The 237,125-nt window shown below is 40.7% G+C and overlaps 38 protein-coding genes and 1 long non-coding RNA gene across 90 annotated transcripts; 19 read left to right on the top strand and 20 right to left on the bottom strand.

The window, feature by feature from the left end:
- The first annotated feature begins 7,581 nt into the window (after positions 1–7,581).
- Positions 7,582–44,504, top strand: LOC119550068 (neogenin). 4 transcript variants are annotated; one of them, XM_037858535.1, is made up of 10 exons: positions 7,582–8,326; positions 37,061–38,263; positions 39,428–39,635; positions 40,060–40,342; positions 40,401–40,610; positions 40,674–42,004; positions 42,069–42,316; positions 42,379–42,559; positions 43,217–43,350; positions 43,478–44,504. In XM_037858535.1, the coding sequence occupies exons 1-10, from the start codon at positions 8,227–8,229 to the stop codon at positions 43,705–43,707; spliced, it is 4,128 nt and encodes a 1,375-aa protein (XP_037714463.1). In that variant the 5' UTR covers positions 7,582–8,226; the 3' UTR covers positions 43,708–44,504. The 4 variants fall into 4 exon arrangements, with proteins under 4 accessions (XP_037714463.1, XP_037714461.1, XP_037714460.1 ...); XM_037858533.1 differs by having other exon boundaries at positions 38,999–39,635; XM_037858532.1 differs by having other exon boundaries at positions 38,972–39,635.
- LOC119551980 lies at positions 25,819–26,433 on the top strand. Its single transcript, XM_037861695.1, is given in 1 exon segment — positions 25,819–26,433. A coding segment is annotated over 1 exon segment (615 nt).
- On the top strand, positions 42,596–43,181 carry LOC119550069. The gene has a single exon (XM_037858536.1). It carries the CDS (start codon positions 42,703–42,705, stop codon positions 43,114–43,116), a length of 414 nt encoding a protein of 137 aa, XP_037714464.1. The 5' UTR covers positions 42,596–42,702; the 3' UTR covers positions 43,117–43,181.
- Positions 44,505–44,810: 306 nt separating the features above from the next.
- On the bottom strand, positions 44,811–45,487 carry LOC119551998. Its single transcript, XM_037861722.1, has 3 exons — positions 45,248–45,487; positions 45,021–45,188; positions 44,811–44,960 (listed from the first exon to the last, which is right to left on the bottom strand). Exons 1-3 carry the CDS (start codon positions 45,485–45,487, stop codon positions 44,811–44,813), a joined length of 558 nt encoding a protein of 185 aa, XP_037717650.1.
- A 7,403-nt stretch (positions 45,488–52,890) lies between these two features.
- LOC119551497 (probable cytochrome P450 301a1, mitochondrial) lies at positions 52,891–55,830 on the top strand. The gene is made up of 7 exons (XM_037860863.1): positions 52,891–53,378; positions 53,943–54,093; positions 54,242–54,354; positions 54,409–54,602; positions 54,665–54,866; positions 54,923–55,088; positions 55,147–55,830. Exons 1-7 carry the CDS (start codon positions 53,116–53,118, stop codon positions 55,714–55,716), a joined length of 1,659 nt encoding a protein of 552 aa, XP_037716791.1. The 5' UTR covers positions 52,891–53,115; the 3' UTR covers positions 55,717–55,830.
- Positions 55,712–56,602, bottom strand: LOC119551499 (adenylate kinase isoenzyme 6 homolog). The gene is made up of 3 exons (XM_037860864.1): positions 56,429–56,602; positions 56,217–56,368; positions 55,712–56,163 (listed from the first exon to the last, which is right to left on the bottom strand). The coding sequence occupies exons 1-3, from the start codon at positions 56,472–56,474 to the stop codon at positions 55,834–55,836; spliced, it is 528 nt and encodes a 175-aa protein (XP_037716792.1). The 5' UTR covers positions 56,475–56,602; the 3' UTR covers positions 55,712–55,833.
- A 729-nt stretch (positions 56,603–57,331) lies between these two features.
- LOC119550417 (protein stand still) lies at positions 57,332–59,307 on the top strand. 2 transcript variants are annotated; one of them, XM_037859078.1, is made up of 4 exons: positions 57,335–57,608; positions 57,683–57,958; positions 58,127–58,207; positions 58,635–59,305. In XM_037859078.1, the coding sequence occupies exons 1-4, from the start codon at positions 57,384–57,386 to the stop codon at positions 59,064–59,066; spliced, it is 1,014 nt and encodes a 337-aa protein (XP_037715006.1). In that variant the 5' UTR covers positions 57,335–57,383; the 3' UTR covers positions 59,067–59,305. The 2 variants fall into 2 exon arrangements, with proteins under 2 accessions (XP_037715007.1, XP_037715006.1); XM_037859079.1 differs by lacking the exon at positions 58,127–58,207 and having other exon boundaries at positions 57,332–57,608; positions 58,635–59,307.
- A 123-nt stretch (positions 59,308–59,430) lies between these two features.
- Positions 59,431–62,752, top strand: LOC119550431 (H(+)/Cl(-) exchange transporter 7). The gene is made up of 9 exons (XM_037859103.1): positions 59,431–59,749; positions 59,859–59,954; positions 60,019–60,220; positions 60,463–61,434; positions 61,496–61,665; positions 61,726–62,112; positions 62,177–62,335; positions 62,395–62,478; positions 62,536–62,752. Exons 1-9 carry the CDS (start codon positions 59,501–59,503, stop codon positions 62,656–62,658), a joined length of 2,442 nt encoding a protein of 813 aa, XP_037715031.1. The 5' UTR covers positions 59,431–59,500; the 3' UTR covers positions 62,659–62,752.
- A 29-nt stretch (positions 62,753–62,781) lies between these two features.
- On the bottom strand, positions 62,782–73,235 carry LOC119550430 (paired amphipathic helix protein Sin3a). Of its 5 annotated transcripts, none has more exons than XM_037859097.1 (11): positions 72,754–73,235; positions 71,410–72,686; positions 69,803–71,343; positions 69,170–69,482; positions 68,731–69,106; positions 67,618–68,129; positions 67,226–67,555; positions 66,904–67,110; positions 66,620–66,844; positions 64,163–64,570; positions 62,782–64,037 (listed from the first exon to the last, which is right to left on the bottom strand). In XM_037859097.1, the coding sequence occupies exons 1-11, from the start codon at positions 73,199–73,201 to the stop codon at positions 63,516–63,518; spliced, it is 6,159 nt and encodes a 2,052-aa protein (XP_037715025.1). In that variant the 5' UTR covers positions 73,202–73,235; the 3' UTR covers positions 62,782–63,515. The 5 variants fall into 5 exon arrangements, with proteins under 5 accessions (XP_037715025.1, XP_037715028.1, XP_037715027.1 ...); XM_037859100.1 differs by having other exon boundaries at positions 67,618–68,111; XM_037859099.1 differs by having other exon boundaries at positions 69,170–69,470.
- A 3,637-nt stretch (positions 73,236–76,872) lies between these two features.
- On the top strand, positions 76,873–78,166 carry LOC119550433. Its single transcript, XM_037859105.1, has 3 exons — positions 76,873–77,501; positions 77,537–77,741; positions 77,832–78,166. The coding sequence occupies exons 1-3, from the start codon at positions 77,451–77,453 to the stop codon at positions 77,951–77,953; spliced, it is 378 nt and encodes a 125-aa protein (XP_037715033.1). The 5' UTR covers positions 76,873–77,450; the 3' UTR covers positions 77,954–78,166.
- A 3,379-nt stretch (positions 78,167–81,545) lies between these two features.
- Positions 81,546–81,761, bottom strand: LOC119550432 (drosomycin-like). Its single transcript, XM_037859104.1, has one exon. The coding sequence runs from the start codon at positions 81,759–81,761 to the stop codon at positions 81,546–81,548; it is 216 nt and encodes a 71-aa protein (XP_037715032.1).
- A 1,076-nt stretch (positions 81,762–82,837) lies between these two features.
- On the bottom strand, positions 82,838–83,068 carry LOC119550555 (drosomycin-like). The gene has a single exon (XM_037859340.1). The coding sequence runs from the start codon at positions 83,051–83,053 to the stop codon at positions 82,838–82,840; it is 216 nt and encodes a 71-aa protein (XP_037715268.1). The 5' UTR covers positions 83,054–83,068.
- A 1,907-nt stretch (positions 83,069–84,975) lies between these two features.
- Positions 84,976–104,695, top strand: LOC119549431 (amphiphysin). 7 transcript variants are annotated; one of them, XM_037857518.1, is made up of 11 exons: positions 84,977–85,424; positions 99,872–100,007; positions 100,080–100,270; positions 100,334–100,438; positions 100,501–100,671; positions 100,800–100,881; positions 100,937–101,059; positions 102,090–102,503; positions 102,564–102,731; positions 103,413–103,555; positions 104,134–104,695. In XM_037857518.1, exons 1-11 carry the CDS (start codon positions 85,356–85,358, stop codon positions 104,212–104,214), a joined length of 1,683 nt encoding a protein of 560 aa, XP_037713446.1. In that variant the 5' UTR covers positions 84,977–85,355; the 3' UTR covers positions 104,215–104,695. The 7 variants fall into 7 exon arrangements, with proteins under 7 accessions (XP_037713444.1, XP_037713446.1, XP_037713445.1 ...); XM_037857517.1 differs by having other exon boundaries at positions 102,030–102,503; XM_037857516.1 differs by having other exon boundaries at positions 84,976–85,424; positions 102,030–102,731.
- LOC119549432 lies at positions 88,237–91,052 on the bottom strand. Its single transcript, XR_005219415.1, has 3 exons — positions 90,232–91,052; positions 89,721–89,773; positions 88,237–89,651 (listed from the first exon to the last, which is right to left on the bottom strand). It is a non-coding gene; the product is annotated as an uncharacterized LOC119549432 (long non-coding RNA).
- Positions 104,696–106,180: 1,485 nt separating the features above from the next.
- On the top strand, positions 106,181–114,508 carry LOC119551914 (G protein alpha q subunit). Of its 7 annotated transcripts, XM_037861535.1 has the most exons (11): positions 106,181–106,287; positions 106,972–107,692; positions 109,521–110,075; positions 110,199–110,383; positions 110,450–110,604; positions 110,733–110,861; positions 111,114–111,242; positions 111,457–111,586; positions 111,653–111,806; positions 112,108–112,215; positions 112,431–112,625. In XM_037861535.1, the coding sequence occupies exons 3-11, from the start codon at positions 109,958–109,960 to the stop codon at positions 112,511–112,513; spliced, it is 1,191 nt and encodes a 396-aa protein (XP_037717463.1). In that variant the 5' UTR covers positions 106,181–106,287; positions 106,972–107,692; positions 109,521–109,957; the 3' UTR covers positions 112,514–112,625. The 7 variants fall into 7 exon arrangements, with proteins under 7 accessions (XP_037717463.1, XP_037717462.1, XP_037717457.1 ...); XM_037861534.1 differs by lacking the exons at positions 106,181–106,287; positions 106,972–107,692; positions 111,114–111,242; positions 112,431–112,625 and adding exons at positions 109,295–109,440; positions 112,711–114,508; XM_037861533.1 differs by lacking the exons at positions 106,181–106,287; positions 106,972–107,692; positions 110,733–110,861; positions 112,431–112,625 and adding exons at positions 109,296–109,440; positions 112,711–114,508.
- Positions 114,509–121,324: 6,816 nt separating this feature from the next.
- Positions 121,325–123,808, top strand: LOC119551915 (G protein alpha q subunit-like). The gene is made up of 9 exons (XM_037861536.1): positions 121,325–121,457; positions 121,534–121,718; positions 122,372–122,526; positions 122,614–122,742; positions 122,909–123,038; positions 123,100–123,253; positions 123,312–123,419; positions 123,491–123,620; positions 123,696–123,808. Exons 1-8 carry the CDS (start codon positions 121,340–121,342, stop codon positions 123,571–123,573), a joined length of 1,062 nt encoding a protein of 353 aa, XP_037717464.1. The 5' UTR covers positions 121,325–121,339; the 3' UTR covers positions 123,574–123,620; positions 123,696–123,808.
- Positions 123,809–124,964: 1,156 nt separating this feature from the next.
- Positions 124,965–141,665, top strand: LOC119549086 (G protein alpha q subunit-like). 7 transcript variants are annotated; one of them, XM_037856807.1, is made up of 9 exons: positions 124,965–125,044; positions 129,031–129,303; positions 129,379–129,563; positions 129,650–129,804; positions 129,861–129,989; positions 130,616–130,745; positions 130,808–130,961; positions 131,026–131,151; positions 137,467–137,612. In XM_037856807.1, the coding sequence occupies exons 2-9, from the start codon at positions 129,159–129,161 to the stop codon at positions 137,478–137,480; spliced, it is 1,038 nt and encodes a 345-aa protein (XP_037712735.1). In that variant the 5' UTR covers positions 124,965–125,044; positions 129,031–129,158; the 3' UTR covers positions 137,481–137,612. The 7 variants fall into 7 exon arrangements, with proteins under 7 accessions (XP_037712735.1, XP_037712729.1, XP_037712730.1 ...); XM_037856801.1 differs by lacking the exon at positions 137,467–137,612 and adding an exon at positions 131,321–131,606; XM_037856802.1 differs by lacking the exon at positions 137,467–137,612 and adding an exon at positions 131,321–131,606 and having other exon boundaries at positions 124,984–125,160.
- LOC119549084 (muskelin) lies at positions 141,650–145,292 on the bottom strand. The gene is made up of 10 exons (XM_037856800.1): positions 144,962–145,292; positions 144,653–144,865; positions 144,261–144,603; positions 143,982–144,120; positions 143,326–143,927; positions 143,055–143,273; positions 142,684–143,003; positions 142,475–142,631; positions 142,284–142,413; positions 141,650–142,223 (listed from the first exon to the last, which is right to left on the bottom strand). Exons 1-10 carry the CDS (start codon positions 145,153–145,155, stop codon positions 141,979–141,981), a joined length of 2,562 nt encoding a protein of 853 aa, XP_037712728.1. The 5' UTR covers positions 145,156–145,292; the 3' UTR covers positions 141,650–141,978.
- A 16-nt stretch (positions 145,293–145,308) lies between these two features.
- On the top strand, positions 145,309–146,578 carry LOC119549483. Its single transcript, XM_037857585.1, is given in 4 exon segments — positions 145,309–145,320; positions 145,963–146,121; positions 146,172–146,379; positions 146,382–146,578. Coding segments are annotated over 4 exon segments (576 nt in total).
- A 269-nt stretch (positions 146,579–146,847) lies between these two features.
- LOC119550222 (transcription elongation factor SPT4) lies at positions 146,848–147,492 on the top strand. Its single transcript, XM_037858786.1, has 3 exons — positions 146,848–147,005; positions 147,058–147,220; positions 147,286–147,492. Exons 1-3 carry the CDS (start codon positions 146,937–146,939, stop codon positions 147,402–147,404), a joined length of 351 nt encoding a protein of 116 aa, XP_037714714.1. The 5' UTR covers positions 146,848–146,936; the 3' UTR covers positions 147,405–147,492.
- On the bottom strand, positions 147,420–148,712 carry LOC119550217 (mevalonate kinase). Its single transcript, XM_037858779.1, has one exon. The coding sequence runs from the start codon at positions 148,673–148,675 to the stop codon at positions 147,503–147,505; it is 1,173 nt and encodes a 390-aa protein (XP_037714707.1). The 5' UTR covers positions 148,676–148,712; the 3' UTR covers positions 147,420–147,502.
- A 72-nt stretch (positions 148,713–148,784) lies between these two features.
- Positions 148,785–149,404, bottom strand: LOC119550223 (bolA-like protein 2). Its single transcript, XM_037858787.1, has one exon. The coding sequence runs from the start codon at positions 149,321–149,323 to the stop codon at positions 149,063–149,065; it is 261 nt and encodes an 86-aa protein (XP_037714715.1). The 5' UTR covers positions 149,324–149,404; the 3' UTR covers positions 148,785–149,062.
- Positions 149,405–149,836: 432 nt separating this feature from the next.
- On the top strand, positions 149,837–153,836 carry LOC119550212 (chromatin-remodeling complex ATPase chain Iswi). 2 transcript variants are annotated; one of them, XM_037858767.1, is made up of 7 exons: positions 149,837–149,943; positions 150,050–150,198; positions 150,261–150,478; positions 150,540–150,794; positions 150,857–152,972; positions 153,036–153,196; positions 153,259–153,836. In XM_037858767.1, exons 2-7 carry the CDS (start codon positions 150,151–150,153, stop codon positions 153,542–153,544), a joined length of 3,084 nt encoding a protein of 1,027 aa, XP_037714695.1. In that variant the 5' UTR covers positions 149,837–149,943; positions 150,050–150,150; the 3' UTR covers positions 153,545–153,836. The 2 variants fall into 2 exon arrangements, with proteins under 2 accessions (XP_037714695.1, XP_037714696.1); XM_037858768.1 differs by lacking the exon at positions 149,837–149,943 and having other exon boundaries at positions 149,982–150,198.
- A 49-nt stretch (positions 153,837–153,885) lies between these two features.
- LOC119550216 (proton-coupled amino acid transporter-like protein pathetic) lies at positions 153,886–161,440 on the bottom strand. Of its 2 annotated transcripts, none has more exons than XM_037858777.1 (5): positions 161,089–161,440; positions 156,974–157,089; positions 156,359–156,593; positions 155,229–155,350; positions 153,886–155,165 (listed from the first exon to the last, which is right to left on the bottom strand). In XM_037858777.1, the coding sequence occupies exons 2-5, from the start codon at positions 157,087–157,089 to the stop codon at positions 154,205–154,207; spliced, it is 1,434 nt and encodes a 477-aa protein (XP_037714705.1). In that variant the 5' UTR covers positions 161,089–161,440; the 3' UTR covers positions 153,886–154,204. The 2 variants fall into 2 exon arrangements, with proteins under 2 accessions (XP_037714705.1, XP_037714706.1); XM_037858778.1 differs by lacking the exon at positions 161,089–161,440 and adding an exon at positions 158,332–158,396.
- A 3,218-nt stretch (positions 161,441–164,658) lies between these two features.
- On the bottom strand, positions 164,659–165,792 carry LOC119550218 (methylglutaconyl-CoA hydratase, mitochondrial). The gene is made up of 2 exons (XM_037858780.1): positions 165,387–165,792; positions 164,659–165,328 (listed from the first exon to the last, which is right to left on the bottom strand). Exons 1-2 carry the CDS (start codon positions 165,706–165,708, stop codon positions 164,751–164,753), a joined length of 900 nt encoding a protein of 299 aa, XP_037714708.1. The 5' UTR covers positions 165,709–165,792; the 3' UTR covers positions 164,659–164,750.
- Positions 165,793–166,268: 476 nt separating this feature from the next.
- LOC119550221 lies at positions 166,269–166,915 on the bottom strand. Its single transcript, XM_037858785.1, has 2 exons — positions 166,785–166,915; positions 166,269–166,732 (listed from the first exon to the last, which is right to left on the bottom strand). Exons 1-2 carry the CDS (start codon positions 166,803–166,805, stop codon positions 166,382–166,384), a joined length of 372 nt encoding a protein of 123 aa, XP_037714713.1. The 5' UTR covers positions 166,806–166,915; the 3' UTR covers positions 166,269–166,381.
- A 393-nt stretch (positions 166,916–167,308) lies between these two features.
- LOC119550219 lies at positions 167,309–168,846 on the top strand. 2 transcript variants are annotated; one of them, XM_037858783.1, is made up of 2 exons: positions 167,309–167,650; positions 167,712–168,846. In XM_037858783.1, exon 2 carries the CDS (start codon positions 167,713–167,715, stop codon positions 168,511–168,513), a length of 801 nt encoding a protein of 266 aa, XP_037714711.1. In that variant the 5' UTR covers positions 167,309–167,650; position 167,712; the 3' UTR covers positions 168,514–168,846. The 2 variants fall into 2 exon arrangements, with proteins under 2 accessions (XP_037714711.1, XP_037714710.1); XM_037858782.1 differs by having other exon boundaries at positions 167,315–167,650; positions 167,707–168,846.
- A 146-nt stretch (positions 168,847–168,992) lies between these two features.
- On the bottom strand, positions 168,993–169,626 carry LOC119550220. The gene is made up of 2 exons (XM_037858784.1): positions 169,509–169,626; positions 168,993–169,456 (listed from the first exon to the last, which is right to left on the bottom strand). The coding sequence occupies exons 1-2, from the start codon at positions 169,527–169,529 to the stop codon at positions 169,106–169,108; spliced, it is 372 nt and encodes a 123-aa protein (XP_037714712.1). The 5' UTR covers positions 169,530–169,626; the 3' UTR covers positions 168,993–169,105.
- A 408-nt stretch (positions 169,627–170,034) lies between these two features.
- Positions 170,035–173,080, top strand: LOC119550214 (zinc transporter 9). Of its 4 annotated transcripts, XM_037858770.1 has the most exons (9): positions 170,039–170,374; positions 170,431–171,322; positions 171,375–171,516; positions 171,575–171,981; positions 172,041–172,369; positions 172,426–172,500; positions 172,561–172,674; positions 172,740–172,831; positions 172,904–173,080. In XM_037858770.1, the coding sequence occupies exons 2-8, from the start codon at positions 170,437–170,439 to the stop codon at positions 172,782–172,784; spliced, it is 1,998 nt and encodes a 665-aa protein (XP_037714698.1). In that variant the 5' UTR covers positions 170,039–170,374; positions 170,431–170,436; the 3' UTR covers positions 172,785–172,831; positions 172,904–173,080. The 4 variants fall into 4 exon arrangements, with proteins under 4 accessions (XP_037714699.1, XP_037714698.1, XP_037714700.1 ...); XM_037858771.1 differs by having other exon boundaries at positions 170,035–170,374; positions 170,436–171,322; positions 172,740–172,992; XM_037858772.1 differs by having other exon boundaries at positions 171,390–171,516; positions 172,740–172,992.
- A 132-nt stretch (positions 173,081–173,212) lies between these two features.
- LOC119550215 (arylsulfatase I) lies at positions 173,213–177,464 on the top strand. Of its 3 annotated transcripts, none has more exons than XM_037858775.1 (7): positions 173,213–173,489; positions 174,541–174,663; positions 174,729–174,888; positions 174,943–175,030; positions 175,092–175,483; positions 176,452–177,190; positions 177,247–177,464. In XM_037858775.1, the coding sequence occupies exons 2-7, from the start codon at positions 174,556–174,558 to the stop codon at positions 177,434–177,436; spliced, it is 1,677 nt and encodes a 558-aa protein (XP_037714703.1). In that variant the 5' UTR covers positions 173,213–173,489; positions 174,541–174,555; the 3' UTR covers positions 177,437–177,464. The 3 variants fall into 3 exon arrangements, with proteins under 3 accessions (XP_037714703.1, XP_037714702.1, XP_037714704.1); XM_037858774.1 differs by having other exon boundaries at positions 173,213–173,563; XM_037858776.1 differs by having other exon boundaries at positions 173,297–173,312.
- Positions 177,465–179,390: 1,926 nt separating this feature from the next.
- Positions 179,391–191,335, bottom strand: LOC119550988 (cytochrome b reductase 1). Of its 3 annotated transcripts, none has more exons than XM_037860024.1 (6): positions 191,014–191,335; positions 188,862–189,016; positions 181,755–181,978; positions 181,475–181,697; positions 181,252–181,416; positions 179,391–180,180 (listed from the first exon to the last, which is right to left on the bottom strand). In XM_037860024.1, exons 2-6 carry the CDS (start codon positions 188,978–188,980, stop codon positions 180,039–180,041), a joined length of 873 nt encoding a protein of 290 aa, XP_037715952.1. In that variant the 5' UTR covers positions 188,981–189,016; positions 191,014–191,335; the 3' UTR covers positions 179,391–180,038. The 3 variants fall into 3 exon arrangements, with proteins under 3 accessions (XP_037715952.1, XP_037715954.1, XP_037715953.1); XM_037860026.1 differs by lacking the exons at positions 188,862–189,016; positions 191,014–191,335 and adding exons at positions 185,978–186,220; positions 186,669–186,778; XM_037860025.1 differs by lacking the exons at positions 188,862–189,016; positions 191,014–191,335 and adding an exon at positions 182,043–182,570.
- A 1,217-nt stretch (positions 191,336–192,552) lies between these two features.
- On the bottom strand, positions 192,553–193,713 carry LOC119551060. 3 transcript variants are annotated; one of them, XM_037860181.1, is made up of 3 exons: positions 193,602–193,713; positions 193,388–193,520; positions 192,554–193,329 (listed from the first exon to the last, which is right to left on the bottom strand). In XM_037860181.1, the coding sequence occupies exons 2-3, from the start codon at positions 193,500–193,502 to the stop codon at positions 192,881–192,883; spliced, it is 564 nt and encodes a 187-aa protein (XP_037716109.1). In that variant the 5' UTR covers positions 193,503–193,520; positions 193,602–193,713; the 3' UTR covers positions 192,554–192,880. The 3 variants fall into 3 exon arrangements, with proteins under 3 accessions (XP_037716110.1, XP_037716109.1, XP_037716111.1); XM_037860183.1 differs by having other exon boundaries at positions 192,555–193,323; XM_037860182.1 differs by having other exon boundaries at positions 192,553–193,329; positions 193,388–193,673.
- A 1,354-nt stretch (positions 193,714–195,067) lies between these two features.
- Positions 195,068–204,459, bottom strand: LOC119549931 (glutaminase liver isoform, mitochondrial). Of its 13 annotated transcripts, none has more exons than XM_037858299.1 (7): positions 204,047–204,456; positions 200,934–201,040; positions 198,752–198,781; positions 197,962–198,201; positions 197,533–197,906; positions 195,804–196,834; positions 195,068–195,710 (listed from the first exon to the last, which is right to left on the bottom strand). In XM_037858299.1, the coding sequence occupies exons 1-7, from the start codon at positions 204,245–204,247 to the stop codon at positions 195,531–195,533; spliced, it is 2,163 nt and encodes a 720-aa protein (XP_037714227.1). In that variant the 5' UTR covers positions 204,248–204,456; the 3' UTR covers positions 195,068–195,530. The 13 variants fall into 13 exon arrangements, with proteins under 13 accessions (XP_037714227.1, XP_037714228.1, XP_037714235.1 ...); XM_037858300.1 differs by having other exon boundaries at positions 198,752–198,778; XM_037858307.1 differs by lacking the exon at positions 204,047–204,456 and adding an exon at positions 201,310–201,345.
- A 797-nt stretch (positions 204,460–205,256) lies between these two features.
- Positions 205,257–211,474, bottom strand: LOC119549909 (nucleoporin NUP188 homolog). Its single transcript, XM_037858229.1, has 8 exons — positions 211,337–211,474; positions 210,034–211,271; positions 209,861–209,970; positions 208,838–209,802; positions 206,712–208,782; positions 206,494–206,648; positions 206,217–206,430; positions 205,257–206,157 (listed from the first exon to the last, which is right to left on the bottom strand). Exons 1-8 carry the CDS (start codon positions 211,360–211,362, stop codon positions 205,324–205,326), a joined length of 5,613 nt encoding a protein of 1,870 aa, XP_037714157.1. The 5' UTR covers positions 211,363–211,474; the 3' UTR covers positions 205,257–205,323.
- A 648-nt stretch (positions 211,475–212,122) lies between these two features.
- On the top strand, positions 212,123–214,397 carry LOC119550051. Its single transcript, XM_037858506.1, has 3 exons — positions 212,123–212,671; positions 213,199–213,382; positions 213,442–214,397. The coding sequence occupies exons 1-3, from the start codon at positions 212,599–212,601 to the stop codon at positions 214,289–214,291; spliced, it is 1,107 nt and encodes a 368-aa protein (XP_037714434.1). The 5' UTR covers positions 212,123–212,598; the 3' UTR covers positions 214,292–214,397.
- LOC119550052 lies at positions 214,349–215,469 on the bottom strand. Its single transcript, XM_037858507.1, has 2 exons — positions 215,106–215,469; positions 214,349–215,051 (listed from the first exon to the last, which is right to left on the bottom strand). Exons 1-2 carry the CDS (start codon positions 215,467–215,469, stop codon positions 214,408–214,410), a joined length of 1,008 nt encoding a protein of 335 aa, XP_037714435.1. The 3' UTR covers positions 214,349–214,407.
- A 202-nt stretch (positions 215,470–215,671) lies between these two features.
- Positions 215,672–216,625, bottom strand: LOC119551592 (general odorant-binding protein 67). Its single transcript, XM_037860993.1, has 3 exons — positions 216,481–216,625; positions 216,218–216,424; positions 215,672–216,160 (listed from the first exon to the last, which is right to left on the bottom strand). Exons 1-3 carry the CDS (start codon positions 216,526–216,528, stop codon positions 215,777–215,779), a joined length of 639 nt encoding a protein of 212 aa, XP_037716921.1. The 5' UTR covers positions 216,529–216,625; the 3' UTR covers positions 215,672–215,776.
- Positions 216,626–216,904: 279 nt separating this feature from the next.
- LOC119551591 (epimerase family protein SDR39U1) lies at positions 216,905–218,342 on the bottom strand. The gene is made up of 4 exons (XM_037860992.1): positions 218,213–218,342; positions 217,708–218,150; positions 217,415–217,645; positions 216,905–217,355 (listed from the first exon to the last, which is right to left on the bottom strand). Exons 1-4 carry the CDS (start codon positions 218,244–218,246, stop codon positions 217,158–217,160), a joined length of 906 nt encoding a protein of 301 aa, XP_037716920.1. The 5' UTR covers positions 218,247–218,342; the 3' UTR covers positions 216,905–217,157.
- A 10,238-nt stretch (positions 218,343–228,580) lies between these two features.
- LOC119551407 (retrotransposon-like protein 1) lies at positions 228,581–229,170 on the top strand. Of its 2 annotated transcripts, none has more exons than XM_037860745.1 (2): positions 228,581–228,914; positions 229,001–229,170. In XM_037860745.1, exons 1-2 carry the CDS (start codon positions 228,656–228,658, stop codon positions 229,117–229,119), a joined length of 378 nt encoding a protein of 125 aa, XP_037716673.1. In that variant the 5' UTR covers positions 228,581–228,655; the 3' UTR covers positions 229,120–229,170. The 2 variants fall into 2 exon arrangements, with proteins under 2 accessions (XP_037716673.1, XP_037716672.1); XM_037860744.1 differs by having other exon boundaries at positions 228,584–228,914; positions 228,968–229,170.
- The last annotated feature ends 7,955 nt before the right edge of the window (positions 229,171–237,125 follow it).

Here is a 237,125-nt window from a genome sequence, read left to right as displayed (position 1 = left end):
TGAATACTTTTCTAATTTTAAATTATTCCACTTGTATACATGATTGGATTGTGTATTTTTTACCCTTGAAAAGGGCAATATAATTTCATTCAGAAGTTTGCAACACAGTGAAGGAGTCTCTTCCAACCCTACAAAGTATATGTCTTGATCAGCGTCAGTAGACGAATCGATATATCCATATCCGTCTGTCAGTCCGTTTTTACGCAAACGTATGTATCTCTCAGTTTCAAAGCTATCCAGATAAAACTTTCCCAAAAATATTCTTGCAATTATAGGTAGTACAGTATTTCAGCCGGAATGAGCCGGATTGGACCAATATATCCTATAGCTCCCATAGGACGGATCGAAAAAACTATGAAAAAGTCCAACTTGGTTGTTTTTGATCCTATTCTCTTCCACTATGGGGATATTATAATTTTCAAAACTTAGATTCAACTTGTTTTTAGTCAGACGACTACATAATATTGCTGTCATAGGAACGATCGAAAAATCAATGAGAAAATTATGTGAGACAGATTATAGCTCGGCAGCAGCATTTTTTAAGATTTCAGAATTTCGATTTCGGTTTTTTAATGATTGATCGGAAATTTAATGAGAAAATAATGTAAAATCTGTAATTTAAGTGTCATGCAATCTATCGGTATATTGATGTTGTTTTGTATATTATGATATGGTCTTATTTTTCTTAAATGTATCAGTTAAGTCTTAGATTGTCCTGGTGGTATACACTTCTGTGTACTTCTTAAGTTTCTCCTGGCGCTTATTTCCCAGCTGCTGCCACTTTTAAGCTCCAGTAAAGCTGTTCCTTTTTGTCCTTAGCCTTGACTTGAACTTGACTGACCATTGCCAAGGAAACCGTTTTCCGGAAGCCACCCACTCATCCTCCCTTTTGAGTAACAGCTGCAAAGACTACAATCTTGTGTGGGGATCCAATAACCCAGACAGGCCATGAAATGCAATTTCTGCAGCCAACATGTTGAAAATGCTGTCGCTTGTAAATTTTTTTTGGCATGCGACAAATATTTTCCACCAGAAAGGGGAGCCCGAACTTTAATTTATGGCCAACGACAAGTGCAACTGCACGCCCCAGCGACGACAATGAGCCCTGAGCAACATGCAACAGCCCACCAGCAACATGCAACATGCAATACAAAACTGAACAAAACAACCGCAGACAGCCAGATTGCATTTAAGCAGCTCCCCCAGCGAAATGCAAGTAAATGAGTCAATTATGGGCCCCAGAGACGGAGTAACAACCATTGAGAATTTAGATGAAAACGAATCAATTTGCAAGGGCGTGTAATTAAAATATGGGTCTAAACCAATCTGGAATTTCGCTATAATACTGGCAGAGTGTCGGGAATTATGCTGATTTTATATCCACTTTTATCGGGTGTGCGTCATTTAGAGTTGGGGGTCTTACATAACCGTAACGAACATTGAAAATGACTCGCAATCTGGGTGAGTGCCCAAGATTGCCCCACCCAAAAGCCCAAACTTCTGATCCGCCATCAGTGAGTCAGCTTTGCGACCCTGTCAAGTCATTTATTGTTTAAGCCAATTTCAAGGAACCCAACACTCAAGTGTCAATGGCCAAAAGTTTTGTGGCTCAAGAAAGGTCATAAACCAACGTTATATGGGCCAAAACTATTGGTGATATTTGCAATTAGCTAATATGTTCATTTCAAGTGCTTTGGATATTGTGCCATAAATGGGTGAGTTAAGTTCAGAGTATAAAATTTAATGAACTGCTTAAAAATAAATTATATCATATAGCTCATAGGTTCCCTACAAAAGTTAATTTTTTTTGGTTATACAAATAAAGTAGAATATTTCTGGAAACATGAAAAGGTTACATGTTATTTTCATATTTATTTTATTGCCTCTATTCCTATTTGTATGAATATGTATTGTAGAAGGTTTAAAATATATCCATATTTATCAGAAGTAGCTAATTATACCCGTTACTCGTAGAGTAAAAGGGTATACTAGATTCGTCGGAAAGTATGTAACAGGCAGAAGGAAGCGTTTCCGACCCCATAAAGTATATATATTCTTGATCAGGATCACTAGCCGAGTCGATCTAGCCATGTCCGTCTGTCCGTCTGTCCGTCTGTCCGTCTGTCCGTCTGTCCGTCTGTCCGTCTGTCCGTCTGTCCGTCTGTCTGTCCGGATGAACGCTGAGATCTTGGAAACTATGAGAGCTAGGCTATTGAGATTTGGCGTGCAGATTCCTGAGCTTCTTACGCAGCGCAAGTTTGTTTCAGTAGAGTGCCACGCCCACTTTTACGCCCACAAACCGCCCAAAACTGTGGCTCCTACAGTTTTGATGCTAGAATAAAAATTTTAACTGAAATGTATTGTTCTCATCAATACCTATCGATTGATTCAAAAAAAAGTTTGCCACGCCCACTTTATCGCCCACAAACCGCCCCCAAACTTCAAAAAATCGTAAATATGAACGTGGATATCTCGGAAACTATCAAAGATATAGAATCAGGATTTCAGATTTAGATTCCGTAGCTTTGTACGCAGCGCAATTTTGATACGCGAATATGCCACGCCCACTCTAACGCCCACAAACCGCCCAAGCCTGTGGCGCCCACAATTTTCATGCTAGATACAAAATTTTAACTGAACTGTATCGGTCTCGTCAATACCTATCGATTGACCAAAAAAAAATTTGCCACGCCCACCCTAACGCCCATAACGCTTAAATCTGTCTACCGCCGGTAGGTGGCGCATTTCAGTCTTGCTTTGCTGCTTGCTTATTTCCATTTCCCTTTGGTCCCTTTAGCTGAGTAACGGGTATCTGATAGTCGAGGCACTCGACTATAGCGTTCTTTCTTGTTTACTTATAAAATGTTCAAAATATCTTTTGAAGTAATTAATTTAAAATAGCTTAAATTGCGCTAACTCAGGAAAACAGAAGTCACTTTTGAAGTCATATTTCGAATTTAATGGATTTATTTTTATACCCGTTACTCGTAGAGTAAAAGGGTATACTAGATTCGTCGGAAAGTATGTAACAGGCAGAAGGAAGCGTTTCCGACCCCATAAAGTATATATATTCTTGATCAGGATCACTAGCCGAGTCGATCTAGCCATGTCCGTCTGTCCGTCTGTCCGTCTGTCCGTCTGTCCTTCTGTCCGTCTGTCCGTCTGTCTGTCCGTCCGGATGAACGCTGAGATCTCGGAAACTATAAGAGCTAGGCTATTGAGATTAGGCCTGCAGATTCCTGAGCTTCTTACGCAGCGCAAGTTTGTTTCAGCAGAGTGCCACGCCCACTATAACGCCCACAAACCGCCCAAAACTGTGGCTCCTACAGTTTTCATGCTAGAATAAAAATTTTAACTGAAATGTCTTGTTCTCATCAATACCTATCGATTGACCCAAAAAAAAGTTTGCCACGCCCACTTGAACGCCCACAAACCGCCCACAAACTTCAAAAAATCGTAAATATGAACGCGGATATCTTGGAAAATATCAAAGATTGAGAAATGGGATTTCAGATTTAGATTCCTTAGGCTTAAGCGCAGCGCAATTTTGTCACGCGAATATGCCACGCCCACTAGAACGCCTACAAACCGCCCAAACCTGTGGCGCCCACAATTTTCACGCTAGATCAAAAATTTTAACTGAAATGTATTGGTCTTGTCAATACCCATCGATTAATCCAAAAAAAACTTTGCCACGCCCACTCTAACGCCCACAACGCTTAAATCTGTCTACCGCCGGTAGGTGGCGCATTTCAATCTCGCTTTGCTGCTTGCATATCTCCATTTTCCTTTGGTCCCTTTAGCTGAGTAACGGGTATCTGATAGTCGAGGTACTCGACTATAGCGTTCTTCCTTGTTTTCTTTTATTAACATGCTAATAAGAGCTGACTTATACGCTGTCAAAAAAAGACTCAAACGCCAAAGCCACTTCCATTTCCTGTTTTTTCCCCACAACTTTAACTGCAACTTCAGCTTTCGAATTTCTTTTAAAACCAATTATCAAATCATGTCGCTGCCGGCTGACAAACTCATTTATTTTGCTCGCTGCACTCAAAACCGAGACAGACCCACATGCATCATACTTGCACTTGGTTTTGGATATGGATCCGTATCTGTACATGGGAAAACCCCCTATCCCACTTAAAACTCCCCACTCTTTAAATGCAACCTAATTTTGCTTTCGTTGCCACACATGCAACTACATCCGTGGCAGAAAATGTTTGTTTTCCTTGAGAAAAGTTCGACTGCCCTTTCCACAGATCCCCAACTCATAGACCCCAGACCACAATACCACGACCACGACCACGACCAAGACCCAGATCCACATCAAAACATCCAAGAAAGTGTCAAACTGTCGCCAGGGTCTGAAATTCTCATTACTCAGTGTCCATTGCCTCGTTTACAGGTTCGAGAATTACATTTGGAAAATGGGAGAAATGGAGTGGGATATTTCCAACTAATTTTAGTGTGTGACAATTAAAATTGTATGATTTTTGGGTCAGGGATCTTCTTGATTTGCCTAGCAATTAGCTTTTGCTACGAGAAAATTAATTAAACTCAATCTTATTTTAGGTTATTTAAAACAAAGCGAAAAAACACTATCGTCTAGTGGCTCGACTATCAGATACCCGTTACGCTTTTTTAAATATTAATTTAAATTGCATTTAGTCATTTTAATTCACACTACAATTTAAAAAAAAATATATAGGCACCAGACAGAGCTTGTGGGCGTGGCACTCCGCTGAATCAAACAAAACTTTAGTAATTACTGACAGCACCCTAAAAACGAAATTTCCTTAGATTTGCATCTTATTAGTTTTGACACCGCTAATAAATACACCGAATAAATAAGTGTTCTTAAAAACTTGATTTTTAAATTTTTCTGTCAGCCGCGACTTGTTTTTCTGTTTTTCTGCATATTCAATTGATTATTTTTCTGTAATCCCCACGATTTTCCTCACATTCTCGCCAATTCGTTGGCGCTCGAAATACATCAGCATAAATCATCGGCGAATCTCTGGCAAGCGCCACAAAAAACGAAAAAAAGGAGTGGAAACAAGAAAAACACAGCGACATATTAAATTTACAAGTTGATTTTGATTTATGCGCAATGAGCATATGGACAGACACACAAACCGAGATTTCTTGCCTGCAGACGCTAACTTAATTTAACTCACTTTGTTGTTGCTGTCCCCGAGCTGCTGTATCTTTTCGTTGCTGTTGAATTTGCTATTCCGCCTCAATTTGCTGCCTGCGCCGCCTGTCGCCGACAATTAAGCCGCAATCGCAAACATTATGAGTTTGAACCGCCTGCAAATCAAAGCGGGAAATAAATTTAAGTATGGCAAGACCTCATTTGCCCTGTTTTTCTGTTAAATAAGACGTGTTGTCAACGGTTTCAGGTAACCAAGTTGGGTTTTAAAATTCCTTTGTCGGGGTTTTAAAATATTTTTTTTTAATGTAACATGGATTTAAATTGTTCTGTCAAAATTGCATGTTAATCTAACTAAAACTAATGAAGATATATCATTTAATGCGACCTGCATCATTCTCCCGAACAACCATTTCTAAAACCTAGTGCCAAAATTACCAAACCGATTGTTCTTTTGTATACATAAATAAACATGTAAAATCAAATATGCGCTGTTTTTAAGTTTAAAAAAAGGCTCAACATTGCTTACACTTTCACACAGAACTCACAATTATAATTGGCTTTCAAGCCCGTACCCCCTCCTAAGGATGGTATGACACGTTTCCATGACATGTAGGTTTTACCAAAAATCGTAATTTCTTCTCCCTTTTGACAAGTGCTATAAAAATGGTCTTAGCCAGCGAAACCAACTAACCTTTTATGTATTTAAACATTTTCCGAGTCCGAAATCCGTGCCTTAATTTATAGATTACCACACACAGACTTAATTCACTTAAACGCCTTTTCATGTCGGCACCTAAAAGCTTTCAATGGGATGCACATCCGAATCGGAATCCCGCCGCGTTTTGTGGGCGTACAGAAGTTTCTCAGTCTGTCGCCATCAACTTCAAACTAGCAGAGCAAACACAGAGATACGGATACAGATACCGCCAGACTCGGTAACTCGGATTAATTAAAACTGAAAATTGCAGTTTTGCTTGGCAGGGAAATGGGCCCCTTTTTAAAAACCTGCAATTAGCAGCGTAGAATCTCTGGGCTGAGTAATTTGATAGTCCTCGAAACTTGACCCACTTTTTGGGGAATACGGATACGCTAATGAAGTCCATCCGAGAGGGAATTTTATTTCACTTCTTTTTTCGGCCTCAAGTCCCAAAAACTCCCCCTACCTTTTTCAGCCTGTCGTTTATTTTTACGACGCTTTCATTTAAGCGCTGGCATTTAATGTGAAATTTATCATTACGGCGCCACGCCCCCCGCCCAACCGACAAATTGTCGGCCTTGGACAGATTTTTTATTGCACTCACATTTCTCCGAGGCGTAAACTGATATTTTCATTTTTTCAGCATTTAAAGTTGCTCGCTGGTCGACGATTTTTAAATAAGAGTTCCTTTTGCACTTTGCTTTTTTAGAGCCACAACTTTTAACCGCAACCTGTCTGCACATAGGTTGCTTGGGGGTGGCAATCAAAAAAAGTTGAAAAAATGCATTTCAAACAGGGGTTTTCCCATTGGCTGGAGAATGAAGTTTTTTGTCAAAGGATTTTCGAAAATAAAATTAAACGAGTTTAGTTTGAGCAAAAGTTGTAGCATATTAATTTTGTTGGGAATCACATTAAAATGGGTTTATTTTCTAATTAAAGTTTTCTCAGATGATTATGATTCCATATTTTAATGTACCTTTTCATTTTGATTATGAAAAGCTTTTGCCGCTTTTAATCAATTTAAATATGGAACACTAATAAAAATTGTTCTCCAAATATAAAAAAATGATCCCTTCATTTACAAAAAATGTATTCCTTATTTACGTTACAAATCTCCTCTAAGAACAGAAAATCAGCTTAAAAAATTCTAAATATTTTTAAAATAAACTTTTCTAAATAAATATTTTTAAATCGCCCTTGATCCCTTTTTATTGGATTAATATTCTTATGATTTCTTTACAACGGATCTGTTTTCTGATTACCGTAGAAAACTTATGATTGATATTGTAATTTTATCTTAACGGTTACAGTGCCCTGGCTAAATAATTATACCTTTTTGTCCACTTAACTTCTAAATCACCGTATTGGTACTTATTTCATTTGAAATTTGGCGCCAAGGCGCAACTGTTACTAACGCGTTTTAAAGTGAAACCGCTGCCACAAAATATCGATAGTGCCAGGCAACAATCCGTTGTCCATTGAAATCAACGAAACTTCGCGTAGTAGGCTTCTGCTAGTTAAAGAAAAGCGCTACATCTTAATATTTTTATTCCGTAAAAGTTGTTCTTAAACCTTTTTATTGAAAAAACGGTGCATCCTGGCATTTTCATCGAAGCATAATCCAACATCGATATTTAATTTAATTTAGAACATCGATACATATCGTGTTGAATCGACGCCTTTTCCCACCACTGAAAAACCGCCACCGCGCGCAATTGTTGTAATTTTTTCGGTTGCGACGACGTCGCTGCGCGGATGTATACACCGAAACTGCATGCGAAACGCGTTTAACGATAGTAAAATCCACTAAAAGTAAATAATTAGGTGAAGCTAAGGCAGTTCAAGTCGGAAATAAGAACAACAGCCCTACCCTTTATACAGGAAAACGCGGAAAATGTGATTTTAAAAACACTGCAGCTGCAAATCCGGATGCCTGGCGAAGGTTAGAGCGAGACAACGCTACTTCCTCGAGAGTGTGTGCAATTTGTTGATAGTATTTTCTGTTGTTGTTGGTAAAATGCAGGCGTGCAACAACAAAAAGACCTGAAACAACAACAAAAAGCGGCGAATGCCGGCAAAACAAAAAGCGCAAATGGTGAATTCGATTGATGCGAAAAACGTAAAATAAGAAAACCGAAAGCAATAATCGTTGAAGAATACACAACAAAAGTGGAGTGAGCCAAAGTCGCGTTTGTGTGTGCGTGTCGCGTACGTGTGTGAGTGGCTGCAAAGGATAGGAATAGGAGACGTAATCGGCGCTTTGCGGAAATCGAAAGCCAAAATGTTGTAAACAAATAAAAAGCCTGAGCCATTCAAATTACCTCCGATTGCAAACGACGGTTTCCAGTTCAATCAGCGAAAAATTCGACAGAAAATGGCCAGCAAAACAAACGAAACCAGCAGGACGATTTGGAAATGGCTAGTCGGCAGTTATCTGATACTGCAGCTGATTGGGAGCAGTTTGGCAAGTCAAGGTAAGAGATACAATCTAAAAGTGTAACACTACTTTTTCTGATTAATAAAACCAAAGCGGTCAAAACGCACAAACTAAATGACTTATTGAAATGCTGGGTCCTCTTACAATATCCTATGGTGAAAACAGGTAATATAGGTTTCTTTTTAAACAATATATATAAACTAGTTAATCTTTGCAATATTGCCTATAGGTCCGAAATTGTAGCTGTTTGCTTTTACATTTGAATAAGGTCAAATAACTCCTAAAAAACATAATAAATTTGTTGAAAATGAAATGTATGGATGCTATAATCAGATTATACCATTTTCTTATACATATCGTACGTGTTTAGAATGCTCAAGTAATTATAGCTTTTTGTTGTTCCTTTATTGCCAGAAAAGAAATAATCTAATAATGTTATAAATAAGATCGATTAGGTTTTATAACATTTACAGCAGTCAAGCTAAGTTTATTGACAATATACACGTTAGTTCAATTTGGCTTTTATCAATTAACAAACATCCCGTCTAAAACTACTAATTGAAAGTAAACTACATTTTATTGCAATTGCGGAAAACTTAATAACAGTCAGGTCCGTTTTAGACTTGTCCACTAAAAAGTTAGGGACGGGATGTTTGTAACGACCACATATCATAAAATTACAAATATATTGCATCAGTTTTTCTGTACCTCACTCTTTGGTGTGGCAGTACATTTTTGGTATCTTTGGTACGAACCATCTTTTTCGACATTTTAACAAATAAAACAGCAAGTGCAGATTTGGCGACTAGATGTCTGGTCGACGTGCCAGAAAGCAGGCAACGGGTCCAAAAATCAACTCTTGTGCGAAGGGTGATGTCAACGTTGTGCTGATAAGCAGTCATATTTCGCACCTCGCGCTTTTTTCACTCGTAAATTTGACGTACTTTCGCAAAACCCTTTCCTGTTCGAACCACATGTGCCAATCACTTGGGGTAATTCACGGTAATTGGGCCCCACCATATCACCTGCAGATAAGAACTCAAAATGAGAGGGTTGCAAAACGGCTATCTCCTCCGATAGTGCCTCAAATTTCGAACATTACTAATGAGCTTCGCTTGAAACGAGATAAACACAACACTGCACAACAAGAATTGGAAACCTGCCATGTTTACTAGTATATGAACCAAAACACACACCAACTGAAGCCTGGTTTTCCTTTGAAAAACAAAGAAACCTAAGAAATAGGGCCAGACAAAATGGTAGCCGTTAGAGTCATTATCATTAGCTCAAGCCTAGGAAACAAGTGATCTTAAAGGATCAGGTACAGGCAGGTAGAAACAGTGCGGGCAAAATGCAATTAGGATTAAGGATCAGCCACATTTTCGGGTCAAATGTAGGGTCTCAAAAAGAGATTAGATCGGTAGGCAGCTGCACAATGCATCAACTGATTGATTTTGTTTCCAACTAAGCCTGGGGTGGCTTTAAGGCTTATCATATTTCAATTCTCGGTTCGAGAAAATAAACAATCGCAGGAAATGAGGGAGGGATAATGGAAATCCCCACAAAATGCGCAAAAAATGCAAACAAATCGAAGGCCCTGCGCTCAATTCTGCTTTTTCTCCCCTTAAATCCAAGAAGAGCAACCCCTAAAAGTGGAAATTGCTCTGAAAAAAGGGGAGCCGCTTTATCAGCTGCGAAATTTATCAATGCCAGCTCCAAAGAAAAGACCCCCAAAAGTCTGGTCGTAAAAAATTGTCAGGCATGTCATATGCAAATGGAATGAAAAATCTTTGAACAAATTTTTAGGTCATGGCATGTCATAAGTCCCAGGACTTTATGCCAGATTTAATTAAAAGCATTCCCTCACATAACACCAAACTTTATGTGGCGGGCGGTAATTAAAAAAACTTTACTTACATGGGTGTAACCCGCTGACAAAAATATACGGTGACAATAAAAAGTTACGTTGGGTTCTCGACCACTTAATACCTGATACTCATGCTTAAATGAAAGGTGGATAAATATAATAAGGATATAATAAATAAATAATGCAATTGGAGCGCAAGTATAAAAATAAATAATAAATAGAGAAGACAACAGCAAATAAATAAAAGTAAGATCTTTAATCCTGCCATTTTATCTTCTTAGTTAATTATTACCTCTTCCTCTTTAAAGCTATGTTTAAAAGATTAACCTTTCCTGAATCCGAAGGATGATAGCCTAAAGAAAATGTAGAATAACAGGGCAATGCTTACTGAAAGGCGTCAAACCTTTTCGTTACATTTTATAATAATTATTTTAATATACCCAACAATCCTGCAAGTACCGTGTACAAAAACTCACGTGCGAGGTCCTGTTCTCGTTTTCGTGTTTATTTGCTAGCGTTCTTTGTTTTCACTTTTCTGGTCATATTTCTTTGCTTTTAGCCTGGGAACTGTGGCAATTGTTTGGTGTCCTGGGCGAGTCGCTTTTCCTTGGTTTTCCCCGTGGCCAGGAGCATATTTAGCCGCATTACGTGATACAATATATGAGGGACACGTTATTCTAATTTCGCACCCCTTTTCATATTCCTGGACACATTTTTTCCGTTTTCCTCCGGGGGTGCGCTTGTCAAAATAAACATTTCCATATGGTGGCCATAGCCCCGGGCGATGTGTCGCAATGTGACAAGGAGAAAGAGGGAAAAGAAAGGGACAACCGGGGAGAGTGTTTAGAGGTCTCGAATGAGGTCACTTCTTCTCCGTTGAATGCAGACTAATTACGGACCGATGCAAAGTCTCTCAATTATGTTTAAAACTCTGGCGTCACTCCGAAGTGTTGACAAAGCAGCGGAAATTGTTCGTCTCTCGAGGTTCTGGATTCCGAGGGCATGTACTATATACATATGTATACCATGACTAAGAGGCGCTCAAAGGACTTGAAAATATCTCACTTTTGTGCCACTTATCGATGGTCGATGTGAGATGTCTTCTTCGGATTCTTTTTTTAAAGATTTTCTTTGTCCAACGCCTTTTTTCTGCAAGCGAAGACAACTTCTTTCCCTACAAATAAAGTTTTGCAAATGAAGTGCGGTTAAACAAAAGTTTGTCAAGTCATTTAATTAAAAAAAATTGTGTTTATTTTTTATTCTTACAAGTTAAGAGATTGCAACAACGGGTGGATGTTGCATATATTTGGGAAAACTCATGTTGCGGGAATTTTTATGGAAAACAGCAGGAGGAACCGTATTCGACACCAAAAAACAAAGCAGCCAAGCTCGCGAAAGCTCACAAATTTTGTGTACACAGAAAAAATTAGGAAAACAAAACATTATAAACTTATAATGTATTCTGGATTTTAATCACTCTTTAAAACCATTTTAAACATTGTATTTACGGATAGGGAATTGTTTGAATAGTTATAGTTATATTTTCATGAATTCAATTGGTTATTGAATATTTAAAAATGCATTTATTTTAATATATACTTCTTTGCTTGTTATTATTGCTAGCATGCAATATAACATACATTTTGTAAACTTTCAATATAAAAATCGAATGTTTAAAATTATTTTTCTTTGTGTGCGGCTGCTGCTGCGTTGGCAGAATGCAATTTCGTTTGCAGCTTCGAACTCGAACCTTCCCGCCTTCCGCCGATTCGACATGACAACATGAATAATTCACTTGAACCCGCCACAAAAACAAGAACAACAACAAGCCGAAACTGTTTCTGCAACCCGAAATGCTCGAAAAGTTCAATGCACGCAACCACAAAATCCAGATTTTGACCAACTAAAAAAAGAAGGTAGATTCGGGGGAGAATCAGGATGAAAGACGAGACGATCTCGAGGCAGTTGCAGGAAATGTTTCTGACCAAAAGAGCAACAGCTTTGCAACAATGTATCTCGTTTTGCATTTAGCATACTGTACTTTTTGCGGAGGCGTTTCCTCAAGGATTAGGGCCAATTTGCATAGAAGGTGCGTGGGTGATCGATCCGTAGGTGGCGGTTGGCATTGCAGCCAAGGACATGGCTAGAGATTCCGGGAAGAAATAGTGCCAGCCCACTTAAAAAGACGATCTATCCGTACTTAACTTGTTCGGCTGAGTGGCTTAAAGTGCCGTTAAAACAAGCCCGGCCCGCAAATCTCACACCTCTTTCGACGGGCGGCTCCTCCATTTCCCCATTTACCATTCCCAACTCTACACCGGGGCTATAAAATATCAGAAATTATCTGCCTCCACGCCTCGAATCGCACTTAATCACCCCGAGCAGATGCCAAAGGAGTGAAACGGCTGAAGCGCTCGAAACGGAAGTCGGCAACAGTTTTTTAAATGCAGTCATTTAGCCAAAGTGCCAAAGTGCTGGCCATACTCGCTCGAGGACCGACTCTCTAGGCCCCCGAGATCTGTGATACGGCCACGCCCTGCCTAAAAGAACTCAATTCTACCGGATGATTTTCTCCACTTGGGGAGAACTGGCTTCGGTAATTATTTTGTGGCCAGTGGAGCGAGCGATAAGACAAGCTGGCAAAGTAAACAAAGTTTTTGCATTGTTTTTCCATAGCCGCTCTGCATCTTCGCTGCACTTCGGGTTCTTTTTGCATTTACTGGTTTCAGGTTTCGCGTGCCCATGGGCTACATTAATTGAAAAAGTCGCTCGCTTTGGCTGTGCTGGCAAGCAAATGAAGTTGGTCTTGGCTTTGGAACTTACTTGACTGCTCCCCCTGCTCTCACTTCGGAGTTTAAGCCCCAACTGCCCACTCTCCGTGCTTAACCCCCTTCGGACTTATCGGTCAACAAAATGCAGTCGCTGGCCGGCGATAAACTGTGGCCATGGCTGCCTTAAAGTAGATCGATCGCTTGATTGGCGACGGAAAAGCGCCTGCCCCATCTGCGACTCACCCCTCCCTTTGTCTGGCCGCTTTTCACTCGGAAAAATAACTTTAATGACTTTGTCTCCCTCAGGTTTGACATTGGTATTTATAAACGTAAGAAAGTTGAAAACCTTAATAAATTAGTTGGTTATCTGTTAAGATTACCTAATTAAAAATAAGTAAATTGTATCTTGATAGGAGACATAAACATTGTGATTTTATAACGGGTGCTGAAGTGCATTTTTGTATTATCGTATTATTGAAAGTACCTCTATTTTATAACGCTTGGTTACTTTTTTATTATTTTTTGATGATTTTCAAAGGCAGCCATGTGATGATCGGATTTTCTCGGTGCAATTATCTGTAGAGCTAATCTATTTGCAGCAATTGCCGCAGAAAAATAGAACATGAAATACGAGCAGTTACAATGGCGACGACAATGTCTGGGCAAGATCACCAAAGAGCAGAGCGGGGCAAAGGAAGTCGACGGGCCCAGCCAAAAGCAATTTGTTACAAAAGCCACAAGACCAAGTCGCCAGCTTCGTTTTGTTCCGATCCAATGCTATCCAATCGGATTCGATTCGAATCGATCCGATCCGATCCAAGCGCCAAGACTCTCGACTCCAGCCGAATGAGCAGCCGTTGCTATTATTTTATTATTATCTACAAAATGCACGTACTTTATAGCACTTACGAGTCTGCAGCCACGGTAGTCGACGTCGTTGTGGAAGTCGTGTGGTTGCAGTTTAAGTTTTGGTGGGGGAGAGTGGCACAGTGGGCAGGGGCTCGCGATCTGTGGAGATTCAATGATTGGGGATCCACCGGGTGTGTGATTTCGCGACATTTAATAGCCGTTACCTGCTGTTTACCTAATGAGTTCACCATTTCACACTGTTTTCGCCAATGAAACCTTGGGTAATTTTAGCCATTTAATAAGAAATTATGGTGTTTAGTTTGTTTGTTGATTATCTTTCGCTTCATTACCAAATCAATAAAGTAAATTCCAAAGTACATGTTTGTATTTTAACGAAAGTCATGAATCATCTCAACATGTTTTTATTGTAATAACGCTATTATAACTTTAAAAAAAACTTTAAGGATCAATTTATTATTGTAATGGAAAAAACATTATTTCTCTCTTTAAATATACTCTCAAATAGCAAAAAGAGAAGAACGATACAGCGCCTTAAACAATTTTGGGTAAGAGCGAGCTATCAACTTTCGAAGCTCCGAAAAAAAAGCACAAGCAAGATGGCGAACATATCAAAGTATCTAAAGAAGAAGTGATACTAAAATTAATCAATATGATCGTAGTATTTTATCAATTTTTTTTTTTAAATCTCTCCCTTCTAAGTTATAGTTGGTACTTTCCTATGTCCTTGCCCCACTGTAACGTTTTAAGCCGCAATCCGCTTTTGCCTTTGCTCTTGCCAGCTGTGTGTGATCTTATCTAAAGCGTTGTCCGCGTTCGCGCAACTTAAGTAGGTACTAAGTGCTGCATATATCATAGATGCCCAGGCCCAAGCCCATGCCCAGGCCCATTCCCCACCTCTCGCATCCCGCCCTCCTGCATTCCCACCCAGATGTTGAACCCCAAGACCGGACTTTTTTGTTCTTTGGACCGATGGCGAACGCTGGATTAGATGTAGTGTGCTGTGCGGCTTATGACGTGCCATGTCCATGTGTGGACTTGGCTGATTAATGGCAATTATCCGCCGCACATTTTCTATTTCCACATCCAGCGGCAGTTGGATTGAGCTGTCAATGGAGCCGAGTGGAGCGGAAAGCGGGTAAACCTCGGGGTACATCTGCCATAAAATCCTGTGAAATGCAACCAGCCGGCGATGATTTCAGCTCGGTGGCCATTAGGTAAGCGACTTTATGTAGGAACACTTGACAGGCGAGTGGAGCCTAATACCCGAAAACACCAACTGCAGCAGATGCATAGTTGTTATCCGCGGCTTTTCAGATTTAGCTTCCAAAGTGGCAAACACTTGACTCGCGAAAGTTGTGGCAGGGAAGTCATGTTTTCAGACACTGTCTTCTCGGTGGTTTTCTAAATTTAGGTCTAGTTTTCTGAGTGCGAAAATATCCTTGAGTTGAGATGAAGCCATTGTCTGTGCTGGGCTTTTGTTCTCGAGTCTCACACAATGGCAGATGCAAATATGCAAATCTTGTAATGAGGTGGTAAAATACAAGTTTTCTCGGTCTCTCTCCCTCCGTCGTCGTTTTTCTACCCATAAAACAGATGAGGTCAAACTAAGAGCACTGGAAATGACCTTCAAAGAGTGCAAATATATTGAAAGTACCTATATTTATAGCTCAAATAGGTTATTAATAGTACATTTAATAATGTGAATATTGTAGCCACTGAAACCCAAACACTTATTTTTAAAGGCCGTAGGCTTATGATCAATGATCAATACGTGCTGAGAATTACTTAGCAAAGTATGATTTCATTACTTACATTAGAATTGCTAAAGGAATAATAAGTTTTATCGAAACTTGCCCATGATTAACCTTTTTCAATAATATATTTTAAAGTGTTAAAAGAAAGGCCAAAATCTCTAAACATTTGTTATACTTAAAATCATTCTAAAATATAACATTTGCAGAGATTATAATGTAAAGTTCCACCAGGAGACTCACACTAAATCACAAGAACAACCAAACAGTTAGTAAATTTCCCACTCCTACTATTTTGACCGCAACTGTGCACATATATATGGCTGCTGGCAATGACACAAATTGCTTTTGTCGTCTGCTCACAATTTGCATTTGCCAGAGTTCCGTAGTTCCAGTGAGGATGATGGCACCTACACCTACTCCTAATTGAATGTCGAGCATAAAATTATGTCAGCTGACGAGGAAGGGGGCTCTTCAGTGTTCTCTGCACAATGATGATGGAGATAATGACGATAATGTTGACGATAGTTAGGGCGCAGTATGTGGGCGTTCGGATCACTTTACAACTAGAAAATTAGAAAACTGACAGCGAAGAGCATTTATCTAATTAAGTTGTCTGAGGGTAGGCACTTTGGAGTGGTTCCATAAAGTTCTTGGAACATAACCCACTCAAGCCTGTATAGTTTGGCCTCTAAGCCCTAAGCCGATTTTACTTTCGTTCGACAAATGAGCTTTTGTGTTGCCCGCGACACCTTACTGATGTTTATAAATTTCACACTGCTGGGGTTGTGGGATGTGGGATGTTGGCGCCAGGTAAAGTTAAAAAAATAAAGAGGCAAAACTTTTTCGCCAACCTGACAAGCGTGAAATTGCCGGGAGAAATGGGAAAGGCGGACTGCAGGAGAGTAAGAGAGTTGGAGACCCGCACTTGAACTTTTGTGCCGAGTGTTTGACATGACAACAGCAAAGTAGATAAACGCAAGCCAGTATGAGGAAGAAGAAGCTGGAGAACTCCCCGAACCGCAGAGAAAAGAGGTTGAGAATAGGGAGGGGAATTCCGAAGCTCGCGGGACAAATGGGCAGGCCAAAAGACGGAAGTCACGTAGACAGGAATAGAGAGGGAAGTACGTACTGGCTGGGCTGGATGGAAAGCATGTGGAGCTGCCAAAACGTGATTGATGAGACGAGATCTGAAAGAGAATAACCAGAAACCAGACGAGAGAAGGGAAAAAGTGTTTTGGGGGCCCACAGAAACGATTTCCAAATACCTCTTGAAATCGATAATAATCATAAAAAGGTTACAACATACAAATACAAGTTCAAGGTGCCCATGTGCAGGGTTAACGCTTACAAACATTACATTTAATTTTTAAAGAGCAAAAATGGATCTTTCGGGTTTACAAGTACCAAAAAAAGAGTTTTTATAATTACTTTAAACTACAAATATAACGGTTACTTAATTAAACGGACGCTTTCATTGAAGAGGAAGTGGAAAAATATTCAAACCAATATTTGTTAGGCCCATATTTTCTCCCCCATGTAAGCCAAACAAATATTCTTCTCTTTTCCAACTATATGGTATTCTGTTGGCAGAACAACCACATCAAATGCATTTAATTATGCTTCGGGGGAACGTTCAACGTCAATCAGCAGAGCTCTGTTTATTTTTCATGCAAACACCGTCGTTGTCACTAGAGACATATGCAAATTGATACGGATTCAACATACTATTGCCCATTTATTTATTTTTTCGGTAGCCAACTAGCAACAACTTCTGCCAAATGCATGGAAATGTATGTACATGCAATTGTTGATGTCAATCAAATCATTTATATAGAGATCGGGATCGGTCACGCTCCGGCAAACGTGGAATGAATTTCAATTTACGCCGAAGAGAGCACCATCAACTCGGTTTGTTGACACGCACAAATATTTTTGTCCAAATCTTTCTTCACCACCTCACCCCGAGAATCTGTGGCATTAGTCGTGGGTAAATATTATCTTACAAATATTTTCCTTGACACCCAATCGCATGTGTGTGCCCATCCTCTTGCCCTTCAGGTAGGTTTGGGTTCTGACTCTTCTGGGGACTTCGATTCGCTTGCAAATATTTACAGCATTATCATATCTAAATATGTTTGTAACTGATTCCTAAACAAACTTATTTGAGATATTCGACTGGCAATTTACTAAACCCTCCCGAAGGCTCCCCGAAAAACCCGTCGAACCGCAACATAAATCACCATTAAGAAGGAAATAAACAAAACTGCAATCGAATGGCCCCAAAAAATAAACGAAAGCCCACTTAATTGCACTGCGGCCAGATGGTATGGTATAGTATGGAGGTGGGTTCCATTATTTTCCAAGGGGGTTCAATAAACCTCGAGCCGTATGTTTGCCTTATTGATTGCCTTATCACCAACTTGGAACTTGGAATCGGATCGGATTCGGAATCGACTGGGAATCGACGCGACGTTGCGCTAGATTTTCCATTTATCAGCTCATATATGGAAAGAGAGAGCGGGGAACACCGCAGACGTCGGCGATCTATAGATAACTTTTCGGGGGTCAATTCCGAATCGAACTTGGAGTCGTGGCTGCGACCTGCGTGCTGTCATAAATAAATATATGTACGTACATACGTACATGGTGCGTTTGTGTTGAGCATGAACAATTTATTGTTCAGTGTTTTCTTGCTTTTATTTTTCGGTTTTTTCTCCAACAGACAATCCAGACAATCGTATCAGCGTTTACCAATTGGATATGCAATGCATCCCAGAAACGCTTTCTATTTATGAAAGTTGCCTGTTGACCGGGCCAAATTGGATTTGTGGCCACCAGCTCCAGCAGCTTTGGGTTATAAGTTCAACTGTTCTCTGCCGCTTAATTTATAAACGAGATAACGATTTCCTCCAGAGTTGTGCTATTCGATATTAATTAAGTCTTGGGGTTTGTTTACAGCATACAAATCATGCAGTTTGTGGTTGGAAATCCCAGTGATGGGGAGTATCAATGTAATCGTACTCAAACAGTAATGGCCTTAGGAGTATTATTTTCGGTACTTTTGAAAATTAACAAATTTTTCTCCGATTGCATCAAAACTTCGTGCTTTTATTGTTTACATCATCTGTGGTTACTCAAAAATATCTATAAGTGCTTATAACAATCTGTCAGTTTTTGAGAACTCTAATGCTTTGCAGCCATATTTTTGACGCATGAATTTCTTGTTTAAAAAATATATATTTTGAAAAATTTTTTTTTTTTTGAAAAACCTCTATAAGTGCTACTACGTACCTTTCTCATCACTTTTTTCGGGGATAAAATGCCCCTGCAGTATGCTTGAACACCAGTATCTTACGGATTCATAACCTACGATGTAGGAGGTATGGTGGAGGGGATACAATAATCTGTCAGATCTTGAGAACACTAATGCTTTGCAGCCGTATTTTTTACCCATGAATTTCTTCTTAAAATATGATATATTTTACCTCTGAAATCGTGATGGTTTCATAGTATAGGCTAGGTAAAAGTAGTAGTAGTAGTAGTAGAGGCTAGGTAAAAGTGATGCTGTGTACCTTTCTCATCACTGTTTCCGGGGATAAAATGCCCCTGCAGTATGCATGAGCACTAGTATCTTATGGAATTATAGCCTAGGATACTGGAGATACGGTGGAGGGTATTCAGGGTGACACAATGGCTGCCACTTGTCCAAACACATTCATTGATTCAGCCAGCAGCACTCGACCTGTTCCCATTTTCCCTTGGCCATTCGCAACATATTTGCATATGAGTTGCCAAAAACATTCATTGGACAGGATAGGACTGGTGGCCTGAACCGGAGGGGTTTTCCTATCTAATGCGGTCAGTGCAGCCCCGACCATACCCAAGCCATCGTGGGCAGACAAAACTCTGTTGACCAGTTTTGCCAGAGCAATGGGCAACTGAAGCTGCGTGTGTGGGCGCCAATTGCTGCCAGGCCATAAAACCCAATCCGGGCGAATGGCTCTGGAGAATTAAATGCGAAATTGTAAAATGTATCTCTGGCCGGAGTGCAATGAGCTGCCACTTGAACTTAACCCGCTGAAGAACCGCAGCTGAATCTCGGAGTGGGAAATCGGAGAAGGAATGGGGGACGGGTCGTGCACAGACACATAATTCATATGTTCGAGGCATTTATCGATTTTTCCTACCACCCCCACCCCCATTCAGACTCAATTTCACCCACCCCCCTGCTCGGCCTGCTCTCAGCTGTTGGCAGTTGTTGGCCCAGTCCACCAGAGCATCCCTCTTAACGCACAATATTTTTTTGATTTTGCAACAGACGCTTGCCACACAGAGAATTCCCGCTTTCCATCCTCCCTCACCCTGGTATTCTGGCACTCGGCGCCCTACTCATCCCCCGTCCTTCATCCAGAGATCCCCAACCCCCGACGCAAGCTGTGAGCGTCGTCATCGTCATCTAACGCGACTCTCAACAGCTTCACTTTATTATATATATCCCATAGTGTATTTAATGCACGGGAAACATTTTTTGGAAAGTATAGAACATGTGAACGGTTCTATATTTGAAAACGTTTCATTAGGATGTGCTTGTTTTACTTCTGAATAATTGAAATGCTGCTTTCTAAACTGAGGGTAATTTTTAAAATAATATAATTTATATTCTTGATAAAAGGGATAGAATAAATCATTCCAAACACACCCCATTTTAATGTTCTGAGTGATAAAAAATCCTATCGAATTTGTGGCAGTTGAAATAGTTAAGTTGGTTACTTAATGAGGTTTAGGATTTCAGATCTTGAACCGAACCCTTTTTTTGAATTTATAATGCCGATTTTCTCCAAGTGCAGTCGATGTCGCTGGCTCTGTTGTTTGTTTGACTCTCTGCGGTTGCCCAACGCAGAAATGTTGTTTTGACGGGGCCAAACGCCGAGACATCGGGAGAAGTGGCAGAGGGCCTTGGGAGGGAGTGGGTTTTCCGGGTGGGGTTGGGCTGGAGTTGAGCTAAAATAAAATGCCATAAAATTCAGAAACGGGAACCCGGGACAGAAGTCAAATGGCAAGTGCTTTCAGTTTTCCTGCTACTTTTCCTGCTCATCTTTTTACAGAATGCTGATGATTCATAATGGGCGAACTATGCGTAGTGTGGGGATTACTGTACGCATTTAAATAAGCAGCGCCACATAACATTTAGTCAGTTAAATATGATTTAAGTGCTGTCATTTCAACAATAATCACACTTATCTGAACTGTTTTGTACACCTTTATGGCCGCTGATTTGTACTTAACCGTCAAGAGATATGCGTTTTCCCCCTTTTCTTTTGTTTTGAGGGCGACCCTGGTCATAAATAATAATGCATGTCAAAATCAGATGATTTACGCTGCTTTGATGGCATTTTTCATTTTCATAATTTGTTGCCAACAGGAGCGCATAAATATCTGGCTGTGTCTTATCAAAAATTGCCCTTTTACTCCCCCTCGACACTCCCCTTTTTGTGTGGGTGTTCCGGCCAACAAAAAGGGGGGATAGAAATTATTTGTAAAAACTTTTATGCCCTCAAAATTAAGTTAGTGGAAGTGTGTGTCTGTTTGGAGGTGTGAACGCAGTCAGGTTGAATTATGGGCTGCTTATAACTTTTCCTTTATTTGAAAAACTACAGAACTCATTATTCATTAATTGGATTTCTCTTTTCTCCTTTCTTCCTCGCAGGTGAGTGCGCAAAGTAACAAAAATAAATTTGATAATGGGGAAATTATGATGAAAAGTGAGCAAACAATATATTCTCACACTTCACCTAAGTTTTAAACTGTGAAATTTTACCAAAACTAAGTTTCTGTTATGCAAGCTCATAACAGAGCTTTCTTCTAATTTAAAGTTTTAATGGCTTTCTGTAAAATTCTTTAAATTCTTCTGCTTTAATGAAATGGATCGTAAAAAACACAAAATCCAATCAAAACCATGAAAATTTATATTCATTGAAACGATAAATAACAAACCGTTGGACAGATACTTATTTTCAATACCATTTTCATCAAATATAAATCAACAAAATGTAATCTCCTCTTTTTGGGAAATATTCCGCCCACATTTTGGCGCCTCTTTCATTTAAATGTGCCAATCTGAATTTGCATTCCGCTTAGGTGAACTTTTTAGAGTGTTTTCCCAGCTAATGCGCCACTAAGTATGCACTTGTTTTTGGGGGCTGGCTGTCATTATCCCCGATAAAATTATGCGGCACATAAATCGACGTCAAGAGCAATTAACACTTTCTGAAATTGACATAAATTTGATCAAATCGAAATAAAACCGGTTTCTTTTTTTGGACCATGCAATTCGATAAGTTTGTCGTTATTATTATTTTACACGTTTATTTATGAAGCTTATATCGTTAGACGAAAAATTCAATTAACAGCCTAAACGTGGGCAGGCGCCAGTCGTCCAAGTCGTGCGTGGGATGCAACTGCAAATGCCACTGCAAAATGCAACCCAAAAATGCAACTGCATTTTCCAGCTGCCCCAGACGAGTTGCATAACCCAGCCGAACCAAACCCACTTGCACTGATATGCAAAAAAATAACGTTGATTATGATGGAAACTCAACTCTCTCTTTTGCTGGACAAACTTTTCAATCCAAATTGTCAGTTGCGAACTACAGTCAAACTTCCCTAATCAGGATGATATTTATTGAACACAAAGTATCTTAGTGTTTTTATAAAGAGTTTAATTTATTAAAATTTTCGAACTTTAACTATATCTACCAAACTTCTAAAGCTTAAAGTCATCCTAACTCAAATTCGTGACAGGTTGTCGGCCAAGTTTTAGATGACTACCTGTTTATGAAAATTACAGAAGTGTTGCATCAAATTAGAGCTGTCAACTGTGGCACAAGATGAATTAAGTTGCTTGCAAACTTTTTCACTTAAATCATGGCAGATAAATTGAAGATACCCAAACAGCTGACTACTGACTACACTGACTCAGACAATGGCAAATAAATTCAATGCCAGACGCCTCCCCCACTTTACATACATACAATATAGCACATACCTCAACAAACCAATTTAAATCCCAGACCACGTACTTGGCGCGTTGTTCCTGCCGCTTCCTTTATTTCCATCCAACTTAAGTTGCCAATATTAAACGCTTCGATGGATTTTATGGAGCATAAACAGGAAATTTGAAGAAGAATGTCCAATTTGCCATGGCCAAAAGCGAGACAAAGACCGGCGACAAACTGAAAGAAGTAGGAAGAACTGAGAAGAGGCAAAGAAAGTCTGGCCCAAGGATTGGCATTTGCTTTTGTCACTTACAGGAAACTCTCCATGGCAAATTGGCATTAGGAAAACCGAGTTGGAATACCAGAAGGCACAAAACTGTTGAAGCTACTCCCCCTTTCGCCGATGTCCAGCTGTCGTATTTTCCCTTTTGCCGTCATTGTGCTGTGTGTGCGGTCGCTGCAGAAACCATAAAACATTAATTTCAATTGGAACTGCTGCCAAAGGACGGATAGAATGGGATACGTTACGATGGGTAGGATAGGATAGGCCAGGATCCATCCAAACGGCAATCCCGCACACATGTAACCCGAGTAATGAACTATTATTCCAGACTCTAGGTTTAGATACAGTTGAGTCCAACATAATAACAACAAATATTTATAAATCTCGAAATAATATGATCACTAGACGTTGGAGTTATGCCAAATTTTTAAATCAGATTTTTCCCAAAACCAAAATTAAATTAGGCCTAAATGTAGTTATGATTTTATGAAAACATTTTTTAGCCAATCATATGTTGCTGGAAATCGAACTTAAAGAAAACGATTTCACATAATTGTCTTTTTAAGAAGACAGATGATCTTATATGTAAATAAAATTACTTCCAAATTTTATTATATAGATAAGTATATAAATTTATTTTAGAATATAGACAGTTTATTCTGTGCTATTATTCTCACCGCTGCTGTGCATACATGAGCGGGCGGACGTAATATGAAATTAATTTGTTAGGCAACCACCGACAGCATAAACGGTAACCGAAACAACAAATACCGCTTGGGAAAAGTTGCAGACCGCAGCAGCTGTTGTGAAAGACAAACAACAACAAGCAGCATATGTTAATTAAAGAAGTGTCCGTTTCCCCAGCTCAATCGACTTTCACATTGCATTTTGGCTCTAATCAATGCAGCAGCAGTGACTTAACAATATCTTGAATATGCATTTCGCTTCGTGACATTGCCGCAATGTGTCAAAATCTGTCGGCGGCACTTAACCTGCACATAAGTCAGTGTCAGACGAACAGAAATTATTTTTAAATATTCTGGATATTCTTGAAAAGTGCTTCCGACACCCACGGCGCAGCACAGCTGCTACTTATTTCCCCAACTTCCGCTTAGTTTTGATTCAATAGTACAAATATACACATTCTGGAATTCTGAAAACAAACTTTCTACTTTGGAAGTCCTTGTCATCGGGCTTGGACAGTTAAAGTTGATTCCTGGTGAGATCTCCAAGGAATGGGCATCTGGTCTCAGGGACATCTATCAATGCCTCCACTTAGTTTTGATTCAATTGTGTATTACAATATATTTCAGAGTTCTGAATGTAAACTTTCTACTTGAAATCCTAATCACTTGACTTGCACAAATCAGAGTTGATTCCTGGCTAGATCCCCCAGGAATAGGCATCTGGTCTCTGGGTCATCTGTCTGTGTTTTCTTCGATTTCCACGGGGGTGGGATCTTCGATGTGCGCTAAAGAACCATTCAAAACATGCCCAAGCGATTGTAAAATGCTAATAATAATTGGAAAAACTCGCCTCTACAGAGTCTCGCTGGGTACTTCCTGTAGGAGGTAACGCATATGCTGTCGATAAATCATAAATTTATATTCTCCAGCGCTCTTTGACACTACGATTTATACACGATTTTCGGGGAGCGGCCCTCTTTTTTTTACTGATTCAAGAAAACATCAAACGGAAAGCAGGAAAATATGTGCTGTGCACTATGGCCGCATCCGACTGTGAAATTCATGGATCAATTTGAAAGTTTAACAACTGGCCATTAGCACTGGGGAGAACTATTTCTCATTTCCATCGTTCTCATTTCGCTTTGAGGCCATAAAATATGGAACATGAAATGAAATCCATATTTTTACAGCCGGGGGATTATGGTTTGTCAAAGCGCAGCGATGCATAAGTTCATAGAGCAGACTAGAAAATGAAAAACAGAGGCAAAAAAAGGGATATTTACTCAAACTGTGCGGCACACGTGCCCCGAGAAAAACCTCCCTTCAAAAAGGAAATTGGCACAGAGCACGGATCATTATGAGTCTCGGAAAATGCGTTTTAATCTCTTGCCCATCAATGACTCACCCTGTCTCGACTGGGAGACCAATTTTCCCCGATGAAAATGACACAAAATATCCGAATGGGATGAATGACAAAATCTAGACATTTCGTAATAAAGCCAATTTGATACATACTGATAAAATATTGATAAATTGGAACTGATATTGATAGTATAATAAAATGTATTGGGTAAATTTACAATTATAAGGAAAATATTTTCCCAATTTCCTACCCACTAAACAAAGTGTACTAATTTGTAGGCAATATTTAAACTATCATTAAGTTTACTTTTATCGTTGGTTTTTATGGATATTATTAGTTATGAAATTCAATATAAATCCGTTGCCGGAGTCCAAGTGTGCCGATTGAAACGTGGAATTATTTGAGCTAATTTATAATACATATTAGCGGTTGGAAAAATCTGTCTGGTTGCCATTCCTTTCTATTTAATGTGGACTTTTGTCACTATATGAAACACCACCCCGACAGGGCTCTAAAGCACTACATAAATCTAAATCACAGATGTTCAATGTTCCTAATTGCTCCTGGGTGAAAGAGCAGCTACATTTGTACTATTAAAAACATTTGTAAAGTTATTGGCAAAATAACGTTATTATACACAAGAGAAAGTTTTGTGGGTTCAACAAATAAATGGCAAAATAACTTAAAATAAATTATGACTAATGACGAAATTAGTAAACCAATTTTAAAATATTCCATTTTCAAATTAGGCCTTACCGTTCATTAACAACTCGAACGAACACAAAGACCCACAATTATCAAAATTGACTTTTAAAATCGAACCAAATCACCAAATAATGAAATCTGATTCCATACAAATTATAATGATGTTGTAACGCCAATTTACTTGTATTTAGTAAAGTTTAGAAAAGCAGATTATTAGGTTAAAAATTGTTCTGCAATGAAGTTTAAAATAATCAGAGTGTTATTTATTGTATTACTGGCTTGCGAGGACCGCGGTGACATTATTACTCGTCATACGAACGTAAAATGTGAAGTATTAGACAAATCGTTTCTGGAGTTTCCCGTATGTCATCTTAAAGTCTTGGGACGTGGCATAATCGCAGAGAATCTTTACATTAAAATCCTTAAATTTCCTCTTAAAAGTATTACGATTAACTTAAGTGTCTATAAGAAGTTATCGGGATATCATCCGTTTTTATTCAACGTATCCGTTGACTTTTGTCACTACTTTAAGCATCCGAACCCGCTTAATGTCTTCCACCTTTTTTATACTGCAGTGAAGCCCTATAGTAATTTAAATCATACGTGTCCGTATAACGTGAGTACTACGAGTACAACGTTTTCCATACATTGATTTTACCATTTCCTATTTCCACAGCACGACATTATCGTAAAGGACTTTGTGTTGACCGATCAAATGTACGCAAAAATTCCTCTTCCAAAGGGCAGCTACATGTTTAGTATTAAAGTGGGCACCGAAGGTGTGTGGACAGGCGTCCTAAATACATACTTCGACGTTAATGTGGACGATAACCCAAAGATACGATTTTAGAACATTTTTCCAACTATCTTGTTCAAGGTTTACTTAATCATGAATCTTAATGAAATCAATAATTAAAAACGATTGAGTAAACGCATCTTTTATATGTTTGCCTTCTCTGCAGATAAATCGACTCAAGTCAAGATATGATAATGGCTTAAGTCGATAGAACAAATACTGTGCGAAAACTTTGAAGAAAAGATAAGAATTTAATTCCCCATACCACAAACCAGATGTATATAGATGAAAATTCGTTTTATGGGGGTGAAAAGTTTGTTTTTCCCCTCGGCGAATTGCAAACGATTTTTCTAAAACATTCGGACAGCTCGAAGCAGAAGAAGTGCGTAGTAGCACTGATGAACAAATACAAGTTTCGGCAATGAAAACTGACCTAAAAAGCTAATCAATCTGCCAAACTATAAATATGTTTGCTTGCTCCATTCAGTTGGCCACACTGGTTTTATACAAAAGTATGCTAAGTGTGACCTTGCTGAGTGCAGCTTAATCTCAAAATGATTTGGTTTTAATTCATATGAGGATTCTTTAATTCAAATAGGTTAATAATTTACGGAGCTTCCAAATCACTTTTAAAATTTTTGTAAATGAACATATGAAACCCACCTTGCTGGGGAGTGTAAATTTCTGATTGTCTTTTGGCTAACATTTACAATTTCATAATGCAAAAGTTTTGCTGCGCAACAAGCAACGTCCTCGTTGTCGCTGGATGCCAAAGGACAAAGAAAAGGCAACGCCGGCAGCGGAAAAGCGCTCAACTTAGCCCAGCTTAGCGACTTGCTTGGGGGGAAAAGCGGGTCCCAGCATGTGGCCAAAGTCATTTGCCAGAGCAAGTGAAAAATGCCGCTCAGAAACCAATGAACTCTGGGTTCTGTTCTGGGTGGGTGTGTGAGTATATGGTGTTTTTATGCTTGCAGGCTGGATGGCAGGCGGAAGAAGCCAGGCGGCCATTTTGTTAGACAACAACAGTTAGGACGGCCATTTTGCAAATGGCAGGAACAGGAAGAAGTCGAGGCCCCAGAAATGCCCCCACGTCATGTGTCAAATTAAAGGCAAATGAAATGATATATGCGCCAGAAGAAATTTCCCAGGTGGCACCGCCCGAAAACCATTTGATTGCTGCAATTAAATGTGCCGTCTAAATGGAATGGATGAGCAGCCCAAAGAAGCCGCTCCCAAGATTACCCATTTCTTTCCGGGCTTTTGCGCCGGTCATGCAAAAAACTCGTTTGTCCTCGAATAATTGAACATTCTCCGAGTTAGATGGCGGGTAAAATTCAATTGGGACTCCGTTTGCCCAGCAATCAAGCAACTCTTTTATGCGCTGACTCTTGGCTTAGCCCTAAACACACACCGCACACATAGCCGGGCCTCTGAAACCACAGTGGAACCTCGATATTTTAATATTTCAAATATATTTTAGTTGAAAAATGTACAGTTATGTTTTAATCAATAAAAATCGGATTTATTGCGTGTATCCTGACAGTTTTATTTTAGTTAAAATATAACAGATTAAACCAATAATCTTAATTTAGCCAGGTTAAATATCTGTGAAGTTCCCTGTTTTAAAAGGTTCTAGTTTATGAAGTTCCACTGTGTGGGGCACGTGCCTGGGGCAAGCTATTGACCGATAGCTGTGCCTGCTAACTGGCGACAGTCCGACCGGACAGTGGTCGTCCGTTGCTTTAATTAAAACATCACATACAGACACAAAAGGCACAAACGTATCGACATCCGCGAAGACAACCTGAGACATGGCCTAACCGTTGAGTAAGCCGCTTAAGTTGCCCTTTCCGCGCGGCTGCCATGTATCGTAATTATGCTAAAGCCCTCTGATCCGACCTTTTTTCTTACCAGCAATCTTATCGCGGCCGATCGTCGCTGAATGCCGGGAAATTGATTTATAATTTCCAATGGCAGCCGCGCTCTTTGACACACATCGATAAAGTTATCAATATGGCGGCAGTTACAGCTTTTGTACCGCCCCGAGTGATGTGTGGTCTCCATAGCTATGCTATATCATATCTTATCGGGCAAGTAATCGAACACCGTTTATCGATTTCCATGTAACTAGTGGTTTGGGGAGTCGTTAACATAAGGGAATCGAGGTTATGCTGTCCATATTACATATATTTCCAATTAATTCTATGTATATGTATCAATTACTAATTGGTTTTTATTTCTCTCTTTTATTTGCAGGTATGTAATGGAATAATTTATGAAAACATGAACTTTCAGCTTGCAAGAAATATGAGAAAAGGTCTTTAAAATCGGAAACCTAAAGCTTGTAACCAGGGAGTCGAGTGAACTTGATCCTGCTAGTTAAATACATATATTTTCCAAACGATTTCCATTTAATCTCCACTCGGCAGCAGCTGCAACGCGATTATCATCATCATCATCACCATCATCGAAGAAGGGATCCATTGGGGCACGAACTCATTGAAACTGACGCGTCATAAACTGCTGAAGGCTTAACTCTGCGCTCTCTATTCAATGAATTCCCTTTTGTTGTATTCTCTGCTTCGGAAAAACCCGCAGGTTAGGGAAAACAAAAGCCAGCGCTGAAAGGAAAATGAGAAAGGAGAGATGGAAAGATCTCAATAAGCTGCTGCACATTGATTGAAATCGAAGACGGTAACGAGTAAACGTGGAATGACACAACCTGAAGCTCATGATGGCCATAATGAATATGACGATGATGATGATGACGTGGGCCAACTCCCAGCAGCATTTAAGGCGAAATGCATTTGAAACTGCTTTGCGGATGGAATTCGTACTTCACAACTGGAATTTAACTAGTTACACAGTCGAGAACAACAAAAGCAACAGATAAAATTGAATAAAACATGAAGTTTTTGAGGAGAAGTGAAGACGACTGCATTCCAGGAAATGCCTCGAGAAGTCTGCGTGCTTACCTCTTGCCTTGATAAAACTTTAATTAACTTGAGGAATGGATCACGGCGCCTGCTTCTTGTTTGCCCTCTAAAGTAAACAAAAGTCAAGCCAAGATTGTGCTTGCCAAACGCTGGAAAAAATCTGCGTTTATTACTTGGCTTAAGCATTATTATAGCCAGCAGCAAATTAGCTGCGAACTCGGGAAAAGCCAACAGAAAAGGGGAATGCCTTCGCCCATTTCTGGGAAATCTGCAACAGAGTTGCTGTCATCGTCACTGATTTTTTGTTTTTTTTGTATGCAGAGCAAGTCTTTTGTAAGGAGGCTTTCACAGCCTGCAGCATTTTTTCTTCTAAGGAGCAGGGAACAATATGGAATAGTTTATTTTTAATGCGTTTATATCTAGACATCTACATATCCTACTTTGTGGCGGCGCTTCACGTGCAAACTAAAAAAACGAACCTGAAAAGAAAAAGAAATCTCTTCTGCATAATAAAATTTGTTGTTCCGAAATGAAGTGGCGCAAGCCCTTAGATGATTATCGGATTGCCGCAGACAGCTTTATGGAGCACACTCCTGTACATACGTACATGCCCTGTAATTTGAGTACTTCATTTCCAGGACAAAGGAAGGATATCTCCTGTCTGTTCCTTTCTTTTCTTTAGTTTTGCGCAGAATTTCATGGGCAAAAAACGGGGAATCTATTGTGTGTGTGCGGCATGTTTACAACCTCAGAGGGGAAAAACTACTTTACTCCCGGCCCAGAGTTCTATGTTTTATTTACAGATGGAGAGGTTATGGTATGGGTTCAGTACAGGCCCATAAATTAGCAGCAAACCGCAATAGCTCAATGACAAAGCAAAGAGACAGCCAGAAGTTGCAGTTCGGTCGGAAAGGGCAAAATTGGGGTTGGACTTACATAAATCCTCCTCGCCCCATGGCCATTAGGTGTTTGATGGCTGCTTGTAATTAGCATAATTGAAATGTAGCCACAGAAACCGGAGGGGGGAAAGTAAAGTCATCAATTTGATTGCCTTTTCGCTGGCCATTGAACTGAACTGGCAAATGTCAAACGCCATGCAGATAAAAAATAGAATCAAAATCAAAGCTGCTCCCTCCGCCGAAAATCTCCATAGATGCTTTCACTTGATGCGACAATTTCCATGAACCTGACAGACAGGCCAGACTAAATATAGACCCATCTATTGGGGGCCCCGAGGGGTGGTTGGATGGCTGGTAATGCCACGCCCCAAGCCAAATTGGAACTGAAAGTGGGGGTTTCCTCGGTTTCCCGGGGTTGCGCATGGAGGCTTCTAACGCAGCACCTAATGGCCGGGCAGACGTTTATAATTATATTTGTGTAGCTTTTCGGACCCACATACAACTTTTGTCTGGGAGTCGGGAAGTGGTGTTCAGGATGCGGCACTGCGGCTTTGACTTTATCCTGCCGCTTGTGAATTTAAATCTGTGTAGCTCTTCAAAGTCACGGCCCTCGTTTTCCGTCTGTCTGTCATTATATTTCTTTTTTCGCTGCCACTCAACATAAAAGGTTTTTCAGCCTCTGGGCAGCTTTTCACTTAATTTTTTCTCTTTCCCTCTTTGGTCTGGACACTTTGTGGCTTGGCTTAGTGGGGAAAATCAAAAGTGTCGCATAAGGTGTTAATCAAAGCGATGAAAGTGACAACCAATCGAGCGGAAAACCGTGGTCAGGTGGGAATTGGGTAATGCCCTAAAAAGAAAATGCTTATATGGAAGAGAAAAAATACTACATTTAATTTATTTCAAAAGTCAATTTAGTAATTTTTTTTTTATCAGTTTATAAAGATTGTAACCTTTAAGATATCTTTCTGTCGGGTTGTTTTAGAACCTTGTCGCAGAGCTAAAAGAGTTAAATAAAATATATATTTTATTTAATTTTACTGCTCTTGATAAATCAGATTAAAATTCGTAGATCGTTTGGGATCACAATGTTCAAGTCTCAGGTCAAAGTACATCCTTAAGCTATTTTACTTTACGAAACAAACTAAAATGGTGTAGATGGTTTTCTTCGGTTCCGTTTTCAAGCAAAACCGGATAAGGGGATAAACCCAATAATTGCCTTTGAAAACCTTAAATTGCATTATTAATTCGAGTTATTCCCTCTTTAAACTTCTTCTTGCCCGACCCTCACTAGCCAATTAAATATTCATCCAATTTGGTTTAATTTTTCTTCTTTTTCCCTGCGCATTTGCACTTTGGCCAACGTGAGCAATGCGATTTTCTTTCGTTTTTCCTTCGGGGAGACTCCTGCAATAAAATACCCACCACGTGGAGGAGGAGCTGGGTGAAAGGGAGGAAGTGCCTCCATGGCAAATTCACACGCACGTGGGTGGAAAAGGGGTCAATGCAGTCGTTGTCGATGCAGTTTCCGTTCGCAGCAATTTTATTTATTTTTCCTCGCCCCTTCTTATTTTCTTTCTCTTTTTGCATACATTTGCGTTTTTCCTTCTTATTTTGCGGGCGCATTTCCTTTTGTTTGGAGGGAGTTTGGAGGTGAGCTAACCAAACGGAAAATCAACATTGGCAAGCCAGTCGATGGCGGACGGATGCCCAGGTCTTCGCCAGAAGTTGTTGCTGCAGTGGATGTTGCTGTTGCTGTTGCTGCTGCTGCTGCTGCAGTTGCAACTTTAGGCGCTGCTGCAGTGGCGACTGCAGCCTGTGGGCCTTTTTCGAGTCGCGTGAGCGTGCGATGCACATTTCGATAGTGGGGCAAAATGCAAATGCGGCCAACTGCTGCGAAGCCTACAGATTTCAGTTGGCGATTTTCGGCTTAGTGTACCCTGGATTTAGAAATTTGAGGAGGGGTATTGTGTTGGTGAGGGATAGAGCCTTTTAGGGATCTGTTGAATACGTCAAGTTTCTCCCGTTAGCAGGAGAAATTTGAATTTGTGATGAGGTTATTTTATCTTGCAACCTTCTCTTAGAATATATAGAATAGTTTTGACCTCTTGTTTATAGTTTATAAGTTAAGCATAGGATAGACCGTTCCACTAAACTGATAAATATGTAAAAGCTTGCCAAATTTACGGTTGGATATAATCGTTCTGGAAAAGGATATGTTCCAATACGAAGATAATTCTGCTTATTCTGATTTTAATAAATATATTGACTCGTCATGTTGACACTTTGTCAAATGTTTAAGAGTATAGGCTATACATATTTGTAGTTGCAAGTCATTTTGAAACCACAAAGATTATTTTTTCCATAAAAGTTATAGGGTATCCAGTGGTCTGGGCACCCAACCCTTATCCTTTATCCCATCTCGTTTCGTTGGTCTCTGCTGTGCTGCGTCATTCGGGTACACCCGCATTTGGCTTATTGGCACATTTAACCCTTAGTTGGCGAGCTGTGCATAAATTTGGCCAGCGATAAGGTGGCCAGGAGTTGGCCAGCCGAGCATCAGTTTCGCGTCCCGGCCTGCCCAATTTAACCTTAAAAGGTGCTACCATTAGCCGCCTCTAATGGCCTCCCCCTTTCGTTCACTGTGATCGTGGACCGATATGCGAATTTTTGTCTTTGTTTTTTGTTTGCCTCCTAAAATATTTTCTGTTTGCCCGGAATCGCCTGACTGGCAAATGGAAATTTCTGCCTAATTGTGCGCCTCTCTTGCGTGCTGCTGCCTCCTTTTAGGGAGTTTTCTCTTTTTGGCCATATGCTAATTTGATTGGCTTCTCCGCAGACTCTGCGTTTGATTGGAAATCATGTGAGTGTACTGAAAAAATGAAAACAAGGGGATTTCCCAGGCCATCATCAGCAATGGCAGCCTGTTGATTCGGGTTTCCATCTCTTAAAGTGTTCTACACGAAAATCAAAGGTTTGGAAATAAGAAACAAAGTAAAGAAAGCTGAATGAAATTATAATCGTATATCAACGTATGTGTTTTTTCAATGAATTTTATATGTATTAAATAGCTTACAAAGAAACACTTTTTATAAAATTGAATAATACCACCTTAGGAATTCGTATTCAATTTGTAGGTAAACTTTTCCTTTCTGTGTACAGTGCACACAGTTTTTCATCACCTCGCACAAGAGTGCCATGTCTTTCTTGGCCAAGCATTTTTCACCATGCCAATGTTTACAAAGTCTTTTCCTCCGAACTGCTAATTTTTTATCGACCATCAAACTGCAATTTGCATATGGCAAAGCGAGCTGCTTTTATTTTTTAAAGGAGCCGGAGAAACTGTCGCCATCTAAGCCTGCTGCTCCTTTGGGCTTTATCGTCTGTAAATGAAAATCGTAAAATATGCAAATTCACGGGAATATCATAAATATTCATGGACCGATTTCGTCTCTCTCTCTCTATTTTTCAGTGTCCACGAATTTGGATCACTTTGGACTCGCAACAAAATGCATCAAATTCATTTTTGAATTTTCCATTTTTTTTTTCGTTGTCGTTAATCTTATGTAAATGCCTGCTGCGTGACTTGTCGAGTTGATTTTGTAGGTCCGCTACAACAATTAAACTCAATTAAGCCATTTTTCCCATTTCTCCTTCTTCGCTTGTAGAGCTCCAGTTTTTAAAGTGGAATTTCTAGGAAACCAAACGCACAAATCTGACTGAATTATAATTGTTTAATTTGATTCAATGAACGCGTCGAGCGTAATTACGGAAATGGCTAACTCAATTGAAAAACAAAATGTATACAAAATGTTTGCTCAATTAAAGCAAATCAACTCTTTTTCAGCTTTAAGCTGTTTTTTTTTTTTCATTTATTTTAATTTACCAGCCGACAAAAAGTATTTTCAGGATGAAAAAACACATAAAAAGTTGGAGATGGGGTGTTGAGTTGGGGGAGTAAAACAAATAATGCAAAAAGGTTTTTGTTTCTGTGGCCCTTTTTGTTCTTATTTTAGCAGACAAAGGGCAAAAACTGTTTAACAAAAATGCAGAAGCTAAGGTACACAAAAACCCTATATACAGGGAAGTTACCCCTGAAATATTCCTTGAAATAATGTGCATTTCCTAAGCTGTCAAGGGCTTACTGTACTTAATGGCGATATTTGCATGCACCAAGGACTGCATTTGCATAAAAGAAGAGGAAACATTGTAGATGTTTGGGGCAAGGAGTACAGACTTTTAAGTGCGGAACCTAGGCCTATAATAATAATGAACATAAATCCGCAATGCCAATATTAATTGAGCTTTTATGAAGCCAGAAACACAAATTAATTTCTCTTTGCAATTACAGTTTTAATGAAATGCCACTTCGAATCGAGTCTTTTGTATTTAATTGGTTTAATTTATTAATTATGGATTTTTTCGGGCATGTGTGTGAGTGCGCGGGCGTGGCATTTCCCCGCCCCCACTGTCATCATTAAAACCGTACTACAGATAACGAGAGATGGAAAGTCGGCACTAAAAAACTGAAAACGAAAGAGGGAAATAAAACCAATTGACACAATTTTTTTGGGAGCAGCGATAACCTCTTTCCCCTCCGACTTTCGAAATTGTTTCTCCCTTTCTCTATTTATCTGCTGCCAAAGAAGCGTACAATAAAAATCAATTCGAGCAATAAAGTTTTTAATTGGATACAGCTCCCTGCTGCTGCGGAGCCATAAAACCGAATAGTAGCGAGATGTCTCCATTTGATTTAGAGCCGAATGGCCAGAGATTCCGTACAGAATGATTATTTAATAAGGTTCAACAAAATTCCTAAAATAAAGCGCAACCCCGAGGCAGAAATGCGGGTCTGTTCGCCGAAATTGAGCTGCATAAAAAGTGAGAATAAAAGGGGTGAAAAGTGCAGGTAGCAACTGAACTGCAGCTGTCTGGAAAGTGAATTCAGTCGAATTAAGGACTTTCTGCAGCTCCGTTCACCTTGACAGTTGACGGGGGTTAAAAGGGGTATATAAAAGGGTATAGTAAATTATATAGATCAATTACACGCTCGTTCCTCGTCTTGATGCTTGCATGTTTGTCTTAACAGCTCCTAAAAGCGGGCCATAAACTGCGCAGGGATATTCAAGGGAACGGGAGTGTTTCAAAAAACACAATTTCATCAAGTGAAGTGTGGAAATAAGGAAAAGAGTTGAGTTCTGCTCCATCAGACCACGACCCCAAAAGCAATAAACATAAAAGCCACACGTCGGGGCTCAAATGCTCGAATAAAATGTGAAATACAAGGCACACTCACTGGTGGAGTTTGCAGAGATGGGAAGGGAATTCCAGGTCCGCTAAGTAGTTTACCCTAATAGAGTTGGGTCGAGTTAATATGGCCGAAGCCCACTGCACACGGTTCGCATAACTTTGCTTCAACTTTGGCTCCGAAGTGCAGGCCATTTGAAGCGGGACGGGGCGGAAACAAAGCGAATAAATGGCAGGCATACTTGTGCAAAATTCCTGGCAAAAAGCCTAAGTTCACGGGCGGTCAAATTTTGAGTCCGGCCTGGCAACGGCGAAATGGAAATGAGATCCACAGGGGCAGCAGTCCAAAGCCAGCTGCAGGTGCACTCTGAATCCTGGGTCCCGAGTCCTGAGTCCTGGCACGCTGAATTGCAACGAAATGAAATGTGATGTGTAATTCATGACGCCAAAGTCGTTTGTACAGCTGAATAAATCTCGTAAATTAAGTCATCATTCCAGCAGCATTTAACTCACGCTTCTCCGGTTGGAACTCGATGCCTAATTAAGGCCGTTCCCATTTATATATAATTCATTTTGTCCAGTGATGACTGACTGGCTGGGGCTTTTATGCTCTTTAAAAATGTATTTTTTAGCAAGATCAAAGGGGAATATGTAAATGGGTATTTGAAAAGGCGTAAGCACTCAAAAATAGTTATTAATTTTATATTGATTTTAAATTAATAATATTAAAAATAATCATAAAATCATTAAAGCTCAATATAAGTAAATGTTTTTAGAACTTACACTCACATGCTATTAATAAACTCATAAGTTTGGCTAATAATCTTAGCTTTAAATGGCTGAAAGTCTCAGATCTTCTAGGGTGACCCCCTCAGCCTGTCTGCAGCACCTTTATCCCTTGTATCCAAGCCTTTGAGGATATCAGGCAACGAGTTCCAAGCATTACTCGATTTTTCTTTCAGGCATGTTAGGTTATTCATTGGCAGGCCCTACCACCCTCCGGTGCGCAGACATTCAGTCCACCCACCACCCCCGACGAGCCGAGCCAAAGTGGAAATGCAAATATTTGCGTGCCTCCGGCGACCCCTTCGCATTTTCCTCAGACTCCGCCCCTGCCTCTGCTGCAGCATGCCTTCGAGAGAGAGTTGGCCTTTGTAGCCTCAATTATTCAGCCATGTTTACAAGTTGACAGATTGCAGAAGCTGCCGGTCCTCGAGTGGAGGCACACTCCGGTAAACTGGGGGCGGTTGACTTGAGTCGTGGCACAAACCCCATTCGGATGTGCCAGCCCCACACGGAAAATTGTTTCTAATTTCATAAAATGATTTTCCAAATCAGGATAATCTAAATCACTGAAATGAAGCATTTATACGTTCTGTGACCTACTAAAAAGAAATGGCCATAATGCGATTTATAAACTATTCATGGAAAGGTTTCTTATTGAACATAATACGATTTTTACACTTAGAAAGGTTTGCAGAAAAGCTCTATGATTTATTTTTCCCCTATGCTTATTCAAAAATATTTGAAAATATTTAACAGCCCTTCACAAATTTCTAGCAGTGCATTAATTTCACCAATCTTGTCCATTTTTTATTGCAGCGCTTTCGTTCACCTTGGAGCCGCAGGATGCAGTGGTGCCCGAGGGCCACTCGGTGCTGCTCCAATGCGCGGGCATTGCATCCATGGGGCGCGGAGGCAAGGGCAAAGCCAGCGCGCCCACCCCAGTGACCATCCGGTGGCGAGGACCTGACGGCCAGGACCTGGTCATCGTGGGCGATACGTTCCGGACGCAGCTGAAGAACGGATCACTGTACATCAGCTCCGTGGAGGAGAGCCGTGGACTGACGGGAGCCTACCAGTGCCTGTTGAGTGCCGAGGGCGTGGGAAGTGTGCTCAGTCGCCCGGCACTGGTGGCCATTGCCCGCCAGCCGGACCTGAATCAGGACTTCCTGGAGACCTACCTGCTGCCGGGTCAGACAGCCTATTTCCGCTGCATGGTGGGAGAGGCCAACTGGCAGGAGGGCGTCAAGCACTCGGTGCAGTGGTTCAAGGATGACTTGCCACTGACCGTGGACAAGTTGCGCATGGTGGTGCTGCCCAACGGAGCGCTAGAAATCGATGAGGTGGGCCCGTCGGATCGGGGGTCCTACCAGTGCAACGTGACGTCGGGCAGTATCTCCCGACTGAGCAGCAAAACCAACTTAAACATTAAGAAACCCAATGAACTGGGAGCCGAGAATGCGGTGGCTCCATCGTTCCTCGTGGGCCCTTCTCCCAAAACCGTGAGGGAGGGCGAGACCGTCACCCTGGACTGTGTGGCCAACGGAGTGCCCAAGCCGCAGATCAAGTGGCTGCGAAACGGCATGGATCTGGACCTGAACGACCTGGATTCCCGCTTCTCCATCATTGGAACCGGCTCGCTGCAAATCTCCAGTGCCGAGGACATTGACTCTGGGAACTATCAGTGCAGGGCCAGCAACACGGTGGATTCTCTGGATGCCCAGGCCACGGTGCAGGTGCAGGAGCCGCCGAAGTTTATCAAGGCGCCCAAGGATACGACTGCCCACGAGAAGGACGAGCCGGAGCTAAAGTGCGACATCTGGGGAAAGCCCAAACCCATTATTAGGTGGCTCAAGAACGGAGATGTCATAACGCCCAATGACTACATGCAACTGGTGGATGGTCACAATCTTAAGATCCTTGGGCTGCTCAACTCCGATGCCGGGATGTTCCAGTGCGTGGGAACCAATGCCGCCGGCAGTGTCCATGCAGCAGCTCGTCTGCGGGTTGTTCCCCAAGGAGGTGAGTGGATTATCTGATAATGTACCCCAAGTAGTCCTAGCTCGGTGTCCAGTATTTGTGCAGCTTAAACAATTGGCGCCTCTTTGAGGCCTGTAAATTGACCCAACGAAATTTAAGCCCCAATCTCCCAACCCCGCCTATCTCACTTTGTTGTACAAATATCCTTTCATCCATCCTGCTTTATGTAAAATAATTTCGTAAGCGTCTGTGTGTGTATTGTTTGTATAGTAATAAATTAAGTTACTCTAATTATTTTATCTCAAAATATGGAAATCTCTTTTGTGCATATTTAACTATTATAAATGCTATTATTAATGTCTTCATGCTATTAATTATGTCTTCATTGTTCTGTGAATAAGGTATTCAAAATACTTAGCTTTAAACGAAACAATTGTAGTAGTCCTCTGTTTGCATTTATAATTTAAATAACTTTATATAACCGAAACAGTTAATCGGCTTAAGTATGGCCACAATTAAATATAATGAATTATTCATTAAAGCAAGTTATTGAACATACAAAAGAGATTTCAATCCAGTTAATTAATATGGAATAACATGAAATGAATTTTATTAATTTCCAATATAATTTATTAACTTATTGTTTATTTCGTTTGTTCTTTTATTTCCTTTATCCTCGCCTCATTTCCATTTAATATCACCCCAACCACAACCACAACCATCCACCACCACCGAATCCCACTCCCAAAGTGAAAATCAAAAAACGAAAATCCCAAGGCCACTCCACCAAATCCCTCCAGACCTTTGACAATCTGACCAAGCGGCGCAAGCCCTTCAATTCGGGCGAGCAGCTGCGCACCAAGTCCGGTGGCAGTTTTCCCTTTCCGGACGAGGACGACGAACTAGACGACGACGACGCGAGTACGACACGACTTAGAATTCCTTCCGGAAAGCTTCCCCAGTTCGAGCAGCCGCTCAACGATCGCAGGTTCAATATTCTCAAGTCGGCGAGTGTTCTGCCGCTGGAGAGCCAGTCAAAGAGTTACGAGGACGACGACGATGACTATGACGACGAAGATATAGCCAACATTGAGGCTCATATAGAAGCCTACAAGCAGGGCGAAAACGCTCAGAAAATACTGGACTCCTGGCAGGCGGGCAAGAGCAAGAAATCCCAGCAGCAAAAACAATCCCCTGCTTCCCCAGATTCCCCTGAACAGGATCCGAGTGTCCCGCATCCAGGTGCCAAGCCCCTGGACAGTGGACTCCAGGCCCGATTGCCCAGTCAGCCGCGGGACCTGGTTGCCCAGATAGTGAAGTCCCGGTTCGTGACCCTCAGCTGGGTGGAACCCCTCCAGAATGCCGGCGATGTTGTGTACTACACGGTCTACTACAAGATGAACAACAGCGAGAGGTGAGTAGAAATCATCGGGAAATCATCGCATTACCCGCTTAATTGGCATCCGCTTCATTAACCAACAATTAGCAGGGGTTAAGCCTGTTTGCATAGTTAGCCAATCGCCTAATGACTTTCTCTCATCAGTCGAGCGGAAATGATTTCGCTTTCGATTCAATCCGACTGTCCGTCTGTCTGGCTTGCATCCTGAGGCGAACCCCAGACCCTCACTTATTCAAGGAGTTCGTTCGAGTGCCGCTAATAAGTTTAGAGATTTGGAAATTCTAGTGTTTCGTATTCCGCCAGGAAAATAGAATATTTTAAGATTGGGATTGCATCGCCTTTTAATACACACTTTGCAAATACACTTTAATACCTTAAAAAAATGAAACCTTAAATAAAAACCAATTTTCAATGACTAATTTTATAAACAAAATTTCAGAGAGCAAAAAATGGTCACCAAGTCGCATGACGATCAACAGGTCAATATTCAATCGTTGCTGCCCGGCAGAACCTATCAATTCCGAGTGGAGGCCAATACCAATTTTGGCAGCGGAGCATCCTCTGCTCCTCTGGAAGTTAGCACCCAACCGGAGGTTAATATTGCGGGTCCACCACGGAACTTTGAGGGGCATGCCCGTAGTCACAAGGAGATCTACGTGAAATGGGCAGAGCCCTCGGTGACCAATGGAGAGATACTTAAGTACCGTGTTTACTACTCAGAGGTGGGATATGAAATACATTTAAGCCTTCAACATATAGCTGATTCCTTTTTATCTACAGAACGACAGCGGTGCAGATTTATATCACGATAGTACTGCCTTGGATGCAGTTCTCACCGAGCTGCGTCCCAACACTGATTACGTGATCTCAGTGGTGCCTTTCAATCGAAATGGAATGGGGGATTCCTCAGCGGAAATCCGTGTGAAGACGTTTTCCTCCACGCCGTCTGAACCTCCCAACAATGTTACTTTGGAGGTGACTAGTTCCAGTGTAAGTAGATACAAATATTTAAAACGAAATTCTGTTAACTTATAAACTACATCACCTTACTAGTCCATCACCGTTCACTGGGAGCCACCTGCAGAGGAAGATCGCAATGGACAGATTACAGGCTACAAGATTCGGTATCGCAAGTTCAAGGATGCGCCCCAAGTGAAGAGTACCCCTGCCAACATTAGATACTTCGAGTTAAGCAGCTTGGATCGCAATGCCGAGTACCAAGTCAAGATTGCGGCCATGACGGTCAACGGTTCGGGACCATTTACAGAATGGTACCGCGTCAACACACTGGAAAATGACCTAGACGAAACGCAGGTGCCGGGAAAACCGATTTGGAAAAGCATTCAACCCGGAGCCAACAACATTGCCCTGCACTGGGGCCCACCACAGCACCCGGAAATCAAGATACGCAACTACGTGCTGGGCTGGGGTCGCGGAATTCCCGATGAGAACACAATCGAGCTGAAAGAGACGGAGCGCTACCATATACTTAAGAATCTGGAGTCGAATATGGATTACGTTGTATCGCTAAGGGCGAGAAATGTTAAAGGCGACGGCCCACCTATTTATGACAATATTAAGACTCGCGACGAGGAGCCAGTGGACGCACCTACGCCGCTTGAGGTTCCAGTGGGCCTGCGAGCCATCACCATGTCCAGTTCCTCGATTGTGGTCTACTGGATTGACACGATGCTGAACAAGAATCAGCATGTGACAGATAATCGACACTACACGGTCAGCTACGGCATCACGGGATCTAATCGCTATCGCTACCACAACACCTCGGATCTTAACTGCATGATCAATGACCTGCGCCCCAATACGCAATACGAGTTTGCAGTCAAAGTGGTCAAGGGACGCAGAGAGTCGTCCTGGTCGATGTCCGTGTTAAATAGTACGTATCAGAATGTGCCGGTCACGCCACCGCGGGAGGTTACTGTTCGCTTGGATGAGATGAATCCACCCACTGTGATCATCCAGTGGATTCCACCAAAGCACACTGTTGGCCAGATCACCGGATACAATATCTACTACACTACGGACACAACGAAGAGAGATCGCGACTGGTCCGTTGAAGCCTTCGCGGGCGAGGAGACCATGATGATGCTACCGAACCTGAAGCCCTACACCACTTACTACTTCAAAGTTCAGGCGAGAACTACGAAGGGCAATAATAACGCCCCTTTCTCGGCTCTGGTATCCTACACCACCAGTGCAGCGGTTATTATGCAGGAGGCCGACACCATAGCCAAGGGAATCGACAACGAGAAGCTGCTGTACATAATTATAGCAGTTACGGCTGTTGTTCTCCTGCTGGTGCTTTTGGGCGTACTGATGCTATGCAGGCGCAAGCCTCAATCCTCGCCAGAACACACTAAGAAGAGGTCCGTTTTCCTGACCATCATTATTATCTTTTGTATATATTTCTCAAACTTTATGTATTTGCAGCTACCAAAAGAACAATGTGGGCGTTCCCAAACCACCGGATCTATGGATACACCATGATCAAATGGAGCTTAAAAACATAGATAAGGGCTTGCACACAGTGACACCTGTCTGCAGCGATGGAGCCTCGAGCAGTGGTGCTCTCACCTTGCCACGGTCAGTGGTACACAGCGAATACGAGGTGGAGACCCCAGTGCCAGGTCATGTGACCAACTCGCTGGACAAGCGATCCTATGTGCCAGGATATATGAGTGAGTGACAGACACCTCTTTTTAAAGTGCCTGAAATATAACACATATCCATCATTTTACAGCCACCTCAATGAACGGAACGATGGAGCGCCCTCAGTACCCGCGCACCCAGTACAGCCACCAGAATCGATCCCACATGACCATGGAGGCCGGTCTCTCCCAGCAGAGCCTCACCCAGCCGCAGAGCAACTCTATGGCTCAGACTCCGGAGCATCCTTATGGCGGCTACGACGCCAACTTCTGGTGAGCAAAGTGGGCGGTGCTTTCGCTAGATTTTTTGTATGTTAGATCTCTCGTTGGCATGTGCACACATTTCGGTGCTACAAATTGAACAAAATTCCCACATAAATCCTTAGTTTTTAACCTTCGCTGCGAACAAGACGAGAATGTGCTCGAGGACGCGTTGGGGACGGATCGATCCCAGTGTACAGGTCAACGTGGCGTATGGACCGTCGAGCAGGGTGATCAAGCTCAATAACCAAACGCTACCGCGGCGTGTTGAGCAGCAGCTCCTTCTAATGGCTTCGCCCTCGCCGTTTCTCAACTTCATGAACAAGTTCCGCTTGGACGAGATCCTGATCAACCATCAGTACAAGGGCGTCTACAGCATGCGCACCGCGGCGACCATCACCGAGTTGGCCACCTACACGTGGAATGTGATGTCCGTTTCCGATCGCCAGCCGTATATCCGACTGGCCCGGAAGGCGCAGCAGGTTCAGCAAGCGCGAAAGCTGCACTTTCTAGGCACCAGCAATCGGCCGGTGATTAAGAGGGGTTCCCAATGTCCCATTGTTGTTTGATGCTGTCTTGGCCCTTGTTTAGTAGCATATGAAAAAAACCTTTTAAATAAATAGTTATTCTCTTAGTAGGTGGATTCATTTTTTGCTTATTTATTTTTAGCAACGGCGCAAGCGGGGCTGCTGGCAATGGCTGTGTGTCCACCATTGAGAGTTCCAAACGTGGGCATCCTCTGAAAAGTTTCAGTGTGCCGGGCCCGCCGCCCACAGGAGGCGCCACGCCAGTTAACAAGCATAGTGAGTATTTATTTAATAGGCTGAAATGAAAGACATGATATTGATAAGAAAATATCTAAAATCAAGGAAATTTTAGGCCCAGGAGACTTCTAGGATACAATTACTAACCTCAAATTTAATTTTACAGCCCCCGCCGTCACAATACGTCCACAAAACCAATCGCCATACAAGAAGCCATCGTTCTCGGCTGCCACGCCCAATCGCCTGCAGGGCGGCGGGTCGGTGGTCCACTCAACCGATGAGATTCAAAGACTTGCCCCCAGCACATCCACCGAGGAGCTCAACCAGGAAATGGCCAATCTGGAGGGCCTCATGAAGGATCTGAGCGCCATAACGGCCAACGAATTCGAGTGTTAACACTGAAGCCGCCTTAAAAATGTCCGGCTGGCTGAAAGTATTAATCGTCAAACAATGGATGTTACTTGTTTTTTAGTTTCTGTTTTATATTATTGATTTAACTCGAATTTGTGAACTGCATAGAACCGACTTGAATTGGGTTCCCCTCCGGAGAGGTCCTTTTAGTTTTAGTTAATCAAATGTGCGATATATTAATGACCGAAAAGAACTGTAAATACGAACGACGCCGCCATATAAATTTTTAAGCCTAGGTACACACATTCATACCTATAAATATAACTTAAGAATAGTTAAATATCGGATAAGGAAAGTGTAAAAACTGGGACAGAAAATGGAGTAAAGAATCGGACGAAAAGCGTTTGTTGTGCAGGATCTGTCTCTAAACTGTCACACGGCATTTCATATTTATCACTCTGCATCATCTTAATTTAATCCGCAACCGACAGCGGATAGTCTAAGTCTACATACATATGCCATTCTATATTCATATGCATACAGCATCTAAGCTAAGTTTCATACTAGTAAAGACCCTAAGAACGTAACTTTTATGCTATTATAACCCCAACAAACAATCAAAACAATTCGATATATACTTGCCTCTTAAAGTGTTCTTCTATAATTTTATTTTATCATGAGTTTGATACGTGCCATTTCAATGATTTGTCGCCAATCCCACAAAACTACTTAAGCTATAAAGTCAAGTTCTAGACTGTAAGCCAGCAAAGCATTTACGATTTAAACTACACTATTAATAAAGGGTGGTATGACATTGTTTGTTTTACCACAAAATAAATAAACTTATTGAGATGATTTTGGTGTGTCCAAAGTTTTTATTGTCAAGAAAGTTTACTATTTTTATGCGTTGTTTATCGAAATACACGGTATTTAACATTGCTTTGCACAACAATCTCATAAAACACAGCATTACATTTCAAACAACCCCAAATGCACAAGGTAAGCATTTGAAAATTGTGAAAATTTTATTGTATTGAACGTAAACTTTGTAATCAAAACAAATTGCTAAATATATAAAGAATATGTGAAAATTAATTCTCGCTTTGATTTATTTGGAGTGGTTAAGGTTAATATTCATTACAAACAATTTACTCTTCTCTTTCAAATAAAATGCTCACCTGTGCTCTCCAAACTTTGTTAGAGGCGAATCGTAATTGTATTTTATAGACGCCTTGAGGAAGGGGAAGAGTTTTTAGGAAATCATCAGAAAATTCCAGATTGTCCAATATTATGTCGTGCTATAGCGAATATGAAAGTTAAGCTTTTGTGTATGTTAGTATGTGGGGTTTTAAGCTTACGTTGTAGGGACAAGAGTGGTTTAAATTGGACCGTGTCATGATGGCATTAATAACTAGTCCTTCAAACGATAGAAAATTGTTTTTTTCCAAAAGGTGGCAGAGATCTACGCTGACGTTGTACAAAAATGGACGAAATCCATTATAGCGGCGGTAAATGGCCATATTTATCTAGAGCCATAATCAAATATATTGATAAAAGTGAAAAATATTTTTGTTTGGGAACTCACCCTTGAGTTATCTATTGGCAGTTGAAACAGCTTTACGTACAAACTGGCACCAACTCGTCCTCTTCCAAGTAAATTAAGTTTACAGTTTTTAAAAGATGCATACGATTCGTTAAAAGACTCGCAAAGCATGTTGGTAAATCTGGACTTTGGCTTTCCGCACTCGCTTCTCAAATTTGAGCTTAACAAAATAGCAGCGATTACTGTTGCTAGAAGCAATCTGATGGATACAAGTGCCATCATTATTGCAGAAAGACTATCTGTTCAGGAAATGTTATTAACACCATGTTAAATAATGTTTGAGCCGAAAATCATTAGCTAAAGCTCATTGATTTCATTCATAAAAAATATAATTATAATCAGTGTGTAATATTTGGTAATCGACATTACTCGAAGTTTAATGATGTTATTTTTTTTTTTTCAATATTATATTGATTTAAATCGCGGGTTTTTACCCTTTACCCTTTACTCGTACAGTAAAAGAGTTTATTAGATTCCTCGAAAGTATGTAACACTCATAAGAAAGCGTTTCCCATATATTTATAGTGACATATCCATAGCACCACGTACCCCTATGTATATGTCCACACACCCACAAATACATTCTCACATTATGCAGTCACCCTCGAGACACCCTCTACGAAATTAGAATCCCAATTTAATTGTCAAGAAGCCAATGGAAAATTACCAAACTATAAGCAAACCAGAGGAAAATTACCATGAAACAAAAAACTCAGCTTATAGACTAAACAATTAGAACGAGCCGCTGTTCTGACTATCGGCACGTTCCCACAATTCAGGATGCTCAGATTTCGGGAACCAAGTCTGGAGTCCAAAGTCCAAATTCAGAGAGTCACTCAATAACAATAAAAGCCACTCACAAATAGCTCTAAAGATCAAAACCGAGGTATGATCGTAAATGAAGTAGGAGTAAGAGAACGAGTTCAGTTTGAGATTTGTGAATAGCAAGTCCGTGTTCTTCCAAACAAAAAAATATTGTAACCAGATTAAGAATAAATTATATAAAGTATTTTTATCTTAAACTTATGGTGCAAACATTTAATTGGCGCAGCCGGTAGGCTCTCAAAGTCCTTTAAAAAAAATCATCGGTACTGATCAAATAAGAAGGATAATACTAAACGACTATTTTATCCTGATCACCGAAAAATCCGTGAGAAATAAAAAGGCAATTATCGAGTTCCGCTAAAGAATCTATGTGTAAATTTTGCACGCATAACTTAAATTAAAAAACCATTTCGGTCAATACGCGCTTAAAAATAAAAAAAAATTAAAGTGCCAATATTGAAAATAAAACAAAAAGTCTATGTGTTATCTTCACAAGCAGAAACTAAATTTAAAATCCAAATCGGTCAATACGCGCTAGCAATTTTAGGTGCAAGTATTGAAAATAAATAAATATGGCAAATCCTTCAGCATTACCACAGATGTCTGGGATTAACATGAATCAGTTAATCGGGCAAATCAAGGAGTTACCGTATTTCGAAGGAAACCCATCGGAATTAAGTCGGAACATTGCCAGGGTAGAGTACTTACTACAATTATAACCTACCCAAGACGCTCGACAAACACATCATCTATGGAGCCATCGAGAGGACCATCGTCGACTCAGCCCAAACAGTCATCGAAGAAGAGAAGTCTAATGCATGGGTAACTACAAATGCGGCCTTAATCAAAGCCTTCAAAGACCACAGGCCATACGAAGACATCATACAACATATTCGGGACACCCCATACCAAGGAAGCATTAGTAAGTTCGTTAATGAACTAAAATTAAGATCTTCGAAACTACATAATATGTTAGAACTAGAATCAGACCCAATAGACAGGTAAATTTATACAAGTTCTTTAAACAAGAAAATTAGGGATTGTATCGAAAGAAAACTTCCTAATAGATTGTATAACTCTTTAGTCAAAAAAGATATCACAACACTTGCCAATTTAAAAGAAGCAGCAATGGTTTTAGGTCATTGGGATGCAGACCCTTTCGATAATTATAAGCCCAGACGTCAAGATAATCAAAGGAATTCCGGAGGTACACATAAAAATTATTATTATCAACAATATAATTCTTATTCGCACGGTTGTCCAAGATATAACAACTCAAGAGATAATAACAATTCAAATATTTCAACAAATCCTCAACGCTCACCAAATAGAAATCAAATTCCCTCTAAAACCCAAGGTAATTATCAGGAGTTTAGGAGAAATCTAGACCAAGGTAGGGCCCAAAACCCTTTAAATATCAAGACATCAACTTCAAATAATTCCCCAAACGCACCTGTTAAAAGACAAAGGGAGAATGATAGTGCACAGATTAGGATGGACGTAAATTTTTAGCAAACTGCCTCAGATATAGAAAGTGTTGCCCATATGTCAGAGTAATGATTGAAGGAAAACTCCTTAGAGCCATGATAGATACAGGGTCATCCATTAATTTAATGACGAAAAAATGTTGGAGAAAATAAAGTACAGAAAGAGAAGTTAAAAGTGTATACAATAAAGGGATCAATGAAATTAAATGAAAGTACATTAGATCCTTGTAAAATCTGCCCAACTAAACAAAAATGATATTTACATAAATGTATTAATTGTGGCACTCTTTTTTAATTTCATTGTCATTGGTTTTACGATACTTGCAAAGTTCGGTATGCATTTCCGATAAAATCCACACAAGCCTCGAATTGATTTAATTTCTTTTGGGGTTTTTGGTATTGGGAAATTTATGTTGGCACTTATTTTCTTTGGGTTTGGTTTTATACCTGTAGTAGGTACTATGTGACCTAGGAACTCTGTTTTTTTTCATAAATTCACATTTATCTAAATGTAATTTTAAATTTGCATCTCGTAATTTTTGGAATATTTTTTTCAATGATAGAATATGTTCTTCCAATGAAGTGAAAAAAATTATAATATCATCTAGATATACTAAATGATCTTTATAGATTAAATCTTCTAATAAATTATTCATACATCTTTAAAAAGTAGCGGGGGCATTTTTAAGACCAAATGGCATTTGGGTATATTCGTAATGACCATGTTTTGTTCAGAATGCTGTTTTAGCTGTTAATTCTGGTTCCATTTGGATTTGATGGAATCCTTTGGCTAAATCAATAGTAGTGAAATATTGACATCTTCCCAATTTGTCTAATATTTCATTCATTCTGTTTATCGGGAATTTATCATTGACAGTGATCTCGTTTAAATTTCTGTAGTCTAAATTTCAGTTTTCCTGATGCATTGAAAGTTTGAGGGTATTTGTATGGTTTCCTATATACTGGGTCTTCATGCTTTGTTTGTATTGAATGTTTAATAGTACTTGTAAAATACCAATTTTTACCTTCTTTGTACTGAATGTCATTATATTCAAATAAAACCTTCTTTAAATTTTCTTTTTCTTCCTCATTCAAGTGTTCTAACCTGTATTTATTACATTCTTTTAATTCATTATTAATGGCAAAATGAAATGATTGATCCTTTGGTAAGGGCGGATTAAGGCATTCTAATGCGGTCTTATTCTCTTCAATCTTTTTCTCAAATGATGGTGGACTAAGGCATTTTACTGCGGTCTTACCTTTCCTATATCATTTTCACCATACTTTATGTAAAGTAATGTGTCTCCTAACATTACTGTTTCCTCTTCGTAATTTATTTTTGCTTTACTTTCTTTCAAAAAATCTCTGCCTATTAAAATATCATAATTGTCAGAAAATTTATGTAAATAAAATTATTCTTTAGTTGGGCAGATTTTACAAGGATCCAATGTTATACTTTCATTTAATTTCATTGATCCCTTTATTGTATACACTTTTAACTTCTCTTTCTGTACTTTATTTTCTCCAACATTTTTTCGTCATTAAATTAATGGATGACCCTGTATCTATCATGGCTCTAAGGAGTTTTCCTTCAATCATTACTCTGACATATGGGCAACACTTTCTATATCTGAGGCAGTTTGCTAAAAATTTACGTCCATCCTAATCTGTGCACTATCATTCTCCCTTTGTCTTTTAACAGGTGCGTTTGGGGAATTATTTAAAGTTGATGTCTTGATATTTAAAGGGGTTTGAGCCCTACCTTGGTCTAGATTTCTCCTAAACTCATGATAATTACCTTGGTTTTTAGAGGGAATTTGATTTCTATTTGGTGAGCGTTGAGGACTTGTTGAAATATTTGAATTGTTATTATCTCTTGAGTTGTTATATCTTGGACAACCGTGCGAATAAGAATTATATTGTTGATAATAATAATTTTTATGTGTACCTCCGGAATTCCTTTGATTATCTTGACGTCTGGGCTTATAATTATCGAAAGGGTCTGCATCCCAATGACCTAAAACCATTGCTGCTTCTTTTAAATTGGCAAGTGTTGTGATATCTTTTTTGACTAAAGAGTTATACAATCTATTAGGAAGTTTTCTTTCGATACAATCCCTAATTGTCTTGTTTAAAGAACTTGTATAAATTGACCTGTCTATTGGGTCTGATTCTAGTTCTAACTTATTATGTACTTTCGAAGATCTCAATTTTAGTTCATTAACGAACTTACTAATGCTTCCTTGGTATGGGGTGTCGCGAATATGTTGTATGATGTCTTCGTATGGCCTGTGGTCTTTGAAGGCTTTGATTAAGGCCGCATTTGTAGTTACCCATGCATTAAACTTCTCTTCTTCTATGACTGTTTGGGCTGAGTCGACGATGGTCCTCTCGATGGCTCCATAGATGATGTGTTTGTCGAGCGTCTTGGGTAGGTTATAATTGTAGTAAGTACTCTACCCTGGCAATGTTCCGACTTAATTCCGATGGGTTTCCATCGAAATATGGTAACTACTTGATTTGCCCGATTAACTGATTCAAGTCAATCTCAGACAACTGTGGTAATGCAGAAGGATTTGCCATTTTTATTTATTTTCAATACTTGCACTTTAAATTGCTAGCGCGTATTGACCGATTTGGATTTTAAATTTAGTTTCTGCTTGTGAAGATAACACATAGACTTTTTGTTTTATTTTCAATATTGGCACTTTATTTTTTTTTTATTTTTAAGCGCGTATTGACCGAAATGGTTTTTTAATTTAAGTTATGCGTGCAAAATTTACACATAGATTCTTTAGCGGAACTCGATAATTGCCTTTTTGTTGCTCACGGATTTTTTGCTGATCAGGATAAAAAAATCGTTTAGTATTATCCTTCTTATTTGATCATTACCTATGATTTTTTAAAGGACTTTGAGATCCTACCGACTGCGCCAATTAAATGCTTGCACCATAAGTTTAATATAAAAAACTTTATATAATTTATTCTTAAACTGGTTACAGCATTTTTTGGAAGAACACCGACTCGCTATTCACAAATCTCAAACTGAATTCGCTCTCTAACTTCTACTTCATTTACGATCATATCTCGGTTTGAGCTTCTTGTGAGTGGCTTTTATTGTTATTGAGTGACTCTGAATTTGGACTTTGGACTCCAGACATAGGTCCCGAAATCTGAGCATCCTGAATTGTGGGAACGTGCCGATAGTCAGAACAGCGGCTCGTTCTAATTGTTTAGTCTATAAGCTGTGGTTTTTTGTTTCATGGTAATTTTCCTCTGGTTTGCTTATAGTTTGGTAATTTTCCATTGGCTTCTTGACAATTAAATTGGGACTCTAATTTCTTAGAGGGTATCTCGAGGGTGACTGCTTAATGTGAGTATGTATGTGTGGGTGTGTGGACATGTACATAGGGGTACGTTGTGCTATGGATATGTCACTGTACATATATATCTAACAAAAACATCTCTTAACGAGGTAAAAAACTGATATCAACTTTTGCGACGAAAATATATTATACGATCTACTAAATAAAGTCTTGGTATGCAATCCTTTAGTTTTTGCGATACCTTTTGAATGGTGTATCACTGGTTATTATCGGACCCTCACTGCAGATTTTCAATTCTGCGGCTTTATATAGTAGTCGCCTTTGCACACTCTCCTGGTGCGCTTAGTCGCTACGTGAACTGCCGTCCACAATGATATTCTATATATTCTTCATCAGGATCACTAGCCAAGTCGATCTAGCCATGTCCGTTCATACGCTGAGATCTCGGAAACTAAAAGCATGTAAATTCTAGAGATTCCTGCGCAGCTCAAGTTTGTTTTACAAGTTTGTTACAGTGTAAATTAAAATTGATTTTATTGATCAAAGCCTATATAAGTGCTGATCATCATACCAATCGAATTATTATTTTAAAAATAAAGGCGCAAAAGTTTCAAGTCGTAAGCTTTTAAGCTGAGCTCAAAAACGGTGTGGAAACAACCGGGCATGACTATATCACCCGCCTAATGATGCTGATCAAGAATATTTATACTATAAAAAGTCTGAAACATTTCCTTGACTGCGTTACAAACATCTGACCAAAAGTATAATACCCACTGCAAAGGTATAAAAACACATACTGAACAAGGAAGGAAGTTAGCTTCGACAAGCTGAAGTTTGTATACCCTTGCAGTTATAATTATTAAATTTAATTCAAAATTCTTAAAAATACAAAAAATTATATTCCCAATAATATAAGATAATATGTCAAAAAACACCGATGGGAGCTATAAGATATAGTTGTCCGATCCGGGTGGTTCCGACTTATATACTATATACCCGATAAATTTAAAAGTGAGAGACTAGTTTGCGTAGAAACGGACGGACAGGCGGACATGGCTAAATCGACTCGTCAAGTGATGCTGATCAAGAATATACATATATACTTAATGGGGTCGGATTTTCTCCTTCACTGCGTTGCGTTATGGGGTATAAAAACATGTAATATTCAATGTAGAATTGTATTTTAAAAACAAAAAAATACAAAAAAAAATAAAAAAAATTTTTTACGATTTAAATTTGATTTGTTGAGTTTTTCCGGCCTAAAACGATACAAAAAATGTATGAAAAAATATTGAATCGATATTAATTGTATATCCTTGCTAAAAGAATAAAACAACGCAATTCATGAAAACTTCGTAAACAGATATTCTACCATTTTGTTATTAAAAAAACAGCAAAATACGTAAAAGTCTCCAAAAATAAAACATTACATCTTTTCTACGTCGATTTTACATTGTTTTTTTTAAGTGTGTAGAAAATAATATTTTGTTGCAGAACTTGTGGGGAAGCAATTTAAAACCGAATTTATGCAAACTAATGATGCTTCACTGAAAATGTTTTATCTTAAAAACTAATAGTACGGCAGCTGTCACTTGTCGTTGGAAGGCATATATTAGGTAATCACAAAGGGGTGAGGGGGTGTCAGCCAAATTATTACGCCTGCGAAACAAACCCATTTTTTACTAAATAAATGGGAGGAGGGGGTGTTAAAAATTGGTAAACTATAATAACTTAATATATAGAAAGACCCTAAAAATTGTATACTAAGGTGAGCCTTTCAACTGACATTATACTAATGTAACTGCACATAGAAAAAACGTTTGGAATAATAAGAAATATGAACCTTTTTTGAGTAGAGCTTAAAATTTCCTCTGCAGATAATATCAGAATACTATTAGTACCATTATTGAAAGCGAAAATCTTAGGCCTAAGAGCACTGAGCACTTTCTCTTTTAAGTCCGCGAAGAGAGCCGACTCAAGACCATCAAAACACACAGCTTGTTTGGATCGCTGAAGCCTGAGCTGCCAGTAGTTTGTGCCAGGCAGCCGTACAGTGTGGAACTTGATTGCGGTTCCCGCTAGAAGCCAGTTTCATTGCCCCGCGGATCTCAGTGTGTCAACGTCAACAGAAGACAATTGGAAATCGAGGCTTACGACCAGTGAAATCTGATTTGAATTTAAATCAGTTACGGCTTTTGTCGGCCCCAAAAAGATGAATAAGCTTCCCATGAAAGCGTGGCGGTCCACGGCCTCGAATCCCAATCTGCGACGAAGTGTGTCCAAGATTGGTGGGGCAGGTTCCAGGCGCCTGGAGAGCCGCGAAAACTCCACGGGCGTGGCCACATGTCCTCATCTGGCGGATCCCGAGGAAGCCAGTGCCCCGCGAGTACACTCCACATCCGAATGGCAGAATGCCCTGCCCTACAACCAGATACCCGGACCAAAACCCATTCCCATTCTGGGCAACACTTGGAGGTAACCAAAATCGAAACCGAAATCGAAAGACTCAAGACACAAACTCGTTCGCTTTCTCCCAGCGAACTGCAATTGCAATAAAACCAAACACTCTCCATTTCACTTGACCCAATTAACTTGGCCAGCTTGTTCGACAATTATTGAATTAGCCATGATGATGATGTTCGTATTTACCACCGCTTATTTGTTTGAATTTTGTGCAAAAAACACGCAATCCCAACTAGTGTTTCTCATACCCCCCTGTTTAACGTTGATGTATGCTAACTAAATATTTATGGGCGGCTCTAAATTTGGTTTTCCTAACGATTCTTGCTAAATATGCGTGTGGGATTCCAGCAATTTACACCTGTCTAATCGTAAGCCTAAAGTTAAAATGCGTTGGACAGCACGTCATCCAGTTAATTAGCGTTCAATTAGCGTCGAATTCAAGGTCGCCCTAATAACGTGTGAAATTTTGCTGCACGCTGACGAATTTTGCTCACAAATCATATTTTTGCGCCATTGGAAAAAGTCAATGCATCTTTCATTGCCATAGAGATTTGTTTAACCTTGACTATTCCATAGATTGATGCCAATAATTGGTCAATACACCATCTCGGATGTGGCGAAAATATCATCGCTGCTGCACGATCGTTATGGCAGAATTGTGCGTTTTGGAGGTCTTATAGGACGGCCCGACCTTTTGTTCATCTACGATGCCGACGAAATTGAAAAGGTAAGCTTCAACGGCACGCCTGTGGCTTGGGTCTTTCCGCTTGACCAGCGAACCACGAAGGCACTAAGCCATTACACAAATTTCTGGCACCGTACAAATTGCCCGCAGTTGTCGGATATTAAGCTGTAGTAATTTGATGAATTTCCAGTGCTATCGCAGCGAGGGACCCACTCCCTTCCGTCCCTCGATGCCCAGCTTGGTGAAGTACAAGAGCGTGGTGCGCAAGGATTTCTTCGGGGAGCTTGGCGGCGTGGTCGGAGTGTAGGTGGCGTTTTGCAATTTGTTAAATTTGTAATTTATTCGTCCTCTATTCAGGCACGGAGAGCCCTGGCGAGAGTTCCGCTCGCGTGTCCAGAAGCCAGTGCTGCAGTTGTCCACCATCCGGCGATATTTACAGCCCCTGGAGGTCATCACCGAAGATTTCCTGGAGCGCTGCGAAAGCCTGCTGGACGAAAACGAAGAGCTGCCCGAAGATTTCGATAATGAGATTCACAAGTGGTCCTTGGAATGTAATTATTAAGCGTAAATGCCTTTTAATGCCGTCATTTGACCCACAATTTGTAATCATCAGGCATTGGTCGCGTGGCCCTGGACACTCGTTTGGGTTGCCTGGAATCGAATCTTAAGCCGGATTCGGAGCCCCAGCAAATAATTGATGCAGCCAAGTATGCCCTGCGCAATGTGGCCACTTTGGAACTGAAAGCTCCCTATTGGCGATACTTTCCCACGCCTCTGTGGACGCGCTATGTGAAGAACATGAACTTCTTTGTGGGGTAAATACATTCCAAAAAAATGTTAGCCACAAACACTAATTTCCATGGTATTTAAGTGTCTGCATGAAGTATATACAGAGTGCCACCGAGAGACTAAAGACCCAAGATCCCAGCCTGCGGGCCGGAGAGCCTTCGCTGGTGGAAAAGGTGATCCTGTCGGAGAAGGACGAAAAGATAGCCACGATAATGGCCCTTGATTTGATTCTAGTCGGAATAGATACCGTAAGATTAGAAGAATCGGAGACGATAACTTTAAAATCTAATAAACATCATTTTTCAGATATCCATGGCCGTTTGTTCCATGTTGTACCAGCTGGCCACTCGCCCAGTGGAGCAGCAAAAGGTTCACGAGGAACTAAAGCGACTACTTCCGGATCCCAACACACCACTCACAATTCCGCTGCTGGACCAGATGCACCACCTGAAGGCTTTCATCAAGGAGGTGTTCCGGATGTACAGTACGGTGATTGGAAATGGACGAACTCTAATGGAGGACAGCGTGATCTGTGGCTACCAGGTGCCCAAGGGAGTCCAGGCCGTCTTTCCCACCATTGTCACTGGTAACATGGAGGAGTACGTGACGGACGCGGCGACTTTCCGACCAGAAAGATGGTTGAAGCCACAGCACGGAGGAACTCCGGGCAAACTGCACCCGTTCGCCTCGCTGCCATACGGATATGGAGCTCGGATGTGTCTGGGTCGCCGCTTCGCCGATCTAGAGATGCAAATACTGCTGGCCAAGCTTCTGCGAAACTACAAACTGGAGTACAACCACAAGCCACTGGATTACGCAGTCACTTTCATGTATGCCCCTGATGGCCCGCTTCGATTTAAGATGACTCGAGTTTAGGTTGTACATTTAAGATTCAGATTTTATACACTCTCTTTGTTGTAAATAATTGTTAATTTACATGCAAATGTTGAAGCTTTTATACATAAGATTATAAGGTACTAACTAATCACACTTCTATTTCCTTTTCCACATACGATACCAGTTTTTCACAGTTTTCAGACTCTGATGGGCGTCAGCCTTTGTTTCTCCCTTGAGTTGGAATACTATATCTGGTTTGTAGGAGTCGCGGGCCTCTTCCAGAATGGTCCCGAAGATTTCGCACTGAATATTCGATGTGAGCTTCTTTTCGTTGTAGTTGCGATCCTTCAGGCGGTCGTAGAGCGTTGTATTGGGGCAGGTGACCACGAAGACGGCTTGGAACCAGCGCTCCGGGAAGAAATCACAGCCATGGTATTCAACGATGTTGCCGCCCTTGGTCATGATGGGCTCCAAGTGGTCCATCAGCTGAAGAGTACAATCGAGTTGTTTAAATGTTAGATAATGGGGCTCCCGCTCACTTTTTCCTCGTCCAGAATGGGACAGTCGTACTCTTCGTCATATTCCTCCACAAAATCCTTTTCCTTGGCGATTTTGGAACAGTCCAGCCACTCGAACTTCAGCTGGGAGGCCAGACGTTCGCATAAGTACGATTTCCCTGCACCAGGAGTCCCTGAAATTGCATTAAATTAATATAAAACATAAACTTTAGATAAGCATCAGCGAAACACACCCGTTATTAATATGTTTGGCTTGGCATCTGGTGACAGTTCCGACATCTTGATTAACTACCGTTTGATTATGATTTTTTAAGATTCCTAATAGTTAAAATATTGTTTGCAAACTCTTATTTTGCTTTAAAAGGCCAACACGTGAGGGCAGTTCAATTGTTTATTTCTTAGCTATGGCAAAGTGCTGCCAACTTGTCTACTTTTGTGGACCAGCAGAGATGCCACTAGGTTTCTGAGCCCAAATAGAACTGCCAGACTGTTTTTGGCGCAAAAAAAGATAAATATTTAAAAAATTTAAATAATTGAAAACAAAGCATTATAGTTAAAGTGCATAATAATTTAAGTGTTTCGACTGCTGTCCTTTTTTAATTGTCCTTATAATATATGTTATGCACCCTTGGCACAACATATTTGATTTATTGGTTAATGGTTAAAAAATCATTTTTATAATAGTTAATAATGAGATACTTTTCTGCCAGAGTACTAATTTGGATATCTTGGATTAAGACAATTATCAAATAAAGAACAATATGATTATAAAATGAAGAACAAAGAGTTTTCATCAAATCCTTTAATTTAGTAATACTAAAACTAACTAAAAATATAGGTTGTATAATAATTAATAATGAGATATTTATCTGCCAGACTACTAATTTGGATATCTTGGATTAAGACAATTATCAAATAAAGAACAATTTGATTAAAAAATAAAGAACAAAGAGTTTTCATCAAATCCTTTAATTTAATAACACTAAAACCAACTAGCGTACTAATTCAGACGTGCGTAGGGGCCTTTTTGGCGTCGTTCTGCCTATCTTCGTTTGGCCAAGAACCGTTGCATTTTGATAGCTCTCTCTTTCCTTTATTCCCTGCGAGCACAGAATCTGTATCTCTTCCTCTGCTTTGACATTCCGCCTATTCCTTCGTTCTCGAAAGCTAGAAGGTTCATTTCCATTTATGAAACTGAAACTGTCCGACAACTTGAACGGTTCGCAAGAGAAGATGGAGCCGAAAAACGATCCGGAGAGGCGCCAGCATGTGCCGTACATCCTGAATGGGGAGCTGTACCGCATCGAGAACCAGGTGGGCGACAATGTTACGGTCAAGTGCTGCTACTGTCCGCCGGATCGGATTTATCGCGGCAGCGTGCGCTCGACTGGCAATTTTCACATGCACATAAAGGTGGGCATCTTGAATATTTTGCATGGGTCACCAGAAAGATGTTTCATGTTTTTTTTTTTAACCTCCGCGAACAGAGGCGCCACAGCTCGCTGCTGGGAAAACTTCACGAAATGAAGGTGGCTGCCCTGGAGGAGCGCCGTGATCGCATCATGAAGAACCGGCGCTTTGGAAAGCCGCGCAAGAAGACACCGACCCCAACCCCACTTCCAACTACGAGTGCCGCTGCGCAGAGTAATTCTGGCGTTTTTCTAAACATCCAGGCGACTCCGGCGGGCAACGAAAGCCACGAGCTGAAAATCAAAACGGTGTTCCAGCGCCACAAGCAAGAGCAAGAGGGAGCCACTCGCCGGGTAAGGATGCGTATGCAGGAGCGAGATGTCAACATCTCACCTTGCAAGTCACCGTTAGAATAGCCCCATAGTTACACACACACACATACTGTATCTGTTCGCACGGCGAAATAGCTCAATGAAATTTGGCGCTTGCATTGGTGTGCTGATCTATCTATCTCTTTCCAGTCCGGAGATTCAACTTCAGATAACAGCGTCCCAGCTAATCCACCAAATATTCCCAACAGCCTTGGTGTTCTCGTTCAGGATGTAAGTAGCTCAGATAAATATAGTCTACGTCATAGCCAATACATTTCGATTCAGAATTTCTTTCACCTGTATTTATAAATGTACTGACTATAAATCTAGTTCGAGCTATCCACATTGAGTGAGGGACAATCGAGATGTTTTAAAAGAATTATTCCATAACAAAATCTTTAAGGGATTTATCTAGCAACATAATAACAGATTTCGGAAATCAATTTAAGCAGATTTCTATTTTAAAGTCTATGAAGTCTAGATTTTTAATGAAAATGGTTTCATAGTTTAGGTATAGGTTGTCTACTTTAACTTAAAAAATGATTTCCTTCTTTGGGACTAAACCCAGGTTATATTCACCACAAATATCTTACTTTATCTAAAAAGAAAATCTTCCTAACAATAAATGCGCTTTTTAAAGAAATCCATTTGTTTTCAGCTCCCAAATATCTCGGTGGAGACACTGCCCCTAGGTTCCTCGGCTGCTGCGGCTAGTGTCTCCTTTTTGGGTCGTCCCGTCAAGCCGGAGCAAGCCATTGGCTCACCATTCCTGTCTGATCAGCCGACAGCCATAGATTTGAGCCGGGCTCCATCGGTGCAGGGCGAAAGCAAATCCAGCGGTTCTCTGGCCTCCTCGATGGAGGACGTGTCCATGGGGTACTCGCGCTCCCAATCAATCTCACAATCGATGTCCTTGACCCACTTCCTGGATCACCCCCAGCGGGATGTCCTGCAGCGCTTGGAGCGCACAATGGCTCAAATCAGCCAGGAATTGCACTGCCGCAACCGAATCGAGCATAACCGCATGCTGTTGGAGGCGGCCAAGTTCAAGTTTCTGAATCCAAATTTTCAATTTGAGCCCAATCTATAAGTGGGCCATCAAAAGCAAGTAAAGTGCCTTTAACACATTAGTTTGTATACATTAAGGTTTTGGCTTTAAATTACCAACTCGGCTCTGTTCTATAAACGGCCCATTTAAAAGCTATCATAATGGAATAAATAAATTTGTAAATTTCAAGAATCTCCGTAAATATGTTTCCAATAAGAGATGCTCTTACACGGAACCCTTAAGAAAGACAGATTTTTTTTTGTTTTCCACATCTATTGTAATAAAGTCTACAAAAACGCATTCGTTGTCTCTTTTTCAAAACTACGTTGCATGAAAAAGCCCTACAAAAATACTCGTGTGGCACACAATCGGACTTTTGGTATTTCTGAAAGGACCGCAGACGGTCACACTCAATCGGCACTGTTCTGTTTTATATTGTTTGTTGTCGAGCTCCTGTACCATTATTGTTTTAGATAATGGACGATAGGGAAACTTTAATTCGTTTAGATGATGAGACTAGTGATGATGATGCACCGACCGCGGCCCAAAAAGAGATGGGTCAGAGCTCGAAACCGATACAAGATTTCGGAGTCAACCAAAGCGAAGACCCCAGCTGTAGTTCTTCAGGTAGAGGAGCGCCCAGAATTTCGGGGAATAACCACTTAATAGATGATGATCAGTCTCTGCTATTAGGCAACAATACATCGCCAATTGCTCCTGAGATTGTAAGTAATTAGCGAAACAAAGTGGAATGAGTCATTCACTGGACTTTCAAGAGAGCTTATCTGTGGTCATTCATATTAATTTTATTACTTCATGCACTTTGTTTTTCAGCCAATAAATGGAGGTTCAAATGGGAATATTAACAATTCGGAACCCATTTTCCATCTGAGATCCCGCACAGCAGCGGCTTCAACTCCCAATTACGAGGTATGTTTTAGTATATGGGGCGGCGTTAGAACTGCAAACCTTATCAGTAAGTTTCCACATCCAGAGCTTGGACTACGAGGTCTGCGAAAACACGCTCTTCCAAGAGGAAGAACGAAAGAGGCTTACAGAACGCTTCTCCCTGCGCAAGGATGTCATAAGATGGATCATATTTATACAGATTGGCATTATCACGGCGCTTATAGCTTGCACCATAGATATCATAATCGAGGAGCTGTCGGAGCGGAAGTACACCTTCCTATTCAATGGTACGTCGAATATACTTCACTTTTGATGATCCCTTTTAAGAAATTCTATAGCTTGAGTTTAAATAGATTATAATATAATAGAATGACACCCTCTCTAAATATTTGTATCAATAAAAAGTAAGACTTTATTTAAGTATAGTTTATATAGGGAGCAAATAGATTTAATATCTAATAATGTTTAAGAAATTTAATTATTCCTTTAGTTACACTTTTCTAACTATAAATTTAAAATTTATTTTCAGCTGTTCAAAAAAACGTTCCCCTGAGCGACTCCAGCACAGGCGACCTTGTAATCCCATATCTTTACTGGCTCCTATTCAGCATTCTGCCCGTGGCCTTTGGAGCAGCCATGGTCACCTACATTGAGCCCATAACCGCTGGCAGTGGAATACCGCAGGTGAAAAGCTACCTGAACGGCGTAAAAATACCGCGAATTGTACGGATCAAGACGCTGGCTGTGAAGGCAATCGGCGTGATAACCTCGGTGGTGGGCGGATTGGCCGGAGGAAAGGAGGGTCCTATGATTCATGCCGGCGCCGTGGTGGCTGCCGGAATCTCTCAGGGAAAGAGCACCACGTTTGTGAAGGATTTCCGTGTGTTCAAAGCATTCCGGGATGACCACGAGAAACGTGATTTCGTGTTGGGTGGCGGAGCAGCCGGAGTTTCAGCCGCTTTCGGTGCACCGATTGGAGGCATGCTGTTCTCCTTGGAAGAAGCTGCTAGCTTCTGGAACCAGAATCTCATTTGGCGCACACTAGTGGCCTCCATTATCAGCGTATTCACCCTGAACATTGTATTATCAGCTTATCACGGCCTTAATGATTTCACTTTCACGGGTCTCTTCAACTTGGGCAAATTCGATACGCCGTTGAAGTTCGACTACTTCGAGCTGCCAATCTTCATGATCCTGGGTGTAACTGGAGGATTACTTGGAGCCGCCTGGAACTCGCTAAATACAAAGATCAATAAATTTCGGAAGCGCTTCATACCCTGGAAGATTGGGAAGGTTATTGAAGCTGTCGTAGTGGCCATGCTGGGCGTTACTCTGGCTTGCCTGATGATCTACTTTATCAACGATTGCCGACCCCTGGGCAACGATCCAACCAACAATCCTGTACAGCTGTTCTGCGAGGACAACGAATATAATGCGGTGGCGGCCCTGTGGTTTCAAACACCAGAAGCTACAGTCCGATCTTTGTTCCACGACCCTCCAGGTTGAAGTCCATTAATAGGGTATCAATTGTATTTCTAACTTTTTATTTTATTTACTTACAGGGTCTCACAAAATCCTAACGCTAGCTCTGTTCACGGTCGTCTACTATGTGTTATCCTGTGCCACCTTTGGTCTTAATGTCTCCTTGGGTGTATTCATCCCAACTGCTCTGGTGGGCGCTGCTTGGGGGCGTCTTTTGGCCATGCTTACGTATTACATGTTCCCGCAGGCGGTAAGTAGTTCAAGACCGATTACCAGAAAATTATCCCATGCTTATTATTTATTTATTTAGGAGTTCCTTCATCCGGGTAAATATGCTCTGATAGGAGCAGCCGCTAATTTGGGTGGAGTGCTCCGGATGACCATTAGCTTGTCGGTTATTTTAATGGAAACTACTGGCGTGGAGAGTTCCTTCTTCTTTCCCCTCATTATTGCATTAATCACCGCCAAGTGGGTGGGTGATTACTTCAATGAAGGCATCTACGATACACAAATCCAAGTGAATCATGTTCCCATGCTGACTTGGGAGCCATTGCCGCAATACAAGGGCCTGAAAGCACACGACATTCTGAGTAGTCCTGTGGTCTGCATCAAGCTGCGCGATAGCGCTCATTACATATATAAGATGCTGAAAAAGTGTGATCACAATGGATTTCCCGTTGTGGATAATGTGCACGGGGTAAGAATATTGAAAGTGTCTATATAATTCAATTTTTAATATATATATTATGAAAACTTTACAGGATCGTCGTTCAGAGGGTCGCGTATGTGGGATCATCTTGCGTTCGCAGCTAATTGTCATTTTGTTGAAGTCGTTGTACGTGGAGAACAAGCGGTTCTGGCTGCCGGAAACATCTATTCAGACTTTTAGAGACGTTTACCCGCGTTACCCATCAATCAAGGTAACGAACCAGTTTAAGATAAATACAACATTTTGGTTTCATAACAATAATTATTTTAGAGTGTGCGCAAGCTAGATGATAAAATCAATTACACTGTGGACTTGTCCATGTTTATGAACCCTTCACCTGTTCGAGTCAATCCAGTGAGTCGTTTTCAAACTTTAAACCTTAACCTTGCACTAATATACATTATTTCCTAGCACGATTCGGTTCCAAGAATTTTTCAGATTTTCCGCGCTTTGGGTTTGCGTCACTTGTTAGTTATCAACAATGAGAATCGCATTGCAGGCATTATAACGAGGAGAGATTTTATTTACAAGTAACCTGTTTGCATTCAATGCATCTGTTTATGTATGTCTATCGAATGCCAAAAGTGTCTGTAATAAGAGATAATAAATATTTTATATACCTTTGTAATCCGCGCATTTCCTCACATAAAAAACGGATTCACTTTTGATAAACTTTTGTTTTAATCTGCTCATTACGTTTTTACAACTTACTTTAATGACCTTAAACACGTAAAATATAATGAATAGTATTCACAAGGAATTGTACAAGGTTTGTGTGGGCGTTCTTTTTGATTTGTATAAAAAATACGTTACATTTATGTAAAAGTAGAAGGGCGTGGCTTTATAAAATCTTAAAACGCTAAACAGACGTGTTCTGGATCCTAATTGCTAGCACAACTGTCTCGATTGATTTGCAGTGCAAATAAACGTTTAAAATATACGTGACTTATAATGTGGGCTTGCGATTGTGTTTAAGGTGTGTGTGGTTCTATATCGACTTTAGACCCTAATGCTAAAAGCGCATCAATAAAACAAGACGCTGCCATGGTAAAACTAATTCTAAAAGTTATGTAACGTAAGCCTATAAAATTCTTATTTAGGAGCAAAACGCCTAAGATTAAATGACTTTTTGTACAAAATGAAGCAGAGCTTTCCTTCGATCAAATATCCAATATCCAATACCCGATGCCATGCCGGACTTGCACCAGTCGATGTGGGATCGTTCTAGCTGCAATCTCAATGACCGCGTCCAGGAACTGGTATCACATTTAAAAACAAACTTTCCGTCCAATGCTGGAAAATCCTCCAACGTCTTCTCCTCTTCATCGTCATGTGAATGAATCTGGCCAAGCAGCGACTGCTGCTGCTATTGTTGCTGCCGTCCTTTTCGGTTAGCTCTCCATGGGGCGCACCTGCTGCAGTGCCTCTGCATTTGGTGTGGCCACTGCTGCTGCCGCACTATTGCAATGCTGCTGTTGTGGGGGCGAATTGGCACTGGTGGTCGAGTCCGCGGACAAAATGCTACTGCTGCATACCGAGTGGGAGGACGAGGACACTGCTGATGAGGCCAGCACATTGTTTACTGCCGAAACAGTGCCTGGTGGCGCGGAGTTGACCGCCTGGACTGATCCATCTGGGTTGGGAGCAGCGCCACTCATTAAACCGCTGACTGCGGTCTGCACCACCTTGTACCTGTTGTAGATGCGATACGGCGTCTTCGAAGTGTCCTTCTGCTGCATCGTCTTAGTCTTGCTTGCGGATCCCCAGCCGCTGGCATTGATTTGGTCCGCCGTCTTGCCCAGCAGCCAGTCGATGCAATTCTGCTGCAGTTGCTCGCTGACATGCTGCTGTAGCCATTTGTTGACGTAGGTCTGGAAGTGGGCGTATTTCGCCTGAGTGACGCGGCAATGACTCTGTAAGAGGAAAGGTAAAATGGAAAATCAGCAAGGCTAGTATAAAATGATCTACAAAGTATGGCGTGATTTTGTGTTTTCCTTTTTAACTTGGGTAAGAAACCGCACCCGAACGAAACACTCACCTTCCTGGCACGACGCACTGCATCGTACTTGAGTAGCTTGAGATTCTTGCTGGTCACAAAGCATCGCCCGTTACTGGGATTCGTGGTGATCTCGTCACGATCATTGAAGGCGTACTGCTCGGCCAGGCCCACCTGTGGGGTACCCAATCTCTCCGGCAGTCGTTTGCCGCCCCAGCTGTTATTGTTGTTATTGTTATTGTTACTGCCGACGACCGAGGTGCTGCTGGTTGATATGATATTGTCGACCGAGATGGATTCCGCTGCTGACGCCGCTGCAGTCGCCTGCTGCTCGCTGCGGCTTCGTTTCTGTTCAAACAACTGACGCACTTGCTCCTCGTGCAGCTGCGACCGGCGCTTGTTGCGCAACAAAAAGCGCGCCTTGCGGGCTCCTCCTCCTCGGCGGACCAACTGGAATGAGAACAATGCAAAAATCAGTCTTTATTGTGCATAATTGCGACAATTGCCGGCGGCAATGCAGCCAAGAGCAATTGAAACACGGCGGCAATTCAACATGCTCACAGAATTTACGAGATTACTTTAAGCTGGGAATGCCGAGATGTGTGGGTTGTGTATTGTAGAATTACGGGACAGTTAAATAGTTATAGTACGGGAGTTACAGCGAGGTACAGAGAAGCCAAGATGACGGAGGGGTACCAGGCCAAAAACACAAAGCCTAAGACGACGGGACTCACACGCAAACCAAAATCCACAAGATACGGGGGTGGGGACGGAACGAAACGAAACAAAACAATCACATTTAACCAGTACCATTAACAACAACAAACGAAACTTAGACTTAGTGGTAAGTGAAACGAAGAGTTCTACGATGCGATGACGACTTACCTTGCTTAAACTTAATTCTGTGTGGCAATTACTGAGTTCGATTGCTGCACTAACCCCAGATAAAAAGATAATCCCCGACCCCATCATGCCCATCCCTCTGTCACAGTAACTTCAAATTTCTCTTTTTAATGGGCTGCTCCAGATATATTTCTCAATTTCACTCTCCAGTAACGTCCACAGTTGTGATTGTGTGTGCTATTTAATTTACAATATTGAGTGTGTGGAGTGTGTGTGTTCTTATGCCTAGATATAAAAATGTTTACCGAATTTAAAAGACATTTGGCTGCTTCCTTTACAAAATTAGCTACTAACGTTTTACACATAATAATACATACATTGACCGATTACCATTAGCATTACGTTATGTACAGTTAAAACACGATAATTAATATATACATTTGTGTACGGTGTAATTTAGGCCTACGGGTAAGCACGATAATCTGATCATCAGATCCTCATCATCATCAGCAGCACTCACACACACCACACCCCAACCACACCTTTACCATCCTTATCTTGATCCTCATCATCATCATCCTCACATCGTAACATCTTCGATGCCGGATCTTCGATCACCCGATTTATCAGACTGTCTATCGCTAAAGTTAACTCAAGGCATAACGAAATCAGAAGGGAATGCAACAAGCGCGTGCCTACGTTATTGTTATCATGATCTACTATTTTACATGTCGGTCTTTATGCATGTTGTTTGTTTGTGGGTGGAATTCTACATTTAATCGAGGTGTGTACTTTGGGTTCTGTTTCCTCGTTGGATATTGCAATTTTTGTTTGGTGTCTCTGGGCAAACATGGCATTACATTTAATGTGTGTGAGTGGGTGGCGGTGGATGTTGAGTGTGGTAGTGGTGGTGGTGTTGGTGGTGGGTGAAAAGGTTTGGTGTTTCAATTTCTCTTATTTTTGTTTTGGTAATCAAAAAACAAATTCATTTATTACTATTTCATTTTGCAATATGACTTTTTCTTCTTCTTATTCAATGAAATTATCAAAACTATGTTATTTCAAGCCTTGGAATTGACCTGGTACGAAAAAATAAATTGGAAAAAATGAGAGAAAAGAATGCAAAAAAGCATTAATTAGTGAATATTTTCTTGTTCTTTTTATGTATTTTCTTTGCTCGTATGCAGGCAGCATTTTCATTTGTATGCATACGAAATGGCGGCGATTAATAAGTTGGCGGCATGTTGATAAATGATACCAAAACGAAAAGATACAATAATAGAAATAACGTTCCAGCTGGCGAAACGAGGAGAGATAAATAATAGGAAGTGCAGCGGCGGAAATTGATATGTAAACAACAGATAGAAAACCGAAAAACGAGAGATACGTATATATACAGAATGCAGTATGCAGTACGGTAGGATGTGGGCTGTCTTGTCCATCGTCTAAATCAGGTGACAGGTTTGTATGTACAGTGGAAGTACCGAAAACACAACTCATGAGTAGAACTGGGATCAAAAACGTAAACGTAATCGTAATCGAAATAAACAACGAAATACACAAAACAACATGGTTAACCACTCTTCAAGCACACACCACACAAAGCTGCTCCGGCTCCGGAACATCTCATCGCTGCCATCGCTGCTTCACACTCACCTCGGCAGTATCTTCCTCCTCCTCCGTCTTGATATCGGACGCCTCTACAATGTTGTCGTTACCTAGCGCCGAGTTCGAGCCGGCATTCCCGCCACCGCCGAGCGCAGGATTCGCCAATCGTTCCACATATTTACTGAACTTCTGGGCCTTCAGCGCAGCCGGCTTGTCAACTTCCTCGGGCTCAGAGTCGAGCAGCTCGATGGTTACACGGCAATCAATTTTGTACTGCAAAGGGAGTACTTGTTAGCTCGTGTTTCAAGTATGTCGGTTTTATTATAACTTACAATGTACACCTTAAAGCAGTTCTCGTCGTTGAGAATACTTTCCGCCTTCCGCTGATACGACATCTCCCGGTCAAAGGTCTTGTGTGCATCTCGACAGAATCCGCCGGTGCAGCCCCGCCTTTGCTCCGTGGCAAACAGCTCAACACAATCCAGGGCGGCTCGCTCTGTAACGCAATATTGCAGCTGGCGAACGGCATTCGAGACAACCTATGGGAAAAAAAAAAAATACAATGATTAATATATGCAATCATATATAAATAAATCTTTTAAATGGTTTTGAAGCAGCTATAAAAAAGTCTTGGGTAGCCAAAAAGATACTTACTTTATCCAGCGTGAAGGAGATGTAGGCATAGATGCCAAACATTTCTCGCATCGTGTCCTCGAATGTATTCGAGTCCATGTTGCCGTCTAGGACGTTCTTGAGCATGTCGAGGAAGGTCGGATAGTAGTCCTCAACTTGGATCTCCGGCTTGGGCTTCAGTCTCAGCGCAGTGGCCGTACTCTCCCTTCTGTTCACCCGGCAGCGCTCCTCCTCGATGGCCAGCAGGCGCGCCCGTTCGTACATAACGTGTAGTCGGTCGCAGAGGATCGCATGTAGCCGCAGGAACAAGTACCAGTTGTTGTTGGCGAAGAAAAGCGAATAGGATTCGTCCTGGATAGAAGAAAGGTAATTATTAAATAATTATTCTAGTAAAAAATATCATTTTAACTTACTTCATGCTGCCCGTGTGCATGTGGTGGCAACAGCTTGGGATTCGCAAAGTCCGCTGGGTGCTCCAACTTGATCTCCACATCGCTGCCTGCTGCTGCGGAGTCTTGAGCTTGTCTGGGACTCGAGACAGCGCCAGAGGTGCTGCTACTGCCTACTTCATCTCTGTGGGACGAAAGTTGGTCATCTTTCGGCTTGCCCTCGGATCCCGCTGCAGAAGATGATGACGCAGCTGCTGCTGCCGCTGCTGCCGAAGATGTTGATGGTGTCGCATCGTCCGCATTCGTCGCTGAAGATGACGTTACTGTGGACGCTGCTGCAGAAGATCCACTCGGCGCCTTAGCGTCATCAGTCTCCTTCTTAATCCCCGCCGGTGTTCCGCTGCTACTACTTGCATTGCTACGCGCCGGAGATGCACCTTCGCTAGGCATACTCTTGGAATTTCGGGCAGACTCTGTGCGACCCAGTGGCGAGTCCACGTCCATTTTCGTATTGTCATCTACCAAAAATGGAAAGGCTATATAGAGAAACGGTGTGCACAACAGATATGTTCGGATATTCGATGTGGTTCAGGAGTCAGTGAGTGGTTGTTTGTGCATTGGAGTCCAGTTTTGGTTTCGTATTGTTTAATTACAGGTTGTTTGTTACGTTACAAAATTTTGTTTCATTGGTTTATTTTGGTTTTGTTATTCATTGCAAAAAAGAAGAAAAAAGAAAAAGAAACGAAAAACATTCACTATGTTATAAAATACAGTCAAACAAAAATTAAAGAAAAGAAGCTTTACAATTTTGATGGAAATTAGTCATGCAATTGTCATATAGCTTCCAAATTATTTTTGTTGTAAACAAAATCTTTGTCAGTGGATTTTTCACATGGCTGATTAACGTTTCACGACTATAAAGCTTTATTTCTTTAATTAAAAATGAATATAAATATTATTATCTTGAGTACGGATGATGAGGATGACCAATGGCCATCTTCTTTCGATGATTAGTTAGTAATAATAGCTACAGAAGTACATGGTGTTAGCGCAAAATTAAATATGAATATCGCATGTGTTATTTCAAAGTGAACTAGATGAGTGTACTAGGTGGAAAGTTCGCCTATGATAACTTACCGTCATCTCGTTCATCGTCGCTCAGCGGCTGCCGGGGCGCAAAGAAGAGGTCAGGCACAAATTGTCGGATGATCTGCTTAATCTTCTGCTTCTCCTGCTTCTGGATACCAGTTTGCCGCTTCACGTGGTGGATCAGCAGGTTGGCGGCATCGTCCAGAATGGTTTTGTCCTTGTAGGGCAGCACCAGATGCGGCCCGTACGGCTCCATCGCGTCGTCCTCCTGGTCGTGACGCTCATCGTATAGCGTCTCGATTTCGTTAAACAGACTCTTGGAGCGCAGGGCCTTCATGTCGTTGGGCTTGAAATTTATGGCTTGGTGATCGAGGGACTTGAGGTAATACTTCTCGTTCTGTTCCCGCCATTGCTTGTTGAAGGTCTACACAAAAGAAAGTGCTTGTTTAATTTACATATATGTAAAGCAATGCTTAAGTTCACTTACCTTTTGCGCTTCTCGCCACTCCTCCTCCTTGACTTTCAGCCGCTTCAGTACAATGGGCACTGCCACCGAGGGATTCTTCTTCATTCCCTGGATTATCTCCCCCGACTTGTCGCCATAGATGCGATGGATGGCCCGTTGGTGTATCGTTTGGGAGGTGCCACCCAGATGATCGTCCAGGTGGAACTTGGCTAACTCCTCGGTGGACATGCGCGACATCTTCTTCTGTACGTTCTCCAGCACCCGGATCGTGGCGCTGTTCACCTCAATAACTAGGTCCAGCTCGAAGCGCTCGTCCTCCGTTCTGTGAATATTCCTTTTGTTTAGAGCGTGCGTATTGGTTAATTGAAATAAACGAAAGCCAAAGAAACAGAAGATCCAAAACAAAACAGATGTGTAGTTAAGAATAAAATATAGATGCGGTTAAAACTCAATGAAAATTATAAAACGCTTATAAATTAAGAAAAATTATTATTTAAGGATCTTTTAAACGTTACTGCTATTTTAACCGCAGCTATAGAAAATCAAAAGTAAACAGAAAGTAAACAAAAGTACCAAAGTAGTAGTCTCGATTAGACAAGGGACGTTTTTAGTGTAGGGATGGGGATTAAAAAATTTAAAAAGAACTGGTCTCACCTGTAAATTGTCTCTTCAAACTGCGTTTTCCGCGATGTTACGAAGGTGGAGTCCTCGCTGGCCCACGTCGGGAAGGAGACCCACTTGTCGTTGAGTACCTCCCGGCAGAGAGCGGTCCGTCCGCTGCATTTCTTGGGCACTGTGGACTGGGGCAGCGCACAATAGGACGCACCCAGTCGCTTACACGAAGACAGATCCACATCCTGAACGTACTCGGCGGTACTCTGGAGACTACTGCCTCGATCATGGGAACTGTTACTGCTTCCGCCTCCCTGACGTTGCGTAGCAGCTAAGGGCATGCCATCAATTATTCCACCAGCCGATTGACCGGTTGGCGGTCCCAGAAAGTCGGTGAACCATCTCAGCAGGTCGGGAAACTTCATCAAGAACGGGGATACCAGTCCAAGGAGTTCCGTTTTGGAGACAATTTCCTGGTTGAACAACGTCAGGCATCGAAGGAAATTGTCGTACACCTCTGGATTTCTCAGCGCCTTGCGCACCTTGTCGAAGAAGGCGGCATCGGAGATGGTGCACTTGCTCGATGCTTCCGAGAAGCTTACATCCCGACAATAAGGCTTCGGTCGCTTAGCAGGCGGTGCTCCACTAGCGTAGTGTCCGGCTAAGCTATCATCACCCGGTCGCCTTGAAGCTGAACCGGAATTATGCTGTCCATGGTGACCAGAGGGCAGTGGCGGTGTTGCGTAACTAATTCCCGGGGAACTTCGATCCAGGGAGTTGTCAGACATGTGCGGCATGGAACCAATCACCGATGTGATGCCATAGCTGGGCGATTTCTTTGCATTGTGGCCATGCGAAAGATTCGGATTTGGCGCGTGTCCTACGTACTTCTGCACATGGTGATTATTCCGGTGCTCCTTTTCGTACGACACCATCACACTGGCTCCCACACCAGGCCGCCCGATATTGGTGCCCGCTGGAGTTCCGGCCAGGTGATGATGGCCTCCAACTCCAGCTCCTCGCTGATGCGCTTGCTGCTGCAGTCCCGCGTGATAGTCCTTCTCGAAGAGGACATCGTTTCGCGTCGCATTTAGGCCGGAACCGATCACATGATTCTGCTGTTGCTGATTATTGTTGTACGTCTTAATGCTGACACTGGTGTTCACCGCCGACAGATTTCCAATGGCCGCTGCATGGGCACTGTTGTCGATCTGCGGAAGAGTCGTAGCGCCCAAATGCAGAGGGGAACCACTTGGTGCTGGCGATGCAGTCGACATGGTGATGTGCGCTCCACCGCTTAAAGTGGCCGTAGGCCGCTTGCCATGATCGTTATGCACGGACGCCGACTTGGGCATGTACTGTCCGGACTGATGGTTGGTGGCATCGGGCAGAAATTGGCCGAACTCTCTCAGCAAATCCTCATCCTGTCCAAAGAGTTTGGCCACTTGCGTGTACACCTCCTGTTCGGTGAGCATTTTACCTTGGTTTAGGCTGCCCTCCTTCATCACCTTCTGCTCCTTTTGATAGGCATGCAGAATTTCCAGGAATTTCTTGTACTTGGCCGGCTGGTTTTGGAATCGGTTCTGTTTGGGAGAGATAAAAACAACATAAGTAAGCTTCATAGTTTTAAGATGTTGAGTAGACGTTACCTTGATCTTATTTACATAGGTTATGGCGTGATTGAACTCCACCGGCTGATTTTGCTGGCCCGTCTCGCCAAGCAGAATTGATTGATGCGCCTGCTGAATATGATGCAGGTTGTGCTGGGCCGCTCCCGCCCCACCTCCATGGGGACTTAGCTCACTCAGGGAATTCGGCGTTGGAGGTCCGCCAACCACAATACTAGCGGCAGCATTTGCGTTGCCCGCTGCTCCAGCCACTTGGCCCGTGGGCGTTATGGTGGCCCTTTCTCGATCCCTCGAGTAATTCTGCGGTACATTGTGCGCCGATACGGAAATGCCTGCTGGTTGTTGGCCGGGCACTACGGCCGTTGGCGCCGGTGAGTTAGTTACACTCACGTGGACATGACCACCGCCTGGAGATTGTGATTGGGGAGGCGTTGCTTGCTGCTGCAGAGCATGGATAGTGGTCTGGGTAAGCGATGCTCCACCATGGGTCATTAGATTTACAGCTCCAGCAGATTGGATCTGAGCCACTGCTGCCGCTGCAGCCACTGCTCCAGCTCCTGTTCCCGATGTTAAGGTTGCCGCGTTGGTCGTCTTTATGGTTATATGTCCGGCAGCTGACATCGGACTGTTTCCGGTGAGCATGTGCACCGTTCCCGTGCTCGTTGGCGCTCCCGTTGGTGACGGCATCGAAACCACTGGCACTGAGCAGCCGAGGGCATCCGAATGAATCTCGATCTTGTATCCCGGCGGCAGGAACATGTTGAAGCCGTAGATTAGCTCGGTGTGTCCCTTGAAGAGTGTGGAGACGCGCTCAATCACTCCGGGTGTGTCGATGCAGTGCGACTTGAACTCCTTCATGATGTCGAGAAAGTTGTTGTAGATCTGAGGCTGGTCCGCGTACTGGTATTTCACCTGGTCCAGGTAGCTCAAAGCATCCTCCACTTTCAATCGTGGCGTGGCATTGCCAGATTGTCCCTGCGGCGGAGTAGTTCCACCCACTGGGATACTGTTGGCAACAACGGACGACGGAGGCGTTTGGGCGGTGGCCAAAGACGGCTGCTGAACTGGTTGCTGTTGGGACATCGTCGCTAAATTGCCCACGGCAGTGGCCACTGTCTGGGTGCCGCTGATTGTACGCTGCCGGATTGTGCCCGTTTGTGAGCTGCTTGACACAGTCTGTGCGCTAACAGGATTGCTCGCTCCTGCTCCTCCGGTCACATGAATCTGGACTGTGTTGGGGCCATCCGCTGTGCTGGCTTTGAGAGTTCCACCCGCCTGAATTGAAGCCACGCTGTAAGCTACAGGGTAAAAGTAGACAAATCAGTTTGGGAAGCATTTTATAATGGGGTTAAGATGATCACTTACATGTGGTATACTGTAATGTTTGTGTTCCCGTGCTGCCTGTGGAGACCACCACGCCTCCACCGCCTGCTGCAGTGCCTACACCCCCCACGGCCACCTGGGCTCCTGCTCCAGCGGTAGTGCTGTCCACAATCGAGCTTGTGGTCTTCAAATTCGTGGCCGTCGGCGTGGTGGACGGCAAATAGGCAATGGTCTGGGCTCCTCCATGCTGTGGGGTAAGGATGCGATGGTGAATGGAACCAATTCCACTTATGGTGGGGTTGTGGGCACCGGGCACAACAGTTCCAATGGTCACGCCCGTAGTATTGACGCCCACGGTAGCGGTGCCACCGCTGCCAGATGCTGGACCTCCTCCAGCCACGCCCACGACTCCAACGCCTACGCCGCCGGATGTCGGTGGTCCGGGTCGTGTGCCAAACTGCACCTCGTCGACACGGGTGCGTTTCATCATCTTTTTCGTTGCTCGGTTCTCGGCGGAGCCTCTAATCTTGTACAGCTGCTCCTGCTTGCTGAGCACTCTGTGTATCCCTGGATCCCTGCCCAAGTGCAAGGACTCGCTGGCTACTCTGGGTGAGTGGCCGCCCTCTAGGAGCGTATGTAGTATGCAACAAACGGTCGGGGTCGCAACTCTTGGTCTTGGACTGCTCGTGGATGCGACATATGTTGTCTATGCATTTGGTCGCCCCGCAAGCGTCAAATGCGCTAGAGTGCTAGGGTAGAGAAATTGGTAAGACTGCTCGTTATCGGGTGGTGTCGCTGCGCCGGTGATTCGCCTCTGCCACGTAACTTTTGGAGTTATTTATGGTTATCACTGTAAATAAGGAAAAGGAAGGTCATTAATCTGAGTTGGTTTCAAGATCATGTTAAAATCTCCCGTGGAATTTACGTCCAACTGGTGACTAACATGTTCTAAACAACATTAACTAAATTGAATTGATTTGAATGAAACAGGTCATGGTTACTAAAAAATTTACTAGATAAACACTTCACCAGATAATAGAACACTATTCTCTCACATTTCCCCAAAACAGGTTTGCTAATATAGCACAGCTGATTGATCAATTTGGTCTATATCTAGATGACTTCTCAAAACGATTGCACATTCCAACGAAAAGGTGAAATAAAAAGCACACGGAGGAATTCTTCTTCTTTAGCCGTATCACAAAAACTTTAGAGTGGAAAACGATGTCTTTGTATTGGATATTGGATTCGGGGGAGGAGAGAAAGGTGAAGAGAATAGGAATGGAATGGAATGGTGGAGCTGGGAGCAATAACAAGAGAATGGTACATATAGACGGGAAGGAGATCGTCGAGTGGAAGTTCCAGGCAAAAGGAGGAGAGTTCAATTTAGTGTGTGTACGTGCAACCGGAATTGGGCGCGCGCTTTGTTATTGCTTCTAGCGGTACAGTAAATACTTCCTAAGCGAGCTTTCTGTATACACCTTCGAATGCGTGTGTATTTATTGTGCATGTGGAAGGTGCCAAATGCCCCATGCACGACATCGGCTTGCATAGAATTCGAACACATACAGAGAACATTTTTATATACCGATATCGCCAAGAGGGCGGGTTGGGGGAGGGAGTACTGCTGGTACATATTCTGTATCTACAACTTACAAGAATAAGAAGAAGAAAAGGCAGCAGCAGCAAACGCAACAATGCAAAGGTGGTGGTGCTACAACGGTGGTGGTGGTGCAGCCACAAAGAGAGAACCAGAGAGAGAGCCGCATTTGTTGTTGAGGCGCAGTATATGGCTGATTTTTTTTCAAAAAGGCATTTCACCCGTTTGGGGCCAAACACACACGCACACAAGCACAGCGAGCATTTGGCGGGCAATCGAGAGAGAGAGCAAGAGAGAGCGCAAAAGCTGCGCAGAGTAAATATATGGTGAATGGAAACCGTCTAGAGGATCATCCTGCTCCAACTAATTAAAACACCCCATCGAACCAACAGCTGCCCCCTTTTAGCATTTGTAAACAAATATTGGAGCACTGTACAGCCGCACAAAAGCTTTGGCCATCTCTCCTTCCGCCACCACCAACTATCCTTAAAAAAAAAAGGTAAAACAAGTTCGCTCTTTGCGCTCTCTTGGCAGCCTTTGTTGTTATTGTACTTTTTGGATCCGCCATTAGTGCATACCAAACACATTTGCTTGTGTGTGTTGAATGTTTGACGAGAGAGGCTCCAAATTGGGGCGTTGTGTGCGTGTGTGTGCGATTGCTTTGGGGAGACATGTGGGCAAATTTTCCCTCCATTTTTTTTGTTCAGCTCGCTCTATTACGTGCACACGTATAATGTTATCTTATCTGTTTTGTTATGTGTATACACAGCAGAGCACAGAATACGCAGCACAAAAGGCAGGCAGCGGAAAATATGCAAAAATTGTTGGACACAGCACTCGATTTTTAAGCAACTGCAATACGAAGAGGATTCATCGCGAATTAATATTTAGTTTTTTGAATTACTTTCTCACTTTGGCACACTCACACACTCGAAGTCTGGCGCTGCGCTATTAATAAATTTTGCAAATAAAACATATGGATGTGTAGAGAAATATGTACAATATATACTACATATATACTATTTCAGCAAGAAGAAGCACGGCAAACGTTTTGTGTAAATTCAAAACCGAATGAAAAACAGGCAATGCAAGAACAACAAACGACGGATGGGGAGCCAGGAGGCGGAGGCGAGGCGAGAGGAAGAAAGATGTGAACAAAAAGAGGGCCACAAAATGATGCTCTCATTGGGGAGCCATTTAAATGCACACTCAGACCAACGCACTACACTGGGCTGGCTGGCTCTCGCCAGTACATGCGAATGGCGCATCAAAGCAAAAGTCGAGATAAGCGCACGAACTGAGCAAAGAACGACGAATCAACGAACGAAAATAAAACGACACTACGTTGAAAAAATACAGTCAGTTCATAAGCAAGCCAAAAGCAATGGTTCAAAGCGTGTGTATGTGTGCGGCTCTCCTCTCCACCCTCGTTCGAGTGTGTGTGAGCTGAGAAGCAGCAGCAGCAGAGCAGCAGCAACACAAACAACAACCACGTCGCCGTCGACGACTTTTTGTCTGTGCGCCTTCTATATGTATTCGCTATGCCATTGTATATGGGTTTGTGTGCGTGTGTATATAAACCAATTGAAATTGACCTAACCTAAAAATGTTGTATTTTTCACAAGTTTTCAGTGGCACGAACACGAATGTTGTTTGAATCCGAGTCCGCACACCAAGTGCACTTGAAGGATAATGTCCCTCTGCACTTTCCACGCCCCCAACCGCCCACCGCCCCTATTACACTTACATCAGCAATAAGCAATAAGCAGTTAGCTTCGTCGGTTGATATTCGGCTGTGTATATTCGAAATGTATGTATGTATGTACTGGGCGCGTATGTATATTTACTACAAAACTGCCGTTGGTTTGTGGTGTTATTGGAAACTTTCACGTTTTACGCAGTATTTTGCACTTGCAACTACTATTTCCGCACTCACTGGCACACCGAAATCTAAATTTTCACCTTTTTTTAGTTGGCTGGGGCTCCGCTACCGAGTTAAGTTTTTCTTTTATGTTTATTTCGATCACTTTTACCTTTGAATCACACAGGGCGATTTAAGGCATATTTTTCTTCTCGGTAGATTTCTACTGCTATTCTATTCACACAATTTTGGCGAGAAAACGTTTTCGTACATCTTAACGCCGCCGCAAACATTTTCGATTAAAACGAAACGGCGAAACGACGACGGCCAGTCAGTCGGAGTCAGCAGAGAGAGAGCGAGAGCGAAGACGGAGAGAGACCTTGTGCGCTCTCTGAACAAGAAGAGAGGCCGAGCGGGAGAGTGCGCGCGCGCAGTGTTGCTTTGGAATTCATTTTCTGTTGCTGCCGCAGCTAAAACAGGGTGGCAACTCAGCGGCGCAACAACTAAAAAACCTTCGTCGCGCGCATTGAAAACACTGCAGTCGCAGGGCATAAAATATGCTCTACGCACCATTGCTTATTAGTGAATAATAACAATCAGCAGTTATTTTTACTTGCGACGAGCAGCGCCGCATGCAAATCGTCGCAAAATGGCGCTTAGAATTTGGATAAGAATCGAGCGACGGGAAGCTTACGTAAGTGCAGAGGGCAACAACAACGTTGGAGGAAGAGAGGAAACAAGTTGCTGGGAAGAAACAGGGTGTTTCGTTCCTGCCCAGCCATGTGGTTGAAGGGGTGATCAGACCATATGAGTGAGACACCCAGTTTCCTGCCAGAGAGAGCGGCAGAGCGAGAGAGCAGCGCACCCACACAAGAACAACGAGTATACAGCGGAAAGCGACGTCGGCAGAGCGCTTTAGCCGACTATTGCAGTACATAATGAAATCGACGAAACCGAAAATCAGAAACCAAACGGACCACTAGCGAGCTACAACTCTGCCACGGCTACACTTTACACACTCACGATGTACTCCTCCACCGCCTCGCTCGCCGACACACACACACACAGCCGCGTGCGTGCGGAGAGAGGAAGTAAAAAATAAATATGAAGACGAAAAAAAGCAAAGTGCATCTCACCATGACAATGGCGGAACCATAAAAACACATGTTCCCATCTTGAATCGAAGCGAATTCGGCGGCCCACCTCCATCGAAAAAATGAAAATAAAATAAAACGGGCGAAAAAATCTGTATACGCGAAAAAGTTGAGCTGCTAAAACATGGAAACCTTGCAGTTATCGATTCGCCTCGCTCATTGCGCAATGAAAAATGCAGCGGGGGCGGCGGTTGCGAGAGTAAGCGAAAGAGAGGTCGCGGAGAGAGCCTCTCTCTTTTCGAGGCACCTGCAACGGCGATAGGAAATGCAAATCCGCCTTCCACTTTCCAGCTCAAAAGTTCAAAGTTCATATGCAACTATCAACTGGGTGCAGCGCATGTCCGAGGTGCACCGAAATCCCCGGACCGAAAAAAGGGAGCAACAAAACTGTTCGCCTTCCAGGCGCCGCAGGAAGGTTTGTTTGCCCTTCCATTGGTTATTATTGATGTTTGATAATTACGCCAGGTGCTTTCACATGTTCTAATTATCCCTGTGCTAATTTCAGATTGGTGGCCTGGAATTCTGCAGATTGGAGTGAATACCGTATACAACGTTGATCGAATTAAATTCGCAATGGAATCGAAGGTGCCTCCGGTCATACCAAGTCGGCAGTATAATGCCAATTAGTTGGGTTTTCGTACGTGGTCAGCAAATTATCAGATATTTGGGTTCCCCCTGTGTCACCTGACTTTTAATGTGATAAATTAACCTTTGTAAAATCATGTGTACCCTTAAAACAAAATTGTATAAATTGAATTCTCATATTTGTCAAATTTGTTGAGGAAGATATATTTTTAAGCAATTTTAAAGTAAAAATTAATGAAAACCTCTACTTGTTAATGATCCCTCTTTCTTTATATTTATTCTTGTTGATAGACTGAACTTTTTTAAAGAAATTACAAATGCAAATACATATCAATTTTGCTTTATGTATATCCTTTCAAATGTTGGTCGAATACTAGCAACGTAAAAAAAATTGATATTCATACATTCATACATACACTATTTTGTATAAAATTATATGCACTGATCAAATTAAACCGAAGGACGAACGATTCGGTTAGTCAAATTAAATAGAAAGGAGAACGATTGATCAGATTAAAAAGTAAATCTTAAGGTTACGGATTGCAATCCAATCTAATCTCGGAACTCAGCTGACAATTTTACTTTTTAAAAAGGCCTACATTTCCACAATCATCTTGGCTATTAACCAAAGTATTTTTAACATTATGACCAAGTCGTGCGCCAGTTAAAACTGAAACTGTGTAAAAATGTTCAACGTCTAACACTCTTCAACTTCGTTCCGACCATCAAGTTCAAGACTTGTTCGTTGGCCTCTGGCAAAAAGACAATTGCGAATTGCAAACAATCGGATGGCGACGCGGCAAGTGTTTGTTTTTTGGGAGAGATCAAGAGAAGAGTGTAGAGACGGAGACTGCCAAAACCGGGGAGAGTTTGAGTTCAGAAGTAACTTGTTTTTCAAGTTTTCAAACGGCCAAAACGAAAACCAGACTCAAAAAGCCAGTCGAAACTTGAGGCGCTTCACAAAGAAAATTTGAGGAAAACGAGGAAAGCGCTGCCTATATGCATGTGTGTGTGTATCACAATCGGACCTCACAGAAAGCAGTGAGCCCGATTTCAACGAATTATTTAATTAGAATCAACGTAAACCCGCAAATTGAAGGCTGAAACTGCCGTCTCGCTCACCTTGTGCACAAACACACACACACTCGCAAGCACCAAAGGGTAGAGAGAGCTGCCAACTGCTTTTAATTTGTAAAAACTTTTTTAAATACCTTCTGCCTATTAATAAAAGTCTAAGTTAACTTGTACATTTTTAATGCTTTGAACCCTTATATTTGTCGCCGTTTTTTAAAACAATGCTTTTCAAGATGGGTCATGTTTTTTTTTATAAACATTCTTTTTGATGATTTCGTTTTAGTAAACGTTACCATAAAAGAGTAATTTTTTTTACAATATTTTAAAGGGTTTAACCCCTCAAATGATCAAATTCAAGAGTTGGCAGCTCTGAAGCGAATGAACGCAACAATAACAAAAGGTGAGCGCGGTAAACTCGCTCTGCCTCTTTCACACACACAGACACACCTTGGTGTTTTGATTGCCTTGGTTGTGTGCGTGCCTGCGTCATTGTTGTTGCTGTTCTCAATACCTTTCTTATTTTTATTTACTCTCCCAGGCTCTCCTCTTTTTTTTTTTATCAAATCAAAGACAATTAAAAATGTTCAACCACAAACACACACACACGTGCTAACAGATGGCGGAACTTTGTTTTTTATGTATACAGCGAGGCGATAAGAGCGATTTCCACAAATATTCATATTCGCATAGTATATTTAATTCGGTAGCTGTAGCTCATTGACAAAAACCCAATTCCTAAGCTCACACAAGTATATTTGACTAGGAAATTGCAAGGATGGATGCATTATTTTAATATGATGAATGCCACTGGAAGTTTCAGTTGCCGCCTAGCGTAATCAGTTGGGGCGAATTGAGGTTAAGTCGAGTCGTATTCTGGACACCCACTCACTCACACACACGCACACAAGGGCGCGCACTTTTTATTTTTTACATACCTGGTTTTAGTAACTGAAGCTCTATCGTTTTCGGCTCTTCGTTTGTTTCTCACTACTGCAAACTAGCAGATTTGTGGTAATTTTTGAATTTATTGCGGCTACAACTTTCAGCTGCTTATGGTGCTAAGAGGGGAGGGGGCGGAGGGGGAGAGAAAGGAAGAGTAGCGCGTGAGTTGCTTCTTCTTCTTACATTTGCAACAAACCCATGCGAACACTCGGCACACACACAAATGCACTCGAAATCGATTTAACGCTGCTTTTATTGCAACTCCTACAACTATTTTCTTCTATTTTAAATTTATTGCACGTAAATTCACTCGTGCTTTAGTTTATAATGGAACTCTAACCGCACACATGAGTATATGTATGCGTTATGGTCAACCCCACGCCAGGAATTTTTTGAAAATTACATTTTGCACCACGAGATCCACTGGATATTCAGGATTGGTGCGCGCTGCGTCTGGCTCTTTGCACTTATTTACTCCGACTTTGTTGATTAAATTCAATTAGTCGCACAGCCGTGGAAAATGACCAAGTTACAACAATTTCAGCTCGGTAGGGGTGGAACCGCGGAATTATCGATCAATTCTGCCGTCCGGTAGAGGTGGAAAAACATGGATAATCGATGTTTTCAAAGAATCGGTAGCATCGGTAACCATGGCTTCCATCTCTGTTCCCGGCGGCTGCTCTCTCGCTCACACTCTCTTTTTGAGAGCAAGAGCATAAATCTTTAATCTCGCTATTTTACTGACACTTACGGATGCTTACGTTTCCTTACGTTCAAACACAAAAATACTGAAATACTGACAAGTTACAACAATTACAGCTCGGTTAGGGTATACGCGGAATTATCGATCAATTATACCGTCCGGAAATATACCACTGTTATTTTTTCGAATATACCAAAAATATGTCAAGCTGTCACTCTGAATAAATCGGTTTCAAAAAACAGTTATCGATATTTGTCCTCCAGCTTATTCGTCCTAGAAATCGAGCGGGCAACCCCACACTGGTCAAGAAATTTAGCTGGTATCCCTTTTTACCAACTTTAAACTTGAAAAATCAAGGAAACTATTTACAAATAAATAATTCTGTACACTATCCTTTATATTGACGGTTTTCGTTGAATTCGTTTTATTAAAAAAAAATTGTATTTATATTTCTATGACCTCTAAAACACGCTCTAACTGATCGTTTAATTTGCTAAAAAATATATCAGTTCAAAAATAGGTCGTGATGTTTACAATAAAATGAAAGGTATCATTCCCACAGCAGCTGCAACTGCTGATTAATCTTAACTGCTGATCAAACCTTCTTCACATTGTCATTGACTTCCTTTCAAAAGTCAACATTTTAATCTTTTATTGTGTATAATCTGTAAACACGCATTCAGTAAAATACGAATAGACCTTTATTATCCAAAATTGAGATCATCCCATTGAAACCAAGGTAAAGCGTGTCGGGGATAAAAAGACACAAATATTACTAAAATAGAAGCATAGTTAAGCAAAATGACTTGATATAAATGACCTGAAACAACAAAACTTAATACGTTTTTAAATATTTATTTAAGTATATAACAACATTTTTGAAATTTTGTTTCAATTTTCATGTCGGTATCCAATTTAGCATCCTTCGCACCAACATTTTAGACTCGTGCTGCAATGTCCTCCGGTTCGTCCTTCATGCCTGCAAGTATCTCTACACTTTTTCATGTTCCACACGAGACAAGAGCCCCTATATCTTCCGGAGAGGCAGTCGGCAGCATCGCAGTTATTGGCCCCCAGAACAATCAGCATCAGGACGGCGAAGAGGGTAAAAAGGATCTTGACTTGCATCATTTTTAGTATGATTTTGGAAAACTACGTTTTAAGGGAACTGATATCTGTAACGATCCAGCAACTTGCGGAAGAATTTATATAGGGCCAGAAACGAAATGAAATGAAATTTCTCATAAGAAAATCAACAAAATTGGCCTATCCGGGGATAACAGACTTTAGGCCTTTGTTAATACAATACCGAAATAAACTGAATAAAGCAATACATTTTTCTCAACATTTTTAATTAATATTTGTTTCCAATTTTAGTGAATATACATATATAGAACTCGATTTGGATAATCTATTTTTTCGACTGAAAACCAGCCCTCCACCTTCGCACCAGCACTCCAATCTGACCCTATGATGTCCACTGGGTTGTCCTTCTTCTCTGCAAATTCAGTTGCAGGGTATCTGTCACAGATACCATTATATCTCCCGGAAAGGCAGTCTTCCGCTGCCTGTGTGGCTCCCAGTATGACTCGCATCAGGACAGCGAACACAGAAAGTAGGGCCCTTATTTACATAATTTTTAGAAAGCAAATTCGGGAATGTTGGGATGTAAACGAAATGAGATCCGCAACGAACTGATATTTGAAAACTGAACAGTAGATTTTATGTATCACGGAATCTGTACATTTTGCAGCCAATAACATCATCGTGGTAAATTTCAGCATAACAGATTAAAGAGCTAATTTAATAAAAATGTAATTTTTGTGTACGAGGGTAAATATAATTTTACTTTGACACATATTTTACAGGCGTTTTAAATGTTGTAATTTTCAATACTTGCTAATCATCCCTAGTCCCATGGTTGTTTGAAGAATGGGACCTTATTAAAAAGGGTTCAGATTAAACCTACACAAGACTAACTTTTTTAAAAGAAGAACAACCGAGTATCTATTGAAAGTATATAGAATTTTTAAGGAAAGACATAAAAAAACAGGTCCCATGGTTGTTTCAGGAATGGGACCATTATAAAAAGGTTTGATATTAGACCTACACATGACTTACTTTTTAAAAAGAAACAACCGAGGAACGATTTGCTTGCAAATATTTGTATTTATTTTGTTGTTAGTAATACAACTCTAAATTTCAGCTCAGCATCCTTCGCACCAGCACTGCAGTCTGGCACTGCAATGTCCACTGACTCGTCCTTCTTCCCTGCAAATTCGTCTGCAGGTCTCATTGTCCCAGACGGCGCAAGGACCTCTATATCTTCCAGAAAGGCAATCGACAGCATCGGCCTCTTTGCCTCCTAGGACCACCAGCATCAGGACAGCGATGAAAGTGAATAGAAACTTGATTTGCATCATTTTTGTAAGTTTTCGGGGTGTGGTAATGATGATATAAACCGAATCAGATCCGTATCGAATTTGTGTTGTGCTTGGATGATCTTATATAGTGTTGGACAGCCGGTATCGCTGCTGCGCCAATCGACGTCGTGGTGAAGTTCATAAAGTACTTTTAATAAAATTCACTATACAATACATTACAAACAGTACAATACATTACAAAAGTGAATGAATTGTATATGCGATTTTAAAGAATACATACATGAACAGTGTTCATCGAACACATATGTATGTATGATACTACTGCAAATTTAGTATACTATATATATATATACTATACCCTATAGGGTCCGCCCAATTCTCTGTTTATAAATAAGATTTTATATTGATTTGTTTTCGTTTCAGACAAGTCGATGTAAGTAAATAGTGACAGCAGGACCCTCTACAATTTTTAAAAAAAGTTATGGCTGGTATACATGTCGTATGAGTAAATTCTATAGAAACTTTGAGGACGTTTCGCAAGGTCTAAAACACAACCAACAAATTTTTAAATACATTTTTTGCACACTTCAATCAACCATGTGAAGGGGTGAGAACAAGATTTCATTTTTTGGACCGCCCAACTCTACATACATGAGTTTTGATATCCATCAGATTTTGAAGTCAAAACCAGAAATTTTAACGTTTTTGCTGCGATTTTGTGGCTCTTCAAATACAACTTAAAACAAATAGATAGGCGAGTGCTTCACCATCAGATACCCATTACTCTGTTTCAAATTTCAAATAAAATAAAACTCAAAAGCATTTCTTTAAGCAATTTTTTCTTCAACCAAGAAGTTGATTTCTTTTTGAAAAAACTATTTCCCAAAAATTTTGTAAAATTACCTTAAAGTTTAGAAAAAATCGTTATCTTTCAAACCCCTTACTCAAAAAAATTTTAGGATTTTTTTAGGGAGTTATAAACGAAAGAAGATGGTCATAGACATACAGCTGCCGTCGAAATAATAGTAATGCCCCCGCCCTTTATCTTTAAAACTTGCTTGCTATTTATCTTATCCAATTCATCCAATAGTGTGATAATATTCAACAAAATATAAACAGGAGAAGATAAGTAACAACAATAAAGAACTCGCGTCTTTTAATTTAGGGTCTAAGCGTGTGTTAAATCTTAGTTAAAGCATTCCTTTCGTTTCGCCTTAAAAGGTTAGTGTAATTTACATCATATTTGTTAATTATGGCTCATTTTAATTGTTAACTAAGCAATGGGTGTGAAACTCTGCTGCCTGCCCACCCAAGTTACCACCCTGGCTCTTTTAGGGTATGGCACACGCAGTATTTCCGATGCACAGCCACACTGCACTCCTTTGCCGCAGCTGAACTCGCGTTAGTGATGCAAGGTTGGGTCGAAACTTCGATGTCGATGTTCATCGATGTTTGAAAAATGATAAATCGATGTTGTGTGTGTTTTTGTTAATTAGAAGCCTTTTAAATTTGTTGAGATTTTTTGATAAATTAAATAAAAATAAATTAAGACTACATAAATAAATGCTTTATTAGTTTTTATTTTTTGCATTGAGTGGCTTAGCTAACAATATAATTAACAGAACTTAAAACTGTATCAATTCATGATTTTTCCGTTGTCTTGTGATCAAATGTTGCATTTGGCGCTATTTTCGTCAATTTTAGGATGTTGTTATTCCGGAATAAATACATTTGTAATTGCAAATAACTATATTTATATATATTTTTCACAATATACTTACTTCTGCACACTTACTTCCGTGCTGCACTGAAACCATATGTGCCATGTTGTGAAACTCGACGCCCGATGTTTTGTCAAGCATCGATAAGCGTCGGTATGACACAAACCATCGAAAAACATCGCCCGAAAATCCTCGATGTTCGATGCATCGATGTTTTTTTTACATCACTAACTCGCGTTCTCTCGTTTATCACTGTCGTCTTCCACATTCGTCGCCTTTTCTTCTCCGCTCGTCCGTCGACTTTGTGCCATTTGTTTTGAATATTCCGAGTGAGTTCGACGCGCCCGTAAAAGTCGCAGCGCATTGCCAAAAATCGGGGGCCGCCTATATAATATAATCTCGTTAACAAGTGTGTGGGCCCGATTTCGCATCGATATTGTTTAGTTTGTTCGAAACGTAAACACAGCACTCGGTTGTTTATCGTGCATTTAAAGTTTCCCGCAAACGGAGGACTGTGCTTTTTCCAGTTGTGCCAGTTAAAAGTAGGAGGCAGCCCAAGTGCAACTATAGAAGGAATATACAGATATTCAAGTTAATACCAAATCCCTCGTTCACACTGAATGTCCGAGAATAGAGGCATCATGCTGGCCAAATCTGTTCAAAAACACGCTGGACGTGCCAAGGAGAAGGTGAGTTGGAGTCGCGATGCAAATTGCAACGCCCACGCAAGGTGGGAAGGTCATGAAACCCACCCCCGTACTATGCACCACCCCCAATCGCTGTTAACAGCAGCCTTCCAGCCGGAACCGTGTCCCTGCCCTAGTTATCCAGCTGGGTCACCCCCACTTGCACCATTTCCAGGACAGATCTCAAGCGTTTCCAATAAATTTCTAGCAGATGCAGTCTAGTTTTTATAATCCAATAAGAAAATCGGTGCACACGCAAGTTAATAATACCCAGAGGCAAACCTGTTTGTATACGAAATATATGTTTAAACTTAGATAAAAGAGTTGAAAAATCAGTAACTAAAAAAAGCAACAAGTTTGTTTAGTACAAAACATTACAGAGCTTTAATATTGTTTCCAAAAATATAATAAAAGCAAGAAACAAATTTTTATTTTTATTTATTTGGTTTTTTTTTTTTTAAACCAATTATTTATGTTTTAAACTAAATAAGTATTTGTATCAAATAACTTTTTTAAATATTTAACATTAAAACTATAAATACAATTTTTTGAAATTTGAAAAGCCTTAAAAGTTGATGCACCTTAAAAGTGTATCATTAATTGTAGTAAACTTTTTAAAAGTTGCAATAAATTTTAGGGCCCTGAAAGTTATAAAGGCCCTCCCACAAAGATTTCCCTTTGGTAAATCACCCAGAAGATGTGGAGAATGTCTGACACCTGTCGCAGTTTTAAGCCAATCCCAGGTTCGATGATTTTCATTTTTCCCCATTCATGAGATGCGTTCGTTGGATTTTTGAATGTTTTTCATCTTTCCGCCGATGCGTACAAGTGAAAGTTGTGTTGTAGTTGTTGTATTATTATATTTATTGTTGTTTGTTGTTTTTGTTGCGTTCGATGCGGCGAAATGTCAATAAAGCGGCCCAAACAACGTGTAAAAGCTGACCCAAAACGGGTTTAGATGCCTTCACTTCACTTAACTTCGACTTCGACGGGCGCATTCCAAGAGCTCCAGAGTGGTTCGGCGGCTAAAAATGCTGTAATCTCAGCCAGAGCTGTAGAAACGCTGCTATTGATTTCTATGTATATCCGTGTGAGTTGGCATTTGGGTCTGATTTCTAAAGTTCGTTGGTATTTGAGGTCTTTTTTGGGATGCGACCATCTTGCTCGTGTGTTGGTCATTAAACTTGGAACCACAAATTCCTCGCCTAAATGTCACTGTGAATCGGTTTTAGAAGCAGTTTTCAGGAAGGTTTTCTCCCAGGAAATGTTTTTATTAGGTCGATTTAAACAAAAGGCTTTCTAGGTTTCAGTACTTTGGGAAATTTGTTAAAATCTAACTGGGAAACTAACTATAGAAGGGTTATTTACGGAATATATTTGATTTGTTCAGCTGTTTAATAAAATGTTATTTTAATTTAAAATTAATATTGAGTAGACTTAAAGAGCATTAAAAACGTATCAACTTTTAGAAAAATATTGCAGTATCAAGGAGGGAATGCGTTTAAATCTCAATCATTAAGTAACTTTGGAATTACTGCCAAATTATGCATAATTAATTTAGGATCGCGTTGTGGGCCCTGGGAAAAAATAGACATTTAATTTTAACGAAGGCCGTTCTGATCATTCACTTTTATCTGAGTATATTAGACCCAGTTAACTCCTGAATTCGCTTGATTTTTGCCCGGCTCTCTGGTCTAGTTTATTTCATAATTTTCCCTCTAGAATTTTGAAATTTATTTTTAACAAATTTCGTTCTCTGGGCGGAATTCACATTGCTTTATTATTATTTCGCATGGCGTGTGCTCAATTTTCGAGCAAGCAGCAGATTGTGATTTTTTCCCATCGAGCTTCTCGCCAGAGAAAACTTGTCAAGCGCACACAGGCACAGCATCTTGTGGATGCCTAGATACATTTTCATTTGAGGTGCGTTGAATTTTTCCCCGGCCAGTCAGCCGCGTGAAAATGTCGTTGTCGCCGTCGCTTTTCCTGCCAGTAGTCAATCTTTAAATAGAACTCTCTCATCTCCGAATCCACTGGGTGTGTGTTGTATATATACTGTACAATATTCGGCTTTTGTTTTATAACTCTACGCATACTTTGCCTTTCAGTTTTTCTAAGTTTTCTATTTGCCGAATGGGAGGAGCAATGGGGAAAGCACACAAAATTTCGCCCGCGCCGCTTTTCTCGCTCCCCGGCTATTTGTCTATTTTTAAGCGGCACCGCACAACAGCTGCCAAAATGTGCCTTCCCCTCGGCCATTTCCCCCTCATTTTGGCCCGATGCAGTGCATCAGCACCGATTGACATTTTATTGGCAGTATTCAACCCGATCCAAACTTGCCTGTTGCATATTGAACTTCTTGTTGCATGCCGACGAAATGTCAACTGTTTTTGGGATTTTATTTATACCGTTTTGTTCGCAGCAATTCAAAATCAATGCGAAATTCGCTGTTAATTGCAATTACTTGAATTCTCAGCTGATAAATATAGAAAATTGGGCCTGCATGTCTGAAACTCGGACTGAATTTACGGATCTAATAAAAAATATTAAAAAGGTTTTATTCTCATAGTAATGCAAATAATGTTAATAAGGTAGTTTAGTTAGTTAGGCGTCTACATTAATGAAATTTGTGATAGATCCAATTAAAGTTTTAAAAGGAAAGTAAGTGTAATGTAATAAATACTACAAATTTTTTTTTTTTTTTAAATTTATTTTATTTTTATATTACTACCAATCATATTTGTGCGACTGGAGAACTGAACATTATTGAACATTAGATGGGCTACACAAAATAATCAAAGTTATGCTGCTGTAGGCAATTCCCACAAGTTCTTTGGTTTCCATTCCAGTAAACATCCAGAAATCATTAAATGTTCCCTATCCTTTTTACTGCTGATCCCATCAATACATAATCAATTTAGTGTCGGCTTTCGGGAGTGGACAAGTTCTTAATAATTCCCAACCGCTCGAAATACGAAGCGAAGGTATCAAAACCTAACAGATACGTGGAAACATTGGGCGGCTGACTTCAAGAAGGGAAAAGAACAACAAAAAATGGCATGTTTACATATGGGTAGCTTAAATATCAGACACTGCAGTTTGCGACTTTTGAGCATTTTCATTATATGTTTGTCAGTATATATCACGTTATATGGTCCCCATAATTTATCAAGTGCTACAGTCTGGCGTTACGCCCCCTTTATCCGAAAGGGGCGTTTTCAAAAGTACTGACCACAGATAGCTCCTATTCAATAGCTTTATTTAATCGAGCGTGAAGCAATCTAAATGTCAGAGACGGATACAAATAAAGATATAGACACCATAATGCGACAGATGTGATTGTTAAAAGTTATATACACTGAAGCTTATTAAAAAGAAGAGTGTTCAATTATTAAAATTGCCAACAATCGTGCTTGAAAGTGAAGGAGACGGAGGAACTGAGTCTTTTGTGTCACTTTTGATTGCATAACAATTGGAATTACTTCACAGCCGGCTCACTTTGCCTCATTAATGCACAATTGTGCAGTTTGTTAGGAAAAAAGACGAAAGATAAAGTGATTGGGTGTGAAGTTCAAGTGTTAGTCATGAAACTCTCACTATAACACCACCCCCAATAAAAGTTCTATTTAAATCTGCAGTTTGTTGTTTAACCCAAAAAAGAAAAACGACCAGCGCAAGCACAAGAAAAACGAAAACAAACTTTTGGAAAATGTGTAGCGCGTGAAAAGACGCAAGGTCAATTACTGTCGATGTCGATTTGTACACTCGAGTCCAAATGAACGAAGGCATACCCACACACGCTCACTCGAAAATCACACGGCCACAGGTCGTATACGTAATTCTTTATTGGCCACTCACTCAACACACACTCTTCACCATCGATTTGATAATCGGAAATCGAACTGGGACTTCATATTCTGAATAGGTCTCACCTTGCCCACTCAAGCGTACAATTTCATAGTTTTCTAACACGGTATTCTCAGCCATTTGTTTGGTGCTCTTATATTTGGTTTAAGTTTCGGGATCGTTTTTCTTCAGATACGCATTTCTTATCGTACTTCTCCGCCCTTTTGAGTTTTTTCACATAATTTATTTTTACAGTCCATTTTTTGTATTTTGTAATATTAAATAGGTATTAATAGGTACCAAACACAATGGTCTTTAAACGTTAAGGCTCAACATTAAACTACGTTTTTTTTAATTGCAGTAAAGCTTAGATTGTATTTTCTTCTGTAATTATAAAATTAGTAGATATTAGATATTACTGATTTTCTGTGGTTTCCCAACTTTACTACTCACATGTGTTCGGTTGATTATAACTCAACAGATTATAATCTTATCCTCTTGCTTTGCTGAAAATTTGTATTATATTAGTGTGTAGTGTAATGTAACCTAAATAATATTTCCTCTTGATGTGTCTAGATAGTTTTAACATATTTCATACAGATTAAGCTGACTTGACAAATTTATATGGTTAAACACCTATTTTAAAAACTATAAATTAGACGTTGACTAATTGACAATTAAATATTGTTCAAATACTTTCCTTGGAAGTGTTTTTTGCAATGCATTTAAATTGCTTTCAATATTTTAATGGAAATTAAATGTCAGCGGATTATGAAAGTAGAATTTTGAAATTCAAATTCAGTAAGCAAGTAAATACAATTTTTCTCATGTTCATACTGAGTTTACCTATTTATTTATATGATAATTAAATGCCATCAGGTTGGATAAATTCACATAAAGTGTCTCCATTTAAAAGTGGAGAAAGATACAAAAGCTAATCTCGGGGAACAGTGTTTCTATTTACCTGTCTGACCCCAACTGCTGCTCCAAATCCGAGTCCCCAGTTGGGAACCTGCGCTATCTGGGTCCCAACTTGTTGGCCAAGTCGACTGTCGGATCTGCTTATGCACATAATACATGAGCATCGTATCTCCACACTGTGTCAGAGGGAAAAAAGTATCAGATTTAATTCTCTGCTCACTATTCGTATGCGGAAATGGGGAGGAAAAGGGTGGAAATCGGGGGCTAGAACAAAAGGTATTAGATCGGAAAACAGATCCCAACGCAGATACAGAGCGCTGAGCACGCGAGTTGCTAATGCTGTTGCTGTTGCTCTACTTTGAACTGCAATAAAAAATAGGGGAAAAACAAAAAAATAAGGCGACTTTCAAGGCATGGGAACCCACTTTTCATACTGCGAAAGTGTTGTCAGTTAGTTAACTTGTTATAATAATTGTTTTTATTTTCTACTGTTGTTTTGGGTGGATTGCAAAACCGGTTTGCGGACTTTAACTGCGTTTCAGCTTACGCAATCGCTGGAATATAACTTATGAATTTAAATATTAATGGAAATGCAAATGCAGCTAAAATATATATTTCGATGTGAAAACTTTCTTTTTATCGGCCGCAAGAGTGGGGAATATGTTACGTAAATATTGGGAGCTTTTCAGCTTAATTGTTTCGTTCTCATTTTTGGGTTTTTTTTCGCGCTTGTTACGCTCAAATGAATCCGGTGTTAGTGTGTGTTCGGGTATTAGCATCGGAATTAGCATAGTTCAAAATTTGCATCGGGCTTCGAACCCCATACCCTCCTCGTTCTACTTGAGTGGCACAGAAAAAAAAGTGCATTTTATTTAAACCAAATGAATACAATAAAATGTATAAATAACTAGATCTTCCTTGTTAAATATTAAAATACATTTTTTAAGCCAAACGCAAAATGCAATATTATACGAATATCTAAATTTTTAAAATATTTTATTTTGGTGCAACCTTTTTAACTTATATGATTTTTGTTTTATAAAAGACTCACAATCAATGAATATAAGTAATCAATATTATATATATATATATTTTGTCTTAACTTTCTTAAAGACCTGCACTTTAGTATAAACTTGTTGAACCATCTACGTATTTTGGTTCTCTGTACCACCTGCAGCATTCATCTTTCCGCCAGCTGGGGACGCATTCGTGCCGCTTCGCATTTGATTTCATTTTTGCTGCCACAGCTATTGCTGACTTTTTGCTATTGCCCAATCAGGGACAATTGTTAGACCTCCCCCGCAACCTCTCACCTCTTGGCATCAAAGCAAAATGCACTCGCAGATGATTTCCCGCCACTCTAGTCGAGGTTATGAGCAATTTTCCACCGCTCTGGAAGCGTTTTATGCAATTTTTAGATACAAGAAGAGGGGATTCCCCTGCAGTCCGGGGAAGTAGTTAATTTCAATGAGATTTACACGGCACTGACTTTTCAGAGGGTTGGGGCATTTATCCACGTTTGACTTTTTCAATGTCAGTTGCATAATTTAGCAACAAGTGGTTTCTGCGGTTTCCCTCGTGTTTATCATTTTAATTGTATAATTTTCAACCGGGTTCTATTCTTGAAAAATGCATTAAAGGCTGGCACGAAAATTGCCACAGAAACTAAACGTATTCTGAATGCGCAAATGGAAATTGAATTGGGGCACGGCAAGGAAATGTGCAGTTTTTCTGGTTTTGTTTGATCTCCGAATGTGAGAAAAGTTTTTGGAATAATAACGCCAAAGGAATAAAAATGTATTAGAAAATGATTATTTGGCGAGCAACATAGGAAATGTCCAGAGTGCATTTTCTCCAAAGCTGTTTCGGTCTTCGATCAAGTGGAAAATTCAGTTTTTCAGCGTTTTGTAAATATTTTTGTAATGTACTGCCTGCCAGCTGCGTGGATTTGTAATTAAAAGCAGTTCACTGACTTTTGCACAATTTGCAATTGCGAAACGTGTGTAAGTGTGAAGTGGATTGAGAGATTGGCTGGGAGCTGAAAAAAATTGTCAATCGTCAGTGGTGCGTGCTGAAACTCCACTTTTCCTCTCATTTCCCTTTTATCTTTATTTTGCCCTGCCTAGCATTGTTTTTCGATTTTTCAAGCCAACAATCCTATCAGTAGAAATGTGTTTCCTACGTATTTATGGTGTTTCCAAATATAAGTCTGCTCAACATGACGTATGCGTGATATTGCAATTGATTGTGGCGAAAATAATTGAAAAACTCATGGCTTTATCAATGAGATTTGACTATAATGGCAAGAAAAAAGCTAATTTGGTCTGATAAGCGCTCGTCACACGAGCTCTGTAACGAAATGGAATTCGCAACTTTCAGTCCCCCAGAAATTCCTACCTTATATACCTTCTTATCAGCGGAATCGTTTTTGTTTTGTTTCTCTGTTCGCTGGAGTTTATTCACACTACAAAAACAAATGGGAAAAGGTTAACCGTGACCATGTTATGCAACGATTATTTTCGATATCGGATGGAACTCAAGGTAAATGAACATAGGCCAGTACTGAAAATGTTACAAATTTCGAATCTAAAAGGTGATTTAATCATTTTTATTGACATTTTACTCCATTTCCATTGCTCTTGACCCACTTTTTATGGCCCAGTGATTCTGCTGACGATTTGGTAACGATCTGTTTAGCGATTTCCCGCATTATTCATCTAATGGGTCACGTGCCATAAGGTAGCCACATTTTATATTTTGGGTAATGTATGCAAATCACGTGGAGTTTTTCTTCAATGATCTCCGATGGCAGGCACTTGATATTTGCAATGAGTTCACTTTACGCTCCAATGCTAAACGAGCCAGATTCAAAGACACAATGACACAAAGATGACGGGATAAAAATACCAACTACATGTGGTTGAAACACTTTGACTAGTGCTAAGTATCCGCTCATGATTTGACCGCATTCACAAATATTTGCCAGTTACGAGAACATTTGCGGCCGTCTTATACATGTTCAGTGTGTGTTTTTGCTTTTCTCAATATCTTGTGATCGATTAGCATGGATGTATCACAAATGCGGCCATAATTGTGTAACCCAAAAAGCGTTCTTCCAAAAGTTGAAGGTGAAAATATGGGGTGGTAAAATTCAAAGGTTATTTTTCCGGCTCTATTGCTTCCCAAGGTCTATTTAAAATCTGTCTGTGGTGCTGATTCAGGTCGTTTTATTTGTAAGTAAGTCATCGTTACTAAGCTAGCTGAGTACATATACTTTAATTCATAAAAACCTAATATGACGAGTATATTATTTCTCTAAAATGTCACATTCTCTGGAGGGAGACGTCTCCGACTATGATTTATTTACTTAAAACCCGTCTAGATGTATACACGTGATAAATATTTCTCAAGACGTGTTCACCGAAAACGGTGAAAAATTCTCGACATTACATAACCAGATAGTAATGCACACACAGCCAAGCGAAAACACTTGAAAACAATTCGCGAAAACCTGTCGCCATGCAATAATCTCGCAAGCTGCTGAAACGACAATAATTGCGCGGCTTTTGTCTAGCTATAAAAGTATCTGAGTATCTGAGAGATACACAGCTGAGGCCGAGCTTAAATAACTGTCGCCGAATGCGTGCTCAGCGGAAGCTTATTAATATCGTATATAACCGATAATAAAATAAAAAAATTAGGAAAACCTGTTGCGGACAATCCCCCGGTTCCCAAACTTCCCAACCCCCCTCTTGAATATCCGGTTGAATCCGCCTCTTATTCATTTATTAGTTGCATTTCATTGAATCTAACCAATATTCGTTTGGTGCCGTAAAAACTTTTCACTTTGACGGGGAATCCGTTGACTTTATAAAACGTTTTTTGGCTTTTCATTTCAGGTGGTCGCTGTTGTTTACTTAGCCCATTTGAATTCCACTTGCAATTAGCCTGGCATGTTTTCTATTTTCTATTTATTTTGAAATAACAACAAGAGCAAATGTTTGGCTTGGTTCAGTGAAAACGTTTTCCATTCGAAATGCAGTGCCAAATGAAAGTGCTGGGATCAAAAAAAGGTCTTTATAGCCGGGCTCAATTAAGGAAATTAACATAGACGTTCATTATCAATTCAGTTTGCAATAAATATCTGGGCAACGATCTGAAAATAATCTCTGGAAATGAATGATGCAAATATGTAGCTACTGCTAACATCTTTTTATTTGCCAGATAAATAATGATGTTGGTCGCACACAGAAAAAAACATTTATTAAAATTGAATATAATACATTTTGAATTTGACATACTTAATTTTAAAACTAAATAAATTTTGAAAATACAATTGAAAGACTGATGGAGTTTAAGTGGACTGTACAAAATGTAAATTTATTTTATTCAAAGTATTAAGTCTTAAATGTGGGGTTATCAAAATGTTTGCATTTTTTGAGTGCTCACTGCTCCCAGTTCCCAAACTAGTTTGGCAAAAGATTTCTCTACTAATTAGCAAGCTGCTCCCCAAGTTGACTAGAATCCAGCGAAATTTCCGCGGGCCAGCGTTTTCTTCATCTTTGTGGCCAATGGTTAATGCTAATTGATAAATCACATGACAAGACGAGCTGGAAGCATCTCAAATTCTCCGATCCGTGCATGCATGTGGGATAAATATTAGTTTTCTACGGCAGCTCCTCTTCTTCTTGCGCCGATTCCTCCCTTCTTTTGCCGATTCGAACTTTCTACGAGTACAAACGAGTTTCACTTTCCACTTGCCTGAGCCGATTTGACCAAAGAAAGCGATGGAAAAGAAAAAATAAAGAAAAGAGAGCCCGAATGAAGATTATGCAAAATGGGAATGGAATTGATATCGTTCATCGAAGTTGCGCAACGGAATTCGATTTACATATGTAAGAAATCTGTCCATTTACGTTTCCATTTCAATCTCCATCCTAGCTCGAGCTTAATAACCATTTGAAGTCATTATTAATCGAAATTACCATAACCATATGTCAGTTCTCTGTCACATGACTCTCGGGGGTGGTGTTTTTTTCAGGGGAGGATAGTCTGGGCAAGGTGCCAAAACCGGTTACTGCCCACAAATAATTTGTTGCTGTCATCATCGACTCAATAAGCACCGCTAACCAAACGGAGCAACAAGTTGGAAAAAACGTAGAAAATAGTCGTAAAAAAGTGGGTAAAGAAAAATGTACTTTTGTGGTAATAGGTTAGGTCTTTGGCTTGTCCACACGAATACATATAGATTCCAATACTGAGATTCAAATGGAAAGGTACACTGGGACTCAGTACTAGAAAATGTTCATCTGTTTTTGGTGTAGCAATAGATAAAAATCCAATATACCATGTCCATCCTAACCAATAAATATTTTCTGTAATATAAATTGCATTCTGTCCAAACTGAACTGATTTTCAAACTCAATTAGAAACCAATTAACTGTTATGATGGTCACATATTTTTCTAGTAATAGATTTTTATAATATGATTTTCATTAAAAGGGTGCCTCCGTTTTATTATCAAAAATAGGGTAAGATAGAAACCTACTGCAAAAACGCGTTCCTACGATTGAATACCATTTTTTTAAATTTTCGTATAATTTTTCATAAGTGTACCTAGCTACAGATACATGTCATTAAACTGGGCGGCCTCAACACTGGCACAAGGCAAGAGGGTCCGAAGTTGGCCCGGCTAAAAAGTCTTCTTCGGGCACACTGATCTCTACACTTCCCCCTTTTCTCTAGTTTCCTTTCCCCATCACCCGTGTCATGGCACATTTCCACATTTCTCTCGCCATTTCTCCTCCTGCCATCCCCTTTCTCTTTTCTCGCTTTTCGCCGGCGGGCGCATTATTCATGCCAATTTCTACAAGTTTTTTCACAATTGTTCTGCGTCTGTTATTTGTTCTCAGTATAAGTAGACAATGTAGATAGATACTCGTAGATACTTGGATGCATACAGCTGTATATCTACTCTTTTACTCGTTTTAAACCTTCTCTAGCCTGTGATTTACGTAGGGTATAAATGGGGATTATTAGTGTTAGTACAGTGTTTAACCTATACTAAAAACGATACAATGAACTTGGGGAGTTAGGACTTGGGAATTGAAGTTGAATAATTTAAGTTACATTATTTCTGATTTTTTATTAATCTTGGATGAGTCATAGATTTTTAGAAATGTCAATGAAGCAAGTGTAAGTGTTTCTACTGTTAAAAATAATATCTTAAAACATTTTAACCAAATTGTTTATTAGTTCTTATCTTTCTAATTAAAATAGCATTCTAAAATAAAGTATTATTAATAGGTCTTATTTAGCTCAGAGAGTGAAAAAATGACTTATGCGTGTTGTGTCGGTTTAAAAATGAAACCTCAAACAATTTCCAGGCAGTTAATAAATGTTTTCTTCGTAAGCATTTTTCCCTTTACAATATAACTAGTAATCGAATGATTTGTACATGCATGTCAACATATTTTAAAGTAATGAGTGCAGGGTAACCCTCTTGTCGGACTTGATTACTAGACTTGTTGCACGGGCCTGTGGGTATCTTTTGCAACTGCCACTGTCTGCCACTGCGCATTCCTTGCAAACTGGGCCAACGTCTGCTTATGGCCAAATGCGAGTGAACATGTCCCACATTTCCCCCACCGATGTGCACTTAACTTTTGTTTGTTTGCACTTCGCTGAGCGTGCCGTTTCATTTCATTAGATTGCAGTTGATTCCCTCCCCGGACAGATCCGAAACAGCTGTGCGATGTTGTCATCCATTTCAGCCATCCTACGACCCACATCCTACGCCCAAATCTGCAACTTTAACACACCAAAACGAGACATTTTCCACTGTGGTCGAGGTCGTTGCTGTTTCTGTTTCAGTTTGTTTTATTTCTACTTCTTTTCCAGACAGCCAAACTGGTTAACCGAAAGTTACCCTAATATAAAGCCCACGTTAAACTGCAGGTTTTCAAAAGAGTGCACTTAACAAAAATAGTTAAAACAAATTTTAATATAAATAAGAAATATAAATAAGAAATTAATCTGAAATTATTCTCCACTTAAACTCGATAACCTGTGAATATCAATCTACGTCCTTGTCTTTTATTTTCCATCTTAATCCCACTTTATTTATTTTTTGTTTTCTGTGTAGCTGAAGCATATGGTATCAAATCTGTGGCTAAAATGGATTGCCCTTTTAACCTTTTCGTGGTTAAACATTTATTGGACCCAACTTTAAGTTTGTTTGACTTTTTTTCGGCCTGCGGCGGGATCCCCCGCGTAGAAAAGCTAAACGCACATGTTGCATGGGTGGTTGCTATCGAAATAGGAATACACAAATTATATATAGGCAAGTCTAGGCGTACAGATATGATTTTTGGCAAGAGATCGCGAGAGAGGAAGATCATAAAGAGAAGGCGGGCTAGAGCGACGTCAGTTTTTAAATAAATGACAAAATCTGCAGAGGCAGACGTTCCACATATACAGACTATATGTGCGCGCCTCTAAATATACATATGAAATGAAAATTACCAAGAAAAAATTTGGTGACGCAAACTGTGACAGGCATTACACATGGCCAACAAAAAACTATAAAGAAAACCTCCAAACGGAAGTGACCAGCCACAATTGTCCTTGTTTCGCTCACCTCAAAAGAATTGATAAGAGTTCCAGCCTTGGCAACAAAAGAATCACAATATCTATTGCGTCTATTTGATAGTATCTTTTAATAAGACAATCTTTAGCTGAACGCGATTGACTCAGACCGGCACCCACTTAAGTTCCCGATTTACAGATCGAACCAACTAGGGAGTCAAGTAAACAAAGACCTTAACCAGAAACATAACCGCTTGGTTTCAATTACGAAAATGGTCATTAAAGTGTCTTAAGGCGGCAACCAGTTTGTTGTTTAGGCCATATAGTCATAAAGGCATTGTGTGTGTGTGTCTTTTGGCCTTAAAAGGTTCATGCGGTGGAGCTGCACTTGCTGGAAGTTTGCGACATACTCTTGGCCAAGGAAAAGAACTTTGACTTGTTCATAAGGAACAACCGCTAGAGATTGATGTAAATATGAGCTGCAATTTAACCACTTGTAAACCTAATTCAACTGATTGCCGGCACTTTAGGTATTAGCATAACATCACACAACTGGACTATAAAATACTCGTAACTGTTTAAAACGACCCACAGATAAGATATGCTCGTTGAAGGGCATTTCATGTTCTTGTTCATCGAGCGACTCTCCTACAGTTCTGACTTGGCTAATTCCGTATGCGTGCCACATGTCGTGGCTCATTTGACAATCGCTCATAACGGGGCTTAAGCGAGTGGTCAAAAAATGCTATTAAATAAAGCAACAAACCCGCCCTCAGAGGAAATCCAATTCAAAACTTCCTCATAATGGTAGCTACACAAAAAAAAATTAAAAATGTAATCTTGATATTATCGACGTACCAATTCTCATGGTAATTAAATGAGTACGAGTTAAAATGTCAGTCCTTTAAATATATTTGTTTTCCAATCTTTCCTCAATTAAACAGGCATAAAATATTAAATTTTTTACTGTGCATTTATTTAAATGGGCATGAGCACCTGAGAAATAACTGCAGGTATATCAAATTATCTATCTGCCGAGTTGTGCGCAAAATTCAATTAGCCAACCTTGTTATCTGCTCATGCTTCTTCTTTTTTTGGCCAGTTCAGATAGGAGTGCTATGGCCTTAAATATTTGGCCGGCATTTGTTGAATCTCGGCAAATAGGGTATTTTCCTCTTATCGCCGGGTATCTTTAAGCACGTTGCGTATACGCACAGATGGCCGAGAGCCAGTCACTCTGACTTTCGGGACGTGGGCGATTTATTCTGTGATGACGATGACGAAAACTGTTACAAGGCTGAGTTGTCAATGTGCTCTACAGTTTACAGACACATTCCAAGGCACCCTGCCTCCAAGCATTTCCTGCCTGCCACCCCCTCATCTTTCCTCACTTTTTTCTTCTTTAATTGGTCGTCGAAAAGCCATTAACTGTGGCACGGATAAGTGCCACAAATTGACCGGAGGCAAAAAAAAAGAAGAACAAATAAGTATAACATCGTTCTTAACCCAAATGCCGTTGACAGCGGCATTTTTAACACACATTCGAGTGTATAAACTCTTGCCAGCGATAAGCTAGATTGCGGAGATCCGCATGTGCCAACAGATTTAGCGAGTTTTTCTATTTTCCGACACCAAAAGAACGAGAATAAGACAAACAACCCGCCGCCAACAATTGCCAAATAGTTTTTTTTTATTTATACTTTTTGGGCCATTTGCGGTTCCGCTGAGTGCAATGATTGAGTGATTCCAAGCCGAGTTTAGTGCTGCCCACATTCCAAACATTTTTGAATTCGAGATGCTGTTATTGACCGACCTTGCCTTGCCCACTCAGACAATGTGAACTCAAAAGTAATTTAGAGGTAAACGAACAAATGCAGCGTAAACCTAACATTTCAGTGCCCGTGAAGGCATTTAAAAACCACAATTTTTAAAAAATATATATATTAATTAAACTCCATTTCAAAAAAAATGTTTCTAGAATTCTTGAATAATTTATTAATATTTTCCTTTCTGGGGTGATAAAAAATATTTCCATTTATTCCTCTTGACTTTTGGGTGTAAAATTTTATCTAAGCACCTACTCTTATTTCTTACAGATTTTACAAAATCTGGGAAAAGTCGACTGCACCTCAGATGAAATTTTCGACGATCACCTGAACAACTTTAACCGCCAACAGGCCAGTGCCAACAGATTACAAAAGGAGTTCAATAACTACATAAGATGTGTTCGAGGTAAAACATACCCCCTAAATTCTGTAAATTTGCAAGTCCCATTGGTATTGACTATATCCTATGTTCCGACAGCTGCACAAACCGCCTCCAAGTCGCTGATGGACGCCGTTTGCGAGATCTACGAGCCACAATGGACCGGCCACGAAGCCCTGCAGGCGCAAACGGGAGCCTCGGAGAGTTTGTGGGCGGACTTTGCGCACAAGTTGGGGGATCAAGTCCTCATACCGCTCAACACATACACGGGACAGTTTCCCGAAATGAAGGTAAAATAGGCCTAAAACTATCATGGTGAGCTACGTTATTAGAACTCTGTAATATTTCTATAGAAAAAAGTCGAGAAGCGCAACCGGAAGCTGATTGACTACGATGGCCAGCGTCACTCGTTCCAGAATCTGCAGGCCAATGCCAACAAGCGCAAAGATGATGTCAAAGTGAGTAATATTGTTGAGTATAACAACTGAAGAGATTTTTAAAATATGTATTTCATTCCTAGCTAACCAAAGGACGCGAACAGTTGGAGGAAGCCAGACGCACCTACGAAATCTTAAACACGGAACTCCACGACGAGCTGCCTGCCTTATATGACTCTAGGATACTGTTTCTGGTCACCAACTTGCAGACGCTTTTTGCCACAGAAAACGTTTTCCACAACGAAACGGCCAAGGTGGGTATTGAATACCGATCGAATAGTATAAGATAGTCCCAATATAAATATTGTTTCAAAAATGACAGGGATAAAAAAGGATCCCTACAATACATTAATACCACCTCTTTCCATATTTTCGAGCACAGATTTATTCGGAACTAGAAGCTATCGTCGACAAATTGGCCACAGAATCGCAGCGCGGCTCCAATACGCTACGCAAACAAACAAGTAAGGCTTTGATTACATATCGCATTCTATATTTAACCCGTAAACTATTAAATAGGCAATCCCATCAAGACATCGAGTCCAGTGCAGCCGCCAGTAAATAAGTTAAACAACGCCAACATCAACAGCAACTATCAGAATCAAATAACCACAAACGGTGGCTCCAGTTTGGCAAACAGCCGTAAGTCCCCTCAACAGGTTTTTTATAAGATCTCCCTTTATATATCTTTGTATCTCTCCCGGAGAGCCTCTTTTTATTTTCTGTTATTTATTAAATCTTTTATTTCTTTGCTTTTCCTTGATTTTCAACGTTTTTTTAACGATCGATTAAACAAACAAAAAATAATCGTTATAAATTGCTCAAAACTGTACAAACAATCAACAAACAATCTCATTAAAAAATCCATTAAAGTTTAAATATATATTTCTGTTTTGATGTACTATATAAAAAGAGCTCAATATAATACACAACATATAGAAAATTTGTATAAACGTATATTATATTTGATATTCGCACCAATACCTGGCATATACTATATGAATAATATTCTGATGATGGTGATGATTTCGCTCAAGTTTTTTGCAATTTATAAGAAATTGTTTGATTTAATTTTGTTTGGCAACTAATTTTGTTAACTATTCGTATTGAATTTTAACCAAAAACCACCTTTGGCATTGCGAAAACATTCCATTTGTAGACAATTTAGCTTGTAAATAAAGACGAAATTGTTGGCGGCGGTCTGGCGATCTGGGCTAGCTTTAATCTTACTTTATAAGGGACATGTAAATTATTGACCCCATAATTCTATCTTTAAGCAATTCAAAATTGAGATTGGCAGCCACGCAAAATGAGGTATCCCAGGTTGCTATCGACTGACTGAACGGACAAATGGAATGTTGCATGTTCTTGTTGCTTTTTGAAAGTTCTGATTGAGTTTTTCCCCTTGCCCTAACTCGCATGTCCTGAGTTTTATTTGATTTGTTTTCTCTCTTTTTTATTTAATCTTTTGTTTGGAATGATGCTAACCACAAAACAAAACGAAACCAAATTGAATGATATAACCAAACAAATGCATTCGACAATCAACAAAATCACAACGTATAAAATGAAACAAAAATAAAATACACACGCGAAACGACACAACAATTAGCGACATCCACCAGCTCGTCGCTGCAAGAGCCTCGATTTGATTCAGTTTCTTCAACACCAGAACCGCCCCCGGAATCCCCAGCAGCAGCGGTAGCAGCAGCCACGCCCAGTAGTCCCACGGAGAACGGGGTAACCACCAAGTCAGTGGAGCGTCCCGAGTTGAGTGCTCTTAATGCGAGTGCCAAGGCAACCACAACCACGCAGACGTCGCCCACGGAGGAGAAGGTGGTGGTCAGTGAAGTGAAGCCATCGCAAACTGAAGGAGCCACAGCCGCAGCAGTAGTAACCACTGCAACACCTGCCCCACCAGCCACACCCGCCCAAGTCAATGGCAACAACAATGAACCCTCGATCCCCAAGGAAGGTGGCAAGCACCCGAAGGAACTGCCATCCACCACATCCAATGCGGAAGCTGCTGCCGAGGCGGCGGCCAATAATGGCAATTCCATCGAGGAGCACAAGCAGAAGAAATTAGGTAATGACACAACAGCAACAGAAACAGAAACAGTCACCCAGCACTTAGCTACATCAACAGATACAGATAAAGTAGTAACCAAATCAGATACAGATACAGATACTAAGAGCAGCACAGGCACAAGTCAGAAAGGTAGACCAGTACCAGTAGTTAATAGGCACAGCGTAAATAATCTTAATAAGAATCCGTTCGAGGATGACGACGATCGCATCTACGAGGTGCCCGCTGGTGAGTAAACCTCAAAAAACGAGTCCACTGGGTGTCCACACTCGCTTTCTATCTATCACACTGTAGTCTTCTCACTCTCTCTTCGCATCCCTCGATGGATCACGTCTAATCTTCTGTAATCTAAGCTTTAGTCTCCTGTGTGATTGTCGTCTAAACCAAATAGAGGATTACTGTATTGGTATTGTATTGTAAAACGATTGTGTGGCATGCTGCGTGGGGCATCCACAACGGCAGGATCTCAATCTCATTTCCTGGGCTGTGCATCTATCCCTGTATTTCATTTAGTACCTTTAGTACTTAGACTAAGCCACTTCATGTTGTCTTAATTCGGGATTCGAACACGTAGGTTATCGTACAACTATCTCAATAATAATCACCCATCCATTTACCATTGCTTGCACGTTCGCTGCTTCAGTCGTTTATCCGTTGGTTTTTTCCCAAATTTTTCACCCCACTGAAAAACTAACAGCCCAAAAAAGTATAAAAGCCTGAGAAAGCGCAACAACCACTAACCCTTTTTGGCCAGGATTGCGTTTCCGTTGTTCCTTGCGTGCCTTTGTCTACTAAACTCGGTTATGAAACTTTCGATGTACACTGTGTGACGTACGAGTCCTTGAGGGTTTTGGTACCCATTCCCTACAAATAGATCTTAAGATGGAAACCATTTATTTCTTTGAACAGATGCCAATACCGCCGACTTGCCGCCCGGCGTCCTTTATCGGGTTAAGGCCACCTACGGCTACGTTAAGGAGGATGTGGACGAGCTTAGCTTCGAGATCGGAGACCTTATTCGCGTTATTGAGTACGACGATCCCGAGGATCAGGTAAAGTCGATTGAGTAAAATTGTTGTGTCATCATATGTATAATACCGCAGCAGATGATTTTGTAAACAGGATGATTTAAAGTTATTGTCTGTCTTTATTATTTGTACTTGTGCATTATTTTATGGCTAGTATTTTCTGTTGAAAAGACCAAAATTTTATTCCAGTACTTAGTTATGAGCTCGAGTATTATTCACTACAGAATAGCATTAAAAATGGCAAGCCGTACATTTATTAAGGCATTAATGAATTTAACTTCATATATATTCGAACAACATTTAAACAAAAAAAACCTTTTCTAGTTAGAAATCAAAGTTCACAATGTAAACTCTCTTAAAACGAAAAGCATTTCACAGTTGATAGTACTTATCTTATCCCTGAAAATAACAAATTAAGCCAAAGGGATTCTGAAGATCGTCTTAATGTAATGTAACACATCTGCTTGGGTATCACCTACTTCGGAATCCGAAGATAAACTCTCCCCCGAGCTTTGCACGCGCTAGTTTCCCCCTCCGCGCCAAATGCAGACCTCCGCACTTCCTGTCTATATTGAGTTCAGTTCTTTATTGCCAACTTGCAGGAGGAGGGCTGGCTGATGGGTCAGAAGGAGGGCACCACCGAGAAGGGACTCTTCCCCGCCAACTTCACGCGCCCCATCTGAAGTGGCCAACTGCGGGTCAACTGGGCTAGCAACGAACCAACAACAACTTCAGTTACACCATAAAACACTTTTCGAACGGAGATCCCAATCCAAACTTTCGGCCAAATTTTCTTTGTGAGCGCTGCTTTCGTTTTTGTCCAGTTAATAAATTCTTGTTTTGTGAAATGTATTCGGGATTGGCAGCCCAATCGAGGGATTGTTCGAGCAGTGCTTCCAACAAAAATTGTTATTGTTAACGAGACCCAACACCACACAAAGAAGAACGCAGATAAGGAACGAGAGAGAATATTTTGGAAATGTTTCAAACATTATTTTTTAGTTCTAAGTTTCAACAAAATCTAAAGCATAAAACTACGTATACATATATTATTTGTTAATCCTATTATTGTGCTCATAATTAATGCGATCAAAACGTATCTAATTTGTAATTTGTTAAATGCAATCCACAAATGAAACGCATATCACTCGAAAGCCAGAGTAATTGTTAAACAAATCAAAAGTCGAAGGAGATGGCCTGAACCTTTTGTATTTTGTGTATTTTGCAAATATGTAGTACGAGTTTTTTATAGTCAATTGAGTGTATTTTTGGGGCGATGCAAAAAAGGCCAGATGTAATTCCCCTGTGGTCCCCGAAGTTTTGGAAATTGTTTTCAAGTGACAACTTGAACGTTTAGCGATTATGTGTATTTTAATTTGTACTTTGGTTTTTAATTTTCGTCTGAGAGACTCAAACTAGCTGCAGCTTTATAACACGAACACAATCCAATAGTCACTAACCGATCGATTCGATGTTTTTATTTTATTTAACTTGATTGTAAATCACACGAGACCCGAAATAATTGTTTAAATTGTGCACACACTGTAAAGTTATTATTTTAATTTTATTTAATTAATTTAAACACTTATTTATCGCATGAACATATTGAACAAATGATAATAATTTACAGAAATCAAATAAAACATAGATTAAATAAGATGAACTTTTTTATTTGGCGGGCAATGACCGGTGCTGAGAAACACAGAAATATGTATAATGGTTGGTAATTTATTTCGATGTCCTTTTAGGGGTGCCAGCTCTTCTTAACCACAAATAAAACATTTTCCAAATCCTTTTTTAATTTATAGTATTTGAGCTACTTGGTAAGACTCTAACAATAAAATAATTACGTTTTAGATTTTATTAGATTTGTTCTTGCTTATCACACATATTTCAAGGGACTAAGTCTACAAATTTGTATATCATAACTTCTATGTGTTAATATGAATATGGTTGTAAGTATGTCAGTATTGAGGCCTAACATTTTTATTACGAAAATATTTCAATTATTTTTAAAATACTAAAATCGCAAATGTAAACTGCTTGTAATTGGTGCTTGCTGTGCGCACAGGTACAGCATTTAACGGTATATTTCGAAGCGCGTCGGATGGTATGTCTGCGTCGTTTCTCGCGCGGTCACACTGTCCTCTAGAGGTGAGAGACATTGACGTTTGCATATCGATGTTTTTTGATGTTCGCAATTTATGTATTGTGCACTGTAGCCGAAAGTTTAAAACTTTGGGTACAGGGAGGAACAGGCCATAGTTGCTAAGACTTTCGGCCGCCATCGATGTTTGTAACACAGAAACCGTTTTTTTTTAACGAAACAGACGTTTTAAGCAATTTAGTAACACCAATTACTGGGAATCGGACCTCGGTAGTACATTTTTTCAGACCAATCTGTTTTTCTTCCTCGCAAAAAAAAATGCATGGTTTTGAATAAATATGGAAAAGATAAGTTTGTTGGCAACGCCACAATGTATATACCAAATTCGGTGTGTCTTAGGCGTTTGATTTGTGCTTACTTTATCTCTCATAATATTAATAAATAGTTCAGAATACATAAAGTTAGATTAGTAATTATTAGATGATCTGTCAAACATCGATGTTACCGATGTTTCGAAAACATCGATGACATGGATGCTACCGATGTTTCGAAAACATCGATGTTGGCATCGATGTTTCTCCACCTCTACTGTCCTCAAAAACTACGGTCGTGCGTCAACGTTAGCGAAAAATGCAAAATTAAATATGTTGTGAGTAGCGAGCGATGCCAATTCGAATATGTTGTGAGTCTCGAGCGAAATCCCCGTAAATCGGTCGCCTCGCCAGCCAGCGGTCGCCACCCAACGCCCCCTGGCAAAGCCCCAAAAAGTCCCCACGAAAAAATTGTACCAGCACCGAAAACGTCTCCGAAAAGCCAGTGTAAAGTGCGTTTTTTCGCCAAATTGTGCTGGCCATTAAACAAGGCCCTCCATAATTGTTAAACAATCGGCGAATCGAATCGCGAAATCTTCGAATCGCATTGCTATCAAAATTTTTTCGTTTCGTTAACGCCCTCGCTTATATTTGTGTGTATTCGTTCGTAAAGCAGTGCACACCATATCGCACTGCTTGCTCGAGGAAAACACTACAAATAGGAGAAAAAAGTTGAGGATTGTAAAAAAGTTAGTTTGTTGTTCAATTTGATGTGGGTTTTCGCCACTACACGGTGTTTTAAGCCAAAAATAGTTGTTTGGGGTCGAACAAATAACTTGTGAAAAGTAGATAGTTTTTGGGTTTCAGGCGGGTGGGCTAACAAAAAAAAAAGGGGGTAGGGGTTGTGTGTGTTTACCTTAGCCCAGTATGATGATGATTTTCCGGAATGCACATTCCTATTTTTCCACCCATGCCACCCCTCATTCGTCTGCTTATCTCTCTGTCTCTCTTTTTACTTGCAGTTCCACTGCATACAGAAAAATAAACAAATACAAGAAGCATAAAGTATGCAGAAAATTAAATACAAAAGGAGCCACTAAGTGTTTCGTGTGAAATCAATTCGAAGACCGTTCGTCGTCGTACATACTTTTCCGTTTCAATTACACTACAATGAATATTTGTTGAAACTTCGTTGCATTTACAGACTGGTGTTTAAGAACAACAACAACAAGAAACGACAAAAAACAACAACATCAGCCCTCAAACACACAGAAAACCAGAAGGAGAAACTATATATATCCACATATATATAAATAGTATCATATTTACATTAAAAGGAAGCCGAACAGACGTAAACGTAACTTTTATATTACAAAGCACCAGTAAAAAAATAACCAACTACACACGTTCCTTAAAAACAAATGTTTTCCAAACCGCAAACCAACTAAAAACGAAATGCTTTTGAAATTAGTTTAAGCTAACTAAAAGAACGCAAAACCAACCAACAAACCGCAAAAAAATCGCGTGATTAAGTTAAATAATTTTAAAACAGACCGAAAATCGGCAGGGAACCAAAAAACGTACGATAAACGCGGCAGAACTCAGATCGGCGTATGAAATCGAAATTTCATACTTTTTGTATAAAATAGTGCTAGAAAAACCCAATCGAGAGGATAACCGGAACATCTGTTTGGAGAATCTCGTCTGCATACCTTTAATATCGTGTCTCCGTACAATTTTTAAGTAAGTAACACCAAAATGAAAACTAGAATCGTAAAATCTGGGATTATTTTTAACTCGACCACTTGTTGCCTGGGGCTTTTCCTTGTGATTTCAACAAATCGATTTAAGAATCTTAAATCACATATATTTGAATACAAATATAACATTTGTATAATCTTAAATATAAAAAAGTATCATTTCTTAAATGTAAAATACCTATTTAAAGATAACAAATTTATTAAATCTCTTAATCTCTAAAGTTTTGAATAACATTTTCGAGCAAAAGAAGATGATTTAATGATGAATTATATCTCTAATCACAGTGGCTTTAATCATTTCAGAGAAAATACAAATGCATTTCGTTGTAAAATGTTTGGACACTAGTTCTTTCTCCATTTATTTTTATTTAGATTCTGTAAATAGCATGTTATATTTAAAGTATTAGCTCATAATTACTACAGGGCAAGCAAAGTATGGGTTCGATAAGGGTTCAAAATGACTAATAAGCTGGTATTTCCGATCTATAATCGTTTTTTAGAAAATAGACTGCAATAGAAACAGCACTTTCTAAGAGAACAGTAGTCGTCTAAAGATTAAGAAGACAACTCAAACGTTATCTCTGACTGGTTTATCATAAGCATATACATATGTAAGGCAGATAAGACCAGTTCTCGGTGGGTTACTCTCCCTCCGATTTGGTGGCATGATATATCTGGCAAACTATTGTTAAAAAACGCTTCATTGCGCCAATTGCGTGCCCCTGCCCCTGAATTTTGCGGCTACTGCTAATTAGATTTTGTGGCTTTGCTCAACGAGAAATGCTTTCCGAGTGTAGTCCACTAATCCTGGTTCTATACGGCTAGCCATGACTTTACAAAGATCTCCATATTCTCCCACCACCGCTCGCCAACGCTCCCCCGTCTGAACTTTTGTCCAAAATATTGCTATATGTTCTATCGATATTTGGTAGTGTCCATGTTGAAAGCCTTACCTCGACCCGTGTCAATGTATTCGCCAACTAAATTGGATTAGCAATCACTCGATATATGAACAGAGGGCACGAAAAGAGAGGAAATAGCACCAGTGGCCACGACTGCAGGTTATAGGCTATATTCTATAGGCTTGCCCTACGCTGAACCCATGAATGAACGACGTCGCTGGGTGGACCAAAACACAGTCTATGGAACCGATTGAATCAAAAAATTTTATTGATACCATTTTGACTGGTTTATAGGTAAAATGGATCAAAGGAAAACTGTCTTTAATATTCAATGGTGGAAACTTTAAAGGTAAAAGGGAAAACTAAAATCCATGGGAATAAACCACGAATGCCATTTGTATTTAGCTAGTAACATAGTAGGGAAATATGGCAATAGGATTTTCCTGGTATTCCTCTAGACACCTATTTGAAGTCGAGATTGGTTCACTCACTCAGAGAACACTCTCGCGAACCTGTGGTCAGCGAAGCCATATATTTTCCAAAATCAGCTTTCTTGCAATGAACTTGGATGGGGGCCATTGGGCGAACGCTTCCTCAATCTGTAGCCACCTGGTGGAGGGCGATCCCAGGTCTGCGCAGAGAGAGCAGACCCAGAACAGAGCCAAAGCCAATGCCATGGCCAGAGGAAGTCAGGGGTAGCCATGGGCCATCGATATCCGACGTCGTTGTCGACGTTGCCAGCTTGTGGGGCAGGCTAGCAAATATGAAATGTTAATTGCCAGCACGGGACACATCGCGGCGAACTCTCGTTGAGCTAACAACTCTGGTGGTCCGTTAAGCCATAGTTCTATAGATCCTACGGTTCTATTATGCAAGCCAGTGCTAAATCAAAGCTTCGCCTCTTTGCAGATGTTCTTGGATCGTTCGATGTGGTCGTCGTTCATTTGTAACCATCACTCTCAACCTCCGAGTCACCGAAATCTGGTCAAGGACTTAGCGTAGAGCCGTAACTAGCAATAGCAATAGCCAAAGAGAGCCTGAATCGTAAGCGCTGGACGAGATAGGATCTGCAGAGCCAGCAACGCCAAAGTACAAATGTATCAATCGAAACTGAAACAGAATCTGTAACTTGGAACGGGTACAAAGCAATTCCCTTGGATGAGCACGCAGCTAGGACACGTGGGAATCAGCGCGCATCACACAACCAATTAGATAGGTGACTGAGGGTCCAAGGAAGGGAGTCCAGGAGACCATCCCACCATCGAAACAGCATACATTTTCTATACGGAACGGCCTGTCGAGCGTAGTGGCAGCAGCACGCGAAAGCGTCCACAAATCTAGTTAGCATGGAGTGCTGTTTATCGGAGGAGGCCAAGGAACAAAAGCGCATCAATCAGGAAATCGAGAAGCAGTTGCGCCGAGACAAGAGAGATGCGCGCCGCGAGCTTAAATTGTTGCTGCTGGGTAGGTGGAACATGGCACATTTTGATTGCACTTAGCTTGGCTTAATGCAATTGAAGGCGGCTGGCTAATTGCATTGCATGTCCCGCATTTATGGCTATATATTTTTCAATCCTATATCCCCAGGCACGGGCGAGTCCGGCAAGTCAACATTTATCAAACAGATGCGCATTATCCACGGCAGCGGCTACTCGGACGAGGACAAGCGTGGGTACATCAAGCTGGTTTTCCAGAACATATTCATGGCCATGCAGTCAATGATCAAGGCAATGGACATGCTGAAGATTTCCTATGGTCAGGGAGAGCATAGCGTAAGTATTGCATTGACATCACCATCACACGTGCGAATAATCACCAAAAATTAATACCATTTACAGGAACTGGCCGATCTGGTGATGAGCATCGACTACGAGACCGTTACCACGTTCGAGGATCCATACTTGAATGCCATCAAAACGCTATGGGACGATGCTGGCATCCAGGAGTGCTACGATCGTCGTAGGGAATATCAGCTGACTGATTCAGCCAAATAGTGAGTTACTCGTTGACATGCAAACGGAAAGGATTATATTCTTCCCCAAAAATCACACCCAAAAACTAACTGTCGAGACTGAAAATACTGACTGTGCAAACTAAATAAATTATCTTGTTTATGTATAGTTATCTGAAGGATCTCGATCGTGTGGCTCAACCTGCATATTTACCCACTGAGCAAGACATTTTAAGAGTTCGTGTGCCGACAACAGGGATAATTGAGTATCCCTTTGATTTAGAAGAAATCAGATTTAGGTACATACCATCCTTTTCACTTAACTCCATTGCATGTGTCTGATTTCTGTTTTGGTTATGGTTCGATTACTTATATTTGTTAACAAAAATCTTCAGAATTTCTTTAGCGCATGTCTTTCGAAGTGTTCTTTTGAGGGACTTAGTCTAGGGCCTTCTGCAGAGTTAGTGGACTGAGACGGATTGTAAAACTATTCTAGACCCGGTTATGGTTTCCGTTCCTTGCTTAAAATTATATTTGTTAATCTAATATAGCTACTTGAGCGACTTAGCTCGAATTGAATTGGCTGATTACTTGCCAACTGAGCAGGATATTCTTCGTGCTCGAGTGCCGACAACTGGCATTCTTGAGTATCCTTTCGATTTGGATGGCATTGTGTTTAGGTATCTATTCAAAACATAATGCGATAAGTTACTGACAAGGCTAGAAATGTAAATGGTTATGATACAGCTAGCAAAAGACTATTTCGTTTATATATTTTTTACTAATATTATTTTTTGCTTGCGCTTTTGGAATTCAATGCTTTTATGTTTTGCTTTAAATGTAGTAAATCTTGGTTGAAACTCTTTAAGATAATATACTATCCCTCATAAACAGAATGGTGGACGTCGGAGGTCAGCGATCCGAGAGAAGAAAGTGGATTCATTGCTTTGAGAACGTGACATCAATTATATTTTTGGTAGCGCTATCGGAATACGATCAAATCTTGTTTGAATCTGATAATGAGGTATGGTTACTAATTGGTTATTGGTTAATTTTTTTTCAATCGATAACATATTTTTTTAATTTTCAGAATCGAATGGAGGAATCTAAAGCTTTATTTCGTACTATAATTACATACCCATGGTTCCAAAATTCGTCCGTTATTCTTTTCCTGAATAAGAAGGACTTGTTGGAGGAGAAAATAATGTATTCGCATTTGGTAGACTATTTTCCTGAGTACGATGGTAAGTGTTCCGAATGGTAATAGTGGCCATAGTTATGTACGATTTTATGCGCCGAAAACCAGGTCCAAAGCAGGATCACGCCGCGGCCAAACAGTTTGTTTTGAAAAAGTACTTGGCCTCCAATCCAGATCCCGAACGTCAATGCTATTCGCATTTTACAACGGCCACAGGTGGACTTTCACCCTCTGTACTTAAGCTCTATGTAATTGCCTCAAAATGCAAAACTCATCTGTAGATTATATGCTAATTCCTGTAGTACCATGCTAGATGTAACATTTTATTTGCCTTCTCATCAAAATAGGTCCACAGCGCGACGCAATAGCGGCCCGAGAATTCATACTGCGAATGTTTGTAGATTTAAATCCAGATTCCGAAAAAATTATCTATTCTCATTTCACCTGTGCTACAGGTAAGTGTTTTAGAATAGTTCGGTATGTGTGGTCAGAAAGTGCGAGTGGATGTGATTCTAATTTTCAGCTCAAAAAGTCTGGTTAAAAGGTAATCTTTGGTTTGTACAACTTTTGCATTTGCTTTTGCCGCCGGAGAAGAGTAGAGTATTGCTAGTCAAAATATTAATCCCAATCAAATTAATTTATAATAAAACGACGATCTCTTGGTAAACAGATACCGAAAACATCAAACTTGTGTTCTGCGCTGTCAAAGATACAATTATGCAAAATGCACTAAAGGAGTTCAATTTGGGCTAATCCGGCAAGGAGGAATTCAGGAATAACGGCAATGCTAATGAATAATTTATTAATATTGTATAAGATTTGTTTTTCAAAGTGCCTCAATAAAAATGCAATATAGTCTGTTAAATGTCTTGAATGGAATGCGTGTGCAGTTAGCTCCCCCAAAATGAACTTACACAACCAACTAATTACCTTTTCTTTTCGTTGTTTAGATACGGAAAACATAAGGTTTGTGTTTGCAGCTGTTAAGGACACAATTCTGCAATCGAACCTTAAGGAATATAATTTGGTCTAAACTGGATTTGGATCGAAAAACTATTTTTGTGATTTTTATACAAACACACATACACATTCATATAATTCCTTTTTCGCATATTTACTAAATATAAAAGAAGAATTGAGAAGCGAGCGAATGTGGCCGAAAATTAGGCATTAATTAGACCCGAGAAAGTTTCTTACGTTTGTAACATCAGGAACCGAAAATTGTAGCATAAATAGAATACTAAACTGAGATGGTAAACCAGCATCAACAAAATGATGAAAATGATGTATACATTTTAATTTGAGAGAAAAATAACACAAAATCTGATACGGGGTGGCAGCAAATAATCAGGACAAACTTTCTCGCTTTACACTACGATTATAAAGATTCGTAGAATAATAATAATATATATTGAAACATTGGTGGTGTTTCTATCGGACAAAGTTTTTTAGAAAACAATTTTGTGTGATTTTTTAATTGTTTTGGCAAAATAACTTCTAAAAGTCAAAAAGACAGTGACCGGAAATGTTTGGATACCAATGAAAAAAACTTCTGGGTATATTCGAGTAAACACCATGGTCTTTCAGACCAACAAGGAACTGTATTTTCTTCAAAAGTTTTTATACAAAATATACGTCCGAGTTATTTGTTGTCACTCTGTTATATTTAAATAAATTTATTACTATAGTAACTTTTGTAATAAAAACCAAAACAAAAAATATGAAACTTAAATTTAATCAAAAGCTTGATAAGGAACAACAAACGGAAAAACTTTGTCGTACTGAAGCATAATAAAGCAACATTTTACTAAAATAACTACAGAAAGAAAAAACAAAATTTTGCGTAAAAAATCCCCCGGAATATATATTCAAAGAATTATATATGCTAGAAGTTTCTTATTAGAATTTCTGGGCATAAAGGCGTGTAAAAATAAAAAACCGAAAATGATAAGCTGATAAAATGAATGAAAACGAAATCACAGATAATACTGTATGTTTTATTAAGCTAAACCGTAAATATTGATACTATTGTTTACCGGAATATTTAACTATACATGCAAACAGATAATATAATAATTCATAAACGCATATGTAACAATTAAACAATTGATTAATTTGTATTGAGGGAGCCCCATTCATTGTAAATTACGATTTGTATTAATACCATCAAAACAAGAAAGAAACAAGCAAACCAAGAAAAAGGAAAGGAGATGAATCTGTAAGAGAAACGCCGTTTACATGAAGCATCCACTTAAATAATAATACATGTTTGTAAAAATGTCGATAACCACCCATGCAACAACAGCAGAATCCTTGCAACTTATTGATATTTAATCAGACATCAGGTCAAATCCAATCAAATGCGATATACCACTGGTCGAGAAACATAACTATCAGAAGGGAAAGTTTTGCTCTCATGTACTTTTGTTGCCATCAAAATTTCAGTCGAAACATTGTTATCAGATATAGCTTGATTTTCGTACTTTTTACATTAACTTTGTTAGTTGTTTGCTTATTTTATAGATCTTAATGTATGCAACAATGGACACACTTTGCGGCTATCCAATCGATCTAGCCCGCCAAGTGCGTTCAGTGTTTTGTTTTTGTTTTTATAATTTTAGTTTAATTTAATATACAAGAATAACTAAAAGAGACGCACATAAATAGAAAAAACCCATCAACAAATTATTTATGTAAAAATCCAAATAAAAACAATTCTACTCTACGCATATGTGGAAAAAAAAGAAACGTACATATATGTAAAATAAATATGAAGCAAAATGATTTTCATAATTTATTACACTTATTTTGTTTAACCGAGATTCAACCTCAACTCATCAGTTCGAGTTAAGTTTAGTCGGGGCCACAGAAGAATCGGCACTTTGGCAAGACTCTTAGCAGGAGTCTACGCCTGGTAGTGGAAAATTGAGAATCCTTTAACCGCGCATAACCAAAAACCAAAAAAACCAATACGCATCTAAGTTAAGTACGATTCAACAGTGTGTTGTATAAAGCTTTAATCCTCGTAACCACATCTAGTAAAAATAAAGTAATTTAACCATTTTTATGAGTAACCAATGGATTAGCTTTTAAAAAGCTTCAATAAGTCAATGTGTATTTTAAAACATGTAGCAGAGCCTAGAGAGCCAATGAGTTTCGAGATCCGATCGGAGTGGATATGGAAACGGTTTAGGTTATTGATGCGAGTATCAATTCACAGCCTCTTTGGCTTGGCATCCAATTTGGTAGCTCCGATTTCGGCTTAGCCCGATTTGCGTAACCATGGCATTATAGACATTCGCACACTGACATATATATGGTTTTCCGTCCAATAAATTGCATCAGAAGCGAGCAGACAAAGTCTCCCATTTATTTTGATCCGTTTTCCGAGTTGGTTCCTCTGGAAATTCCATCTTAAAATACAAATCTTTTCGGCGGTTTCAATGATAGAATATTCTGTTTTTTCATCCACATACAGTGTCTCATACACACACGTTAAGTTAGTCGATTTTAGTTTTATTCCTTAGCATTTTGTGCCTTTCCACTATCATGAATCACATCAAAATTATATGGGCAGGATCCAGTAGGTACTCCAATTTCGAGTTTTTTCAAACTTGATTGCCGATGCTTCACAGGAATTTCAGGCGATTTCTGGATCCTGTCATAACCCACAAACATTTAAATTATCAGCATGTGTGTATTGCCAGATTGTTGTGTTTTGGGTTAAAAGATTGGTTCCTTGTTTTTTGATACGCACCGAAATTCAGACAGTTGTATGTAAATATTTGGCGAATTACTCGTGGCGGAAATCGAAAACCTCCCGAGATATACCACATAATCGAGCATATGTATGGAACTATACATTAAACTCAATAAGAACTATAATAAAATGAGAATTTGATAAAAATCATTAATGTATGTATTTTGTATTTTTATATACAATTTATAATTTTGATTACACTTACAATTGTTACGATTAATAACTAAAATTACATGATAAAACCAAAATAATACAGAAGAATCTACTAGATATGTATTTCCAATATAGAGAAACCAAGTACATAATACACAAATCCGATGATTGCTAAAGGAATTTCAAAATATTGTAAGAAATTAAGATTAAACAAATTAAACAAAGAAATTTTCTAAGCAACAAACTCAACCAGAACTGCAAGCAAAAGGGACAACAATTTAAATGGGAAATTTATGTATTTGTGTAAATCTAAAACGGAAGGAAGGATACAATATGATCCTTAGAGGGCCTGGTCTCGATAAGTAGGGTCACGATTTTCACAATATTGGAAATCACTTAGACGTGGCATTCAGTGGCTAGTTTTTACTTTAACTATGTATGTAAATGAAAGAATGACCACATTCCACATAAGAAAGCTTGAAAAGCGAAAAACTATTGAACAAGAATCCCAAATGAAAATCTCCCTTGACGTTGAACGAAACTACATTCTCGATAACAAGAATAGTTAACCGAATGTTTCGGTCAAACAAACCCTATAAACTCAGCGTCTGGATAAGCTGTAAGAAATATAAGTTGTGAGTTTGAGTTCGGCATGTGGCATTTGAAAGGGCGATATTAGGATGAAATATTCGAGTCGAGTTTCTCCATTGCACATCTAAGCATATAGATACATACGTGTAAATCAGAAGCTAATGTTTAGCCATGTAAGGCAAACGACACAGACCCCCAAATCGGAGACAGTCCAACATGTCCATGGGCCGACTATTGATAACTGTAGCATTTGAATTGATTGATATTGGACGGACGGGGTTTTCCTGGGTGTCTATACATTTGTCATACAAATCACATTGAAGACGGATTGTATGCGTGGCAATTGTAACTAAACAAATTTTTTAGATAATTAAAAGTATCTATGTACACCTTAATATTAATGAAAAAACCAACATAATATAAATAAAAGTATATTGAAAAAAAATACCACTCCATCTTTAAAACAAATTTATTTTTGAGGGTTGTATAAAGATGCTTAATAAATCGCTGGAGCTGATTCCTGCTCCTTACACCAGTTACTTGAAAACAATTTATTCGTTAAAAGGAAGAGGGAAGGAGTTTTAAGCCCATAAAGTAAAGATAGTCTTGATCAGATTCAGGAAACTGTGCAAAGGCGGCACTATATATACACGAAAAGATGAAATCTACTGTGATGGTTCGATCGTAACGAGTGACACACGAATCGAAAAAACTAAAAGGCTTGCCTACCAAAACTAAGAAAATCCATTGGTTTTGGAGAAAGTGTGAAAAAAGAAAATGAAAATTTGAATCTGTTGGGCCCGTTGGGGATAAATTGTCAAGTGTATTAGTCTAGTTGTATTTATACTCAAAAAACGCGTCGAATGACACCTCATTTGTTAAAATCCAATCTCCGTCGAAGTTACTCGCAAAACATAATTTTGAGTGACTTTTCAAATTTAAAATTTAATTTTGGTTCTACCACTTTTGGAAAAACTCGCTGGTTTGGCGGGACAACAGCTATAAAAATGTTAATTTATAAATTTGATATCAGAACTTCTGTAAGCTGAAGGTGCGATCATCAAAAACCCTGTCAAGAAGAGGTGTTTATATTTGATACTGTATAGCGTGTCCTTCTATGCGTACCAAACATCTGACCGAAATTATTGAACCCTTTGCAAAGGGGGTGGCGCTACTATTACATTGAACATGTGAATACACTTTTAAGCGCTTTTCCGCTTGCATGTATTTTAGTACATACCCTGCAGATCCAGTAATCAGTAATTATTCAGAAGTTCCCCAAAAATTGCACTGTTATTGATTAATAATGCAATCATTTTCATACAAATAATAATGTTATCGAACTTTTACAACTTTTTTCGAAGTCAAAGTCGGCACATTAATGACACGTAGAACTGCATGGAAGTTTTAAGAATGCTTAGACACATACAAGTTATAGTGATCTGATCGTTGGAACCTGAGATAGAACCTGAGATAGATATGGTTATGTGGGCGGTAGACAGATTTAAGCCTTATGGGCGTTAGAGTGGGCGTGGCAAAATTTTTTTTGGGTCAATCGATAGGTATTGACGAGTCTAATATATTTCAGTTAAAATTTTTTTCTAGAATGAAAATTGGGAGCGCTACAGGTTTGGGCGGTTTTTGGGCGTTACAGTGGGCGTGGCACTCTTCTAAAACCAACTTGCGCTGCGCAAGAAGCTCATTAATCTGCATGTCAAATTCCAATAGCCTAGCTCTTATAGTTTCCGATGGACAGACGGACATGGCTAGATCGACTCGGCTAGTGATCCTGATCAAGAATATATATACTTTATGGGGTCGGAAACGCGAGTACAATACTCTACGGGTAAGATATGTAAAAAGTTAAAATAATGTACTATAAGACAAAACTACTGAAATTAAACTTTTTTCAATATACAAAGCCAAATCCAAATATAAAAAATATTTTTTTTTCGTGGTATAAGTATATAAAACCACCAAACCTGCAAATTTGGCTAGTACATGTATTTACATCATTGGATCGGAAATGCCTACCTATTTCAAGATTTCGATAGAAGCTTGATTCTATGGATGTGGGAATTCGAGTTTCAAGAAGAATGAAAGCTATTTTAGGCTATCCAAACTTTGTATACACTTTCAGCGTTAGCCATATCATTCATATTATGGAAAATGTATATATTCGGTTGATTTGTACATATATACAGTGATTTGGCAGTCCAATTTTTTTCAAAAAATGCGTTTTAAAAAAATAAAGTTACGTATAGCTTTTAATGATTTATTTATTATCTATTTTTCTGTCGATCCGATGTCTTTATTATATATTTCGTATGTCTGAAATCTTATTTATTAATAAATTAAGTAATAAAAGAATATGATCCAAAAAATGGTTATATTATGTTAAGTATAAAAATGCTTAAATAAACTCTTAAGGAATATATATTATACAGGGTCGTATATGTCTTCTCTGCGTTTTAACTTAAAATATAATACCATCTGCAAGGGTGTAAAAATCCCGGATATTCCCACAGGATATGCTGTGAGATTGCTATACTTCAACTGGAGCTCGCAATGTGCTTTATCAAGAAGGTCGCTAAAGTCAAGTGCTTCGACGTTCAGATACCCCTGACTATTAATTGAGTGCCCCAGACTTGCGATATGTGGCGTTAAAATGGGCGTGGCACTCGGCTGAAATAATCTTGAGCTGCGCAGAAATTTCTAGCATCTGCATGCCTAGTCCCAACATTCTATCTATCATCTAAGGGTTTATACGGACAGAGAAACAGATCGATATGGCCAGATCGACACGGCAAGTGATTCTGATCAATACTTTATATATATACTGAGGAAATACTTTTCAACTAAAACAATATACCCATTTACCCATTTAACGGGTATAATTAAGAGCGCTTTAGACCGGAGGGCTCTCTTAAAAAGTCTATTAAGAAAATTTGGAAATTAAATAAACTGAGCTGAGCTCGACCAAAGCAACTGCAGGACAGTTTTCGTTTGTTCTCAGTGGCGTGAGGCTGCATTTTAAGTGCGGAGTTTGAAAATTTTTTGAAATTAAAGATAAATACAATATAAATACTTAACATATATTGTTTCATTTAAATAGGTCTAATAAAAGTCATATCGAACTTTTTTCAAATTTATCAGGGTACAATTTTGTACATAAATTGAAATCTCGTTAACTCGTTTCGTGTCAGATGTTGGTTTAAGATATGGAACTTTGACTGTGAATGAAAAATACAATGGATTTCGCTCTCGTAAGGAAATCAGTTGATTAGAGGAAATAAAGCAAGAATCCTTGCTCTTTTCATATGTTTTCGGGTATTTATGTATACAGAGAGGAAAAACCAAGAACATTGTGCTTGAACTGAGAACATTCGTTCTTAAAAACTGTGTAAGTACAAATGTTCTTATTTTGAGCTGAATGGTCTTAACTCTAGATCGAATTGTTATGATTTAAAAAGGTGAAGTTCAAGTCAAGTTGGTTTTGGACTTAATTTAAGAACATATTTGTATCAAATGGTATTGATTTTATTTAAATTTGGGATCAAAAGAAAATTTTAAACTTATATTAAAAGGAACAAGAAAGGAAGTTAGCTTCGGCAAGCCGAAGCTTATATACCCTTGCAGCTATAATTATTAAATTTAAAAACACAAAAAATGATATTCCCATTAGTATACGATAATATGTCAAAAAACACCGAAGCAGCAATAATTTGTTTCATATTATTTTCCCACCAATTTTCCGATCGTTCCTATGGCAGCTATATGATATAGTTGTTATATTTTGATAAAATTAAATTCGAAATTCAGAACTAATTAAAAAATGTTATTTCCAAGCGTTGGAGGTTATATGTTGAAAAACACCGAAGCTATAATTTGTTTCATATTATTTTTCCACCAATTTTCCGATCGTTCCTATGGCAGCTATATGATATAGTCGTCCGATTTCGATAAAATTAAATTCAAAATAAAAAACTAATTAAAAAATGTTATTTCCAAGCTTAGGAGGTTATATGCTAAAAAACACCAAAGATATAATTTTTTTTTCCGATTATTCCTATGGGAGCTATAAGATATAGTTGTCCGATCCGGCTGGTTCCGACTTTTATACTACCTGCAAAAGATATAAGACTTTTGGGAAAGTTTCAGCCCGATAGCTTTAAAACTGAGAGACTAGTTTGCGTAGAAACGGACGGACAGACGGACAGACGGACATGGCTAGATCGACTCGTCTAGTCATGCTGATCAAGAACAAATATACTTTATGGGGTCGGAAACGTCTCCTTCACTGCGTTGCAAACTTCTGACTGAAATCAATATACCCTCTGCAAGGGTATAAAAACGATTTAAAATTGAATACTCTTCCCAAAAAAAGCGCAAAAAAAGTTTATTTAGTTTTTAATAGTTTCATATTTTTACAAGATTGGTGACAGGTATTTAATATTTAAAGGTTAATAATATTACATTGTGGTGTATATACATGCTTATAAAAAAATAAATCTAAATTAATGCAATGTAAGGGTGCGCTGGAAATAAAAGAATAAATATGAGAGTAATTATAAGTTATTTTTTATGATTTTCTGACAATTAAAAGTGGTTTTGTTTACATGTGTTTATTTTTATAAAAAAATCCGCAACAAACCATTTTAAGTCGAAAGGCAACTCACTTTTTGTTCTTGTATTTTTAGTCCTTTACGTTCTAACTTTCAGAGAATTTTTTTTACTTGAGATTTTTGGGTTTTTGAGAACAAATTGAATTTCATTTAAGAACCACGTGCTAAATGTATAACATTTCATTTTTGTCTTGAGAACCATTTTCATTAAACCAAATTTTAAGAACAAACTCAACTTGATTCAATCACGATAGGAACATTTTGAACTAAAAAAATTTCGTTCTCATTTTAAGAACATTTTCAACTCAGATGAGAACGTCTGAATTCCCTATGTTGACTTCGTTTAGTTAAAATTTAATTTATACCCAAAGAAAGTCAAAGATAATACCTCCAGATCGAACAAGAAGTGAACACTTGTACATAGTGTAGATTAATATAAAGTTAGTTAACATGGACTGCTGTACATCCAAGGAGGCAAGGGAAAGAAAACGCATTAATGAGGAAATTGACAGGCAATTGCGCCTGGAGCAAAAAAGGGCATTCCGCGATCTTAAACTATTGCTGCTGGGTAAGTGGAACCTGACACATTTTGGACCTACTTCACTTGGTCCTTGGCGTTTGAATTCCAATCGTGTATCCTCCAGGCACGGGAGAGTCCGGAAAGTCTACATTCATCAAGCAGATGCGTATTATCCACGGAAATGGCTACTCGGACGAGGACAGGCGTGGATACATTACGTTGATTTTTCAAAATATTTTCATGGCCATGCAGTCAATGATTATGGCCATGAATAAGCTGAAGATTTCCTATGATCATGGGGAGCACAGCGTAAGTAAATCTTTTACTTAAGGGGTTAAGCCACTGTAAAACTTTCCAAATATTATAAAATAAAGTTTGTATTAAAATATATTTGCAATCTCCAAATGTATGTTAAAAAATGTGTTATGTGTATGTGTTATGATCATATAATAGTTGACTAATAATGATATTTTTTATTTCATTAACTTTTAAGCTTGTCGGTTCCCAGCTCCATTTTAAAAAACATGGTTTTTGAAACCGGCACGCACTAAAACACGAATTGTTTTAAATGTTTTAAGTTTAGTTTTTTGTTACTCTAACTTGCATCCTAACATTAATGTCATTCGGAATTTTAATAGGTTAATTTAACGAAATTAACAAAAAGTGTTAAATTTCCTTCTAATACAATTTTTTCCAATTGCTGCAAATTGTATATAAAACATTATTATTGGATTCAATAGATAAACTCGTGTAAATTAACGTCAAACATTTTTGTATAAGTTTGTTTATGTGAACTACAAAATTTGGTTTTGTACTTTTATATGAACTTTAAAATATATTCGAATCTGACCTTGTCATTTCTACTCTTACATAAAATCATTATTAAAAGGTCCAAAATCGACGTATACAATGGTTTTAACCCTTAATCATAATATGCTGAGTCTTAAACCTATGATCCACAGAAAATGGCCGACCTAGTGATGGGCATAGATTACGAGACCGTCACTAGTTTGAAGGATCCTTACTTGACTGCCATCAAATCGCTATGGGACGATGATGGTATCCAGGAATGTTACAGACGTCGTCGAGAGTATCAGCTGACTGATTCAGCCAAATAGTAAGACATCCGTCCAAAACTGGGAAACGAATTTATACTAAACTGACTGCCCATAAATGCGATATGTTAAACTTTTTTTCTTTTAAGCTACTTGAGCGACTTAGCTCGAATTGAGCAGGCTGACTACTTGCCAACCGAGCAGGATATACTTCGAGTTCGAGAACCGACAGTAAACATTTACGTCTATCCCTTCGAATTGGACGGCTTTGTATTAAGGTATCAAATCAAAATAAAAAGCAAATAACTTTTAACTAATTGGTTGTGATATAGCATTACAAAATTTTTTTGGGTACTAACATTGTTTAAAAATAAGTCTTTTTCTATTCGAATTTTAATACATTTCAAGGTTTTTAGTACTAACATATATTCCCTTATATACAAGTATGGTAGATGTCGCAGGCCAGCGAACCGAGAGAAGAAAATGGATACATTTTTTTTCGAATGTAACGTCAATTATATTTCTGGCAGCGATATCGGAATACGATCAAGTCTTGATGGAATCTGAAAGTGATGTATGCCTTAAAGTCTTAGATTTAAATTGTACATAATTATAATGAAATGTATTATTTTCAGAATCGAATGATGGAGTCTAAAGCTCTATTTGGTACTATTATAACATTCGAATGGTTTCAAAGAGCGTCCATTATTCTTTTCCTTAACAAGAAGGACATTTTGGAGGAGAAAATAATGACTTCGCATTTGGTAGATTATTTTCCTGAATACGATGGCAAGTGTTTGGAATCGCAATCCCTAAATATATAATAAAAGTAAAAATTTTGAGACAGGACCACAACAAGATGCAACAGCGGCCGAAGAATACATACTGCAAATGTATGAAGATGAAAATCCCGATCCCGATAGAAAAATATACCCTCATTTTACATGTGCCACAGGTAAATTATACTGAAAAAAATAAAAACTATGCTGCAGAATTTTTAATCTTAACATTTTGTTCTTTGGTTAGATACGGAAAATATTCGGTTCGTGTTTGCAGCTGTTAAGGACACAATTCTGCAATGCCACCTTAAGGAAAACAATTTGCTCTAAACTGAAACTGGACTGTGACTTTTAAACAAACACCTTAATGACCATAGGTACAATGTATATAAATATTTAAAACCGTATGAGGATTTTTAGAATCTCATGACTTTCAACTCCCAACATTCTAGGTTGCATCAACTTGTGTTATTTCGTTGAAAATGTAATAGATTTAAGTGGCTAACATTATGTTAGCATTAACATGAAGGATGGTTCCTTTTCCTGGCTATAGAAACTTATCAAATTTTGAAAATAAAATAATATAATATAAATATATGAATAAATGCAATTCGTTTCAACTTAAGCTCGAAATTGTGGAAGTAGGGGATCGAATTATTTTTAGCTGTTATGTCTATTTCCACCAAATTTTTGACTTGAGTCCGCTAAAGTGGGAGAGGAATATTTTGACTGGTTAAGTCAGAGACATATACCACGACTCTGTAGCATTAGTTGTTCAGACACTATAAGCCTTTGAAATCTGATTTTTGGGTTTCCCGCTAAACTAGCGGGATTTTCCAAAAGTCCTAGAACAAAAGTTTTAGATCTCGAGCTACTTAACACAGCTATAAAGTCCCCAAGACCCTAAAATAAAAAGATATTCATACAAATCCACACAGGAACAAACATTTTCATTTTGGAAAGTCCCCCAAAATCTTGTTTGTGAAATAACTTTAAAACGTTGCATCAGATCTTTACAACGAGGTGTCATTCGACGCGTATTCATAGTTAGAATAAAACTAGGCTAATAGCCGGGGGCATTTATCCCCACCTCAGATCAAATTTTCTAAATTTCCACTTTTACACGTCCACTGCTCTTTCTCCTGATCTACAGACTTTCTAAAGTCTTGGCATGCAATCTCTTAGGTTTTCAAATACCTTTCGATTGGTGTATAACTCGTTACGATCGGACCGACACATCATATTTTCAATTCTGCGGCTATATACTTGTAGTAGTCGCCTTGGCACACTGGTGCGCGTTCGCCACTACGTGGACCATAGTAATTCTCTAATTCTCGGAAAGCTCTGTATATATATTGCTCCCTTTGGCTTGCCGAAGCTAGCTTCCTTTTTTGTTTCAAGTGCTTTATTATCTGTATTTTTCAAATCTTTGTCCGTTGCTAAGAAGGTTTTATATTTTTCAAAATTTAAAAGAAGTACACTTAAATTTAGCTCTTTTATAGTTTGGATAATAAATTCTGCTCAGTATCAAATTTGAAATCTTTAAAAAACCCAACCATTCCCCCGGGATCTTTTAGGGATTGGGTATACAAGGGAACTCGTGGCATATCAAGAGAGCAATTATAATTATAAGTGCTCCAGCTTGTTGGGCTCTCTTAAACAAAAGGGATGTGATAACCCGCTTTTTGTTATTATAGAAAATCAAATCAGTTTTTGGTTGTTCTCGGTAGCGTGCGGACATATTTTTAAGCGCGTGGTTAGCATTAGAATGGATCGTTAAAACAATTAAACCCTTGAATCGGTAAAAAACCAATAAACCTCCCACTTAAATTAACTATATTACAATAAAATTTGCATTTAAAATAATTTGTAAATTTTAATTCGAAACAAAAGTAAAACAAAAGATTATATACAACTGTGAGTCAATTTCCATAATTCCGTTTGCTTGACTCACTCCTTACAATTCATACACGTCAATTTTGTATATCACTTTCGATCAATTTTTTCGATTTTGTTTTGAAATACATATATAAACAAGGAAGAACGCTATAGTCGAGTACCTCGACTATCAGATACCCGTTACTCAGCTAAAGGGACCAAAGGGAAATGGAGATATGCAAGCAGCAAAGCGAGATTTAAATGCGCCACCTACCGGCGGAAGACAAATTTAAGCATTGTGGGCGTTAGGGTAGGCGTGGCAAATTTTTTTTTGGATCAATCGATAGGCATTGACGAGACCAATACATTTCAGTTAAAATTTTTAATCTAGCATAAAAATTGTGGGCGCCACAGGCTTGGGCGGTTTGTGGGCGTTAGAGTGGGCGTGGCATATTCGCATAACAAACTTGCGCTGCGTACAAGGCTACGGAATCTAAATCTGAAATCCCAATACTCTATCTTTGATAGTTTCCGAGATATCCGCGTTCATATTTACGATTTTTTGAAGTTTGTAGGCGGTTTGTGGGCGTTAAAGTGGGCGTGGCAAACTTTTTTTTTGGTCAATCGATAGGTATTGATGAGAACAATTCATTTCAGTTTAAATTTTTACTCTAGCATCAAAACTGTAGAAGCCACAGTTTTGGGCGGTTTGTGGGCGTTAGAGTGGGCGTGGCACTCTACTGAAACAAACTTGCGCTGCGTAAGAAGCTCAGGAATCTGCTCGCCAAATCTCAATAGCCTAGCTCTCATAGTTTCCAAGATCTCAGCGTTCATCCGGACAGACGGACAGACGGACAGACGGACAGACGGACATGGCTAGATCGACTCGGCTAGTGATCCTGATCAAGAATATATATACTTTATGGGGTCGGAAACGCTTCCTTCTGCCTGTTACATACTTTCCGACGAATCTAGTATACCCTTTTACTCTACGAGTAACGGGTATAAATATGGTATGTAAAAATATATAAAGATAACCCTCTAGACGTTTTAATGGGAAAAACCATGAGTCTGTAAGCGGCCGACTACGTAGTGATTAAAGGCACCGGGAGATATGTCACTTTGGCGACTGTAAAGATTATAATTTTAACAAAATAGATAAAAAAGTATTCTTTTTTTGATGTTTATCAAAACAGTTTGTCTCATCGTTTAATTTTCATAAAAGAGTATTGTGAAATTTTTTTTTAAGTTTTTGAAAATAATGATAAACAATATGTATTTCAACAAATATACATACAATAATTAAATTAATAATAATAACTATATACCGAAAATGGCTCACAAATTGAGTATTTGCTATTCTTTTGAAATTTTTATTTGTTTAAACAGTTTTTATCGATATTGTCAAAAACGTAAAAAAAGTTTCACAATACTTCTTAAGTTGATCAATACTGAAATTCAAATTTCCGGCGCAAAGCCTGTACCGGCAAATTTAAAAAATCAAAATAAAATCTGTTTCACCATAGATTTGTCTATTACTGTGTTTATGCTATGCCTATTTCATGAAATCAATTCATGAAATGAGCGAACTCGTGTGTGCATAAACACTGTTTCATAAATTTGATAACACACGAAAGTTGACTATGAATTCAGTCCCAATTTACGAAATGCGGGGGCACAGCCTACTACTCTATAGAGCTCTATATCAAATTAAAACAAGGAAGAACGCTATAGTCGAGTACCTCGACTATCAGATACCCGTTACTCAGCTAAATGGACCAAAGGAAAATGGAGATATGCAAGCAGCAAATGCGCCACCTACCGGCGGTAGACAGATTTAAGCGTTTTGGGCGTTAGAGTGGGCGTGGCAAAGTTTTCTTAAAATCAATCGATAGTTATTGACGAGACCAATACATTTCAGTTTAAATTTTTTATCTAGCACGAAAATTGTGGGCGCCACAGGCTTGGGCGGTTTGTGGGCGTTAGAGTGGGCGTGGCAAACTTTTTTTAGATCAATCGATAGGTATTGACGAGACCAACACATTTCAGTTAACATTTTTTATCTAGCATAAAAATTGTGGGCGCCACAGATTTGGGCGGTTTGTGGGCGTTAGAGTGGGCGTGGCATATTCGCGTAACAAACTTGCGCTGCGCTTTAGCCTACGGAATCTAAATCTGAAATCCCGTTTCTCCATCTTTGATAGTTTCCGAGATATCCGCGTTCATACTTACGATTTTTTGAAGTTTGTGGGCGGTTCGTGGGCGTTATAGTGGGCGTGGCAAACTTTTTTTTGGGTCAATCGGTAGGTATTGATGAGAACAATACATTTCAGTTACAATTTTTATTCTAGCATCAAAACTGTAGGATCCACGGTTTTGGGCGGTTTGTGGGCGTTAGAGTGGGCGTGGCACTCTTTTGAAATAAACTTGCGCTGCGCAGGAATCTCAGGAATCTGCATGCCTAATCCCAGTATTGTACCTCTTATAGTTTCCAAGATCTCAGCGTTCATACGGACAGACGGACAGACGGACAGACGGACAGACGGACAGACGGACATGGCTAGATCGACTCGGCTAGTGATCCTGATCAAGAATATATATACTTTATGGGGTCGGAAACGCTTCCTTCTGCCTGTTACATACTTTCCGACGAATCTAGTATACCCTTTTACTCTACGAGTAACGGGTATAAAAATTTGACAGCTTTACTAATATCATTTCATGTGATGGAGAATGCATGAAATTCATAGCATAAACATAGTATATATAGCTTGTTCGGTTCATTGGGACTGTAAATTTTAAATGATACACCTTTTGACTTGCGATCGGATTATCGGATCAATGTAGTCTATTCATGTATTCGCCAAAATTAAAGGATGCCTTTACAGTGTAAACTAAAACATGTATCACCAATTTAAGAATATTTCATGATTTAAAAATCTTGACATAGCGATTCCGTAACTTCTACTCTTAGGAATATCATTATTTTAATATTTCAGAATTTTTTAATTTAAAAATATTTCCCAACATTTCTGTAAATATTTTTAGGTTTCTAAAAACTGGAAAGCTCTGTACTATATATACATTGCTCCCATAGGAACGACCTGCATGGTCGTAAAAGTCATCTTCCGTTCTTATTTTTTGGTTACATCTATTGGAATAAAACCCGTCCGTATGAACGGTGAGATCGCACTCTAACGCCCCCAAGCCGCCCAAGACTGTGGCGCCCCAGATTTAATGCCAGAATACAAAATATACCTGAAATCCTAAAATATATATGTTTAAGCATTACCCATCGATTAACCAAGAAACGTTTGCCGCTCTAACGCTTACACACGTCCATATTCATAAAATTTGATTGACTTTAAGAAATTTTAGAAAATGTAAAACGGATTTTGTTTTGTTCATCAATACCCATCTACTTGCGTACGAGTGGTTCAAATCGGATCACTCATTAAGAAGTTATAACCAAGCAATGTAAACGCCGCTTGGTGGTGCCATGCAATCTCGGAAAAAGTCGAGAGCCATCAAAATATTCAAGTCATATGAAAATTTACTTACTTTTGACCGCTTCAAGGACAGGCTAAAGGCTTGGTCGAAAAGCATCGGTAGAGCGTGCAAAGTCGACCACTGTACATTTTAAAATAATTTAAGCCTGCTGTGGTGGTCCGATCGGAAGTGGTGATATAACGTTCGAGGCGGGTTATCCAAGTCTGACAGGTGTGATACCAAGGCTTTAGGCAAATAAACTGTATTTTGAAATACTCAGAAGGTTTTATTTATGTTTATGTTGTGCGTGCGATCATCTCGTCTTCTTTACCTCATCTGTAGATATTGTCATTTGATAAATAGTTCCTCAGATCCTCAGTTATGTAACCACTCTCAAATACAATCGTCGTCTTTTTGCAGGTGTTTATGTATCTTTTGATGTAGATTTCGTTATATTGATTCAATATTCCTATTCTGCGAGTCACCGAAGTTTGTTATAAGCCAATATTAAGCAACAGCAGATCTCATAAATCGTTTACGCGGAAAACATGTCAAAAAGTCTAGTAAGCATGTTCTTAGAGTGCTGTGAATCGGATGAGGACAAGGAACACAAGCTTATGAACAAGTTAATAGACCTCGAAATACGCAAGGAAAGGAAGAAGTCGAAATTCGAGTTTAAGCTGTTGCTGTTGGGTAAGTGGGGAAAAGTAACTGTTTGATTGCACTAAAGCTTACTTAACTTTAATATTTTCCAATTGAACACCCCAGGAACCGGCGAGTCTGGAAAGTCAACATTCATCAAACAGATGAGAATTATCCATGACAATGGCTTCTCGGAGACAGAAAAGCAAAAGTACATCAAACTGGTTTTCCAAAACGTATTCATGGCCATGCAGTCAATCATCAAGGCCATGGAAAGGCTGAATATTTCCTATGGTCAGGAGGAGCATAGAGTGAGTATATCAATGGTTTAGCATGTACTATATACGTGCTGTGTATATACTTATGCTCACTTAGAAAAAATGAATGTGATCTACAGGAACTTGCCGATCTGGTGATGAGCATCGATTACGAAGATGTCACCGTTTTAGAGGATCCATACTTAAATGCCATTAAAACGCTTTGGAACGATGATGGTATCCAGGAATGTTACGTTCGTCGTAGAGAATATCAGCTAACTGACTCAGCAAAATAGTATGTATTACTTATATATATAGTATAGTATAGTATTACTTTATTATCTAATTTAGTTTCCTGAGCGACATAGCTCGAATTGAACAGGCTGAGTATTTGCCAACCGACCAGGATATTCTCCGTGTTCGAGTTGCCACAACCGACATTCATGAGTATCCGTTTAACTTGGATGGCCTTCAGATAAGGTATTTATTCAGTAATGAGAGAGTCGAGTGCGTCGACTATCATATACCCGTTACTCAGCTAACCAATTTTACTCATTAAAATTTAAATGGTGGCACTCGGCCGAAAAAAACGTGGGCTTCATAGCCATTTAAATTGTCTAGCTTTAAAAATGTGGGCGCCAGAGCGTCAGCATCCGATTTTGCAAGCGTATCACCAAAGCCTTAAATTGATTATAATTTTTTAATAATTGGTCCGATTGTATCCAGTATACGGGTATTGTAAAACAAAACAAAACCTCACTTGCACAATTTCAAAATGCTGAAAAATAACCAACTTTAGCGTTGTGGAAAGTGGCGGAGTCTGAAGCTAAGAACCCAACTCTCTAGCTCTTATAGTTTCCGAGATCACAATAGAGGTCGAAAACGGTTCCCTCTGCCTGTTACATACTTTTCCCAAATGGAATATCCCCTACTCAACAAGTAACGGGTATAAATAATACAATAAATACATTTTTTATGCAGCTTAATATTCATATAGTTATGATGGAGCCAGTAAACTCGAATTTTGTAATTTTCTTACTTACTGATATTATATCTGGCTTGCGTTGCTATTATTTGTAAATATTATATTTTTCCATTATGTTTAGTATGGTGGATGTCGCAGGTCAGCGGTCAGAGAGAAGAAAATGGATTCACTGTTTTTCGAATGTGACAGCAATTATATTTTTAGCAGCCCTATCGGAATACGATCAAGTCTTGTTTGAATCTGAAAATGTTGTACGTTTAAATGTCATACTTTTCAGTTTAACGTCGTAAATAAATAAATTTATTACTTGCAGAATCGAATGGAGGAATCTAAGTATTTATTTCAGACTATAATTCACTACGAATGGTTTCAAGATAAATCAGTTATTCTTTTCCTTAATAAAAATGACTTGTTAGAAGAGAAAATAAAGAATTCACATTTGGTAGACTATTTTCCTGAATACGATGGTAAGTGTTAACATTCATTACCTTTGCTCCATTTATACATTTTAATTGCTTTGTCATCGAAAAGGTCCAAAGGGAGATGCTATTGCAGCCCGAGAATTCATATTAAAAATGTATAGTGATTTAACGCGGAGACCCAAAAAATCGAATCAACCAGATATAAACATTTACTCACATTTTACCGTTGCTACAAGTAAGTATCATATAATTTGCCAGGCCTAATCACTTTTATTTGACCATACAAATGTACATTATTGGATAATAGTCCGTAAAATTACCGAACGGAATTTGTGCACAACTTACGAACATAATTCTATAGTTTTCATTACTCCAACTAATTAAATCTTAATTTCGTTGTTTAGATACCGAAAATATTAGGTTTGTGTTTGCAGCCGTTAAGGACACAATTCAGGAAGCATACTTAAAGATTTTTAACATGGAATAACCTGGAAACTATACTCAATGCCTAAACGACTAGTTCGTTGCATCGCCGTTGTATTTAAGTCCCAAATGATTATTTTGTAAGAAAAATCAAAAAAAAAAAGTAAAGTATTACTGTTGGTTGTCGGTTTCACCTGAAATCTTATTGTCCTCAGATACATTTTTACAATTAAACTTTTATTTGCAATTGTCGTACAAATCATATTATTATACCAAAGTTATTTTTAAAGTTAAATAAAAGTATCAATATAAGATCTTAAAAGTAAATAAAATAAAATGTATTATAAATATAAGCATTTCAGAACGGATATATATTTTACACTTCTGCGCTGTTCAACATTTTACTATATTGTACTCAAATTTTAAGGAGAATTTCTATTTGTACCATGGCAATTCATTACAATTATCCGTAGTAAAAATTGGAATAAGAATTTTAACTTAAGTGTATTGTTCTTATCAATACCTATCGATTTCCCCAAAAAAAAGGTGCCACGCCCACTCTAACGCCCATAACGCTTAAATCAGTCTACATCCACATTTCCCTTTGGTCCCTTAAGCTGAATAACGGGTATCTGATAGTCGAGGTACTCAACTATAGCGACCCAAAAAAGATTGCCACGCCCACTTTAACGCCTACAAGCCGCCCACAAACTTCAAAAAATCGTAACTATGAACGCGGATATCTCGGAAACTATCAAAGATAGACAATTGGGATTTCAGATTTAGATTCCGTAGCCTTGAGCGCAGCGCAAGTTTGCTACGCGAATATGCCACGCCCACTCTAACGCCCAAGCCTGTGGCGCCCACAATTTTTATGCTAGATAAAAAATTTCAATACCTATCGATTGTGCAAAAAAAAAGTTTGCCACGCCCACTCCAACGCCCTCAAGCCGCCCAAGCCTGTGGCACCCACAATTTTCATGCCAGAAAAAAAATTTTAATTCAAATGTATTAGTCTCGTCAATACCTATCGATTGACCCAAAAAAAAGTTTGCACGCCCACTCTAACGCCCATAACGCTTAAATCAGTCTACCGCCACATTTCCCTTTTGTCCCTTTAGCTGAATTACGGGTATCTGATAGTCGAGGTACTCGACTATAGCGTTCTTCCTTGTTATACCCGTTACCCGTAGAGGAAAAGGGTATACTAGATTCGTCGGAAAGTATGTAACAGGCAGAAGGAAGCGTTTCCGACCCCATAAAGTTTATATATTCTTGATCAGGATCACTAGCCGAGTCGATCTAGCCATGTTCGTCTGTCCGTCTGTTCGTCCGTCCGGATGAACGCTGAGATCTCGGAAACTATAAGGGCTACAATACTGGGATTAGGCATGCATATTCCTGAGATTCCTTCGCAGCGCAAGTTTGTTTCAGCAGAGTGCCCCGCCCACTCTAACGCCCACAAACCGCCCAAAACTATGGATCCTACAGTTTTAATGCTAGAATAAAAATTTTACTGGAAATGTATTGTTCTCATCAATACCTATCGATTGACCCAAAAAAAAGTTTGCCACGCCCACTCTAACGCCCATAACGCTTAAATCAGTCTACCGCCACATTTCCCTTTTGTCCCTTTAGCTGAATAACGGGTATCTGATAGTCGAGGTACTCGACTATAGCGTTCTTCCTTGTTAGCATTGAATTCTTAAACAATTTTGTGTGCATAGGCAAAAAAAAAATTTGGGAACACGTAAAAAAAATAAACAAAAATATTTTGTAGTACATTAAAATAATATTTTTTTAGAGTATTTAGTTAAATTGGGTCTTTTGTGCAGCGGTATTGCTCTCGGCTGCGAACCCAGCGGTCGTGAGTTCGATTCTCGCTGCGACCACGATGATTTCTCTCAAGAAGTAAGTTGTTTTATATTTATGTTATTTCCCTGATTCTGTTTAATGACTACTTTCAGTTCATATGACTCTAATTAGCAGTTAACCAACATGCGTGGAGCGGCCAAATAATAACCTTGCCTTCCTTCCTCTCAAAATATAGTAAAAAAAGGTCAAATAATCCCAAAAAATGCCTGGAAAAAGTACTGCAGATAGTGTTTGCCGAGAACCAGAAAACATGTCCAAGCACGATTTTTAAAAACAAAATTTTGTTTTCATTTTTAGGCACTTGCTCTTGTTTTTAAGGCGCTAAAAAAATACCGCCGTTGATGCTTAAAATTTGTTTCCATATGTTTAGGGTATTTACCTTTGAAAACAGAGAAAGTGCCCTTGATTTAAGAAAATTCACCCTAGATCTAAGAAAAATCGCCCTAAATGTAAGACCAATACATGCCTATTTTTATAAAATGTTGCTCTTATTTTGTTACCATTGACCCCCGTTTTAGGGCGATTTTCCTTGATTTTAGGGCAATTTTACAGTAAAATTTCTATGAGTGTAAGAACAAGGAAGAACGCTATAGTCGAGTTACTCAGCTAAAGGGATATGCAATCAGCAAAGCGGCGGTAGACAGACTTAAGCGGTATGGGCGTAAAAGTGGGCGTGTTGGGTCAACCGATAGGTATTGACGAGACAAATACATTTCAGTTGAATTTTTTTTAGCATGAAAACTATGGGCTCCACACTTTTATGGGTGAAAATTTTTTTCTAGCACAAAAATTGTGGGCACCAAAGGCTTAGACGGTTTGAGATCGTTAGAGCGGGCGTGGCATATTCGCGTAACAAGATTGCTCTGCGTACAAGGCTATGGAATCTAAATCTGAAATGCCAATTTTCTATACTTGATAGTTTCCGTTATATCCGCGTTCATATTTAAGTTTTTTGAAGTTTTTGCTTGTTTTTTGGGTGTGGCAAACTTTTTTTTGGGTCAATCGATAGGTATTGATGAGAACAATAGAATGCAGTTTAAATTTTTATTCCAGGATTAAAACTGTAGGAGCCACAGTTTTGGGCGGTTTGTGGGCTTTGTGGGCGTGACATACTGACGAAGCAAACTTGCGCTGCGCAGGAATTTCTAGAATCTGCGTGCCTAATCTTAGTATTGCAGCTTTTATAGTGTCCGAGATCACAGTGTTCATACGGACAGACGGACATGGCTAGATCAACTCAACTAAAGATCCTGATCAAGAATATTTATACTTTATGGGGTCGGAAACGCTTCCTTTTACCTGTTACATACTTTCCGACGACTCTAGTACCCTTTTACTCTACGAGTAACATTGCTCTGCAATCGCGTGGTTAATTTTGGTAATCTATTACTAGTATACTATTAGTATATTGGTTTTGTTTAGTCCAAAACATCGGCGACTCCGTCCACTGTGCACAGTGATAAATAATGCAGATTAACTCAGAGCAAGCTGTAGAAAAAAAACTGCCACTCAGTTTTCGGATATTCTTCACTTCGAGCAGGCTCTGCTTGTGGCGATAAACGTAAATGTATCACAATTTTCTATTCAACTGACAGGCTTCATTTTTGCGGGATGAAATATAAACAGAATCAAATCAAAGCCAAAGCATTTTACTACTAAATTGTGACCCAAGAATTCAAATAAAAAATGTATATGGCTTAACGCTAAAATAATACTTATAAAAATAATATTGTGAAGAAAAAAGTGAGTCATTTAAAGAATTCGGTTAATCATTTCCATTTGGCGGAACTCGTCATAGGCAGTAATATGTGAAAGGGATGAAAAAAAAATATTTATACCGATTTCGTATAGATACTTAAGAGATCTGCCCATATTAACAAAGATATTAAATTAATGTTACGTTTTTATACTTTTGTTATTTAGTAAAAAAAGAAATAACAAGAGAAAACGCTATTATTAATGTCCCCGACTATAAAATACTCGTTACTCAGCTATGGAGAGTGCGAGGGAGATGGATATATGCAAGCAGCAAAGCGACTGCTCCCAAGATTGCACAACACGTCAGTGCGCTGGCTACAACTCTGCAAACTTTGAAAATGTGGAATTTAAAAAAAAAATGAGTAGTTTGCCGAGTTGAAGCTCACAATATACTCAAAATTGAAGGGAGATACAAAAACATTTTCTTAAAAATATCTTTAAAAAAAAGAATCTTAAAAATTTTTGCTTACTTATTTTTTGTGATTTAGGAGTTCAATTCTACCAGGCTACCATCGTCATTCCTGAAGAATTTTTGCTGTAAACTAGTGTAATACAAATAAAATCCCTCTTACACTTTTAAAAAATATTCAAAATCCAACGACGTAAATATTTCCAGTACCGGGTGTAAGAATGTATGTAATGAACACTTTATCTTAAAGCAAATGTGTATATTGGATTTATGACACATTATATTTTTCTCGGAATACGTAAGAGCGCTCATTCAGCTTATGTTTCTTATGTGCATCAATATAAATTTTCACACGACTTAGCGCTGAAGTGATTTCTGTGGCACCCCTGATGAGTGATAGTTAGAAAAACACTTACTTCGACCTCTGTTTAAACCTACGACCGCTCGCATTGCAAAAAGACGTTATAACTAAATCGACCGCGAATTGTTCTGAAAGAGCGTTACTTGCAGAGGGTATTATAATTTTGGTCGGAAGTTTGTAACGCAGTGGAGGAGACGTATCCAACCCTATAAAATTTATATTTTCTTGATCAGGACCTCTAGAAGTGTCGATATACGGTATAGATCCGTCTGTTTTAATATCGTTTGCGAGCTCAGATTAAATTCTATCGATCTGAAACTTTCAGAGTTCTCGGCCTTTGCTTTAATGGTATTTATGGTTTATAGTTTTTATACCCGTTACCCCTAGAGTAAAAGGGTATACTAGATTCGTCGGAAAGTATATAACAGGCAGAAGGAAGCGTTTCCGACCCCATAAAGTATATATATTCTTGATCAGGATCACTAGCCGAGTCCGTCTGTCCGTCTGTCTTTCCGTTCGGATGAACGCTGAGATCTCGGAAACTATAAAAGCTAGATTGAGATTTGGCATGCAGATTCCTGAGCTTCTTACGCAGCACAAGTTTTTTTCAGCAAAGTGCCACGCCCACTCTAACGCCCATAACGCTTAAATCTGTCTACCGCCGGTAGGTGGCGCATTTCAATCTCGCTTCCTTTTTGCATATCTCCATTTCCCTTTGGTCCCTTTAGCTGAGTAACGGGTATCTGATAGTCGAGGTACTCGACTATAGCGTTCTTCCTTGTTTTTACTTATTCTCCTCGCAACTTTGGACGTCCGTTTCAATTTAGCAATTTCGGTAAAGTCTGCAAGGCCTTAAAACCTCTGATTGCCGAGGTTAGCTTCCGTTCTCGTTTTACCCGTTTCTCGTAGAGTAAAAGGGTATACTAGATTCGTCGGAAAGTGTGTAAGCGGTAGAAGGAAGCGTTTCCGACCCCATTAAGTATACATTTGTATTTTTGATCAGGATCACTAGCCGGGTTGATCTCGCCATGTTCGTCTGTCTGTCCGTCCGTTTGAACGCTGAGATCTCGGAAACTTAAAAAGCGCAAGTGCTATACCAAACTACATGCCAAAAATGATTGAAATAAAACCATTAATCAAAAAGTTATAACCAAACAATAATCCATATTTTTACAAATTCGCCGGCGCCTAATACGCCACCAAGGCGCTATGGGCTAGTTGGTGTTATGGGCTTGGTGGCGCTAGGTAGTGCTAGGTGGCGCTGTCTACAAGCAAGCATATCTCCATCCCTCCCGCACTGTCTTTAACTGAGTAACGGGTATTTGATAGTCGATGGCATCGACTACAGCGTCCTCTCTCGTTTTACTGTCCTGGCGGGAAGGATTCGAACTCGGGACCTTTCTAAACAAAATATCATTGTCCCGACGCCTCTAGCAGCTCAACCACCCTGAAAATTCGATTTTCTTATTGCATTTTAAATTTAAGTATAAATGCTTCTAATTTACGGAAATTTCGATTTAACATTTTCAGTAACGATTCTTCAAAATCTCGTTCAAAATTTTCCTGAGTGTAAGCCCTGAAATTGTTTTACAGTGGGGGGTGTTTTACGGGGGTAAAACATATTTTTGTACTCATTTGCAAGGCTTACGCGTGATATTACGCTTATGCCAGCCAATCTTTAATCACAGCTCAACCTTTCTTCATATGTTGGCTTGTTTTTCTAGCTAAAGCGAAATAGAGCCTGGATACATTTTGTAAGCATGGATTGCTGTTTATCGGATCAGGATTTGGAGGAAAAACGCATCAGTAGGGAAATCGATAAGAAGTTGCGCAAGGATAAAAAAAAGGGACGCCTAGAGTTTAAAGTATTGGTCCTGGGTAAGCGGACGACCTGCACTTACGGCTACATAATATCCAATCCTATATCCCAAGGCACGGGCGAGTCCGGCAAGTCAACATTTATCAAACAGATGCGCATTATCCACGGCAGCCGCTACACGAAGGAGGAAAGGCGTGGGTACATCAAGTTGGTTTTTCAGAACATATTCATGGCTATGCAGTCAATGATCATGGCAATGGAAGAGCTTAACATTCCATATGGTCAGGAGAAGCATATTGTAAGTATATCTTCAACTTAACGAATAAACGTTTAATTAATCACCGATAAATGGATGCTATCTTCAGGAATTGGCTTACTTGGTAAGAAGTATAAATTATTCGACCGTTAACACGTTAGAGGATCCATACTTGAATGCCATTAAAACGCTTTGGGAAGATGCTGGCGTCCAGGCGTGCTACGATCGCAGCAGAGAATATCAGCTGAATGATTCAGTTGCATAGTGAGTTCCCTTTTTCAAAAATACCTTTGCACATGAACCAAATCCCATCAAGGTTCTCGACCGCTCGTTTAACTAAAAGTGGAGTTTAAACTCAAACTTAAACCGTACTTTTAGTTTAATATGACGAGAAAACAGATTTAAGTAAGGTACTACTGCCAACTTAGTGGACTAAGACTGCTTGTTAGGTTGATTTACCTATTTGGGTACGGATTTTGTTCTTAATTTTATAATCTTTTAATCTATCTAATTAAGCTTCCTGAGCAACATAAAACGAATTGAACAGCCTTATTACCTGCCGACAGATCAGGATATTCTTCGTGTTCGTGTGCCAACAACTAAAGTTGATGAGTATCTATTTAACTTGGATGGTTATGTGATAAGGTATTTATTTTAATTCCTATAGTTGAGATGAATAGTATTTGTCTTCCAAAAAATTTTATTGTTAGAAGTACACGATGCAATAATTTATAAAATACACTGGTCGGCACAAGTATTTTCACAAAACAAAAGTTAAATACACTCATAATTTGAACTTACTTCTTGTTAACTTTGGCAGCAATGGAAAGGTAATTTAAATGCCGTTTGAATGATGCAATACTTTTCTTAACCCATTCAGTACTTATTGAAAAGGACGAATTTGTGTGAAAATCTACTTTTTAAACTTTTTTCCTCGTCTTGAAAACTTAAATTTTTTGATGCAAAAAGTTTCTTCAAACAAAAATAATAGTAACTGCAAAAAGAATTTTTCTGAAGTCATATTGCTTATGTTTTTTATGAAAAAAAGAAAAATTTGGCTTAAATTCATGTATGTAAACATTTTCAAAAAATCTTAAAAAAGTGATATTTGATAAATTCTATTTGCAGTTACTATTATTTTTGTTTGAAGAAACTTTTTGCATCAAGAAATTTAGGTTTTCAAAAAGAGGAAAAAAGTTTAAAAAGTAGATTTTCACACAAATTCGTCCTTTTCAATAAGTACTGAAGGGCTTATAAAAAGTATTGCATCATTCAAACGGCATTTAAATTACCTTTCCATTGATGCCAAAGTTAACAAGAAGTAAATTCAAATTATGAGTATATTTAACTTTTGTTTTGTGAAAATACTTATGTAGACCAGTGTATAATGATCACTTTCATAAAATTCAGAATAAATGTTCATATGTTAGCCATAAGCTAGAGAGAGAACTTTCAAAGAAAGGAAATATCGACTTGATCCTTATATGTTTTTTTCTGTGTATGTGCATTATTTATAAAATTCAATTAAGTTGAACCTTTATGAAAATTTTAAATAAAACAACATATTTTTTCTTATACACAGAATGGTGGACGTTGCAGGTCAGCGAAACGAAAGAAGAAAATGGATTCATTGTTTTTCGAATGCGACATCAATTATGTTTTTGGCAGCACTATCGGAATTCGACCAGTCATTGGCTGAATGTAAACATGATGTAAGGTGACAAGACTAATAGCCTCATTCCAACAGCACATTTTTGACATTTGAAATAAGTGGCTTGTGTGATGTTTTTGCAAAGGGCAGCTTATCGATGTGGGGATATGCATAGCTATTCTCTATGCCCGCTTAATGGGATGCTGCCGACCGCTGTTTTGAATGTAGGAGATTCTAGTAGAGGATGTACATTATGGGCGCCAAAACAAAGAGCGGCTTTAATTAAATGTTGATCATTGTACAAAAGTTTAGACGTAGCTAATTGGTCTTGCGGGATGAAATCAATGTATAATAATATATAACCCTAACCTTGATAAGTATCAAACGGTTAATACGTATAAAAACAAGAAAACTTACAAAACGCTTTTTAATAATTCATCTGAATTTAAATAACAACTTTTAAAACAAAAACTGTAAAAAAAACTTTTGAGTCGTATCTTTAGAATAATGCTCATTCAGACAAATGTGCCTATGGAATCCGGCTATTACATTTTATTTTGAACCTAAAAAATAAAAAGTTTATAATAATAAATATTATTTTCAGAATCGAATGGAGGAATCTATAGCTTTGTTTCGTACTATTATAACTTTCCCATGGTTCCAAGATACGTCAGTTATTCTATTCCTGAACAAGATGGATTTGTTTGAGCTCAAAATTATGACTAGCCATTTGGTAGACTATTTTCCTGAATACGATGGTACGTGGTCCGAGTTGTATGTTAACTCTATGTTTTAACATTTTTTTGCCTTCTTACCGAATAGGTCCAAGGAAAGATGCATTTACGGCTCAATGTTATATAAAAAATATGTTTTTAAATGTAAATCCTGATCCACACAAAACCATTTATTCGCATTATACCGTTGCTACAAGTAAGTGTACCTAATACGTTAGTGTGATTGCGTCAGAAATTTCTTAAGATTGTGATGGCGTTTCATATATGAAATTTCGCTTTGTTAGGTTCAATCGGGAACGGAAGCTAGCTTTGGAAACCCGAACTTTTAATACCCTTGCTGACTTTGAAATCGAAATTACTAAAATAGAGCGAATGTCCAAAGTAGCCAGAATGCCTTAACATTTCTTCACAAACAGCATAATTTTCGAAGTTTTATTCGACGATAGTCGAGTACCTTGACTATATATGATTACTCAGCTAAAGGGACCAAAGGGAGATGGAGATATGCATGCGGCAAAGCGAGATTGTAATGCGCCACCTACTCGCGATCTCAATATATGGTTATGTGGGTGTGGCAAACTTTTTTTGGGTCAATCGATAGGTGTTGACGAGACTAATACATTTCAGTTAAATTTTTTTCTAGCATGAAAACTGTGTGCGCCACAGGTTTGGGCGATTCACACTATCGAAACAAACTTGCGCTGCGCAGGAATTTTTAGAATCTGCATGCGTAGTCCCAGTATTGCCGCTTTTATAGTTTCCGAGATTACAGCGTTCACACTGACAGACGGACAGACGGACATGTCTAGATCGACTCGGCTAGTGATCCTGATCAAGAATATATATACTTTATGGGATCGGAAACGCTTCCTTCTACCTGTTACATACTTACGGACGAATCTAGTATACCCTTTTACTCTACGAGTAAAGGATATAATTATCTACAATTTCGTTGGTTAATTTGTATAAATAAAATTTTTTTTTAGGACCTTAGGAAAATTTTCTAAGCGTACTATTTGGTTGGAATTAAATACTCTACTTGATTCAGAAATAGTTTCTATGACACCGAGATTTGGTTGAAAGAAGAGATTTGGTTAAGAAAGATTTTTCTGGCACCTCTTTATATATCACCCCTCTACTGTAAAAGTAAAATGTACAAAATTTCTAACAAATATACTAATCAAGCATTCTTTTCGTTGTTTAGATACGCAAAATATTAGAAATGTGTTTAGTGATGTTAAAGACACAATTGTGGACTCTAACCTTAAGGCCAGTAATTTGGTGTGACGTTTATCTTTACAAGTAATATTGAGGACGAAGATCTTATGCGTGAAAACAGAAACTCAACAAATTCGATAGATGTATTAAAGATATTATGTATACCCCAATATTAATAAACCATTGTTTTGTAAATAGAAATGGGTAAATAAAATATACCTCCCCCATATGCGGATCTTAAAAAACTGATTTTTATTTCAAACTTAAGGTTACATACACAATCGTTTATTTTTAAAACGTTTCACAAACTATTTTTATTTTGTCTTAGGCTCAAAAAATTTAAATCGAGCTGCCCTCATCCGGAAATTCAGTACAAACGAAGTATCACAATGAAATCATATTTCTGTCATGCTTTGCATTGGCCGTAAAACCTAATATTGGCGAACAAGCAAACTAAACATCACTTTGATCAACAGTTGAAAACAAAACAACGACCATACTTAATTGCTAAATATTATCTTGGATGGGTTCTACAAAATCTTTTTGGCACTTGGGCGTTTATATGACCACGAAGTCGCTGAGGTTGCGCTCCGGTTGGACCATGCTCGGTGGCATCAGTTGAACCAGTTTGTTAAACAGGAAAGCTCGTTTGTTCTTTAGCTCGGGAGTGCACTCCGTGCGCGCTCTTTTAGTGCATGACGATGAGCTGGGACTGGAGGCGGTCTCAGAGATGCCGGACGAGATCAGACTTTCGTTCGATTCCAATGAAATATTCTCGGTGGCGGGGCCATCGGCCACTTCATCTGGAAAATAAAAAAATCATTCTCCATATCAGTCAAATAAAAAATGGTGACAGTTTAAACCTTTGATTTTGGTTGACACATCAGGATCCGTTTCAAGATCTTCAGCATCAGCACACAGCGCTGGTGTGGTACACTCTCTTTCGATGCTACTATCATGGTTTTTAAAGAGCAACGAAGCAAGTTTGTGGAACTAAAAAGAACGAGAGTGAACATTACAAACTGAATCACGCCCTTAAGAATATAAAACATACATTATTTAACTGTTCTGCATCGCTATGATCAATCACAGCGGCTATATGATGCCGCAAATACTGCATTGCCTTAAAGGGATCCTGGCGCGTCATCTCCTCGTAGCGCATCTTTCGAACCAAAAACCGACAATGCTTTAGGATCTCGTCTCGTTTTGGTCTATAAAAGCAGGAAATTAACATGTGATACCTTCACAAAGTGGAATATGTACTTTTCCAAGCGCAGCAGCCAGAAATCATCAAGTCTCAGTTGCTGCTGCTGGCAGATGCCAGGATTTCCTCCAAACAAATAATGGGTATTAGCCAAATCATCGTACACCAACTGGTGGGCATAACGGGGACAAGGTTCTATGGACCCATCCCCTTTGCTGGCGCCCAAAATGTTCATCTTGTTGATGGAGTTCGCATCCTGTCCACTGTGGCGACAGTAATATATCCTTGACCACTTGTGATTGCGCAGGGAATAGACCCAAAATGAGTTCGATGCATCAATATGCTGGATATCGCGACGATCCTTAACCTTACTCAGGCTCTAGAAGTATACGAATCAATTAAGGACTCTGGTATAGTCTAATGTGCTCACAGAAAATATGTAAATCTCATCGCGTTCACAATCGATAGTCGCACGCAATGTATAGCCTGAAGACGGCTCAAATTTGGCTTCGTTGCCAGCGGTGGTTCCGTGATGAGGGTGCTCCTTGTTGAGCACGGATATGGCCTGGGTGTCTACGTCGTAGCTGAGGAACTCGTCCAAATCCTCCTTGCCTCGTTGACCGCCATAAATGTAGAGTTTTCGATGTTTCTGTTGTGAAAAATATTATATAATCAGCGTTTTTAAAGTGAATTAAACCTACATTATGGAAAACCATGCAATGAGTGATCCTGGACTTGATGGACATCACATCTGCCAGGGATGCGCTGGCGTGGTGACAGTCCACCAGTATCTGTGCCCAGGTGTTTGTGGCTATGTGATAGGAAAACAGTCCTGAATACTCTGGTTCTATTGCTCCCGTAGCATTGACACTGCGAGGTGTGAGTATTTTGCCTCCGAAAACGTAAATTGTCCTCTTATCGGCATCCATGCACATCTGGTGATCGTAGACAAGCTGTGGACCTCCGACTTGACTGGTGTCATCGCAGATCTGCATCCAGTTCCCAGCTCTCGTGTCATACAGGTAAAAGTCGCTCTTAATATAATCCGAAGTTCGAATAGAGTTGTCCAGGTAACGACCAAGCATGAACACATTTTCGCTGATGGGGTCAAAAACCATTTTGTGGCAGGATCGCGGCGTGGGTCCATTGAAAATCTCTGACCTCTCGCACAGAAGGGACCACTGATCATTATCGATATTAAACACCCAAAGGTCACTCAAATCCTGGTAACCATCCCAGCCACCGTAGAGATATATTAGTCTCTTTTTGGCATCCACCACCAGCTGATGACCTCCGCGGTTGCCTGAAAAAGTAAATGTTAAGCTGATAATTGATATGTGGAAAAAGGAGTACTAACCAGGCTTCATGTCGCTTTCGGTAAGCTTCATATGCCAACTGTGCTTGTAGTCCTGTTTGTTCAAATATTCGTCCATTAGACCTTCTTCAATGCACTCGACTATAAAGCGCTCAGCCTTCTCAAAGTCTCCCTGCAAAACCTATGAAGTATAGTTACTTAAATTAAGAAAATTCACCATGGATTCATTTTAATAGGTTATATCAGAATTTGTGGAGTGTACACAGCAACATATACCAAATCAAGATTTTTAAGTTGAGTCAGTAAGGATTTTCTGCCTACCAGACACTTGTGGAGTTCGCTGATCAGCGGGTGCTCCAGTTGCACATTCGTCTGCTCCTGGAGTGCCCCGAAGGCACTCATGTAGCCCTGCTGACGGAAGTGCTTGAGACACAACTTAATGATCTCCAACTCGCGCAGCGCGTTGTAGTTCTTCATGCGAGCACTGGTGTACATGGGGTCGTCCTGGCCGTGCAGCTCGACGTACCAGATGCTGAAGTTGAACGACGGACCCCAGGAGAGCAGGGGCACGATCTTGAGGTACAGTATGGGCAGGTTCTCCGAACCGTCTTCGGTGAGGCAGCGCAGGTTGAATACTTCCGGTACGTTGTCGTTTTTCAGGCCTCTAAAGGGGATACTCTTTATAAGGATTTTAAAGATCCGGGATAACGTACCCTTCAAGCAGCAGGACCATGTGCTCATCTTCCAAGCCCCCGTAAACGCGGAACTTCTTAATGTTGCACACATGCGACTTCTCGAACTTGCCAAACTTGATTTTCTTCACAATGGCGGGACGGCGCAGCTTCAAGGTGAGAAATTGCGGAGGGCTGTTTGTGTAGGCTGACCACCTGGAAGTTTGATCGTTGGGACAGTCCACCAGGACGTTTCTGCAAACCGAAGGGAACGGATTTTAAATAAATGCGCATTTTACAATTACGAAATCCGGGGCATCCATTTTCTTTTCTCTTTTTGTTCTAACTTACTCGGGCAGATAGTTGGGCGAATAGCTGGAGTAACGGTAGATCTCAAAGTTCAGCCGCTCGGAGAGGGAAAATGGCTTTTGGCTACTGGTATTCGTTCCGGAGACCGGGTTCAATGAGGGATTTAGGGCCGAGGACAGCGCCACCGATCCGTGCGAGCTGTTGTCCGTGGGACTGGACGTCGAGGAGGAGGACATGGTGGTCGAATGCGCGGGGTTTATGTTCCAACGGATTCCTTGCTAGTTAAGTGTAACGGAGCTCGCTACTTGCTGTTGTTACTTTTCTTTCCTGTCCGCTTTTCGGTGCTCGCCTGTTCCACACCCACAACAACCGCGTAACAGCTGATTGCCATGGGTGTACGCGTGAGTTCATCGTGGGGTTGTACTTAAGATATGTGTTACTTTTGTAAATAAGGATGCAGACATTTTGAAAATTGCACATTTTGGAATTCATATTAGTTTTTAAATTTATTTAAGAATTGCTGAAGTGCGTTAAAAAATTATTTATAATGTATCATCTTTAAACAAGGATTTTGTAATTATCATGTCTCAAATAAATAATGGAATGTACATAATTGTTGTCCCTAGAAAGGGGTACACATCACCCATGTGTACCTTCGATATCCGCATATCGTGGCTTATCGGATTTTCGGTTATCTTTTATCGTTTTCAAACTTGGTCACGCGTGAAAATACGACATTTAATCAAATGAAGTTATTAAAATGTAGTTAGTGTTTATTTTGGGTCGTTTTGGTGGAACGGTGAAGTTACTTTTATTTACGCCGAAGATGGCAAGGTGTATTGATGTGACGCAGAAATATTTGCTAATTTTATTATTTCTGGCAAACACATTTGTACGTTATTCAATCGAAAAAAAACATATTCAAACATCTTAAACTAAAAGTCGGTTGGGAAATCTAAATTATCATACGTTTTCTAGGTTAAAAACCAATTTTAATTTAACATGGACGGGGTATAAATTCCTTTTTTAACGATACTTTTCAGTCCTTTTCCATTGGATACTCTTACAAAATAAGGAAGAGTGAGTGCATAGCTAATGAGGCCTATTTCAGCAATGTTTCTTGTGTTTTAAAGCCAATAAGCTGGACTCGATCGGTAATGAACATGGATTGTGACATTAAAGACATCTTAACTGATATCAAAGTGAGTAGGTGCATCCATTTTAAAATTTTTATAATTTTGGAGATTTCTAGATGACAGTAGAAGTCTTCTATAAAGATTCTTCAAATCTTTATAAACCCTTTGCCGTCAAATTTAGCTTTGATGTTTGCCAACTTTTAAAAAATAAAACAAAACGATTTTTGCTGGAAAAATACGCTATGAATCATTTAGAGAAATGGACTAATGTGAATCACAGTTGCCCCTTCACGGTAAGTTTTAACAACTTACTACTTAAATCATACAACTTCTTATTTTACAGGGCCATTTGTTTGCACGCGATTTCCATTTGGATGAGGTGTCTTTGCCGACTCTTCCTTTCCAGAATTACAAAATTGTTTTTAATTTTTCAGGTGACAAGCCATCGAAACACTTGGGATTGGTTTTTATTTACTTCGAAGTGCTGGAGGATTATTACAAGAACAGACCACGTCCAAAGTAAACTGATATTGTTGAAAATTTGTTGTATAACTTTCAACCTCCTTTTTACTTTCATAATATCTTGTTATTGAATTATGATACAAATAATCGGAGTCACCGAAATAAAATAGGTTGGAAGTCTTAAAATGTAGTGTATATTTTCTTGGAAAGTCCTTTTTACAGCACTCAAGCCGTTTGTTTACATTTTAAAATCATCGTCTGAGAGAAATGCAAGTCGTGAAAACGTTTCGGACAGTCTTTGTCGGCTGTGACCGGCAGTAGTTGATGTTGGCGAACGGTCACTCTGACAGTGTCGTGGCTTGGATTGGATTTGCACGGTGTTTGTATATTTTATCTTTAAAGCAATTATTTAACAAACCATGGCCTTTGATGCAATTCCCAAGGATCTGAGAGGACTGCGCGCCTGCCTCGTTTGCTCGCTGGTGAAAGTGGGTACTTGTTTTCATCTGATCCGGCTCTTTTAAAAGACCCTGTTTTCAGAGTTTTGATCAATTTGAGACTGATGGCTGCGAAAACTGCGAGGAGTTCCTGCGCATGAAGAACAACAAGGATAATGTGTACGATCATACGAGCAACAACTTTGACGGAATTATTGCCCTGACCACGCCCACCGACTCCTGGGTGGCCAAGTGGCAGCGACTGGGTAAAGTCTTTATATTTTCGGCTCCTTGGAGTACAAGTATCATGCTTTATTTACCCCTCCCTCAGCTCGGTTCACCCGTGGCATCTACGCCATTTCTGTTTCCGGAACTCTGCCCCAGTCCACATTGCGAGACATGAAGAACCGTGGAATCGTCTACAAAACCAGAGATAGAAGCCAGCGCTAACAAACCCGATTGACGTACAAAATACATGTATAAATCTTTATTTTTAAGTTATAACAGAACCACGAATACATACAATAGCAATACAAAACCACACCGCATCAGTCATCCAGTGGGGAAACGCGCAGTCCCTCGCCTCCGGCAGTCGTCACATGGACCCCAAAGCCCGCCGATTCAAGTTCCTCCTTGAGCTTCCAATAGACCTCATTGCACTCGTAGTTTTCAGGCAGCAGGACTATCACATAGCCACCAGCACCGGCGCCCGTCAGCTTTGAGAAGAAACCCCGCTTAAAGGCGATGGTAAAGATCTGCTCCAACTTCGGGTGCGATACTCCAATGGCCTTTAGCAGATCATTGTTAATCTGGAATAGGCGCTCCAATTGCTCGAACTTGGCGCTGTCATCCTGTGCGTTGCCAAAGCTCTCGTAGAGCGGAACGGCGGTAGTGACCAACTCCTCGCAGGCCTGCCAAATGGCCTCGATGAGCTGTGGGAAGGCCTCGCCCAAGTGACGGACCTTGGCCACTATATCCGCGGTACTGCGACTCACTCGACTGTCCACCAGCAGGATGTTTAGAGGTTTCTGGATCTTCAGCGACTGAAAGCCCTGGCCCTTGACATACCGCAACATTCCACCATACGTGCACACTGTGTTGTCCAGACCCGAAGGTGTCCCATGGTTAACTCGCTCCGATTCAAAGGCCCAGCTGGAGATCAAAGCCTGGTTTTCCTCTGTCAAGTAGCTGTCTCTGTCGAAGTGCCCGGCCAAAATGAGAAAAGTCGTGGCCAAAGCGGCGCCAAAAGAGGCGGAACTGCCCAAACCCGCGCCCACGTTCAACTGGCTGTCTACCTGCACCTGGAAACCGGTTTGCAGTGTCAGATTTGGATCGCCGGGTGCGGAGAGTACAGCGCCGGCCAGCAAATAGTAGATGGAGACAAAGGCCCTCTGGGTGTGCTGCTTGGTCGTACTGCCTCCGGATCGCTCCAGCTGTTTGGAAACCTCTGCACGGACGGCCTCCAGAAGTTTGGCTGTGCTGTCTGAGGGGTATTTACTCCTAAATTCAGACAGGAAGGTGTTAAACTCGGTCAACTGAATCTCCAAGGTGCAATTGAGTGCCTCCAGCTGGAAACTTGCCACATGGCTAGCCTCCAACTGGCGGAATCTCAGGGTAGTGCCCAAACCCACTACGGCGGCGAGGGCGGGACGATGATAGACAACTGCGTGTTCGCCATGGAGGATGACCTTGCCCGGAGAATGGACCTGGAACTTAAGCATTATTCGAGATGAACTCAGTGTATTGTTCTGTTTTCCGTTCGACTACAGCTTTATCGGGGTATCAGCTTTTTGAAATTGTAAAGCTAATGCCTTTGGAGCAGACAACCTCTCGAGAGCACTTAAACTTTTATTGGTGTTTTTTATGTAACGTATGCATTTAGCGGATCGTTTGCGTTGTTTATTTGGTAACTCCTGAAGCTGAGTGCGATTCCTGTGCTTTCCCTTTCACTTTCTTTGTTCGACTGGCGTTTTTTCGGGTTTCGTTTCTTCGATCGGATCTCGTCACACGCAAAAGCGCAACTACCAACAAACGAACAACAGGTTATTGGGGCTTGTGTTTGTTGTTGTATGTATGTGTATGATGTTGTTTTTGGTGTTTTGGTACTACTATTGGGCTTTCACTTTCTCCCACTCTTCGGGCGTGTACGATTTTTGGGAGAATGCATGGATTTCTTTCAGTTCTTCGGCCAGCGTCGAGTTCACTAATCTATGTTTTTGCAGCAGGGTCTTGCCGTTGAAGGCTGGAGTCACGATTACGGCGCTGAATTTGCCGCCACAGCCGTCCGATTCGTCCGTTACACTCACGTACTCCGCCTGCAGTTCCCTCTTGAGCTTCTCCTCGAGGTACTTTGAGTTGTATTTACTCATTTTGGATGGATTTTTTCAAACGAAACCAGGTGCTGAGGCAGGTGTGTGACCGTATTGGATTTCGGGTGAATTCAGGTTTTCCGTTTGCCGGTAGGGAGTTATTTTCCGATTCTGGCATTTGGTTACTCTTTCGAACATTTAAAAACTTATTTGAGGTTGTTAGGTTATTTATGCGTTGTCTTATAATAAAAACATGATCCATGTAAGGTAAGCAAACTGTACCTCAAAGATCGAGACAGTGGAAGAATTTAGATAAAACTGTTGTAAGCAGTAAATATGTCAATGAGTTTACTAAAAAAAATACTGTTTATTTTAAATAAACCTAAAACTTTTGTTTAAAATATACTGGCACGTTCCAAAAATAACGGGTTTGGATTTTTTTTAACAAAAAAAAGTAGTCTAATAATCAGGACCTCAATTTACATGGCGGTGTGCAGGGGCCTTAATTAAAATTTACAAAAACATCGATAAGGTTCTGCCTAGTATCGATTTATTAGGAACATCGATGATATCGATCATTCTCCACCTCAAAGTACGCGGTCACACTGCTTCGCGCATTCATCGTCATTCTTGCGATAGCACGCGCAGTTTTCCCACCATTCATTAAAAAAAAATCGCATGTAATTATTTACCATTTGTTTAAGCAAAACTTACTTGGTTTTGTGTAAATTGTCACATGTTCTTGTGCTGAAAGCGTAACTAATCATTTGGAAATACGATTTTCAGTACGCATTGAAGGAGGCACAAGTGAAACACGCTGCATCGCCGAGGGTTAGATTGTGAAAAAACAGAATTCCATTTTAGCGACAGACGCCGGCATTGCAAATATGTCTAAAGCAGAAACAGCCGCCGTGGAGGCAACCGAGGACAACTCGGTAAGTTAAAGCATTCGGCATTTTTAAACAGAGGGTTATATATACAGGCCGATCTCTTGCAGAACGAGACAACCTCGGATGCGGCCACCAGCTCATCCGGCGAAAAGGAGGCCGAGTTCGACAACAAAATCGAGGCGGATCGCAGTAGGCGCTTTGATTTCCTGCTGAAGCAGACGGAGATCTTCACCCACTTCATGACCAACAGTGCCAAGAGTCCCACAAAGCCCAAGGGCAGGCCTAAGAAGATCAAGGATAAGGAAAAAGAGAAGGACACGGCCGAGTGAGTTTTGCTACTTAAGGAAACCCATTCGACATTCTTATTATTCGTTTTTTTTTAACAGCCATCGCCATCGAAAAACGGAGCAGGAAGAGGATGAGGAGCTGCTGGCGGAGGACTCAGCCACCAAGGAGATTTTCCGCTTCGATACCTCACCCAACTACATCAAAGGCGGGGAAATGCGTGACTATCAGATCCGCGGACTCAACTGGATGATTTCTCTGTACGAGAATGGTATCAACGGAATATTGGCCGATGAAATGGGTCTCGGAAAAACTCTCCAAACCATATCCCTGCTGGGTTATCTCAAGCATTTCAAGTAAGCTTCAACATACACCAAACCCCTCAAGAAACAATACAAATTGAGAACTCTTCCTTCAGAAACCAAGCTGGACCCCACATCGTAATTGTGCCAAAGTCCACGTTGCAGAATTGGGTAAATGAGTTCAAGAAGTGGTGTCCTTCCCTCAGGGCTGTCTGCCTGATTGGAGACCAGGACACGAGAAACACCTTTATTCGGGATGTGCTCATGCCGGGCGAGTGGGATGTTTGCGTGACCTCCTACGAGATGTGTATCCGCGAGAAGTCCGTTTTTAAGAAGTTTAACTGGCGCTATTTGGTCATTGACGAAGCACATCGTATTAAAAACGAAAAATCCAAGCTTTCGGAAATCTTGAGAGAGTTTAAGACCGCAAATCGCCTCCTCATCACGGGTACTCCGCTGCAGAACAATCTTCACGAGCTGTGGGCCCTGCTTAATTTCCTGCTGCCCGATGTTTTCAACTCGTCGGAGGACTTCGACGAGTGGTTCAACACAAACACTTGTCTGGGTGACGATGCGTTGATTACGCGTTTGCACGCCGTTCTAAAGCCTTTCCTGCTTCGTCGTCTTAAGGCCGAAGTGGAGAAACGCCTGAAGCCTAAAAAGGAGATGAAAATATTTGTCGGTCTGTCCAAGATGCAACGCGACTGGTACACCAAGGTACTACTCAAAGACATCGACGTGGTAAACGGCGCCGGCAAGTTGGAAAAGATGCGACTGCAGAACATCCTTATGCAGTTGCGCAAGTGCACCAATCACCCATATCTGTTTGATGGCGCCGAGCCTGGTCCACCGTACACCACTGACACCCATTTGGTGTACAATTCCGGTAAGATGGCCATTCTCGACAAGCTACTGCCAAAACTGCAGGAGCAGGGATCGCGAGTGCTGATTTTCTCTCAAATGACGAGAATGTTGGATATACTGGAGGACTACTGCCATTGGCGCAACTACAACTACTGTCGCTTGGATGGTCAGACACCGCACGAAGATCGTAACCGGCAGATCCAGGAGTTTAACATGGACAACAGCCCAAAGTTCCTCTTCATGTTGTCGACTCGAGCCGGTGGCTTGGGTATTAATTTGGCAACGGCTGATGTGGTCATCATCTATGACTCTGACTGGAATCCTCAGATGGATTTGCAGGCTATGGATCGTGCTCATCGTATTGGTCAAAAGAAGCAAGTGCGAGTATTCCGCCTGATTACCGAAAGCACAGTAGAGGAGAAGATCGTGGAGAGGGCCGAAGTAAAGTTGCGCCTTGACAAGATGGTCATCCAGGGTGGTAGATTGGTTGACAACCGTTCTAATCAACTGAACAAGGATGAAATGCTTAACATTATCCGTTTCGGAGCCAATCAAGTGTTCAGCTCAAAGGAGACTGACATTACAGACGAAGACATTGACGTTATTTTGGAGCGCGGCGAGGCCAAGACAGCCGAACAAAAGGCAGCATTGGACAGTCTGGGTGAGAGTTCTCTGCGCACCTTCACCATGGACACAAATGGCGAGGCAGGCACATCATCAGTCTACCAATTTGAGGGCGAGGATTGGCGTGAGAAGCAAAAGCTCAATGCCTTAGGCAACTGGATTGAACCGCCGAAGCGAGAGCGCAAGGCGAACTATGCCGTGGATGCCTATTTTCGGGAGGCTCTCCGCGTTTCTGAACCCAAGGCGCCGAAGGCACCACGCCCACCCAAGCAGCCCATCGTGCAGGACTTTCAATTTTTCCCACCTCGTCTTTTCGAGCTCCTTGACCAGGAGATCTACTACTTCCGTAAGACCGTGGGTTACAAGGTGCCCAAAAACACTGAGTTGGGATCGGAGGCCACGAAGGTTCAGCGAGAGGAGCAGCGCAAGATCGACGAGGCTGAGCCGCTAACTGATGAAGAGATCCAGGAGAAGGAGAACCTGCTCTCACATGGCTTTACTGCCTGGACCAAGCGCGACTTTAATCAGTTCATTAAGGCCAACGAGAAGTATGGTCGGGATGACATCGACAACATTGCAAAGGACGTGGAAGGCAAGACGCCGGAGGAGGTTATCGAATATAATGCGGTGTTCTGGGAGCGTTGCACTGAGTTGCAGGATATTGAGCGAATTATGGGACAAATTGAGCGTGGAGAGGGAAAGATACAGCGACGTTTGTCTATTAAGAAGGCGCTGGATCAAAAGGTTTGTTTTTTATTCGGTTTGCATATTTTTTCCTATATTTATTGCTCCTTTCTTGCTTTACAGATGTCCCGCTATCGTGCTCCCTTCCATCAGTTGCGTCTTCAATATGGCAATAATAAGGGCAAGAATTACACTGAAATAGAGGATCGTTTTCTGGTTTGCATGTTGCATAAGTTGGGCTTCGACAAGGAGAACGTGTACGAGGAGCTGCGAGCGGCCATAAGGTAAGATTAATCCTTTATTTATAAGAGATGTGAACCCCTGTAATTCCCGAATTCTGCCACAGAGCTTCCCCTCAGTTCCGTTTCGACTGGTTTATTAAGTCTCGCACAGCTCTAGAGCTGCAGCGTCGTTGCAACACACTTATTACCCTCATCGAACGCGAGAACATCGAGCTAGAGGAGAAGGAACGCGCCGAGAAGAAGAAAAAGGCTCCCAAGGGCAGCGTGTCCGCTGGAAGTGGTAGTGCCAGCTCCAACACTCCAGCCCCGGCGCCGCAACCGAAGGCTAATCAGAAGCGTAAGAGTGAGGTGGTGGCTACCAGTTCCAACTCGAAAAAGAAGAAGAAGTAGAAGGACAATGGGCAGGGATATTCACATGAGATTCGGATCCACACTCAGCATTAGGCAGTTACAAATATAGTTAAGACAAGCGATTACTTAAACATATTTCACTCGACATAGATACTTAGTTTATAATTCACACCGGAAGCAATTGTCCCTCAGCCCCGAATATCTTCAAAACACACCCGCCACACATCCAATTATTTTACTATTGCGCGCCGCTGTATTCTATTCCAAGTAATTGTATTTTGTGTTAAGACCATAACCATTATATTTATATATTGCAACTCTGCTATGATGATTTAATGTTCTTTATTGAAGGGGGATCCCGGAAAGAAAACACCGGCAAGTTGTATTTTTCGAACTGTTCTCTTTATGGTTTGGAATGCTGGGCAACTTAACATAATAACATTTATAAATTCTATGAATTGCAGCTTAGTTTGTGTAACAGAGCACTTAAACTTAATATCATCTTGTTCATGCAGTCAACGGCATCGGCAATTTGGCATCCGAGCCGCCTTACCATGTTCAACATGGCCGTAAGTTGGGTCTGATGTGGATGTGGGCTTTGCCTGCTTTTTGAACTCATACTCATCATTTATCTCGCTTCCATTACTGGGAGCTACCTGCATCTAGTATAATACTACGTGAAGTGAACCTTTGGAAACCTTAATCGTCGCCGCTGTACATTTCGATGATCTCGTTGATACTGGCGACGGCACCGGCAACCAGAGCAAGGATGGAGAACACCCCCAGGAAGATGTTCTTGACCAGCTTCCACTTGCAAACACCTAGACGATCTGGCCACAGGTAAACGGTCTCCACGAAACTGGGCACGAAGATGCCCAGCAGAGAGAAGAACACTGCACCGACCAGACTGATGAAGGGTTCCAGATTGGGGATAGCAGCAGCCACACCACCGCTCAGCAGGATAATGCCACTGCGCAGCAGGATCTGCGTAATGTTGTGCTTTTCGGGACTGAACTTGTGACCGATCTTACGCCAGAGGATCTCATTGGGTACATAGAACTGCAGGCCAAAGGTGAAGAGGATGGCCACGGCCATCAGGAGCTTCGCTGTATCTCCCAACCAGGCTCCTTCCGGCAGATTAAGCGTGATGCTGCCTCGCACCTGATCGCCGAATCTCACGTATCCGAAGAATCCGATGATGGCATAGAGTGAGACGACAGTGATCATAGCCGTGTTAAGAACACCAGGACATCCCAGGAAGTGCTGAGGCTTCTTCATCGAGTTCTCCACGGGCATCACAACACCTATTCCCTCCATGGCGAATATCACGGTGGCAAAGAAGAGCGGAATGTTGGCAGCCTTGGCGATCAGGGGCTTGTCGGAGTAGACCAGCGGCTCATCGAACATGTAGTACAGCGTGATCGCGAATGTCACAACAATAAAGATGTTTGCCATCATCGAGAACGGCACCAGCCATTTGAGTTCCCTGAGCTGACCGATGAACAGGCAGGGAATCACGGTTAGGGCTATGTAAATGCGCACATCCCAGTTGATGCCGCAGTCGTAGTTAATAACATCGTGGAAAGATGTTGCAATAAATACGATATACACACATGCCGCCGCATAGTACGTGGCCATCAGACCGATATCCACGAATTGTCTGGAAAATGAGGAGGGTTATCATTAAGGATCATCATCTGGGTTATCCCTTCGCTCAACTCACTTGGCAACATTGGAGTAGGGACGCATCCCCTTTGGCCCGTACTCAAAGACCTTCTCTGCCGTTTCAGCAAATCCCAGAGCTGAAACTTTGGCATCCCGGCAAATGTTATGCGAAGTTTTAACCTGTAAAACAAGGTAAACATACCCATTATAAGATTAATCTAGATGGTAATAACTAAATTCAATGGTCATGTGACTATAGGCAGCAAAGAATTACACGTTTTTTTAAAATCTGTATTATAATATCCATAACATTTTTAATGTTCCTAAGAAGTGTTTCTAATCATGTTCACAAAATATATTAAATTAGATTTATTGGGAGCCTAAGATTCTTGTCAAATACGTACATTTGTACATATACTCCTTTGAACGTGCATAGGTCGTCATAAATTTGATAGCAAATCAAGCTAAATTTAATTTAAACCAGAAAGAGCTGCTTTTAAATAGAACATTTAAGTGTACGCGAGTGCTAAACACTTGAAGCTTTAGTAAATGTTGAGTAACTGCTTAACTAGGAATCGAAAATGTATTCGATCTAAAAATGTAACCACAAATAGTAAATCTAATTAATCGTAGTGCCAATCACTTGAAACGGCACTCGGAAAAAGTCCAAAATGACTGTCCAAATCTAAACGTTATAAATCTGCTGACTCGAGTGGTTTATTATGTATGTCCGATAGATGATCGGTGACTCGGCCATTCTAAGAAACGTTTGGATGATTTATATTTATGCAATATTTGGGCACGCGATTCCTAAGATGTCTGGATTTTGGAGTGCTGCTAATTCTGGGAAATTACGTCTTGGTGGATTTTCGAGGATCGGAAACACTTGGTCATAAAAGGAAGTCATAAAACTACAGCAATCGCACATTGTATCTCCCCCGATAAGGACTAGTGGCGACTAGTCTGCGTTTCCAGACGCGTGCAACGATTGGACTGTCCGTTGCAGTGCTTATCTGTGCCCTAGGTCTTCTATTGGCCATCGATTCGGCACCTTGAACTACTTAACACTCCGGGGAACTACGTCAGGCACGGCTTATGCGGCTCACCTGCTCTGACTGCTGTCTGTGGTCGTAATTGCTTGAACCAACAGCCAGTATCAGGTGCTAAAATCTTAACCATTTCGCTTACCAAAATATGTACGCAGTGGGTGCAGAGGAATCCGACGATCAGCGTCATGGCCATTCCAAAAGCCAACCCGGCATTGTGAAACGCCATGGGCATAGCCAAAATTCCCGTTCCCAGGGAACTCTTAAGTAAGTGCGCCAAGGCGCCTCCGGCACTGGCTCCATTGGGATCGCGGTTCTCGAAGGGATGGTAAGGATCCTCCGACAGCGACAGCTGGTTCTTGTCTGTCAAGTTGGATCTGTGGAGAAGGGATAGAACATTTTACCTCGTGAGTTACTTTATATCCAAGTTGTAAGACGAGAAAATTTGTCAAATATTATCCTTCGTAAGTTAACTACTTCGACCATAAAGCACTTTGATTTCAGTTTTTCATTAACAAAGATTAATTTTATTTTTTTCGCCTATACGATAATGTCTTTGTAATCCTGTTGCAACATTTTCCTAATTTGTAATACAAAATATATTTGATTGATCTTTATATGGTCGATGTGAAAAATAGAAAATTAAGAATTTTTCGGAAAAAGGATTCATGGATAAGAACCTATTGAGCGAATGAATTTAATTTCCTTAGGAATCTATGGAGTTAACTATAATCTATAATCTATAGAGGAAACTTACTTCGAGTTGAAGTCGCTCAGCGTGGCGTTGGTGTACGAGGGCGGGTTCTCGGCTGCTGGTGGCGCCGATGGCAGGTTTGTCTGCCCATCTGGGGTAAATCCTTTATTATCTGCCATCTGAAATCACAAAAAACCGGGATTGATTGTTATTAAATGAATTTACCACATTTGATCGATCGGCCGCACACGAACGGCTTTTATCGCAGAGAGGAAGCACGAGATTCGCTTTCGTTGGCCATTTAAGGCTTGTGTTAATCCGATCGAGGGTTGCTAGGCACAAGCCGTGTATATCTTATCGACTTTTGCGAACATTCAAGTATTAAAATGGCCTAGGCAAAGAGATTTCTCATACTGGCCGATCGTTATCGGAAATGGCTAAGAACGGAGCTGGGGGTGGGGTCGAGCAAGTAAACAACAATCGCACTTCGTTCATAAAATTCAGCTTTATGGTGCCCTAAAAACGCTTATAGTTCCTTTAACTGCGGCAGTTAAAGGGGACCCTAAATCAGCGTCCATATAGTAGTCACCACTTATTTTTCCTACTAAGTTGATTCATTTTTGTGGGTTATAGCTGACGGGTTTTTTTGCGGCAGCCGATCCACTTATCCCTGCAATTCAACGTGTTCTTTGAACTCAGATTAGCGCATTCTTCATAAAAAGTATATTTATGAGCCGCACCCTCATCTATTAAAATTTATGAATCTATTATGGTACTGTTAAATAATATGTGGTGTTATTGAAAGCCGGAAAATTTGTTGACTGGCTTTATAGCAACCATATTAATCACATGTTGAATTTCTTAGCTGATCAAAGTTTCTTATAAAGAAGCAAATAAAACACTGCCTTATTCAATTAGGGAAAAGATCAAATTGGTTGAGTAAGCTTATGGAAAGAAATTGTATTCGTTTAATTGATAAGTCTTTATAAGTGTAATTTTAAATAACACGGATAAATTCCATCTGTTTAACGCGAATAAATTTATATGGCTTGACCTAAGCGAAGTCAAATAGGGTTTTACAGTGATGTGTATCTTCATTTCCATGCCATACATAAAATCGATCGATCATAGGGTCTTAGAATCATGGAAACTTTTTGAAATTGTGCTAGTGTTTACCCAACAGTTTTCATCACCATTGCGTTCGTTTTCTCCGGAGTAAATACGTAACTTAACTTAAAATTGTCAAAAATAATTCATTTGAGGGCAATTAAATTGGCACTTAGTCATGCAGTTTTGACGAAAAGTGTGCAATAAATATTATTGAACAACAGGTTTTTTTGTTCGCTCAAAAAACTTGTAATCCTTTGATTTATTTCGGAGGCGCGATAAATATACGTAACATCACGTTTCCGGTAACTTACTCTTCAACTAGGATGTTACTATCGTAAAAGTTCTCGAGGAAGGGAGGACCGAACGCGTCCTCTGGCCAAAAGCAACTGAACGATCGGTTGGCAAACGAAATTGGCTTTAGTTCTTTGGCTACGAAACCAAAAAGTGTCGGAAAACGTCGAAATACTAATGTCCAGAAGTGATAACGACTTAAAGCAAGACAGGCTACAATAATCAATAAACAACAAATACACGCAGCATGCCACATTCATAGCTAATAAAAATAAAATACTCAAAGCTACCTTTAAAATCAATTATAAACTGATAACCATATCGCGCCAAACAGAACCGAGTAGAATCGAGCCGAAGACTAGACCACAATCCACTTAACTGATTTACTAACCAGGGAAAACTGAAACCAAGAGTACTCATCATTATATGTATCAATTCAATAAATTTCGAGTTCGTTATAAATTTCATTAAGAACGTTAGACTTCCTATGAGAAATTACAATCTTGGGAGTTAAATAATTACGTTTGATGACCGTTAATCGTGGCGGAGCGTGTTATTATTATCAATTTTATATGGTGGCCCGATAAGATTAGTGGTCAGCAATACTCACTGCACTATATAAGAAAAGTAAATCGTGACATTGAAGTCCCTATATATCTTATGATCGGACATTACTTGTTGTTTACCCAAAGCGATTGCCTTTTATTTGGAGCGAACCGAACGATAAATCGAATCGGTAAATCTTTATGATCTACTTCTAATTGGGTTCCAGTACCTGGGGGTCCCAGGCTTTATACGACATCACGCGCACACACTACCCCTTCGCTATAATATCATATCGGGACATTTGGACATTGATTAGCTTTTCCAGCATATTACATTTGATTGACCGAAACTTGGGTCATATTCGTTTTATGGTCAACTACATTAATTAGTTCCGCCATTTCATTTATATTTTAATTAAAGATCGAGGTAGGTGCGTCATCGAAAGATATAGTCGTCGATTTGGTCTCTATGATCGTGCTAATTGGCTTCGAAGCCTTCGTGCCCTGGCACAGCAACTGACTTCTTAACTTTTGGCGTTTTCTCTTAATGAGCGAGTCGGAACGCAAATGATTTCGACTCAAATGTTTACTAAACCAATTATATACTGATTTATAAAATCTTAATTGTGAGGCAAGCCAATAAAAGGCTACGTCAAATGAGAAAAGTGATGGGAATGTGGCTTTTCGGGTGTTGACCTCAATTCACGGGAGGATTATTGAGTGATATTGTTTTGACTGAAGAAGTTACCTTGTTTGTTCTTTCCTCATAAAATTATATGGCTTGCAATACACGACCTTTATCTCCGATTTTGTCTTATCGAAATAGTATACTCCAGTATAAACTGTGTTATACCCTGACCTGCTTCCATAAGTCCCCGATCCCAACGAACGGCCTTCCCAGCTGTTGCATAAGCTGTCTTCCAAGACTTATACATACATATGTAGGTATAGGTATTTTTTAACTTCAGGAATTTCACCCTGCCAATTTTCAAGCACTGCCTTAAGTACCTTCAATTGGTTTGCTGATTTTTTGAATGGAATTTCGAGTAGGATCTGTTTTGGGTCAATGCATTCCGTTAAAGCCAAAAACACCTTTTCATTTACCAGTTTTTGGTTTTGTTTTGCTTCAGCTTTGTTTAATTTTTTGCAGCTTTTGTTTTGCTTCTGTGTTCGCTTCACGTGCGGCAAGAAGAGGCGAAAAGAAAACCCGTTGACCGTCCTGACAGACTGTCAATACCATTCATTAAACCCCATTACAGAGAAAAATATCCGTAGTTCCTCAATAAAAATCCTAACTTAATAAAAACTCATAACCAAATGGTGTACCTATGTGTTTAAATTTCTTTTTTTAAGATTAATTTTAGTTAGTCTACAAGAATAATTTCTGGATTTCTGGATCTTTTGATATAAAATTTGCATCCTTATATTACTTTGTAGAGAGCATATCCATTTTGAAAAGTAAATGATCTTAATAGACTTTATATTATGAACCCAAAAGTTTCGGTATTATATTACGTGATAATTTTTTATCCACCGTGCAAGGGGAATAGCGGGCTGGAAAAGGAACTCAGTGTCAGCCGATCTCTCGGGAAGGTGGATCGAATCGGTTAAGTATAGCTGTAGCTTTTTCGCGACCTTATCGCACACACTTTCGTTATGCAAAACTGATGAGCCTGAGCGGCATAATTGATCGGACACTTTGACAGCTTTGCAGTATTGAACTTGCAGTTATCTCATTGTTCAGCCCATTCATTTTTGGGCTATAACAATATTAACGATGATGTGATAATGCCCTACCTTGCCAACTTTGAGTGACAGCTGTGTGTGGGTGATGGGGGGATATTTTTTATTTTGAGAATCTGAACTAAACGTCAGGTTTATTGCCCCGTGTGTAGTGGAACCGTAAGGTAGCTGTCAAGATAAAACTGAGCCAATAATCTTTTATGGCATCCAATTCGGCGCTTATCACCGCAACAAAAAAAGGGGAGCAATGATTTTTCCCACTTCTTATATCGCTCATGACTGGCTAATTGAAAGCAAAAAGGGGCTGGGATCGAAGATTTCCAAGTTTAGGGCGTTTTTTGTGTCACATGCATCTGATAAATATGCCTGATAACTCATTTGATGTGCGGGAATTAATTATAAATAATTAGGGCACTTAAAAAATAGGCGATGTTAAACACGAAAAGCACAATGTAAACAAACAAATAATTGCCCAAACAGAATAATTACCTTTGGCCCGATTTGCTTTGGTGTGAACTTTAGTGGAAATTATAAAGAAATTATATTAATCGCTTGATCCAATCGCTTGTCCTCGACATTGACGCCAAAAAGTGAGTTTTCACACAGCCGCGTTAATTACAGATATGCTCGATGGTGCGATTATAAGGCCAGAATTAGCAGAAGCTATCAACGCTGTTTAGCTTTTGTGACCATTTGCTTGTTTAATTATTTAATTTTCACACTTGCGGTGTTGCAAGGATTTACGAAATTCGCGCGCGCTTTGTTTGAAGGGTTTATGATTTATTTTTTTGGCCCCCGCTGGCGATTTGTTGTTAACTGTCGGACGATCGCTTAGTGACTGATATTAAGCCAATGTTTGTGCTTTAATTTGTCGCTGCGACGGCGTCGCCAGAGCGGCTATAAACCCGGCCAGACACACAGATATATGTATTCCCACTCCCCACTGAAACTCGGAGACGAAGTCGGTTCGGTTCGGGCAATTAGCGCAGTGGACAATAAACGTTACCGTGACGCAGGTGGGGCGAAGTCGGCCTCTCTCTCGACCAGGTGAGCATATACACCATGTATACCCATTGTGCGTATGGGTGCTTTCTACAGATCACTCAGCTTTGGGCATTCGGCGGCCAGACAAGTCTGCCTTCATCCCATTACTCATACGCCGTGTGTTCGGGGAGGAGGTACGGAGGAACCGGAGGAGTATGAGGATAACCGGGTGTCCACAGTTTTAGCCCAATAGTGTTGTCAGGGAAGACTCTTATCTGGGGAACGGGGACGGTACTTTGCCGAATTAAATTAGTGGGCTTAAGAATACATTTGCTTATCTGATTGCATTTCTCTCAAGAAAATTCCCAGGAACAGAGATCGTGCATACTTTTAGGGGCAGTCATCTGGGAGTTCTTTGATATGACTTATGTATATTTCGAAATAATATTTAAATCACCCTGTATCCTTCACAGACACTCTGTCTGCCATTGCAAACCACCTTGCTAACTACAGTATCAACCAACTATCAATCATATATTAAAGTCAAAAGACGTTGTAACTGCACAGAAAACATTTTTAAAAGTCTTTTACAGAGGAAAGGATTTTGCATTTGATAGGCAGAAGAAATTTTTGGGGATTCTTGAAAGATTGTGTTAGCCTACGACTTCCTCAAGCAATTTGAAACATTCCAAATTAATTGTCTGTGAAATAAAAATGTTGTAAGATATTAACACTTATTAGAAAGATGTATTACTGTTTTGGAATAATTAAATTCTTTGGTATGACTGAATAAAGAAATGGTTGATAAAAACAAAAAATAGGGAAAGATCTTAGAAATGTAATTAAAATATGAAAAACTGATCCTCATATATTTCTTATAGTGTATATAGTCTGGTGACAAGAGTGAATGCAACACTCGAGAATTTGTACGACACTTCGGAGCTCTTTGGACCTCTTAACCGTTCCCCCATTTGCTACATAGCCCCCTAACAATTACTTAGTATTGCCTTGGGCGCTTCTCTTTTAGACAGACCATGTGGAGTTTAGTGATTGACTTGTTTCAAGTAGCCAGCTCCCCTTGTTAGCTGGTTTTGTTGTCTAACCATAAAATATGAAAAAACGATCGGTTTTGTTTGCCTTAGCCCGTGTGGTTAGTTAGTTTGCGGCGTCAGTGGGACAGTGGAAAATTTTTAGTGGCATGGCAAATGCTGTATACGAAATGCATTTTTCACGTGATGCGCATTTCGAATTTGTCGAGTTCAAACTGAGCTGCTCCAAATGGATTGTGAATTGTCATTGATTTATGGGGTCATTAAGTGTGTTCGCAATTTAAGGGCCAATGGCGTAATTAGTATCGGATAGACAACGGGGTTCTGCCACAATATCTCAGGAGTTGATTGGATTGAGTTCGCCAGAGCTATGGTTAGTAAACAGTGTATCTTTAATTGCAGAGTTAATACTGATAAAATATGATGTACGAGTTGTGTTGGATTGTTTAACAAGGTTTTTTATTGACGCAAGACAAGAGCACGTTGCGTATACGACATGTGGAAGCCTTGGTAGGCCGATAGACTGATAAGCTACAAAGTTCTGCGATGAACAAGACCACAAACCCTTTTCAAGCGGGTCAAGTACTTAGGTTTTAGACGCAGCAATGTTGACACTTCGATTTCTTATCGTCGTAGACTTTAAAATACATATACTACTGCTGCGTTGAGCCTGATAAAGTTGTTCCGCCTTAATAGAGAATTATCGATTGCAAAAGCCTCCTGGATGGGTGCTCTTAAGTGCCTAAGATATTATCGGCTCGGGGGGATTTCCCACTCATCTGATATATATTCTGCAGCCTTCAGAATACCTCTCATCAATCTAATTGATGTTCAAGCGGCTGTTCAAATACAAATACCTGGAAAAAGTTAATTCAAAAAATCCCCGCCCTTAAAAAGATTTTTAAAACCTCTTGTCACCGTCTTCCACTTCCCTGCCTCATTACAATGCTCAACGCGTTCGCATTCGTGTTTCTGACCAACTGATCAAGCTTTAGCAAATGGAAATTTTAAATGCTCGGCGAGCGATTCGCGTCAAATCGCAAAGTGTGTATTATCGTTCATAATAACGAGTCAAAACAATAAATAATTGATTTGCTTCCGCAATTCGCTTCCGGATCTGCCTTCTCGCCATGTTTTGGGGTCAACTCGGTTCGAGAACTTGGACGCATTGAGCACTGAGTAATTAATTAATTGATTAATTAATATGCACACTGCGCAGCTTGTCGGCTAAGATTGCCGTTTTAGATTCCGATATTTCGGATATATACCTACAGCTTCTGCCAACGACACTGACCTTGCCCGATGTCAAACACCCGCCACGCATTTTTAATTTACTGCTGCTACCACTGACTTCGATCATGAATGGAGGTGAGGTAGTGACGCAATGTAGACACACAGCCGAAATGTGGGCTAGTGGGGGTGGTCCGAGTCATCCGGGTGACAACTTCCTTAAGTTGCCGCCAACAAACCGGTTAAATCTTAAATGGCGGCTATACTAAAGTGATTTTATTTAGCGCCTCTTTTGTTTCGTGTTGCCACAGGTGACAGAACCCCTTTGTTCGTGCGGGCCCCAAAAATACAATAAGTGTGGAGGAGCACGCCCTGCAATATTAATATTTGCAATATGCAAATTACCTGCTGTACAAATGACAAACGAAGGCACAGTCATTCGGTATTAAAGCTGGCACTTGTAGGCTGATTCGCCATGCAATTACACTCAACTCGCATGACAATAGGAACTTTCTAACTCACGGCTTCCCAAGAAATTCCGATTTCCGCATAGTTCGACGACAGAACGATCAAGGTGAATTTTGCATCTAATTCCAGTTCTATGCTGCGCGGGAACATGCAATGCAAATGGGAGTGTATGTCGCCCGGTGGTATTTAATGGCTGTAATTAGCATTTTCATGACTAAATAGAGATGCGTCATCGCAGCTATTAAAAAATAGCTTAGCTACAATTAGCGTAATTTACGTTATTTGGCAGCTCGATAGGATCGAATGATTTATATAAAAACAATTAAACTGGGCTTTGACGCTTGAGCGTTTATACAACAGTAACAGATTAAATTATAAATGCAATTTTCAGCTTAACGTTAGGAGTGGTGTGACTTTTCCTTACTCCCCCTTGTAGACGGGCTTCCTCTTCTCAGCGAAGGCTGCGAGTCCCTCCAGGCGATCCTTGGTGGGTATCACTTGTGAGTAGCAGATCTCCTCGATGGAGTAGCCGGTTGCCAGGTCCACCTGCATGCCTTTGTCGATGGCCAGTTTGGCCATTCGTACGCCCACTGGTCCGTTGGGCAGGATTTCCTCGGCCAACTTAAGGGCCTGCTGATAGGCGGCGTCCTTGGCTTCGTTCTGCTGCACCACATGATTGACCAGACCCAGATCCTTGGCTTCTGCCCCATCTAAAACTCGCGCCGTGAAAATCAACTCCTTGGCCAGGGCGGGGGAAAGGATGCGGGGCAGTCTTTGGGTGCCACCGGCTCCGGGGATGATGGCCAACCTCGTCTCTACTAGACCCATTTTGGTGTTCGAAGCGGCAGTGCGTATGTCACAGGCCAGAGCCATTTCCAGACCACCACCAAGGGCAGCCCCGTCCAAAGCCGCGATGACGGGCATGGGCAGTTGCTCAATCGCAATGAGTAAGCCCCTGAGCTCCTTTACAAATTCGGTGGCTTCCTCGGGACTCATTCCTTTGATTTATATGTCTATTATTATACAGATTAAAATAACTTCTGCAGCACTTCTCACCCTTGCGCTCTTTTAAGTCGGCGCCGGCACAGAAGATTCCAGGTGAAAGACTCCTTATTACAACAACCCTCGATCCATTATCCTTCTTAATATCATCCAGTACGTCGGTAAAGGTCTCCACCATGCCCCGGCTAAAGGAATTCTTCGCCGCCGGTCTATTTAGGCCAATAACTGAGATTCCCTGGCGAGCTCCGTCCAGTCGTTCCACCAGAACTTCATCTCCAGCACCATAAGGCGTCGCCGCCGCAAAATGGCGGGTTGCAACAAGTGGTCGGGTGAACTGGCGGGCTAATCTCGACACTCCTTGCATCAACATTGACATTTTGTCGTTCAAAACGGGGAAAACAAAATCAAAAAAGGCAATCAAGTGATTATAAAACGACCGGCAGAAAACAGCTGTTGAGCCAGTGCTGACAAAAGCTTAAAGCTTTTATCGATATATCATCGATAGCACTCAGCAGAAAGTTATGAAAACAATAGATTAGTTCTGAAAAATGTAACCAATTGAAATTTCATTTTTCATTTTTTTCATTCATTCATTTGCTGTGGGCTTTTAATTTTGAAAAGTCTTTATTTAGTCTAGTTGGTTACATCTTTTAGAATGGTCAACCACACCAATTCTAGCATTCCATTAAATTGCCATTTTGCTATATCTAGCTGATTAATATTGATATTACAAATATCAATCTGATATGAAAGTACATCAGTTGGATATTAAAAAATACTACAATTTGGTCACAACTTTGATAAGTGCGCATATCAATCTGGTATGAAAAATACCAAATTGACATGTTCGGAAATATCAATGTCATATGTTCGAAAATATTAATATGATATGGCAACATAGGGGATCAAAATTGATAAGCAAAAATACCCGATTGATGACTAGTTTTGGGTTTTTTATTTTCTCTGTGTACCTTTCAAAATTATTTTAACATAAAATTTTTTTTTGGCGAAGGTCGACCTTTGGTAAATTTTGTTCTTGTATCATTAATTTAACACTTAACTATTTTTTTTTTTGAGGGCGCCCGTTTCGTGTGTTTTTTCAGGATATAATTCAGTGCCACTTTGGCACTAATCTGTTTGACTTTAAAAAGTTGGCCATCGACCTCGGCGCAAGTATAGTATCTGGTGCGAACCGGGAAACAGATCAGAGGATTTCCGCAATTGCGACAGGTGATCACATGTTTACCAGATATAGCCCTTCTCTGTTCTGGTAATGAAGGCGGGTCTTCAACCATTTCCATAGCCTCCACAATTTCTTCTGGTGGTGGTGACATTGGTCGATCTACAGTCACATCACAAGAGATTTCATCATTTTCCTCGGACAACCAAGGCTGAAAATGCTATTTAGAAGCGTTAGAAGTCGTAGCACAATATTATTCTATCTTTATGTACCGGAAATTGTTCATCGCTCATTATGTTTTATGACTTGTTTTCTTATTTGCTTCAGTATATGTATATATGTTACTCGGCCAAAAAATATAAGTGAGTGTGATTTTTACGGTTTGAATCTGGTACCCAATTTTCAATGGCTCCTATGTTTAAAAAATTGAGAACTAGGTTGGTGAAACCTGTATTAACTTAATACTATTAAGGCTGGTGCTTGATTTAGCTAACTTTTAGTTTACATCGTTTTTATAATCTGTTGCACTATCAGAAAAAATAGCGAAATTCGAAAGTTCGGTAAGCCCGAATTTTGTTGATTTCAAGAAGGATAATTTTAATGCAGTACGATTATATATGATTATATAGAAGAGTTCTTTGCAATACTGTAAACGAGTGGACCCAAAAAAAAACAGTTAATGTAGTTGAGCAAGCGAGTTTTATAAAATTGTTCTTGGCCCTTTCTGGAGATGCATCTCCGTAAATGCTTCGCAGTGAGAACATTTCATAACTGTTTTTGGTGTGACCAAGTGGCACTGATGAAAAACGAAAAGCACAAAAACAACGGCTAAAGCACAGGCAAAAAGCGCCGGTGATGGTTAAATTATCAGTACAAAAAATTCGCCAATGTCTATTTAAAACCTAAATCCAAGCACGCCCTCGACGCCCCAAGGATTGTGCCCCCAGGACCGACTGGGGCGATCCACAGAGTCACCCGATCAGGAGTAGTTACGCCCGCAATTCGTTGTCCCCCCGTTCTATTTGCCCCGCATGACGTACATAGGTTTGCGCTAAAAGTGAAACCACGGAGCACCCCCAACAATAGAAAACAACCGATTGCAATCTACATATAGTCTGATAGTGACGCAGCGCGCCGTGTAAGCCATAGTATATGTACATTTAACAAAGATAACCACAATCCTTAATCCTATAGAGCAGGATGCTGATGCGCGGCGTGCAGATCCTGCATCGAAGACACCAGCAGTTTGGAAGGGCCTTCAGCCAGTGCTCCTTGCGTCATGATGCAGGCAATCCTTGGCGGCGGAATGACAGCGAGTCCTTCAAACCACATCCCTGGAAGCGGCCCAGCATGTTCCTCCAGTTTCGCTGCACTGCCGGTGGCAGTGATTCTAAAAAGAAGGAGCAACCGGTGCTGGAGGAGACCACCGCTGGTCCAGAGGCCCAACCGAAGGAAAAGCAAACGAAGAACTTTGAGGTAAAGACGTCCAAGGGAATCCTATCTATCAGCACCACTATCGAGGACTCCAAGATCAATGAGATTGTGTTTGAGAAATCCGATCTGCCTTCGGTGACCAAGCTCAATGAACCGGCCTTGGCCGCAGGGGCCATCAGTCTGCGTTCCAGCTCCACTGCAGCAGGGGGTGGTGCAGTGGGGATGGGAGGAGGTTCACCTATGAATCCTACTGAAACCATGCCACTAACAGCACCAGGTCCAACTGCAATAACTTTGGATGCAGCTGCGCTAGCCGAAAAGACCGGAGATATCCCTTCTAAATCCCCACCAGCAGAGGGACCGCCTCCGATGCCCGTGATTCCTCCCAAGCGACCTCGATTCGACTATCGCGCTTCATTGGAGCGCAACTTTGTGACCCCCAATCGGGCCATAAGCGATTTCTTGCTGACCGCTACGGACCTCGAAAGCCTGCCCAAAATCAAACGGAGATCACCGTACGAACAAGAGCCAGTGATTATAAAACGACCGGCAGAAAACAGCTGTTGAGCCAGTGCTGACAAAAGCTTAAAGCTTTTATCGATATATCATCGATAGCACTCAGCAGAAAGTTATGAAAACAATAGATTAGTTCTGAAAAATGTAACCAATTGAAATTTCATTTTTCATTTTTTTCATTCATTCATTTGCTGTGGGCTTTTAATTTTGAAAAGTCTTTATTTAGTCTAGTTGGTTACATCTTTTAGAATGGTCAACCACACCAATTCTAGCATTCCATTAAATTGCCATTTTGCTATATCTAGCTGATTAATATTGATATTACAAATATCAATCTGATATGAAAGTACATCAGTTGGATATTAAAAAATACTACAATTTGGTCACAACTTTGATAAGTGCGCATATCAATCTGGTATGAAAAATACCAAATTGACATGTTCGGAAATATCAATGTCATATGTTCGAAAATATTAATATGATATGGCAACATAGGGGATCAAAATTGATAAGCAAAAATACCCGATTGATGACTAGTTTTGGGTTTTTTATTTTCTCTGTGTACCTTTCAAAATTATTTTAACATAAAATTTTTTTTTGGCGAAGGTCGACCTTTGGTAAATTTTGTTCTTGTATCATTAATTTAACACTTAACTATTTTTTTTTTTGAGGGCGCCCGTTTCGTGTGTTTTTTCAGGATATAATTCAGTGCCACTTTGGCACTAATCTGTTTGACTTTAAAAAGTTGGCCATCGACCTCGGCGCAAGTATAGTATCTGGTGCGAACCGGGAAACAGATCAGAGGATTTCCGCAATTGCGACAGGTGATCACATGTTTACCAGATATAGCCCTTCTCTGTTCTGGTAATGAAGGCGGGTCTTCAACCATTTCCATAGCCTCCACAATTTCTTCTGGTGGTGGTGACATTGGTCGATCTACAGTCACATCACAAGAGATTTCATCATTTTCCTCGGACAACCAAGGCTGAAAATGCTATTTAGAAGCGTTAGAAGTCGTAGCACAATATTATTCTATCTTTATGTACCGGAAATTGTTCATCGCTCATTATGTTTTATGACTTGTTTTCTTATTTGCTTCAGTATATGTATATATGTTACTCGGCCAAAAAATATAAGTGAGTGTGATTTTTACGGTTTGAATCTGGTACCCAATTTTCAATGGCTCCTATGTTTAAAAAATTGAGAACTAGGTTGGTGAAACCTGTATTAACTTAATACTATTAAGGCTGGTGCTTGATTTAGCTAACTTTTAGTTTACATCGTTTTTATAATCTGTTGCACTATCAGAAAAAATAGCGAAATTCGAAAGTTCGGTAAGCCCGAATTTTGTTGATTTCAAGAAGGATAATTTTAATGCAGTACGATTATATATGATTATATAGAAGAGTTCTTTGCAATACTGTAAACGAGTGGACCCAAAAAAAAACAGTTAATGTAGTTGAGCAAGCGAGTTTTATAAAATTGTTCTTGGCCCTTTCTGGAGATGCATCTCCGTAAATGCTTCGCAGTGAGAACATTTCATAACTGTTTTTGGTGTGACCAAGTGGCACTGATGAAAAACGAAAAGCACAAAAACAACGGCTAAAGCACAGGCAAAAAGCGCCGGTGATGGTTAAATTATCAGTACAAAAAATTCGCCAATGTCTATTTAAAACCTAAATCCAAGCACGCCCTCGACGCCCCAAGGATTGTGCCCCCAGGACCGACTGGGGCGATCCACAGAGTCACCCGATCAGGAGTAGTTACGCCCGCAATTCGTTGTCCCCCCGTTCTATTTGCCCCGCATGACGTACATAGGTTTGCGCTAAAAGTGAAACCACGGAGCACCCCCAACAATAGAAAACAACCGATTGCAATCTACATATAGTCTGATAGTGACGCAGCGCGCCGTGTAAGCCATAGTATATGTACATTTAACAAAGATAACCACAATCCTTAATCCTATAGAGCAGGATGCTGATGCGCGGCGTGCAGATCCTGCATCGAAGACACCAGCAGTTTGGAAGGGCCTTCAGCCAGTGCTCCTTGCGTCATGATGCAGGCAATCCTTGGCGGCGGAATGACAGCGAGTCCTTCAAACCACATCCCTGGAAGCGGCCCAGCATGTTCCTCCAGTTTCGCTGCACTGCCGGTGGCAGTGATTCTAAAAAGAAGGAGCAACCGGTGCTGGAGGAGACCACCGCTGGTCCAGAGGCCCAACCGAAGGAAAAGCAAACGAAGAACTTTGAGGTAAAGACGTCCAAGGGAATCCTATCTATCAGCACCACTATCGAGGACTCCAAGATCAATGAGATTGTGTTTGAGAAATCCGATCTGCCTTCGGTGACCAAGCTCAATGAACCGGCCTTGGCCGCAGGGGCCATCAGTCTGCGTTCCAGCTCCACTGCAGCAGGGGGTGGTGCAGTGGGGATGGGAGGAGGTTCACCTATGAATCCTACTGAAACCATGCCACTAACAGCACCAGATCCAACTGCAATAACTTTGGCTGCAGCTGCGCTAGCCGAAAAGACCGGAGATATCCCTTCTAAATCCCCACCAGCAGAGGGACCGCCTCCGATGCCCGTGATTCCTCCCAAGCGACCTCGATTCGACTATCGCGCTTCATTGGAGCGCAACTTTGTGACCCCCAATCGGGCCATAAGCGATTTCTTGCTGACCGCTACGGACCTCGAAAGCCTGCCCAAAATCAAACGGAGATCACCGTACGAACAAGAGCCACCCATGACCGTCTACTGGCGACGCGATGTGGAGGCCAAGGCCGTCGAAGTGTGGGGCTCCAAGGAGAACCTATTGCGGGAGCGACTTAAGCGGGAGGTAGAGCGCAAGCAGTACCAGCAGAGTAAGTGCCTGTTACCCTTGTGTCTGTCCAACCTTTAATGTGAATGCTAAAGTTTATGACTCCGCAGATCTTTTCACTGTTAAACGGCGGTTGCGCGACTATCGCAGGGAAATGGGATCTCGCACCAAAGTGATGCTTGACAACCGAAAGGAGTCGGAGAAGTCCGGTCAAGTGGTGGCCACCGCCATTGCCATGTGAGTACCATAATTTATAAAGTGAATACGTCCGAATACAAGGTATGGCTCCTTTCAGCAATGCGGCTAACTTACTTTTCAAGGCTGGAGGTTGGCTGTACAGCGGGTCCCACAGCATGTTTGCAGAGGTTATCCACTCACTGGCGGACTTGATCAACCAGCTCATCCTGGCCTTTGGTATCTACAAGTCCTCCCAAAGTCCGGACATCGATCATCCCTACGGATACATGAACATGCGTTACGTTTCTTCGCTGATTTCTGGCGTAGGCATCTTCTGTGTTGGATGTGGCCTGTCTATTTACCACGGCATTGACGGCATTCTACACCCGCAACCCATAACAGATCTGTTTTGGGTATATTGCATCTTGATGGGATCGCTGGTTTCGGAGGGAGCCACTCTGGTGGTGGCCATCAACGAGCTCAAGCGAGCGGCTAAGGAAAACAATATGACCTTCAAGGATTATGGTGAGATTTATAAGTGTAATATGAAAATGTATGATGTGGTTTACCACCTGTTTTAACAGTTATTTCTGGAAAGGATCCCTGCGTTAATGTGGTGCTTTGCGAGGACGCTGCTGCAGTAACTGGAGTCATGGTGGCTGGAGCTTGCATGGGATTGAGCAGCTACACAGGATCGCCAATCTTTGATGCAGCCGGATCCTTGGTTATTGGAGCACTCCTGGGTGCCGTGGCGTCCTTTATCATTTACACAAATGCTAATGCCCTGGTGGGTATATCCATCGCTTCCGAGCGTCTGGAAAAGATTAACTCTGCTTTGGAGGCTGATGTTATGATCAGAGCGATATACGATGTCAAAGGCATCGATATTGGCAACGCTCGAGTCCGCTACAAGGTGAGACCTTGCTTTTCAAGGGCTTTTATGAGACTAAATTATATATATATTCGCAGGCTGAGCTCGACTTTGACGGTCGCGAGCTGACGCGCTCGTATCTGGACAAACAGGATCTCGCAAAACTGCTTACGGTGCGTGGTATTGACCCACTTCTGGGCATGCTAATAACAGGTTTTGGTTTAACTCCGCAGACGGTTCGAGGCTTCCAAAAGGTTGAGGATCTGGAGGGCTTTCTTCTCGATCAAGGCGAAAACATTGTGGACCTGATGGGCGGTGAAATTGATCGCATTGAAATGAATCTGCGGGTTAGTTTTTATGATTTATGTTCAAGCTATTTTTTTCCTAATCCATATTCTTATTTTTTTAACAGACGCAGTTCCCAGAGATACGTCATGTGGACCTGGAAATACTCTAAACGCCATCCATTCGCGTGGGGGGTCTGTTACAAACATAAAGCATTGGGTGATTTGGTTGCTTTCTATAAGAAATTATTGCCTGTCTAGCTTATATTTATTTCCCATTGTGTACTTCTAGATGTAACTTTAAAGCTAAGCATTAAAAGTGTATTGCCGCCGGCTTGGCAGGAGCTCGGTGGTTTAAAGGAAATTCGTCGGAACATAAAATGTTTTTAAAGTAGTTTATTGAATTATGCAGAGTTTTTCGTAGATGTTCCTTACCTGATTCTGTGTACTATAAAGAATGTAATTATTATGCAATGTTTTCCATTTCTGGTTCCGGGGGTCAACAAAAGCAAGAGTTTTCGCTTTTCCATGCAGTTAAAACCGACGAAACGCTCTGTAGTTCTCTTCCACAGTTTGAATAGATTTCGATCTTTAACAGCGTTTTGCTTTCACTGTTAAAGGTCTGCGGCTCTGCTGCTGCCTGGGAATTGGTTCAGTCTGACTTGGCGCGTGAATTAAAACGGTTGGCGGTTGGCATACCGGTGAGAGCCGTATAAACAACTTCTCAAAATCCAATGTTCAATGAACACAAATCATTGCTAAATATAAAGAAGCCTACGTATATGCAAGCAAATTGAAGTTAACCAAAAGTCAAACAAATTTGCAAATAAAGTCGAGGACAACCATGCATAACAAAGCTTAACAAGTTTACCCGTTAAGTAAATATTGACTGCGGTTTATTTATCTGTTTAATTAATTCCAAAATTGAGTAAAATAAACAAAATTTAAAGCGGTAAGGGCGTGAACTTTGGTAATCGTCACAAAAATAATACAACTGACTTATGAGTGAATTTGCATAAACAAATTTTCTTTGAAACTCAGAAGGGGTTAGTGACCTATGAAAAACAATAGAATGATTGTTTGTATAACAAAGAATTTTCTGCATAGAAAAAAGAGAAATCATTGCGGACCATTCCATTTTTTAAAATCTCTGCTTTATATATGAACGTATAAGAGCCAACTTAATGGTCGTGATGTGAGAAGTGCACCCATATTAGAAGTCAACAGAATTTTCAGTAAAATCAAATACATTTTTGTTTTAAATAACTTTTTTAATGAAAACTACTGATAAAGAACATTCCTTGAATTTCGTTACTTATAAAAATCCATTTAAATTTGATTTCCGCATGATGAGGAGTCGAGCAATCATAATTCTTATCACATTGTTTTGTTATTGTTATAAGTTATAACCTATAAGAGCATTAAAAGGTCGATCTGCCTGAAAAGAGTCTCCGAATCTAATTTGGTTTTTTAATTTGAGCTTTCTGATTACTGTGTGGCACTTGTTGACCCATTAACGGTACAAACAGCGACAAACGCAATTTACATGCTAATTAGATGGCACAATCACTTTGAACAATGCTCAAACAGTGTGTTCGAATCCCTCACATAAATTCTTGAGGGTATCCCTATGACCAATAAATTGCATCTTAAATGTAGAACCCACGCTGTGAATCAATTAATTCAGTGCAGGTGAAGCGTGGCCCATCCAAATTGAGGTCGCTTTGAGTGCAAATGCTGATTCAGTTCCATTCAGGCAAATGAATTCCAACCCAGATGACGATCAATGCCACGATGCAAATCGGGGGATGATCAATCAATTGAAATCAGCCCGGTCTCGTAATTGTTGTCACTGGGAATCTCGGCAATACATCAATTAGTTGTAACTAATTGTTGACTTATGGTTGCATATATGATTCGTTATTTTAGTTTTTCAAGGGGACAATGCTGTTTTTATGGCTGATTTGCTTGGTGCTACCAAGCCTATTTTCATGTGAGGAGGAAAAACCTCCTACGAAGCCAAACATTATATTTATTTTGGCTGACGATCTGGTAAGTCTGTTACAACCATGCAAAACCGTTGAAATTTCTTAATATATTTAAATTTGTTATTCCAGGGCTTCAACGATGTGGGATTTCATGGTTCGGCAGAGATTCCCACGCCCAATATTGATGCCCTAGCATATTCCGGTGTTATTCTGAATCGCTACTATGTGGCACCTATCTGTACACCCTCCAGATCTGCACTTATGACAGGGAAGTATCCCATACATACGGGTAAGTAATATTGTACTTCTCTGGAAATTATTCCTTACGAAATACTTTTTATAGGAATGCAGCACACAGTTCTGTATGCTGCTGAGCCGCGGGGCTTGCCGTTGGAAGAGAAGATCCTACCCCAGTATTTAAATGAGTTGGGGTAGGTCGCTAAGATTTCTTGGTTTATAACCATACATTTTGAACCATATCTCTGTTTGCAGTTACACCTCTCATATTGCTGGAAAATGGCATTTGGGCCATTGGAAGCTTAAATATACTCCACTTCATCGGGGCTTCAGAAGCCACGTGGGGTTCTGGTCGGGTCACCAAGATTACAACGATCACACCGCCGTTGAGAACAATCTCTGGGGTCTGGATATGCGCAATGGCACGGAAGTGGCTTATGACCTTCATGGTCAGTACACTACGGATGTGATAACCGACCACTCGGTCAAAGTGATTGCCAACCACAATTCCACCAATGGTCCTCTATTCCTCTACGTGGCCCACGCAGCCTGCCACTCGAGTAATCCGTATAATCCGCTGCCTGTTCCGGACAACGATGTGATCAAGATGGGACATATTTCACACTATAAGCGTCGGAAATTCGCGGGTTAGTGTCCTACTTTTTTTTAATTTAGACAAAAGGATGTGTCGAAACAGACTGTCAATTAATTTAAGACATAAATGTAAACAAGTAAGGTTCGCTTACAAATTTAACTTTCTACAGTGGTCGGCATATGTATTTTGACAAAATAAAAGTTAAGTATACTCATAACTTGAATTTACTTCTTGTAAACTATAGGCATCAATGGAAAGGTAATTTCAATGCCGTTTGAATGATACAATACATTTCTTTACCCATTCAGTACTTATTGAAAAGGACGAATTTGTGTAAATCAACTTTGAAATTAAAAAAAAAAACTTTTTTCCTCGTCTTGAAAACTTAAATTTTTTGATGCAAAAAGTTTCTTCAAACAAAAACAATAGTAACTGCAAAAAGAATTTTTCAAAAATCATTTTTCTTATATTTTTTATGAATTTTTGAAAATGCTTAAAAACAGGCATTTGAGCCATATTTTTGTCTTTTTCATACAAATTTTTTCCGACATTGTCACCTTCAAAAAATCATAAAAAATATAAGAAAAATGATTTTTGAAAAATTCTTTTTGCAGTTACTATTGTTTTTGTTTGAAGAAACTTTTTGCATCAAAAAATTTAAGTTTTCAAGACGAGGAAAAAAGTTTTTTTTTTTAATTTCAAAGTTGATTTACACAAATTCGTCCTTTTCAATAAGTACTGAATGGGTAAAGAAATGTATTGTATCATTCAAACGGCATTGAAATTACCTTTCCATTGATGCCTATAGTTTACAAGAAGTAAATTCAAGTTATGAGTATACTTAACTTTTATTTTGTCAAAATACATATGCCGACCAGTGTAAGTTTTAATGGGTCGTAAGGTTCTTAAGAGGTTTAAGCTTTGTATAGTTCAGTTTATAACATGCTCAGAGTTTTTAGAACAGTGGTCGGATTCGCCCAATTATTTTATTTATATTATTAACGCCATTATTCTTTCCAGCTATGGTGTCCAAAATGGACGACTCTGTGGGCCAAATCGTGGACCAGCTGCGCCAGTCCAACATGCTGGAGAACTCCATAATAATATTCTCCTCGGATAACGGAGGTCCAGCTCAAGGATTTAACCTCAACTTTGCCTCCAATTACCCACTGAAGGGTGTGAAGAACACCTTGTGGGAGGGCGGAGTAAGAGCAGCGGGGCTTATCTGGTCACCTCTCCTGAAGAAAAGCCAACGGGTGTCCAATCAGACTATGCACATCATTGACTGGCTGCCCACGCTCCTGGAGGCAGCTGGAGGTCAACCAGCTAATCTTAGCAAAGCAATCGATGGCCAGAGCATTTGGCGGGCTCTGGTCCAGGATAAGGCGTCTCCGCGATTGAATATCCTCCATAATATCGATGATATTTGGGGCAGTGCCGCCCTCAGCGTTGGAGATTGGAAGTTGGTCAAGGGGACCAACTACCGAGGAAGTTGGGATGGCTGGTATGGGCCGGCTGGGGAGCGAGATCCTCGGCTCTACGACTGGCTGATGGTGGCCAAAAGTAAGGCAGGCAAAGCCCTGGAAGCCGTTAAGATGCTTCCAAGTCGGGCGGACCAGCAGACATTACGAGCAGCTGCCACGGTATCTTGCCAGGGGCAATCTTCTCAAGGAACCAGTTGTAAGGCTACCGCCTTCTCAGCTCCATGCTTGTTCCATATTCGCGATGATCCCTGTGAGCAATTCAATCTGGCAATGCAGTAAGTTCTGAAATCTCTCAATTATGTACTTTATAAACTTTGTTAACACATTTAAGGTACCCCGAGGTTGTAAACGCATTACTGGTGGAACTGGAGCGTTTTAATTCCACCGCCGTGCCGCCTGCAAATAAGCCAGCTGATCCTCGAGCCGATCCCCGACTCTGGAACTATACGTGGACAAACTTTGGGGACTATCAAAATAATGATTCTGTTACTGGGGAAATAAGCTTGGCAAAGACTGCTTAGAATAAAGAGATAAAGTTTGATTTTTAAATATGATATGTGAAGTGGAGTGGTCTACCCATTGCTAGTTGAGTAAAAGGGTTTTCTAGATTCATCGGAAAGTATGTAAAAGGTAGAAGGAAGCGTTTCCTACCCTATTAAGTATCTTAATCAGGATCACTAGCCATGTCCGTCTGTCTGTCTGTCCGTATAATCGCTAGGATCTCGGAAAATATAAGATCTAGAATGTTGGGAGTAAGCATGCAGATTCTTGGGCTTCATGCGCAGCTCATGTTTATTTCATCGGAGTGCCACGCCCACTCTTACGCCCACAAACGCCCATAGCGCTAGCTGTCTAGCGCCCACATTTTTTGAATATTTTGTTAAAGTGTAAATGGTATTTTGTTCTGATAGTCAATCTACATACATAAGGTCGATTTGGGAGCCTAAAAAGGGTATACGAAACGCAACCTTTAAAGGATTTTAAGCAATATTGTCGACCAAACTTATGGTGTAAAATGGCGTTTGATTTGAATGAAAAATACGGTTTTTCGGGCAAAAATATCATAATAGTAGTATATTACGGCATTCAAAATTCCCTATTTTTGGTCTCAAAAGGCCACTTTGTCAAGTTTGCTTATCCATAAATCATTGGTGTTCCATTTTTTAATCCTGCTTACTTTACTTACGAATTTTCTTTCTTATCAAAAAGTCGCAAATTGCTTAAAAAATTAGGTGATATAGTGCATCTGTTTATCAGAGGTTCCATTCTCCTTCTCTCAAGGAATCCATCTGACTAATTTGTAAATCGAATCAAATATATGGGCCGTTCTTTTGCAAACCAAACGTATTTCGCAAAAAATAGTTTTTTACATTTTCGATTTTTCTGAAACTTTTTTTAAATAAGTAAACACGTGTACCGGGATTTATCCGAAAACAAAATAATTTATGTAGTTCAAATTGCTTAAAGTAAAAAAAAGGAAAATGTTAAAAAGGAGTGGTTTCAGAGGATTTTATACAAAAGACTTGAAGTCAATCGGATAACTACAGCTCGTTTTTTTATAACCTTTAAAAAAATTGTAACTAAAAAAATTATTTTATTTCGGCCAAATCAGGATACACCTGTTTACTCAAGACTATACGTCAAAAAAGTTTCAGTCAAATCAAAAATGTCAACCCAAAAATATGTTCGGTTTCTAAAGAACGGCCCATATAGAAAAGGCTAAAATTGCAGTTTTCCGAGTTCTCCAAATGTTTTGAAAAGTTTTTTAAGAAGTACGAATAATAATGATGGGAACATCACCCATTACGCTGTACTTCCTAGCACTGCCTCCTTTTCATTGTCTGATGGTTAAAGTTCCGTTGCTGAATCGATTCGCCATCAATTCAGATTCAGATAGGGTTTGAAGCAGATAAGATCATTCTTAAAGTGATCCATGCACTTGGCTTTTTCCGGGGGATTAAGTGTTTAATTTAAAAAAAAAGTTATTTTTCCTCTAAGAAAAAAAAAAACTCAGTCGATACTTGTATTCCCTTTTTATGCGTTTAGAACATCATGAAATTGTGTCAAATGTCGCAATCGCAAAATATGTATAATTCAAAAAATGAAATATATTTCTGCGCCCTCAAGAAGTAATGCAAATTATCATCATCTTGCCTGATCACGAAAATATGTTCATATACATTTTTTACATTTTGCGAAATTGTCATCAAATTAAAATGTAAAGTTTTATAATTTAAATTTTAACCAGTTTAAAGTATACGCAAATATATTTACTAATTATATTTACTCATGGTCCAATTTAAAAACCTCTTAACACTTCAATAGGTATTGATAATTAAATAAAATTTAATATAATTTACACTAAAAGAAATTTCACAACTTTTGCGATTTGTGGGTGTTGGAGTGGGCATTTCACTAGGCAAAACAAACAAGGTAAAGGTACAAAGAAAATTATCCTTTAAAAATTAAACGGGATAATATGAGACCCCTCAGACAGGGCAAAAGTATCGTTTATTATTTGTTTGTAAAATTGGTTTACAGCTTACGTTGCTTAGCGCATCATTAAATACAAATATTAGCACGATTACAAAAACATCAAATGCGACAGATTTGAGTCCGAGTGCTCACATTGAATGCGTTACATGGTACGGTACATACACTAGTTACATGGGCTTATATCAAAATTCTACTATAGTACCAAAAAACTGGCTAATCATGCTTGTGAGTGCCTTAGTGCATCAGTAAGTTCGGCTGAACACGTCAATTTTGATTAGATTTGCTTGCTTGGTCGGCTCTTTTCATCTGAGATTCCTAATCCTAAACATCTACTGAGAAGTTGAAAGTGGTAAAGATTTTGATTAGCGCCGTATAGTATGGAGTAGTCTAAGTGTATGAAGAGGATTTAATTTGGCATATTAAAGGTTACAAAGGGTTCGGATAGAGATGTAGAAGCGTGGTCTCTGTGCGCTATGCTTGGCGAAAGGACACCGTGGATCCATTTCCCCAAGTCCAGTCGAAGTCACCGAGGTCCTGGATCCTCGGATACACCTGCTGCAACTCGCTTCCAGTCCTGGCCGTGGACAAAATCCGGCGACGGAGACTCCGCCGAGCCGGGCGTCCCGTCTAAATGCGCTCCGTCACGTAAACCTTCGCGGAGGCGGGCGCGTTGGACCGCCGCACCGCAAACGTCACGATGATGCCGATGAAGATCAGGGTGATCCCGATAGCACTGGTGATGTAATGCTCGATGAGCTTGTTCTCCTGGCTGCGAAGAGGGAGGAATGAAATTAATACACGTCACCCAAACCAAAGTTTAGAACATGATACAGATAGTACACAGAGGGAAAAATTCAAGTACATTGTTCTTGAACTGAGAACATTGGTTCTTAAAAACCGTGTAAGTACATTTTGGTATCAATGTTCTGAATATTAGAACGAAACGGTAAAAAAATAAAAGTTAAATTAAGTTTTCTTAACAACTTTTTGATAAGTATACACTACTGACCGGACTAATAGTTTAGTTGTTAACATATACAATACCGCCATTTTAACTTGATTCAAGGACAATGAAAACATTTTCAACTTCCAAAATTGCGTTCCGTTTTTAAGAACATTTTCAACTCAGATGAGAACGTTAGAGTTCTCTCTGTGTACTGAATTAAAAAGAAATATATCCATTTGTAGTTTTTTATTTCCGAGGCTTACAGAAATCTTTATTAACACAATTTCAGGCGAAACAATTAAAATTCTTTTGTGTTTTGGTAAGACGAGATTTCTGAACTCTATTGAAATTCGGTTGGAAGATATTTTGCGGCACCCAAGATTATGGTTCCACAAAACTCGTGGAATAAACAAATTTAAGCTATTATTTAACGTTTATCAACATATTGATCCTAGAACCTTGGATTTAAATGTAGAGATCGAAACATGCGGATAAACTGTATCAGCTGGTGATGCTGATAAAGAATATATATAAATGTATTAAACTCTTTACGACTTCTTTTTGATAATAATGCAATTTTTGTTTAAAATTGTCCAGCTTGTACTTATGGAAAATAAATAAATATGGGTCACATAACCATGACTCTTTCTTGTGCAATCACTCTCTTTTAATATTATGCCGACGAAAAGACAGTGATTGTGCGCTAGAAATTGTGATGGTTTAGTGCTGTGATGATTCGTAGGACATGCCTATGTTACCAAGCTTCGTACAAAATCACTAGTGATTAAGCGCTTAGTGATGACTTTTTGGCAGTGATTCAGCTTAAAAGCTATTTTAATTGACTTAAAATCAGGTTATAAGGTAAATCTGTAGCGATAAAAGAACAATTCATACCTCACGTTCGTCTCATTGACGGTTTCGCGCTCCTTTTCGATCAGTCCCGTGACGGATGTGGCAATGGCCAGCCAGAAGTTGGCTAGGCCCAAACTGGCGTGGATGGGCACCATGGCGGATCGGCAGCTGTAGGTCTTGTTCTCACAGCACAACATCACCAGAAAACTATATAGAAGGGGCTGGTTAGTATGCTGGATTGGGACACCGTGGCATGGAGACCCACCTGAAGAAGCCGATCACGAACTGGAGCACGAACATGCCCATTGTCACAAGGCCCAGCCACGAGTGGAGGCTGTAGAAGTTAACCTTTTGCAACGCCTCGTGGGAATCGAAGACGGATAGGAAACCCAGGGCGATGCACGGAATGGCGACGGCGTGGAAGAACATGTGGATCAGCTTCACATAGATGTGCTTCACGCATCGGCACAAACGGTAGATCAAGATGGCTAATAGAGGTGTCTCGAGTCAGATTAGTACATCCCACACAATAAAGAGGGTCTTACAAAATCCGGACAGCGTCACGAAGCCAGCGATCATCAAGATGGGATGCAGGTTGAACTGCTGCTTGGGACTCTCCGACCAGGCGAATCCGTCCCGGTAGAACATCACCCAGAAGAGGGTCAGGACCAGGACGCCCACCAGGAGGATAGTGGACAGGATGACGATAAGCAAGTACTCGCACCAGGAGCAGCAGTTCCAGGCATTATCCGGATCCTCCTCATAGCGTCTGTAACAAAATTAGAGCCCGGAAAAAGCCATGACAACACTTAATACAGTACACAATCAATTACTTCTTTTTGCGGCTTTTTATAAAGCTGGGACGACGAAAGATCATGCGGTTCAGTTCATCGATAAAGGGTCCGTCAATTGGTTTCATATTGTTAGGTCTATCTATCACTTATATTACAAAGTTAACAAGGGATTTAGACTAGAATATATGTGTTCCCAAACACAAAGTGGGGAATGTGGGTTGCCTCATTAAACACAATTTATGATGGTTCCGGGGGCTGCCTTGGAATTATGGAGATTCTACCAGAGATTCTCAAGAGATTACGCTAATTGTGGGTTGAATGTGCTGCTAATCGGCTTAATTGATAGACAACAGATAGATAGATGGATCAAGTGGAATCACAGAGGATCTACAAAAACGCAATTATCTAATTTGACTAGCAAATTTTCAATTTTCCTTTATGAGTGAAGTAGCTCTGGCTTGAAAAGTTCACATTCCGACTCCTTTCTCAAGTTTTCGTAAAAACTTATCACCTTGTCCCTAAATTTTTGCTGCAATTGTTTGGCTTGGTGTATGTGTATTTTCGGGTGAAGTTTGTTCTAAGTTTTGACAGAAAGGGAAAGGGTAATGAAGTCAAAAGTGTATTGTTTCCACCCAATTGCGTCATATTAATTTCATCACTTGTCGTGCGATCGTATGACATACAATTTCGATGGCTGATGATGAGCGCAATGATCTCACCCACGCGAAAGATACGCAGATACGGATCCATCGTCAGCATAGTGTCTAGTGCAGTGGGAGAAGTCCCACAAAAACACAATGGCCAGCAAACCGAAGCCATCTGTTGGTCTGTCGAAAGTAAACAGCCTGCAGAGGAACTGGAGTTGGGGTAATTAGACGCATTGCTGGCCACGAACGAGCCACTAATCATCGCCAAGTGCAGCTCCTTGGTTTCGTTCGAAATTCCGAAATGCATTGGTGCAACAACGTATCGAGTGTAAACAAACCTATTATTTAAATTAATAGTGCGAGCCCCATGTTGTGATAATGAGAGCCAAAGCGAATCGAGTTACCAGCCATCACTATCATCGCTGCACTCTCGCTTTCACGACACTTGCATCACTGCGAAGATAATGCCATGGGGTGCTCCACTTTACATGCGACACAATCCGCGGAGAGCATCGGATACGGCGGAGCGTGATCGGCGTGGCTGCGAGAGCCCAAAGATCAGAGGCACTTGGAGAAATAGTCTTGGCTTATCCGAGATTTATGTGAAATAAAAATGGCGATGCTGTTCAGTATGCAAATGCCACTTCTTGAGAATTGATCTTTAAAAAGTTTTGTAAGCCTTGATTTTAAATTGGAATTAATACAGCAATACAATGACTCTTTAATGAGCATGAAGTTAGGAAGTTAGTGTTGTAGGCTGAAGAACTTGATAGATAAGATGATGATCTTTTATTTAAAAACCAATAATTGTTTTAATAAACTTTTATTTTTTTAAGTGGCCAGTTTTGAAGATGGGTGCACTTTGCTTTCGCCATATGCGCTAAATTGAACTTGAGCTACCATGCTATCAATATAAATTAATAAATACATAGATCATCGATCAACAATACATAAGTCTTCGTAAGACTCTCTGTATCTCTTTATCAACCTTTTTTATATTATCAATATAATCACTAATTTATAATTAAGTTTTTGAGTGACTTTAAGTGCAGTCAAAGACACAGAGAAAATGAGCAAAAGTTCTAGGTGCAAGAACAGTGCTGAAACGTTTTAAAAAATTAAATTTTTTATACACATTTTTTTACTAATGCTATCTAAAATGCTTTATTTTACTTTTTAAAATGTTTTGACCCTATATTGTAACCTAAAATGTAGAATAATTTTCTCTGCGTAACAGATCTCATTTTAAAGTTATGACTAGAATTCCAGATAAGATAAATGTTTTTTAGGTGTAGTCTAATACTTTTCGTTTTGAACAGGATAAATGGAGATCTATGATATTGTTTTTTGCAGTGCATCCGATGGCGGTGTCAATGAACGACTGTCTGCCACAACTTGCACTCCTCCGCCTCGGTGGACGTGGACGTGGATGTATAATGTGGCTGCATCTGTGGCTGCAGCTGCGTCTGGGTTTGGGTTTGTGATTGGGACTGCGGTTGGGGCAGGCATTTAGCTATCAACACATTTCGGGGGGCGAGGCAAGGGGTATCACTCTAGCTGCAGTGGCTGTTTGCTTTAACACACATTTCACTTGCCGCAGATTGTTGGAAAACAAGCCCACACCAATGGGTGTAAGTGTATCTGTATCTGTATCTTTGGCTGCACATTTGTATCTCTTTCACTTTTCATTTGCCGGCTGCGCTGAGAAATTTTCGCTAAAAGCTTTTCGTTTTATGGAAAACTTGTTTGTTGGCCGCCACCTGTTTGGTGCATTCGAACCTGAACCTGATCATGAGCCTCAGTTTGGGGCTCGGTCTGAGCCCGAGTCTTAAAGCCGCGTATTGGTATTTGGCCTAGGTGCAGCGACTCATGGCTAATGGGTCAACGTGGATAAGAGGCTATTGACTCTACAGAGGCACCCACTGAAAATGGGAGGTAAATAAACAGAGAAAGCGCATCGATGTTGCAGCATAATCTGCAAATTCCTAAAGTCATTTAAAAAATGGAAATTAAATGCATAATTTATGCAAATATAAGCTGGGAAAACTACATATCTTGATTGATGCAAGGAGTACTTATGACTTGACATATCATGCAAAGCTACTGAGCTAAGAAGATAAAAGATAGAAAAAAAGAAAACTTTAAATTTTTTTTCATTTGGTTTCGACTTATAACAATAATATTTATGAAGATCTGACAATGCCTTGAGGATATGAAGTTAAAAACGATCTGCTTGTCAATTATGCGACGGATAAAACATAAATTTTAAATGAAATTAAGTTCTGAAATTTCTATAGCATTTAATTTAGGAAATGCCCACGAATGTTAAATTATCAGCAGAAGTTTGTTCAGTTCGTACCTGAGATATGCACATGGTATTTACAATCTGCGAATAGCAAGTTCAAAATGATATTATATCTTGTGTTGAATTATGTCTAAGCCTCCATCATATTATATCTCTCCTCAAACCTTGAGTAAATTTAGGGACCTGCTTATCTCAGTCATGTGATGGAGATTATGGTGACCATGGCAGCCAGATGACCGACTGCGAGTGGATCAACAACAAAAAGTACTAATCAGATAGTAGGGAAACCAGAACTCAGGTGAAGGCTGCCACAAAGCAGGCTAATTATGACAGTAGTTGGCCAGCTTAGTTCTCAAATGTGGAGCAATGTTAACTGGTCGAAAGATGAAAATAGAGAAAACGAAGTGGGAAGAAATAGCGGCAGGAAGCCAGGGCACAATTCAATTAAAGAAACCATCAGATGTAACAAGTAACGAGCTGACGAGGAATGCACAATTAAAAGTCTACGGATCGAGGCGAATTAAAACATTTGCTGTCGCACGCATGGCTGAAAATCACTCGAATGCTCGAACACACTTCTGTGTATCCTGCGGGTTGATTATGACGAAGTACGAGTACGGCATACTATATGTACTGGTGCGGTCTGATCCGATCTGGTAGGGGGTTACTTTACAATGCCCAGCAATTGTTTAGAGACGCTGTCGATGTCGCGGCGGTTTCAATTAAAGCGATCTCTCGAGGGAGTGCGGGTATCCAGTCCAGTACAATAATCCGACCCAACCGTACACACATGCCTGAAACTGTATCTTGCAGATACAATCGAATTCGCGCTACAACAACCTGACACGATCATCCAGCGTACCCAAGTACACAGTACGACCGAAGTACTTTTTCTCCACAGGCCACAATTGTTTAAATTGAATTAATACGCCTAAGAACAGCACGCAAATTGTTTATTTTGGGTCTAAAGTCTGGCCTTGGGGGGTGGTTTTTATATAAAACGTTATAGAACGGGGACTTACGCTGTTGTCGTTCCTCCACGCGGCATTTTGGCCAAGTGGCGATCACGCATTTAGCCAAGTGTTGCTATTTGGGCCGAAATTCGTTGGGGTTTTCTGCTTATTTTGTCCCCGCCACCCACTAGACGTAGAATCGCTGGGCGGTGCGTCACAGATCGGCTCTATATAGCTTTATATATGTGTATCTGGGATGGACCAACTAAAGGTCGTTTATGTATAGCGCGTAATTGGACTTCTGTATCGATTCTGTAAAATGCCACATTCGAGAGACAATTGAAAACCGACGTCTGACCGTGGGATCGCTAATCGCTAATCGCTAATAGAACTTTTCCAGATTAGATACAGATGCTAATGAAGCTGAATGCGTTAATTTGTCAATCACACGGAGCCAAAGAGCGATCCCAGAACAGTGACGGATTCGGTTCGTTATCTATTCATGTGGGGCCGCAAGTTCACGATGAAATTAATCAAGGTGCCTTTCCCATGGATGCAAATTTCGATTCTTGTCCAACTACGTCGAACAAGACTCGGTTTCTGAGTCAAAGAAAGCGGCAGATCCGCAAGTAGCGTCTAATAAGCATCCAAAAAATGTAGAAAAGTGGCACACAAGTTCAATATAAACAAAGCACTTTAAATATTCTCTTTTTTCCTATGCTTTTGTTTATATTGCTCCTTTTGCTAACGTCGCACTAACACAAACAACTGCACGAAAATCCTCAATTACATTCACTGAATTTTATTATCAAATGAAGTGTAATAACGAACGACCAGATCGCGGCGATCAGCTAGATACAAATGAAAATATATTTCAATTTTCTGGCCGAAGCTTTCCGGAACTAAAAGATCGAGCTGGGTTTTAGACCCAATGAGTATTTGATTCGTAGCGATACTTGAGCGGAGACACCTTCTGATCTAAATTGTTAGCAGGGATCGCAACCACTTGGATATCACTTTATATAGGAACTGAACCGAAGAGAGAACTTTCATAGCGGAGAAGTGAACCATTATGATGGAGGGACATATGAAGTTTAAGATGTGTTAATTATTTGTATAAGGTTTGTTGATTATGAAGATTAATGACATGGTGTCTTTCCGCCTCGACCTTGGATTATGCAACTCGTGGTCTTAAAGGCTGTTGCTTAGGCTTTTTAGATTAAAAAGATAAAAAGATAGTCAAGATGATCAGCTGACTAGAAACTGACGGGCCGAAAATTCCGGCCCTGCGATAAGAAAGTGTTTTTCACACAAGTTAAAACAAAAAAGGAACATATAACAAGACAGAAATAGTTCCTAAGCCCCCACCTATAAGCTAATTAATGGGACACCTGTTTGTCAACAATACTTTGTGACTATAAATAAGTAAGTAAATAGGAGGACCAATCAAAACACCTGACAGCAGCAGCCAGAATCAATCAAATATTTATGGAAGCGGGACTTTCACTAATTCCAAGCGAAGTACTGGGTCAGCAATTACTCGTGCAGTGGGATAGGGCTATCCACTTCCACATTTATATATGTACCTTATGCTCCATTCCCACTCCCACCCGTCGGTACAGACAACAAACACACCCTGGGACTTTGGGTCATTATTCCGGCTCCTTGGAGCCCATAAGCCAGTGGGTTTTGTGCGGGCAACGCGCCCAAAAAATTACTGGAAATCAAATGAAAAGCAAATGAAAATGAAATGAAAACGAGGCGGCGAAAAGGCTGAGTCCCCGGGCAAAGAAGGAAAAATACCAGTAATTACTTGAAGCTTACCGAGCTTCGTGCCAGAAATTGGACAAGGACGGGGCCAAAGGACGCAGGAGAAGGAGGATTCCGGGCGGAATGTTTACGGCCAGTTACTATGTGAGTTTCGCGCACGCGATCAACTGTTGAATTTGTGGGTGTACGGGTTTCAGGAAGGATGTGCCGGGGTTTTGTGTGATTTGCGACGAGGTCGCATTAAAATAAAATTTACGACTTTCGAAGATACGTGAATTAGGAAATTGGCGCGTAAAAATAACCTCGAGTAGTGGCTAGTACCCCTTACCACCTTACCACCTTCAAAGGGTGTGTAGGCGTCGACATTTGTTGTCCTTCGTTATTCTTAATTAGTCTTTGGGGTAATTCCTAACGTGCCCGTGTCCTATCCTATGTAAATGTTACACATACGCCGCGTGGTGCCATTAAAATCGATTAAAGGCATAGAACGGATGCCTCAGTCGGGCTTTGTTTTCCATATCTTTAGTTACAGGTTCGGACTGCCGGCTGAGCATCGGAGATGAGCAAGGCCAATTGCCGGCTAGACAAGAGTTCCAAATTGGCCTCCGGGGAATTGGTCTCTTCGTTCTCCAAGTGCCAGAGTGCCTGCCTCGAATTTGCCATGCATAAGTGACACAATTTACTTAAATATTGATAAACAAATGTGCTGGGGAATCTGCTGACTAAATTGTGTTGATTAGCTGCAAATGGGGGATTGATTGGGCAGGCGAGAAGGATTCTGGTGAAAAGCGGTTTATATTTGAGTCTCAATAAATATAGGGGATTTAGATTTTAGGCATGAAAAGTATTGTAGAAGTATTAAAATGGGATTAAAAACAAAGCAATTCTCGGTTTGCTACGAACTAAAGAGTGTCAAAATCTAAATTGCAAATTGCCCCTGCTATAAAATAAAGATAAATAAATAAAAAAAAAAAATAAATAAATAGTTTTAAATTATTTTTGTTCATTACAACATTACAAATTATAAGCTTTACCACTGATTGCCCTTTTTAAGTAGTAAGGATATTATTAAAAACTTAACTGAAACATTTTGCACTTATATTTAAATATTTCCAGTACTTAAAACAACTGAATTTACACCCATTTAGGGGCTATTTTTGGCTTGTGGGAAATCTGAACTCACTTCTCATCTGGCGGCGGGGGCATCTCGATGCCGTTGGGAGTTCCCGGGGGCGACTTCTCGCTGACCCTGTCCATGGCCTCCTCCATCGGCGGCAGTGGGCTCACCGAGTTCGTGTCCATGTGAAAGCAATCAATTTTGATGCCGCTGCTCTTTCACTGCATTGCGAGGAGAGATACATTTATGAGGCTCGGCATTTAAATGTGGCATTTTAATAGAGAGAACAACAGAAAGCAGCAGGATTCCGATTCCGCATCCGCAACTCCACATAGTATGGGGGGTGTAGGTCTCATCTGGTGATGAATGGCGGCGCCGCTATATGTCTGAATACATATGGGCCTTTGAATTGGGGGGAACCAAACATAATAAGCGAGAAAGCCGCTTTTCATTTGGGGGAGAACGGGAAGTGGAAATGGCTTTTGGCATTTATTTTTGGCGACTCCACAAGGTGGCAAAAGTGCAGCGTCAACTGAAGTCCGGGGCATTGCACTTGGCTCGCTCTCTGTTTTGGTTTCAGACTCTTTTTTCCGACTTTATTCTTTTTTCGCCGCCTCTGCCATGTGTGAAATTGGCTCATCACACGTCCGAATGCGTTCCGCAGAGAGCGCCAATTTCCGATTCACGTCCCCGTCAAGTTGAAGATATTCCAGATACTTCACATACCCCCACTCAGGCTGTTTGTGTGGGTTCCCTTCCCTATCCCATTTCTCCCACCAATCAATTATTATCGGACGTTCTAGTTCTTGGGGGTTCATTGACCCGCTCGGAGACACTTGATGGACACATCAATGCCTGGCATTTGCTGATGCCGAAGCCAACTTCCTTTTCCCAGTCAACCAGTCAACCGACAACCCCAATACGCCCCTCCTTTCCGAAATTCCTGCGAATCGTTTGCATAGCTCTCTGTCCCTAACCCCACACATGTGTCCAGTTCCCACGGACTGGACGTTGGGGATTGACATTCCCTTCGCCTGGATTATGTTGATTATACAGGTCCCAGCTTAGGGGTATTATTAGCAAATGAGACAGAGACAAATTCGGATTGTGGGTGCATTTAGTTCTGTTCTGATTGAAATCGGCTTAGTCTCTTTCCCTAAGTCATTTGTTATACCAAGAGTATAACAACGAAGAAGTCACTTTAATGTTTGGATTCATTTGGAAACACGATAAATAAAAGTTAGTTCTATCTGTGCAATAGTAATAGCAAAAGCAGCCTAAGCCGTTTTTTTCTACGGGAGGCTATAGACGTCCGTTACAATAAGCTGTCTTTAAAACTGAGCTCGCAAACGGTATTGAAACAGACGTACGACTATAGTGATGCTGATCAAGAATTTCATTACCTTTGCTCAACTTATAATATCCCCACCAAAAGTATAATAAGTTATTAGATAAGCGTTTTTGGAAATTAGGAAGGTCACCTAAATATGTAGGTACAAGATTTTATCTTATTTTAATGCTAGCACTGGATTTATATTTATGCTCTTATAGCGCTAGTACAGTGTATATATCATTCTTTTGGACTTGGCATTTACTTTTATGAAAATATATAATATATATATAAGTCTAGCGAATTTGATTTGTATGATTTAAATAGTAATGTGTCTCTATTGTTGGTGCATTAATCTCAACTAAAATACTTGCTGCAGGGGATACACTCACTATGAATTTTCCTTTAGATTTAAGAACTTGTTTTTCCCAGAGGGCAGACCTACTTCCCGAGCCTGAATCGCATTGGGCTACTTTTTGGAGAGGAAGCTGGACATTATGCAATCCCACTATCCCGCAGCTGCTGACGCTGCCCATATCTGCGCCAAGTGGGGGGAAGAAACAAAGCGAGCGGCCAAAAACCACTCACAAAAGAAGGCCCCCGAATATTTGGAGGCCCGGATATGCAGCGACTTGTGCAGAGAGATTGTCAATAAAGGGAATTGCAGGAATCGGGGCTTCGGCGGCGGGAGGGGGAATGCAACCCTAGTCTCTCCGCAATAGACATCCTTTTTGTGGCATAGACTTAATAATCCGATTTGGGTCCACTGAGCTCTGTGTTTTTTATGCCCTCTTATAAGAATCCGGCTAGCAAAGCGGAACCGGAAACGATGCTGCGGCCGTTGTTTTTGCCACTCTCGATTTACTGTCTTTGTAAGAGTGAACCTACCCCAAGTTACTTTGGCGTGTGTGCGGTGTCAAAAACCCTTTTCTATGAAAACTTAATTACTCTATTATGCACAAACTCTCCGCAAACGGTGTATATGCTTAATTGGATTTGTGGCCGCTTCAACGAGCTGGAATTTAACAATTTTCCACAATTAATTCATCTGCCCGAACGCGAACACGAGTTCATCCCCCTCCGGTGGAGATGGCGGGCCGAAAGGGAGCTGATGGATGCTATGATGGAAACTCCGCAAACAAGCCGGCACGGAACACGCACTCTGAAACAACAACACCCACGACCGAACTCCTCGAACGTCTGTTTCTTCGGCGAGTCGAAAATGAAATGTTTGAATCCCAAACGCAACGTAAGTGTCAGCAAAACGTAAGGCACCGTAAAAAAGGGAGATAGCCTCAGCGTAAGTGTCAGTGAAAAAGGGAGATGCAAGATCTGCTCTCTGCTTTCCGAGAGAGCACGGGAAAATTGGTCGGCATTGCTATAATGGTGCTATAATCGAGCTTCGTGTCTTGTCTCTTCGTGTAAAATACGGTCGGTCTACATAGTTTATGGCAGATACTTGTAGAGTGGAATAAAATATACACTCCAGAGTAGATACAATAAATAACAAGGGAGAACGCTGTAGTCGAGTCCCTCGACTATCAGATACCCGTTACTCAGCTTAAGGGACCAAAGGGAATTGGAGATATGCAAGCAGCAAAGCGAGATTGAAATGCGCCACCTACCGGCGGTAGACAGATTTAAGCGTTATGGGCGATAGAGTGGGCGTGATCGTTTTGGATCAATCGATAGGTATTGACGAGACCAATACATTTCAGATAAAAAATTTTTATCTAGCATGAAAATTGTGGGCGCCACGGGCTTGGGCGGTTTGTGGGCGTTATAGTGGGCGTGGCATATTCACGTAACAAAATTGCGCTGAGTTCATAACTACGGAATCTAAATCTGAGATCCCGATTCTCTATCTTTGTTAGTTTCCGAGATATCCACGTAAATTCTTACGATTTTTTGAAGTTTGTGGGCGGTTTGTGGGCGTTAAAGTGGGCGTGGCAACTTTTTTTTGGGTCAATCGATAGGTGTTGATGAGAACAAATCATTTCAGTTAAAATTTTTATTCTAGCATAAAAACTGTAGGAGCCACAGTTTTGGGCGGTTTGTGGGCGTTAGAGTGGGCGTGGCACTCTGCTAGAACAAACTTGCGCTGCGCAGGAATCTGCATGCCTAATCCCAGTATTGTAGCTCTTATAGTTTCCGAGATCTCAGTGTTCATACGGACAGACGGACAAACGGACATGGCTATATCGACTCGGCTAGTGATCCTGATCAAGAATATATATACTTTATGGGGTCGGAAACGCTTGCTTCTGCCTGTTACATACTTTCCGACGAATATAGTATACCCTTTTACTCTACGAGTAACGGGTATAAAAATAAATGTGTTCGATTCTCACATTAAACATTGTCTGGTTTGATTTTTACCAATTTATTAAATTTGTAAGGACAGAATTTATCAAAACATCAATTACTGATATACATTAGTGTTAGGAAAGTGGACCACCTGGGCAACTCGCAGCGGGAACTGCAGGTCTGCGAGGAGCTGGTCTCCATGATCAACTTCCATCGCAACAACAACCTCAACCATCTCTCCAACAAGAAGGATCCGCGAAAGCACCGCTACGAGACCAAGGGCCTGTTCATTGTGAATCTGCTCTTTTCAGCTGTCAGCGGTGGCCCTCGGAGGCGGCCAGATGCAGGGCGGTGCGACAATCGTAGTCCGCCAGGGTGATGTTCATCCCGGAGAGGCGATGGCGACGCAAGGCCGTCACATCTCCGCTGGCAGCTGAAAAGAGCAGATTCACCATGGACAGACCCTTGGTCTCGTAGCGGTGCTTTCGCGGATCCTTTTTGTTGGACAGATGCTTGAGGTTGTCGTAGCGATGGAAGTTGAACATGGAACCGTCAGATTCGCCTCCTGGGAGAGTGTAAGCTTCTCTGCATCGCTGGGATATGCGTTGTAGCAGTGCTCGTAGAGCCAATGTTTCAAGATCTCAGCCGAGTGCTTCGTCAAAATCACCCTGCGCTTGCGCAACGATCCATTGATGTCCATGTAATAGTCCGTGTCCACCATCATGTCATGGTAGTTTTGCACCTCGCTGCCATCGACACCGCCCTGCTCGTGGGTCAGGTCCTCCTCCACGATGCCATCGGCGGACAGGGTGTCACATATGACGGCCATGGAGTCGTCGGCGTGAAGGGAATCCTGATCTAAGCTTGAGTCGGAATGAAAGCGGTCGCGACCTGCAGCTAATTTGGATTTAGACAGGATTCTACTTAGTCAAACCCTTCAAAAATGCCGACTCACCTTCGCTCTCTAGCAAGCTCGCCTGTACATGAGCCTCGTGCATCATGTCCTGGATATTTTGGCGCACATGGCGATCCAGGACCATATTGACCTCTTCTTGTTCCGGTGAGATCATTGCAGCTTATGCTGTTAGCTTCAAATAAGAAGAAAACAATATAACCATTGAATAGGGCACACGAAAACTATATATAACTGATTAAAAACACTTATTTACAAGGATGATTTTCTAGTTTTGTGTAAAATTTGACTTATTACAATCTTTTTTTGGCTGAAAACTTTTCGTGTTGTCACCACAGACTTTGAGATCAAACTAACTTTTCTGGAAGGTAGGCAAATCCTTCAGACACCAAAGTCATGGCCAAATAGGGTTCGAAAACATTTCTTTTAAATTTGATTTTAAATCGGTTCTTTCCTATTGGCCTACTTGTATGTTAATTTTGATTTGTCGGAACAATTGAATGTAATATTTTCAGTATATATGTATATATTATAACACATACACAGGCCTAGTACCATAAATAATAATTTGTTGAAAATTTTAATTTAAAACAAGGAAAAACGCTATTGTCGAGTACCTCGACTATCAGATACCCGTTACTCAGCTAAAGGGACCAAAGGAAAATGGAGATATGCAAGCAGCAAAGCGAGATTGAAATGCGCCAATCGATAGGTATTGACGAGACCAATACATTTCAGTTAAAATTTCTATTCTAGCATCAAAACTGTAGGAGCCACAGTTTTGGGCGGTTTGTGGGCGTTAGAGTGGGCGTGGCACTCTACTGAAACAAACTTGCGCTGCGCAGAAATCTCAGGAATCTGCATGCCTAATCCCAGTATTGTAGCTCTTATAGTTTCCGAGATCTCAGCGTTTATACGGACAGACGGACATGGCTAGATCGACTCGGCTAGTGATCCTGATCAAGAATATAAATACTTTATGGGGTCGGAAAGGCTTCCTTCTGCCTGTTACATACTTTCCGACGAATCTAGTATACCCTTTTACTCTACGAGTAACGGGTATAAAAACACCAAAGATATAATAAAAAAATATAATTTTTCTGATTATTCCTATGGGAGCTAAAAGATATAGTTGTCCGATTCGGCTGGTTACGAAAGAAAGAAGACTTTTGGGAAAGTCTCAGCCCGATAGCTTTAAAACTGAGAGACTAGTTTGCATAGCAAAATTTCTGCTGCCGTATCACATTTGGTTATCGCCACAGCTTCCAAGAAAAGCTTACGTTTAAAGCTTAGTTTAGTGAAGAACTTTATTAATTCTTTTAGGTTTATAAACCTTTTATAAAGGTATACAAATTTAAACAAAACTCACGTATTTTATTTCGAAAGATCTTAAAGCTTCATAACTACCAACGCTTTGTTTGTAATTTTTGTAATAGTCAGTTTTATTATACTACAAGAAACAAAATGTTTTTAGGTTTTATCTTTACCAATTTATTAAATTTGTAAGGGCTGAATTTATCAAAACATCAATTACTGATATACATTAGTGTTAGGAAAGTTCTATACACCACACATAAATACTTTTTAAAACTTGAATTTGAACATTGAATCATTATAAATGCAATTGTTACATAAAAACCGTAGAATATTGGTTTTACGAATGCAACTTTGAAGTCCTTTGCAAATCCTCCACCTTGAAAGCAATTCAGACCTTTTAAACCATTTAAGTAAAGATATGCCATATATTTTGTGTTTTTCAGCTAACTAGATATATATTAAACATCAATCAAGTATGTCTGCACATAGCTCGATAATAATACACTTACAAACGCATACAAATATCAATTGACAAGTACGAATGCAATACATTTAGGCGGGTCACAGACCCCAATTTGTGGGTTAGTAGATATTCGTAAAGATTATTGTCATTGTTTCGTAGGATACCCTGGAATATTGAGGCTAACTAAGCACTACTAAGTACAAGTACAAATGCCGCTCGTGCAGCGGATCCTGCTCGAAGGACCTCGACTTGCACGTGGGATGACTACTACAAATGATATAGGACTAACCGACCAGCGCGATTTGGGTACTCTTAACTTTAATCTAATACGTCATATATAAACTAAAAGGTTGTGCGAATAATTTAGTCGGAGAGATTCTGCGGGGATCCTCGATCTCTGGGCGCTTATAATCCCGGCTTGGTCTTGTCATCGATGCTGCTGGCGCTGCCGGCGCTCGCCGTGCTTCCCGCGTCCGATGGCACCGGACTGGATCGCCCTGATCCCGCCCTCGATCCGGATTCCGCGGGCGTGGGAATGGGACTGGTGGCCGGACTGGTCTCCAGGTCGCTCGTGCTGCAGATTTCCTGGAAAGTGAGATTGGAATTCAGCTTGGGCTTGTCAACACTCTGGATTGGCAGGGCCATCTTCTTCGGACTTGAGCATGGACTTGAACTGACCTCATCCGCCTGTGTCTTGGTAGTAACTGCCTCGGGCTGGCACTCCTCGTTGGGCTGGTCGACCTTCTCCGCCCAGGAGCGCAGGAACTCCACCACGTGGCTGTGGCCGAAGTTCTCGGCTTCATCCACGGGCAGGTTGCCCCAACGGTCCTTGGGGTTGTGGGGAACGTGGCACTGCTCCAATAGGAACTTGACGCACTCCAGGTGACCCTCGGAGGCGGCCAAATGCAGGGCGGTGCGACCATCGTAGTCCGCCAAGGTGATGTCCATCCCGGAGAGACGATGGCGACGCAAGGCTGTCACATCTCCGCTGGCAGCTGAAAAGAGCAGATTCACAATGGACAGGCCCTTGGTCTCGTAGCGGTGCTTCCGCGGATCCTTCTTGTTGGACAGATGCTTCAGGTTGTCGTAGCGATGGAAGTTGAACATGGAGACCAGCTCCTCGCAGAACTGCAGTCCCCGCACCGTGTTGCCCAGGTGGTCCAGGGGCGGGGACCAGGCAAAGATGCCCATCACGTTGGGGATGACCAGCATCATGCCGCCGCTCACTCCGGACTTGGCCGGCAGTCCCACCTTGAAGGCGAACTGACCGGAGTAGTCGTACGTGCCGCAGGAGTGCATGATCGACAGCACATCCCGGATTACTTCCGGCCGGAACACCTTCTCCTCGGTGGTGGGACAGATGCCTCCGTTGGCCAGACTGGCGGCGATCACGGACATGGCCTCGCAGTTGGTCTCCATGGAGCAGCACTGAAAGTAAAAGTCCATCACCTCCTTCAGGTTGGTGCGCTTGGGGAAGCACTTGTTCTCGCGCATGTAGAAGCCCAGGGCGTAGTTCCGGTCGGCTGCCTCCCGCTCGGACAGGAACACGGCGTTGTTGAAGCCGATGTATTCTCCGCCGGACAGCCGCTTGAACCAGGACATGGTGTAGTCGAAGATCTCCGCGGAGGTCATGTCGGGCTTGACCAGAGCGTTCATCAGGGAACAGGTGAGGATGGCCCCAGCGTTGATCATCGGATTGTGCGGTTTCTCTGTGGAGATTGGAAATAATTTGAAAACATAAATATAGCGCAACTCTTGCTCACTAGCTTAGCTTAACTTATTAAATAAAAACTGGCAAATGTTGAACTCCATTGCAAATACATTTGTAGAGTACTGGACAGATATTTTAAAATGTTTTAGTCCGCGCTATTTAAAGTTAAAAGGTTTTTATAATTAAGAAAACCAATAACAAAAAAAAAGGTACATTAAAAAGTATATACAGAGAGAAGAGGAATGAACATATAACAGAAACTAGTTTATCCAAAATGTGGTTTCTTTTACTTTAAACTTTAAAGGGAATAGGTTTTTTTGATTATTTAAAAATCGTATTCTAAACATTCTATCATTGTTCATTTTTGTTTAAAAATAAATTGTTCTTCCGAATTCATAATTAGATTTAAGCCTAATCAAATTGTGATTTGTATAAATATTTGTATCTATATATTTATAGTATATTTGTATCTGACCAAAGTTTGCTTCGATTCGAGTGTTACTGTCGAACGATACTGTTTAGCATTACACCGATTTCTAGCTATTAGGATCGATTCTAAAACAAAGTTGCATAAACTTTACTCCCAAACAACTTCTTCTATTATTCCTATTACTATTTCTTCTATTATCTACTTCTAAAGTGAGAGTTCGTTGTACAAGTTCGTTTATAATTGGCAAGTTCCCTGTTTCCACTCACTGTTCTGATCCAGGACGAGCTCATTGAAGTTCCTGCCACTGGGCTCCTGGCCCACATACGAGTGCACCACCTTGGGTCCCAGTTTCTCCAGGGCAATGGCATAGGTGAGGGGCTTGCTGCAACTCTGGAGGGTGAAGGGCACCTCCACATCGCCGATGGAGAAGCGCTGACCATCAATGGTGCAGATGCTCAGACCCCAGGAGTCGGGATTATAGCGAGACAGCTGCGGAATATAGTCGGCCAACTTGCCCAGAGTGTTCGTCTTGCAGCGGTTGTAGATGTCCTCGATGTCCTTGACGAAACTCGTAAAGTCGGGGATCACAAACTGCTGCCGGAAGGCCTTGGCGATCAGAACGATATTGGGGGCCACCACTCTGAGAAAGGCAGAGATGTGATGATGTGATCGAAATACACCTGGCCAAAACTTACGCCTTGAAGGTCTCCCGGTTGAGGTGCTGAGTCTCCGCCGAAGAACCAGTCTCGTAATTGTTCAACTTGTGCACTTTCTTCAAATTGTCCATCAGTTCCCGCACCCTCGGATCGTTCCTGCGGATGCCAGTGGTCTTCAGTCCGGCCAGGAATTTGCCCATCGAGATGAGGCCCGTCTCCTCGCTGGCGAACATGTCGAATAGCACATCCTCCGCGTTTCGCTGCTCCTGCTCCCGATGGCTGTGAATAGAACAACAACCAGTTAACACGCTGGAAATTAGCGAAATAGTTTTGAAGCCACAGAAAAGCAATTGGGTTTAGGGCACCTGCTAATTGAGCGGCGATCCCCGACTGAATTTTAGCATGCGTGTGTGGAAAAGCAAGACAAAAATCACAGAAAATATATAGCACTACTTCTACGGGGGGTTTGGTTTGGAGGCGTAAAATGGGGATTTTAGAGGGGTTTGTCTTTGGCCAACTGGCGCTGAGCTCCATGTGCTAATTGGCTCACAGACATCTAATGCAGCGCGGCCAAACAAAAACTGCCAAGATCCAGTTGGGCCTTTCTAAATATAGATATTCCTCCATTTCTAGCTGATTTGATTCATTTGGATGCTTTTCGGAACTATCAATTCGGGAAATCATTTCGCGCAGACTTCAATTAACTCCAATTAGTTGAGTTGGGCTTGATTAAGAGATCGTTTGGGTTATGGTTCATAGCTTGGCAACTAAGATTCAACTAAAATTCTACTGGGGAGGGTGCGCAAGAACAGTTCAATCGATTACTCACGGCCGCATCGAATAGTGGCGTCGCTGACTGCTAAAAGAGTGATAAACAGGATGATCAGACAGCAATTGTTAGTTAGATTTCCATATGTCGACCATAAGGAGCGTGTAATGAGCGTCAATCAACGCAATTTTCGTATTATTGGAGGGTTTTTGGGGTGTGTCATATAGATAAAGGGGCGTGTAATGTGCACAGTCTATTTTTACGATCCACTCGATACCATACGTACATACTCGTTTTGTCCCTGCCCCTGACTGTCTGTTTGGGTTGGCCTTCCGGCACTATTTTTACCTGATTATCGCGGAAATAGTACGCACTATAGTGCCGCGGCGATTCTGCAGAGAGATGCCCTCGATTATTTCCTCGATGATGGCCGCCGTCTCCGTGGTTTCCTGCTCCTTGCCCCTCCGGTAGTTCTCCTCCCGCTCCTTGGTCTCCCCGTCCTCGCTCTGCCGCTTCAGGGCCTCCATTTCACTTGTTTGCACCATCCCGGCGTATACGTGATATTCGAGGGGTTCAGTCTGTTTCGACTTATATCAGTGTCTATTTTATTTTTCTGGCTTTCGAACTCGGATCGCCTTGACTTGAGCGCTGAGCTGTTGCAAGTTTAATGGGAACAGCAGTAAGCGCGCCGGCATTTTATACATTAGCGGAAAGTGTGACTTTTGCTGCTGCTCCCAGCGAACGGAGCACTTAGATAGCCAAACGGATAGACGACCGGAGATCGGAGACCGGAGAGCGGTGGGTGCTGAGCAGGGCACCACGGAGAGCCGAGTCGGAATGTGCTAATTTCTAAATCATGTTATTGCCAATAAAATAAATTAATTAACTCCTTTTGCTCTATACAAACCCCGGCTGGTACACAAAAACCCACACGAGCTCACACAACCGCAGAGTAGATATGGCTGGATTTATGGCATTATAATGGCACTGGGCATTGTCTGGCCCCTATAGACCAGCTATTCACATGGGCAGCACTTCAGCACCGATAAGGAGGACAACGTCACGCGACGGAACCCCTATACTTCTTTTTTTTCTTCGTTCCGATAAGGAGGTGGGCACGTCTCCGGATGATTCACAATTACCTGATATATTTCGTTATCACCTTGATGAACGTCTCCTTCTGGCTTTTGGTGCAGAGTCCGGCGACCATTTCGGCTATGATTCCGGCGTCGATAAGATCCGCATCATCCTGAACCCGTTCCTTGCCCCCTTCAGTGCCGGACAGGGGTTCTTCGATGGGCACTTCCGCCTTCTGCTCCGTCTCCTTGACGGCGTTTCGCTTGACCAGTTCAATCAGCTCCTCCCCCGTCATGGACTTCAGGTCCTCCACTATCTTCTGCCGGATGCTGTCCTTGAACTGGTCCGCCTCCTCGGCGGTGTATCCGTCCAGCGGGAGAGGTGCCCTCTCGGTGGCATACTGCAGCAGGTTCCAACTACGATCGCCCATCATTTCGATGATATTATAGATAAAATCCTGCTTTTTCACTGTGCAAACTTGCGGCCCGTCACCGCCGAAATGAGCCCATTCGACGAACAGCCAATGGTTTTATAGTTCGCCAACATTATATGTACATTGTACATACATCAGAGCCAATACACACATATAATTCAGCAGACCCAAAAAGAGTGAGCGAATTCGATTTTTATCTTCGTTTAATAAACGTATGTTAATTTATTTTTATGCGCTGGCGATTGCCGGCAATTAGCGCTTGCTTTCTGGGCAGATACCTCCCTTTGGAGCACCCAGCCCCATCCCTCCTAAATGCTTGAAACAAAAGGGGAGCCCACAAAATATTTACCCCAAAAGTGCCATCAAAATATTTTCGCGATTTCTTTGGACTTTGGCAGAGATTGTTAATTTTGTGTGTCAACGGTTTGGGGCGGTTGTTTTCAAAACAATATTTTCCGAACTAAGAATAGCACTGTAAGCTGCAGCGGATCTAAAAATGGATTATTGGCATATGAAATGTGGCCTGGTAGCAGGGAACTTTGTTGACCCAACTGATTCTGGCCACGTGGTAAATAGTTGGGAATCGCAATCACAGACGGGGCAGGTGCAAATGAGTGGGCAAATATTTTGTAATCCCAACAATTAGTGACTGGTGCATTTGTGCTCTGATTTGCATTGTTTCCAGGTGTAAGGTGACAGTGAAGATGGGAAAGGTTCGGATCGTGTACTCACAGCTTGGCATTATCCTCTTTGGTCTTTGGAGTGGAACTGGTGTCGTAGAAGGACAACTTCCGATTGGCGAACACCAAATTCAACAGCGGTGGAGCGCGCAGTTTCTTCTGAAATGGACAAACAATGGGTTGAGTGTTACAGCTCTAGTTCAGGTCAGGAATTCCCAGTTAGAGTCACGTATTCCAAGTTATGTCAAGTGCCAACCATACGGCACGTACTAGCATATTTTAAAGGTATGTCCAATGTATACCGCAACTGGATCGAAGTGGAAATAATGGCCAAATGCCGTATACGAGCACCTTTTATAGTAAGAAGGGCTGGTCTATCCAAACTTTAGTGAAATCCCCAAAACTCGGCAACAAAACTCAAAGCTTACAAGGATGGTGATAACTATCATACTGCTTTGGCTTTTCTCTTTTTAATATTTCTCCAATATTTGCAATGCAATCTTCCAGCACATTATTAATTTGGAAAAATATTCTCATCATATTTACACACTTTTCTCAGCCTACTAACATTTTCGTATCAGCTTTATTTGCGTTAATGGAAAAGTGTAATCAATTATTAATGTAACCGAATACTTTAGGACCTGCCTTGAGTCCTAAGTACAATTGGATTGGATTACCTAGCGGATGACGCCAGCGGAACGGATGTCTCTGTACTTTTCTTCATTTCCTTTCATTTGTAATTGCGGAAAATACATTTCCTTTACTAGGAATAGCAAGTTCCACAAGTATTGCTCTTCTCCTGATTAAAACATGCCAATATTGACTTTGCGATTTAAATGGAAACAAAATGTTTGAATTATTTGCAAAGGGTGAATCTTTGCCACCAATATCTGTTTTCATTGTTAAGCTCTTTTCGCACTCGCTGCTTATTTGTGTATTATTAAATACATATTTAAGCGAAAGAAAGTCATGTGAGGGGAATATATCGTACAATAACAACTCAGGTGCGGCATACAAGTAAAAAGAATATAATATTTGGCAAACAAGTTTCCGTTCAAGGGGCCTGTCACCATTAGCGTGGGACTTTGGCACCTTTTAAATTGGGATACGAAGAGCTGACGAACCTTTGACGCACAACTCGAAGTGCAGAGATTTTTTTCAGAAAAAGAGAAAATTACTTGATGGAAATGAGGGAGGTATAGTATCTCGTGCACAAAAGATCTAATTTTGATGAAACCTCCCACAACTTCAACTCGATTATGTCAATGTATTACGAAATAAATTTGTAATAAACCTCTGTCTTTCCATTAAAAACGTCGCTTTCGTTTTTTACGCAGCTAAAGTTTTAATTAATACGTTATGTTTAAAAGCTAGGTTGGCAATTCTTAAACTAATTGCCGTGTGGAATGGCTTCCGAAAAAGCATTGTGTGTATAGCAGTTGTGAATCGCGGTTATAAAATACATTTCATTAGTGTTTCTTTCCATATATATTTTATAGAACAAACTTTATTTTATCTACGAATTTCTTATCCAACATAACATCTCTCTCGAAATCGAGCTGATTTGTTCAACGTTTTTAAAAATGTTTCTCAGTTCATCAGAAGAGCAAGAGAGTATCCAAATTTTGAATTTATGAATTCAGAGAACTACTTAACACTCTTGTTCTCTTTCCTACTCTTCCCTAGTCACCATGTTAGAAGTGAAGGGGCTAGGTTTTAGTGTTGTGGCACCTAAAATATTAATACGAACATTCGCGCGTATGCAAAATATTTATGACTGTGTGCTCTTCCATTTCTCCCATGGCAACGAAAGAACGCAAAACAATTTCGATTAGTGATGGACTTTTGCCAAATCTTAGCTAGCTTAATACCAATCCATAATTTTTTCCATATGAAATACTTCTGATGTGAGTTTATTTGTGCTTTAATATACTTATTTGTTTTTTTGTGGTTGCCATGCTCACGTTTACACTATTTATTTTCGGGTGACAGTTTCGCGTGACTTTAACACCCGAGAGTCTGTGAATCACATACACATTAAAAAATGCCTCACAGTTGTATCGGTGGAATAATTGTTTAAACATATGAACTATTGTTCCAATTTTTAGTTGTCTACGAATATTAACCGAATTTGAATCTAGCGGGTATAATACAAAATAATCGCAAGGCATGGCGCATTAGAATTTTTATGAGGACATCATAAGATTTTTTTAACAAAACACTATAAGGTTTAAAAATAACACAGATTTATTTAGCTATCAACATTACATAAATCATAATTTAATGCTGATAAGTTTTTGAGTTCAACGGATAAGATAAACACTTTCTTGAAGGAAAAAACTCATATATTTAAAAATTTGTATGATAAAACTAATCTTTAATGAACTATTTTTTTTCGGAGTGAAGTGTACATTTTTTTATGGACCAACATTCTTGCTGGTGTTTCACGAGCGAAAATATAAATAATAAAAAGCTGATTTTGTATAACAATTTCGATCCCCCTCCCAATCTCACAATCAGTGTTTCAATGTCTCGGTCAGCGTCTCGCCGCTGTCTGATTTTTGGACATTTTTATATACTTGTTGACAACCAGTACTATTATATTGGGAGTTTCACATGTCACATGTGGTTTCGGGGATTAAGGATTGGTGTGTCAGTTGATTTTCACCTGATTAGCACCTATTTCCCCAAATTTGTCATGATAATTTCGCAATTAATTTGCCCGGTAGTCTAGTCGCCGCAATCCCAGATGCGATAAGATAGGCCACATTATCTTTTTTGGGGAGAGACAGGACACAGTGGGTGTGTTATCTGGATATTGCGTCAGTCACGCCGCTCTGGGCATTTATCTAATTAAACTAATGCCCCGCCGTCTTCTTTTTAAAATATAGCGTTGTCAGGCTGAATGAAAGTCATATGCCCTTACGTGCCTAAAACCAGATCCGATATCTCCCAATTGTTTAGATTTTAAATCTATTTTTGGATCTCTGCAAATACTTTGTTTTTCCGCCAGCATTTTGTTTTTCCACATCTGTGCGGATTATGCGTACACTTCAGTGATATGACATGAAAAATCAATAGCCGGGCGAAATTAAGGCCCAAAAATGTACACAGTCAGCTGTTTTGTGACTCAACCCCCATTCATAATCCCGTCGCGAAACTCACCTCTTTGCATATTTTCTGCTGCAGCTGTTTGCCCGTGTGTCCGAACTTGGCGCGCTTCGAGAGATCCGTCTCCTGGTCCAACAGCTCCGCGGGCTCGGCGGCGGAGGCCTTGGCACGATGCTGGTGGTGGACCAACACCTGTCCCTGGGTCGTCAGCAGACGAAGGTTGCGACCGGCTAGCGAGGTAACACCTTTAAGCATTATCACAATCACTGACTCGGCTGATTTGGTTGCCCTAATGACGACGCTGTCTCTCTGATTCTTCGCTTCTCGGATCCGGATTATCGGATGCCCAACAGGGGTAAACCTTAGTGCTCGTACTTGGTGTCTGGGTCTTGACTTGCGGACTTCGTTCACGTTGCGTATACGCTCCGTTGTCTGCACATGCGTTCTGTTTTACCAATCGCTGGGAACTAAACGCCGAAAGCAGAAGCCCATAATCAGCTCAGCGCTGCCGCAAAATCGCTGGCAGCGAAAAAGCAGCGACGATTACTTCTTCGGTCAGTGAGTGAGCATAACCGGGAGCTCTCTTTTCCTTTCCTCTGGGGGAGCGTTCAAGACTCTTCCAGCGGTGGTATTTCTCTTTGATGTGAGTGGGCGATGACGTTTCTAGGGGCTCGTCTAAGCTAGTGACGTCACTTAAGAAATTGTGTTGAGTGCGTCAGTACACTGAGAGTAAACATAGGAGAGTTTATGGAAAATTTTAAATTTGTTCAGTTGGGGTCTATACATATATTATAAAATTAAATGGGGGTGGGGTTCAAACAAATTTTTACTCCTGCGAAAAATAATTATTTTATTTGTTACATAAATGGTTTTCATTTTGTCAAAAATAAGTAAAACTATGGTGTGGACAGTCCCTTATGTGGAATATTTTCGGTATACCAGGGACTAAAGTATTATGAGCTTTAAAATTGAAGACAAACCAAATGGGGACAACACCAATTAGTTATTTATTATAACATTAACTTATTTAATTATTTGATAAAATTAAGAAAAAGCTTATTTTTAAAAAATTGAAAATAACAGTTATTCTTCAAGACTAAAGACTAAAACAATTTTCTAACGTTGATATCGATATATGCTGACAAATTATTTAATATAGTCCAAATGTTACGAAGAGTACTTTTTAAATTTCATCCCTAGCTGAATTTAAATTTGGTTTATCTATAAATTCAGAAAATAACCAGAAGGGAAACAATACAAAAAATTATTTTTAGTGTACAAACTTTATTCAATATTCCGTAGACCACTTAACAATGAAGAGGGTAAACAGCTCAGTCGCAATGGGGCATCACATTGAAGAGGGCCGACATCAGCTGGAGGTAGTCCTCTTCCACCATCTGAACCTGCGACAATTCAGAATATCCATTCTCCGAGGGCGGGGGGAAGAACTGCAGGTCAATGGCAGCCAATTCGTCCTCCAGGAAGGCCTCGCCCGCCTGCTGAGCGGGATACAAACGCTTCCGGCTATCCCTGGCATCCAAAGTCGAGGACATGGCTGCACCTTGAGGTGCCGCTATGGGACTCATTTCGCTGCTCATGTCGAAGTTGTGTGGCGGAGGAGTGCGTTGCTGTTGCTGTAGGTGCAGTCTGCGAACCACATTAACTCGCAGCTCGTTAGTAGTTGCGTTGCTGCGGCGCACAATGTCCGAGCTCCGGGATGAACTGGAGGAACCCCTCGCTGGATCGGAGAACTTGACCTTGTAGTGCCCGTGCTTGCGTCGTAGCCACGGACTCCGGTTTTCCTTGTAATCCGATATCACCTTGCGGCGCACGAACTCATTGAAGATCACCAGCTCGTTGCTTATGTCCCGGCGCACGATTTGTTTCCAGCGAGTTTCCAGATTTGGGGAGCGTATTATATAGATGGCCTGCGAAGCCACCAGCATGAGCAGGTGCTCCAACGCCAGCAGACAAAGCTGACTATCCATGTTGGAGAGCAACTCACTGGCTGGACAGCTGACGGACGAAATTGAGACGGTGGACAGAGATTTGGAGAAGGTGCGATTGGTCTGGTTGCCTACACAGATGTCTGCATCATCGCTGTCCCCGGACTGCTCCACAGTGGGAAGTGTATTAAGGGGTGCCTCATTGAAGCCATGATTTTGCTGCAGAATTAATAGTATGAGTTAAAGGTACAACTCATTGCGATTTCACGTCTACATACCATATTTAAAGCCTTCACGTATATGTTAACCAAGTTGAGGATGATTCCAAATGTGAGCGTCACATTCTCTTCGTTCAACTTGGGTGCTCCAAACTTCACATCCAGCAGTGCTGAGTGCTTGGAAGGGTCGTATACACTGCAGCACAATAACTCCATCAAATCAGGGCTGAATCTCAATAAGGACTTTACGCAGTAAATAATAATATCCGTGAGGCTATAACAAGATAAGTAAGAATATTGAAAAATGTATTACATAAAGTTTTAAAGGAAAACTCACTCATTGCAGGCAGAAATGATTTCATCATCAATTGTTATAGCATCGGTGCTGCGCAGGATTTCCAGCTGCGAGCGTCGACCAGCCAGGAGACACTTCAGGTTTCTTTGCTGATGGAACAATGATGAGCAGTGACACAAAAGACTCTGTACTGCACGCTGTAGATCGAAAATATCAGGGATTACAATCATAACCAGACGATCCGTCAATATTGAACTCACCATTATATTAGCGAGCGATATATCGTTGTCTTGTTTCCACTCTTTGTGGTGTTCCGTAAGACTGGCCACCAAGGTAACAGCTGCTTTTATTAGTTGCATGGCTGCCGGTTCTAAAGATTGTTTGCTCAGTAGCAAGGCATCCTCTAGGAACACAGCGTGAATACCAACAAACTGGAAAGCTTCTTGGAGGAAGCATCTCTTGTGCTTTTCGTAGATGATGGTAACGAGCTCGATACCCCTAGCGTACACAGGCCACCACTGCTCCACTGTCCAGCGCTCTACATCACCCGCCGCCGGCTTAGTGAACTCATACTTGGACTGCAGAAGTTCCCTCGGCGGCAGCAGTTTCAGCCACAAGTGCTCTCCCACATCGCAGTGCAGGAACTCCACGGAGCAGTGGCCCTTGGCGAATACGATTAAGACATCCAGGAGCTGGACACTAAGAACCTGTTTACTAAACAAGGGCAGTGTTTTGGAGACGCAGCGCACGAGCCGTTGAAATAGACGAACTGACACAAAAGGCAGATCCCAGTTTCCGGGACCATCGTTATGGAAAATGGTGGCCACAGCCTTTAGTAGATTGAGGCACAGGATCAGTGAGTTGGTGGAAGCCTTGCTGTCTGAATTGTCCGAACTATTCAAGGATTGTGTTTTTTCCATGTTCACCGAGTTCTCCATATGCTGAAGCTCGCTGCAAATGATGCTTACGACGGAGTTAAGGAAACGAAGGGCGATAGACGAGTCCCGGATAAGCAGATCGGTGTAAAGATGAGTGCATTTGGTCACAATGGCCAAGCATGCTTCTTTGGCCCTTACATGCTGATCCTCGTAGCAGGAGCAAATGCGATTCATGAGCTGCAACAGCAGCTCCATCAGTTCCTGCTCCTCCTCCTCGCTGTTCGTGTACGAGTGCTTAAATTGAAGTAGAAGGAACACGTACAGTTCGGCCAGTATGATAAAGGGACGCATGTCCTCGAGATAGTGTGAGCGATCGACCAAAACTTTTAGGCACTTCTGGGCCATCAGCTTGAATTGCGACTCGGGTATGGTCATGAACTTTGGTTGTTTCTTCAGCAAAATCACTATCAGATCTTTGAAAGCTTGCAGGCAGCAGATCCAGTCGGGCAGCTCGTCGGAGGTACTCAAGTTATTTGCAGCCGGAACCTTCGGCATGTTGAAAACGTAATTTAGCCAGGTCCCAAAATGCTCCGCCCGAAAGAATTTGTTCATCACCTCCAGCAATGCTGCATTGCTTACAGTGCCCGTGTAGACCTCAATGGATATGATGTTTAGGAGCTGTGTGTAGATCCTTACATTTGGCTGAAGTTCGGTGAAGAGCGGTGCACAGAGCTTTTGCCAAAACTGATTATCCTTTAGCAGTTCGTCCACTAGCATCTGCAGATTATGCTTCCAGAGCGAGTGGAAGATGTTCATGATCTTGGCGGGTAACGCCTGCTGTATGGTCAGTGGTTCTACTTGAAGGGCATCCAGAAACTCTCGCATGTAAGTCACAATACTCTCGCCAATATTAGGAACACATTCTTTGCCAAAGAAAGAGCGGGAGCGTTTGTCCTGGGCGTAATTGACCTTAAAGAAAGCTTCAGTAACGCCCGGTTGCTTAGCAATACAAGCGTCCACAAGCTCCAGGATGGCTAGCTTGATCGAATCGCTTTCCAACTCATCAGGCAACTTCTGCATAAAGGTCAATCTGATTTGATCCGCCTCCATATCCAAACAGGCCAAAAGAGACATGTTGAACTCGAGAGCGATTCTCTTTAGCAAGCGGCAGGACAGGATCGGTAGCCACCTATCAAAAATGTTGCTCATGTAGCTGCATACTGTGGGAATTATGCGCAGAGTATCGCGCTGTTTGGGTTGCGTGTATATCAACGCCTCCAGTGGTGATAGGGTGTCACTGCTTCCATACACCTTGTCCTTCAGACGGAGCAACTGCATCAGAATGCGCATGGACAAGCGCACAAGCATCATTAAACCGTGTGGCTGCTGCTGCATCCAATTCGTCTCCAGCTCCATGGTATACTGTACATAGGCGTTGCCAACACCTACGAATCTGATGATAAATATTGTAGTCAGAATTTTGTGATTATAAGTAAACAAAGACTCACCTCAAAAGAATGAGACCATTATCCAAGTTCAAAAGCGAGTAGACGCACACCTTTAGCAAGAGTTCACGCTGCTTGCACGTGGATCCACTACTGGTGTTAAACAAATCCAAGATGTCGCAGATGAAACTCAGAACCTCAAAGTAAATTTTGTTTCTCTCCAACTGAGAGCGGAAGTGCCAGGTGTGCAAGTGTGGAAACACATCCCTCAGCAGGAATATCAGACCCGGAATTTCTACTTGGATATGACGATTCCGTTTCAGTTTGGTGTAGGTGCGCAGGAACCCGAGGTAAGAAAGTAGGAATTCGTAGCGCTCGCTCTTCTTCTCAACGTTATCAATGACGGAACCGAGGAAGCGCGACTCGAAGCCAACTCCACTGGCATTAGCATACATCTTGAAGTCATATTGGGATCCCTGGCCAACGGTAGGCAGGATGTACAGGTTGCTGATTCGTGAAAATATCTCTTCGTCCACCAGCGGCAGCAGAGCTGTGCAAACATTTAAGCAACTGGAAAGAAGTCCGACTGGAGGGCACTGGACACTCTTGAACTTGTGCAGCAGATCGACGCACATCTCGGTGGGATGCACCATCTCGGCGCTAATGCCAGAAATGGATTGACTGAGCTTGACGGCGCTTTCTAAAAATCTTAAGCCAGCTTCCACATGACGGATGCGCTCGCTGGATTCAAAGTCACCATGTAGGTGACCCGTCTCCCGCAACAGACAGTTAATCTCGTGGTGAAGTGCATCGAAGAAGTTAACCTGGGTGCGAAAGTGCATAAAGCAGCCGGAGGGATGTTGTATGGCGGTGCAACTAGTTCCTGCTGGTATGGTAAAGTCGATTCTCGGAAAGGGACGTACACTGGCTATAAGCTCAAATTCATCCGTGTCCACCTCTCTAAGTTTATGCTGATTCTCGTCGTACAGGAGAGCCAGTATGGGCAGAGATTCCAGCTGACTTTTTACCTGTATAAATAAAATTAATTAAGCTAACGTCTGTAGATATAACAGATGCCTGGCTTACATAGTTGCCTTGTCCTGCTTTTGTAAGCGATTGTGCCAGTTTCGACAGATGTGCAAATTCTAGGGGAAAGTTCTCCAAAAGAGTTTTGTAGAGTGACCGCGGGCCATCATCTGGATAAGAATAAATCCTTTGGTTTTACACATTTGTGTATTTTATTATAATGTAATACTGACCTTCCCGACTGCAGAAGTCCTTAGCTATGTGAGACCAGGAAAGAAGTTCGCAGAGTAATTCGTATATGCCTTCATATCGGGCACAGCTGCCATCGCCATCGAACAGGTTGCACATGTATCCTAACTGGTTATAGATCGTCTTGCGCACAATCCGCGAGAGCATCGAGTCATCGGCGTACATGGAATGCCTCGCAATTAGGTGCAGTTGGACAAAGCACTTCAGATCTACGGCTCGCTTTCCCAGCTGACGGCACCGTAACAGACTGGAAGCGTCGTCGGCATCGTTGGTCCCTCGCAGGCGAAGCAGCATCCAAACGAGTAGCAATGGGCCGTGCTCCGGCCGATGGTGCATACTGGAAATGTCCACCTGTAGATCATCTATCAGTTTTTCAATCAGGTTGGTGTGCTCCAGCGGTTTCTCAAAGTCCAGGCACTTTAGAATGAGCATCAGCTCGGAGTAGGTTAGGCTGCGGATTAACTCCTGGTGATATGGTTGGCTGTCGTCGAGATAATTCTGAATCTTTCCGAAAGAGTGTTGCTTGCATGCGGCGAATATCCTCTTGATCTGCTCCAAGCCCATGGGCAGGTGTTCCGCCAGCAGGAGCAGGATGTGCAGCACCTCGTTGATCTCGCGGGCGTTCCTCTCCGACCAGGCAATCAAACGCTCCGTGGAGTGGAAGCACTCGCCCGCCATCAGCTTTCTGGGAGGCAGTTCGCCAATCAGGCCCTCTAGTTGGCCTAAGTATGAATCTCTTAGGCGGGAGAGGGTAATCTTCTCTACCACGGCGCGATACTCCTTGTTGTAGGGGTGGTTCGGTACACGGTGAAACACGATCAGGTTCTTAACGATCTTGAGGACGATCATGCGTTCCAGCGAGTAGTAGTGACGAATGTCCTCGTGCAGCTTGGCCATGTTAGTCTCGGTGGAGATTAGTTGGGTGAGCAGGCTAGCCGAGCCGCGGTACTCCTGGGTGAGGTAATAGCACAGAATCTCCCAGCACTGGGCGGATTCCAGATCCAGCAGATCCTGCAGTCGCTCGGTGAAGGGCAGCAGCTTGTCCTGCTTCTTCTCTTTGAGCAGCGAGCCCAACTGGACGTTGGACGCGCTCTTGGGCTTGAATTGGAGCACCCCGGCCTGCAGTTCTGTGGCCACGTTCATCAGCTCCTCCCGTACCGTTTCCTGGGGCGTCTCATAGTGGATTCCGGAGACCATCTGCCACAGGCGCTTCCAGTCGGTGCTGCAGATCGAAATTACAGGGGATTACATTCAGGCATCCGTTACTTCCGAACTCCAAGTACTTACATCACGCTCTTCTCCACCGCAGGCATTGTTTTCGCTCTTTCTTAACAACTAAAATGTACAATTTAATAACAATTTAATAACAAATAGTGCTCCACGCGCAATTTCGCGGCGTTGGATAGGTGGCAACTCTAAAAAAGCCGCAATAACTAGGTGGTAACTCTAACAATATTTCGATAAAACGATAACTAATTTTTTTGAAATGTCCGTTAGAAATTTTACCTACAGTGGGGACTCGCAGAATAAACTGCTTATAAGTGTATAGCATAAAAATAGGATACATATAATATAAGATTACATTCGAAAAATTGACAACTTGTCACAGCTGTATGAACCATTTTGTTGCTGAAATTATCTGTTAAACTTTCAATAATTCAGAAATTTAATATTATATCAGACTTCTAAATAAAATTATTTTTTGTTCCTTTTCTAACAATTTCACTAATTTTTGGTAAATTGTGGACAATTCCAATTCGTCCATGCTGTACACTTCTTGCGGGCAGGAGTAAAAAGTGTATAATTTTCCACAAAAATATGTAAAAATCGGAATAATTAAGTTTAGAGATCCCTGAATTTTCTCTCCCTTTGATCTGGAATTATAATTGCTAAGAATAATTACAAATAATAGGTAAAGAGTAACATTTTTTTTGTCTTACGTAAATCCCTAATAACAATCAGAAATCCTCTTTTTATTATATTTATGCTCTTCTGTAACTCGCTTCAGATTTATCGACAGTAGATAAGTGAAATTCCTACTGACAGGCCATTTTATTATAACCTGACGTTTCTACATTCCAGTGGGACCTAATTAATACCTAACTGTTCTTGAACTTCCAGTGCAGCCCGACTAGAACTATTTAGGTTAGACCTTCCAATTGTCCATTCGTTCCAGTGAGGCTGTGGCTGCGGCTAACAGACCTGCGAAGTCAGAGTGCAAAGTGCGCAGATGCTGCACTCCGCCACCCACCACCCACCGAGCCACCCAGCCCCCCAACCACCTCGTTCTAGAGGCCCACTCCTTGGAAACTAATACCACTACTCCTTGGCTAGCCGCAGCTTCCCCATCCTTTCCAGATCTAAGAGCGAGCGAGAGCGGAGCGGAGAGAGCGCGGAGAGAGTAGGCGCACACGAAGTTCTCGACGCCTGGAAGCTGCAGCCCGAAAAATGTCCTGTTAGTACGGGAAAACTATTGACAGGCGAAAGGTCTAAGAATCACTTATAGACTGGCTGAAAAATCAGAATAAACACAACATCGGACAGCCCGAATGGCGCAAGTTCAGCTAAATGGAGGCAATGGCCAAGCGCCGAGCAACGGGAATAATGTCGAGGAGAATGAACGTAAGTCTGCCACTTGGTAAATAAAATCAAAACAGAAATTTGAGCGTTTGCCAGAAAAGTACACAAGTGTTGGTGTGCACAAGCCTAGACGAAGGACATGTGTACGCACATACATAGGGTGTCATGTATCAGGACATAGGTATGTATGTATGTATCATACACGGTGTATGTCAGCAGCAGCTAGCGTCTTTGACATAGCTAGGATGCTTTTTGGCCTGGCGTTGGGTGGTAGCTTTGAAGAGAGAGCGGGAGAGCGAGAAAGAGCAGGTTAATAGCAAGAGAACTAAGAGATTGAAAAGGATGCTGCGAGAGCGCCAGGGTTTCCACCGCTGCCAAGAGCAACAAGTTTAGGTACCTAGTCTATACTAGATATAACTATAGAACCACTATTGGTTCGGTTTAAGTGTTCGATCGTTACTTCATATAGATTTTATAGTTGCTGAAGGTTATTACATTTTCTAGTTAATTAGCTTAAGATATCCATTCGAGTCGATAACATGTCCTTTTATTTAATATAATCCCTTTAGCCTATCAAATAAGTGACGATGACTTGGACGACCTGGATGATGATTGCCTGCTCGAGGAGGCGGAGACCTCGGGAGGGGCCAATAGCATGGGTCGTGGCCCTTACGAGCGGGCCTGGACGACTGAGGCCACAAGGGCTCTGATCCACATACGAGGACCCATGGAAGGAAGCTTCACAGAGGGCAGGTAAGGGTTGTTTGCTCCCAGAACACACCAGATTACTAAAATAGACCGTTCCGTTTCAGACAAAAACGCACAGCCCTTTGGCTGCACTGCACTCGGCAACTCCAACGTTTGGGCTTTCGCTACTCCGCCGCCAAGGTGCAGAAAAAGTGGCACAACATCCTCATCACATACAACAAGAATCTGAGCAAGAAATACGTATCCGGCTATGTCCACTGGGAGTTCTTCGAGGAGATGTTCAAGTACTTGCAGGGGAAGAAGGCCGACTTTGACATGCAGCTGCCACAGCAGTCGTCAAATGTGCCACAGGCTCCACCTGCTGCAAACGGACACAACCCGACCCAAGGACTCCCCCAGCAAACTTTACAGCTGCAACCCACTCCGGTACCCCTAAAACCCGGAACCCCGCAAATGCAGCTGCAAATTCAGCCCCAGGCTGGAGCCAAGGAGGGTCAACCGTATATCACGCCTGTGGACCAGGTCCTGCTGCAGGCCCAGATGAATATGGACAGCAAGTCCAACGACGAGTTCGATGAGGATAGCAACAGCATGTCGGAGATGGTGCGCCAGCCCAAGATGGAGTACGATGGCGACCATGTTCCGGAGGCCGAACGCACCAGCGATAGTAGCCAGCATCTGGAGGCCAATGGCAAGCTCTATGATCTGGCGCGGACCATGGGACCAGCTTCTGGCGTTCCCGACGACATCTGGTGGAAGGACTACTTCGAAAGAAAACTGGAGCTGGAGCGGGAGAAGATGGAGCTGCAGCGGAGCTTGCAACGCGAGCAGGTGCAGATCCAGAAAATGTCGCTGGTTCAGCAGGAGCGCATCGAGCGGATGAAGATCGATGCCATCAACAGTCTGACGGCCACGCTGCAGAAACTCGTGGAGGCCAAGTGCCGCAGGGCCTAGGATAAATCTGTTCCTAATCCCGATCCCTCCCAGTAACTCTCGGTAACTTTAGGCTTCTATTTGTCTGTATCTAGTTGTGTGTGTAAATACAATTTCGGCCAACTAATCAAAAACGTTTACGACTGCCACTCAACTTCGAATATGCTGGCCAGCGAGGTTTGCTTGGTGTGAGGTTTCTCCAGACCATAACTCAGGCTCCAAATATCCGTGGTGAAGATCAGACCCTCCCCTGCATTCAGGCGCATTCGAAGGCTTGGACACACTCCCTTATCGCAGGGGTTCTTGGGTTGCAGGACCACTTCGAAGTGCCCACTTAGTTGCTGCATGAAAACCAACCCGCGAACGTAAATCTCGGCCTGCTTTCGCCTTTGCTGATGGACTGCCAGTAGCCAGCTGGAGTAGTACGGAGCCAGGTGGTAAGGATAGTAGTAGGGACGTTCCAGGAATAGTCGGGAGAACTTTACCGCCTTCTTCTGGCAGTTTCTTAGCTGAAGGTGCCAAGTGTTTGAGGTCTGTCCTTGCCACGAGCGAATCTTGCCAAGAGCCGCCTCTAGATTAAATAGCTTTCTCAGCATGAGACTACTGGAAACATCACAGGGATCACTGGAAATCCACTGAGGAGACTTCTCCTCTATGAGCTCTAGGAGATTGGGGACATCCATTTTCAATCCACTATCTGTTATAATGACTGGTAAACCCCGATCTAGGTACTCCGATTCCACGGTGGAGTAACTGACATTTGAAGCAGTTGCTATGCCCTCTGTGTGGAAATAAGATAATTATATATGGGTAGTCACTGTTAAACTCAACTTACCCAAAGCTTCACATAGAGCACAGTTCTGCCACTGAGTCTCAAGTTTACCCAGTGGAGGTGGAGGCTCCTGGACACTCTCCACTCTTGAAATCAGGCACTTGGCATTGTAGTAGGGTGTCCAATCCCAGAGCGGGAGGATCTGAATGAGCAACAAACGACCGACAGCACTCACCGACCAAGCGAAGGAATCGCTATATAACCAAAGCAGATATATAACCACCAAGGGCAATAGAAAAAAGCACCATTTTATAATCCTAGCCAGGCGAATTCTCCAAATCAAGGGCTGACATATAGTCAGCATTTCCTTCTCAGAAAACTCCTGCCTTCGACAGTCTTCGAAGAATGCTTTCAGCTCCTCCTCCATGTTCCTAACGCTTTCCCAGTCTGAACCTAAGTGAATCGCTTTTAGCCAGAAAACCCAACGGTTTTCCGGCCACGCGCATGCGTGTGATAAGCAATTTCGTGGAGGAAACCTAATTTTCTAACTCATTGCGCGCCCAGACGTGCATCTTGGTGATAAGTGGCACAAAGGACGCTGCTATCAGTGAACTGAAAGTGAAACCATATTGAGCTTTAAATGTTTATTGGGGTAAATTGAAAAATATTAAATGTTCTGCTTGCGGAGGTATATCTATTGCGGGCTTTCAGACAAAGAGGTTTTCTTGGGTGCTTTACACATCTTCGGTGGATGGAGGAGGACCACGTGGGGGCTTGCACTTGGTAAAGAACTCTTTTATATCGGTGCACTCTTGCGAATCATTTCGAATCGAGTCCGGGCAGTTCTTCATAAGATTACGGAACACACAGCCCATGAGATGACCGGCGTCATGAGGGCAGATAGGCATTCCGGGTGGCGGTGAGGGACGCGGACGAGCAGGCAAGTTGGCCTCGAACTCTACCACCTTGGTGGCACAGGTGGTGAAGGCCTGCGTGGCCACGGTCTGCAGGTCGGAGCTGTCCTTGAACACCACCTGCAGATAGCTTTCCAGCTTGTCCTGATCCAAATTCCGATTCTGGTAGATGCCAGTTTCGTTGAAGACACAGGAGAAGAAGCACTGAAAGGGGATAGTCCAAGCTATTGTGGTTCAAAACACTTTTGCTGGGGTACTCACCGGTGGTGGGTGAGGATGGTGGTGGCGACGCTTGCTCTCGAAGGAGCCACTGGCCTCCCCATCCGTTGGTGGCGGCGGGGTCACGTCAAACTTGATGCACTTCTCCTTCAACTCGGCGGTTACGAAATCCGGCATGGGACAGCAGGTTTTGGGACTCACAAACGGTGGTCGCTTGCTGCAGTCCACGTCAGCAAAAGCGGCTGCATTCTGTTAATAGATTAGTCATAACCGTGCTAAAATCGCGTGATATCAAGTGATCATACCAGGCAGAACCCTACAACGAGTAGTAATAGTTGCGATTTCGAAAGCATTTTCGGTTGGCGGCTCAATGTGGAACTGATACTCCCACCGACCTGGGCCCTCAATTTATAGAACACACCGAACGGTCAAAAAATTCAGTCATTGATATATGATTATAATTATGTGGGTATATATATAACGTAATCACGTTGTGTGCAAGTCAATTATCTTTTTTTTGCCCACTCATTTTAGTTTGGTTGCAATTATTCCAATTGGCCAGCATCCCAGCAAAGGGCCTGCTGTATCGGACTTATCTTTTCATCTACCTTTCGCACTAGCTTGTAATTCTTTGGATGTTATCTCCAATATACTCGGTGTTATTTAACTTACAATACAATATTACAGCTTGTTTCCACACAATATTCCCTTCAGACAGAATAAATTAAATAATTTGGACACGTTTTTATAAATCGAATTAAGCCAATAATTACATTTAATGTGACACTAAAAAATTGTGAAATACTGGTGGACATGACTTATGGGTAAACAAATTAAATGGGTCTATTTTCGGGGTGTGATTCGTTAAACCCCCGTCTCGCAGAAATTCGTTTTAATTTGCGCTTGGTACTACCATCTATTTAATGTACAGGCAACTTTTAACCAAATGAGAGGTTTAGCCAGCATTTAATGTCGACTCAGTTCATCCTTTGAGGGTCAGTTGCGTCACGGCCTCTTTAACGGTGGGATATTGAAACTTAAAGCCAGAGGAGAGGGCTTTTTGGGGCTGCACTTTGGCTCCACTCAAAACCAGGGCAGCCCGCTCCTTTCCAAAGACTGCAAGGACCACAAATTCGGGAACGCTGAACAGGCAAGGACGATGGAGGGCTTTGGCAAAGGCCTGGCAAAAGAGGAAGTTATTATAATCAGGTTTTTTGATAAGAAGGCGGGCTTTCCAACCTTGCTGAACTCCAAATTGGTAGCTATTTCAGGGGCCACCGCATTGACCACTCCCGGCAGTGGCTTTTCTATGATGTACTGAATCAGACTGCACAGGTCGTGAAGATGTATCCAGGGCATTGTCTGCTTGCCACTGCCCAAGGGACCTCCTACTCCCAGCTTAAAGGGCAGCCACATGGACTGAATCATTCCACCGCCATGTCCCACAACAGCACCACATCTGAGGATGGTCTGAAAGTAATTGGGTGGTTCTACTAATGTTTGTTTCTAGCGATTGTCTAGGGGTAACTTACGGACTTCCAATCCTGCTCGCCGCCAGTGTGGACAGCCTCCTCCCAGGCGAGGCACAGTCGGGACATGTAGTCGAATCCCTGCACCTTGTCCTCCTCGGTGTAAACCTTGGACTCCGAAGGCGAGTAGTGACTAACACCGCAGAGATTCACAAAGGAGGTGACCTGGGGAGCCGCTTTAATAGCCTGAGCCAAAGTTTTGGAGGAGTTGATGCGGGAGTTCCACACATTTTGCTGGAATCCTGGGGTCCAGCGCCTCGTCGGATCCAGGACGTTCTGACCAGTGGCATTAACCACGGCGTTCACGGACCCGGGAATTCCATTCTTCTCCAGCTCGTGCCAGGTGATGCGTTTTGAACCGGGCATCCGGGAGATGACCGTCACATCGTAGCCCTTTTTGGTCAAATGTTTGGCCAGATTGCGGCCGATGAAGCCGGTGCCGCCGCCTGAGCGAGAATTCTGGTTAGTTCGGCTGGCCAGAGACCGTGGTTTCCTCCCTTGAACGTACCTATTAGGGCGTGCCTCGACATTTTCGGAATCATAAAATGCTAAACCAAACCTTCGCGGATCTTTGCAAATTACGACACTCCGCAGAGCGTAATGTAAACAAAACACAGCTGTTTTTGCACAAGGTTACCAGACCTCAGCGTTTGTATGGAAAGTTGATGCCATCTTTTCAGAAATTTTAAGACGTGGGCGCTAAAATTTAATTTTAATACTGTTTTAGAACATTATTATTTATTATTTATTATTTATTTGTATAAAGTTCGCATAGTATACCTGTAAACTTATAACCCATCTAACAACTAGGCACAATAACTGCACAGGCCATCAGCTAGTCCGTGGTGTTTGTGGATATTTAAAGTGCACCTTTTCATACTCGAAGAAAGGGCAATATTTGCGTGATACAAGAAAACAAGAAAAGCTAAAGAAAAGTACCTGGACTAGCAGATACCCGGTACTCTTTTTTTAAATTTCAAATTTAAAAAAATTTTACCGAATCTCTTCCCTTTAGCATTTTAGCGCGTCGCACACCACCATTACCGGCACCTAGCGGTCGGTAGCGATACTACGGACCATTCCAAACCCTGTTTTAGTACGACTCTCAGCATTTAGATAAGTATTAATCAACAAAATCAATTTCAATTTACACTGAAACAAAATCTTCAAAGATGTGGGACCCAGACAGACTTCTTACGAACTCCTAGAACCTGAATGCTAATCCCAAGAATAATGATTTGCAAAAATTGGCAAAGGTAAGGATTTATAGTGTTTTGAGGTTAATAATTAATTGTAATCAAATATACAATTATTTAAAAATGAAATGACGCCATAATCAATATTATATTTCAATGAAAATAATAGAACCAGCTTTCCCGTAGGTAGGAAAATTTTAACACCATTCACACAATGGAAATAATTCCAAAAAATTCCCATTATTTTCAGTTCCGCAGATTTAACACCAAATAAACTAAAACTATTTTTTTCCCCATTGTTCCTTTGACCTGTGCCCCTTATATTCATTACCCCATTTCACCAATTGGCTTTGCTCCTTCGCAATATTACCCATTTGTCCCCTTGCCAAGTTCCTAGTCAATATTGGCCTAAAATGTGGGAAATTTATTGCATAGATTTTAGGTAATTGGCTGATTTTTTAAAAAATATTTGAACTTACAAAAGCATTTTGCCATGAAAGAAGTGGGTATTCAAAGTTCGAGTCCTTTCCAAAACAGCAAATCTAATATCTTTTTTAATACGATATTATATTTAAAATTGTTAAGGAAATATTAAATATGTACCAGTTTTGGTATTTTATTTTCTCTGTGTAGTTAAGACACCATTTAAATTTCAAGTAAATTAATTTCCAATTTAAAAATAATCCTCAATATGTCCTTATACTTAAAGTAGCGTTTAATGTTGTAATGCATATTCTATAAGTTGAAAATGTAGAATAATGGAATACAGTAGACAATAAATTTATACTTTAGTTCTGAGTTTTAATTGAACAAATTTAGTTGTTTGACTTCTACTTCACAAAAAGTAATTGTTCTTTTAGCTATCGGCTGTAGAAAAGAAACAAATAACGATATAATGTCAACAAATAAAAACAAAAAGTTTAATTTTCATACCCTACAAAATTTTTGTCACAATACCCTACAAGGTACTGTTGGAAATATAACTTTTAAAAGGCGCAAAAAAATAAAAAAAAATAAAACACATAGTACCAAGAACTGTTGCTAAATATCTTATTAATACGTGTATACATTTATCTGACTTTGTTTTCCACAAATCTTTGCTCTGGCACTGCAGAAACACATATAAATTGAATAGGTCTTTTAATTTTGCTGCACTTTTTTAGTCAAAATTATCTGACAAACAAATTATGCAAATTCTTAATAATATTATTGTTAATACATTGTTGGCACGATAGGAAAAATCGGCTACAATTATTTGACATTTTTGACGTGACGTCACATGTGAAATGGGACGAGTTCGTCACCTTATCTTACTCGTCACTCTACCCTATACCTTTGGTCATGCCTCTCTTTTTATTGCCGTCACGTGTAGAGTAAAAGGGTATATTTAATTCGTCGGAAAGAATGTAACAATTCCCGTAATGTATATTATTCTTAACCTATAAAGTATATTTATTCTTAACCAGGGTCACTAGCAGAGTCGATCCTGCCACGTCCGTCTGTCTTTATAAAAAATAGGAAGTTGGTATTAAGCATGCATATTCCAGAGATTCTTGCGCAACGCAAATTTATTTGATCTGATCTACTACGCCCACAAGCTGCATGAAACACATTTTCAAAGATTTCGATTTAAAATACATTTTATTTTATTTTACTTAAACACGTTAACATCGATGTTTTAACCTCTAATAGAAGGTTTTTATATCTTCTGGCGGTGGTTTAGATAGTTACTATAAAATTTTCTTTAGGGGGTATATACACTTATACCCGCTAAAAATAGGATTTTTATAATTTTCTTGTGGGCTACAGTTTTTTTAACCTATCGTTTTTTATCCTATCGTTCGGACGAAAGATATTGCATTTTATAGCTAACTACCTCTGGGTACAGAAACAGGAACCTTGAAACCTTGAAAGCGATTATCTCGGAACGGAGTTTTCCGAAAAATGGTTTTGTGGCTGACACGATTCCCGATCGTTTTCGTTTTTTTTTTTTGCTACTTATCAAAAAAAAGATTATCTTGTCGCTGAACGAAGGATCATCGAAGGAGCTGTAATTGAAATTTTTTTAATTCTTCGTTCAGCGACAAGATAATTGATTAAACTAACTAAATGTTTTTACATTTTCGAATTCAGATACACCGATTTCAAGCCACTTGAAATCGAAAGGGGTATTTTAACTATAGCTTTTCATATGCTCCGAAACAGCCCACAAATTTTCTTCTTCAACCAGCTTGGGTTATTTAAAAACGGACTTGAGTGATTTACTATCGTAAATGTTCAATGACCATCGGGTCGCCGTCTGGAGTGCTGTCAGTGTCACTCCCGCACAGCATTTAGAGTGCCCCGATAAGCGAAATAAAGGGCAGACTTAAACTTAAATTGCAATACGCTTATCACTTTAAGTCGAGCGTTGAAAGGAGCAGGCACCAAGACCCCAATAAAAGTGCAAATTTCGCATAAAACGCCTTTAGCCAAGTATGATACAAGTGGCTATGACGCTTTCACTCCACAGGCGGACTTGTATGTATACAGCTTTATAAAGAGACAGACGTCGGGCAGACGCATGGGGCCAAGTTAATGGCCAAGTTCAAGTGCAGCAGACGACATAACGTCATATCCTTCGGTTCGCTGCGTGGTGTTTTGTTTTCGTGGCAAGTCATTGGAAACTCATTTGCATACACAGTGCCGGCTTGCATTAACCGACCACCACTTTCTCCTCCCGCCTCCTCCCCCACCAAAGTGGGCGTGGCTGCCTTTTTGGGTAAAGAATTTGCATTAAGCACTGCAATTATTGCGCTTCATTGAGTGAGAAAGGCGTAGTGATGGTGAAGTAAAAAGGATCTGGGACCATAATTACGAAGTCTGCCGCTTTTATCTAGTCCTGCCATCAGGCAGTAATCACGTACCGCCAGTTGAATTACGACCAGCGAGCGTGCATAATAGTTTGAGGGGGAAAACAAAATATTGGGTTGACATTACTATCTGCATATTTAAATGTGTGATTTTTTTATATTAATAGTAGGGCTTTTTTATATTTATTAATTTAAAACTTGTTCGAAAATGTAAAATTATAATCCAAAAAAATATTAATTTAAATGAGTAGTATAGTTTTTTGTTTAAGGGTTATTAAATAACAATCAGTCTGGTTCAAAAAGTTATTATAAAGGATCATTATGTTGATCCCAGATCTTACCATTAGAACAAAAAATACCATATTCGATTAAATGTTGTTTCTGATAAAAAGTATTTATCCTAAAATGTTTTATATACCAATTCTTATATTTTCTTATAAATGGTTGTTATGTTTCCTCTGCGTGTTCCAATGACACCCATCATCGATACTTGAACGTGGGTTGATGGGCGCCGCCAATAGAACTTTAATATCCGCAGCGCTCTTGCTTGTGACACTTGTCACTGATAAAAACAGGAGTGGAGCGTAGTGGAAAAACTTTCTAGACAAAAGGAAAATATGGAAACGATGATGGAAAGGATCTGCAGAAAAAGTTGTCTCGTGTCTCGCTGTTTGAGTTGCACTTCCGGTGCAAATGTAGATACACAGATACGGATACTCAGCTTGTATCTTTTGCACACTGTCGGTTTGGGGGACAAACTTCTTTGTTTGTTTTATTGACAAACAGACAAACAGACAGAGCGACGGAGCCGCAACAAAGTTGCAAAGTCAATGGCACAGCATGGACGAAAATCGGAATATGCATCCAATATGCACCCATCTACATCCACCCACCGGAGTGATTTGTGAAACATGTGGGTGGCGCTGGCATGGATTGGATGCCACATCTCACTGGCCATTGACACACCACAACACACTCCCTGACAGTTTTATGTGCGGTCTGTGTCGCTTTTTGCCGCCTTGCGGCTTGGATTGTCTGGCGGGGATCGGGGACTGCGGATCGGGACTCGGAATGATGAGCGGGATCGGGGATTAGCCGGGTCTGACAGTTGGTCACCTCGGTGGCACAGCATAAAACTTAATTCTGTCATAATTGCGATGCAGCTAACAAGTTTTGCAACCCAAACTCGACTTTGTGCACAGAAAAAGATAGGTTTACTTGGTATAAAATGCTGGTTTAAATAAATGATTATTTGGCTTACTTAAATACAATAACTAAATTTTAGGTAAAGCTATTATAAAATTTATATTGGTATGCACATTTCTTTCATACCATTTAAAATAAATCATCATGTCCTTTTAAAAAAAATAAAACAAAGGGTTTTAGGACATTAATGTCTTGTATTCATTTACTTATCAGTTTGGAAGCATTTGGAGATCAGTTTTTCTAACAAAGGGGTAAGATTTCATAGGAAATAAATATATTTTACCCTCTATTTTAAAATTACCTGTAGAAATAAATTGAAAGTAATATTCTAAAATATTGTTCAGTGCATGGATAAACCAAACCGTAACTTATGCAACTTGCAGGCAGATGGTTTTTCGGTTTTTAAATAATTGAAAAGCCCAGAATGCAGCAAAGTTCAGGGTTCAAACTTTTCCCAAGCCGGCCAGAGACAAACTATGTGGAAAGTTCCGTTGATTGCTCTTGACGTTAATTGAAATCTGGCCATGCCAGGCCAACTAATTGGCATTGGCCAAGGTGTTGCAATGCTGTGGCTATCTCCATTACATTACTTGGCCCTCTCACCCCATCAAATTGGCCATAATTGAATTTGTAGTTCTGAGGACCTCTGAACTACCAAGTTTTTGCGACGTTTCGGAGCTCTTTTTGCGCCTTGTTTAAAGGAAAGTTCAAAAGCATCATAAACAATCTGTGGAGCGCACATATCGCGCAGACAATTTGTCTGCCATGAAATATAAAACTGGGTCAGACTAAATGGCGGCGCCGCCGAAAGATTGCCGCAGACAGCGTCTTGGTGGTCGCAAATCCTCATCCTCCAATCCCATCCAATTCACCCATTCCATTCGAGAGTTTGTGACGCATCTTCCCTCGATTTTTGTCACGAGGTAAGGCGAGAAGTCAGCGATGTGGGTCAAAAGTCATGGAGCGCCAGTTTGGCCCATCAATTTTAACAACTTTGCGAGAATCACGGTTGATGATTTTGTTTTTTTAAAGGAAATGTCTTCCCCTTTTCCGATAACGTTGCCCCATAACCCGCTATAATTAGCTGCTTCAGGAACTTAAATTCTTCAAAGGCACTATTTTGTCAAGCGGATGCTGCCTAAAAGGATCTGCTCTTTGCGTTTCTGACAGTTGGGATCTCCCGGCCAGCAGATCAAAGGGAAGCTGCTGGAAAATCGAAATTAGATTGGACTCGGCGTGGCCGACGTTTTCTCTACATTATGAATAATGCAACTGGACGGAACGGTCGCATATCAATTAATGGAAAAGCGAATGACGATGCCGGCTACTTGGCACTCACCCACTTTCCCGGCACGGCACTGAAAAACTCGTTATCCACCAATATCGCTGATAGCCACAAACGGTGAATGGCTAAGATCGAAACTCGGAGACTGAAACAAAGTGCACCTGCAACGCTGAAAGACAAGCCGGCGGCACTGCGGCTTCGACTTCGGTATGTGTGTATAAAATGATTGCGATGTGCGGCCAGTGGGTCCACTTTTACTGCCCCAGACTCACCTGTTTGAGCTTTGGCAAAGGTCCCCAGTCCTCGCTCCCAATTTCAGGTGACTATTTCGAGAAGACAGGCCATGCACCACTCATCAATCAAAGGAAGTCGAAAGGGCAAGTCAGGGCAGGAATGCCTTATTGCAGCTCTGTTAAATTGTCGCCAAACTTGTACATAACTGCACGGTAAGAAATCATTTAATAAATTATAAAATATAGGTATATAACTCAATGTAGTTGTGTTAAAAATAATTGCATTAGCAACGCATTTACGTAGGATTTGTGTGTCGGATTTTATGTGGAAATGCCTTTAAGATTCGATTTCCGCGAGCCTTGGCAGGTTACAAATTATTAGGAAACCATATTTGGATTAGGTCTAAAATTACCAAGAAATTAAGATGGAACTAAATTATTTCAGATACAATTTTTCATTTGTTATTTGTACAAATATTTGCCAACTATGTTTTCTAAAACAACTCACGAACTATAAAAACATTAACAAATTCTAAAAATATAATGCAAAAGAGGCTTGGTAGATTTTATATGAAACTTTTACGTTCAAAAAAATATCTTTCCGTGCAGCAGCTGTTTTCTACGAAATCCTTGTAAATTACTTTAATTATTTTGGCATTTTTACAGCATATTCAAGTGACAAACCGGCCAATTTCCAACGACAAGGGCAGGTGGACTGGAATAATTCACACCTGCAACCGGCCTACGTGCAATTATTGACGTTCAGTTCTGTAATAAAATATAAGCCCAGCCCGGCGACCTAAAATTAATTAGGCTTTTAATATTTATGCTTTTTATGTTTTGCATTTGGTGGCGACAGGTCGCCAAGGACGCGAGTGACAGGGGACCCAGGACTAAGGACTTTGTCCCAGGACCCGCGTTCGTGTATGCGGGCAATTAATAAGCCAGAAATGCGACCGTTAATTCAAGGAGTCGGACGCGCTGTCCTGCGAAAGGGTGCAAGATAAGTATCTATTATAAATATTCATACTATATGTTGGCGGCAAGCACAGACGACATTAAACCGTGTCCGACAAGTCCGACTGTTCCATTCCCATCCCATTTCCAGAAGGGAATGTCCGCTGCTCGGTTTACTGAAGGAGCTGCAGCCTTTCAACCGATTCCACTTTCCATCTCGTCGGGTCCCCAGGCATTGCTTCATTCATAGGCCCAAGCTATTCTTCAACTATATCAAACTGGACAGCAGAAATGGGGCTTTTCATTTGCTTCTGAGGTTACCCAAATCCTGGGGCTCAGAAGAGAAATTTATCAGATTGCTAACTATCAAAGCGTGTCTTTCTATATGTTTTGTAGTTTACATTTAGAACATCTAAACATAAATGCTTTTATAAATCGTTTATTGTAAAGTGTATAATATTATTTTTCAAACTTCCAGTCGTTGAGATCAGAACGTAATTGAGTGCTCCAATTCATTAAATCTTATTTCTTTGAAACTTAAAAAGCATACTTCTATTGTTCTTTTATTGTTGGCAGAACCATATGCGATTAATATCATAAGTATTTTAAGGAATCATACATATATCAATAGTTCGCATAACACCTATGACTCTGGACGGGAGTTTACGTACTGACGAAGAGCACCCGGAGTGTGCGAAGGCGTCTTCTATGTATAGCCGCAGAATTGAAAATCTGATGTGATAGTCCGGTGGTAACGAGCGATACACCAATCAAAAGGTATCGCAAAAACTCAAAGAGCAGTGATTGACCCACCCTAAATGGTAGTTTATGATCAAAGCACTAAGTTCTTAATATGGTAAATCAACTAACCAAATAAGCTTCTTGCTATCTAGGTGATCTCAGCGTCCATACAGACAGATAGACAGACGGACACGGCTAGTGCTTCTGATCAAAAATTTATATACTTTATAAGGTCGGAAACGTTTTCTTCTACCTGTTACTTATTTTCCGACGAATCTAGTATACCCTTTTACTCTACGACTTACTGGTATAAAAAAAGGGTCCGGTTGGTAGAAAATATGTTAGCCTCAAAACTATGTTTTTGTGCCGAATTGGGCTGCTACTTTCACTCGCCTTGGTTCGGCTATCGATGCACAACAATCGCTGTAATCGACGTTGAAGCAATGAAATTAGCGAACCGCAAACAAGACTTCAAATTACCCGCCATCCCGAATCAGATATTCGCACCAGGCTGACAGATCTCTGGGGAAGCGGGGAGGTGCTAAGAAATATATGTACAAGCTATGGATCGTATCGATTGCAATCGACGGCCGTTCACAATGGATCGGATCAGCCAGTAAATCAGGAAGGAAAGAAAGAGACTGGGCTGGGAGATTTCAAAAGGTAGGAAAGAAAGAGCAACTGCACCGAGGCAAACATCCGCATCTGCATCTCCATCTTCGCATGGCACACTTCCAACTGTGGCGCATAATTAAAATGCAACATAAATAAACATAAACATACATAAAGCTGTGATAAATTGGCCAGCGGCGCAGCGGAAATGTGCGTTAATCCAATTAAATGGGCAATTTGCATGGCTGAATTGCGAAAATGTTGTTCATTAAAATGGCCAATACTTGGCATCAAATTCAATTTAAGCGGTGCAGCTGCAGTTTTGGCAAAGGACTCTAGTTCAGTCGGGTCGAGGGTCAACTCCGGATTTGGGACAATGTCCTGCCACCAACTTATCGTCTAGTCTCCGTCTCTGTTACTGGCCATTATGTTTGTTTTGGCCGACACTCCGGCTCTTTGTTTGGGTTGTTTGGGCCTCAGGCGGTTTTCTTGTCACAGTGGTTACTGCGTCTTTCTGGATACAGAGAAGAAAATCAGATCACAATTTTAAAATTCACAGAATAAAATATTGCAAATTTTTACAGAAGTTGCTCAGCAATTTTGCTTAAGTATCAATGGTTCCTATCCTATTTATCATAGAACATAGAAGGCTATACTATAAATTTACATTATTTGTTTGTTTTTTTGTCTGCACCATGTAAACATCCATTGAGCAGCGATTTGAACAAATCAAAGTCAGCAGCAGACAGAAGTGGGACTCCATGCCACATCCATGCCCCCGATGCGAGTGGCACGTGCCGGATGGATGATAACACGGGCACAGGGGCCGAGTCCTTGCAAGTAAACTGCAGCGTAATGGGGCCCATTGTACAGTGCAAACACTGTTTAGACAGACGCCAGCCACCCTGGGGAATGTCGTACGTACTTCTGGCGGGGCAGGGTGGGGGCGAACGCGACCCCTCTGAAAAGTTTAACTTGTTCAATTTGCATGAGTCGCGGTCCCAAGTATAAACGATACTTTGCCCGAAAACTTTGTCCATAAAGCAGCCACGAAAAGAGACAGAACACATGGACGGAGGGGAGTAATGAGCACGCGTCCCTTTGTCACCATCACGACACATATTCCATGTCCAAGTCCTTTGGCTGTTAAGCCGCCACCAAAGCAAAGGGACACGTGCGCCAAAAGCAGGGAGGTAGTGAAGAAATAATCATAGGGTTACAAAGGCCCCGAAAGTCTGTTAAAAAATATTAAGCTTCTAAATTATTAAAAGAAATCATACTTTTCATACTAAACATTCTGTGTTGAATCAGGATCTTCATTCATCCCCAAGTTCTCTTGATAACCCCCCTTTAGATAACTCGTGACATCACCACTGTAAAGAATGCTGCTTGGGCTGGTGAGGTGATTTTCTTCCCTTGGGGTGGAGAACGCCTGCTGATGGATTGTTTACAAGAAGCCGAGTCCTTTGAAAACGCTTTCTAATGGCCGGCTTCCAGTTTTTGCAGGGCTTCTTTCGTTGACCTTGGCTGCAACCCTGGTAGTGCCTGAAAATTTGCATATTACGCATTCGTTTTGAAGATGGCAACCCTCCTGCGGTGACAATTAATTTCGTACAGCTCATTAGGCGAGAAACTTTCGACGAGGGTGGCTCAATATTAGGGATTTAGAACCTGTCATTCCAGGACTCCCATTCCAGTCTATAAAAGTTAGTATCTTGGGTCCCTTCTGTTTTGGTGTATTCTATTAGCGAGGTGGTAAGGTCAATTAGGCAATATCAAGCTGGCAAGGCTGTACCTCAACGTAAAATACAGCTCTGTGGGTGACAAGAGGAAAAAAACACATTGTAAACTTAATAATTCTGGGAAAATATGGAACAAGTTATCCGGAAATCCATTAAGAGGGAGAGCCCCAGCGAAGAGGAGTTCTTGGAGGAGGACCCAGCGGAACTAGAGGTGGAAAAGCCAGAGCACAGCGGCAGTTCCAATGGGGAGAGCGACGAGGAAGGTCAGCAGGATCAAAAGAAAGTGGACTCCATCATCGCCGAGATGGACGAGGAGAAGGACAAGGAGCAGGAGGCGGCAGGAGGGCAGGATAAGGAGAGCGAGGAGGACTTTCGCAGGATGTATGGTGAGTGCTTTGCCGAGGTGTTGGCTCCGTAAATATCCTGAAACTTCTTCCAGAACTGAGTCTTCTCTCGCCGGCTGCCATGGCAGCCCATATCCAGCGCCTGGAGAAGGAGCTCTACGAGCTGAGCCAACGCGAGGCCAGGGAACTCAACCGCAGCAAGCACCTGCGCATCTTCGGCAACTCCCGGCGTCGCTCCAACAAGTAAACAAGTGGCAAATCTGCTTACACTGCGTTGACTTTGATGGTATCAAATAAAGGGTCGTCAACGAAAGTGACTCCATCTTAATTCCGTTTCCAGTGGCAAACTCGCATAGCTCCACATGGCCCAAGTGGCCAGATGGGCGACAGTCGGAGGCAAAGTCCCATGAAAGCCGCTTACAGGGCTTAATTTCTGGAAATGGACATGCCATCGACATTCTCCCCCGACTTTGGCTCCATCTAAAGCCAAATACAGTGGTACTCCTTCAACTTGGGATTGCAGTAACTTTGCCATTTTTGGAACAGTCTATCAGATAAAATATTTTATAGAAGTTTCTCCATTTATGTTGATATTTATTTATTTGAACAGATTTTCAAATTTGTAGAAATATGATTGTACTACATATTATTGTACAACGAATGTTTTAAAGCAATAGCGATAGCGATAGATCATTGTAATATGTAGATATATTTTTCTATTCGTAACTATCTTAACTATCTTTTTTAATTTATCAGTATCATTTTAATAGGTAGATATATTTTTTAAGCACTTAGTAAAATCTTAAAATATAAATTTATCACGAAATTTGGAACCCAAAAGATAGATTTATTAAGATACAGTATTTAAGTCGAATCATATGGCTTTGATGACTAAGTTCGTGCCCTAGTATTTGCCCTGTACTCACTAGGAAGTGCACATCGCATATATGAAGGTGGGGACAGTGCGTCTGGGATTGGGCATTAATCGTGCATTAGAGTCTAGAGTTTAGATGGCCGGAGCCGTGGCATCCGCTCCGATGGGCTTCCTGTGCGCTTAGTGGCCTCTCCCACCGACCTTCCTGCCTCGCAGTTCGCGGTTCGGGGGATTTTGTGGGGTAACTCGATTCAAAGCAAATAGTAGCCAGTTTATCACATGGATTTGTGCTAATTTTTCCATTTCCTCGCTCGCCTGGGGAGTTGTGAACCCGATCCGAGCTGGAGTTGGGAGTTGCCGGCTCTCGAGTTTCCAGAGTTCCTAAGTTGATTAAATGGAACGCGATTTGATTCGATTTTCAATTATACGAGTGCCGAAACACCGAGTGGCTTAAATCCATTATGCTAAACAAATACATCTCCTGTTTTCCAGTTGCTACTGCGTGTCAGTTATCAGTGGCAAGGAAAAAAGGGAAAGCCATGGAAATCAGGAGGAGTTGGGCAAAGCTTTTTGATGCCCGTCCAAACAACTTCCTGGCACATCCTTTTGACTGTCTGGCTGTCGGTCTGTCTGTCGGTCTGTCGGATGATGGTGATGCAGTCGAGTTCTCCTGCCCCCAAAAGATGTGTTGTTGTTGCTGTCGCTTTCGGTGGTTGCGGGTGCAAATGTTTATCGGCTTCAAAGGGATTCCCCGCCTGCCCGTCCGTCAGTTTGGGCGATTTGGGGTTTGTCACAACACGGCATTACCCAGACTCCATCGAAAACGACATTTGAATGCAACATGTGTCCAGGATTCGGGCTTTGTTAATTTCCAACCCCGAGGTCTTAAGGGTGGAACGCCCCCCGACTAATAGAATATGCTCATTATGGGATTCCGAGCTGAGTGGGTTTCAGTGTTCCGCGCATAACTCAAACTAAATTATTATAAATGAATTCATAATCTCCTCCACATCATAGCTATTTTTCGGGATGAAGGGGTGGATTCCAGTCCGTACTTCTCCCCCAAAAATGTCAAATATTCAAATACGAGCGAAAGGATTCGCCATTTATTGAAGTGCCTGCACTGATTGAATTTACTGCGCAGTTAACGCGGGGGATAAGGGCTCACTCCCCTTTCAAAAACTATAAATTGGTTTAGTATTTGCAAGGCATTCAAATGGTTGACATTTTAAAAAATCCATTTGTTAGTTACAACCTATATTGATTCGGCTCGGAGCCATTTATGGAATTTAATCCCTTGAACATTAAATAAAAATTACAAATTCATATGTTTTTTTGTAGAAAGGAATAATTTAATTTCAATTTAGCCAATATCAAAGGAAATTCCGATAAAAGGTCGCTTTGTATAAATACATACACTCAGGGAAAAACACCGTGCTAAAAACAAGTACAAACAGCCTTGATTTAAGAAAAATTGCATGCTTAACATTTAAGAACGTTCGTGCTCAAAAAATTCTCATATTGAGCACATTTTGGAGTTTTTATGTCTGCCAACTCTAATAATTCCCAACTGTTTATTCTGAAAGTACTCAGTATATAAGGCGCATAAATTAGGTAGTGTTAATGCCCGTGAGCGGCAAGTCGTAAGTAAACTTAAAATATTAATATTATTTATATATATCTCGTTTATTTCGTTTCAGTTTCCAATACTTATTTCTCTTACTAGCATAAAATAAAAACTCATTTTAGTTTCATAATATTTATATATTGATTTAAGAATTATTCGTCCTTAAATCATGCCTGCAAATTTCTTACTTTATTATTAAATCGTTCTTGTTTTTAGTCCAAATATGACTTGATTTAAGAATTATTCATACTTGATTTAAGACCGAAAGGTTCTTAAATCTAGTATTTTCGGTCTTGAAAATTCGTGCTCAAAAGTAGTATTTTGTTCTCGCGTTCTGTATTTTCCATGCTTGGCGAAGTTTTGACACCGAAAATACTAGGTTCAAGCACGAAATACTTGATTTTTTTTCTGAGTGTACGTAAACACATTTGTATAGTTCAATGATTTTATTGATTGGTAAATCCATGTATGTCTGTTATTGAATAAAATGTGGATGAGTAGTGGCTGCCTATACACATAAAATAAATAGCCAAAATCATACAACGATTTAAAGTAAGTTAAAAAAATAATATTTCACATCAAGTAACTATTTCTTGTAATTTCGAAACACACTGTGGTCTAGGGATAGTTATGGCCAAGACACCTGACGGGAATGCATTTAATTACCTAAACAAACGGTGGCTGCATGTATCTAATTATGCTTAAGTGCCGGCAACTGCACGCATTGTATGCTAATTTATGCAAATCGCGGCACAAATCATATCAATTCCTCTTGCATTTAATTGCACCCTTTCCGCCGGTTATGTTGTGGAAAAATGGCATTAAATTAGCCAAGTGCAGCATAAATTTCACACCGAAAATACAGAGAAAAATTGCGCTCCCAGGGCAATCCACTTGGCTGAAGCCATTGTCCCCGCTTTTCCAGGGGGTTGGGGAAAGTGCGGGGTGGTTGGAAAACGGAGGGACAGACACAAAGGAATCCCGGGCCAAGTTCGCTAAACTCAACGGCAGCATCTGCCAAACAACAGCAACAAAGGCAGCCGAGTAGCTATATCCTAGAAACCAGACAAAGGATAAACAGATTCCTGGCCTCTGCATCCTTTTCTGAACTGTGTTTATCAAACCGAAGTCGTGTTTATGCTGGGACGTGGCTCCAACTCCACCTGATCCAAAGGTTTCATTTCTATTCAAATATTCTGGAGACTGCTCACTTGGGCGCAGTTTGGGGCCCCGTCCACGTGACTCGGGGAAATGGGAATCTCCTCTGTGCAGGTTAAAAAACTCATTAGGAAAATCCTTGGGCGACGGAAATTAAATAAAATCCTATTAGGCGCTCTATTTGCTGCCGTGCCCGTGGGAGGGAAATGGGGAAAATGCGGTCTGGAAAAACTCCACACTTAATTTATGTGCACGCACTTCGTTCCCGTTACGACATTTCAGCACAGAACGAAATCTAATTATGATAGATAGCTGCTCCCGGCTTTTCCGCCCTTCCTTTTTTTGGAAAAATACTCGTGTGCAGGTGCATTTTGTCACTTGGCCGGCTGACAACCGAAGATCTGCCTTAATAAAGTTGGAAAAATAGGGAGTTTTCTAGGGCTGTTTCTTGGGAGGGACGTCACATCTATATCCCCTAACACATTGCTGATCAAAAGAATTCGAAATGCTTTGATTTCACAGCTCTCTTTTACTATATTCGCACTTCCCATTTCCGCATGCTTCGCTCTTTTAACTTGTGGATTAGGATTTGTTAAAAATAACCGCTTCTGAAAAAGTATACTTATCATTATATAGCTTTTAAAGGTACTTATACGAAATAAGGTGGCATAAACCAAAATAACTAAAAACACGTTAAACAAATATTGATATACTATGTTTATGCTATGAATTTCATGCATTCTCCAATACATGAAATTATAATAGCCCCTTTTTATACAACACAGACAAATTCATGAAATGATATTAGTAAAGCTGTCAAATTTGTTGAATTTGATATAGAGCTCTATAGAAAAGTAGGCTGTGAAGTAAGCTGTGCCTCAGCATTTCGTAAATTGGGACTGAATTCATAGTCAACTTTCGTGTGTTGTCGAATTCATGAAACGGTGTTTATGCACACACGAATTTGCTCATTTCATGAATTGATTTCATGAAATAGGCATAGCATAAACACAGTAATAGTAAATAAAGTAAAGTACAAAATATAAAGAAATACATTTACATATAATGTAAATGTTAGGTTTACAGAAAATTAATAACGAAATTCCCAGAGGTTCCTAGAAACTTACTTCGCCAGAACTTAACTTAAAAGAGTACATAGAATTTAATAGCGAAAGGTAAAAAATTTAACAAGTTTGATGAAACTGATATGCTGATATTTATATGTCTGCCCTGCAAAGGCAAACAAACAGACCTTCCGTAGGATGAGCTGGCCAAATGAAATTTTCGACAATTTGGCAAATGTTAACTTTGCTAATTTGCATAAACCGCAGCCGCCACAACAAAAATACAAAAAACGAAACCGTCAGGACAACCCCCAAGAAGGGCAACACAAATTATAGAAAACTGCTGGCGAATGCAACGTTTTCGGGGGCTTCGCAGGGGGCGGGGGTGGAGTTGGCCAGACCAGACGACGACCAACTGACTGAGTCCTGTGGATCCTGGCGGCTCACTTTCACTGAACGACTCGACTCGACTCGGCCGTAATCCCCAGCGAAGGCTGCCAGACACGTGCTCACGACCCGGCAATTTGCGTGTCTGGGTGTACGTACATGTATTTGTGTTTGAAAACTGTAATTGTGTGTGTCGGGCGAGTGGGTGTTGCAAGAAGGACGATCCAAGGAGACCCAGACCAAAAGCAGCGCCACAGCCAGTGAGAAAAATATAAGGTTCTCAAGTTACCATCAAGCAATCAAAAAGGCATTGTTAAAAAATACAAATTTTTGGAAAATGGCTTTAAATTAATGTAGAAACTAAGATTGTCTTAAATACATCCTCACAAAAAATGTATATTGATTGATTGGTCTTAACTATTTTAATATATTACGGTTTGCTCTATTTGAAATTTATGCAAAACCAACATCTTTGGTTGTCAGTTTTTTATTGTCAACTGTTTATTTTTATTTGGTAAGTGACTGAATAATTAATTATGAATTTATTCTCTATGTAAATACAATTTAAAAAGTACATATAGCCGTTTCTTAAATCATCATGAAACAGGTAATTATTATTATATTTTGAGCACTCAATATTAGGAGTGCTCAATTTAAGTTTAATGTATGAAGGAACATATTTTACCATTCTCATAAATATTTTATTAAATGATTTGGTAATAAAAGTTGTATATATTTTTTGAATTGATAGTTCGCTATTTATTTTTTCGGAGTGCAGAGTGCGCAGATGTAAATGCACTGTTGGCACTCCCCGCGTTTCCTTTTTGAGCGGAAGTCTATGCGATAATGATGGATTGTGTACAACAATGCAAGGGTCCTGCCTCAGCCACCCACCCCTTTTCCGCCCAACCCCCTTTTTTAGCCACGAATTATGGCCATTTGAGCGCGTCGCTATTGTGAGTTTTGAATAAGTTTTTGGCTAAATGATTTGATTATGTTTTGGGAGAAGGAAAATCGAAAAAGAAAAATCTTCTAATCAGGGTTATTAAACTTGCGTGTATTGCTCTTTTTGTAAATGTATGTGTAAGAAGTTTTAGTACATTCCTACAATCTCCCAGAAATATGAAAATATGCATTATATATTATTCATACAAAGATAAACTCCTTATTACAAATATAAAGTGTATAAACAATAATATAAATTTTCAATTTTGGTTTGACATACGTACCTTTGAAAAATCAGTCTTACTTACACAATTTCAGTCGCTTTCTTTTTGGCTAGTACCCACTAAGATAAAATTAAATTTTTGTAATATTAAAATTCTGATTCTAAAAGATTACATTATAATATCATATTGATGTTGGCTGTATTTTGTTGTGTGAAGGTACCGCATGTTTTGTTAACAAGTTTTGTTTAATAAATTGATCATTATAAGTTTTCAAGCTGCAAATAAACTCTCAGAATAAATGTTATAAATTATTTTATACAGTTGCGAGCAAATAATAGCACAGAAGGTTCATGTTCATGCTTGAAAAAAAAAATTTGGTAAGGGTTGCTTTTGTAATGAAATGTGCCCCTTTTACAATGTTTAGTACTTAAACTGTTTAAAACAAGCCAAAAGGAAATTTAAATTTGTATTTAATGTAGGGGATAGATCCCCACCACTCGGGGTATAAAGTAATAATATGTAACGAATTCCAAATTTTTAATTTTTGGTTAACAAATTTTTTTTCTATCCCCCACAACCAAAATCTGGTATACTAAAACAGTTGCTTAAAATAAATTCGGAAAAAAACATTGTAAATATTTGTCTAATGTTTTCGAGAACAAAATATTAAAGACTCCTACTGAAAAAAATCCCTACCCTAAATGCAACACATATTCACAAGCTCACGAGACTCGTTAAAAAACGTTTAAATTGTTTATCCCAAACTTTTGTTTATCAATTTAATTAATTTTTAATTAATAATTTAACTTAAACGTTTCTTAAGCCAATCTTAAATTTGGCTTAAAAAAATGGTCTTTTAAATATCTTAAAGATCGTGAGCAAAGTGAATATTTTGTTTTCATTTCTTAATAAGTTTTGTAGGATCAAAAAAATATTTTTACACTGTCCAAAAACTTAGAAATATAAGAAGGATGCAGTTTTATACATTTTCTGTGTTGGTGGTGCTATTATATTGTTACACGTATTTTTAACACATTACAATTATTTTATGTGTCTTGAGTACAATATTAATATGTAAGGTTTTTTTAACATTATTCCTTAAAGACTTTAAGTCTCTAATAAAAATATATTTTACATGCTGCGTCTTTTGCCAAAAACAAAAAGTAATTTGAATGAAAAAAATTAAATTTAAAATGTCCTTAATTTTTGTATTTCTGATAATGTGAAAAATTTCTGAGAAATCTAGAATAGATTGTCAGAACCAAAGAAACGTATGTTAACAGAGACTTAAAAGTGCTGAGAGCAAAATTGTTTTTAACAGCGAAGAGAGAATTGCGCCTTCTCATCGCCGTGAGTTAACAGTGGCCGCTGTTGCCGGCTTGGCGGCGAACTCAATGGCTGTTAATAACAGTCGAGTTAGCAGCGCTGTAATCGAATTTCGCTTAGTCGTCGACGAAACTTCCTCTCTTCGCCGCGAGTTAACAGCGGTCCTCTCACGGTTGCAACCGCTCTCCTTTCAACATAAATGTTAAGATACAACGTTATCTGACAGCAACGCGATAACATTGCTGTTAGAAAATCGCGGAAATTGAACAATTGATCGCGGCAAAGTGGCCAAGAGGAAATTTAGGGAAGAGGATCGCCCTTAATGGAATGAGGACGGACGAAAATGCTTCCGACTAGACTCGGATTTATCCTGGATTTTGTGGGATTTGTTAGATTTAAGGAGATTGGCAGTTGTGGCATTCGATGTACGGCTGCGGGCATACAAAAATGGAACACTTTTTTTGCAATACCTACTTTGTTTTTAGGAGTAAGTAGCGTTATTAGTGTCTAAAATAAAGTTGGTTAATTTATCAGAAAAGTATCAAAATTAATAGGCCAAAAAAATTTCAGTGTTTGTAGGAATTAGTTAAAAACATAAAAATACAATTTGTAAAATTTGCTTGGGTTCCAAAGATAACAAAAGCCCGG

This window comes from Drosophila subpulchrella, chromosome 2R (genome assembly GCF_014743375.2).
Source record: "Drosophila subpulchrella strain 33 F10 #4 breed RU33 chromosome 2R, RU_Dsub_v1.1 Primary Assembly, whole genome shotgun sequence".
NCBI classification, from domain to species: domain Eukaryota; kingdom Metazoa; phylum Arthropoda; class Insecta; order Diptera; family Drosophilidae; genus Drosophila; species Drosophila subpulchrella.
The sequence above is the reverse complement of the archived record's forward strand: the minus strand, read 5'-3'. Positions and strand labels throughout refer to the sequence as shown.

Coding starts and splice junctions, on each gene's coding strand:
- LOC119550068 (XM_037858532.1), top strand. CDS start 8,227: ATGGCCAGCAAAACAAACGAAACCAGCAGGACGATTTGGAAATGGCTA. Junction 40,611..40,673: donor TGGAGGTGACTAGTTCCAGT/GTAAGTAGATAC, acceptor TCACCTTACTAG/TCCATCACCGTTCACTGGGA. Junction 42,005..42,068: donor CCAGAACACACTAAGAAGAG/GTCCGTTTTCCT, acceptor ATGTATTTGCAG/CTACCAAAAGAACAATGTGG.
- LOC119550069 (XM_037858536.1), top strand. CDS start 42,703: ATGTGCTCGAGGACGCGTTGGGGACGGATCGATCCCAGTGTACAGGTC.
- LOC119551998 (XM_037861722.1), bottom strand. CDS start 45,487: ATGATGGCACTTGTATCCATCAGATTGCTTCTAGCAACAGTAATCGCT. Junction 45,189..45,247: donor TGCCAATAGATAACTCAAGG/GTGAGTTCCCAA, acceptor TTATGGCTCTAG/ATAAATATGGCCATTTACCG. Junction 44,961..45,020: donor ACCACTCTTGTCCCTACAAC/GTAAGCTTAAAA, acceptor TATTCGCTATAG/CACGACATAATATTGGACAA.
- LOC119551497 (XM_037860863.1), top strand. CDS start 53,116: ATGAATAAGCTTCCCATGAAAGCGTGGCGGTCCACGGCCTCGAATCCC. Junction 54,094..54,241: donor ATGCCGACGAAATTGAAAAG/GTAAGCTTCAAC, acceptor ATGAATTTCCAG/TGCTATCGCAGCGAGGGACC. Junction 54,867..54,922: donor AACATGAACTTCTTTGTGGG/GTAAATACATTC, acceptor ATGGTATTTAAG/TGTCTGCATGAAGTATATAC.
- LOC119551499 (XM_037860864.1), bottom strand. CDS start 56,474: ATGTCGGAACTGTCACCAGATGCCAAGCCAAACATATTAATAACGG. Junction 56,369..56,428: donor GCCAAACATATTAATAACGG/GTGTGTTTCGCT, acceptor ATGCAATTTCAG/GGACTCCTGGTGCAGGGAAA. Junction 56,164..56,216: donor CCATTCTGGACGAGGAAAAA/GTGAGCGGGAGC, acceptor TGTACTCTTCAG/CTGATGGACCACTTGGAGCC.
- LOC119550417 (XM_037859078.1), top strand. CDS start 57,384: ATGAAACTGAAACTGTCCGACAACTTGAACGGTTCGCAAGAGAAGATG. Junction 57,959..58,126: donor AAGAGGGAGCCACTCGCCGG/GTAAGGATGCGT, acceptor ATCTCTTTCCAG/TCCGGAGATTCAACTTCAGA. Junction 58,208..58,634: donor TTGGTGTTCTCGTTCAGGAT/GTAAGTAGCTCA, acceptor ATTTGTTTTCAG/CTCCCAAATATCTCGGTGGA.
- LOC119550431 (XM_037859103.1), top strand. CDS start 59,501: ATGGACGATAGGGAAACTTTAATTCGTTTAGATGATGAGACTAGTGAT. Junction 61,666..61,725: donor ATTACATGTTCCCGCAGGCG/GTAAGTAGTTCA, acceptor TTATTTATTTAG/GAGTTCCTTCATCCGGGTAA. Junction 62,336..62,394: donor CGCGTTACCCATCAATCAAG/GTAACGAACCAG, acceptor TAATTATTTTAG/AGTGTGCGCAAGCTAGATGA.
- LOC119550430 (XM_037859097.1), bottom strand. CDS start 73,201: ATGATGAAACGCACCCGTGTCGACGAGGTGCAGTTTGGCACACGACCC. Junction 71,344..71,409: donor CCTATGTAAATAAGATCAAG/GTAACGTCTACT, acceptor TCTCCCAAACAG/AACCGATTCCAAAACCAGCC. Junction 69,107..69,169: donor AGTGGCGAGAAGCGCAAAAG/GTAAGTGAACTT, acceptor TCTTTTGTGTAG/ACCTTCAACAAGCAATGGCG.
- LOC119550433 (XM_037859105.1), top strand. CDS start 77,451: ATGGAAACCTTGCAGTTATCGATTCGCCTCGCTCATTGCGCAATGAAA. Junction 77,502..77,536: donor CTCATTGCGCAATGAAAAAT/GCAGCGGGGGCG, acceptor AGTAAGCGAAAG/AGAGGTCGCGGAGAGAGCCT. Junction 77,742..77,831: donor CTTCCAGGCGCCGCAGGAAG/GTTTGTTTGCCC, acceptor TGCTAATTTCAG/ATTGGTGGCCTGGAATTCTG.
- LOC119550432 (XM_037859104.1), bottom strand. CDS start 81,761: ATGATGCAAGTCAAGATCCTTTTTACCCTCTTCGCCGTCCTGATGCTG.
- LOC119550555 (XM_037859340.1), bottom strand. CDS start 83,053: ATGATGCAAATCAAGTTTCTATTCACTTTCATCGCTGTCCTGATGCTG.
- LOC119549431 (XM_037857516.1), top strand. CDS start 85,356: ATGTCCGAGAATAGAGGCATCATGCTGGCCAAATCTGTTCAAAAACAC. Junction 100,008..100,079: donor CTACATAAGATGTGTTCGAG/GTAAAACATACC, acceptor ATGTTCCGACAG/CTGCACAAACCGCCTCCAAG. Junction 103,556..104,133: donor ACGACGATCCCGAGGATCAG/GTAAAGTCGATT, acceptor GCCAACTTGCAG/GAGGAGGGCTGGCTGATGGG.
- LOC119551914 (XM_037861535.1), top strand. CDS start 109,958: ATGGAGTGCTGTTTATCGGAGGAGGCCAAGGAACAAAAGCGCATCAAT. Junction 110,076..110,198: donor GCTTAAATTGTTGCTGCTGG/GTAGGTGGAACA, acceptor CTATATCCCCAG/GCACGGGCGAGTCCGGCAAG. Junction 112,216..112,430: donor TCATTTCACCTGTGCTACAG/GTAAGTGTTTTA, acceptor CTTGGTAAACAG/ATACCGAAAACATCAAACTT.
- LOC119551915 (XM_037861536.1), top strand. CDS start 121,340: ATGGACTGCTGTACATCCAAGGAGGCAAGGGAAAGAAAACGCATTAAT. Junction 121,719..122,371: donor ATGATCATGGGGAGCACAGC/GTAAGTAAATCT, acceptor TATGATCCACAG/AAAATGGCCGACCTAGTGAT. Junction 122,743..122,908: donor TTGGACGGCTTTGTATTAAG/GTATCAAATCAA, acceptor CTTATATACAAG/TATGGTAGATGTCGCAGGCC.
- LOC119549086 (XM_037856801.1), top strand. CDS start 129,159: ATGTCAAAAAGTCTAGTAAGCATGTTCTTAGAGTGCTGTGAATCGGAT. Junction 130,746..130,807: donor TGTTTGAATCTGAAAATGTT/GTACGTTTAAAT, acceptor TATTACTTGCAG/AATCGAATGGAGGAATCTAA. Junction 130,962..131,025: donor CTATTTTCCTGAATACGATG/GTAAGTGTTAAC, acceptor GTCATCGAAAAG/GTCCAAAGGGAGATGCTATT.
- LOC119549084 (XM_037856800.1), bottom strand. CDS start 145,155: ATGTCCTCCTCCTCGACGTCCAGTCCCACGGACAACAGCTCGCACGGA. Junction 143,928..143,981: donor CGAAAGCGACATGAAGCCTG/GTTAGTACTCCT, acceptor TTACTTTTTCAG/GCAACCGCGGAGGTCATCAG. Junction 142,632..142,683: donor TGGCTGCTGCGCTTGGAAAA/GTACATATTCCA, acceptor CTGCTTTTATAG/ACCAAAACGAGACGAGATCC.
- LOC119550222 (XM_037858786.1), top strand. CDS start 146,937: ATGGCCTTTGATGCAATTCCCAAGGATCTGAGAGGACTGCGCGCCTGC. Junction 147,006..147,057: donor TCGTTTGCTCGCTGGTGAAA/GTGGGTACTTGT, acceptor CCCTGTTTTCAG/AGTTTTGATCAATTTGAGAC. Junction 147,221..147,285: donor GGCCAAGTGGCAGCGACTGG/GTAAAGTCTTTA, acceptor CCCCTCCCTCAG/CTCGGTTCACCCGTGGCATC.
- LOC119550217 (XM_037858779.1), bottom strand. CDS start 148,675: ATGCTTAAGTTCCAGGTCCATTCTCCGGGCAAGGTCATCCTCCATGGC.
- LOC119550223 (XM_037858787.1), bottom strand. CDS start 149,323: ATGAGTAAATACAACTCAAAGTACCTCGAGGAGAAGCTCAAGAGGGAA.
- LOC119550212 (XM_037858767.1), top strand. CDS start 150,151: ATGTCTAAAGCAGAAACAGCCGCCGTGGAGGCAACCGAGGACAACTCG. Junction 150,795..150,856: donor GGTTATCTCAAGCATTTCAA/GTAAGCTTCAAC, acceptor CTCTTCCTTCAG/AAACCAAGCTGGACCCCACA. Junction 152,973..153,035: donor AGAAGGCGCTGGATCAAAAG/GTTTGTTTTTTA, acceptor CTTGCTTTACAG/ATGTCCCGCTATCGTGCTCC.
- LOC119550216 (XM_037858777.1), bottom strand. CDS start 157,089: ATGGCAGATAATAAAGGATTTACCCCAGATGGGCAGACAAACCTGCCA. Junction 156,594..156,973: donor CTGAGCGACTTCAACTCGAA/GTAAGTTTCCTC, acceptor CCTTCTCCACAG/ATCCAACTTGACAGACAAGA. Junction 155,351..156,358: donor CCCACTGCGTACATATTTTG/GTAAGCGAAATG, acceptor CTTGTTTTACAG/GTTAAAACTTCGCATAACAT.
- LOC119550218 (XM_037858780.1), bottom strand. CDS start 165,708: ATGTCAATGTTGATGCAAGGAGTGTCGAGATTAGCCCGCCAGTTCACC. Junction 165,329..165,386: donor CGACTTAAAAGAGCGCAAGG/GTGAGAAGTGCT, acceptor TATAAATCAAAG/GAATGAGTCCCGAGGAAGCC.
- LOC119550221 (XM_037858785.1), bottom strand. CDS start 166,805: ATGAGCGATGAACAATTTCCG. Junction 166,733..166,784: donor TGAGCGATGAACAATTTCCG/GTACATAAAGAT, acceptor GCTTCTAAATAG/CATTTTCAGCCTTGGTTGTC.
- LOC119550219 (XM_037858783.1), top strand. CDS start 167,713: ATGCTGATGCGCGGCGTGCAGATCCTGCATCGAAGACACCAGCAGTTT.
- LOC119550220 (XM_037858784.1), bottom strand. CDS start 169,529: ATGAGCGATGAACAATTTCCG. Junction 169,457..169,508: donor TGAGCGATGAACAATTTCCG/GTACATAAAGAT, acceptor GCTTCTAAATAG/CATTTTCAGCCTTGGTTGTC.
- LOC119550214 (XM_037858770.1), top strand. CDS start 170,437: ATGCTGATGCGCGGCGTGCAGATCCTGCATCGAAGACACCAGCAGTTT. Junction 171,517..171,574: donor GTGGCCACCGCCATTGCCAT/GTGAGTACCATA, acceptor GGCTCCTTTCAG/CAATGCGGCTAACTTACTTT. Junction 172,675..172,739: donor GCATTGAAATGAATCTGCGG/GTTAGTTTTTAT, acceptor TTTTTTTAACAG/ACGCAGTTCCCAGAGATACG.
- LOC119550215 (XM_037858775.1), top strand. CDS start 174,556: ATGCTGTTTTTATGGCTGATTTGCTTGGTGCTACCAAGCCTATTTTCA. Junction 174,889..174,942: donor GAAGTATCCCATACATACGG/GTAAGTAATATT, acceptor TACTTTTTATAG/GAATGCAGCACACAGTTCTG. Junction 175,031..175,091: donor CAGTATTTAAATGAGTTGGG/GTAGGTCGCTAA, acceptor CTCTGTTTGCAG/TTACACCTCTCATATTGCTG.
- LOC119550988 (XM_037860024.1), bottom strand. CDS start 188,980: ATGGACACGAACTCGGTGAGCCCACTGCCGCCGATGGAGGAGGCCATG. Junction 181,698..181,754: donor CGTGACGCTGTCCGGATTTT/GTAAGACCCTCT, acceptor CACCTCTATTAG/CCATCTTGATCTACCGTTTG. Junction 180,181..181,251: donor GTCAATGAGACGAACGTGAG/GTATGAATTGTT, acceptor CCCTCTTCGCAG/CCAGGAGAACAAGCTCATCG.
- LOC119551060 (XM_037860181.1), bottom strand. CDS start 193,502: ATGATCTCACCGGAACAAGAAGAGGTCAATATGGTCCTGGATCGCCAT. Junction 193,330..193,387: donor GAGCTTGCTAGAGAGCGAAG/GTGAGTCGGCAT, acceptor AATCCAAATTAG/CTGCAGGTCGCGACCGCTTT.
- LOC119549931 (XM_037858295.1), bottom strand. CDS start 204,247: ATGCTTAAAGGTGTTACCTCGCTAGCCGGTCGCAACCTTCGTCTGCTG. Junction 201,041..204,046: donor AGCAGAAAATATGCAAAGAG/GTGAGTTTCGCG, acceptor TGTCCATTTCAG/AAGAAACTGCGCGCTCCACC. Junction 198,202..200,933: donor AAAGAGGATAATGCCAAGCT/GTGAGTACACGA, acceptor TTCTATTCACAG/CCATCGGGAGCAGGAGCAGC.
- LOC119549909 (XM_037858229.1), bottom strand. CDS start 211,362: ATGCCTGCGGTGGAGAAGAGCGTGAT. Junction 206,649..206,711: donor TATCGCTCGCTAATATAATG/GTGAGTTCAATA, acceptor TTCGATCTACAG/CGTGCAGTACAGAGTCTTTT. Junction 206,158..206,216: donor ACGTGAAGGCTTTAAATATG/GTATGTAGACGT, acceptor TTAATTCTGCAG/CAAAATCATGGCTTCAATGA.
- LOC119550051 (XM_037858506.1), top strand. CDS start 212,599: ATGGCGCAAGTTCAGCTAAATGGAGGCAATGGCCAAGCGCCGAGCAAC. Junction 212,672..213,198: donor TAATGTCGAGGAGAATGAAC/GTAAGTCTGCCA, acceptor TAATCCCTTTAG/CCTATCAAATAAGTGACGAT. Junction 213,383..213,441: donor GGAAGCTTCACAGAGGGCAG/GTAAGGGTTGTT, acceptor GTTCCGTTTCAG/ACAAAAACGCACAGCCCTTT.
- LOC119550052 (XM_037858507.1), bottom strand. CDS start 215,469: ATGGAGGAGGAGCTGAAAGCATTCTTCGAAGACTGTCGAAGGCAGGAG. Junction 215,052..215,105: donor TGCTCTATGTGAAGCTTTGG/GTAAGTTGAGTT, acceptor ATTTCCACACAG/AGGGCATAGCAACTGCTTCA.
- LOC119551592 (XM_037860993.1), bottom strand. CDS start 216,528: ATGCTTTCGAAATCGCAACTATTACTACTCGTTGTAGGGTTCTGCCTG. Junction 216,425..216,480: donor TCGTTGTAGGGTTCTGCCTG/GTATGATCACTT, acceptor ATCTATTAACAG/AATGCAGCCGCTTTTGCTGA. Junction 216,161..216,217: donor ACCATCCTCACCCACCACCG/GTGAGTACCCCA, acceptor ATCCCCTTTCAG/TGCTTCTTCTCCTGTGTCTT.
- LOC119551591 (XM_037860992.1), bottom strand. CDS start 218,246: ATGATTCCGAAAATGTCGAGGCACGCCCTAATAG. Junction 218,151..218,212: donor GTCGAGGCACGCCCTAATAG/GTACGTTCAAGG, acceptor ATTCTCGCTCAG/GCGGCGGCACCGGCTTCATC. Junction 217,646..217,707: donor GCGAGCAGGATTGGAAGTCC/GTAAGTTACCCC, acceptor AATTACTTTCAG/ACCATCCTCAGATGTGGTGC.
- LOC119551407 (XM_037860744.1), top strand. CDS start 228,656: ATGGAACAAGTTATCCGGAAATCCATTAAGAGGGAGAGCCCCAGCGAA. Junction 228,915..228,967: donor GGACTTTCGCAGGATGTATG/GTGAGTGCTTTG, acceptor AACTTCTTCCAG/AACTGAGTCTTCTCTCGCCG.